Source organism: Hippichthys cyanospilos, chromosome 2 (assembly GCF_059441005.1).
Source record: "Hippichthys cyanospilos isolate Australia breed blue-spotted pipefish chromosome 2, RoL_Hcya_1.0, whole genome shotgun sequence".
NCBI classification, from domain to species: Eukaryota; Metazoa; Chordata; class Actinopteri; order Syngnathiformes; family Syngnathidae; genus Hippichthys; species Hippichthys cyanospilos.
In genome coordinates this window covers 30,198,293-30,486,650 of record NC_142370.1, presented here as the reverse complement: position 1 = coordinate 30,486,650, position 288,358 = coordinate 30,198,293, and the positions used below count along the sequence as shown (strand labels likewise).

The following is a 288,358-nucleotide window of genomic DNA, read 5'->3' as shown; positions in this document are numbered from 1 at the left end:
TATCAAGTAATTCTTAATGAAGTGTTAATGCATTGCAGACATGTCATTTTTTTTTAGTTGCGAGGTCTGCTTTTGACCAGCAGGTCTAATGTGCGAGTGCAAAGAAAAAAAAAAATACTCAACACAAAGAGGTTGTCAGCGACATGATAAAAAGCAGGTAATCAATGTGGCCACTTTGATTTTCCCCAGCATACATTAAGCCTGCCGTGCAAACCTTGAATTCGCATATTCAGGAATCACATTAACCAAAGAGAAACACATCGAGTCGATTTATCAAGATTTGATGAGGAAGTGACTCGTGTGATCAATTTAGAGCCATGTTTCGTTTTATTTTTCCCTGCAGTGTCTTCTGACTATCTTTAACCAGTCTCCTGGGAACTCCCCCGCTACTTCATCTTTGTGTTTGATTACATTATTACCTGTTATGTTAGGAATTGATTGCCAGCTAGTTATTTACACCTCGTGGTATATTGCGGGTCAAATTGATCCATCCAAAAATATTAAAGGGCCCATATTATGAGGTCTTAAACTTTTTCGTTAAATACATGTATAAAAATTAAAATCTTACTTTACCTGCATTGGAAATTCAATTTCTTATGAAATGCAGTAGAACTCCTCAAGAATGAAATCATATTTGCAGTCAGAACTTTTTTCACAACAGAGAACTTTTCACTATAGCAAATTTGTCTTGGACCTAAACATAGAAAATGTTTTGTGCAATCTTATTGAAGTTGAAAACGAAACAATTCAACATTTAAAAAAAAACAAACAAACAAACAAGAAGAAGAAAGTAGCAAATTTACATTTAGCATTCATTTTTATACTTACATTAATTTATTGCATGTCTTTCACTTTGCTTCATCCACCTTTCATCTTTAGTACTTTTATCCTGTTTTCAAGCGTTGCTTGTTAGCTTGACGCGTCCGCAAGTCCACGCAAAACTTCTTTACGAACGAAAAACATGGCTGACGAATTATTGCTTATGGAACTTCGCCGTTACAAACACCTTTATGATTCGTCTGAAAAGGAATACCGTGATTTGAATACCAAAACAACTTATGGCGAGCACCATGTTGGGGAGAGATGCGGAGTCTGTTCAAAAACGCTTGGATGAATTTAAATCGTTTGAATCTACTGGGATTCTCTATGCTCTATGCTCTCTCTGTTATGCAGTAGTGCTGTTTGTATGCTGTATACTCTAATTACTGCCACCTAGAGTGTGGGAGAATATCGCCTGACTGCGGGGGAAGCCGAGTGTAAAGTGCTGCAAAACGCGTGCCTGCCTACATGTCATGTCTAAAAACCAAGATAGACTTTTCCTGCAGGCTTGTTTTTGCCATAGTGAATTTCAGTAATACAAATGCAGACAAACATTTCGTATTATTCAACAGGGGTGTTTTTTGTTGTATGGGGAACTAAGAAAGAGGGAAAGGCGTCAATTCATTGTTTTTTTTCACTTGCAGATTTCTTCATTGAGGAGTTTTACTGTATGAGGTTTTGTTTTGTTTTTTTGTTTTTTGGCGATTGGATTCCTGAAGTGAAACAGCTCCTTCGAACCGCACAGGACAGATTCAGAATTGTAGCCAGTGAATAAATCGCTGTACTATCTATTAACTTTGTCGCGAGTTATATTTTGTAAAGGGGTTCTAGAAGTGTCAAGAAAAACCTTTTAATTTTTCCCCGGCCTTTAAAAAGTCTAAAACCGAGTGCCTTCAACACCTATAAATTTACTGAAACACTATATTATCACATTCGTCTGTAAATATTGCCGCTTTAACTAGATAGGTAAAGCTTTCCATGGTAACAGTGCAACAGCACTAACAAGATCAAGGTTTAGCGCAATGAATGTCACCGTCTGGCTCGGACAGGATTACCCAGGATTAACCCAGACTATCTGTCAGCTAATGAGGGTTAGAGGTTCCCTCTCATGGCCCAGTCTTTGGTTCCAGTGTGAGTGTACATAGCATTAAACCTGAAAGCCAAATCCATGTTACATACAAACAAGTCTAATCCATGTTTCATTGATCATCAATACATGCATGCTGCCGACTCCTAAAACTGCAACTTTGGAGCATTTCAAATCCAAAATTGGAGCTCATTTTTAAAATAGTTTTCCACAGAAAACATTCTGTTACTGCTTTTATCATGAAAGGCTTTAATGAAAAGATGTTCATGACGGAAATATGGGGTGTTGTTTTCTCTAATTGTTAGGCATGCGCGAGTAAACGTCAACTCATACCAGTCAAGTCTGGTTTGACTTTAACACGTCTCGTGAGAGTCAAATCACTGTATACAATTAGAGCAATAATTAGAGACAAATGAAACCCTAACCCTAAGGAATGTGAACCAACTAGGTATTGGATATTTTTCTGTCTGTCACGAGTAATTTATTTTGTTGTCGTATTTGGGTACGGGCCAATTGGAGGGGATCATTTGGTGAAAAGGCACATTTTATACGGGATTGAGAATGGATGAAGTCTTAGAAGCCATGTCTTAGACAGTGGTGTTGTTTCATTTTTCACATTATTTTCTTTAAAATGAATTGTTTTTAAATATAAAATACAAAATGAAACTGAAAATTGCCATGTGAACGTTTGTTTTCAGTTTTTCTCAATATGGGTGTTCCCAGAGCTAGAAGAAAAACAAACCCCGAATGAAACTACCGATTTACGGCACATTGTTTTTCTATGTACATCGAACAAAAAGAGCGCAAAAAAACAAAAATGTAACATTTTTAAAATTTTACTCAGTGGCCCATATCCAATTATGAATGAAATAAGACATCAACTAAACATCAGCAGAATGAATGTTCTGCTTGGACCTGGATCAAACTTTTAACTAATCTAAAGTCTTATCTCCAGTCTCTCACCAAATTGTAAGATGTGTGTCATGTCAAAGAAAACACTTTCTGCCAGCACGCCCAACATGGTAAATTCCCAAGAACGGTGATCTCGACTTGCCCTGGCATGAAAATGAAGTTGTGCTGGTTTTAACACCAAGCGCACGTGCACCTGTGTACAAAACAAAAGAGCCTGTATTTATGGTGCTACTCTTCTTTTTTTTTTCTTTTTTTTTTTACTGTAATTATCTCTAAAGATAATTTAGAGTGTCCAATATGGATGTTTTTTTAATGTGGGAGGAGAAAACTCACACAGGCACGGGGAGGACATGCAAACACCACACAGACGTGCCAGGATAGAACCCAGGACATCTAAACTTTGAGGTGGAATGAATGTATTTTTTTACAATTAGCAGGGTATCCTAGTGGTTAGCATGTTTACCTTACAGTTTTTGGTTCACAGTTTTTTTTTTCTACAGTAGCCCTTCTTCCACGTTCCAAACAGGAGTGTCAAAATTTGTTTGTATACACTGTATCCCTGGCCAAAGGCAGCCGGGATCAGCTCCAGGTCATCCACAACTCTAATGGAGAGACACACCATCGAAAATAAATTGAATGAATGGATGTTGCTAACAGAGCTTTCGTTTGTTTACACACTGGACCAAAATGGAGAATAACAAGTTGCACAGCTGTTTGGAGTCACTCCCACTTTGACATATTTCCCAAGCACATGCATTGTCACTTTGTGCCGTGCCATTGTTGGCAGAATTTTTGTGGTTTACACACCAGTCACAACACATTATTCCCTCACTGCTGGTGGTTTTCAAGTCTGTCCGGAAAACCACGTCTGGCCTTGTGTGTCACATCATCATCATCCTGACCTATATCCGTGACTCCTCTGGTTCCCCTTTTCTCCTCATTCTTCCCGTCTGTAAGTGTTTTCATGCAAGGAATGATTTCATCCCCTAACCACGAGACAATACCTCACCCTTCCTCTGAATCACAGCCTGGAAGGAGGTGGAAAACATCTCTATCTGCTTTAGGCTAATGGGTCCAAAACAAGCAGCTGTGGCCGCGTGAGTGTAAACAGTGCTCGTGCATGTCTTGCGTGGCCGGCTGTTTTCTGCAGGTAGAGACTGGCACAAATCGGCCCAGGGGTCTCTGGGGCCTCGCTGGATAAATGGTTGGCTGGCGCTAGCGAGCTGACTGGCAAGTTGAGCATTTGGCAATTTGGTTTACACTTGACCAGTTCGAAGGCTAACTGCTTGTCATCATGGGAGCCCGGACCACATGACAAAAAGCGCTCGCTGGCTCTACTTAATGATTTAAACATGGGTATTTCCTGCCTTATGAAACTACTTCATATTGATTTAAATGCAAAACACTTGTGTGCTCTTATAAGGGCATTCCCAAATTGTTTTAAGCCATGCACTCACTTCAGCAAGTCATCAAAGGTGGTGTTATTGGTGTAGCTTTACTTTTCAGAAACGTGCCCACCCAATAAATGGACAAAACAAACAAGGTAGTACTTTGACCATTTTTTGGTCATTTTTTTTCACATTATTCCCGCAATATTTTAGCCAAAAGGTGGAAGGCTACTAGTAGTGTAATAACAAATTAGTCATGCAAACTCTGTTGTCGCCATCTGGGTGAAATTTCAGCTCCCTGGTGTCTTCTTTCGATGCCCTCCCTGTGATGGGAATTCCCTTTGATGTAAAGATGAAAGGATTGGACAAATTACAAGGGTAAATCATATATATATATATATATATATATATATATATATATATATATATATATATATATATATATATATATATATATATATATATATATATATATATATATATAATCATATAAAAATGCAAAACCGTGATAAAAATACAATAGTAGATTGCAGTGATAACAAGTGGCATTCTCGTTGTATTGTGGCTGTTATATAACAGAGTGAGTTTTACCTTTTAGATTTCTTGCACATTCATTTGTAAATGTGTTGCTTCATTATAAACACTGAAACTTGAGTTCTAAGTTTATTAATGATTATGAAGCATTGGTTCACACTGTTTTGCTCGACATGCAAACAAATCGTTATAAATTCAATACAATACATTCACTTTTTGATTTATTCTGAACAGGAAATGTTCACTCATTGCGTCATTTGTGAGCGGCAATAGCATGGCATTTGCCATATATCCAAGTGGATTAAGTAGGTTACGTAATGTCCGTACCCTGCTTGACGCTGGCTGTTGATTGGTCATGAAGGAGGGAAGAACGAACCACTTCAGGAAGATACGCGTTCACTCAAAAGATTTGTTCTTTTTTGAACGCCTCCAAATGTTTTTCTTTTTTATTTGGTGAATTTCAAACAGATCTAATCGCTAATTATTTTTCAAAAAACTGGCAGATTTCTCATTTAACTAAAGAGATCATGTGATATGGTGAAGACCATGGTTTCCCGTTTCCTTGTATAAATCAATGGGAATAGCTCACATAAAGTTAAAACCCGTTTTATTTCCCAGAGGGGCAGCGCACTGCAGCAAATGCTCCTCAAACAAGAGGAAATGATAAAATGTAAGGATGGCAGAGTGGAGCAGGTGTGGGAGGCTGAGCAGGAAAGACAAATGAGGAGCGTAAGAAATGTGAACGGACAGAGTATTGGATATTATTCCTTTCGGAGTGATAATTTTCTCAAAACAGCTATGAGCCTCAGTGTGGATGCACTGGGAGGATGTTTGGCTGCTGAGGCTTTGAAGTTGACCTCCAGGAAACCGATTGGGACTGGATTTGAGACATACTAGCTCATTATATATGATAATTTCTCTGTTTCTCTCCTTTCTTTAGCTTTTGTCTCGGTTTGAAAGGAAATCTGCAGGGTAATCACTCAGTTATCAAAGCCTACAGTATGTTGGCACATATACAGTAAGCAATGTTGGGGAAGGATCCAAGCTAAAAAAAAAAAAAAAGCTGAAAACTGTAGATAGACTACATATGATTGCGAATTTGAATAAATCATAATTCACATAATAACTGAGCTCAATAACAAACAGAAATGGCACCAAATAAACGAAAAACCAAGGAGGAATAAGAAAGACAATGGGTGATAAATTCATTGCATTGCCTTGTAGTTGTGTCATGTGCAATGACAAAGTGGAATATAATTTAAAGAAAAAAAAAAAAAGAGTTGCACCATAAATTAGAAGCCCAAAAAGAAATGACTTAAATCAATCATCAAAATGGTAGAGCACAGACCTCAGCCAAAGATGAACTGTTTACAAACGTGATTTAGAATGTAAATGGATGCATTTGTTCGTCCCTTTTTTTGTTGGTAATCTCCTTCCTGTTTTAATTGATGAGGATTCTGTAATGTTCTGTTCAATGCACACCAAACAGTGAAAGAAGAAGGGGACAATATCCTATAGATTATACATTTCTTAGGACCATGAATGGAAAATCAAATATCTCATTTGAGGATCAAAATATTGAGTCCAGTTTTGAGATTTTTGACCATTTCTGCCAGCATATTTTGTGTTTGGAGATGCAGACGTGAGCTAATCTACAAGAATTAATATTACCTATAAGCGGCCATTTGAAATTTGTTTGCAGCTAGTAATATATATTATTTTTTAACGCTAATGTTTTTGTGCCTCCATTGCGATTGCTGCAATTTCCTGCAATCAAGTCATGTTTGGCACGATGCACAATTCCCAAAAGGCCTAAAGTATTTAAAATGTACAATATTTGGGATGAAGAAAATAATAAATGTCCCATCACTTAAATAATTACAGTTTAACATGAATTTTGATGTATAAATAATCCCAGTATTTATTCTGAATACAACACTTGTATTCTTTTTTGTGAACTGTTAGTAAATGAACGGCTCTCTTTGTGCCAAAAGTCCCAACACTGTTTAAACTGGCTGCAACTTGCATCCAAAATATACTGTACATATTTGTACAAGTAACTGCCACATTATGAAAGATGAAAAAGAAAGGGAACCCCACGAATTCCTTCAATAAATCATAAATTCCTTAACCAATCATGAGCGGAAAATAATACACATGCTTTAGAGGGAACCTTCTGGCCTTCTATGACTGGCATTCAATTGTGACTATCTTCCAGGCTTCTCCTAAGTCAAGGTTTTGCAGTGGTGTAAATTCAAAAGTATTTACTTCTAATAACTAGAAATGAGCCAAGCTCCGTCTTCCACGGTATTGCTGGCACCCAGAGGAGCGCTAAATCTGTTCAAGGGAATCTGCTGCTGAGATTCCCGAATCCGAGTTGGCTTCGGTCCTACTACTTTCCTGCTCGTCTTCCAGGAGGCAGCTGGGAGATATTGGGCACCATAGCAACGCTTGGGCCTCATCGCCACTCTTTGGCTTGGTTTTTAATAGTCACGCCTCACAATTCTGTGATTTCAGCAGTTTTTGTCAGCGCATGAGACAAGAAATGTGTTGTGGCATATTTGTGTGTGCTTACAACCACAAAGTCGGTTATAATCACAGGGCCCCAAAGCACAAAGCTCATTTGATAAGTCAAGATTCATTACATGTAAAACGCTGCAGCTGCAGTGTGGTCACTTTCTGCAAAAGCATAAACTTTTGGGTGTCATTTTGTGGCACATAATAACAAAGATGTGGACACATACTGTGGTCTGTTGTGCTTGTTTACAGTGCAGGTGCAGGTACCACTGCCTGGGTGCATGTATGCATGGGTTCTGCATGGGTTCCTGTGTGGTTTCACAAAGACTTTCTCACAAACAGCGTTTGTGTTTGCATTGCACTAGTAAACCAGAATAGCTCTTCTTCCCAAAGCAGAGCGATAGCAATTCAAAGCAGCTGCAAATTGCACCACCGTACACATCATCAACAAAGGATATGACAATTTTATTGAAATCAAGGCATCGTTTATTTAGAATGAATCCCATCTTCAGGGGCATCTTCAGGAAAAATAGCTTACAATGTTATGAAATGGCACGTCTGGGTCCACAAAACGTGTATGGTTGTGGATATTTTATAGCTTTAGTCCTTACATTATTGTCAAACTGTCTGCTAAATTATAAAGCCTCCTGCATATGTAAAACTTGTTTGCACTAAAGAGATTCATGCATTCCTTAAACCATCAACGGAAATACAAAATCATGGAATTGCAAATATAATTCCATGATCCTTATTGAATAAAATGTAATTGACAGTTACACTTGTGAATAGCAGTCAAAAAACAAACAAAAAAATGTCAAAACTCTAAAAAAAAAAAGCAAAGTTCTGAAAAGACAAAAATAAAAAGCAAAAACAAAATACCAGGAAACAAAACATGCCACTACAAAGAACATAATAGCAACATGATCTGACAAGAAGCGAAAGAAACCAACAAAGTAAGACCCAGTCTACACTTAGCCGGGTTTCAATTGTCTGCATTCTGCCTGTCTGCCATGTGCTTTGGGTTTTCTTTATTATTAAAAACGTAGGTGTCCAAAAACTCTTGCCAAATTGTCCAGAGCGGCATTTCCATACAACAGTCATAAAGAGACTTTTATGGCATGTCTCTATCAACGTCACTCACACACATACCTCAAGCAAGCAGCTTTTTTCACAGCGGGTCTGCATTGGATGCAAAATCACACAGCTTGATTTTGGACGAAATTGTGGTTGAAATGGAGAAGAATAATCCGCTCCTGCTTCCTTGATCCATTGCCGGCCTTTGGTTCTTGTTTGTTTGTTTGTTTGTTTTTAATGCTTTGAGTTGTCATTGGCTTTGCTTATTTCTTGCAAAATGTGACTCTGCTTACTATTGTGAGTTGCATTTCCCTTAAAATAAAGTAGTACAAAAAGCCTTTTCTATTGCTGCCAAGTGGCTTGGCATGCTTGTAAATGAATTTAAAGAGCTCTTATGTGTCAAACAAACAAGGCTGTATAAAGGGAAATTTTTTTACCCATGGAGAACAATGATGCGGGTTTGGATATGTCTTGACAAGGCCTAAAAACAAGCCAAGTGATGAGACAAGAGGAACCTCAGACATGATTGGGTGAGGTAGCTGATTGGAAGACAGAAAGAACAGGGTTGACAAGCACAGGTGAAGAAAAAGACATAACGAGCAAGAAAGGATGCAAGATATTAAAACACAAAAAGAAACAAACCTTAATATAATCTGCAAATAGGCATTTTGGCTATGTTTCTTCCAGCTTTTAACAGATAGCAAAATGAACTACATTTCCACAATTCTTTTGACTTTAAGTGTCATTAAATTAATGATAAATAATAAACGTGGATGACCCCAGGGAAAAGGCTGTGTTTTTGCCATGTTAAGTGTAATTGCAACAAAAATAAAGGATTGGCATCTTTTTTTTTCAAGCACTTTGATGAACTTGGCTATTTTTTTCATTTTAGACTAACCTGTAACCTGTATGATGGCTGTAAAAAAAGTGGCAACAATGCTTAAAAGGATACAGGTTTAGATATACTTTTACATATTTTTATAGAAAGTCCATCAGCTGGGATAGGCACCAGCACGCCTGTGACCCTTGTGAGGTTAAGCGGCTATAGAAAATGAAAGGACGGAGGATGATACAGTTGGCCCCCGGTTTACGAGATTAATCCGTTCCGCGGTTGGGATCGTAACTCGAATTCAATCCAAACCTATGTTAATGAGCTAATGTGTGTAAAACCCCAGGTAAAAACATCAAAATTCTACATACATATTAAAAATTGGTATCAAAAGTTTACTCCTTTCTACTTATATACAATATACATGTATACAATTAAATGATATCACAAATAAAAAATATATAAAGGATTTATTTACCTTTGAGTGACATGACGAGCTGACCATATTCCCTAGTGAGGGTAGCCTAGCCTAGGCTAGGCTATCTTAGCCTTCTTCATATTTCTAGATTATCTCCAGCTTCGTTTCCATATAAATCATCTTCTTACTTCCCTCTTTAACGTCACTAGCAATCTTGGGAATCATGGCTCTCCAATTCTAGTTTGAATTAATCAAGGACGAAAATGCACAAAACACACAATATTGTAATCACTCACACGAGAACAAAGCTTTACCATTCCGCCATATTGAAACGAGTGACCAATTGCAGACCATTCCAGGACACCGACCAATAGTGGACCAGCAAAAGGTTTTCTCTTTCAAGGGGGAGCTTTGCAAGATATAATTTAAAAGCGGTGACTTAATGGGAGATACAAAATCAATATATTCCAAATACATGTGAATAAAGTTTGATATATTTTGTCAGTTCACTCAGTGGAGGTTTCAATCAAAAACGCTTTTGGAATCTCTTTGCATCAAAAGGTGAAGAAATGCATGGGCGCGCTGCTGCAAACATGACAAAAGTATGACAACTATGACAGCAGAAAGAGCCAGGTAGAGTAAGAAAAAAAAAAAAGAATACTCGCTCCAAATATCGGAGCAAAGCAGATGGCGATGGCTGAAGAAGAGAAGGAGAGGGAGAAGCGGCTGCTAGACATTCTAGCAGATGGTATCGTAGGGAAGTCGAGTCATTTGGGGACAGCGCAAAGCAACAGAAGGAGTCAAACAGCGATGGAGCGCACATGAATGTGTTAAAAAAAAAAAAAACATACTCGTCAGCTTTAGTAAATAGACCACAGGAAGGATAAGAGGTTCAGCTAAGGTAACGACTGCAGACGTCACCACAACGAAGATGATAACAAACAACGGTGCAGTTAAAGCAACAATAAGGAGTCGTTTTACCTCAAAATAACAGTTTTCATGACACGCTGATGGAAATTGGCAAAACACAGACTGCTCAAGCATGTTTTTGTGTTCTAATCAGGCCACCTAATACGTTTGGTTTATGTAAATTAGTGTTCATAAACACTTCTATGTGCAATCATATTCAAATATTGGTTTCTGAAGCATTCGGACTCTCTTTATGAGTACTTTAGCAAAAGGAGTTACCATAAACTTATGACTATAAGACACTTTTTTCTCATGATTTGAGCCCTGCCGTTTATAATCCAGTGTGGATTATCATCAGATTTTTTTGTATATATCTGTCACTTACATGCCTTAAAATGATTCCATATACCTCTAATTCAATATAGCATGCTTCCGTTTTAGAGTGTTTGCGCAGAACATTGCAAGAATGCACTTTGGTCAAGCGGCTCTTTGTTGTCCACAATGAGGCTGCATGATGCATTATGAAAATGCATTGTTTTTCTAATATCTATGCAATCATCTAAAAATATTGCCTTACCCTCCCTGCGTTAAAGGTGAAACAATGCAACTAAACAGTGTGAATTTTTTTTTTTTTTTTTCTTCAGCAATGGTGTTGTACTTTAAGGGGGCCACGATGGGTGTGTGTCACTTTCAAGCCAAGTTGCTAATCTTTCAGGGGAAACAAGAGTCAGAGTGAAAGTGAGAGCTGAATGATTTCGGTTCCTAAGATCAAGTATCATCATGACTATGAAGACAAACAGCCGAAAGCCTTTGATGGGAAATTCAACCCCCTTTATCAGAAACAGCTTTTCAGCGGCTTAGTTTAAAGCTGTTATGCCATATGACCCCAGCAAGTTGCTTCTGATCCAGCCAAGTACAGTCAATGGCAACTTAAATCACCTTTCATCCTCTCTGACGGCACAATTGAGTAATGACATTTCCATGGTATCACAACACCATAACCTGGAAAGTGTTTCCAACTTTGGAGATTTTTTGGGTAAATCTGGACCGAAATCTGCAACACAGCTGCTCACTGTCTGTAATATTTCACAGAAAAATGAGGGGAATCGGCGGCCAGAGGTCAACAAGTTTAGTTTTTGCGTCTCAGGCAGAGAAAATCAGCTGTGCTTACAGAGCCAAATCGGGGGTCATTGCGGTGATGGAGGAGAAATAAGGCGGAGTGTGAGTCTGGGAGTGTTTGCATGTGTGTGTGTGTGTGTGTGTGTGTGTGTGTCAGCTGTGTTTGGACGAAGTGGGGCTGAAGTGAGGATGCAACTTGAAGCAGACAAGGCCTTGAAAAAGACCTGCTGCTTTGAGATGCTATGTATTCCTGGAAAGAATGTGACCTGCAGCAACATGCCCCCCCCCCCCCCCCCCCCCCCCCCCCATGCCATATTGGGATTGAAGAAGTGGAATAGTTGAAAAATAAAAATAATAATAATTTTTGATTGTTTAGAGAGCATATTACAGAGAAATGTTCTTTCAGGACACTCTTTCAGGGACGTCTGAGAACATGTTGTGTGTTGTACCCGCTTAAGGTTAAAACACCACCAAAAGACATACATTATAATAAAAAGGCTCTATAGATGGATGGATGGATGGATGGATGGATGGATGGATGGATGATAGATTGAAAGCTAGTTAGCTAGCTAGCTAAATAGATCAAGATCGTTAGCTAGCTAGCTATATAATTCGAAAGATAGATTGAAACCTAGTTAGCTAGCTATCTAAATAGATCGTTAGCTAGCTAGCTATATAATTCAAAAGATAGATAGATTGAAACCTAGTTAGCTAGCTAGCTAAATAGATCGTTAGCTAGCTAGCTATATAATTCGATAGATAGATAGATAGATAGATAGATAGATAGATAGATAGATAGATAGATAGATAGATAGATAGATAGATAGATAGATAGATAGATAGATAGATACATAGATAGATAGATAGATAGATAGATAGATAGATAGATAGATAGATAGATATAGATAGATAGATAGATAGATAGATAGATAGATAGATAGATAGATAGATAGATAGATAGATAGATAGATAGATAGATGAAAAAATGTCTGTTACAGCAATTAGTAAGGTTTGTTAGTTTTGTTCAACAGTTGTATTTTACAATATAAATATAGTGTGTATATATGCCCTAACGCAACCTTGTATATATATATATATATATATATATATATATATATATATATATATATATATATATATATATATATATATATATATATATATATATATATATATATACAAGGTTGCGTTTTTCCTCAAAGCCATTGGTGGGGGTGGGGGGGGGGGTCTTTTGGGCTGCCTGGCGCTGCCTGGAGAATGTCTCTGAAGCCTGAGGAATGCACTGACATCATGGTTTAAAAAGCTCTAAGGTTAGGAGTAGTTCAATGTGAATTGCTGACTGAAACTCCTCTATGTCCTCTCTGCACTTCATTATGGCTTTCCCATGTCAATTTTTTTACACCCTGTAGGGTTAATATACTGTAGGTATATTCTTTACCTGACAGACTATGGGAAAACATGTTGGAAAATTGGCTCCAGTTGAAAGTCCTTCTATTGTCGAGTGTGCTTTACTAGCGCCTTGCTGGTGCCTTTTAGCAGAATCCTAAATCTTTTTCTTTTCATCTTTTTGACGTTTAGATACCCCCTACCTCCCTACACGCCTCCCCCCCCCCCCCCCCCCCCCACACACACACACACACTCACACATACTAAAAATGTGTAAATAAAAAAAAGTATCCCGCCCAGATTTTTTGAATAGCTTCTACCTGAAAGTGCTAAAAAAATCATGTTTTACACTATGTAGTGTAACATATTTGAAAAGAAAAAAAAATGTGTTATGTGAACCACCCTCAAAATAAATAAATGAATCACTAACTATTGCAGGGTTTATTTGAGGAATTAGCATAATTTTGTGATCATTACAATGGATTAACCCAAGCGAATGACATATTTTGGAGTTGACAGTCAACATTAATGAACAATTACAGTAGTGTATTTTAGTATTTGACCAAAATATGAAAGTTATTGGTTAAGAGGTTAACGTGTTTTCTCCTTATATAGTGCAATGTCATGGTCAACAACACTACCGTTGAGCCCCCCAAGCGTAACTTGTCAATGTTAAGAAAAAAAAAATGTTGGTTTTAGTACGATAAAGTGATTATAGAAAACATATCTTCCTGAAAGCGACATACTGAATATAAATTAAAATTAAATTAAATTTAAACTGAGGAAACTTTTATATATACAGGGGGTCGTCAGGTTACAGGTTACGGGTAATAAAAGTGACAGTTTACCCCGCTCCTCCGCATTCATTCTTGCCACCCGTGGGAGCACCTGGGCGAAAATGGCCGCCGCGCTCTTTCCGGTTATACGGCCCTTCAAAACAAGAGTTCCCTACAAAATAAAATGCAGTGCGAGAACGAAGTTTATCCGAGAAAACGAGAGCAAAAAGGGGCAGAACAATGGTACAATACTTTACAGTACAGTTCGAATAGAGTAATCTATTTTATTTATGTATTATTTTTTAGTTATTATTTGTATGGTGTTCCAACTGAAATTGAAATTCGGGTTACACCGCGTTTTAAGACCAGATCCACATCTTAAGTCTAGGACCCCCAGTATAAGAAAGGAAAAATGATTTCTCTTTCTCACTTCATACTACATTATGGTTTGCATTAATAATAAGATAATTATTTTACGGAGAAAAGCTATTAAATTGTTTTACGCATATTTTATTCAATTGCATGCATTGAGAATGTATTTATTATGTAAACTGTCTCTAAGGCATCTAAAGTACAAATTAATGGTAAGGCTATCCATCTATGACACTACTGCTTCAGTGAAGACTTCACTAAAAGCCTTAAAACGCAAAAAATAAAACCAACTACTTGTATATTGCAGTTTCAATGCTTTGATCCTTTTCTGCACGTTTTTCCTTTACGATGCAGATGTTTGATGAAACACAATGTTTACAAAGCACCTGAGCAGTTCACATTTGTCTAGACGAAAGGATTCCAGTCGTCGGTCGTGCGGTGAAAGAATAATTTCCCTCGCGAGAGGGGCTGCTTGGCTCTGTTCATTTTTCTCGAAATCAAGACCACATATATATGTAAAACTTGCACGTTAGCAGAGAATGCTCACGTGCGCATGTGTGACATGCACATGTGCAAAAGAGGCATGTCACGCTCAGCAGAGGTCAGTGTGTGTTGTTTCTCTGGAAGTGGTTGTGTGAGATAAGACCACAGGGCTTCCAGAGAAATGATGGGTGGCCACATGACAGACGAGGGGGTGGTCCCACAAAAACAGGCTCAGAGAGGCAGTAGTACTTTGGTTTGTCTTGTACCATGTCTTGTCTAAATAAATATGATGACTGTGGTCAAAATGTGGTCCAATTGTTCTCTCTCATGAGTGTCTTGTACGAGACGCTGTCATTTTTTCAGGAATCTCGCGGGTCACGGGGGTGGAAGTTAACTTTAACTTTAACTTTAATCACTGGTCTGGGACGGAACAGGATAAAAATTTGAAGGGATCAGACAGACATAGGATTATGCAGTAAGAACATTTTTTATTTTTAATGTAGATGACTCCAAAATTGAGAGGAGTATAGGGTTGGAGTCTTTTTTTTTTGTGCGAGTGGGATGTGACTGAAATGTAACCCTATAATACTAGTGCAATATTCCATGGCCCATGTCCATTTTGGCCTTTTTCATGATGAGGAGAACAGTGATGATAATTATTGTAATAATAATAATCATCATCATCATCATCATCATCATTTTATTATTATTGTTACTATTATTATTATTACAATAATTATTATAGTAATATTGTAATAATAATAATAACAAGTACATTATTATTATTATTATTATTATTATACCCTCTATTTCTGAAACTTAAAGTGACAATATGTAACAAATCAAATTATTATAAATGTGAAAGACTTGCAAATAAATGTGTTCTTAACAACCACCGGTATGTTTTAAAAATCATTGTAGGTCTAGTTATCATTAAATTATATTACATTATATACATGGGGTATCAGTCATCATGGTCTGTTCGCATTGCTCTATTTTTGCAGCGCTAACAGAGGCTTGTGAGTTCTTATGTTTTCCCAGTTTATGTAGTAATTATAGAAGGACACTTGATGTTCAGTTTTTCCATGTTCTGGTTCCTGTACTGTGCTCAGAGTTCATTAAAATGATGATACCATCATCTGACGAGCCTCAGTTCTTTCTTGGAACGTGTCCAGCTTGTCACTTGGTAGACAGCAACAGCATAGTACTTACTTTATCATGGCCGCACACATGTTTACGCACGAATGGCCCCGTTCCAAATCCGCCCACCCCCATGTCAATAGTGACGATAACGCGCCTGACACTACATGAATGAGGCAGTTCTGACGTGGTTCGTGCTGCCCAAGTGCCAACAGAGACTTTCTGGAAAAGGATAAAGTCTTCGAAGAAACGGCGGACGGCCAATGGCTGAAAGCTCTGTCTATCGCGTAAACATTTTATCAGCCTTGTTGCTATGTTTCTTGTGATATGTAAACCACACCTTAAGTAGAAGGCTCACACTGGACCGTTGTACATCATGCGGCATAAGTGCATCAATCCAAACATTTTCTTCGGAAAGCTACGTAAGACAAAGTGGTATACAGTATTCACTTGACTTGGGTGAAGGAGCACGGTTTGGTTTCGCATTCCGTGAATGTGAATGGTTGTTCATTTCTTTACTATATGTGTCCTGTGACTGACTGGTGACCAGTTCAGGATGTAGTCAGCTAGAATATTATCCAGCTTCCTGCAACACTGGACACTAATGAGTCAAACAATTTTGAAAACGGATAGCTATACCGTATTTTACTATAAGGTGCACTTGATATGAAATTTTCTCAAAAACTAACAGTGCACCTCATAATCAAGTGCAATTCATGTATTCAGTTCGGCATCTGTAATTCAAATTCACATTTCACTTTATAGTAAAAAAAAAAAAAAAAAAAAATACTGTACTTAATCTGACTACTAATCACACTTCCAGGAAAGAGTACCATATTTTCCGCACTATAAGGCGCCACCTAAAAGCCTTTAAAAAAAAAAAAAAAAAAGCTGATGGTGCGCCTTATAATCAGGTGCGGCTTATATATGGATCAATATTGAGATTGGGATTCGTAGATGGAAAATGAAGTGATAAAGTAAGCTTTACCTCTTTCTTTTGTGTGTTTACAGTTGAACAAGGTTGCTCATATTGACATTGAGTTATTATGCTATTATGCTAGTTTAGAGTTATTATTTGAGTTATTATTTTTATTACTTTGAGTATTATTATATTGTGATTGACATTTTTATTTTAATATGTCATTAATTGAGGGTGCGCTTTATAATCCGGTGCGCCTTATAGTACGGAAAATACAGTAATACTTTTCTAAAATGCTGTAAGTAGAACGTGGAAAAAAAAATGTCCAAGAATGGAGAAAATGGTTAAATGTACACCATGATGCCACTGCTGTCTTTATGCGTCATTATTATTCATGACAGTGAATCTAAGCTACCTAACATGGTAAGTGAGAGGAAAATAACTCTGAGCATGTTGATATCATATACGACACAACATCACACATATTGTAGCAGCTTGTGGGATAAACACAACAATGGGCTCAAGTAAACATACAAACTGTCAAGAAATGTATGCTCTTTCACACACATGCACAAGTACACACACTTGGGTTGATCTTACTATCTTACCCGGGCCATCTAATTGACATAATGTATTTCTTAGCCCCTAACCCTAACTTTTCACTATGACAATTTGATCGCCTGCCTTAACCTGACCCTTAATCCAACTTCAAACAAAATCCAATTCAAACCTAAACTCTAAAACTTCATCCTACCCTCAAAAAGAAAGTCTAGACCAAAATTGCCCAACAAATGCACAAGATCCCCACAAAGAAAACCCAGTAATATGAGCACCACCATTTAGCAAAAACAAGACCACCTATACATACAGTACACACACACACACATACGCATGCATGCAGTCAATTATCCAGAGGTCTAACACATTCAGTTGTTAGGTAACTCTTTTCATGTAATTTGAATGGTGCACTGTGACTTGTAAACAAAAAGAGGTATGTGTATGTGTTCACTTTGGCGGCTATAAATGAGTCGCGTTATTTTCACTTCATTAGCTCTAAGTGGACACTCCAGTGTTGTATAGTGGATATTGGCATTATAAAGAGGGAAAACTGAAGATAAACCTTCCTATAAAAGGACCTCTTCTATCAACCGTCTTTTAAGTACAAGCAGCAACTCACTTTCAGTTTCCGTCCAAATTGTTACCTGCACGTGCACGCACGTACACACGCTCACACAGATGATAATCATGGCAAGGCAACTTGTGGTTGCGTCACCATGATAATATGTATGCTCACAAAGTCCTGAGCATCTGAAGATTCCCGGTTAAGCTTCAGGGGACTCATTTGAAGACTTGAACGACATCAAAATGGTCGTCATTGCATCCGAAAACGATTCTTCTAAGTGTACATAAGGGCATTGAGATGGCCTCGTGCGTTACATAATGACCAATCGGCCCGTGTATCAGTTTCTCAAGGTGAAACCTGACACACTGTAGACATAAGCATTAGCATCATTGTCACACCTGATAGTCACACCAACTTCCCTGTTTTGGTGTAACTCACTATTGTTGAAGAAGTGGAAACTGGGTCGAATGAAATCCCCATTGACAACTGCTTTCCAGTTCCCTTCCTGTGAATTTAAACTCACTTCCTCCTCCTGGGCCCTCTCAACTGCCGGTGACCCATTAATAGGGGATGCCACAGTGACTCCAGCAGCTTTTCCAACGTATTCCCAATTATCAACATATCTTCATAGCATACCAATATGCTGACCAGACTTCAATATGAAGCCCTTCGGTGGCGCCGCACAATGACATTTCCATTCAAGTACTTGTTTGGAAAGCATTAGTAATTGATGAGTTACACAAGCAACGTGATTCCAAGTAGCTACAGTTGCTGGCTAGACAGTGGCATGGCGGCTTCTGCACAGATCAGCATGAAGTCATTGTGGTGCTAACTGTCTCTGATGCTCCATTGTTACACGGTGATGGTTGTGACAATGGATCACATTCCAGGCCTGGTGGGCCATGCACAACGACTGCATATGCACAAGACGAGAGGCTTTTGAATCTGTTTATCTAAAGTTGCAATGTGTGTGAGTTTGAATGTGTGTGTATGTTTGTATGCGTGTCCTTGGTTTTTACCACAAGGTGGGGGGCCAAATCCCTCATTTTACTATCTTTGTGGGGTCCTCTTGTGCGTGTGAAGACCAAATTCTTGGCGCCCAGTCCAGACCTTTATTTGACGGTCAAGACTTGCTTTTAAGTATAGGTTTGATCTGAATTTTGGTTGAGTTTAGGGCAGTGTTTCTCAACTATATTTTGCCAGCCCCCCCCCTAGAAAAGAGAAAACTTCTTGCCCCCCCCCCCCAGTCGATGCACTGGCTATAAATAAGATTATTATTAATGAAAATTGTTTAAGTATACCTACACATGTATTTGCACACTTTTTTTAACATTAACAACAGGAAAACGAAATATAAATCAACTTTTAACAACTGTCAATTATTTTTATCGCGTTTATACGGGTTACAGCTTAGTCTAAAACGGAAAAAAAGAAGCAGGTGCACCAAAGTGCCTGAAACTAAAAGAAAATGATGAAAATTATTACTTTATTGCAAATACATTCCACATGACAAAAACAAAGCCTTTTTCCTGGGATCATCCACGCCCCCCCTGGCATCACCTCGCGCCCCCCCCAGGGGGGCCCGCCCCACTATTTGAGAAGCACTGGTTAAGGGTAAGGGTTATGCGTTGTAATGGTAAAGGTTTGCGTAAGGTTCTCTGCCTTTTGTCATTGAGATGTCCCCACTATGATAGAAAAAGCCCTTGTGCGTGTGTGTGTGTGTGTTGAATGTGCCCTATGACCACTCTTCCACTATATGAAGTTGACCACAATGAGACTGCTCTGGCGGCATGCTGGGTGGCCCATTCATGTGCCACCATGCACCATGTCCTCCAATGGCGTGGACCTGGGGTACCGACTGTGGAGTGGTAATGACAAAAACTGCAAGCAATTTGGTTCCTGTGAAGAAGAACTTGCACATATAAACCTCAACAACACTAAATCTAATACCGTTATACCATCGAGTAGTTTCAGCTGGATCTATTTGAGAATTTTTTTTTTTCTTCTCTAGACTCAAAAACATATCAGTAAACGAGAAGTTTCGCTTCATGGTTAGAAATTTTGATACATTTCATAAGAAATTAGATTCCAGATATGCCAAATGTAATTTATGAGTTTAACTGTGGAAATCTTAAAATATCAACACATTTGGTATATCATCTGCACCATAAATTTTGTTATTGGCGCACCTTTGAAAGTTTAGAAAAATAAATAAAACACAAACATACAGTCTTACACATGATGATTTACCAAAATTTGTCCTTTCAGAATAATTAAGAGATTAGCCTTATAATGTGTTGTAGTTGTTTAATTGCTCTTAATGGTATACAAATTGTGTTGAAATTTTAGGAGCAATGAAAAGTGTAAAATGATTGCACATAAAACATCCTAGCTAGCACGGTATAACGACACTGGAGCCTGCCACCATGAAAAATCGGTGTCCACGGAAAATTACATACCACACTTTTACATAATACAATAGTTGGTCATGATCAAAGGCTGAGTGCAGCTCATTTTATATGGCCTGATAAATTTTCTCATTTTGCATGTGTTATCTAGCGTCTTGCTATGGGACCCACACTCATTAACACATTACCATGAGGGGATCCACCACTAATAGGCCCAAAACCTATTTAGCGTCCTGACCCATGGGGTGCATCTAGTGTAAATTTCCCCTGAGAAATGCTTCATTTCCTCCCAAAAAAAAATATCCATGGTTTCATTTACTTTGGGGTGCAATCTATTGATCCCTGAATAGTTGTTGTTCTCTTCACTTACTTCCTGTCACGGTAGAGGGTTCAGAGGTCATTGTCAGCAGCGGATCAGATCTGGAGATAGAAAGGCCTACATATCACAATATTAGGTACCTTCTCCCTCAAGGGTTTCACCTTTGGGCCTAGATACAACAACTGGACTTCTGAAAATGTCTGGGCGTCGGTATGTGCTGCCTGATAAGTTAAGAAAGTACATTCTTACGTTAGAGCCATTGGCAGGGTTTTGGGGGACGTTTTCTTGAATCTGTGTCGCAACGTAATGGCATTTGATCACTCTGATTAGCTGTCTGCTAGCTAGTGAATCAGTACACAAGGCATTAAAAGGAAGTGATGAACACGGATAAACTGAATGCGATTGAACGCTTTGTCGGTGACCCTCAGTTTGCACAGGGTCACATTGACATACAGTGTCTGGACGGAAACGACAAGATGACTTTGTCACTATTGTGCAAGGGTATTCCAAATGTATGATGATATGGCTATGTTGACAAAAGTGAAGAAAGCCACACTCTGGGATGACATGGGGATGCGACTGAATAAAGCAGGTAGGATTTACTGTACGTCAACATTGCACAATACTATGGCAAGAGCATGAGGGTTTGCTTTACGTGGGAGTTCAACACGAGCAAAAAAAGATACCGTTCTTTACATTGTTATATCCCACCCCCGTAAAGAGCTTTGTGCTTGTTTTTCTTTCAAACAATGAGAAATACTGTCTTGTCCATACCATAGGGCATAAATAATAGCCTTTAATTTTCTCTATAATTGACAGGGCTGCCTGCAATCTGATTCAAAAATTTGTAAAAATAATTCTCATGTGACTTTGGTATGCCCTCCGCTTGACTGTGTCACGACCTGTATCTCAGGGAAGCAGAATAATGTGGACACCCACGCAGCTCGGAGTCTCTCAGTTCCAAAAGAATGTTTGTTAACAAAAGACGCACGCAACGTGTGGGGAACAGAAACGCAAAAAATTCAAAGTACAACAGAAACTCGCTCTCATTTCAAAAGTACAACAAAAAGAGGCATAGCCAAAATGAGTTTATGTGGTCATGTCCAACACGGGAGAGTAGAACGGAGCCAGACTGGGAAAGAAGCAACAGAAAAAATCCTCAAAAACACTCGGAATAGAAAAGTAACAACAAAGTACAAAAACTCGGGATGGCAACTGCAGAAGTCTCAGGAGAAGAAGTAGCACAACCAATGGTGTAAAATAATCGTCTCCCTGTCCCGGCCGCAATTAAAACACCCATGATGACAAATGGACATCAGGCCAGTGACTCCGCCCCCTTAGAATCACCGTCCCCACAACTGCAGCAAAACAGAACACAAACACAGTACGCTGGGAGTGATAAACCATGAAGAGAACATTACGTACTTTGCCTTCTACTGTATGTTGTGCATGTGCCTTCATATGGTGTGGCCAAAGTATGGAAATAGACCCCATAATTGAGACTGCATCTAATAACAAGGGGCGCTAAATGGTGTGGAAAATACAATGTGTCTACTGCCACCAATGGTATAGAGGGGTATAACTCGTTTGTGTATTCCCGCCATTTTTCCAGAGCAACATTTGAGTCCACACCGCAAGCGGTAGGATATAGACCTTTAAAACAACACCAACCAGGAGAAAATCAAGATTCCCGAGAGCATGTCCCCATTGACACAGATTAAATGGTGTTTAGGTGATAGGGTAAAGGCAAAGCAATTGAATGGCACTACAGCGTAATGAGATTCCTATTGAAATAACTGTAAATAAACCCTGAAATCTTGACCTTTTGTCATGTTGTGAATTGATTTCTAATGGTCACTGAACTGTTATTTCATGCAATGTCATGTAGGGCATCAGTTGGAAAGGCAACGTTTTAAGCGCACATTTTCATATTTGGAATTGTGTTGGCGGCATGCAACTTTTATCGGTCGACTTTATGAAAGTTACTGCACGGTACATCAGCCTCAGTTCACACTTGACATGCTAACAAGTCTGCTGTCAGCCCAAATTCTTTCAGCGGCCTCCACATGTGGCAATCAATATTTTAATACAGTCATTCTCATAGTCTGTCAGTGACTGCCGTTGCCACGCGTTAGCAGATTATTTTCGAGATCATGGGAGACACGCGATGAATCATTCATGAAACATCATCTGTTTAACCTGCTGACACTGATGTTCACCTCACGAAAACAGCAGCTCATGCACACTTCAAAGCGTGCGACCTGAGACAGTAAGCAATGACACGAGCACATTCTCACGAGAATTCTGGAGGATTGACCAAAATCTCATTTTCTCATTTTTACTTACCTTTAACGGTTCGCTCGATTATAGCAGCAACGAGTGACTCGCGAGGCGAGTCACCTTTCACTGCTGATTTAATTCCAACGAGGTTAAATATTCAGGCTACCATGTTACATTGGAGCTCATTTTAGCCAGGTTGTGTTGCAAGTCATTTTATCCATTTAATGGTCCCTTTCTACTAATAGTGGTTTGAATTCCAGTTTGTTAAATTCCTGTTAAATTAATAACCTAATTAAATACATCATTTTTATGCCATCTATCACTGTGGCCGAGAAACATAAACAACATTTTAAAAGCAAACAATTTCAAAACGATTTCAACAAAGAATAGAATAAGAACCAAAACCAAGAAGTGAATCCTTTCATGTCAAGGCTGTAGAAGTTAAAATTTGTTAACTCTGGAGGTAAATTTGATTTTTTTTTTTTTTTTTTTTAAGCTTTACGAAGAAATGCAACTCTGTTAACACAGTTTTTATTTGCTTTCCAGTTCAGCCTTATAATCCACAGCTAAATTTTACAGGAGAATAATTTCATTCAATGATTAAAGGAAGCTATTAGAACAGTATTTGATTCAAAATATACTTAAAGTTTTAATGATTTTACATTAATTCCAAGATTTTACTCAAATAAACCTGTTTGTAGAAATTAGAAGCAGAAGTAGACAGTTAATTGCGACTAATTATGGAGACATTTGAAGTTAATTAGTTTGACAGCAAGAATTACTTTCTATTGACGAATCTTGCTAAGATTTTAATTTGTTTTTTTATTCCTGTTTCAAAATCCATCCACTGGAGCGGCACAAGTAAAAACAATTGCAATTGTGAGCGCAGGTTGGAACATTTCTAAAATACACAGTGTGCGTATTCTTTAGAAATTACATATCTGTAATGGTTATATGTCATGATTTTGTCTTTCCGGCAGTCATTCATGGATATGAAATAACATTCACTAGGATGTGTTTGGGAATTTACCCATTTAATCCTGCAAAATAAATCATCCAGACATCATTTATGCCACCGTAGATAAAGTTTCCCCCCAGTGGCATTAATTTATCTTCAGTGGCTTGCTGCATATACGGTTTCACCGTGTCTTATGCAATCCCAGGAACTCATCTCTGAGCTATCCACATGTCACATTTGGAAAAGTGAAAGTGGTGCTATCATATCATCAGTCCCAATGCTAAATTGGGCGACAAAGGGCAGATCGGTTTTATCTAATCCGTGCCGGAAGAAGATAGAATTTCACTGATTCAGTTAGGTTTTATTATTAACTATGTTAGCTGACTAGCGCACGTTATGCTACGGAGAGAAAATGTTAAGATAACCACGCCGCTTCAGTGGGGACATTTTGTTTTCACTTGAACTGGTGTGGTTATCATTTTAAATTGCTTCCAAATTTGAATCTGGATCAGATGGAGTAAATGTTAACATAACCACGCCAGTTTGGTGAGAATATTTTCAAATGTTCTCACTGAACTGGCGTGGTTATCATTTGAAATTGCTTCCAAATTTGAATCTTTATCAGATCCAGATGCAATAACGAGTGCCTTCCTTTTTCATTTGCCAATAACATTTTGCATTAAGAATTTTAAAACTCCCTTAAAAGGAAAAAAAAGACAAAAACTCGTCAACTGCGGAAACAGGGATGCATTTGGCTTCAGGAGGATTTTCGTTTCTCACGTTCCATAATTTGCCTCAAGGTTTAATTGTATAAACAGCAGGTAAAACCAGAAGGGACTCACCATTGGCAAAAAAATACAGTTCAGGTCAGTACACTATTCCACACCTGCCAGTGTGGGATTCTTGTTTCGTAGGAGGGTAACAAAACCAGTCTGCATCCTAAAATCATTTCTGATTTAAAAGATCGTCGAATCAAACCAAGCAAAGATGTTGTATATTGAGGTATGTTTTTACTAAGAATAGAATATCACTTTTACTTAAATGAAATAGAGCAAAAGATTACAAGAAATATTATTAATTCAATAATAAATAAATGAGACCCTTAATAGTTACCCATTTAATATGAGTAGCTTTGAATTGAAAACAAACGGGACTTAGCACCTAAACAGAACTATTGAGTTGATATGAAAATAAATCATTATTCTAGGTTTGTAAATAGTATAAATTTAATGAGACGTATCAGAACTAATTTAGAGTGAATCCGCTTTTGTTTAAAAAAAACAGCATTATTTTTACTTAATTAAAAGAGGGCAACAGATTGCAAGTAATATTATTCCTTATATTTCATTGCTTGGTATTGAGTAGATAATTTATTGAGACCCTTAATATTTGCCAATTGAACTGAGTAGCACTGAATAGAAAACAAAAAGTGTGTGATTAACTGTTGAATATGCTTTTGATGTGTGAAATTAAATACATTTTTATCAGTGCTATTTAAATATCCAGAATTTCTATTTTTTTCCTAAACTCAAAATTTGTTGTTAGGTGTTTATTATTTCGTTTTCTTTTGTCTTTGTGTGTTCTATTCAAAGCTAACTCATATTAAATGGATAATTATCAAGGCTTCATATTTTCACTCAATTCAGTGACATTTATTTAATATTATTGCATCTAATCTTTTACCTGCGGCACAGCCGTCATTTGGAAATGCATCTAAATTAGCAGGACCAAAATAGTTGTCGTCGAAAGACAGTTTAAAAGATAGTTGCGCATCAGTGGAAGGCATTTGTGAGGGTCCGCGCACGCCTTCATACCAGTATGTCAGCATCAGAAACAGTCACAGTCGATTAGCCAAGCTTTAAAATAGAGATCTTACCACATGTGTTACTGACGTCTGTTGTAGTTTCACATTACAAGCTTTGCTTGCCCTGGTGACTCTTCCAGAGGGTTTTTCTGCCCTGATAGCTTCTATTTTTTCACCTACATGTGTCATACTGTTGGAGGAATCAAATTTTTTCCTTTGGCCTTGGGGGGTGTTGACCATCCCCCACAAAGTTCAGGGATTTTTGTTATGATTATTCTTTTTGATCGTTTTATTTATTAACAACACCATTGGCAACATTTTCCTCATTCACTCAGACATGTAAACGTGACTGAAAATGCTGCAATATGTGCGGTAGACCAGTAGTTGGCGATGTTGTGAAAAGAAACACAATCCTAATGCAAATACAGGGGAACCCCCCGCTATACGAAATTAATCTGTTACGGAGTTGGGATCGTAAGGAAAAATCGTTGTATGGTGGGCAACAGAAAGCTATGCTAATTAGCTAATGCATATAAAACCCCAGGTAAAAAAAATAAAACTTTTATGTACATATTAAAAACTAGTAACAAAATCGTATAATAATAAGTGATAAGTATAATATCATAAGGGCTACTTATATATAATACACATGCATATAAATAAATAACATCATAAATAACAAATATATAGAGGATAAATGAAACTTTGTTTACCTTTGGAGTGACGTGACTTGAGCTAGTTATGGCCATATTGTTATTTCCTAGCGAGGTTAGCCTAGCATAGCCTATACTAGCCTTCTTTGTATTTCTTGATTATCCCCAGCTTTGTTTCCATACATTTACATAATCATCTTCATACTTCTCCCTTTAACATCACTGGCAAACTTGGGACTCACGGTAAACCAATTAAAGTTTGAATCAAGCACTAAAACGCACAATAAATACCATATTGTAAGCACTCACGCGAGATCAAGTCTTCAGCATATCGGCGTGATGCCGTCCAATAGCAGACAAGCATCTTAGTGATGCAGTGACGCCGACCAATAGCAGGCCGGCATCTTAGGGGCGCTGTGAATTGGACCAATAGCTGACCAGCATCTTGCACGTATGCAGTGCCGCAAGTAGTGACATATGAGCGTGGTGTGACTCGCAGTTCGCAGACCGCCAAGTTTGAATTTGGTCATTGTTGCTGATGCCGTGAGGCGGGAAAAATGTCGTAACAAGGGGATGAAAAAATGTCATATTCCACTTGGTAACGTGAAAAAAGCGTAAACTAGGGACGCCGCAACCTCGGATTCCACTGCAGAGTGTTTTTGAGTCTTTAAGATTATTTAGAATACTTATACATCTAATACGACTGATGGTATTTTCAAATTTGAGTTAAAAAACGTACATTTTCCTGAAGGTGTATTTCAAGCTAAAGCAATAACTGATTTTGTTGTGACTGTACTAAATCTTATATCATTTTAAGTTGCTGAAAAAAACAGCAACAAAGGAACTCCTTAGATAACGGTTTCTCATGAATAGTAGTGTTCCAAAACAATCAAGTCACACAATATTTTTAACAAAATGGCGAATAAAGAGCAACATCAATAACATTAAATACTTGATGTCTTTCATTGTGTTTCCCTTCCTGGTTGTATTCACTGATGTCACACGAGTAGCTGGCAGACACGCCCTTCCTGTCTTCACAACCTGTTTCCCAGTATCATTCCATGGTGTGTTCAAGGCAACAACTCGGTGATCAAATTCATTACTTTAGGGACTTCTCCTTTTAAAGTTGTATATCACTCATCCCGGTTCAATTTTTAATCACTGGTGAATTTTCCCTTCTTTTTTTTTTATAAGTAAACAAAGACTCCTGTACAGTCACTGTTGATCCAGCAAGCACTATGCTCCGCTGCTGACGTCAGGCCAGGAGAATGTCAACAAAGCCGGGACTCCAAACCGAACCTCTCCCACGTTCCCTCCTCCCCTGCTCACATCAATGGCCCGTGTTTATAATAGGCTTCCCTGTACACAAGTGGCTGAGGCGCATGAAAGGAAAGTTACACATCCGTGTGTGTTGCTACGAATGTGGCAAGAGAGGGCCGTTCCAGCATGCCTTTGTGCTGCTTTGTTTGAAGTGTCCACATTCTGAAGCACTGTGAAGGGCTTGTCGGGCAGTCATCTGTGGGAGAGGAGCAAAGTAAACACAGGGCTTTGACGTAAAAAAATGAAATCATTCTTCTTTGGAAAATAAAGGACGGTTTACGTAGCGGCTGCGGGCCTTACGTACGAGCAGAATTTGATGCCGGTCACTGGAGGTTTCCAGATTTTGGTCCAAGTGGAAGTGATTACATGTCGAGAGCGATAGCTGAAAACACTCTAGGAATCATTAAACTAGTGGTTCTCAAATGGGGGTACGAGTGCTACTGGGGGAGCTTCAAAATTTAAATAGAACAAACAAATAAACGTGTGAAAATCCTTTAAAAATAACTATTAAATTAATTGTTTTAGGAAAATATAGGTTCATGAAACAAATTTTATGTTCAGTAGGTTATTAAATTTTATCATTGTAAAAATTCAGATTGTCCCACATACTAGAATGCTTTGCCCCAACCTGTCATGTGCCGCCTCTCGTTACCTGTCAAGTTAATGATTTATTTTTGCATCTCTACTATGATCCAAAAAGTTTTTTTTTTTTTTCTGTGGACAAATATTTATAATTATTTATTTTTGAGAAGGGGTCCGGCACTTTATGTTGAATATGATTTGGAGGAAAAATATTCATTAATAATTAAGTTAATGATTTATTTTTGTGAAGAGATCTCTGCTCCCAAAACATGCTTTATGTTAATATATTTGTGGACAAATATTTGTTTATAATATACATATTTTTTAGAACAGGTTTGACCCTTTATGTTGATTATTTTGTGTGGACAAATATTTTTTAATAATAAAGATAATGATTTATTTTTTGTGAACAGATCTCCACTGTAACCCCAAAAAAAGGACACTTTATGTTTGATATTTTTTTGTGGACACAATTCAGACAACTAATGGCATGTTTTAAGTTTTTTTATGCACTGGCTAAGGTGTACTTGCCTGAAAAGATATTTCACAGGGATACATCACTGAAAAAAGGCTGAGAACCACTACATGAAAGGATTATCTTATCTCATGCTTACTGATCTTATCTGGTGCTTACTGATCTGCACTTGAACATATCCAATGAGATCCAATGTAAAAGCGGTGTGAAATATTTTGAGTGTAAATACAGTAGGTAACAACAGAGTTTTGACAAAGACAGTGATGTTTACCAATGTCCTTGTAGTTTGCATCATGCTGAAAGATATGTCAATGAAATCATAATTCTCTATGTGGTCTGTACAACAATTACATTTATTACAAGAAGAAACCTTAAAAAAAAAATATTGAAGACCTGCGCTTTCATCATTTGTGAAGATCAAAATACTTCCTGACAAGAGCGTTTGAGGGACGCAGGATGTTGTGAAAGCCACACATCCTCCCATCAACTTCTACTATGTCACTAATTGCTAAATTGCCGCTAATGTTTATTTACAAGCATGCCACCAGAGAGTGGGTGGTATTTGTCACTCATTGTAATCACAGAGCGAAACTCATCTGTGATGACATAGGGACAGAATGTAAACGGAAGACAACAGATGGAAAAAAAGCAGAGGGCGTAAGGAAGTGAAGGAATTTTTCGCATAGCATTCCTGCCCAGGGGACGACATGGCGAGACGACGCCTCCCATTTTTTTCCTCTAGGCAAGGGGGTGGGGAGGTTGGGGTTCATGGGTCGAGCCTGCCGAATGCTGCATTGTGTCCCAACCATTCAAAGGTTAATCCGCTCGACGTGCAACGGAAGCTGCAATTCCAGAAAACTGACCTCTGTGAGAAGCTTGATCGGGATTAATGTATTATTTGCAGTGTAAATATGATATATACATATATATATAAACAAGCCCACACAGGCATGGGAAGAGAATGCAAACCCTAATCAGGAAGCCTGGAGCAAGCTGGAATCAAACCCAGGACCTCTGAACTGTGAGACAGACGTACTAGCCAGTCTTCCACCATGCCGCCCCAAGATTTATGAAAAATAAAAAATACATTCAAAGGTTTCCATTATGAATCACTATGAAATGATTTTTTTCAATAACTATTGTCTACAAAGCTGGTAAAAGATATTTACTTGAGTAATTATTTGAATTAACATTAAATCGTCAAAAAAATAAATCGTTTTTAATCTCAATGACTGTTGTATTAATTTTCTTGGATTTTAATACATGGTTTTTTTGTCAAATACAAGTGTTGAACAAAACTCCAAATTTTTTCTCACCATTATACTGTCATATTATTACAGGTGGTGTATTTTTTTCTCAGTCTTCTCATGGAATTTGTTATTTGAGCAGGGTGCTTTGATGGACAGCGAACACAGCGTTTAAACTTGACTTTGCAAAGTATGCATTCTTTTTTTCAAGGGTTTTTTTTTCCAATGAGTTGTAAACAACATTTTCAAGTAAAAATACGTAAACGCCGCTCTTTGCGCCTCAGTTTGGTAGCATAGTTAGCAGAGTTCACCTGCCACAGGAAGTAAATCGAACCGAGTTAATATTTTAAGGCTTTATTACATTTTAATTAATCTGATATGTGTGTATAAAATTCTCTAAATGTATACTTTATTTCTCTTAAAAGTACCATCATATTGTACGCAGTGCTGTTTGGCATTGCTGCCCAGTCAAAGTGATACAAATACCGCTAAATTAATACCGGTTCATCCAAACAAGCATTGATAGTTTATCAAATTGTGAGGTCGGAGTACATCAACAACATCATTCTGGCCAAAGAAATCTCCAAATAATAGCTGAGCTCCCAAGCATCAGTTGTTTTTGGGTTCAGCCAGTTCACACTAACCGCCTCAACTGGCAACGTATGGGAACCCAATCAGAAAACTCAGACAGTTTTTTTTTTTTTTTAAAGATACTCTGTTATAACAATCAAGTCCAAGGGAAAACAATCTGGACTTCCTGATATGGGGTTTCCCAGGGAAGCCGCATTCACTCATTTCTGGGTCATGACATCAGTGGCAGCGACACAGAAGTGTTTTGATTCAAGCGGAGGAGATGAGGAAGCTGGTGGGGAGAAAAAACCCACTGCCATCATGGCAACAACAATACCTCCTTATCCTGGGTGCCAATGCAAATCAGCTGTAAACAGTGTCAGGGTTTGGGCGGGGGGGGGGTTATTGAGAGTAAAAAATAGAACAGTTGCCAGATTTAAAATAAAAACAAATGCAGAACTAAAATGCAGAACTACAGTCATTTGGGATTTTTGGTTTTGTTTTATGGTTCCATGAATGATCACTTTTAGAGGATGCATTTCTAAATGCGTCTTCTATGTAATTAAAATTTCTGTCGCACAAGGAAATGGAAAAAGCAAATTCCTTTATATACTTTATGCACGCCCATGTTGGAAGTTTAACGTGAGTCCATTTGCCAACGCGCCTTCACAATGGACGGTAACAGTGGCATGATCTGTTCAGGTGATGACATTTAATATGTCACCACTCTAGATTTCCCACGAGGATAAATGTGTACAGATCTCACTGGACATCCCCCCCCTCTCCCCCCTCCCGCCCCCCTTAACCTCCGTGGGAAGGTGACACAAGAAGCCTTCTTCCTGGTTCAGCACATTCCTTGTCTTTTGACAGGTTTTCGAAAAGACACGTGTCTCCTTTTTTTTTCGGCACTTTTGTCTTGGTTCAGAGCTAAAGTGCTCAAAAATCCGACAACATAATACAGAACTTGAAGCAGGTTGAGTTAAAAAAAAATGCATATCGACTGAAAGACTAGGCGACAAATGATGGCAGAACATAGCATATAATTAGCATTTCAAACTGATCATCAATTTTTTGCTGATTATGTTCAACCTATGAATTGCACATTCAGTGTTGTACCATTAAGATTTCACAAGATAAAGAAAACCAAAAGTCATTTTGACATTAAGGACATTAATCTCCAGATACTTAAGTTTTCTATTGATATTTAAACATCTGGGATTGAATACATGGGCTCTTAAAAAAAAAAAAAAAAAAAAAAAAAACTTAAAAATACGTCCCTGGCATTGAATGAGTTAATTCCAAGAATAACGTATACAGTTTACGAGGAGCACAGTGTAGGAGTGATTTGCATGTCCGCCTCACAGTGCAAAGGTAGCCGATTCAATTCCAGTTCCGTCCATCTTGTGTGTGGTGTTTGCATGCTTTCCCCGTGCCTGGCTGGGTTTTCTCCGAGTACTCCGGTTTCTGCCCACATTCCAAAATCATGCATGGTAGATATATTGGACAATTGAATTTGTTCTCAGGTGTTTTCTGTGATTGGCTGGCAACCAATTCAGGGTGTTCCCCGTCAGCTGGGATAGGCTCCAGCATGCCCACCTTTGTGAGGATAAGCGGTCAAGATGGATGGATGGATATACAGTGTAGGAAAATTACTTTTAAAATATTCTACATTTTAATTCATACTTGTCATAATTTTACAGTCAAAATTCAAAACAACCAAAATAATGCATGCTTGCTTTTCAATACCTTTCATTACTTTATGGGGAAAATTCTCCCTATATTTCCCAAGCGCAGAATTCCCAGCAACCCGAAACCGACCGAAAATTGTTTGCGAGTGGCCAAGAGAGTGTAAATCTGAAACAATGCACCTTTACACCCCGGTAAAAGTAAACTCTCTGAGGAATTGATAATGACAAATTACAGACGGGCCTATTCATAGGATACTACGAAATCCCCTCTGTCAACAGTGTCATTACCAACAGGAATCTGGGGGATCAACCCAGAGGTCTTATTTCCTGTGATCTCAACTCCCATAAGGAGAGGTCTGAATCTGACAGCAGTCACACCATTGTAAACACTGGGAGCCTCAGTGCGTCATTCCCTTTTTACACACAGATTACAACCACCCTTAAAAAGCCACAACAATAGTCATAAACAAACCATTCACCCACCCTCCAGTAGCCAAACCCCTAATTGAGACAAGTGGGGATAATTTCCTGGAAGAGTTGTATGAGTGGTTCTGGACAGGTATGTTGATCACCTTTGACCCCAAAGGAGGCCTGCGCTGACATGAAAGTTGACCCGTGGTGACCCTCGGGGTCCTTAACGGGCCTTTCAATGAATGCTCAGCCACAAAGGCCACACTTTGATGTCCACAAGAGCACTTTTCCCATGGCCCCACTCGTCAAGATTCCTCAGGATCAGTGGGTGGGTGGGGGTGGGGGCGGGGCTACCTGAGGAGAGGTCAGGCCACACCGGAGGGTACCCACCGCATAGCTATTCCTTTTTTCCTTTATGACAGCTCTAAAAATAACTAACCCCCAACCCATTACCTCATCCGCTCCCCTGCAACAGACACATGCAAACTTTCACACATGCCGACGACTTCCTTATTTGGGAGGAGTTAAAACCACTTGGCAGCTAATCCCGAGCTCCGGCGGATAATATTTCAGGGTTTGTGTGTTTATTTGCGTGTGTTTTAAGTGTGTCAGCTCGAGCTGGTCAAGTTTGAAGCTTCTCAGGCACACTGTAGTTGAGTGGACAGCTGCCAACTATAACTCTCTCCTCAGGCGTCCCTGTGTGGTGAGATCAGTGCTGGGAGAGGATGAAGCATCGGTCAGGAACATCTTTAACTCAAGACCACACAGAACCAGAATAGTTATTCAGTTTGTTTACAAGCGCATTTTAAGCATGCTATAGGTTAACTGGAGTACTCAGTGAATGCATGCTCCTAATGGGATTTAATTTACTGGCTGAAATATGTTCATGCTCGTGCAAAACGTTTGTTTCCGGTTGAATGAAAAGCTGGTTCTGTGAGCAAGTAATGACACGATAACCTCAAAAGCCTCATTCACTGATACAGTAATTCATAGTTTGAGCGCAAGTTGAGCATATGCCTAATTGCCATGCACTCACACACATACACACACACACATATATATATATATATATATATATATATATACATATATATATATATATATATATATATATATATATATATATATATATATATATATATATATATATATATTAGTTTCCTCATTCTCTGGCTGCTGTGTGGCATTGATTCTCTCCTCTGTTGCCCCCCCCCCCCCCCCCCCCAAAAAAAATAAACACCTGTTCATAAATATTGTGATGATTGTTTTCACACTTTTACTGATTGAAATGGACTACAGTGGGACTGTGCATGTGCATTTTGGTGGCTATTGGGGAGAGTTTTCAGATATTTTGAGACATGAAGTGTTTATGACAAACAGACAGCAGGCATTTGGCATATATGTTTGCGAACTTAACTGAAAGTTGACATTTTGTAGCAGGTCTTCACGGTATGCATATCACATGTGACATTTTCAATGATTTTTTTTTTTCAGACAGGAAATCTATATGACAGCTGGCGTTGTGTGCGCCTTTGATTTTGTTGACGGCCATTTTTCAACTGTAAATGGCACACTTAAATGGCAAGACAGTGATAGTGATGTGAAGTGATCTTCAATTGTTCAGAAATTGAGGCCGCCATATATCAAATGTCTGATTTATTATACTTTAATATATGTTCATGGATTTTAAAATGGTTGCCGTTCACACACGTTTTGCATCTCACATACAATTGCGCAAAGTTATTGCTAAATCACACATTTATACATCAGACCGAATCCATGTGGCTCACAAATTTGCTCATACAATCAGTGAATGAAGCTCATTGTTTGTTTGTCCCATCAGCATAAGTGACATGTTTATGTGAGAGGAGTGAGGCTGCTCTTCATGCTGAGCTGCAGGGCAGTCTGACCAGCCTCCTCTAATTATGGGGTAATATTTGTCAATCACTGTCATTACGCACACAACACCAGAAGACACTTGGCACGGGTCCTTTCCCGCAACGCTAACCCATCACATCTCCAAGATGACTAGCTGTCAGAGGAAAGTGTGGCAGATGATTTTTAGGGTGCTTTGAGCCATTTAAACAGGAGCACTTCAGGGCTTGATTGCCTTATGGCTACATTTATGATCCTTGTGTAATACAGAATTTCCTCCCTAGTAGCTTTATTATGATGAGGGTGGCCTCTTTTCCTTGTCATTTCTATACATTAGCAAATCCATCTGTATTATGTGTGTAATTTCTGTCATAAAGTGGGGCCGTGTCATGTCGTGTGAGCATGTCATCAGGGGGAGGAGTTTTATTTGTACAACACCATTAGAGCACAAGGCCAGTGATAGAAAGACATTAAAAGAATATAGGGAACCAAAGCCAATAGCAAAAGAGGAGATTTAGCTTTATTTCGCTATTTAGGATTGCGCAGAGTCCTTGGAACTATAATATTCTCTACCATTGCCATTGAATCAGCAAGGAGAGAAAGCCATTTTCGATGCTTTAAAGCAGGGGGTCAAACCCACTTTAGCTCAGGGGTCATATGGAGGAAAATCTATTCTCGACTGGTAAAATCATGTTATGTAACATAAAAACAATTAGAGTCACTTATTTGCAGATTATACTGGTCCCAATTCCCAAGGAATGGCAGTGTTCAGCTGTGACTATCCATCTAACCGATTCATTTTCTAAAGCCGCTATCCTCACAAGGGTCACAGGCTTGCTGGTGCCTATCCCAGCTGACGTCAGGCGATAGGTGGGGAAACCCCGCCAGCCATTTGCAGGGCAAACAGAGACAAACAACAACAAAAATTTCGTGTGTGTAATACACCTGTCATGCATGTTTTTGAAATGTGGGAGGAAGCCGGAGTGCCCAGGCCTGGGGAGAACATGCAAACTCCACATAGGAAGGCCGGAGTATGGTAAATTTGAACTCGGGTATATATTTTGTCTCCTATGTATATCCCAAAATAACATTTTTTTTCCTTATATTGCATAAAAATGAATGGAAATTTACTATGATCTTTTTTTCCTTTGTTTATAGAATTATACCTATTATATACCCATTCTGTATAGAACACATACGATGAATTAGAAGATAAATCAAAAATTATTTAAAATGATTGTAAATGAATAAATAAATAGGTGTAAAAACAATCAAACACAAAATATACAGTTGGAAGGAAAATGCCACACATAAAACTTTGTTCAGCTTCTTTTCAAGGAGTACAGTGAAATGCAAAGAAAATTCAACAGAACATGACGGTTCTGTTGTGTTTCACTTTGGACACTGGTAGTACCCATGTAATGACATTCATGACAGAAAAAAAGTAAAATCATGAAGAAGTACTGCTGTCATGTCAAATACGGAACTGTTGCGTGTTAACTGTCGAGCGTCAAATAAAATAAAAATAAAAGCACTTTTCTTTACGACAGTGATTCTACATTACCGAGAAAGAAAAGGATTTGCGACAAAAAAAATGTGAACTGAGTTAATATGTTACAAGTGTCATACAGAATTGCGATCAAGGAAGACAGGTGGTGTACCAGGTCAAGGATGGGCTGAAGGATTGAGCTGATAAGTGTTTATAGAAAGCGTTTTTTTTTTTTTTTTTTTTTTTTTTTTCCATTCATTGGAGCAGGTGTTCGTTGTGAATAATACATTGTGTTTGACAGAGGGACACATTGCGCAAGCCCTTTTTCCGGTTTCTTTCCACATGGACTGACGCGATTGTTTTGACCTCTCACTTCCCAAAGCCATGCATGATAGGTTAATTGAAGACGCTAAAGGAAGTCTTAAATGCATTTTTGTCAATGTTATGGTTATGTTATGTTTTAACAATTAAATTGTGCAGATGTGTACGTATAATTTTTGTATGGATTTTTTTCTATGTGCTATGCCAAGGGTTCTCAAATGGGGGTACTAGTAACCCTTGGGATACTTGAAGGAAATTCAGGGGGTACTCGAGATTTTTAATACAACAAACAATTATGCAAAAATCATTTCAAAAGAATTATTGAATGAATGAATTGTTTCAGGAAAATAATATTTCATAAAACAAATGTTATGATCATTTTTGGGGAGGATAAATATTTATTCATAATAAACCTAATTATTTTTGTGAAAAGATATCTACTATGATCTGAAAGAGGATGCTTTAAGGAGTATTTTTCTGTGGAGAAATATTTATAATTATTCATTTTTGAGAACAGGTCTGACACTTTAAATTGATTATTTTTTGTGGAAAAATATTTGTTAATAATTAAATTATTGCGTTTTGATAATAAATTTCTTCTATGATCCAAAAGATGACACTGGGTTGATTTTTTTTTTTTTTTTGTGGACTAATAAAAAATGAAATTTGAAAGGGTCTAATAAATCAGACACTGATGGTATGTTTTATAGCACTGGTAAAGGATGAATGGGTGAATCTTCTCTGTCATTGGATAGAAGCAATATACTGCTGGTCTCATTTTGATCATCTCTATTTTTGTCATGCACAAAGCTAACCATTAAACGTAGTGCTTACATTGTTTTGGAATAAAAATTATGTCTAGATCCCGTGTCAACCCCCATCTTGGAAAAAACAATCATTTGGTCTTTCCATGATTCTCGAAAGAGGAAGACATATTAAACGAAGCGCTTTGCTATTTCAATCCAAATCGCCTAACGTTCCAATGTTAGTGAAACCATGACTCATGAGTCCAAAAGGAAGAGATCCTGTTTTACGTGAAGAAGCTGTTTGCCTAGCCTGTCTTCAAATCTTCCTGAGATTTGATTGAGCAACTGGCCCCAGAGCAAGCAATGCGGCTAAAAGTGCCACCCCCACCCACCCCTGACACATGGGCCCGTCATTTGAGCCCTGCTGACCACGCAGGCAGGCATAACTGCAACTCCGGAGAGACGCACTCACCGCTGGCATTTCAAAGCTCTGCCACCGTCACGCCGTTTGACTTGGACCGCTCCGTTTTCACACACCTCTCCAACTGGGCATGAGTTCATCATATGCACACCCCATAAGCATTCAGAACGGAGTCAAACACATGCTTTCACACGAATGCAACAATAGACATCATGCATGCTTCTCAGAATTTGCTGCAAGGTATCCAAGTACAAGGACACATCTGTGCGATCAACTTTTACACAAGATACTCCGTTCCATGTCCGCTAATTCCGGTTATTTCAATGTATTGAAAACCCCACAGGTTTACCCCTGCTTGATTTGTGGATTGTCTTGAGACAGTTTAACAGTATTAAAAGAGTGTGCCTCAGGCATCCCAAAAGCAAGTACGAACATTCCGATGTTCTCGTTGACATTCCTGTCAATAGGAAGGGGAACCCCCCCCCTGAAAAAACACTTCGGAACACAAGGTTTCTTTTTTTCAGTTTTGAAAACCATCCACAAAAAGATACATTTTGTTTTCATGTGATTGTGTATTTTTCTTTTTTATTCACACCTGCAATCATCTGGTTTTAATGTTTAACCCCATATGTAGTATTTTGACCATGTTTGGGTCATTTTCTTCCACATCATTCTCACAGTGTTTTTGCCATGGTATGGCACACTCCTGCCAGTGTGATAACTAAGTGGTTGTGCCATGTCATCAGGGACAATACTTACCCACAACACAAACAGTTTGAACTGCTGCAATCGGGCAGACGTTCCAGGAGTCTGAGGGCCAGGACTGCCAGGCTGTCAAACAGCTTCTACCCACAATCAATCTGGGTTCTGAATAAATCCCTCATGCACGAATGTGCCTCACCACCTGTCACTTTACCACACGCACACATGCACCTTACAAATCCTGCACAGTGCAGGAAAGCTGCTAAATACACAAAATTTTGCACTACATTATATTCTGCATTATTCTCATACGTGTACAGTTTCTTCCACTCCATCTACTCCATAATATGCTCAGAATGTAAGTCTATTCATTTATTAGTGGTTCATTATTACTGCCCTTTTTGCTCTTACTGTTTTTTTTATTTTTTATTGCCTACTTTATTATTTACTCCGTTGTGAAATGTCTGCTCGGAGAAGTGACCAGAATGAAGATTTCATTGTGTTAGATTACTATGCATATGACAATAAAACTCTTGAATCTTGAAGTTTGACATGTTGTAGCCATCTGGGTGAAATTTCAGCTCCACAAAATACGCCAAAGTGTTAAATACACAGTCACTGATGACAATATTGCTGTAGATATGCCCAAGCAATGTGATAAATTAAATGGCTTTATAAAAAAATAATAATACTACACAATGCCTATAACAGTTCTATACCACTGCAAACTATAAAACAGTCACTGAGGAGGAGCCTTGAAAATAAAAACTTGAAATTTTTTTTTTTTTTAATTTCCGATCTAGTCATTATATAAAAGTCAAATGTTTACAACCTCAACTTATAACTACCTTTCAGGTTTTCACTTATTTAAGTTCAAAGAACCCTATAAATTTTATTACACTTCATAAATGTGTGTTGATTATTTACAGGGGGAACAAAATCCAATTTCACATCTTTGTTTGAATCCTGAAATGTGCATAGGGTCTAAATATTTAAAGGGAGCTTATACTTTTGCAAGGCACCGCGTCAAAGTGTTTTCGAACAAGTGAAATCCCTTAAATTAAAACAATCCTGATCAATAAAAGTGTGTATGTGCACCCACATTGTTTTTGATACATAGTGGGGACCAAATCCTGGGTTGTACTGTTTTGTGGGGACCTCTTCTACTTGTGCAGACAATTTTGATGGACCCCTCCAAATTTGGACCTCTTTTTGAGGGTGGAGACTTTTAAGAGTATGGATTTGAATTGGATTTTCTGTGACGTTAAGGTTGCAATGTTAAGGGTAGGTCGCTAGGAAATGCGTCGTCAATGCCATGTCCCCACTATGATAGAAAATTCCTTTTGCGTGCATGTGTGTGTGTGCCTGTGTGCGCCCGTTTAGCACTTGCCATTCAAAGTAAAACCAAACTAGAGCGCTCATGCGGCGTGGGTGTGGGTGAGGCACAGGTACTTGGGGGGCGGGGGAGTCATGCGTGCTTTTCAGACAATAACTTTGCGCGGGAAAAAGGGAGCTCTGGGATGGGGAGGAGCGAGGACCGGGGTGGGGCGGCGATGGGGGATGGGAGCCAATGCAAAGCTTTTTATCTCCAGTTTCCCACATCCTGTGAACGGCTCCAAACGCGGCCACCCAATTTGAAAGAATGAGTGGAATGCGTCCATTCAAGCGCCACGCCCCTTTCCCCGCTCTTTGATGCGCAAACCGCTTAAGAGGCATTGTCAGGCAACTCAAATAAAGACCATAGACCTGGACTTCACTTTAGCCAATAAACCTCTGTGTTTAATGTGGAAACAATCAGGTAAATGGCAGGGGGTTAGAAAAGCTGGAATGCAGGTGATGGATTGCCCCCAGTTTATTATGTGCAGGGCCTTGACTATTAAAAGGGAAGTCTAGCCAAAAACCTCTATAATAATATCAAATACGCATGCTTGGTTTTCTGCATTCCCACTAATAATGCATTCCCATTAATAATGTGTGTGTAGAATATTAGTAGATTGCTCTATACATTTATATATACTTTATCCTAAATGTTTCTAGAGAGTACAGCGTTCCCCCATTTAATGCAGGAGTTATATTTCCAAAACTAAACCACAGTAATTGAAATCAAAAAGTGGAGGTTGAACTTAATTCAATTTTTGCTTATGAACACTTTTTTTTTAAAGTTAGGTTTCATTTGTTTAACAACAAATTGATAAAATATATATTTCTTATTTCCCTGGTCCAATTTAGAAGTAACAAAACTATATAAAAAATATATTGAGGTAAACCTGCAATAGACATGTCATAAAAAAAAATCCATGTAGCAGAAGTTGATGTTTTTTTTCTAATAAATACATGAATTTGCTTTTAATTTGATTGGCAATTAAAATAGCAACAAAAACAACAAAAGAAAATCTTACAGTCATAAATCCTGCAGAGTGAAGCTGCGATAACCGAAACAAACGAGGGAACACTGTAACAAAAAAAAAACCTCTTCACTTGCTCTTTAAAAAAACCGAAATGTAAATGCCACAAATATTAATAGTGAGTACCAACTACTTACTTACACTTTTGAAACATATTTCTAAGTTTAGGAGAAACATGATAAAGTGCCATCGTTTAATATGTAATTTGATAGACACTGCAGCTGTGCGCACGTGATTTTCTATTTAATGGATGATCTTCTCCTCACAATGTCGTCAGTTTCCCGCTAAATGAGGCTTACAGGGAGGTATTTGGGTTTGGAATGCTCCTCTACTCCTCCCCCTTTTTTTAAACCCGAGTCCATAACGCCGAATTGAAAGGCTCCCCCCATTTTGGCGCGTTTTGATTCCCGCCACGTCTGTGTCTGGCGGGCTGGGTTACGGAGTTCACTCTCTTTTCATGCCGGTGATTGACGTAAGTTTGGAACGGGTATTCGCTCTCCTATTGGCCAGAAGGGCGGAAGTGGGCGAGGCGGGGCGTAGCCGGCGACGCCCATTACTACCGCCATTTAAGAATCCTCCCCCCCAAGCCTCTTGTTACCAAAGCCGGTGTCTGAGTGTGGTACTCGGACTCGGAACGCCGTCTTGTTTATGTCGTCGGTTTGTATTCGTTTGTTTACAAAACACCGCGGGGAGGCTGTGATCGCGCGTTTAATTTAAACGCAAACCCGCCGCCTCTCCCCTCCGGACGACATTCTCCACTTTCTTTTCCTTTCGGGAGGAAAGCGGGTTTCCCTCTATCCGGATGAAAGGATCCTTAGCGCATTTTTGTCCAGAGCCACGGGAGAACCTCGCCAACGGGATTATAACTGCAACTCGTCCAAGCCGAGACCGACGTCGTTGTTTTATTTTTCCGCGGGACTTGAAATAAAGGAATGCTGCTTTCCAAGCTCAACTCCCTGGCTCACATTTCCAGCGACATGCCGGCGAAGCTGCAAGTTCATCCAGGTTAGACGCCCTTTTTTTTATGCGCCGTCATGGAGGACGAGGCGCAGTAATGGCAGCGCGCTCTCAAGGGCGCCACTTTTATTTATGACCCCAATTTAGATGTTACTAAAATCTATTGTAACGTAGAAGCGTTTGTGAGGCTTTTGGTGGTCATTTGGTGGCTGGTTGTAACCGGAGATGTTTGTGTGTTCAGCGAAGGAACCCTTCGAGAAGCTCTACCAGGTCGGGGCGGTGTTGGGCAGCGGGGGGTTCGGTACCGTGTATTCCGGGACTCGGACGTCTGACGGATCACCGGTTAGTATTCGATTTAATTATCACGGCTATTAAAATTATCATGCATGAAATGACCAAAAAAAAAAAGCTTCAATCGCATTGTTTTTAATGTGGATTCTGCTTGGCTCAGGTGGCTGTCAAACACGTCGCAAAGGATCGGATCTCCGAGTGGGGGGAGCTGGTGAGTAACGTCTATGATGCACCCAATATTTTCTGACGTATTCATTTTTGCGAGCGCGTGAAATGACGTGCAATTTGCGTGCGTTGACAGCCCAACGGCTCCCGGGTTCCGATGGAGATCGTGCTGTTAAAGAAAGTGGGCACGGGCTTTAGGGGCGTCATCAAGATGCTGGACTGGTTCGAACGAGCGGACAGCTTCATCATCGTCATGGAGAGGCCCGAAAACGTCAAGGATTTGTTCGACTTTATCACGGAAAAGGGCGCCCTCCCGGAGGAGCTGGCCCGCAGCTTCTTCCGTCAAGTGCTCGACGCTGTGCGTCACTGCCACAGCTGCGGCGTGGTTCACCGGGACATCAAGGACGAGAACATCCTAATCGACCTCCGGACCGGAGAGATCAAGCTCATCGACTTCGGTTCCGGAGCCCTGCTGAAGGACACAATTTACACGGACTTTGATGGTGAGAAGGCAAAAAAAATTGACGATTTTGTGTGTTTGTTTCTTTTACGCTCCTCTACTCATTCTATTTTGAAATTGCTAAGTGGATGTTTTGAAGTTGAATCACCTCGGCGTGGCAGTCTTCGAATACAAACCCAGTCAGAATTATTACAGGCAATTTGGCGCCTTCTATCGGTCAAGTGTGGTATTTTTACAACTCAAAGTTTGTAAACAAAGTCACATGGCTGCTCCCCCGCCCACACGTACTCGCTCTTCTCCCTTGCTCTCATGCATGCACGCCTTGTCACGCTCCCTGGCACCTGAGACCAGATAACACATGCACAGAAGATTAACCTGATTCAGACGTTTCCATTTCGGGAGGGGGGGGGAGATTTTATGTTAAATTTCAATTGGGAATTTTGAATATATTCTAGTCCATGGGAAATAACTGGTAATCTAGGGCAGTTTAATTGCAAGCAATTGTATGCATATTTAAACCATGCTAGTTAGTCCATTGTAGTTGGTTTATTATTTTTCACTTACCTTGATTAGTCCTTTTATGCTACTATTTGAGATGATGTTAATTGTTGATGCAGTTCTCATGGTTGCTTGTTTTCTTTTTAAAGGCACACGGGTTTACAGTCCACCAGAATGGATCAAGTACCACCGCTACCAGGGACGCGCGGCAACTGTGTGGTCGCTCGGTGTGTTGCTATACGACATGGTGTGCGGAGATATCCCCTTCGAACACGACGAGGAGATCCTCCGAGGGCAGGTCCTCTTCAGGAGGCGAATCTCCGTCGGTAAGCCGAGCAAACGTTGTCATTTTTCACACGGTGGAGTATTGTGACTAACCGGATGTTTACCCCCCCCTTTTGCAGAGTGCCAGCAGCTGATCAAGTGGTGCCTATCTTTACGGCAGGCCGATCGTCCGTCCTTCGAGGACATCATCAACCACTCGTGGATGCAGAGCACGACCTCCTCGACGCTGCCGCCCGCGCAGCAAAGCGACAAGACGAGCACCGAGATCAAGTTGCACAGCATCAGCCACGAGCCCTCGGCCTTCACGTCCACCTCCGTGGCCGTGGCGCTGTGACGGCGAAGGACAAAAAAAAAAAAAGAAGCACCGTGTTGAGAACCTCGCCATCCTCGTGCCTCACTTGATTTACTCCCCGTGACCACACCAGACCACCATCAATCTCCATGAACTCTGATGCGTGATTGTTAGTTGTAGGAGGGCGTGCTCAGCTTGCAGAATAGCACATGTTGCCAGGAGAGTGCCAGTTATGTAACCACTCTACTGCAGATTTGTTTTTAAAAGTGCCTTATGAGACTCTTGAGGGGGGAGGGGGGGACCTGGAAATACTTGAATATTGGGAATGCAAAAAAAAAAAAAAAGGCTAATGTTCTTGATGGTCTTTATTTTATTATTATTTTTTTTACTACACTCAAGGCTCTATCTCCTTTTTTTTCACTCATGGGCCTAGATCAGTGAAGCCTATGCTGTTACGTTACAACCACTACTAGCACTACTACTGCTCAGTCCAATCTCATTAGCAACCGGAGAAACCTCACAGCTCTGGCAGCATCCTGTGCAAACAACAACACTGGACTTACCTCACCCGCTTCTCGACCACAGAATCTGCCTTCTTTCTTTCACGTGTCCCATCCGCTGCCCGAATGGCTCCTTTAATGCAAAATCAACCACACCCAAAAACGCCTTCACATTTTGAAAAGAATATGTCGAAACAGTGCCTCACACAGGTCTTAAAACATTTGGTGGGAGGTGCGATTTCTATAATATGGTATTTATTTTTTTCCGCGACGAGCTTCTTACGGAGATTTTATTTATTTTATTTATGAGAAGAATTACGGCTGTTTGTATGTTTCATTCCACAGTCACTGAAGGGCCCACCATTATTTAAGAGACAAAAGCAAGAATATTTTTTGACCATATTTATTATGGCTTGAGTTTTGTTTTTTAATAAAAGAGCAGACACGTGTATATATGTTTGTGAATGTCCTGTAAATAACATGTAAATATTTCCCAAAGCACTTCCATGTTAGTGTATTTGAACAATGAACGTCTACTGATACTGAACTGTTGGATGCAGTGTGTTTGTGTGTATGAAAGTGACAAAACTTATTTGGATGCAGCTTTGATTGTTCATTTCCTTCAACCATTCAGATTAGAATTGTAAATTATGTTAGAAATTATTTTTTATACGAGTTCAATAAATATTTTTGTTACAATGTTGACTCTGGAGTTTTGTGCTTCAAAAATACTTCAAAACATGTTGGACAGATTGTAGGTGTGTATTGTGGTATCACCCTTTATAACAATTAGCATTCAAATGTTATAATTTATAGCAGTAGTTCTCAAAAGGGGGTACCAGTACCCCTGGGGGTCCTTGAAAGAACTTCAGACAAACAAACATGCAAAAATCCTGTAAAAATATTGAATTGTTTCAGGAAAATGAAAGTTCATAAAACAATTTTTATCTTCATTATTGTACAAACTCAGATTCTCCCCCATACTGTGGGTGTTTATATGTTCAATAAATCAAATCAAATACTAGAATGGTTGGACCCACTTGTCACGTGCCACCGCTCGTTACCTGTCAAGTTAATGATTTATTTTCTGACACATGACACATCTCTACTACGATCCCAAAAAAGGACAATTTAAGTAGAATATTTTTGTGGACAATATTTATTAATAATTAAGTTAATGATTTATTTTTGTGAACATATCTCTACTGTTACCCCAAAAAGGACTCTTTCTGTTTAATATTTTTCTGTGGAAAAATATTTCTTCTTTTTTTTTGTTTTTTGGTATGACACTATATAGTGTTTTTTGTTTTTTTTTGAGGAAAAATATATTTAATAATTAAATTATTTTTTACTTTAGAACAGATTTTTCTATGATCCAAAAGAGGACACTTTAGGTTGATTTTTTTTTTTTTTTGTGGACCAAAACGAAAGAAGTTTGAAAGGGACTAAAGTTTGATAAAGTTGAATTATTTTTTTTTTCATTACCCCAAAACGCTTTGCACTGGTTAAGGGGCACTTGGCTGAAAACATATTTCACAAGCGGTACATCACTGAAAAAAGATTGCAAAACACTGATTTACAAAATTGATAGATTATGCAATTGATGTGCTATTTGACTAAAGTGCTTATGTAAGTTTTGCTTGAGTTAAGTACAGTAGCAGTCCATCCATTATATAGAAGCAATTAGAGGTCTCATGTTTTCTTTATCCAGCACCAAATAGTGATCCCATGTTTACTTTATCCAGCAGGAGTCTCATACTGTTCATAAGCTTACCAGAAATATTGTTCATTGTTTATGCTATAAGTTTATAGCGCTCACTACGTTTAAAATGTAACAAACTAAATATGTGGATTTGCAGTTACAGTAGCTGCTACCTACCAAATAGTGAGTCCACACTTTTTTTAAAATTGCTGTTACTGACAATTATTTATTATTACACAACACAACATTCATTCAAGTAGACTATCAGCATTTTCCAATTGTAAAACAAGTGTAGGGGCATTGCGGTATTACCATACAGAAGATATAATCACGTGTTTTGCCAGGTTGCATTGTTTAGGAGGTGTGAAGTGATCAAGTGAGATGGTGGCGTGTCCCAGTGTGTTTAATCTCACTAACAAGCTCAAGATGTTCGTCTTGTTAATCTTGACGCTGGCGGGCTATGAAGCATGCTCACCTGAACAGACGACGGCTGCACATTTAATCAGTAAGCGTGCACGCAATGGGACTACACCAAATGACACCACCGGGACCCCCCAACACACACGCCAGAGAGACAAAGATTTACTCGCAGCAAATAACACTCCGTTTAACAATACTGCTGCTTTTGATGTCTGCTGCATAGGAAATAGAAATAACAGCATGTAGGTGGAGAGCCAAAACATTCTAAATAAAGTATGGAATCGTCAAAAATATGAAGTAAATGTCCTTGGCTTCCATACTGTACTGCATTGTAAAAATAATTGTTAGGTTTTACACAATGGGGATTTTGGAGTTAAGAAAACAAAAACCAAGATAAGCGATTCAAGCAGATGTTAGACTGACTTTTTTAAACAACTTTTTTTTTTATTCTACTGTTAACTCAGTACTTCTCAGTTATATGTTGCAAAACTCCCTATGAAAGAGAAAACCTTTCTCGCCCCCCCCAAAACTGAGTTGAATTATAGCCCATCCAATATGATCAAAATTTAGCGGCAAAACAGTCGGTGATGATAGGGTTGTGTTTTGGCCAATCCAAATTGGTCTACATTAATAGTTCTAAAATAGGGCTCAATTGAGTTCAACATAAAGCCGCCTGGATTTTCTGATACGCCTTGCCTCCCAGCAGTGTTGGGCAGGTTATTTCAAAACTGTAATAATGCATTAATTATTACTTATTACAGTCATTTCAAAGTAATAAGTTATATTACAATATTACTGCATTTGAAATGTAATTAATCCCTTTGGAATGTAGCTTCACAGCATAGTGATGCATTGTTTATGCTTTAGGCAAAAACAATTACTGCATTTCACAAATTCAGAGTTAATATTCAAATTCAATTTCAGTCAGCTAGGTTAGGGAAAAACGTTTCAAAAATAGATGGTTTCGGTGGAGCTAATGATAGCGGCTAGGCTACATAATCGTTATTGTGTTTAACGCCCTGTTTAACATGAGTTTTTGTATGCTTCATCTTAATACACATTGATCAAAACTATTTATAGACTATTATTTAAAGCAATTATACAGTGAAAGTTAGCATTAGCTTACCAGGTCACCATTGCTAGTTGCTAGTAGCATATCTTCTACTAAAAATGCATAGTAATGCATTGCATTTCTCTCATTTGTACCAGGTGAAATATTGCTATGTTAGTGTGTGTAATATAATACATTACCGCGTTACGGGAAAAAGTAATACATTACAGTAAATACATTCCTTTTGTAATGTATTTCTAACAACACTGCCTGTCAGCATCTTACATCCTGTATTCTGAATCTTCCAGCTGGATGGTTCAGTGGGTTTTTTTTCCCCCTGGTCAGAGCGAAGGGTAATATTCAGTTGATTGCTTGGATAAGACCCTTTAGGTCAACAAGGTTTGCGCCAGTTGTTGGGTAACTAGGACACACTTTTTTTCAGAAATGGGCTACTGGAACAAGAACGGGTGTTTTTCATGGTCAAAAAAGTATTTCCATCACCTTGAAGACCACAGCTTTTCACCTATTGTAACGGACGTCTTTTTAAAAAACGTCTTCTTGACAGCTTGAAAATTCCATGTTTTCAAAAAGGTTCAGATGAGAATTTTTTTTTTCTATTAACTCTGTGTCAATGGTCATACAGGTCCCTAACCCTAACCCTAACCCTACCCCTAACCTTAACCCTTGTAAATTTTGTAATCAAATAAATCCCGTTTGGAAGCATTTAGGATTGAACACATGGTGCCATTTGGACTCTCTAACTGTTTGGACAATCGCTAGTAATTTTTAGACTCCTGGTTTTTATTTTTAATGTTTTTTGTTAGATCTATCAAAATCAATGGCCCAAATCGGGTCCAAATTGACACAGAAGGAGAGTTAAACCAACACAAGTGACGTATTTTTCAGCAAATTTGGCTGGGTGGTTCCGATTGTTTCAGGCAGTTTCTGTTAACTCATTCTGTCCCAATGATGGCAAACGATATGAAAGATCCATTTTTTACTGGCCAGGCAGTGAATGAGTTAATAGCTATATAACTTAAAAATAGATATTAAGTGGGCTAGGAGTCAATGAGCTGAAAACAAACGTGTGAGTAATTTTTATCTTATTTGGGGAGAATTCTTCAGAACCAAAAAAGGCAGAAAACAGAAACCCTTTTTTTTGTTGCAGCCGTTTGGTAGCCGCGCAAGCTGCATCGTACCACAGTTGTTTTCTGCGAACGCCTCAGAGGTTCATTTCCTCTCTCGTTCGTAGAAACTGTGCACCATATCACGAACCGATGGACGCGTGTGTGTTGTCTTATCACAACATTAACACACACTTTCCACAGAAAAGGTTACCTTAGAAATGAGTCATCGGCAAAAGTGGCATGCGTAGCTTTCAGAAAAAAAATCCCTCGGTTATAACGATAAATAATATGGTGTTTGACGTTATCTTATTACAGTGCGCCGTATCTTCCTCCGTCTTGCATTTTTAATCAGTGAGAGTGTTGTCCACCAGCTGATCATGTCAGTCCTCTTCCCGTAAGTCATGCACTAAGTGCTTGCTCACTTGCATAATCAGCTACTCATCTGTCCTGTTGGATAGGGTAAGACTGACAGAAACATCGCTCATCACTCCGACTCGCTTATCGCCGCATCTCTCTGTCTCCGTCCCTGCCTTCCCTTCTGGCTCTCATGGCGTCAATTCCTTGAAAGACGGCAAATCAAGTACATGGACGCCTCTGAGTCCGTGTATGTAACCTATGCTAGGAAAGGAAGGGCGGATTGAATTTGTCATTATTATAAAATGCTATTAGTGAAATAAATATTACACTTGTCACGTTCTGTCTGGGTTTTTCGGGTTTTTGGATTTAGTTGAAGTAGTTTTCGGTTCATTCCGTCTGACTAATTCGTGTTGGTTTCCCCGCGTCTGCCTTTTTCTCAGTCTCGTTAGTTTTATCTCGTCCACCTGTTGTCCGTGTGTCCCCGCTCCTCACGTGTTAGCCAATCCGGTTCCCCTGCCTCTCGTCCCCGTCCAGCTGTAGTGCGTTTTCCGTAATTAGTTTTCATGTATTTAAACCGCCGTCCCTCTGTTGCCTTCGTCGGATTATTGCACCACTCACCCCACCGATATCTTCGATTTGTGTTCCCTGTGCCGCTGTTTTTTACCCTCCTACTCGCCCTCCATTCTTCCCCGTCATCCGAATTAAGTCTCGTGAGTTATATTCCGTTCCACATTGATTTTGCTACTTTGTCCAGTTTTTGTCTACTGCTTTACCTGCCTTGTTTTATTATTAAAATGACCCTCTCCGTCCTCCTGCGTTTTTGAGTCCCTTTCCCTCCACAGCCTCACGCCGCCATGCCATGACGTGACAACACTAAAGTTCGTCCTTTTTTTTTAAAATCCACTTCTTTGTATGGCTAAAAAAACAAATGTTGGATTTCTGGATTACATTTACTCAAAACCAAAACAGTATTTCTAGCCAGTGGTAGTCCGAGGCTGATGATGCGTCACCTCAAATGAGTCAAGGAGAGTCACTACACAATTCACAAAGATGCACCTTGGTGCGAGATTTTTTTGTCCAACACGCTGTGATTATTTTTTTTTTTTCGTGAGCTCATTTGAAACTTTTATTAGTCAATATCTGTTTCACACTCATGAGTTTAGTTTCAGTGTTTTCCTTTGTGTTACTCTGGTTTCCTTATGTACGAAAAACATAAGAGCAAAATTATACATGAAATTAGTCAGGGGTTTGAGATATAATTTTTTGCCTTTAAGTGAGTAAGGGAAAATGGGCGTAAATTAGTTTATCAGCTTTAAAAAAAAAAATAGTGTCATTTCAAAATGCGTTACGTCACTTTAGCTTCAGGTGCGTGCGAGTCAGAGCGATACAAACATAAAATGATACAATCATCAATCATCACCCTGACAGGTTGATATTTGATTACTTTGTAGATAACAAAAATAACAAAATCTTCCAACAAATGTCTACATTTGAGATCAGGTGGCCTAGTTTGAAGAAATTAATTAAAAAGTTTAGTTCTCATGAGAAGATGTTGCAACGTCATCTTAAAGCAACACAAATATTTTTCATATACTCTTTGAGACCCAAACCTATGACCTTTACGGTGTAACTCAAAAAGATTGCAGTTTTTGATTTTTTTTCGCAGCCGGTAGGTCTAGTGATGGTTGTAAATTTAAAATCATAAAAATATCAGTTTGAGCGTGAACCTCACGAACGTAATAATAGAAAAATATCTCGCTCGATAATTTGCTGTTTTGTATTTGGTATTTTATCCATGTAAATATTCTGATGTATTCAAAACTTCTGCGTAAAAAAGGAAAGAAGGAATTTAATCAAAGCAGACAGGGCGAGCACAACATTTGCTTATCAACGGATGAGCCGGCGACGCCGTTATTCGTTGCCTCATTAAGTAAGAATGCGTAAACGTCTCCTGCTCGATTCATCTGCATGAGAAGACAGCCAGCAGTCATCCTCCTACACTTGTTTTCACATGAATGTCAGCGCCCATGCGGAATTTTGGAGTGAGTGATTCAGGTCCGAAGAAACGAGTCACGGCGTCAGCGCTCCAACGTCGGCTTCCACGGGCCGAGGTCTTCCCGGCACATCCGCGTCCGACGTGTCTGGGCAAGGAAGATGCATGGTTGTACGTGAGGTGAAGGTGTCAGAAAGGTTGGTACATGCGTGAAGGTTTGGAAAAACAAAGTGATCCTATTTCAATCCAGGGTGGATTCCCACACTGTTCCATGAAGTTTTCCCAGGGAAACAGACAGATGTGACGAAACGGGAACCAAAGGTCATATTCGCATGTTGGGAATCTACATTTCAGCATCGCTCTGCTGTTCATGACTTATTATTGATATTTATATGTAATTATAGAATTTTATATCAATATTTAATTCAAGGGATGGGCAAATTTTGAGACCAGGTATCTGTATCAGACCAATACTGGACTATATTTCTAACACACCCACCCTCCTCTGACTGTTTTATGATCAGGGATGTACGTATGTAAATGTATATTTTAAGGCCTGGATTCGTACTTCAATTTGCTGAAAAACACATCATAGTATCTATCTATCTATCTATCTATCTATCTATCTATCTATCTATCTATCTATCTATCTATCTATCTATCTATCTATCTATCTATCTATCTATCTATCTATCTATCTATCTATCTATCTATCTATCTATCCATCCATCCATCCATCCATCCATCCATCCATCCACCCATCCAGCTTGATTTATCTAGCTATCCATCCGTCTGTCCGTCCATCCGTCCATCCATCCATCCATCCATCCATCCATCCATCCATCCATCCATCCATCCACCCACCCACCCATCTAGCTTGATTTATTTAGCTATCCATCCGTCTGTCCGTCCATCCGTCCATCCGTCCATCCATCCATCCATCCATCCATCCATCCATCCATCCACCCACCCACCCATCTAGCTTGATTTATTTAGCTATCCGTCCGTCCATCCATCCATCCATCCATCCATCCATCCATCCACCCACCCACCCATCTAGCTTGATTTATTTAGCTATCCATCCGTCCATCCATCCATCCATCCATCCATCCATGTAGCTAGCTAGCTAGCTCGATTAATTTAGCTATCCATCCATCCATCCATCCATCCATAAAATATACAGTATATAAACACACACACAGTGGCAGACTGGTAGGGTAGGTACGGCTTCTTGTGTGGAGTTTGCATGTTCTCCCCATGCCCTCATTCCAAAAGCATGCATGGCAGCTGAATTGGAGACTCCATATTGCCCACTGACTCTAAATTGTCCTTAGGTGTGCTTGTGTGTGTGAGTGATTATTTGTATCTGTGTGGCCTGCAATTGGTTGCCAACCAGTCCAGGGTATCCACAACCTGCAGCCCAAAGACGGTCGGATTGGTACCAGCAAGCCGCCGACCCTAGTGAGGATGATCGACTGAAGAATATGAATGGATGGATGTATTTTATGTAAATATAACGGACGATTGTGTGATCTTCGTCCACTGTATATTAATTCAATGTATAATAGTTATGTCTTAAGTTCAGACATTATTTCTATGAAATCGTGTTATTAAATGTGGTAAATATATTGGTATTAAACCCAATGACGTGTAAAAGATCAGTGTTTCAATCCACTGGAATCCCGCAGATGTTTTTTTGCTGCAAAGCCGCACTTTTAGGACACTTAAAATAAAAAGCAGACTATAAAATGTATCCCCAAAATTTCTGGATAGTCACTCAGGTCCAGATTCGCAGCAACGATAATGTCCAAAAAAAAGGAGGGTGAAGCTGAAGTGAAAATTCTCTTAGGGTTGAATATTCTTTTTTTTTGTGTTGTTGTTCATGGTTAAGCATTAAAAGTGAGCAGCTTTCCCAGGCCTGGCAGGCTTCTGTGGGAGTCTAGATCAGTGTGTCTCTGTATTTGTCTGGAAAATGCCTGGTGGGTTTCCAAGGTAGTGAGGAGTCCGTTGTCTGAGACAAGCCTGACCCCGACTCTCTTTTAGGCCAGTTCCCTGAGCAGCTGATAGGCTGCGGGATGGGGAGGCAGCATTTTGTGGAAAGAGAAAGGTTATGGGAATAGGCGCTTGCAGAACCCAGGTTGAATAAATCAGGAGATAATCATAAAAGAAAAGCTTCTGTTGGAAATTCATGAATGGTCTAACATTTTTTTTCTCTGTATTCTCTCACTTAAACTACAAATTGTGCCAGACAAAGCCCGAAATATAACAGATAGAATTTCTTTTTTGTGTATACATATTCACATTATGCCTGTTGAAACAAATACAAAATTTAGATGAGATTTACAGTACACTGACATCAGTTTGACAATCCCTGATTATTAGATCACCGATTCAATTCTCAATTATGGTAAATGACAGTCAGCACAACCCTGCCACCATTTCTTGTGCTTATGATTTACTCCCTATAAATTTCAGATATTGCAGTATCTGAATTGGGATTGGGCCTCGCCTGATGCTTTCGAAACAGAGTCAAGCCTGCTAGTCACTCTCCATTAAACATGCAGTACCAGATGTCCTTGTATGACTTTTGTTTGGATATTGTCCAAAAACGAATGACAAAATTGAGTCCGTTGGCTTTGTGTTTGTATCGGCATTGTTGTTGGGAGTATAAAAAGAATTCAAACGTAAAATAGTTGGCTGACTCGTGGAATGAGTTAATGATTTTGCTACAAAAAAAAAGGTAAACGTGAGATGACTCGTCAATATAAGAATGTACATAATATGCCTTTATGGAAATGTTTGGACACATTTTGAATTACTTCTTGGATTTTTTAATCATTAACTGGAAAAACACTAAATGAAACAGGCAAAAATGAAGTTACAGTAATAGGAATAATAAATAGCTATTTTCAAAGCTTTTCTTAATATAATTAAGACTCATTATGTTTTGGTTTTTTTTGCATTGCGTTTGATCTGAACCGTTGTGCGGGATTTTGTCAAATCTTTTGATTTTCACATCAATGGCATTTCACATCAAAGACACTAGGGAGCTGAAATTTCACCCAGACGGTGACATGTCAAATTTCAACAAGGCATGACCACTTCGTTATCCAACTACCAGGTTTGTCCCATCCATGAAATTATGCTGCAGAAAATAAGCGAAAAAATATTCAAAATACTGCACAAGGCTTAAACGCACCCATGCAACAACAAAAAATTCCCCAAACTTTAACGTATAACTATGAACCCTTCGTTCTATGACCGCATGAATGACTTCACGATAGCAACTAAACAAATGAAGTGCAGCTCGTTTCTGTTGATGTTTGGTAATAGAGAGCAACAAGGTAGACAAGCAGGCTTGCAACCAGGTCAACCAGGTTGACCTGTTTCAGGTTACTCGTCCACGTGGAAGAATCTGGGTGGGACTATTGAGTTTCACCTCAAATATTTATGCTAAAGGTCACTGAGCCCCAGAAGCAGATGATACAAAACATACCCTTCCATGGCACCATGTGATGAGTAAATGATATTATTTGCTTAGATGGATTCTCCATGCACCCCCCCGATACACATATATATATATATATATGTATCGGGGGGGTGCATATATATATATATATATATATATATATATATATATATATATATATATATATATATATATATATATATATATATAGATATATACACACACACACACACAAACAAAAGTAAATACCTGCATGTACAGTGCACATGACAAGAATAAAGGGCACACCATCAGCCGGTGGGAGTTAGGAGAGAACAACAAGTAGTAAAAGAAGTCATGCAGGCCTTCAAGGAGATGCCGGGGGAGCGCCACATTCCATTTGACTGACTCAAAAGCGCCTGACACATGGTCCTGGCGGCCGCCATATCCTTTAAGGGAAAAGGTCAGCATGAAGACTACTACAACAAACCGTTAGTGTTGAGTGAAGGGCGAGCCTCTTTGTTGGCAAATAGCAAATGGCAATAAACGTGCGTGCGTGTATGTCATTGAACTGTGAGTCATGTGTTTACTTTGCTGTTTAATCACGCTTGCAATTAACAGCGGCGCCTCAAGAATTTTTTTATAGGGGTGGCCAGAGGGGGGCCACTTAAAATTTTGAGGTGGTACGCCAAAAGCAAAAGCCGTAATTTCAGGATATTATTATAGTTGTTCTAAACCAGCAGGTTGAAAAGACTTAATAAAATGCCTTATGTTTTTTGGTTTATTGTGTTTTTTTTTATGTTGTTAATGATCTAATGTGCAGACTACTAACAGTATATCATTTTGAAACGTGTAATTAGGTGTTACTGTGGTGTTAAAATGTCAACGTTTCAATATTGACTATGACTGGTACTGAGCGTTTTTTTTTTTCTTAATCGAACAAAGAGGGTGTTTAAACTTAACAGAATATGATTGGCTGCTTGCAGAGTTGAGTCAACAAGCTGCCTCTGAAAATAATTGGATGGCAATTGTTTTTTTTTTTTTTTTTAACCTTTCTTGCATGGTGGATGAAAAGGTCTTATCCCTAAGAATCACGCTGGAGGACATAACACATGTGCGTGCCCAAACCAATAAATACACAGAATTTTGTGAATGTCACCACCTGTGTGAAATTTTGTAAGTCCAAATCAAGTATCAAAAGAGTACTTCAAAAAAGCAAACTTAAGTCCTCAGTTTTTTCATTAAAAACACAAGTTTATGCCAAATCTAATCAAGCAAACTTGCTATGTGTATATTTTTAAGGGTAACATGATAACATTTATAATTATTTTGAAAATATACCATGATTATTTTGGATGATATTTTCCTCCTAGTATGTCCCACAGTGGACATTCGTGAAAACACAGTTTCAGTTCGACAATAATTGGACTAGTGATACGGTATCACTAGTGCTTGCAGAGTTGATGCAACAACTTACATCTAAAAATATTTAGATGGCAATAGGCTAATGGCATAATGCAAAATTGACCAACTATTTGCCATCAACTGCCTGTACAATCGTCAACACAAAAAAGAATGAGTTTCTCTGATCAATCATTTTAATTTATATTTACATTTTAAAGAGGGAAGTCCGTGCCATCAGAGGAAAATAAATACATAGTCTACCTGAGCTGGCGCAACACTATTTTCATCCCCATATAAAATAACCAATATGAATTAGAACACAGTATATCCCATTTCAGGGCAAATCTAATGCCTTTATTGAATAACCTCTGTGAACAAAACAGCACGATGACATTTCCTCCTTTTTGCAATAAGCACGAGTGTTTGCCTGGAAGCACGCGTACGTAGTCACCCGTGAATGTGCGATTGCTTGTGATGAATACGATTAAGCGTTCTACCTTTGCACTTTGCCTCTCTTTTTAATCCCCTCTTCCTGTTTGCCTTAGCAAATATTTGTCATACCCTCCACACCCACACGCTTTCCCATTAGGCCCCTCCTCCCCTCACACACACACACACACACACACACACACACACACACACACACACACTTGCTGGCTTCCCGTAAAGATGCAGCCTCAAACACTTCCCCATTCCTCCGAAAGACCAATCAAGAACCGTGATGTGGCAACACTTCAGCTTCTGCTTGCTTGTGCTGACAGGGTGTGTGTGAGTGTGTTGCGGGGTGGGGGCAAAGGACGGGGGGGACATCGTGTGTCTGTTTGGAAATACATTGCTGGGCAGCGATATTGAGAAATCTATGGCGTATTGTCACTATAGGAAACGATGATGGAGGTGACTTACGTTTAACCTTCCTGTGATGTCATGACCCTTTTGCATGATTGCCGCTGCGAAAGGGTCCAACATAAAAGTGACAGTTGGGTGTGGGTAAATGCTGCTCTCTAACAAACACACTCAACACTTTAACTTCAAATCAACAAACACGAATTCTGACTGCCTGCTAGTTCTACACACGAATGAATTGATTAACCCTTGTGCACACACCATATTGCATTTTATTTTCCCAATTTTGTAAATGTTTTTAAAGGCGGAATAATTAAAGTTATTCATAAACATTTTTTTTAATTCAGCCTTTTAAATTGTTCAGTGGCATAAAAAAAGTATGGTGTGTGTTTGTAGCATGTGATGCCACTTTAAGACTCAGCCATCAAACTGGTCTCTACTGCCACTTACTCTCTAGAGGTGAAACATGTCAACAAAGAATTTTCAGTTTGCTGACACCACTTAATGGAATGTTGCAAAAATCACATGAAATTCAATATAAACAATCCTATTAAAAAAGCATCTCAAAATTTGTAATTATAATGGTTTTATATGGTCCGAAATTTGGACAATCATTATTTTTGTACACAAAATCTCGCACGTCCAGCTGCAATCACATAGAAACATCAGAACCGTTGCATTTTTTTAAGTTTTAATCATCTGCTCGAAATTCCAGCTACCTAGTAATTTTTTTTTCCCATTGATTCTTTATGATGTCGTAAAAAAATAAAAGACATTTCCATAATTTGTAACATAATGCCACAAGGGTTAAGTCTTGTGCGGTATTTTGCCCAATCCTTTTATTTTTATATCAATGCCATTTCACATCAAAGGTAAAGAATTGAAAGACACCAGGGAGCTGAAATTTCACCCAGATGGTGACAACATGACAAAGTTCAAAAAGGCACCACTACTTACTTATCACACTACCAGGAGTGTGCCATCCCTTGTCTAAAATATTGCGTGAATGATGAGGAAGAAAATGTCCCAATTTTCAACATACCGCATAAATTGTTAGCCAACCGATCGGCTAGCGATTACGTTTGTTTTAAGCAGTTCCTAGTCAGCATTTGCATATAAGGTGCACTATTATACACTACTTGAAGCTTCAAATATAAAGAAACTCAAAAGTCAATGTGTTTTCTACAGATCAAATCTACAAATCAACAGATCATTTCTTACAAATTAGTACGACATCTAAAGTGTTGAAAATAGCTTGTGCTCTACAACAATGCAATGTGAATGCTATTTTGGGTTCTGAAATGGGACTAGGTCAGACGCCAGCAATACCAAATCAAAGCCACTTGAATTATCCTCTAGTAACTCCATTCTCAGACAAATCGCTGGAACCGTCCCAACGCAAACAGCACAAGCCATCGTGTATTTCACATCGTAATTAAAACAATTAAAAAAAATAGATTCAAGCAGTTAGCCTGAAATAGGATAATTGCCCAAACTATACGAGAACGTAGAAACTCAGCCATTAAACAGGCGGATCAAGGAGGGGTACAGGCTAGAGGAGGCTCGCTTTGTCCTCATTTGGAGACATCTGTACCTTCGTCCTGAAGGAAGTAGGTTGGAGTCAAAACTCACTTCAGTTGTTGATGGGAAAATGAGGCCTCATGAACCACTTGTGATTTTTTTTTTTGAGTGCTCCAGATCAGTGGTTCTCAAATGGGGCAAGGGTACCCCTGGGGGTACTTGAAGGAACTCCAGGGGGTACTATAAAATATAAGGTAAAAAAACGAATTTTATGCTCAGTAGGTTATTCAATTGTATTATTTTTAAAACTAAGATTGTCCCCCATACTAGACTGGTTGGACCCAATGATTTTTTTTTTTTTTTTTTTGGAAAATAGATTTATACTATGAAAAGAGGACACAAAGTTGAATATTTTTCATGGACAAATATTTATATGTAATTATTTCTTTTTGCGAACAGGTCTTGACACTTTATGTGGATTATTTTTTGTAGTTAAATATTTATTAAGAATTAAGTTAATGATTTATTTTTGTGAACAGATCTCCACAGTAACCCCAAGAGGGGACACTTTTTGGGTGGACAAATATTTATATATAATTATTTCTCTTTGCGAACAGGTCTGACACTTTATGTTGAATATTTTTGTGGTTGAGAACAAAAAAAAAAGGTTGAGAACCACTGCCGATTGAACTCTTGGTTTAAAAATTAAACCATAATTGAACTAAGAGCGCAATCTAAAGGAGTAAAATAATATCAAAAGTAGCCCATGAGGCTCCATTTGCCCATCACTAACTAAAATAATGATGTAATGGGCCCCTAATGTGTCCCTAATGCTATGTCCTGTCTGCAGTTTAGGGGGCGGAGCCACCGGCCACACACCTGGAGCGTGCATCTCCATCACGGGACTATTTAGGTCCGTCCGAAGCCAGGAGACATCAGTGGTTTATTGTATTAAGCTCCCGATTCCCGTTCCACATTTCCTGAGTCTTTGTAGCTTATGGTACATGCTAGAATATTTTGGTCGTTACTTTGTCTGCTCTAGTTCGCAATTGTGTGATAGTTTGTTTCTACTTTGTAGTTTTGGTGACATCCACCTACTGGTCCCGCTCCTAATCTCTGTTAGTTCCAGTTTTTGCTATGTCTCTTTTGATTGTACATGTACTTTGATTGTACTTGGCGTGAAAATGGACACGTTTAAGGTGTAGACCAGCTCCACCTTACTGGGCGTGGCCTCCACAGCTCAACTGCTAATTTGGCTACTAAAAAGTTTTGATATTTGACTGCCCAAAAGATGATCTACTGTATTTTGGTGGATTAGATGGAGGCACAGACAGGTAGATTTTCCATTCTACATGTGCGGTGGATGTCTGCGACACTTCAGAAATGAATGAACTCAAGCCATGAAATTCCACGAAGATTCTTTGCCAATTGAAGCTTCCCTGGCTGCGTGCAAGCTGGTGGTAACTAATGAGTAGTGAGGGTGCGTTCGCTTCGGAGTTTGTGACCTTGGCTTACGGCTCTCCCTGGATTTTCCATCCGGCTGTTCAGTAACAGATCATTAATAGCAGTGGAATGTCATTGTCTGCAGTTTATAGTAGCAATGAACTTGGAAAGGTTCAAAAACAGGATCTGATCTTTGCTCTTCCCTTGTGGTATGATGTTGCTGAATAGACCCAGTCACAGTAATGGAAGTCATTATTCTGCTGACAAGAAGAGAAATGAAATCAACAAAAAAAAGTTACATAATATCAGATTTTGCAGAGTTCTACTGCATAAAATAGGGAGCCAATCGAGCTCTGAAAAAAAACATCTAAAATCGTAACCAGAATTCTGATTAAGGCCTTGGCTATATGTTGCCGGGGTTCTTGCGAACGGGCAGTAAATGTCTCCATTTTGCCCTATTTTTTTTTCTTTTTTCTTTGAATCAAAATCGAATGTTTCTGGAGAGACATTTACCATCTAATTCATACGTGTCAAACTCCAGTCCTTGAGGGCAGGCATCATGCATGTCTTATGATTTTCTCCCCCCAACACACCCGATTCAAATGATTATCTTATTAGCAACCTCAGAATGATATAGAAAATGATTTTAATCATTTGAACTATTGTAAACATGCAGCATACTGACCCTCAAGGACTGGAGTTTGATACCTGTGATCTAATTGTAGAACATGTCATTGTTATTTATAAATAAAAATAAATTCATAATTAATAATTCCCAGTCAAAGATGCGGGTGTCTTTGAGGCCATGTGTTCTCGCCCAAAACAAAGCTGTCACAATATAGAAAAAAAACATGGAAATTGTCTTGTCGGAGGTGCTCGCTGACGTCTCCGCTTCCTACCTGAGGAAGAAGTCAAAAAGGGGAGTAGGGTGACTCTGACCCACTTCCATCCTTTCAAAGCTCACATCCTGCCTCTCTTCCTCTGTGTCGTCGTGACACGCGCGCACAAACACACACGCGCTTGACTCACACTTAAGGGAGAGAGGTCACTGGCTAACTGGGCCAGAGCACTTGTGTAACCGGCTTATTACAGCACAACTGTGAGATATGAAGCAGGCTTGGAGCTGTGAAAGGGGAATTAAAAGAAGATCAAACACATAAAAGGGAGATGCCGGCTGCACCGCTGACCCATCAACACACACTTGCTAGAGTCACACACTATTGTCCTTGTTTTACTCGTGCCAAGACTCCTGTCATCATTTTGCAGGCAATCAAAAAGAAAACAAGATTAAGGCTGAGAGCTAAAATTAAGCACCACAGTTGCATTTTACAGCGATAATATACAATAGCAAATTTTACATTCAACTCAATCTGCGTGTATTGTGATGCTGGTTGACTTTCAAGTTCTTCTAAGCTCAACATATATTTTTCTGTATCAACACCATCATTAAAAAATTCCCAACCATGCACAATGAAGCCCATTTTCGGAAAGTTAACATGTTCAATGCAATTAAATAGTAGGACTACTCACCCATGAAAGATCCTTCTGCCTGCAATAAAGGGGCAGATTTTCGCAGAGCAATACTGCCACCCAGTGGTCTTTTATTGTTACTGCTGAAAGTGTAGGATTTGAATACAGTGGAAGTGTCTGCCAGAAGGAATAAGAGCATATTTTAAAACGTACTTTAGATTATTTCTCTATAAGTGATATGTGGCAAGGTTTTCTCAAATTAAGGAATACATTTTAATGCTGAGGCTTATGATGAATGTAGAAAAAGGAGGCGAAGGTGACAAGGCCAATTGCATGTCTGCGGCCTTGCTTTGATCTTTTCCCCATTGAAAACGGCTTAAAAGGAAGAAATCACAAATGTTTTTGTTTTCCCTTTAGGGGCTCTTGCGGCAAAAACAAAATGATGACAGTTGCTTGCGTTTCCTGTGGGACATGAGCTGGTGCTGACAGACTTCACCGGCAATGACCTTTGTTTCTGTTTGATGACCCTCACTACCCCCAGTGAGGAATTTGTCGCACTTGCAAGTTAACGCTATAAACAAGAAAAAACACACACACAAAGGAAGACTGTGGGATTAACAATAGTTTTCCTTTGAAGAACGAGTAAACTTGTGTAACATTTGTACTTGTGGAAAAGAAAAAATACATTTGCTTTTGCTGCTACCTGGTGAACATATTGAAAAACGACACTTGACTAATTCAAAAATGTTGAACAAATCATTTACTTTACAAGATTTATTCTAAAAAAGAAACTTAAAATGATGTAATGTTTTAGAGTTGTTTTTTTCTCTTATATAGTGCTTGACAACCTTAACTACTGTCATATATATATATATATATATATATATATATATATATATCATTGATAGTGCAATGCATAAAAAGGCAATCCGTCAACAAGACTAATCAAGTGATAAAGTAAAATAAGAACGACACAAACATTTATAAATCCATTTTATTTTCATGTTATAAAATATACAGTATCCTGCTGAATTGTCTCTTGGTCTCACATAACAAGGTCCTATTTAAAGCGGACTAAAAGGCACCCAGCCAGGCATTAAGCCTTGAACGGAACAGAACTGCTCAAAGACAATCTCATGGAAGCGACCTTGAATTTCAGTTTATAACGGACGACACACATTCCTATATTTGTCTCTCATTTTTCAAACGTGAAAGAAGCCACAAATGATGAGGGTTTGTATCGTGAGGATAAAACTGGTTTGACAATTACAATTGTCATGAACAAAAAATAAAATGTTACTTTAACAAATAAAAAAACTAAAATAAAATGAAGACGAACGCATTTGCGCGCTTTTTGGGCAATAACGGTACGATATCGGCTGATGCACGTATCGAGGGCCAAAAGATAGTACCGGAACAACACTAGTAGTAACATAAGAGTACCAGAAGGAGGGCATACAGTACAGTAGTTGTAAATGTTGTGTTCACAGTAAATATACGTAAATCCAGTTGCACTAAGAGCCAGTAAAGACAATGAGACACTTTCCTTGTTTAAAGGAATGACCAAAGTAAAACTGAGCAAGTTAGCTGAGTTACCGGTACTGTCAGTTGTCGAGTGGAGAACAAAAATGTGTTTATTTGACAGAGTGGTCTAACTTTCTCTCCAAAACCTGTTTTAGGTGAAAAAGCAACAATTTGGTTCCTTGTCATATGTTCTGATGCAAGTAGGTGGCGACAGTGAGTTAACACTTCCCTTGTATTCTTATTAGATGAGCTAGTGGACGCACAAGTTCACCTTTTTTTTTTTTTTTTAATGGAAAAACTGTAAAAAAAAAAAAAAACCTTATTTAAACCGTATTAAGTCAAGTATTTTGCAGTATATATATATATATATATATATATATATATATATATATATATATATATATATATATATATACATACATACATACATACACACACACAGTATATAGCTTATAGAATGCAAGTATTTAAAGATAGCTATTTTAATCAATAATGTATAAATCAAACATTTATTTATGTATTTATTTATTTTTATTTCTTAAATCTCTGGTTAGCTTAGCAATTAGCATGGCTTTTTCCTTACTATGCTTGTCATAAATGTAGCTTATTTGGTGCCAAAAATGCAGTCCCTGTTGGGACATCTTGGCATGTATGTTTTAATGTTCAAAATGTGTCTTGCCCTACATGGAACCGATTATTTTGAGCCTAGACCTAAATATATTACCATTTAAGTGTAGTGTTTGTACAGCTAAAGGGAAAAACAGCTGACATGAAATTAAATGTGCCGATTGCAGGACAAAGCATTGTCAATGGTTTAAATGTGTGTTTTTTTTTTAAATAAAAATAAATTGTCAATACATTCCAACCGTTTGAAAAAAATTGCCAATAAGTATCAGTGATTCTGTATGTTAGATTGGTGAAGACGAAAACAAACATTTTGCATTTCTTCAGAGTTACAAACAAGAATCAGCCAATGTAAGTAAACAAACTGTCATTAAATTCCAACTGTTTCGAACAAGAAGTATCAATTAGTACCGCAATAATGTATGTTTGCTTTAGAGAAAAAAAACAACATAAATTGTATCAATTAGTTTCTCCAAGCTAACTCATTACTAAAGCTTATTAAGAATAGACATTCTGCAATAAAGCAACCATCCTATTTCCTGCTAAAATAAACTGCTAAAACAATAATTTCCCAAATCATTCATAACCAGAAAAAGTTTTCAGCTGATTTAAAATTTTACATAGTAAAAAATGTGTCAGGAAATAACAATGGACCTGATAGTCACCAAATTAGCAAACCCCGTTCTTTTTATATCTCGACAGCGCTTAAGGCTAACTAAATGCTAGCTTCTTAACATCTAGTTTTATTTATACTGCAATGGTACTACAGCATAAAGTTCTATAATAATAATAATAATAATAATAATAATAATAATAATAACAACAACAATAATAATAATAATATATTGTGTTTAGATTAGGAGAGCTAAAGATCAGGTTTCGGAAATACGAATTCATCAATCTCTAAAAATGCTGAACAGCTTTTTCCCCACTTTCTTGTGTCCTTTGAAGATAACACGATACTAATTCAACAAAAAATAAACACAAAATGAATCATGTTGGGCTAAAATGTGTAATGTCCTATTCAGCAGAGGTGATCAAACCCGGTCCTCAAGGGCTGCATGTTTTGGATGTTTCTCTACTCCAACACACCTGATTCAAATGATCAGCTCAGCGGGAGCCTTATAAACCCTGATCAAGCTGACCGTTTTGAATCAGGTGCATTGGAGGACGGAACATCCAAAACATGCAGGATTGTGGATTGATCTCTACACATTAATATGCAAAATTACTTTTGCCTCAGAAAATGAAAACCCAAAAGTGCACGATTGTCATTTGCCCTTCTTGAATGAATGTCTGGAATAATGACTCCAACTAGCGTGTGACTAATTTCTTTGTCAACGTGGGTTTGCTTGAGGTAGCAGTGGGTCTTACTATCAAGTATGTAAAAAGCCGGTGCGTTTAAGTTCCTTCTATTGTCACCCAATTATTTTTGCACCTTGTCAGAAGAGGAGTGGGTTGTCCAAAACTGCCACACCTGCAGCGACGCCACCATCCAACTGTTCCGAACTCTTGGTCCTCAGAAGATGTCCCGCACAATCGTTCATCACCATATCTTTCCCCTTCCTGCGCAGATATGACAAGTGAAGAATAAGGGAGATATTTTGTCATTTTTTTTTTAACTCCTCAACCTGAGAGTAGCTATGTAAAACAAGCCGCCTAATGTCGCAAAAAATACAATCCTAGACATAAAATAGCAAGTGCTTACCTGACATAGGCACCAAAGAAGCCCAGTTCACTAAGACAATTAGTGAGTTTGAGGGGCGTGCCCCTTCTCATCAGGTAGTTCTGTGTGGCCACAGGCTGGATCTTATCCATCAGGATATAAGCCATCCTCTCAGCACTGTTCTTCATTTGTCCCAAAACCTGACAAATCTCTTCTCCGTAAATATTGTTTCCTTGAAGTAAAGAAGGTTGACTTTAGGTCAAATGTATTTATCTGGCTAATATTCTCCACGTTGCAATATTTGGGGGAAATATAGCAGAGTAAACCCTAACCAAGAGGTCATCAACTTTAAATATATGATGTAAATACAGAAAAAAAGACACTTGGAAACCTGGGTTGAGGTGCACGTTCAAGTAATGAAGTTAATGCTTTCAGTGCCAAGCATTAGGATAAAAAATAACCCCTAGAGTGCTAGCCAATTTTTAGCATTTTCACTCGCCTTTTAAGGCCGACAGAATATTGTGGGCTATGTCTATGTAAACATGGGAGGTATCATATAAAAGATTTGATTTCCATTCCTTACTTAGCATTACAAGTATGTAAAGTATATGTAGTATGTGCGGCTTTCTTCCCCAATGTAACACTGCCATCTAACGGTCACAATTTATAACTACAGTGCTCAATTGACTTAATATTAAAATAGTCAAATGAAATAATGGCCTTAGGATGACGTTTATACATATATTTTTTGCCTTAAACATCTCAGGATGGTGGTCACTTCTGATATAAACAGCTACATCTATTATAAAATTAGTATTTGGTTCAGTTTCATGTTTTCAGGAAAAAACAGTATAATTACTGAAAAAGAGAAAATAGATGGAATTGAGGTTTAGCTGCGTGATGAAATGACATTTAATGTTGTTGACCGTACCTCCTCCCTCTCTCTGAGGCTTCAGGACAAACAGAGCTGGTGTCGCCAAGGCCATTGCGACTGTTTTGTCACCTTCATCTCCCTTGAGGACAAAGAAGTGAAAGCCATAGCAGCACTGTCATCATTATGTAACAATGACACTTGTAATGCTGACAGTCAAATGCAGCTTTCTCAACAGGCACAGAGTAGATGTGTTTTAAGCGCACATGTGCCGTATGCATCCAAATGTAAATTTAATTTAAGATCATTTTAATTACCAAATGGGCAAACATCAAAATGAATGCGCAAGCCATTCAACAGTTTTCTGTTAAAAACAGTGTTGTATGTATCGCATTCGCATGACGTCCTCATGAAACCTTGCCAATCCACCAGGTGTCCACATGTCCACATTGCAAGGACAAAAAAACATTTGATGTCCAAAACTGAGGGTAGCGTCTGTTTCAATAATGTGTTTGTTAAAACTAACAGTATACAATTTTATAAATCAGTGGTTCTCAAATGGGGGTAAAACCCTAGAAATAAAACCATTTTATTGCTCACCATGTCTAGAGTGTAGAGGCCAGCAAATGTGGCCCTGACTTCCGCCACTACCTGCGGCTGGTCAGGGAAAAACTGTTCCAGAACACCAGGCTTAGCAAGCACCTGCTGGACCTTCTTAGTTCCAGCCAGGTGGGTGCTGATATCTGGACACTTCACAGCCAAGGAGCGCTCCATCATCAGGCGAGCCTCCCAGTCCTATGAATTAAAAGAGTAGGCTTATAAATACTACTGATGGTACAAGGGCTCAATATGTGAGAATCATTGAATTAAATGTACTATACAGTTGTGCATATTATGTGGCTCAGTTTTTTATTTCGAATGTAATTGAGTAATTTTTTTACAAGACACGTCTAAATAAATAAACAAATAAACAAAAACCTGAATGAAATGTGAAAATGCGTCTTTAAGATGAAATTAGTTCATTGTGATATCTAAAGGGACAGTGTGTAAGATTTAGAGCGTTTTTCATTAAGGACTGCAGGAAGTGCTCAGGTGCTGCAGTTACCATTGTCCGTAACTATAACAAACATGGCCGCCGACGGAGAAGTGCCACCCCCTATGTAATATCAGTTAATGATAACTAGACCTACGATTATATTTAAAGCATACCGATGGTCATTGAGAACACTTGCAAGATTTTGAAATTTACAATCATTTACTTGATTCATTTTAAATGAAAAACGGTCTAAATCTTACACAGTGTCCCTTTAAGCAAGTATTGCACAAGCTGTGTAGGTTAAATATAATTTAAAATTTGTATACATGATTATTTGAGATATTTTCCACTGGATTTATTCTGTAATAAATCAAACTTTTAAATGTTTGCTGGGTATAATACTTCAATTAAAATCGATTATAATGGTCCAAAATTACGCTTGAAAATCAAGATTTTTTTTTGATGGGGCCATATCATCCAGTTCTAAGTGTATGCATCTACTATCATACGTTGTCAACCTGAGATACCATTTTTTTAATCCTGAATTGGATGTCAACAGATTTTAAAGGTGTTTTAAGAGTCTATTTGCTCTGTTCTTGACAAAAAATAGATCCTATTGGGCAACAAAGCATAAATAAGTTTGTTTTACTTTTGACAGAGGGGCAGGAAGCATGTGACTGCGAGCTGACAACACTCAAAGAAAAGAATTCATCCCAGTCACATTGTTAGTGGATTTCGGAGGCTTCCAGAAAAAACTGCGATCGATCGAGAGACAATGCAATTGATTAAAAAATGACATGCTTGTACATCTCATTGCTTGCGTTAAAAGATGAACATTTCATAACACTTTTGAAGACCACACAAACACTGAAAGAATGATTGCTTAAAAATGAATGTGCTTTCCTTTTTTTGGTATACCTGTTCAGACTTGTAGTTCTGAGGCATGTAGCCGTTCCGGAAGTAGACCACTGCAACTTCCTGACACTCCCTGAAGTGGCAGGATAGAATTGTATGAAAAAAAGAAAAAAAAAACATCTTCAAGTCATGGTTGCACGATTATGAAATCACGATTATTAATTTTCAAGTTTTCATCATGTTTGGTCAAACATGCCTAATTATTGCCCTTTTTTTTAAACAAGCAGTACATAAACAAGGCTGCAATGCTCGATACTTACAAATAATAATGATAAACTAAAATAAATAAATAATGGCAAACAGGGCAACAAAGCTAACTTACTTGCTGAGCGCAAACCAATGAAAAAAATGAAACCTACTTAGAACCAAGCACATAATTTACTTTTAAGCAAATCTTAATGAATTAGCAGTCAAAATGTCATTTTCGGTCATTTGAAACCGAATGTATTCAATTTTTCAAAATAGATCTCAATTGACAGCTAGCACTGTATATATTAGGAATCAGGTGTGAAACTCAACGCCATTTCACACTGGTAAATAATATATTAGGGTGAGAAAAGCAGAAGCTTTTGTCATGCAAACATGTGGGAAACATAGTCATCCTACCACTAGGGGGCAAAGTGCTTGATTTGACATGTAGTGTAGCTGGCTTTTTAAATGTTAATATCACAAAGGATCAGCTTAATTAATCGTGGCAGCCAATATCGTGATCGCAATTACAATTTTGAAGTTGGATATTAATGGAGAGAAGACACTTACACAAATAGTCTCTTGTCATCATCAAGCTTTCCAGATTTAGAAACATCCTCAAAACGCTTTCGTATGGTGGTAATATTCCTGAAACACATTGAGATTGTCAGCCAAGGTTTAAGGTTTTGTTTCCAACGTCAAGGTTACTGAAGATAGAGCTTAAAGTCTCAAGTACATCACATCTTACCTTTTCCACAACTCGTTCTCAATAAATCGTTGATCCAGGACGTTCCTCTGGTTTTCCTCCACCAAGAACATGACAACTGCCCTTTAATGACACCACGAGCTACTGTTAAACACTATACCATGATCATGAATCTTTGGCTAAATATTTAAAAGTGCTTAATTCAGTTTCAAAGTCTTTCATTCGACGATTAAGTTGTTGTTTATTAAGAGTGTCAGTGGATGTACCGTTTTGATCCATAGAGCTCCCAGGCCTTGGCCACCGCCTTGGCCATACCCACCGCTGGGTTGTTGTCAATTATGCACTGGCTGACTTCCAGCTGGCCAGCCACCGTAAGAATATGCCTGTTGTAGCAAGGGTAAATCACATTTTGGCAATATTAACCCTCGTGCAGTATTTTGACCGTTTTGGGTAAATTTCCTCCACATCATTCTCACAGGACTTTAGGCAAGGTATTATACATTCCTGGTTGTGTGATAACCAAGTAGTCATGCCATGTTTGAAATTTGACATGTTGAGACCATCTGGGTGAAATTTCAGCTCCCTTGTGTCTTTTTTTGAATGCTTTCCCTTTGATGTAAAATGCATTTGATGTAAAGATCAAAGCATTGGACAAAATACCCGCACAAGGTAGAGAGGACAATGGAAGAAATTCTGTTCAACCTGTGGTGGTCAGAAATAACTTACATTTGAAAATTGTTTTGATAGGAATAAATATAGAAAGTCAAATTCTCTGTTTCATCTTTGTTTCCCTTACCAGCATAACTGTGGGAGCAATTTTAAAGCAAATGTATTCTTTATCCACTTGTATTATTTATCATCTGTTTTGGGCTGCACGGTGCTAGACTGGTTAGCAGGTTTGCCTCCCAGTGCAGAGGTTGCAGGTTTGATTCCAGCTTCTAATGAGGAATTTCCATGCTCTCCTCGTGCTTGCATAGCTTTTCTCCGTGTACTCCACTCGCATTCCAAAAACAAGCATGGTGGGTACATCGGACACTCTAAATTGTCCTGAGGTAATTTTGTGAGCGTAGATGGTTATTCGTCTTTGAGTGACCTGCAATTGACCTGAGTTGAGGGTGACCCCGCCCACTGCCCGGAGACAGCTAAACAGGGCTCCAGGACTCATAAGCGCAACCCTCGCAACGTTTGCCTTAAATTTCATTGTACATGTGTATACTGACAATAAAAGTTACTCTATTCCAATATATGCAGTTCTCACTCGTATGTTTTGTACGATAAAGTTCATTTTTACATGGAGAATTTGCTCGGCTTCCTTATTGTAAAAGATTAGGGGTTTTCTAGTATATAATGCAAAAGTCCTATGAGTGGATTTCAAATTATTTTGAGGTTAGATAATGAGGGCTACTTTACCGGTGTACTTCAGGCATGCGTGAAGAGAGGCCTCCAAAACTAGCAGCAAAGGTGTTGATCTCAATCTGTTTTAGAGACGTGCTTCCATCGCCCTTCTGGTCCAGCATGTAGTCGGATCGATTCAGGCCCAACACAATTGACTAGGAAGAAAACATGTTTTAGTTCCATCACAACCAATTTTTCATCTTAATTAAACTTAGAAGCTGAGCCAAAACTGTTTAAGTCTTTTTTTTTTTTTTTAATTCAAGCAAAGCTGTGGCCCAGGTTCACACTGTAATGCCGTTTAATTCAACAGTTTTATTGTCACATGCATAGTAACACAACACAATGAAATTCTTATTCTGCTTACTTCCCCGAGCAAACTTACATTCCACGCATAGAGCAAATAATAAAGTAGACAAAGTAGGCAATAAAAACAGTCATAGTGCAACAAGCGCAGGGATAATGAGGCACTAATATAAGAATAAGAACAGACTCACATCCTAAATGTATTATGGCGTAGATGGAGTGGAAGAAACTACAGTGGAGAGATATGAGGATGGTAGTGCAAAATATCATGTGGTTAGCAACATTCCTGCAATGTGCAGTGTGCAAGAATGCATTCTTGACAAGATTTAAAAAAGAAAGTGATCCATGTAGGCTCCTATACCTGCGATTTTCCTTCTTTAAGGACCTGCTGGTGGATCTTGAACAATCTTGCAGTGAACTCATCAACAGCAATGGTGCTATGGCAGAGTACAAATATGAGTCAAAATATGACAACTGTCTTTATTCCAGATAATATATGCATATATTTATAGATCAGATTGAGGAAAAAAATGGCTGATTTGGAGATATTCCATACTTAATATGTTATGTTTATAAGGTAATTTTTATGATATTTTGTGGACTAAAGCGATCATTTCAGTTTGAAATGTGATGACACTCAAGTATGCGGCTTGCATTCCACCTGGCAAGAGCCTCTTGCAGGAAGTCAGGATCCTGGCTGATCTTATCAACCAGTGCATTGTAGTGAGTTTGCACTGCCATGGCTTGGAGGAAAGGAGTTTTCGGCACAGGTGTGGGGAAGAGGGTGAAGGGTGCATATGTTACCACCTGAAATACAATAATTCATCAGCAGCAGCATTGATATTGACAGTTTTAATGTAGAATGTTTTCATTTGTTTTGGAGCACATATGTGATACGATTACCATGCTGTGGAAAGTTGTGTTCATATGTGATTAAGACTTTGCCTGGGTCATACATCCACTTTAACCCAAATAAGAGCGTGACAAACCTAATTTAAGAAACCACAACCAACTGATTCATATGCTGCAGAGCTTTTGCTCATTGCCTCACTATCTGATGTGACAAAGTTCAAACGTAAACGACTGTTTCCTGTTTCAGCCCACCTTTTGATGTCACCCTACTTGAAATGTTTTCTCTCTTAAAGCTGTGACAGCTAGCAGAAAGCACATGATTTAAGTCTGCTGCTGTTACAGAACGTGGACTTGCGCAACCAGTTACTGTGTAAAGAAACACACCAGATGCGGTTAAACCTGGAAGGTGCGCTCGCAGTCCACACAAATGTTCAAGGGTTGTATGAATAAGGTGAATAGGTACACCCAGCTTCTTAAAGTATGAGTATGTGGTTCATATTCTACTCCTATGTGGTAAAAATCAACATGGTGACAGAGGAAGGTGACATAAATATGATAGTCTCACCTCTGATGAGTTGGGAGATTCTTTAATCCTCATAAGGACGCCTTGTAAAAGTGCTGCATCTTTTGCCACTTCTGCTAAATCATTTATTAGGGTTGTGTTCATCAGCAGCTCACTTGGTATCCCTTGTGCCATTCTGACAGACGTTTAAGGCATAGAAAACACAGAGTATAAAGAGGTAGAACAGAACCGTGGGGTACAGATTTGCAAAAAAAAAAAAACACACAACTAAGATCCAATTGATCATACATTAGTGTTAGTTCAGTGTCATTTATCAAACAAAGATTATCTTTGCAATATTATTCAACTAACAATTGTTACAAACCACAGAGGAAAATACAACAAGCAGCATAATTTTTACTCAATAAATGTTATGCACAAACACACCCATTTTGACACGTTATAATGCAGCTATAGCCTCATGCTAACAAAATTTTAACCATGCACTTGCAGGACAAATACAGTAGTCACCAAACTACATCCCTTGCTGGCGTGTTTTTTCTTGCGTAGTAAAAGCAGTTTTGGAATTACACTTACGCGAATGTCAACAGAAACGTCTGAAGTTATGGTCGCTTTACGTAAAGAAGGTGATTTACGACAGGCGCACAAAGCTTTTCCCAGTTCCTCCCTATGCTATTCAGACTCGGAAGTCCACGGCGAAAACGTGTACAACCAGCATGTGCAGTTTTATCCTGTTCCGCTATTGGCTACATAAAGTCACATGACCAGTACACCCAATCACCATTGCCAGTGGAGTTAAAATCCAGGAAATTGCCGAGTACAATTTGTGCCGACTGTGACTGCGTCTCAATTTTTAAAATCTCAAATCTTGCACCGTAAATGCTTGATCGACAGTTGAGCCATCTTCTCTTTTGCGCTGTTCTGCGCTTTGATTGAGCTATTAGTTTTTTGTTTTGTTTTGTTTTTGTAGGTACTGTCACGTTAGCACAAATTTTGACGTATTTTTTTTGTCCTTGTTGCGGTAATAAATGACAGGTAATCTATGTTGTTGTTGTTTTAGCTCAGATCATACTTTAATTGACGCCAAACTATTTGTTGCTATATGTATTTTGGTAATCCTGAAGCCACTGAATAATAAAGGAACGTACAGAAATGGGAAAGTTGAATTGTCGCACGGCACACCTGATGATCGCTCAATTAAAGCATATGATTTATAAAGTCTTACAATAACTGAGTGTAGGGCTAGCGATCAAATCGGGTGTAATCTGTCTCGAGACTCTTTCGGCATACTGCAATAGGCTTCAGCACACCGGCTGCCATAGGAATTAAATAAACATTAAGGAATGTGCTTTAACTTCCTACCAACAGAGGGCAGTAAAACACTTAGTAACTATCCAACACTCCCAGTTGCTTCCAAGATTGACATTCACAATTTCCCACAACTTCATATTGCACGTCTGTTTTTGCTTGAGTATGACAGATGGGGCTCGCAATATAATATAGAAAGTTGAGCGATGTCTCGGTGCCACTGCATAGCAGAAGGGCAACGTTCAGGGATATGAGAAAGCACTCAACTGTGACAAGTGGGTCATATTGTTCACTGTGTTTTGCTTGTGTGGTCGTAGATGGCGAATGGACAGCTGTCAAGGGCCGAGGCGTTGGCCTGCTCAGGCTGCAGACACGCATGCCATGTGATGCTCTACTCCGACACGAAAAGTCTGCTTTTTGGGAGAACGCCCATCAAACATATCATACTGGTGAGGGAGGTGTATAACTCATGTATTTTTAATGCATTAGCATTACTTTTTTTTTTTTTTTTTGGTGCGCTTCTCACTAGTTTAAAGTTGTTTGGAAGCGTTAGTGTGTGAGTGTATAACGGCCTCTGTCTTGTCACATCCCATAGATGCAGATGCGCTTTGACGGTCTGCTGGGTTTCCCTGGCGGGTGAGTTTCTCCTAGTGCTGCTTTTGTTTTATCCCATCGTCTGCCTAAGACTCCCATTTTTATGACACACCTGCACACAAACAGAAAATCTACGTCAGTTGATATAAACCACATTTACACATTGCCTCTGCAACAGAAGATAATTTAGGCTTTGCATTCTCTCAGCTGAGGTAGAACCAATCCTTGCTGAGAGAAATGCTGGTCACTAATAAATTGCAGGGCCATCTATTCGGTTTAACTGTTCAAATGTGCAGTGTTTTGTATTGTCTTTGTAATATTATTCCAAAACCAACAAAGAAGTTTCCCAGTGCTGGTAAAAAGAATGATAGATGTTTAACAAAGTTTTGATTTAAACACATGTGGAAAATCACTGTGAAGCAATATCACCCAAATGGTCGATGTGCGTTCATATTTGATCACTTTTTTTGCCACCTATCTTGCCACCCATTTAGGTTTGTTGATCTATCCCAAGAAAGCCTGGAGGCGGGGCTTTGTCGAGAATTACAGGAGGAGTTGGGCGTGACTTTTTCAATATCTGAAGGCGATCATGTGGATGCCCGCTATGCCCCCGGAATCCCTGCCTCATCCCTACGTATCATCACTCACTTCTATGTGAAGAAACTAAAGGAGGAGCAAATTAAGGAGGTGGAGCAAGCGTCTGCATCCACAGCAAAAGATCATGGCCAGGAGGTAGCATTTTTCCTATTCCTTTGAGAATGACAGATTACCCCTTCCCAATCCTCATGCTCTGTTCAACCTTTCCTCTTTCTGGTTTAGGTTCTCGGAGTGGTCCGAGTCCCGCTCTACACCACGAAACGTGGGGGAGGCCTTTCCTCATTTCTCTCACACGCATTCATCGGGAACGCTCGCAGCCAGCTGCTCGAGTCTCTGCTGCGCCTCCGGCTGCTCGCCCCCGAGGACCTGCAAAAAGCCCTCGAGCACTCGCTGAAGACACATGCACAAGGTGCAGTGGACCTGCAAGCAGCACTTGCACTGACGGAGGCCAACAAGGATCGGCCTTGAATCGCGGTTACTCAAGCACACACAAATGTACTGTCACCGTGGAGATAAATTGTGTTATAAATAACTTCATCCATACTCAAGTCATCCGGTCTTGCTGGAGGCCAGATTGGCCTTACTTGAACTGAACCCATTTAATAGATTACTCCATACAACGAAAAATATAAGCAATTATAGGACGGGCCTTGTATTGGATACATCCTTTAATTTTAGGGTGAAATTCTGGTGTTTTCTATGTTACCGTGTAAAGAACGCAACAAGAGTTTGGCGACAATGTAAGAACTTTACCAAAACAGAATAAATCTCATGTAAATTCTTTATATTTTCTTGTGTTCATACCTGTAAGTTATAGTTTTGTTGCGTGTTAAGTGTGTTTCAGATTTCCCACGTGAGCGGACAGTGAACGTTGAATGCACACCGAGCAGTTCCGAAAATTTGGATTTATTAAAAACGATTGACTCTGATAAAAAGGTTGGGCACCGCGGATTTATAGGATGCGCGAATACTTCATTTTTGGGGGGAAAAAGTGCATGTTATTTGCAGAATTATGGTCATTTTATTTTTTTATTTTTTTGTATTGCTTGTGATGGACTTCTCGGTAAACAATTGCAGTAAAAAGACTGGTCAAGTTGTTACATAGCGATGTTATGCCAGGCACAATTTCAGAATAAAAGCATCAAGGCATTTGTGTGCATACATTATTTAGTAAAAGAGCGTTGTTGTTTTTTTTTTTTTTTTTTTTAAGTTGGCCTTCTAACTACATTCCAAGAGTGTTTTACTGATATGCGTTGACGATTGTTGCATGATTGGCTAGGCATATTTTGTTTGACGTACACTTAGGCAAACAAGAAAAAAATGCCTTGAGCAAGATACTCAAATTACCCATGGACTCATTTTAGCCCTAATCGTTTATGAGCTTCACTTTTCGGGGAAATTTCTGAAACCTGAACAGTTTTACAACAATATTTTGAAATGCACTAGTAAAATTGGGTTGATTGATCTTGAGTGTGTCTAGTCAATATTGGGAGTAACCAATATGGTGCTCTCTTGGTGCAAAATTAGCTTCAAGGACAGGGCCAGCCCAAGTCGTACTCATACAGTTCTGCTGTTTATAAATATGCTTGTACAGCTATTTGTGAGGTTTGATGTCGTTAAGTTGCATTCCTTAGTGATTAAGGCCATCGAAGCAGATAACGTTGAACATTTTCAGGCAAATCTTTCAGTCACTAATATCTGACAAATTTAGCTAAGCTCCCTACCGGGCAAATAGAGAATAAATACTTAAAACCTCAAAGAGAAGCCTGGGATGTTTTATTCTGGAATGTTAGCGACAGTAAAAAGCAGCCTGGGGTTGATTTGCGCAAAATATTCAAAGTGATGCAGTACTTAGAGAAACGAAGTCATCTAGGCCGACCATAAGTACCAGTAGACTGAAATAAACCAATCATTTGCTAAAAACATCACTGCGTCATAATTTTCGTTTTAAATAAAGTGCATTATTATATCGAGTGATGGGACTCTTCTTCCCCAATTTTAGAAGTACAAAGTACATTAGGGATGTTGGAAATTGTGCCAAGCATTGCTTCATTTTGACATAGGGTTAAGTCTAAACAAATGAACAATACTTGTATACATATACATATATTGAATAGCACAAGTGAAGACAAGTGAAGTGCATCTGAAATACTGATAAAAGCTATCACATTTATCAAATCCAGCCTGTAGACACTCACGTCTGTCCTTTTTTCGTGCTTGCTCCAGAGTTAAAGACTTCATGTTTGATTTTTTTTGGCTCTAATATGCTCAGAAGACATGTTCTCCTGGCAAAGGTTGAGGGTGGGCAATTGGCAGTGAACGGCTCTTCACAAAGGCTCGAAGTCCCTTCGTACACAATGAAGAGCCGTTCAAAACACTCGATTTGTCCGTGAAAGGCAAATTACTAATTGGAAATAAGCAGTGAACGCCAGAGATCGAATGTTTTGATCAGTGTATCAGCAACTGTATTTCTCCTTAAGATATCATGGTGCATCCAAACAACACTAGAAAAAAAAAGTGTCTGTAATATAATGCTATATATGGTCATGCTTGTGCAGTTTGGTGGAGAAGTGGTTACCAGGTTCGCCTCACAGTTCAGGACCCGAGTTCAAATCCACCTAGCTCTGTCCTTCCTGTGGGGGTTTGCATGTTCTCCCCAAGCCCGCGTGGGTTCTCTTCGGACATTCCGTCTTCATCCCACACTCCCAAAACATGCATGGCAGGTGTATTGGACATTATAAATTGCCCTCCGATGCGATTGGGTGCGTGAATGTTTTTTCGTCTCTGCGTGCCCTGCAATTGGCTGGCAACCAGTGCAGGGTGTCCCCGCCTACTGCCCGAAATCATCTGGGATGGGCACCAGCAAGCCTGCGATTATATTCAAAATAAAATTGCCGATTAGTCAGCGAGTACCCGCCCTTTCCTGGGTTTGAGTATTTGGGATTTTCTTTTTTTTTTTCAAGTGCCATTTATAGAGTTAGAGCACGTTGCTGGGCAATCCGCGGATTAATTACGTGCGTGACATGTTATATAGCCTGCGGCGGAAGATTTGATTCCGTTTAAGTGTCCCCTCGGTGCACATGAGGCGCCTGCACCAAATGCTGGTAACCTCCTTCCCAGACAATGCTGCGGAGCCACGCCGCTGTCATAACGCGGAGAGTGCACACGGTCCAACTGCAAGTGTACTTACCAGGGTGCACGCACGTAAAATGCAGCAATTTTCAATCCAAGTTTATGACGCCGCATTCAGTGAGGGGAACACCCTCGAATCATAAACTCCGTCACGCGGGCTGATGAATGATCCCATTATGGTGTAAAGGCTGTCATTCACAGTGACCTCTAGTTTGAGCAGCATTGGAAATGTAAATGAAGAATGCCATTTGCCCGCAGAACTGTGTTTACGATCTTGTAATGAGCATAAGCTGCTTGTGACGCCCCGCATCGGGCGTCGGCAAACATGTCTGTCGGCGTGTGCATGGCGGCGGCTTATCTCCTCCATCGCCGCGTATGCAAGTCATGGGAGAGTGAATAAGATACAAGGTCATCAGAATAATATTTGTGAGAGTGAGAGAAAATTGGACATGGGGTGGGGGTTGTTTGCAGTGTTGAACGGATGGATGGATGCGTGCAGGGAGGGAGGTAGAGCAAGTACAAGAGATGCTGAGGGAGAAAGATGGTATATTCATAGCAGCAGTGATATTTATAGCCGCCTGAGGAGAGGAGAATGTAGGGGCGTGGCTTGCTTGGCTTCATCTGGCAGAGAGGGAGGGAATGGGCGGAGCCAGGCGTCTCTGGTGTGAGAGGGAGGCTATTTAGCGTATTTGGCACGAGAGGGGAAGAAAGGGAGAAAGAGGGGAGGGAGGGCTGTTTTTGAGTGAGATGCAAGGGGGAGAGAGAGAGAGAGAGAGAGAGATGGAGGGGGTAGGAGAGTACTGAGCTGAGAGGAATCTGTCAGAATCAAACACACGGCTCTCACTGTCTGCGATGAAGAGAACGAGGGATGGGTGGAGAGATCTGAGGAAAAGATAGAGACAGAAGAGGAGCACAAAGTGAGGTACGCAGCGCTGACAGCTCGTGTGTGTGTATTCGTTGATGTGTTTACACTACGTGTGTGAGTGTGCATGCTTGTTGTGTGCATGTAAAGTGAATGACTTTGTATTTGCGGAGTGTTTAGTTTGAGGCTTTAAAAGCATTTGTAAGCGACACATGCTGACTCCATTATGTAACGTGTGTGCATCATGATCTGTGTGTGTGTGTGTTTGCTTGTGTAATTACACTGAGGTGTTTATGTGGCCATTGTGTGGAGCAGTGCCACAGTCTCATTGGTCACAGGAGTTGATTTATGGCAATTGTAAATACAAGTCAACACCACCGCAGCAGATCAGCCTTAAATCTGCCAACCCTGTCTAGCATCTCTGCTGTTTTTTTTTTTTTTATTACAGATACAAACATGAACAGAAATGACATAAGCAAACAAGAAAACATTGTTGAAATGACATGCATTGCTCATCAAATCCGTAAAAATACTGTATGTATTTCAAGGGGAAACCAAAACAATATTAAGATCAAAATAATTCTCATAATTGATCTGTGCCATTAAGACTCAAGTGTTGGGGGGTCGGCTTTTCAGGGACTTTTGGCCAATGCCAAGGAATTGCACCCCCACCCTGTGCCAGTTTCAATTTTTTTCTCACCATGTATTGAAAGTCTAAAACCAAGTCCTTACAATTTGAACCATTGCTACTCACATTGCTAGAAATGCAGATGTGTTGCATATGGTGCTGCTTGCTCAAGGGCACCTTGAGTTTATTTGGGAAGTAAACTTGCAACTTGGCAACCCATTCCAAGTGTCTTTCACAGGGGAATTTTAACCCACAACCCTTTAATACTGAATGAAGAGAGGGGAGTGAAGTGAGTGGGCGATGCAATCACACCACTGAGCATTTAGGCAATTACTGATTTAATGCCTTGCTCAATGGCCCTTTGAGTGTATCATGTCCAGAAATTAAACTGCCTGCCTTCAATACTTTTTTTTTCTTACAGCCTTCTCATAGAAACAGTTCAAAACTTCTCACTTATAGATTTATTTCTGCTCACCAGCATGATAATCCAGGCAATTTTTTGAAGTAAAACTATATGTAAATGTCCATCTTTGTGCTGGTGGTTCCCCACACTTAGTTTGGCTGTGAAATTAGTCGAGTTCAGCTGCCACAGTAAGTAAATAGAACTTTACTAGTCCATTTCCTTATTGCTGTATTAAATTCAAATTTCTTTGCTTCAACTCAAATTTTGACTTCACCCACAAGCAGTATTTTGACCATTTTTGTGTAATTTTCTTCCACATCATTGTTGTTGTATTTTAGCCAATGGGTGGCACACTCTCGGAACTGTGATAGCTGAGTGGTCATGCTCTGTTGAATTTTGACATCTTGTCCCCATCTGGTTGAAATTTCAGCTCCCTAGTGTCTTCTTTCAATGATTTCCCCTTGATGTGAAATGCCTTTGAAGTAAAGGTCAAAGGATTCCCCAAAATACCAGGCAAAAAATAATATAAATGTTCAATTACCCTGGCAAGATCCCCATGACACGCTTTGTTTATATTCATCCAGAAGATGCAGCTTTACCCATTTTCTTCCAAAACATGTTAAGATTAGCTAAACTGCACTGTAAAATTTGTTAAAAAAAAAAATGACAAACCAACCTAAATTTCTCAACAAGCTTTAACATTTCTTTAGTATTCTTCATCACCCTTAGAAAAAAATGAGAATCAGTTTGAGCCATAATTACAATAATATGCTCTGTCGAAATGGAACTCTAATTAGGTCCGTCACAGTGACATTTTTTTGGACACGAAGTCCTTTCCGCCTCTCACTCTGCTCATTGCTCAAGTGAGTTTTTTTTTTATTTAATCGTAGCATCTAGCAAATCTTTCAGCTATGCCTTTCACAAACAAACCCTGTAAATGACCGTCCGCATAAACTCCACCACAACAGGAAGTAGAAAAATGTTGATAGTTATGAGTTCAAAAAAGATAAAAAGACCTCGATTTTGTTGCTTTTAGTCGCATGTCAGTGCTTTTCCGAAGCTTAAAGAGCACTTTGGAAGTAAAATAAATAGAAATATCCCGTGCTGATTTCTACCATTTGATTAAAAATGGTCAGCCTGCTGCTTTGTTCAAGAGGTTCTTTGGTTAGTTCTTGGTTTGTTCGTTCTACTCTGCAACCCTTAAAGTGTTGTCCCCGCTGTGTGTTTTTATTGTATCTGATAAGAATGAATGTGACTGGAAACCTTCTAAAGGAGCAGACTGTGAATAAATAACATCAAAGTGTGCAGGCTGAGTCTGACCAGATCTCATTTTGTCAGTGATATATTGAATTTGGATTAAGTTTCTGTACGTAACAAATTTTGCAGAGGCAAAATTTGTTTGACTCGTTTTGAATAAAACAAACGCCAATAGGAAGTCGAGCTACCACAGTTGGATCTCTTTGGGGCTTTTTGTGATTCACAATAAATCAATAAATGTTTGTGTCGAAACTTGAACATCATTCGTTTTTCCCAAGAGAACTAATGGAAATAATCCAAGGGCGAGCGTCATCACAAAATGATCCCGCGGGCTGTTTTTCAAATTGCAATGAAACATTTTTAGCTGTCATAGTTAATTGCCATAATGCGCAGATTGATTAAAGACCTCATTGATCTGATCTGCAAAGTAAGACCTTACAGCACTCATACTCTCATTCACTCCGGGATTTTTTTTCCTCCTGATTTTCTCCACCAATGTTTTTAAATATACTGTATATGGGGTGAAGAGACTTTTTTGTTTATGTGTTGAATTTAGTGTGGCAAAACCGATTTTACAGTCTTGCTTCTAAAATATCAACATTTTTATTCAACAATAAAACAAATATAAAACATAAATAGCTTGTTATATACTAAAGCTAAGAATCAATGCGCCTGAAAATGTAGATAAATAAATAAGTATAAATAAATAAGTAATGATTTTAAAGTTATAATTCTACATCTAGGATCATCATCGTTGCATCTTGCAAAGGTGCATGATGAAATTAAGATGACACGAATGATTGATGCTCTGGTGTGGTGGCTGAATGATGACTTAAAGGGAGTGTGCGTAATTTTTCGCATGCGCCTGTGGGAGCTTTAGGGGCATTATGCTAAATGCAGCAATACACACTCCTCCTCCGGCTGTCCGTAGCAACAACAGACATGGCAATCTCCGGAGGACACCCGTGACCTAAATACTGTAAACAACTCCTAAGGAGCACCCTGTTGGGGAGAGATGAAGAGAGTGTTAAAAAACGCTTGGAATAATTTAGATAATTTGAATCTACTGGGATTCTGTACCTCTGTTATAGAGTGGTGTTGTTTGTATGCTGTAGACTCCATTTACTGCCACCTAGAGTGTGGGAGAAAATGGTCTGACTACGGGGGAAAGCCGCACTGAGTATAAAGTGCTGCAAAACGGGGGCCGGCTTGTCAAGCATAAACCAAGCTGGACTTTTGCTACAGGCTCATTTTTGCTATAGTGAATTTCAATGCTAGGCAAATGCAGAGAAAAACATTTCGTATAATGCAACAGGGGGATTTTTTTTGAAAGAAGGAAAGGCTTCAATGCAGGGATTTTTTTTCACACTGGGGGATTTTTTTGCACATGCAGGTTTCGTTCTAGAGGAGTTTTACTGTAGTAATAATAATAATAATAATACTCAAAATAAGAAAAATATGTACAATTTACATGAGATGTCATATCGAAATCAGCCTATTGAGATACTCAATCAGATGTCGCTGACATTTATGGCTGAAAGGCAGCATCAAGGAATGCATACTCATCTTTAAAATACCCTCCCAGGGACCTTTTAAATACTTCTGAGCAGGTCGGAAGTAGAAGTTTATTGCGTTGGACCATTTCCCCTTGAGAATTTCTTATCAGTGAGCTAAACACACTGAGGGTCATAACTCAGTGAACGTACAGTACAGCCGAATTCGTCTTTATCCTATTTCAGTTCTTGCCTGAAAAAGACATCAATAAAATACAATAATAAAACAACTTGCCAAATGAGTCATTGATGATGAAGTAGTAAACTCGTCTGAAGCTTGTCAGAGAGTGTGGATTGAGCTGCTACTCAAAGATGGCTTGACGATTCCCTGGTCCAAGTCCATGATGTAGTTCAGCTTTTGTCAGCGGAACAAGGAGCAGAGGTATATAGAAAATTGATGGACGGATCATTTATTCATGACTCTTTTTCCACTCATGGGATTTTGCAACTGTGAGAGACGGTGCGGCTGTAGGAATGCTTTGAAACCATGTGACATTTTATATTCACACTTTAGTATTATGTTACAATATATTAAAACCTGACATTAGGAACATTCCATATATATATATATATATATATATATATATATATATATATATATATATATATATATATATATATATATATATATATGTGCATTTCACACTATTATATTATATACAAGCAATGAAAGATTTTGAGCGAGCAAGAATAAATTTTGAGCACAGAAAAAATATTGAGTGAGCAATAATAAATTTGAGCGAGCATCGATGGATTTTGAACACAGAAGAACTTTTTGCTTGCTCCAAATCGCTCATCGTTCGCTCATGATAGCCCCCCCCCCTCCCTCGCTCAACATCGAGCTCTCTGCTTGCTCCAATTGTGTACTCTCTGCGCACTCAGTGTGGCACACATGTTACAAATGTGCCACAAATATAGCCAATCAGATCTAGTCAAAGTACATTGATTGACAGCTTGGAATCTATGGGGCAGTAGATTGAATACACTGTGTTGTTCCTGCAGTTTGTTTCACTACCCAGCAAGAGATTAGCTGTTGCTTCTCGATTAGCTTGTTTGTTAGCCGTACACAAGTTGTGTACTTTTCATACTTGTCAAATAAAAAATGTCTGAAAATGTTCGACCCTGTATCAAGCCAGTTTGGTCTGCTAGTTGAGGACACGAGAGGGAAATCTTGCACCACATTTAAGTGTACTTCAAGCCATGACACATCTCAGAGCCACTTTTGACTACTGAAATGAAAACAGTTATTGCATTGTTTGACAAGTTGAAGTTATCACCGCAGTTAATAGTTTTTTGATTGATGACTCTCTTTTCCAATTGTCCTGTGAGCTTCTACTTGTCATAAATATGTCAAAGAACAGACTCCAATGTTGATTCATTTTCCATCTTCGTATAGTTGCACATCACAGTGTCTTTCAGGAAATGCACACTCACAATCTCTTATACTATCAAACAAAATGTTCCACTTTCTCATTCTGTTTTACATGGTATTCCGAGTTATATCTGATAAAGTTTTTTAGCTAATAGCTTTTGTATCAGTATGAGTCAAACTGGTTTCCTTTTTTGGCTTTAAAGAGGAAGGCAACCCTAAAAAAAATGTATTGCACAATCTTGTGTTTTATGCAGCTCTTCTAGTCTAAATACAGAGTTATGATTGATGTTGTGTTTGCGGAATATGTATCAAACAACAAAATTCACCTGGAAGAGGCCATTTTTGCCACTTGCACAGGTAACAGCCAATCATGGCTCAGCTTGACGAAAGCAGGTGAGTCGCGATTGGTCATTACCTGAGCTCTGAACAAATGTAATGTCATTCTCCGTCGAGAGTCTGAGATTTATTCTTTCCAAAATCAAAAGGCAGCTTTCTTGATCTTTTATGTTTCACCTTGGGATCGTTGAATCCCTCCCAAGCAGATATGTAACGTTCACAATGTTCCCTGCCGATTAAGGTCGCGCGTTGATGAAGGCCAGCCAGCGAGCCTCCTGCAAGGTCTTGGTGTCCTCACAACTCTCAGCTGTGGGAAATGACTCCATTTGTTCACTGTAATTCTCCATTAAGTTTCAATTTCTTTCTGGAGCTCAGCTTTGGCTGGGGGATGAAAATGGAGCTTTTTAATCATAATACTAATGCTGCTGATCTGCAAGGTGTCAATGATTTACTACAGAAACAATGTTCGTGAAGTGCACATTAGATTGTGCTGGTTTGTGGGACACCTGATGAGGAACAGTCAAGTTTGCTGTCAAACTGGCAGACGTTGCCACTCGCTGCTTTGTGCGGAAACCTGTTTAGACACAGGATGTGGTGAGTCAAGGCTTTTTTTTTTTTTTTTGGATGGTGTGTGGTTGTCTGAGCTTGCCTGCTGTGCAAAACTGCAGTGCACTTACAATGTTTCTTTCTTTTGTTTTCGCACCTCATTGACTGGATTTCAGACTGTGTGTGTAAATATATACAGTAATAGTCAATTCATATTGTCAACAAGAAAAGGCAAGAATAAGTGAAAATAAATGGTCTTTCCTTGTCCATATGTTTGGAGGAAACAACTTGCTTTATCACGGGAGATGATTGGATAGGAAGTTGGAGGGCCCAAAAGTGTTTTTTAATTTCCATGGGGACCATTAAGTATTTTTATTTTGACTTGGGCCAAGAATAACCTCATAATTAATTGTTCAGCTCAATAATTAACATTATATAATTATTAAAGTGTATGTGTGCGATGAACCCATTCACTCCCAAAATATTGTATGTAGGTTTGTTTATTTATTTATTTATTTATTAAGCGTCCAGACATTCTTATATTATTTTTAATGTTTGGTGAGATGAAGTTCTAAAAACAGAATTAATTAATAAAGTAATCAATTAATTTATGAAATTAATTACTAATCCAATGCTTTTGGTAATTAAGTACTAAAGTAATTACTTAAGGTAACTAAAGTAATGGATTACTTATGGTTACTAAAGTAATGCATTATTTTAGTACTTGATTTCTTTAGGATGAGCTTTCATTTAGCCAAACACTTCCTGAATTTTTTGTCTTAACTCACATTAAAGGTAAAATTATGTCTTTGGGATTTGGATGAGTTAATGTTTTAATGCAGATATTTTTCAATGCATATTTAGTAATAAAAAATTGCTCTTTATGTCACTTTCTATGTTAACAGAACAGGAATCAGGCCATGTGCTACTTCCCTCACAACCCCACGATTATGCGAGGCAGATGTGCAAATTTATCTATGTATTTATTCATTTACAATTTGCTTATTTCCACTAAACATAATCTATCAAAAAAAAACACATCTCCAAAGTCTCCAAAACACATAGTAAGCTTGTATTTATTCCTTGACATGTTTTCTGAGTTGACCAACCAACACGCAATAAATGCTGCCTAAATGTTTGCTCTGGTTATGGACAACATACTTGTATGTTGTAAAAAAAACAACATTAAATATGTCTCCAATCTGGGTTTAGTATACGCTTTAATTGCGCACAGCCGAAACTCATGAGATCCTAACACAAAATAAAAAAAGAATCAGCTTCCAAATCAAATTTTCAGTTATCTTTTTTGTACCATTTACCTTTATGGACTTCCCCGACCTTGAGGCACTCAATGTCCTCCATGACTGCTTTTACTCATCACCACTCATCCCCCAACGCATTTTTCCTCCGTCATCACCCTCCTCATCACGGCGTTCTGGCACTGTCCATTCTTTGACGTGACCCCCATCAGACAGTCCCGCCTCCTAAATCTCCCATCTACGGTGTCACTATCCCTTTTGCTCTCATTCGTCCGCTCTCTCGTTTTCCCATTGCACACACGATAAATCTCCCTCTCTTTCTCCCAGCTGTCCTCTTCCATCCATCCATATCCTCTAAACACGATACTCTCCTCTCGCTATCCCACGTTCAGAACAACCCGCAAATGGATCGGCATTCCACGGGCACAAGCAAGCGGCCTGACGTCCCTGGCGAGCGCGGCCGATCGACGCTGACGCCGCCGTGTTGCATGAGGCGCTAGGTCAATCGAGGAGCGAGGAGTGAAAGGTCACGGACTACAGGTGCGGAGGCCGGAAGGAGAAGCGACTGGGACGGTAACGCGACAGGCTCGGGAGGCGAGAATAGACGAGCATCGGGGGAGTGGCAAAAATGATGACATCACACGGAAAACTGAGGAAGGAGAAGGGAAGTCTGGCCGAGTACGAATCCCAGATGAAAGGTGAGTCACCGGGCATGTGTGCGTGCTTGCACTGTGTCATGTGCGTGCACCAGATGCTTCTTTACTTACAGTAGGCAATCACAGGTTTTGTCGTCATTAAGTTTACAGTACAATACTTATATTTGGATTGTCAAATCCTAAACAGCAGAGTTGGTGGTTTAGGTTACTGTCTCATGTTGAAAGTGAAGTTGCTCTACATCAGTTTCTTAAATATTTTTTTGCAAAGCCCCCCCTTGGAAAAGAGCAAACCTTTTGCGCCCCCCAACCCCAGCACCGATATTAAATGAGATTATTATTTATAAAAGTTGTATAAGTATCTCTAAAAGTCTATCCTTTTTCACATTTAAATCAACTTTCAACAAATGTTAACTACAGTACTTGTTTCACAGTATTCATACAGGGTGCAGGTTGGTCTGAAACTGAAAAAAAGCAAGTGCATCAAAGTGCCTGAAAAAAAGCCAATCCTTATTTTATTGAAATTTTACTTCATACGACATAAACACAAACTTTTCCAGAGAGTCTTCCGCGTCCCCCCCGTTATCACCTTGCACCCCACTATATGAAAATGACTGCTCTACATAGAGTGGTGAATTCCAAACCCCTTTGAGGGATGCCAGGATTTAGTTGTCTTTTCCCAGTTTATATAAATGGCATTGACACAGAATTTGAAGGACATCAATTCATCAATTCTTTAGATCGCTTTTCTTATGAAGGTCACCAGTGAGCTTTTGAGCTTTTCATTTACCACTCAATTAGAGGACACATATCGCTGGCGCCGTGCGAAATCCTCATACCTCCGAAATCATCACTGTTCAGGGAACTTGATAAATGGCATGTTTATCCAACCATTCGCCATGCATTGTGATTGTGATTTTCAGCAATATAAACTGGTCAGTATTTTGTAAAAATAAACAAATAAATACATAAATAAAACAAATTGAAAATGTGTGGACTGACCAAAAGTAAGGTATAAATATTGTGAAAACATTTAAAATTTCCCAAATTGCGACTCAAGAGATTTTTTGGACGGGCATTGGTATAGACAAAAACAAACAAACAAACAAACAAATATATATATATATATATATATATATATATATATATATATATATATATATATATATATATATGACCTGATGAACTCCGCATTATAATTACTTATTATACTTATAATTACTTATTATAATTACATTATATTACTAACGCATTATAAGGAATCCCCAGACCATCAATATTGACCGCACACACAACAGGAAATAATATTGTATGTGCGGTCTATGTGCATGCATGCGTACATGATATGTTGGGTTTTGGAAGAATGCATACTGTGGCTCATTGGCTCTCTACTGTACTACATGGATGTATTTATAGTCAGTATTAGCGACGCTGTCTTCTCTCATCCAGTCAGCCGTAGGCTGTGTGCAACCAAAATGAAGGGAAGAAGGGAAAAAGGAATGGGGGATGAAAAAGCTGAGAAAGACTAAGTGAGCAAGCGATGAATAGTGATGCACAGCCATTTTTGATATGAGATATGATGACTTTATTGGCCTTTTCAAAGTTATTGTGAAGCACTCATTGTGCCATGCTGAGTTCACTCACCAGTATGCGTGTATTGAAATGTTATTTGGGGTTATAATGGATAATCTGAGTGGGAGTAATTACTAAATGAAACATCGTCAGACACAATTTATAGTCATGCATCCCCTCAAGAAAGTCTCGGGGTTCATGTCTTGTTTTCACAGAATGACTAAAAGGCCAAACATGATAATCTCCTTTTTATGTAAGCCAGTTTTTGAGGAAAAGGAGAAAATACTCACTGTGCACATTTTGCTCACGCCAGTGTCAGCGTGAATGAGAAATTTTAGATTATGCTGGATTTTTTTCCCCAAAGTCATTTAGTATATTTCATTTTACATTTTAAACATTACAAGGTATGAAATAAGGCACTGCTCTTTGAAATGCAGCTTATTCTGTAGAATGTATGAAATCTACTTTTTTAGTATTGAAAATCTGGTCGCACTATTATTTCATACATGATTCTCAATTATGACTATTGAATGCTTATGCAAATGATGGCAAGTGTTGTCTGAAATTATTCATAGAGGCTGCATTTTTAAGAAGCTTTTTCTATTTGAAAACTTTTAAGAGCAATATTGTTGAGCGTAAACAGCATTAAAGCCTATGTAGCCTCACAAAAATCTTGGTGGCATGTTTTTTTGTTCTTTTTTTTGTTTTGGCTTTCTTGTCAGCCGACCTGGATGAATTTACATTCTGGTCCAGTGTATGCTTTTAACAATAGCATCTTTTCCCACTGTGTCTCAGACCTGCGAGCACAACTGACGGACCAGATAAAGATTCTGGACTCCCAGGTAGAAGTGAAGCAGCAGCAGCTCTCAGATTTATCTGAATTTCTCCGCCGGCGCGGAGATATTGAAGCTGAATACGCACGTGCCCTTGATAAACTCACAGAAAGGTTCACGCACAAGACTAAGAAGTGAGGAACTGACATCTCATTTCACATTAATACATTAACAGTAATGATCTGCTGGTTGTAAGAGAAGATAACTTTTCCTCTGCAGGAAGGAGCAATGGGGTCAGTCGGTGTGTCAAGTCTGGTCCGTTTTGCTGACTCAGACCCGTTTGGAAAGTCGTGAGCACTCAACGTTGGGTGACACCTGCTGCAACGCACTAACACAGCGCTTAGCTTTCATTACAGAGGACACACACCGGCTACATAAACGGGTGAGTGCTAATGACAAGGTGGATGGATGGATATGGCTAATGGATGGATGGAATTAAGACCACCATGACCTAAGTCGTGAAATGATCTATACCAGTGGTCCCCAGCCACCGGTCCGCGACCCGGTACCGGTCCGTGGATCAACTGGTACCGGGGCGTGCGGGCCGCACCCGAAATAATGTTTTGGAACTGATTTAGTTAATCAGTTCATTCATTTGTGCTTTGTTTGGCTTGATCGTTGTTTTTGGCGCCCTCTCCGGCTGCTGTTGATATTACAATTTGTAGTGAGAAGGATGGTGTTTTTTTTTTAAGTAGTCATTCGTTGACGCGCACGTTGTTTCGTGTCTTTAAAATTTGACCCACGACGTTGTACTTTCTTTTTTAAAAATGTTGATCTATGATAATATGGCCAAAATTAGTTCGTTTGTTGATCCAACAACTTGTAACTTCGGATAACATGCTTGCTAATATTAGTTTTTATCTTCGCATTTTCACTTGTGCCAGGTATTTCTCAAAGTTAAATGCTTTTGCGCTTCAGTTTTATGACTTTATATAATTTGCATATATTTTGGTACATTTTGAGCCCCCCAACAGAATAGAATAGATGTTTTTTTTGTCTTCCAACAGAGCAAAGAAGTTGGAATCCAGATGCAGGATGAGTTGCTTAAGGTCACCACTGAGCTGCAGACGGTGAGCATTTTTTATTGATATTCTGCATATTAATAATGCAAGCGGTCATACACTCAGGAACGTTACAATGACCATGTGTACTGTATGTTACACGTGGTGATGAAGGCCTTGAAGTCATACAACCAGTACCACACTGACTGCCTGATAGCAGAGGGTAAACTGAAGGAGGCTGAGCGGTTGGAGGAGAGACACACCGGCAAGTCTGCTGAGCTGGGCCTCAGTCAGTCAGGAGGACAGAGGCGGAGCTCCGTCAAGAAGATGGAGAGATTAATGGAGAAGGTAAATCACGCGTTTGTGCGAATGGACAGGAAGAAGTTGATATGGGCACTGTATTGATGACTAGCACAAAGAATGGTATCAATCTGCACAATTTGATGCAGTTAAAATGTTCAAAAACTGAACAGGATGGGAAGGCACAAAAAATAATCTAGAGTACAACACTCAGAGCGGAAATAAACTCATGGGAAGGTGGAGGCTACACGGGGAAGACGAGGATCGTGGGCAGCGCGACGGCAAGACAGCTAGGGCAAGAACGTAGGGAGGTAACATTAACAGCAAGGACCCGACAAGAACCGAATGCAAACTGGCAACTTAAATAAACTTCACACTTAACGAGAAGACGCGACACAGCTGGAGACAAAAGGCAGGGGAAGCTGATTGGATGACACAAGGAGGGCAGGTAAACAGGCAGGTGGACAAAATCAAACTAACGAGACACAGACAGCAAAAGAAGACGCAAGGGAAACAAACATGAACTTAGGAACATGACTAAAACCCACACAATCCAAAAAAAACAACAAACCTCAACCACACATATCACCTTTGTTCCTTCTTTTGTTATTGCAACTTGTTCAGTAAATATTTGAACAACGCTCGCCAGTCGTAACTTGAGAACAAGCCAGAACATAATGCTCATAATGTTCAAGAGCACCTTACCTAAAAAAAGGTCAAGTCTAGAGTATTTAGCGGTTGAGTCTAAGTCGAGTTGTAAGTCTCAAAGACTAGAGACCTAAGTCTCTCTCGTCGGAGTCGTGAATCCCCATCTCTGTGCTGTTGTTATATTGTCATATTTATGAATGAAATATGAGTAAATGCACCACACCTGTCCACAGAACACAGAATCTGTCTATCAGTACTGAGATCAAATTCACCAAAATTCACGATTTTGGGTCATTTTCTTCCACCATTTTCACAGTATTTTAGCCAAGTGAAGGCACACTCCTGGTAGTGGGATAACTAAGAGATCATGCCAAATTGAACTTTGACGTGTTGTCGCCATCTGGGTGAAATTTCAGCTCCCTGGTTTCTTCTTTCGATGCTATCCCTCTGATGTGAATGCCTTTGATGTAAAGACCAAAATATTGGACAAAATTCTGCACAAGGACTAAATGTGTTTCAGCTTAGTTGACTTTCAACCAACAAATGTTCACATGCGGCAGGCGCATAGACAACATATTTTACATACTACAGAGCCCTTTGTGTGATAATGAATGTGCATAAATGTTTACTGTATGTGTGTAATTTCGTGGTTAGTCATGTGTATAAAGGGACAGCGTGTAAGATTTTCATTAAAAAGGAATAAATTAAATGATTGTAAATTTCGGAAAATATGCAAATGAATTTGTTCTTAAAGACCAACAGTATGTTTTAAAAAAAACAGGTAATGAAATTGTATTACATGGGGGGGTGGCACTTCTCCGGAGGCGGCCATGTTTGTTATAGCTATAGACAATGGTAAATGCAGCACCTGCAGCACCCCCTGCTGTCCGTAATGAAAAACGGCCTAAATCTTACACACTATCCCTTTAAGGTATGTGCATATATGAATGGAAAGACTCATTTTCATAGGTGTAGTATATGTGAATGGACAAGCACATGTTTGTGTATGCACGCAGAGGCATGGCCGAGTGCAGGAGACCCAGCTCAAGTGCACTAAAGCTCGAAATGACTACCTGCTCAATCTTTCTGCAGCCAATGCAGCTATGAACAAGTACTACCTGCAGGATGTTAGCACTCTCATTGACGTAAGATTTTTTTTAACACCTCAGTCATTTCATTCAGAATCTGTTCATGGTTTCTTCTTTTTGTTTCAATTGGCCAAAAAGTCTTACTATTATTTTGTCAATCTAGTCCTAGTTTATCTGCAAACGTTGGTCAGAAAGATGTAATCATCATCATGTCATCTTCTACCTAGCGCAGTTTGTTGACCTGAGCAATGTCAAAGTTGGTATGACGATCATAATTTCCGTCATTCATTTGAGTTATCAGTGTATAGCATGAAGGGTCTTGCCTAACTGAAAATTGCCTTTTAGCCTGAACTGGATTCGAACCCCTGTCCACTGTGTCTATGATAAAGTGGTCTGGGACTGGCTTATCACCACACAAATTTCAATTATTTTGACCACATTCTGTAGGGTAAATCGTAGACCGCTTTTTTAAAAGACTATTTTTGGATTAGACTTGGACCATTGATTGCTCTCAGACTAAATTTGGATCACATGGGACGGGCTAAAACAGAATCAAATTTTTAACAACTATTTTTGGACTAAATTTGAAGCCGCACTGGTAAGGTAAATAGACCCATGTTTTATAGGACTATTTTTGGACTAAATTTGGATCACATTTGTTAGGATATAATAATTACTATTTTTCACTGACTATTCTCAGACTAACTTTGCGTCACACACTTTTAAAGGGCTATTTTTGGACTTAATTTGGACCCACCGGACATGTTAAATCCAACCTTATTATCAACGACTATTTTTTTGGACACAATTTTAACCGTATTGGATGAGCTAAAAAACAAGCCAGTTTTCAATGTCTCAACGATTATTCGCCCAAAATTTGGAACAGATTTTCCTCTCTCACGTCATCACCATGACTCTGATGCTAACCTCCTTCCGTTTTCCATGCTTTATTGTTACCTGTCTCCCCTGGGCAGTGTTGCGATCTGGGTTTCCATCTTTCTGTGGAGAGGGTAATGAAGTGCTACCTGGCTAGTAGGTGGCGCATCCAAAAGACAGAGGAGGCAGGGCTGAAGCAGCTGGAGGCCGCAGTAACGTCGCTGGACCAGGGTGGAGATAGAGATGCGTTGCTGCAGCAGCATGACTCTGCCTTCTGCCTTCCGTTTAGGTTTAACTACCACCCGCATGAAGGCGACCAGGTATATAGTAGGCTTTCTGATGAAACCTGAATATTACTCTATTTTGTTGATGATTTATTTGTCTTCCAGGTGTGTGAGGTGAGTGCGGAGAGTCAGGTTAGGTACGAGATGGAGACCAGATTTCAACAGCTTCAGTCACGGCTAGCTGCTGTCACTCTGGAGACTGAGGAGGTAAGATAACGTTCAGTTTTTCCACAGGGGTTCGGGACAAAGCCCTTAAGGCGATTCATAAAAACGTGCACTTCCCAAGCAAGAAAGAGGAAAAAAAATTATGATAATCCATATCTTGTCCCATCTCAGGTCAGTAAAACCCTCAAAGCCACACTCACAGCCCTGCTGGACTCAATGTGTGACAGCGACTGCAACATAACCCCCGACGTGCCAAGCAGCCTATTACACGAGCCCCCCGGAGTGGGCTCCGCCCAAAAACTTACCCTTGCAAAGCGTCGTGCCAATCAGCAGGAGACAGAGACCTACTATTTTACAGTGAGTTATATGCATACTTAGTACGTACTACAATCTCAGAGATGATGTGAAAGAACAAAGTTCCAGGCGGTAATTCAGTCGTAACATTTTACGAGAGAAAATTATTAGACTGTTTTTTATCAACCTGCATGATTTGTTAGCCCGTGTGCGGTATTTTGTCTAATCCTTTGATGTTTACATTCAAAGATATTACACATCAAAGAGAAAACATTGAAACAGGACACTAGGGAGCTGAAATTTCACCCAAATGGTGAAAAAATGTCAATGGTCAACATGGCACGACCACTTAATTATATCACATTAGAACGAGTGTGCTATCCCTTGGCTAAAATACTGACAGATTGATAAGGAAGAAAAAAAAATAATGCTAATATCTTCTCTTTTTTATCTCCATAGAAAGTAAAGGAGTTTCTCACCAGTAGCTCACTGACCTTCAAACTTCAAGCAAAACATGATCTTCTACAAGATGCCATACAGAAAGGTACACACGTATAAAGTGCACAATACCTCCATGGCATTATTGGAAAATAAAAAAGGTTTTATCATTTTGCCTAGTGCTGTAGGACATTTGAACATATAGTATTTGCAAATACATTCATTTGTACAGTACTTGCATTTGTAGCATGCAATGCTTGCTTGAAACTACATTTACAATTATTCCAATATTTGTGCTGTCAAAAGATTAAAAAATTAAGAAATTCACAGTTTTCATGCACAATTTTCACGTGTCAATTTTCAAATAATTATATATTAACATTAAAATAAAACATGGTCCATCCTGTCTGTCATAAACTTGCTCTAAATCAGGGTGTTCTCGAATTTAATTTGACAAAGAGCTTTGCTATGGCTCACTACATTAGCGTCTTTGTGACTGCCTTTAGCTGTGGCTGCTGTTGCAGCTGGGTGCTTTGCATTGATGTGGTAAGCTAAACTAAAGCTGCTTCTGCGGTAAGCAAACTCCTTACAAGGAATGCCTGTCATTCAACCTTCATCAAAGTTGATATCTGGGCATATTTTTAAATTAAATTTACCATTCATCGGACCAACAGCTCTCACATGCTCTTCCATTTTCGTCTTGCTTCTGCGCCTAACAACGGTAGCCTATCAAATGATACCAAACACAAAGACAGCCAATCATTGTGCATTTTGGGCCATGATTAACGTTTGTTTTCAAACCCACAGCAACTCAAGCACAAGACGCTCAATCCATAAAAACAAATCTATTAAAGGTATAAAAAGCATATTTAGAAATCAAAAATTAGATTGTGATTTAAAAAAAAAATACTTAAACTATAACTGTAGTTGATTGATCACAATAAATTTGCTAATCTGACACCCCTATTGAATATTCATTATTTAAATATTTTTGAATGGATTTGCAAAAACATTTAAGCCACATAGGCAGTCCCATGTTTCCTTACATCAACTAATTTTAAAAAAAAAAATCCATAATCTTCAAATTGCCCATTTTCTGGGCTCAAATGACATTTGAGGTTCCACTGCACTACAGTAGCTTCTCAAAGTTTGCTCACACTTTAATACAGTATTGTGAAATATCAATTGGGGAAAACAAATGTTTATTCGTTTTTGTGCTTTTTCTTTCAGCTGAGGCCGTCAACACAGACCCCTCCAGGTACATATGAAATGTAAACATAGTGTGACCGAATGAGGTGTGGCGAAATCGAGAGAGGAGAGCAGTGAGGACAGAGTTGCTTTCGATGTCGCCATTTTGAGCCACTCTCGATTACATAACAGGTCAATTTGTTTGGAATGGGGACTGCTGAACTCAAGTGTGACTAATAACTGCATTTAGCAGGCATCATTACAGAAACAAAAATGCCTTAATGCATTTTATGTACTTCCCAGAGCTCAATGTGCTCGCTCGGTGCGAATTCGGAGGTCCAGACCCATTTCTGAATTTTGCCACACACTCTTCAACACAGATATAGTCTCCTACATTCAGGTAATGATCACGTCATTTCAGAATTTAAAAAAAAATGCATGTTCATCTTTTTATTTGCTTTTGTGCGATTTGGCTTTGATTTTCTGAGAAACTAATGTGGAATATTTTGGGCCTGTGTGTCTACTCAGTGTATGGTCATGCTTATGGCTTATTTATGGCACTCTGTCCTTTCAATCCATTTCTCACTTTTATCCGTCCCCCTTTTAAAAAGGGATTAAAATACGCTTGAGTCTCCGTTGCCTCCTCTCTCGACTCCTCAACTTAACGTGTGTGCCTATGTGCACTTTGCGCCACTGCTTCCAAATCTTTCTTGCTCTTATTTTTTTCTGCACATCTTTTTCTTACCTTGCCTTTTCTCTTTCCGTTCTCTGCTGTGCTTTGCTCGGTGTAGACGAAGAAGACGAATGTCTCGTACACAGGTACCTAACTCTGTTGTTGCCCATAAGAAGCAGGAAATATGAGGCCATTCTTTCAACCTTAAAATTCACCGATGGATTATGGTTAAAAAAAAAAAAACAGCAATATTATACATTTTTCATCAACAAATACCTTTTAAAACTCTACGGAACAATTAAAATTATTAACCCGAGTCTTGTATTATACATAACATTTCCTTAAATAATGACTTCTATTTGAATATGAATCTCTTTACTTATACTTATAAATTATGCTATTTTTGTGTGGAAAAATGTTTAAATTTTCCCAGCTACGCTCCTACCTTCATGAGAAAATCCATACAAGAACAATATATATTTATACGCTATATTTTTGCCAACACAAAAGACAAAGCTGTTATCATTTCATGGCCGACTTTCTGTAGCTTTTCAACCTTTATATGCTTTTCCTTCATTTTCCAATCACATTTCATGTTTATTTGCATTTTTCCTCACCTAGAAAAGCTGTTATTATGCTGTTCTTTTCTTTGTGTCCTATTTCTTCTGACTCTGAAATCCTCTTTCCTTTTCAGAGCTCCGGCCAGCAGATCCCTGTGGTGGTTGAAAGCTGCATTCGCTTCATAAACCTACACGGTGAGACAATTTGCATGACTGGCATAATAAAGCATGCTGGGAGATCCTCTGCCGACTTTAAAATCAGCGAATGTAGTCATCATGATGTCAGCCCACTATAGTCATAAATAGACAATATACTACCAATACAGCATACACAAAATACAAATGGAATGATAGGCAAGGCGACTTTATTTGCCATGTTTACGTGATACGCTTTTTCAGCCTCATTTTCAGCCAGCAAAAAAAAAAAAAATCCAATTAATACTCAGAGAGAAGAAAGCACAACTGGGTACAAAACTAAGGAGCAAAAAACTAGTCTCTTTAAAGCTTTGGGACCCAAAGCTTAAAAACAAGCTTAAAAACAAGAAGGTTCATTTCAAGGTGTTTATGCTCTCAATAAATAGAATAGAATAGAATAGAATAGAATAGCATAGAATAGCATAGAATAGCATAGAATAGAATAGAATAGAATAGAATAGAATAGAATAGAATACATGATAGGCACAACTAAAGGCTGCTCGTGGTTAAAAGAAATACTTACTGCACATACTGCCTAATTTAAAGTTACAAATAAAGGGATATTACCAGAACTCATTTTTCTAACAAAACGCATGAACTCACACATGCACATTTTCTTGAGGAGTTTAGTCTCTGTTTCTATATACTATTCTGAGAGAACATACGAGGGCTTTGTGAAAGCTTTTAAGCATCGTGTATGAGAAGCGTTGAGGTCTTGCATATAAAGTTGCAATAAAAAAAAAAAATGCTGACAAATGTCATTTTTAATGTGTATGTTAATTATATGCAAGCCAAGCAGGTGTCTTGTACTGAAAAACTACATTCAAAATTGACTTTAACTTTCAAATGGTCAGTTATACACACAATGTTGATAGGAGGGTTTAAAAAAAGGATATGCATGTGCTTGATGTGTTCATTTGTCTCAGGTCTCCATCATGAAGGAATATTCCGAGTTCCCGGGTCACAGAGAGAAGTTAATCTGATCAAGGATGCCTTTGAGAGAGGTAAATCTCGAAAAGAAAGCGAAATGTACATAAAAGATTCATTTGAACTAACACGTACTCGCTAAAAGGTCTTTTGTTTGTTAATCATAAAATTCAAGCTAATGAAGATTCAAAAGTAAACCGTTCATCTTCGCATTGATGAAATTGTTCATTTTGGGAGGAGTTTGGAGAATGCCCCCAGTGGGTTGCACCCTGAGTCAAGATTGTTAAACCTATTTGTAAAGTATGCGCCTTATCTGTAATAGGAGAAGACCCTCTGTCAGACGGCGAATGTGACCTGGACTCAGTGGCCGGCGTGCTGAAGCTTTACTTCAGGGGCCTTGAGCCTCCCCTCTTCCCCTATGATAGCTACTTGCAGCTGCTGGAGTGTGTCCGTAAGACCCCTCTTGTTTCAGTGCTGTGTTTATGGCTACTCATCATCCTGTACTTCAACATTGTTGTTATTTTGGTTTACACTCTGGACGCGCTTCTTTGTGGCTTTAGCACATGGAACGCTGATCCAAATCCTCTATTTTCATGAAATGACTGGGTGATTTAGTCACTGCGTTTTTAAGGAAATGTGGTGTACAATTAAGCCTTTCACTCCCGTTGGGACAATACGTCCCACAGCTTTTCAAAAAATGGCAGTGGGTATAGGAATGGTAGTAAAAACATGAAATGGCATCCCAGCGGTTCATAACACACCTATCTACAGATTCTAGTGGCATTTAGCAATTGTTCCATACACAACAACAAGGCAGTACTGTCAACAAGGTAGGTTGCGTTGTACAATTTATCTTGAATTAATAACCTAATACTGTAGAAATATATTGATACTGTGTGCTATATATGTGCATTTGGTGATAATTTTCATTTCTCTGGCATTTTTGTATTATTATTATTATTATTATTATTATTATTATAAAAAATTATTATAAAATGCTATGCTAAATACCAGCACCTATAACCTAATCTATAGTCCAGTAGTCCAAGTACAGTATCCTAGACTTAAGCACGTTATATACGCCATTAGTTTTGTTTTTCTCAAAAACCCCCCAAAAAGAATCGGTAGTGAAAGGGCTAAAGGAAAAAGTTGAAACACTAACATTATCATATTCTCACCAGGAAAAATAAAAAACATTGTTAAAACCAGTCATACTTTTATGGTATTAGTCTTGTACTATTTAAAATACATTTTCTGTTTTCTATTTAATACTGAGCAGCAATTGCGAAAGCAATGTGTTTAACACGTGCAGTATTTTTTTCCCAATCCTTTGATCTTTGCATCAATAGAATTTCACATCAAAAGGAAAGCATTGAAAGAAGACACTAGGAAGCTGAAGTTTCACCCAGATGGTGACAACATGTCAAATTTCAACATGGCATGACCGTTTAGTTACCCTACTAGCATGAATGTGCCATCCCTTGGCTAAAATACTGTGAGAGTGATGTGGAAGAAAATGAGCCAAAAAATGGTCAAAATACAGCACAAAGGTTAAACAAAGTGACCCATAGGTACAGCATTAGCTTTGTTATTTCAACGTTAAGGCTGGTGTTGTAACATCATGATGATAGGCCCAAGCGCAATTTTATTGAGGTAGTCAAGCCAACACAAATGTGCATGTTGAACGCAGGGCTTTTTTTTCTCCTTCATCTGTTCATTGTAACAAAGCAACACAAAGTATAAAGCAAATGTTCTCCTGACATTTTGAAATGCTCCCAATCGTTTAGTAAAAGGAAGCATCTCACTTTTCACGTACATTTTTAACAATCTGTGTCAAGATCGTTGAAGAATTCATATGTACATTATCAATAAGTTAAGACTTTCTCGAATGCTTTTACTTTCCTTACATTGGTCTATTATAGGACATTTAATTCAAATTTGTCATGTGACAAACAAGAAAAACACCTTCTTGGCTAGTAAAAGAAAGTTGTGGCTGGAATTTACTTGATATTTAGCCAAATGAAACATTTTGTTTCAATAAAAAGAAAAATAATAGCAGCAAATTAAAGTTTATTTTGTTTGTCTGATGTTCTTTCAACTTCATTCTTCTCAGAAATTGAAGGCGAGGCGGAGAAAGCGGCGCAGATCAAAGCAATTGTCTCCGCCTTTCCTCGACCTCTCCTCATCATAATGCGATACCTTTTCGCATTCCTCAATCAGTGAGTTTACAAATCACAGAAATTAGAACAAATGCATGATTTTTGTGGGAAAAAACACCCTTCACTCCAAAATTGTTACAATTTCCCACATGAGCAGTGCATAGTCATTAAGTTGTTTTATTTCTTTGTATTACCACTAAAATACGGCCCCTTAAAGGAGAAGTCAATGCGAAACTTTACTCTGCAATAATAACTTCTATTTGTGCCCACTAGTCTAAACACGGTTTTCTGATTAGTATTGCATTTGTGGGATATGAATTAAGCAGCAAAGTATAGCTTTTATCCATCTCATGTCCCAACCAATCACATATCACCAGTTTTCTCAGTTACTTCATCTGACATTCGAAAGCTGAGCCGTGATTGGCTGTAACCTGAGCTCCGATGTCATTTTCAGTCGCCGGCAAGAGGCAGAATGACTCCCCCCTGAGATGGATGGAAATGAGGGCATTTTGCTGTTCAATTCATACAAATGCATTATTCTTGCTGTTAAAATTTCTGCTTGTACAAAGAGTTAATCTTGCTGGCAGTTTAGTTTATTTTAAACTTAATATAGTGCTTAACGTTTCGTTGTATTTTCAGTGCCATGGATGAGAATTCTCATCTTTTAAAATACTTATTTTATGTGTCAATGTGCCAATGATGAGAATTGTCGTTAAATACATTGTTTTATGAAAATCTAGCTGACACCGTTGACCAGTGGTTATTTTAATATTAATTGAGCACTGTAGTAGTGAACTGTGACCACTGGATGGCAGTGTTGCTCACAATGGGGAAGAAAGCCATACATACTACACATACATTACATACTTGAATTCTAAGTAAAGAATAGAAATATTCTTTCATATGATACCACCCTTGTTTACATAGACATTGTGCAAAATATTGTTTAGGCCTTGAAAAATGAGTTAAAAAGCCAAACTTATCTGGCACTCTTTTTCATTTTTCCTGGCCGCAGTGGTAGTGCATTTAATTTGCGCGTGTTTTCACAGTGTGACTCAGTACAGTGATGAGAACATGATGCAGCCCTACAACCTGGCCGTCTGCTTCGGCCCAAGCCTCCTGAGGGGCCTTGATTCGGATGATGCCGTCGCTCGGCAGCCACAGGTCAATGACCTTGTCAAAACCATGATCCTCCAGCATGATGCCATATTCCCCGGCCAATCGGAATTGCCGGGCCCTATCTATGAGAAGCACATGACTCTTGAGCAGGAATATTGGTAAGGGATAAGGAAGGAATGTGATTTCAATGTATTTGTTCCCTGCTTCATTTTGCCATTTTCTCGCATTACTGCATGGGATATGTGAGGAGTGAATGACAGACTCCCGTTAGAGATGGTTTAAAGTATGTAAAGCAGTTTCTTTTTTTTGATGTATCCTCTGGCCTATTAAGTGAATTTGATGCCACATCAAAGGTTTTTCTTGGCAGTTTTATGCAAACACGATTCAATGCTGTGGGAGAGTCAATCATTTTTTCCTTCTTCTGTTTTGACATTGCTAAATGCTGTACTACTTAATGTCATTGTCATTTTCCAAGAGATTCGCACTCACTCAGAGAGCAGAACTGCTGCTAGTTGAGATGACTGCTTTTTTTTCATGTTTGACAGCCAAATATATATGAAAAACACATTTTTCTGGCAGCATCAAAAACAACTTTTTCTGTAATAAAATCATAGCTAAGAAGACAAAACAGCGAAGGTACAAAAGTAATTTCAATCCAATTCCACAAATTCAAAGCACTTACTAGGAGCTACTAATGGATACAGTTCAATTCACCATGGCACCGTTTTAAAATAGATTTTAATTGAAAAAAATTCATATAAACCTAACAGACATGTTTTTTTAACATTTGTTTTATTAAAAAAAGATTCAATTTTGTGTGCGGAGTGTGCTGACAGTAAACATTGGTTAGGCTTTGAATATCTATTCAATTTTAATCTGCAGTGTATTTTTTTAAAGATTAGTTCAATACCAAGTCATTTATAAAATGCATAATTTAGGCGTCAACCAATCATCAGTAGGATGTGTCGTGCTGAACTTCACATACGTAACATAGCACTGCCACCTAGGTCCATGCCATAAATGCACAGCATCAAAAATCTGACAACCTCAATAGTTGACTTTCATGATTAAAATGAATAAGTTCGAAATGACCATGATCATTTGCCCTTCTATTTTTTAAAGAGAACACAATTTGCTTTCTATGCAGCGAACCAATCACTGAGGAGGGTGACGGAGATGCTGAACATTTGCATAGTGAGGACGGTGAGAAGAACACACACACGAATATGACTACAAATTGTGAGGATTCTATGTTTATTACTTTTTTTTTTTTTCAAATGATTTGCGCACAGAATGGGAAGCCGTGGCGATGTTCGACTACACTGCGAGATCCCCGGCAGAGCTGTCCTTCAAGCAGGGAGAGCTTCTTATTCTTCACAGCAAAGCCTCTTCCGATTGGTGGAGGGGAGAAGCAGGAGGGGTCAAAGGTCTCATCCCACACAAGTACATCAGCGTCTTGGAAGGGTGAGCACTCTTGAGAACCAAAACCATATCATAGATCTCTTTTTATCAGCTCGTAAAAGAGCAGCATTTGTTTTGCTGATTTTTATTCAGCGAAAGAGAGCACAGAAATGAAAAAAAAATCCTGCTCTATATTTCAATAAATGTAGTCAAAATCATGTAGCACATTTTTTCTTAAACAGATCCAAGCATTTCTTGCATCTATAACACATACATGCTTATTGTGTTTATATTTATAAATTAATCACCAATGATGGCAAAATGAAGACTCGTGAAATGCTTGTGATTTCTTTTCGGTGCTCTAGATGGTGCTCTTGGTTTAAAAATGAAGACTAGCTAAATTTCCGCTGCCTTTTTAAACCAAGAGTGCCATCTAGAGGAACAGAAAAATATCAAAAAGTGGTTCGTGAAGCTCCATTTGGCTATCATTATTAAACGCCAACTTAAATAATTGTAATGTACTACAAACAATCCAAATTGTTTCTTGTGAGAGCCATAGAGTCATCTGACCATTATTATCTTGTCATATTTAAATTGAATTCTGAAAAAGTAGCTTCGTTTTGTCCTCCAGGTCAGAGAGAGGGAAAAGAGATGAAGGTGGAGGAGGTGGCGGCGGCAGCACTGGAAATCTATCGGCGGATGATCCTCATACAGAGAACACTGTTCGGTATAAACACACAATACTTTCAAATTCTGCAGTGCTTGAGAAATAATCATCATCAAATATGTTATGTGTTTTATTCATATATTGTTCATGGACATTTTACAGGTACAAATAATAATGCACAATAAGACAACCAAAAAATGAGCACTGTAAACTATGAATACTACATGATTTTCTAGCACAGTAAAATGATGGAACAACAATGATAACGGTGGACCTTGTTCCACCAAGAATTGCATCAGTCAAAAACTTTAAATCTTCCTTTGTGTATTTTTCAACAAGGATGCGGGTGAACAGCGATGGCGCTTCGTTGCCCGGGCGACAGAGAGGAAGTGATGGAAGCCCTGGTCGAAAGCCGGCAACCTCTCCGGCTGCACGCCACCTGCCAGTGTAAGACACCTCACAGTCCTAAAATTCATGCGTTATTATTCATATTTGTATTAGTGGTGTTATTATTAAATGTGTTGTTAATGTTCTTATTTTTTTAAATAAAATATGATTTGCTGGTGCAGAAGTGATCACGAAAGCCGCAAGCTGTACCGTCTGGCATGTGGCATGGTGAAAATCTGTGCAGGGGAGGACTAAACTCTGATTTGGTATCTCCATAAATGCACAAAGCTTGGAACGGTTTTAAAGAGATATTTTGTGTTGGATCACATCTAAGGAAGGGAAAAACATCACCATGAGGACACAAAAAGATGAATGACGTTTGCGTCTCAAGAAAAATGCTTTTGTGTGTCAGGTCTCAGGAGCGAAGACACACACTGGACACTGTGAGACAGGCGGGATTCAAGCCTATGGACAGACCTGCATTTGTTCAGGCAGAAAGGACATCCGTTGACAAGGTTGGTAGCTCAAGTGATCTGATTGCTTGCTTGCACAGAGTCCAATAATATTTGAGTTGTTTTCATGATCTATTTTTTTTCTGATAAATACTATAGCAACATGTTAGATAAACTGTATGTAGGGCAACTTATTAAATGTAAGAGATGTCACCAACCTTTTTTAAAGCGAGAGAAGGCTACCAGTTTGAAAACCACATGGTGCATTCAAATGCAGTCAGTCAAACTCAAACAGAATAAAAGGTCCATCCATGCATTAAACGATGATAACTGCAAATATCTAATCAATGTGGGCACTCTACTAATTTATAAACGATAAATTAATAATAATTGATGATAAAATTGATAATAAAAAGTCTAAAACTATGCAGTTAAATATCTTAAGTTGAAGTTTGTTTAAAAAAAATCATACATTGTTATCATTATGTGTTTATCTCCTGTCTAGAATAGCATGTATTGCAAGCCGTCATTGCAGTCCTTGTCCTTCTCACCTCATTCCTCAGATAGAGCAGTTGACGCAGAAAAGTGTAAACTGGAACTTTCCCACAGCTGTTGGATTAGAGCAGCGGTGCCTGCCTATCTGCGGTTGGACTTTTTGTGATGTCTTGTATTGTGCAATGCTTTGCTGAATTTAATAAAAAGCCGACCGGGGTCAGCGGAGCTTCGACAGCCCTGAAGCGAACACGAGAGTGTGAGCTCAGTTGTCCCACGCGAGCAAGAAAAGTCAATCTTGGTTGGTCTTAGTTTACTTTTTTACAGTCCGGTCTGGGCTTGTCTTAGGCTTCTGCATAGATTTTTTTGACACAGTTTTTCTAGAAGAAGGGCCCAAAATTCTCCCCTAATGCAATTATCATGCCAAACAAAGCCCCCCTAAAAAAGTGAAATGTTACAATTTTCACTTCCAATAGTTCATCCAGGTTATAGTATTGGAAAATAATCGCAATTGGACTGTTCTAGCAGTCTCGTCAGGGAATTTTGTCTCTTTTCTATGCAAGCCAACAAACACAGCCAATTTTGACTCTCGGATGCCTCCACAACTTCTGTGACAACAAAATGGAATATTAATGAATGTGACAGTTGATCTTAAAGAGTGCCAAAATTTGTGTTATGGCGTGCTTAGATTTTAGAGGAACTTCCTACTGCAACTTTCTGGGAGTTGTCCTGTCTAGTTTCTTTGCATGACCTCATAAATTCTGTTCAGATGAGGGACAAAATATTTTCTAAGACGCCTCAGACAGTCTGATTGTGATCAATACTGCAGCTGTTCTCCTTCGGGTTATAGTTAACGCCAAACTTTAGGCAAATGATTTTTGTTTTTTAATGCTCCATTTCCTGTCTATGTCCCATTCTGGCCCCGCCCCTTTAGGAGATTATCAGTCGCCAGATGAACTCTGTGTTCAAGGAGCTCTTGTCCCGACAGCCTCCCATGCAGCCGCCGACGCTGGCAGCCGCGGCTCCCGCCGCTGCCCCTTCTTCTTCCTCGTCCACCTCCTCTTCCTCTCCCCTCCCTCACACTGCCCCCGCTGCCAAAAAAGTGGGCTTTGGGATCCGAGGACGGGCCCTTTTCCGGCCGGTGGACTGACATAGCCTAATGGTGAATGCTTGATTGAAAGAATAGCTTGAGAATGAATATGGTTTCATGCATTCTGGGAAAATCTTGATTTATTTTTAGGATAAATGTATATATTTACGTCTGTGCCATCTCATAGTGCCACATGGTGCTGTATTGCAGTAAGTCTTGTGTGTTTTTCAGCTAATTTAGTCTTTTTCAATTGTGCAAATTTGGTTTTTGTCCATTTCGGAGCATAAGAGATGTTTTCTGTCTCAAATGAAGGAATATTAGTGCCACACTGAAAAGGAAAAAACTGATAAGAATACAAAAATTTGAATTTTTATGAGAAAAGGGGATACTGCAAAGAAAAAAGCAAAAGAATAGAAAAGCGAAAGAAGCTAATACAGTATATACATTTTTATTCATATAAAATGACCAGTCTATTTCTCCATGCATAAAAAGAACCCAACATTTGTTTGTAATTTTTTTCTCCAAATTTTTTTTGGTTTGTTATAATATTATCTTTTTTGATCAATCACAACCTCATACTCTGTATTCAGTACTGCGGTTTTATCTGTGTAAATCTTTGACAATAGTTCAGTAACAGTATTTTTTTATTTTAATTGATTCAATCCCCAAAACATATTTTTATGTTTTTTAGGAGTGCAGGTATGTGTGTGTGTGTGTGTGTGTGTGTGTGTGTGTGTGTGTGTGTGTGTGTGTTTTTCTCAATAATGTTCAAGTGTTTGGCTAAAAGGCAGGGTCTAAAATGCCTGGCACCTAAATAGGTAATTAAGTACTAGAAGTAAATGATTAATTTAGGTAGTTAATTTCCAAAGTAATAAAGTACTGAATGTATCAATTATTTTAGTTCTCAAGTAAATTTGAGTATTGTTACATTGGTATTTAATTACTTAGTGAGCAATTACTTAACTGCCCAAAGTATTTGATTACTTCAGTACTTAATTACCTTTAGTCCTTAATTACCTTAATTAGTCTATTACTTCTGAAGTAGTAGTAAATAGCTTTTATATACCTCATTTTAGTGCCAACAATTTTACACCCTCCTTTACGTTGTGGGGAAAAAAAACAGAACTGAAAAAATATATACAAGGAAAAGTACTTCGAATTGATTGTCTGGATTCTTAAAAAAAAAAAAAAAACATAAAAATGTCTTTGGAGTTGAATTAGTTAAAAGTGTGGCCCTAATACTCCTTCATTGTTATTACCAGTGATGTATATTGTTTGACGGTACATGTCAGAAAAAGACTGCCCTCTAGTGGCAGTTTTTGAAAAAGCAATTTTGTTCATTATATTGAAAGAGGAAAAATAGCAGCCAATCTGAGGCCTGTGTCAAGTAGTGCCTCTATTATTTTTACACTTTCATTTTCTCCTTGTTTCAAGTCTTTTTACAAAGCGTGACATGAAAAAGATGATGGCATTGGCATTGCTGGGTGCAGTTTGTCAATGTTTGAAATAGCATGCAGTGATTAAAAAAACTTGCTATGGAAAAAAAAATAACAATAATAATACATTCCCCTTCATATGTGATACATGGCCGACAAGGCAGCAAAACTCAGGGCTTTGCAGAGTTAAGATGGGCTGACTCAGGTTTGCCTTTGAAAGAATTAAGTGGCTTTTTTTTTTTTTCTGGCTTCATTCAAGCTGTGCAAGAGCCAAAACTGCCCTAAGGGAAGATCTCATGTGATTTCTTCTGGCTTTAACTGTGACTATGGCAACAACGTTTGGGAAACTCACTCCTACTATACACATACGCTAAAAATATATGATGTATATTGAAGCATCCACAGCACATAGTCAAGAGGTCTATCTACTTTGATTCCAAACTTTTGAAACGGTTTGGCATGTATTGCATCCCTCTTGTTGCGTTTTCATAGAAACCTAAATGTAATGCAGTCTCCTTGTTTTACAAAATGAAAGCACCATTTTATCCAAAATCATTGTTCAATAATATCACTAGATCGAAAGTGTAAAATGATGGTATACAGTATGTGTGGAAAAAGAAACTATGATGAAAATAAAAGATGGAGTGATGACTTTTAAAACGTTTTCAGTGTGTTGACTAAAAATGTATTCGGACAAAACTACAGAAATGAAAGGGCGGTAAGTCGAAATGCACATTTGACAAGCTGGATTCAGCAGAGTTGAGTAAATCATTAGAAGTCAATCGTGAAACTAAGATGTGTGAATTTCCTTTGCATTGTATTACAGCTAGAAATGGAAGCCCTAAAAAGTCAAAATTAAATCAATAAAAACTAAATTTTAAAAATGTCAATAGTTGAAATGTATTTTAGTCTGATAATTAAATAAATAAAACCATCATTTTGAAATAAATACCATTTTTATGAAAAACTAATAATTTTGTAACATGCACTGTAAATTATAAAACAAGCTAATATTATTAAAAACATATATTGCGGTATCTAAATTAAATGAACAAAAACAGCATTTTGAAATGATAAACTTTGATAACATGCAGTTTTGTGAAATTGTGTGTTTTATGTCATTCAAATATTTTTCAGTGTCAATATTAAATAAGCTATTAAATTAGCTTTTTAATATTTGATCTCTGGCCAAATAGATTTACTCAGAAATTGCATGTTTCAGTATTTTGTATGTGGATTATTTAAAATCTGTTGGGTGGAATGTAAAATGTCCTCCTAAAATGCCGCACACTGTATAAAATTAACATTCACATTTCACCATTATTAACATAACCATGAATACAATTAAAAAAAATGTTAAGTGTTTATTTATCAGAAATTCCTGAAAGAAATTGCCACGTAAAATTAGGGTTAATGAAGAAACAAATTCGTTGTCGTAATAACGTTAGTCGTAATAACGAGCTTGGATGCGGTACATGAAGGCAACATCCAGTTTACCCAGCATGCATCTCGCATTCGCCATTTTTATTGTTGTGTTGCGCCAGAGAGTCGACCAACAATTCGGAAAACAATTGTGTGTTTTATTCGTTTATGTTTCGTTTCTGATATTTACATTCTTTACGTTTGTCGGAGTAACCTTTAAGAAAGAATAAAGCAACATGGCTCAATACAAAGGAGCCGCCAGCGAGGCTGGAAGAGCTATGCAGCTGATGAAAAAACGAGAAAAGGAGAGGGAACAACTTGAACAATTGAAACAGAGGATTGCAGAGGTTTGTAACCTATTGACAATAGTCATTATTGTTGTCTCAAAAGTTTCTATTGGTTCTAAACAGAAATCTTGAACTTGGATATTTGCTTATCCACTGTTATGCGTCTATTGCATTGTACACGCGTGTATCTTCTTGCAGGACAATATGGTCAAGTCCAATATTGACAAGAAGTTTTCGGCTCACTATGATGCTGTGGAGGCAGAGTTAAAGTCCAGCACGGTTGGTATGTAAATCACTTTTCAGTAATCATTTAAGCATCATAAATTGCACTTATGACTTATTATTATGGCTTATTCTACATGGAAATTCATTAGTAAAAATAAATGGTCCATGAATGCACAAAGCAGTCCGCTGCAAAGAATAAAATGGATGTTTTTTTTTTTTCTTCTTTTAATCTCCTAATGTACTAAATAGGTCTGGTGACATTGAATGACATGAAAGCCAAGCAGGAAGCTCTTGTGAAGGAACGTGAAAAGCAGCTGGCAAAGAAAGAGCAATCCAAGGAGCTCCAGCTGTGAGTTAAAAATCTTGTGTTTCATATTCCTGGTGCAGCAATACGTAAACCTTCTTCTATTTGTTCTTCGCGTGGTGTTTGTCAAGTTATTCATCACATCACGTTCTCATCTCTTTGCAGCAAGCTTGAAAAGCAGAAGGAAAAGAAGAGAAAGGAAGAGCAAAAAAGGAAAATTGCCAGTTTATCATTTAACCCCGAAGATGACGGTGATGATGATGAGGAAGAAGAAGAGGATGAAAAGGAAGAGGAGGAAGAAGAGCAGGAATGTGAGTATGCATATGACAATAAAACCCTTCAATCTTGAATCCATCACATATTTTTCCGCGATGATTCCATCGATTCGTTTAGTAATTGAATACATTTTATTCATCATTAAAGTGTACTGCAAAAATATTTTATTGATTACTGTTTATTTAACATTTAGTACAGGGGTCACCAACCTTTTTGGAAACCGAGAGCTACTTCTTTGGTACTGAGTAATTTGAAGGGCTACCAGTTTCTGTGAAGACCCTGATTATGTTCGTCATTTCTCAAAATAATTACGAAACAGCTTTAGTAATTATGTAAATCAAGTGTAATATGTAATTACCGTATTTTCAGCACCATAAGGCACACTTAAAAGCCTTAATTTTTTTAAAAAGCTGATGGTGCGCCTTGTAATCAGGTGCGCCATATATATGGATCAATATTGGTATTCGTAGATGGGGAATGAAGTGATAAAGTAAGCTTTACCTGTTTCTTTTGTGTGTTTACAGTTGAACAAGTTTGGTCATATTGACATTGAGTTATTATGCTATTGAGAGTTTAGAGTTATTATTTTAGTTATTATTGTTATTACTTTGAGTATTACTATACAGTATTGTGATTGAAAAGTTCTAAATAATGTCATTAATTGAGGGTGCGCCTTATATGTGGAAAAAGTTTTGAAATGTGTCATTAATTAATAATCCGGTGCGGCTTATAGTGCGGAAAATACGGTATATGTCATATATGCATAATTGTTTGTAAACATCCTTTCTATCACTTGTAAATTATTTGCAGTACAGGTTGGCGGGCTAGTCATGTGATACCCGGGGGCTACCCAGTGCCCTCGGGCACTACGTTGGTGACCCCTAATCTAGTAACACTTAGTGATCGAAGAAAATACAACCAATAAGCAATATCCCATGAGACTGATGTTATACGTACCATTTTTTTTAAAAACAGATTCAGTCACTGATTGGGTTATCGTTTTTCAAAAGTAGAAACAGAATTTTCCAAATGTCAAATTTTTGTCCATGCATGCACTTGCACAAACACATGTTAAATGATGTTTTTTAGTTTGTTTTGGAGCCACCAGAGTTGCAATAAAAACTGTACCTGCCACATTTCAGGAATAAACCCAATTGTTCAGTTGATGTAGATAATTTGTTGATTAATTTTTAGCCAGATTCCAGAGCATTTTAAAACACATTCAGTGCCATGGACAAGAATTTTCGTCTTTTAAAATAATAATAACAATAATAAATCATTGAATTCTGGTCAAATATATTTTTTATGGAAGTGATAACTGTGCATGGCAGTGTTTCCACACTTACATGCATACACAAAGAGTTCAGGCTGATAAGACAAAAAAAAACAAAAAACAGACAGTATTTTCTTTCATGGAATAAGTCTTTATTTTTTTTTTTATCTCATTCAACTTTACTTGTCCATATGACAACATGTCTTCTTTTATAGATGTCCCCACAAAGAAGAAGAAGCTTGGAAAAAATCCAGATGTGGATACAAGTTTCCTTCCTGATCGTGACCGTGAGGTGTGGTTAAATAATTCCACATTCATGAGGGCTTTAGTGCACCGGTTAAGCCATTGTTGTTTTTTTTGTTCCACCTCTTTAAAGAAAAACATTTCCTCATTGAGTGGATTCTGCTTTTGTCGAGCAGATGGAATTACTCACCAGTTGTATTATCGTTTATTCGGAGAACAAATCACCTTATCTGAGACACCTCCTCATTTTCCACTGGTAGACAAATACAATGTGGTGCAGTTTAAAACAACAAAAACAATTTGACTCTCGGGAAAGCTGCAATACTGCTGTTATTATAAGTCGAATGTAAACGTGCTTGAGTATAGATGAGCGCTGTCTAATGTATGTAGATAGTACAATAAATATTTAGACAGTTTAGAATAAATATCTAAATCCTAGAAAATATTACAAGGTGACAGCTATTTTAGGCAAGGTAGGTAAGGTAAGGTAAAGTAAGATAAGCTTTGAATTTCTTTATGACTCTTGAAAGTTCTATAAAAACATCTTCAGAATTGACTGAATTAAGCAATATAATTTGAAAATGTTGAACAAAAGTCATTAACCTGACGTTGTTTTGAGATAAATTTTTTACTTTTTTTTTTTTCATGAACGTTGTTCAGGAGGAGGAGAATCGCCTCAGAGAAGAACTTAGGCAAGAATGGGAGCTCAAACAAGAAAAAATCAAGAGTGAGTATCAAAATGAAGCCAGCCCTCTCAGTCTATTTTGATCATTTGCTGTCAGTTTTGTCCTCATAATATCTTCGCACACATTAGTGTTATGCAATCATAATTTGGATTTTTGGCTTGTCATAATCTTTATAACGCAACTATGTCTCATTCTAAATGTGTTCAGCCCCTAAGATGTCAATGTGTGCAGAGCAGGAACAGCCAGTGTTTTTTTTTTATTTTATTTTTTTAATTGCTGTATTTTAATATACTCCAATTTTACCTCGTTACTTTTTTTCTATTCTTGTAATTTCAAGTTGTATTTGAATGCAGGGAAAGATTTGATGTAGCAGAATGAAAAGGCAAGAGACTAATTTCACAAAATATTTGCGACAATATTTTGTTCTCGACAAAAACAATAGTGTTCAAAATGCGGGAATGACTAAATAGATAGGAAGATATGATGGTTGTTTTGAGTAATTAATTTTTATAGTTAAATATTTACTGTTCGAATTATTTTAATAGTTGTGATTTCAGCATCAACAAAAATAGCTCTAATAATTGTTTTTTTTTTCCATAATTGCTGCGCCTCAGTACACATTCGCGTCGAGACTCATTCTTGTGGTTTTTACTTGTTGCTTTCAGGCGAGGAGATCGAAATTACATTCAGTTACTGGGATGGATCTGGCCATCGCAAGACTGTCAAGGTGCTGCATGCTCCAGATTGAAAAGTTCTGCAAAGGTTTCCGTCTAATCATAGCTTTCAACTTTGCTTTGTTTGATTCTTCTTTCAGATGAAAAAGGGAAACACGATCCAGAACTTTCTGCAGAGGGCCCTGGAAGTTCTAAGAAAGGACTTCAGTGAGCTCAGGTCAGAGAAGGAGATTCCCATTTGGAACTGGTTTTGCAGATTTTTGTTGGTAAAAGTTCATATAGAATCATGATGTGTACTGAGGCGCAGCAATTATGGAAAAAAAAAACAATTATTAGAGCTATTTTTGTTGATGCTGAAATCACAACTATTAAAATAATTCGAACAGTAAATATTTAACTATAAAAATTAATTACTCAAAACAACCATCATATCTTCCTATCTATTTAGTCATTCCCGCATTTTGAACACTATTGTTTTTGTCGAGAACAAAATATTGTCGCAAATATTTTGTGAAATTAGTCTCTTGCCTTTTCATTCTGCTACATCAAATCTTTCCCTGCATTCAAATACAACTTGAAATTACACTAGACTCCAACGATTCACACTATTCTGTTTACACTGTTAACAAGCACCTTAAGTATACTTCTGTACTGGACTTATGTGTATCTTGTGTATTTTATTTCTCATATTTTATATCTCGACTTGAGGATACTGCTGGAAATGTGAATTTCCCTACGGGGATGAATAAAGTATCTATCTATCTATCTATCTATCTATCTATGATAACGTTTTTTTTTGATAATTAATCAGAATTTGTAAAGTAGTATCCAGTGTCACCTGGTGCCAGCTGTCAGTGCTTGAACTATTTTATGTGGCACATCCTCTTGTGAATGTTAATTCACCTCCACTTTATTGAAGTTATTGTCTTAGTTGTCTTTGACTTATTTTAGGATCATCAGAACTGGGTTAAGATTAGGCATTGATGAGGAGAAAACATGAGAAAACATGCAAACTCCACACAGGAAGGCCGGGCAAGGTGGATTTTTTTTAACTCTGGTCCCTGAACTGTGAGGTGGACGTGCTAACCACTACTCCACCGAGCCGCTTAGGGCTAAACAGTTAATAGAATTCAAATCAACAACACAGTTTTGTAAAATGCCATTTTAAATCTCAGAGGCTGCAATTTTAATTTGGTCAGTCAGTATGCTTTATGTATTTCTTTGCGTGTATATTTTATTTAATTATATAGTGTTGAGTCCAAAAATATTTATTTATTCATTAATTATGGTTTATTTATATACACACACACAACTGTATATTTTTTTCTCTCTTTACATAGGTCTGCTGGAGTTGAGCAGTTGATGTATATTAAAGAAGATCTGATAATCCCGCATGTAGGTCCTTCCTTCATTATTTAATAAATTAAATACCTTAAAAATATAAAAAGAATCACAAATTTAGTATTGCGGAATTCTCTCATGGCTCTCTCTGTTTCATTTAGCACCACAGCTTTTACGACTTCATCGTGACCAAAGCCAGGGGTAAATCTGGTAAGTTAACAACTGTGAACAACATTTGGAACCTGAGTACTGGCAGTGCAAAGCATCACATGGCGATGTACCTCGCCATTCACTCCACACATAAAACTGAACTGAATAAACAACTCAGCAGGTTTGGCATTCACCGTTTTGTGAATGTGAATACATTACTACCGTGATGATCCCTTCTAAAAAAGTTACGATTAGAGTGTGAGCATTCATCAAAAATAAATAAATAAATGATAGTGCTGCATTCAGTTATGGACCTCTAGTAAACTATTATGGGAAAGCTATTCCAGTTTTATCTGCCATTTGAAATCCATTCAGAACGACTTGCATTTATACATTGTTTACTTAACGTTAATGTGCGGTGTCTCAGGCGCTTGAGTAAATGTAAGACTTGTTTGTTTTTCCCCCCACCAGGTCCTCTCTTTAGCTTTGACGTCCATGATGATATTCGTCTGGTCAACGATGCCACTGTTGAGAAAGATGAGGTTAGCGCCTTGTATGGTCGTAGTCCTCTATAATTCTATTTGATCTTGTTGCACATTTAAAACGAATAAATGAAATTGCCTGATGTGTTTTGAGAGTTAGTGGCAGTAGTTTGGGGGAATGAGGATTGAGACGATCACCATCAAATGTAGTCTTCATATGTGGACCTAATTAGCTATATAGGATTGTTTACGACGTAATCTATCACATGGTTAAAGAGCCTTGCTGCTATGAGTCCATTTAAGGAGAAGCTAAGAACATCCTAGTTATAAAGAGCTCTTTCCAAACCAACATTCATGCAATTGTGCTGTTTTTAAGTCTCATGCAGGTAAAGTTGTGCTTAGGAGCTGGTATGAGAAGAACAAGCACATCTTCCCCGCCAGTCGCTGGGAGCCGTATGACCCTGAGAAGAAATGGGACAAGTATACGGTGAGCTTTGTTTACCTCCACAGGTTGTTGAGCGTCCTTTCAAATTGTACAAGATTTGTGGCAACAAGCTCACTTGTTATGAGCCAGTTTAGCTGGTATAATTGTAAGCCTCACTATTTTAGCCAGGAACCGCTCCCGCAAAGTTCTGCGGCGTTTAAGAAATTGTCTCATTGCATAAATATGCTAAGGTTACTACACCTTTATAAACTGCACAGCCAATGTTTTAAGTAATGGTTAACCGTCACACAAGTGGTTAACTTTCATGCAAGTGAAAAAAACAGATGCAACAAAGCGAGATACTTTTAAAACAGAAGGCAATCGTCACAAGGGAAAATAAAGGGCGATAGATAATTTATTACTGGACGTTCCTCATATTTTATTCACTTATCAGGTAAAATTTCAGGAGGAAACTTATACGTGCTCTAAGAATGTATACTTCCAAAATGTTTCATAAAGATGCTGAACTTCAAACGCAATTTTATTTATAGACTACTTTAAAGCAACCATTGCAGTACATGCAGTAAAACTCTGTTATACAATAACAAAGCAAAAACAATGAGTCCTCCTCATCACATCATTCCTATTTTTACATCATATGACCAAGATGTCTGCCTGACGGCCTGTCAACAGTACAGCTATTGTCGAGGCTTCAGACAGGATGTTCTCAGAGGGAAAGTGGCCACTGAGCCTAGTGTCACATTGGGTCATCAGCACAGATATAGACTTCCTTGGAAATGTTCATGGATTAAACGCCGATTTGGAAATGTCATCTCCTTGTCAACCGTGTACAACAGGTTATGCAAAGAACTGAAACATTCAACAGTTGTACAGTGCATTAAAAGTTTACAGCAGGTCAAATGAAGCTCACCTATAAAGTTATTTTGCATTATAGCCCAGTATCGAACATCTTGCTTATGATCTTACATTGGAGCCTTACCGGTTTTAATTCCCGTATTCGTCTAAGCTTCCCTGAACTTTTGTTTTTGAGGCTACTCCATCTTAAAATATTTGGATGAATAAGCCCAAAACATACGGATGCTATATGAGTTGTTTGGTAGTATGCCCAAGTTCTTAAGAAGATTTTAGCTAGGAAAAAGTAGACCAAATCGGTAGACTTTAAAACATAGGTAAGCTAAAAATAGCAGACTTGAACCATAGACCTTTCACTCGGCAAGGGAGAAAGACCCCAAATATTTGAGGATGTTGAAAGTTTGGCCTCATTTCCGATGTAAAAAGACAGATGAAAATGAAGCAATACCTTTTTTTTTTTCCTCACTCAAAGTGGACCTGGAACCAGTCTTTTGTTACCACACATTAACAAGAATCAGAATCGCCTTTATTGTCATTGTATAGCATACAACGAAATTTGGGTGCTACTCCTTAGTGCATTTTGTTAAAAAACAGAATAAATAGAGTAAAATAACGGTTTTATAAATACAATGTTTAAAACAACACACAACAAAAGAGTCAATGTTGGCAGCCCTCCTTGTGCTTAAATTCCAGAATGTCCATTTTCATGGGCATTTGACTCAAGAGTTCCACTGTAGATAAATATGTTGGCTTTATACTATTTGAGGAAGTTGCCGTGCGGTATGGTGTCATTCTTTTCATACTGTTCCAAACATTTAATCATGGACTCCAAATGGCGCTCTGATGAGTTTCCTTCTTGTCACAGTTTTTATGGCTGAATGCAAGTATGGGCGACCTTCCAACATTAAGCCTCTTCCCCTTGTGTTTTTCCAGATCCGGTGAAGCTGCAATGAACTTCTCCTGTATAATAGCTCAACTCTCCTGCACCCTTCTACAATTGTGGTCTTGCTTTAGTCGTTATGCCAATTCTCCCTCAAACATCCATTGTTTACCGTGTTAACGCTCACATGTAAATATAGCTGATTAAAGTGAACCTGTAATTACACTTGAGTGATTACTGCTCCTTATTGGCTGTACTTAAGACAAGGCCTGATGAATATAGCTTTAGTCAGCCATGGATTTGTTTTGACACGCTCGTGCGATCACACCACGTCAACATCCCCCCGCCTTTTGCCCGGAGACACCACGCCCACTGCTTTGCTTTCTTCCTCCTGCGTCCTTTATCGCTCACAACGCTCAGAGGACCTCTGAGTACGCTTGACTATCTTGCTCCCGTTCTCCGCTTTGTTTTTGTAATGTGTGTATTCCTTCTGGAGGTTCGGATGCTTGCTTGAAGATGTGGAGGGAAGCACTCATTTTCTGCCAAGTCTTTGCTTCTGGCTTGCTGGTCCAATCCCATGATAAGTTGACTACAGCCATTGCGCCGCAAGACTGCAGCCTGGCCTGCATCCGCCAGGTGAGACCCCCTGCTGCCTGTTTCATATTCTGTGATGAATTTATCGGCGTTAGTTATGGACGTGCGAGAAACAAGCAACCCTGACTGGGTGTTGTTAATCACTAAAAATAAAACGATTGAAGTGGCGGGAATGCTGAGAGACGGGTTTTGTGCTTTTGTCTATTAAAACAAAACATGGCCAATGCTGACAGACAAGCAATTGAATAACACATAAAACCTTTTTAAGGACTTTTGAGCAAGACACATGTTCTCTTGTTTCGCTTGAATTTGAGCAATGCTGTTGAAACTTAAGTTGGATGATAATAATACTGATTTTGGAATTATCCATGTTATTAAATGAATGCAGGGTCCTGTATTAGGCCTCGTATGCTCATGATATATTATTTCAATAATTATTACGTCTTCATCGTCTATATTAAGCCTTTAAGAAAATGTATCTGTTTAGTCTTATTTAAAAAAATTATTTTTTTTCATCCAGTGTGTTTGCAGCACAGTAAAAACATCAAAGATGACTGATCAATTGAAGTAGGTAAAACTTAGATCTATTGACATAAATATTTAAAAAGCAAGAAAGTGTTTGATCATGTTTATGTAAGAAATGTCTAGTTCTCAATTGATTTAGCGTTGATTAAAAAAACACCTTAAAGGGACAATGTGTAAGATTTAGACCATTTTTCATCACGGGCACCAGGGGGTGCTGCATTTACCAACAAACATGGCAGCCTCCGAAGGAGTGCCACCCCCCATGTATTTTAATTTAATGATAACTAGACCTACGATTATATTTAAAACATACCGTTTGTCATTAAGAAAACATTTATTTGCAAGTTTTTGAAATTTATAATCATTTAATTAATTTTTAATGAAAAATGATCTAAATGTTACACATTGCCCTTTTAAGGGTTTTTTGATGTACTGTACTGTCTTATTTTATGACAAATAGAAAAATGTTGGAAGTGTAAACAATTTGCTATATGACATTTTGACTTGTTGCCTTAAAAACTTTAAATATTTTGTTTATCAGACAAAGTAACATAAATAAACTGCTTTGGCCCTCTTTCTGCGTTACTTTCTGTTTTATTTGTAAAACAATGATTATTTTAACAAACTGTTGTATTATAGTTTTAAAAATGTAGAAAACATACTTAAATACATATTACTGTGTTGCTTTTGCAAGCAGCAGTACTGTTGCTGTTATCATGTAACTCCTTGACACCTCGCTTTTTTTTTTGTCACCCATTGAAAATGAAAGGTAACCATTAATCGGACGGCAAGGCTCCGACGGTGATGTAATGGCTTTGATTCGAATCCAGTCGCATCTTTTACCGCATATGTAATTTGCTTTCATACAGGTGGCGTAATGGCATAGCTTCAGCGATTTGTTGCATTGTTCCATAATGAAATAACCCGAATTGCATGATAAGGATTTGATTGGTGCTGACTCCTCCCCTCTGCATATTTGATCAGTCAATTGTTTTCCTTGCCAGTAATGAGGTCATTTGTATACCACATGTCAAAACACACTTGTCATGTTCATCAGCACTGGCTACATCATTGTGGAAGCATTCAAACCTTTGCAGTACTTGGTACTTTTTCACGACTATGCTTTCAATAATATCCTCACAGTGGTTTGTGATTTCTGTATTATGGTTTTGTTTAGACTTGGGCTCTTAAAAAGTTCGATTCACCTACAAATCAATACCATTTACTACAACGCAGAATTTAGGGCCTAAAATTTCAATTTTTTTGAATGCAATATATATATATATATATATATATATATATATATATATATATATATATATATATATATATATATATATATATATATATATATATATATATATATATATATATATGTGTATATATATATATATGTATATGTGTGTGTAAACAAATTGACTTCCATGTTAGTAACTGTAATGCCTGACGCAATCGCTGTATTCACTTTTATTTTGAAAATGGTTTTACCAGCGATAGTTGCGTAACGGCTCGCTTTACTCTTGTGATTGATGGTGGAGCTCAGCTTGATTCGCCTTTACGACTTCGTTTATTGACATCATAATGTAGCGGACATAAACACACACAAAAACAAAATATTCAGTCACAAATCAAGCATGCCAAGAAACAGTTAATTAGGCTGTCATTCTACGATATGACACAGCTTTATCGCTAGCCGCTGACGTGGCGCGTTCAAATGCGATCGGATATTTCATACTCGGGCAGATACATTCTGCAGATTGAAATATCAATCAAACGTTAAATATCGATACAGTAGGCTTTCGCTCAATCTCTAAAAGGTGATATACTGTACATGAAGAAGGAAAACGGAGGAAGAAGAACGGAGAAGGAAATCGAAAAACCTTTTGAATCAAAGATCAATTCTCAATCAAAAGTCACTTAATCGGAATCGAATCGCTATTCCTTTTGTCGTCAAATTCTTGCGGTGAGCTAGCGCCTCTTCCACTTGAAAGAATTGTACACATTTTGTGATCTACATTACCATAACCGATGGAGTGTTGCATCACAAATTACACGCTAGACCAGGCGTGGGCAAACTATGGCCCAAATCTGGCCTGCAAATTTGAAAAAATTATCAGTCAGGAGGAGGGTGATCAAATTTTGAAGGATAATGTGCTTTAAAATAGTAACTTAATAATTTTGCTAACCTCACCATTTGACGCGTTCAAAAACAGCACCACAACATCCAGTGCAATGTTGCCGTGTAGCTTTTTAGATGTTGTCACTCAAATTAGAATATGAAAGTGTTGCTAATCTGGCTGTGATTTAATTGAGACAATGACTTGCGTGCGAGTTACTTGTTAGTCTTCAAAGAAGTTCCAGCCGCTGCTTCCTCCTAACGAAAACTCGTTTTGTGTTATGCAAACAAGAAATCGGAGTACCCTGTATTTTTCCAGACGATTGCAATCTGAGCCTGTTTTTACAAGTAGCTTGTTTGACAGCTGTGATTTGTAGAATCACTTAATTGTAAAAGTCTCACCTAAAAATGTGTGTTTGACCAATCAAATTCACCATTTTATAGGCAAAATGCAATGCAATGTTCTCAAATTATATCGTTTCAGTGCCTTTATTCGAAAATGCTCAAACTGTTTTGAGAAAGGCTCATACCTTTGGATGGATATTTTAAATGTTTGACTAAAGGAGGGTCTAAAAATGTCTGGTGATTTCAGAATGAAGTGATTAATGAATTAAGTACTAAAGCAATCGATTACTTCGGTACTAAAGTAATTAATTACTTTAAGTACTACTACCGGTGCTACTGAAGTAATTCGTTGCTAAGGTCATCAAATTATCAATTACTTTATGTACTCAAGTAGTAATCTACGATTTTGGATCCTCACATGTTCGAGTTTTAATTACTTGAGGTATTTTAATATCTATAAAGTAATTGATTTATTTTAACAATTACATTCTGTAGTTGAATATTTTATTGGTGCATTTAGTGCCAGACAGTTCTGTAACCAAACACTTGAAAAAAATAGATAGTATTTGGGATTGAATGCCTGGATTCTTAAAAAAAAAAAAAAGTCTTTTTTTTGTTATTACATGAGTTAATGCAAAAGAACGGCTACCAAACAAGGAATTTTTTTACTATATTTTTCCAAAACACAGGATGTTTTTTTGTGTGTCACTGCCATATTCCTAAAAACTAAATAATTAAGTCTAGACGGTCTTTATTTTTGTTTTTTTTTTACTTCATGGTAAACTAATAACAGTTTCATAGAGCAACTCTATGCAACAAACGCATTTTCCTTTGACATTTGAATAACGTATGATGCGTTTCATACAATCAGTTCTTGCAAGAAATAAAATGACAACACTTGGCCTTTCCGTGTACTGCAGCAATAATCACATTTTAATCAAATTTAATTACACACTTACACTCGATTTCTTTTGTATCCTTTAGGGGGGACCCGGGTGTGAATACTGCAGAATAAGTAGTGACGATGTGAACAATGCTATGGGCCTGACCGCCAAAAATCGGTTGGGAAGTAAGTGTAATTCTTATTCATTTGAGGCCTCTGTACAGTGCAGCATATGACTTCTGGTGTATTTGCTAATGTAAATAACGCCATTATGATGTCGTGTCTGTGAATTGTAATGCTTCGTTGTTTGCATTTTGCCAAAACCAACTGTGGAATTCATGGAAATATTATAAAAATAAATAAATGAATTAAAAACATTATTATGCATATTATAAGCGTTAGTCTTTACAATATTACATTGTATAATCTATTTGTGATTTTCCAAATTGACCATGACTAATGATTTTAGTGTAACAGTTAAAGGGGAAATCAACCCCAAAAAAATGCAAAAATATGTTTAATGCGCCATTCTGATTAATATTGTGTTTATGGAATATGGATTTTTGGGATGGATAAAAATGGGTGGATTTTGCTGCTAAACACATATTCAACAAATGCTATATTAATCTGAATGCTGTGTTAAGACTATTAAGGGCATATAAAACATTTTTGCAAACAAAATTTTGAGCTTGACATTTTTTTGGTAATGTAAGCAGATTTTATATTGTTTTGAAGGTAAACCATATTGTAACTTTTAAAAGAAATACTTCATGGGGAAGTTATTTATCATCTGTTTTAGATGTGACGTGAATGCTAAAAGTGAATAATTAAATGACAGATGTGAAATTCTCATCATTTTTTATTTTGACCTTGTTTCCTTAGATTGCGTTCCCTGGCCGTGTTTAACACTGTTGGGTGAGGATGACCCCGGCATCTGTCAGCACTACGTTCAAGCACCCACTGATGTTCACGTAGATTTTGTCCCCGATCCGGATCCTAATTCAGATACAGTTGTTGTCTCCTGGAAGCCAAGCCAATATGGTGTGTTGATTGACATGCATGTACACCCTTCTGATGATGTATACAATTTTATAATTAAAATTTTAATTTTATCAGGTAAAAATAAAAACCTCAGAGAAGGAATTGATACAATAGCAAACATTCCTTAAATTCTATAAAATGAACAGTCATACTAGTGCTAATAAATCACATAATACTCCCCACCAAAACCCTCACACAATTTTGATCGTGGTATCAACAAACGCTCGCAGTCTAAAATACAGGTGAGCTTGCATAAATGGCAAATATCGGACAATCACAGTCAAGTTGATCAGATTGACATTGGATAAAAATATGATCAAACGTAGGTGTGATTAAAAAAAAGATGAAAAGAAATGTTTTGTTTTACATGATTTATATGATTTATTAGAAATACATTTTTTTTTAAATGGCAAAGAAAACCTTCAAATATTTTCGCCCATCTGTCTCATTCCAAAACCAAATGTCTTGAGCACAAAACCCACCCACGCATTAGAAAATTAACCAATAAAACCCTATGTGGAAATTGAGAAAATCCAAAAGATGTCGTTTTGCGTAATGCTCTGCCGTCAGCACGTACTGTATTTTTATATTTTATTTTCCCCCCCTTTGCTGCAGGAATTGCCTTTCTGCGAGGCTTTCAGGTGACCCTGCAGCCTTTGGCAGGTTCCGGTGTTGCTTGTCAGCTCTTTCTTTTCCAGCGAAACCTCACGCTCCCGGCATCTCACGCACAAATGGTATTTATTATGGGTGCGTTACACCCACAAGAGCATTAAAGTTGTTTTTCAACATGTTTTTCATGGCAATTGTCTTTCTACACTGCCAGAATAAAAATCCAATATCTGGTTTGTATAGTATGTTAGGTTCTTGTTCAAATCGAAACATGTTTCTTTGGTTCTTCTCCAAATTGTCAAGATGTATTTTACTGGACAGTCAAAATATATTACTTGAATGCCCCGTTTACGTTTAAATTCAAGAAATGTTTTCATGAAATCACAGTGGCAAATAAACAAACCTAATTGTCTATTATTCCAATGATAACTTAATGTACTTTCATGTTATAAGTTCTTATTGTGAAATTATTTGGGTTATATCCCTTGTGTGGTATTATGTCCTGTCCTTTGATTGATTTACAGTATCAGTCATTTCACATCAAAGGGAACGCATTGAAAGTAGGCACAAGGGAGCTGAAATTTTACCCAGGTGACGACAACTTCTTCGTTGTCACACCATCAGGAGGAATTTCAAATTGTAAAAAATCACTGAGACACACAAAATAAGGCTTTTTGCCAATAATTTTAATATTTATGAGAAATTTGATTCACTCATTCATACCAGCTATTTTCAGAACCTCATTTATGCAAATACTTTAAACAATGCTGCTTATACTGTATGTAAGTACCTGAGATTTAATGTTTGGACTCTGTAAATACGTATAAATATGTCTTTAGATTTATTCTCCTGACAGCATTCGCTCTCTTGCAGGTGTACAAGTCAGACCCTTTTCCCGGCCTCCCCCTTGGGTCCCAATTTGCCATTACTGTTATGGCTCTCCCGGTACCTGAGAGGTGGGAACAGTTCTATCGTGGCAAGCTCTTCTCCACACGCTGTAAGATACACATATGTACTCAATACAAGTACAGTGCTGTGCAAAAAGTCGTTTTTTTGCCAAAGCAATTATGCATTGTTTGTCACCATTTTTCTACGTTTAATAGGACCATAACAAATGTTTACACGTTCCCATTTTTTTCTTTAGATTTCAAATGACCTTTTACAAAAAATCTTTAGACAGAAAGCGTTGCCATTTGCGTGAGATTTATTAAACTCAAGGTGCATTTATTGAGGAACTTCACTGTGTAATGTTTTTTATTTCTGGCACTTCTGCGGGAAAATGTACAACTAATGATAATGTGCATCTGTATCTGTAATCTTGACAAAGTAAAGCATATGACGTTTTGCAAAAAAGTCACTATAAGACAATTTGACAAAAGACTTCTTTATGTTCCATATCATTCACTCTTAATTTGAAAAGATAAATGTTCTGTTCGGCATTCAAAAGCATTTCATTTTCTCGATAACTGCAAAAACCCTGCCTTCAAAAAAAAAAAAAAAAAAAACAATAATGGAAACAACAAAGCGAGTGAACACTGAAGGCTTTTGCGCAGTGCTGTATTTACAGTACGCGTACACTGCATTTTCGTGACTACTGCTTATTGTGATTTTGCAGCATGCGCTGAGAAAAATGGATTTCAGGAGTGTAAAGCAGGTGAGGGAATAACCTATCTTTAATTTCTCATGTTTTATAAATAAATAACTGTAAAACAGGCTAAACCTAAATACCAAAATTACACAGTATATATATATATATATATATATATATATATATATATATATATATATATATATATATATATATATATATATATATATATATGTGTGTGTGTGTGTCTCCAAGTCATCGTCAGTTATTGATGGAAAGTTGTTGCTTGTGGTTGTAGACTGGTATCCAAAGTACGTTGAAGTTCAGCAGACAGGAACTGTGGTCACGGTGACTTTCAACTTGGCACCTCCTAAACTGGGGATCACGAGCTACTTCTCATTTTGCTCAGCCAATGGCAAGACCATGTATGTGGAGATCGAACCCGTAAGTAACTTTGTTCTCAATTCACTAACTGGCCATTTCATTGCGTACATATGCACAGCTAAGGAGATCCAGAGAAGGAGCTGTCGTAAAAGTTCACCTTATACAAAGATAATAATGTTTAATTTTTGTTATGCACTGTCAATGTATTGATTTTTTTTTTTTTTTTTTTTAATTTGCACCATTTCTACAGTAACCACAAATTAACCGTTGTATTGTATTGGACTTTATTTGCTATTCGCTCACTGAAGAACCCACATTTAACAAACTGTTGGATCAAAAATGATCCAATTTGAGTCCATTAGTGACAGAACCCATGCTTGGTTCATTTAGACCCATTTGAATAATTTTTTACTAAAAAAAAAAAAAAAAAAACCATACAACTTTACAGTGGTTCGTTTTAAACAAAATATGATGACTCATACAATCGGGGTTATTTTGTACTAAACAATGCCCCAAATTGAGTAGCTTTGTTCAAAACATCACAGGATTTTTGGTTAAATGGCCCCAACGTTGATTATTTTTGACCAACAGTTTTTGGATTGTTGTGTATAAATATGCACATTTATTCAGTAAATTAGATGATTAATTCAATGTATTCTTTTTCAGGATTTTTCAAGAAACAGAACACACCACAGTTTTGACCTCAAAGACCTCGAAGAGGGAAGCAATTACACATGCGAGGTAAGAACACCCTAACCCTATTATGCAAAATGTTAGAATAATCATTAGAACATTTATTTTGCTAGGGTTAACGGTTAGAATTAGAGCTGTGTATTAATCGAATTAGTTCAATTAATTCGTCATTTTAAAATTTGATTAATTTGTAAAAGTGCCTTGTTTACAATACTTGTTTACAATGGGTACTAACTACAGTATTTTATCTTGGCACTCATTAGCTATGAGAACACAATGATCCTTTCGATATGAATAATTATGATCTCAACATTTATTCTACAGATAGCTGCAAACGAAATGGATGCCGTGAGGAAATTATTCAACTTTCAGGTTAAGCCTCAAGGTGTGTGTGAAATTTTAAAATGCCTTCTAATGAGGGTACAGTTTAACATTGATAATGTTCATTTTATTTGCATTTTAACATATTACCGTATTTTCCGCACTATAAGGCGCACCTAAAAGCCTTATTTTTTTTTAAAACTGATGGTGCGCCTTATATATGGCTCAATATTGAGATTGGGATTCGTAGATGGGGAATGAACTGATAAAGTATGCTTTACTCGTTTCTTTTGTGTGTTAACAGTTGAACTAGGTTGGTCATATTGACATTGAGTTATTATGCTATTGAGAATTTAGAGTTATTATTTGAGTTATTATTGTTATTACTTTGAGTATTACTATATTGTGATTGAAAACGTTTTAAAATGTCATTAATTGAGTGTGCGCCTTATAATCCGGTGCGCCTTATATATGGAAAAAGTTTTAAAATATGCCATTAATTGAGGGTGCGCCTTTTAATCCGGTGCGCCTTATAGTGCGGAACATACGGTAGCTCAAATTGTATTCAAATCAAAAGCAAAATTAAATCAACTGAGAGTTGTTTCTTCAATGCTGAGTTCAAGTGCCTTGTAACTAAAACAACACTTTTCTGCCCTCAGAAGTTACCTCATCATTTCCCAGGTGGATTCTGGTGTTTCCTGTGGCTTTTTTGGGCGTCTCCATTTTTGTTACTTTGTTGCTTTTTCTCATGTGGATTCCCCGCGCACAAATGAAGAAATCTTACATCAAATCCGGTACAAACACCTTCTAAATACTTGAAATTACACGTCAACAGACCTTTTTGTTTTGCACGTGTAATATTTATGATTTCAATATGTCGTGTTGAGGAATACATAAATGTAATCGGTTCCTTCTTTTTCAGAGCTGATAAAGCAACTGGAAGAAGTGAAGGCCCAGGAGGAAGTGATGATTTTGTCTGACAAAAACAAGAGCCCTCCTCGTCTTCTGATTTGCTATAGCAGCAACGATGGCCCCGCCCACGTCAATGCCGTCATGAAGCTGGGAGCCTTCATGCAACAACACATGGCTACTCAGGTAGTTCACTTGACTTCCTGTTCAGAGCACGCAGCACAAATCTGTAATGGATTACTTTTTGATTTACTTAACTTGGATTGGGCTTAATTTTGTAACAGTGATGGTGTTTTCATAAAAGTAAAAATAGTTAGGAGCAAACCAGTTAGGTAGGTTACATACCAGGATAATGACAGTGCTTTTACTGTGATGGCTGGGAAGTGCAAAAACAAAAAATGGTGAAAGGCTTTTACTTTGGCTGAAACAAATGTACATTTCAAAAAAACAAACGAACAAAATTGTTAACAAATTAACAAAAGCCAAAAGGCTAAAATACATCACATATAAGAAAACAAATTAGGAAAAGCCGAAGCACATTTACATTTCAGAAAATATATGTACATTTAACAAAAGTTGAAAAAAAATCACATTTCTGGAAACAAATTACAAAAAGTGAAAAAGCATTTTCATTAAAAAAATAAATAAATAAATAAACAATAATAATATGGTCCCTTCCCGATCCGATTTCTCTGAATTGTAATTTGCTTTGTCTTTTGTTCATATGTTTTAAGAAAAGTGAATTTGTTTTTTAAATTGTAAATACCGTTTAGATGTTTGGTCATTTGTTTTCTTAAATGTAATCTTATTTTCAAGTGGTAATTAGTATTCTAAAATATGCATTTGTTTCCACGTTCTGAAATTTGTTTTTGGAATTAATGTTGTTTTTCTGAAGTATAAATGCATTTCGGCTTTTTAGAAATGCGTTACGTTTTATTCATTTGTTTTTTGAAATGTCAGTGTAAAAATAAAAATATATAAATAATGTTTAATGAAATATTTCAATTATGAATATATTCTTATTATTCTTATACTTTTATTTTAATATTTGTCAAATCCCCCCAAATTAAATACAAATTAAAAAAAACATTAAATGTAAAAGTATTTGATTTGTTTTTCACCTCTCAGCCATCGTATCTTGCCTATAGAGCACACAAAAATACATTCATTAAAAACATATGATTATTTCCTGATTATTTAACCCCATTTTGATGCTTGAAGATTTTACCATCATCTGCTGTGGGCCATGAGTCACATCCGACTGCTGCGCTTCTCTGAGTGTGATTTTAATTGTCACGGTTTCCTCCCCCAAGGTGTGTCTGGACCTTTGGGATTCTTTGGGGCTGGCCGAAGAAGGTCACATGACGTGGTTCTGCCGTCAGATCCAGGAGAGCGATTTTGTCTTGGTAGTTTGCTCCAAGGGTCTGTGCCGCAAAAGTGGGCCGCAGAACCTGTTTGGTTCCGAAGCCATGGTCAGCCTCATCGGAGCGGAAGTGGGCCTAGCCAAATCTGACGGCAAGGACCTCTCTAAGTATATGGCCGCCATTTTTAATTACTCGGAGGAAAGAGATATCCCCACCGAACTGGGGCTGGTGTTCCATTACAAGCTGCCTGCCGACTTGCCACTGCTTTTCTCCCAACTCCATCAAGTTCGCCTTCACGCACCAGGCCGTTATGTAAAGATAAACAATATCTCAGAAGAAGAATTTGCAATGTCCGCTGCTGGTCGGGCTTTGCAGCAGGCGATCAGTGATTCGGAGAAGGCGATGAAGGAAAACAAAGAGAAGAGATTTGATTGTCAGGAGGAAGGTATGAAAGGAAATGAATGAGTATACATCGCTCTCTCGCTCGCGCTCTTTCACTCACCCTCTCTCTCTCTCGACTAAACAAAGTTAATGACAGACGCTATTTCTCATAAGTTGGCCCGAGACGAGGATGGAGAAAGCTTAATTGTTATGGCTGATGCCTTCCTTGAACAAATCACTTCTACCTCAGCAGTGCACTGTGACAAAAAAATGCATAGATATGCAATAAATTGTTATGTACACGCGCTTAAATGATATGTGAAATACGCACATATCTATCTGTCTGTCTGTCTATCATCTATCTATCTATCTGTCTGTCTATCATCTATCTATCTGTCTATCTATCTGTCTATCTATCTGTCTATCTATCTATCTATCTATCTATCTCTCTATCTCTATCTCTATCTCTATCTATCTCTATCTATCTATCTCTATCTGTGTGTGTGTGTGTGTGTGTGTGTGTAGAACTAGTTATATTTCTACAGTTAAAGCAAATGTAATGTTGTGATTGCTGATGTCTAAGAATAAGCTATTAATGTTGTATTTGTGGGAATATATATTGGAATATATATCACCTGGAAGTATATATTTAAGTATAGATATTTATCTATATCAGGGTTCACTTTTTTTTAACTGAGAGCTGCTACTTTGGTAATGAGTAATATGAAGGGCTACCAGTTTATGTGAAGACACTGATCAAGTTAATGATTTCTCACAAGAGTTAAGGAACAGCTGTAGTAAGAGTATATGTATAGTAAATATGTTAATCAATTGAAATATATAATGTAAATGTAACATATGTATAATTGTTTGTGAATTTCCCAGGAAATCACTATGTGCTATCACTTGTAAGCTATTTGCAGAACAGGTCTGGGGGCTACTCACATGATCCCGCGAGCACCACGTTGGTGACCCCCGTGCTACGTATATCATATAAACTTTGCTGCAATAATATCCAAATGATGAGTATGAATGTGTGCTGTGTTTTTCGACATTGTGAGTATGAGTCAAGATGGTGTACTACAATTATGACTACAATGAGTACTCACATGAACTTTGACTTGTTTGAATTTCAACTACCATTTCAAGTAATACTCAGATATTATAAACACAGTTCACACTGATTCATTTTTCCATCGTGTGACCGTCTTTGTGTTACACATTATGCCACTAAAATGGCTTCAACTTTAAAAGACCTGAAACTCTCTTGACTCTCTGCATTTAATGCATTTTTGTAAGCTCTATATGAATATATCTCAGTATACAAGATCCTCTGTGAAACATATGTACTGTACAATACATAAGTATAGAGGTGACAATACTTGTAATGTATGAAAATGACAGATTTTGTATTGTATTTTATTTATTGCTTTTCTACCGAAATATCTAATAAAGAAAACAAAGTTTCCCTCGTGTCATCTGACAATTACTGTACAGGGTATAGTATGATTATATCGAGTTGTCAACAAATGACGGTTTCATTGACGTTTTGTGTGACAAAGGAATTACGTTATCATATTACAAATGTCATGCAACTATGCCTCCAGTTGGTAATAAAAAGTATAGAATATGCCAACATAGATAGACAGTGGCGTATTGGGGAAGTGGCCCAAAAACGAACACACTCAATATAGATTATGTCGCATTTATTAATATACTGAGTACAACCAAACTACAGTGAAAATTATTAAACATAGTGCATACTTAATTATGGAAGAAATACAGCCATTTCTGAATAAATAATATCAAAACGTTTCCAATTTTATAATATTTGTTTTGAATAAATATGGTGTCAAAACATTATGAATTTGATTGACTTCAAATGTAATTGTTTCGACATACCCTCAAATTACAATATCAAGGATTTCTCATTTATGCAGTGCTGTGGGTTGCCAGGTTTGTTTGAATCCTTCCCTAAGTTTTTATTTCGCAAAAGCCACTGTTACATACATGAGAATTCTATAACAATAGTTTTTTTTTAAGATCATGAATTTTTTTTCTCAAGCGAACGAGATAAAAGTTGAACCAAATGAAGGCCAGTAACACAGGAAATATTTTAGTCGCTTGAGTAAAAGAATCTGGCAACGCCGTGAAGGCGCAACACAAACTAGAGCTCATTCTAGCTTTCCCTGAGCTTCCGACAGCGTGGAGAGATGGTGCTCGATTTGGACCTGTTTCGGACCGACAAAGGCGGCGATCCTGAACTCGTCCGTGAGGTCCAAAGGAAACGCTTTAAGGATGTTACGCTTGTCGACAAGCTGGTCGCCGCGGATACAGAATGGAGAAAGTGTAAGATGCCCCGTAGTTCAGTCATTTGAGCTAACGCTAACATGCTAGCCACTGATGCTAACAGCAACAAAACTCCGTTAAAGATTTCGGCTATTTTGATATTACTCATACCGTCTTTTGTTTGTTTGTTTTTTACTGAGTGTAACGGCAATTTCAGGACTTTACTACTGTTCGGCGTCTTAATGAGCATGGAAACGATTAAAAAGTAGGGGTTAACCCATATTTATTTTATTTCTACCTAGAACAACGCTGCAGTGCCATTATCGTTAGCATGCTGTGCAAATGGCAGTAATTTAAGCATTTTACAATGACAGTTTTTATACTAGGCAAATTTCATTTAAGCCGAAATTACTATTTTGGTTTTACTTGAAGTTTTCAATTATTCTCTTTAATATAGTCGAGATAGTGAGCATTTTTCATTTGGGTTTAATTGGATGTGTCATATTCCATATGCTATTTCGCTATGATGCTAATTCTAGCATCAGTCTTTAACAAAATAAGACAAAAGGCAACAGTTTTTGTTAACTGCGTGACTATCTGTATTGGAGAATACCGAATGTACACACATAGGCGCTACCGTAGTTTAAATCCAAGACATTTGTTTGAGCAATGGTTGATGTTGAGCTGCTTTAGCTCCGCCGGCGAGCAACGTGCAGTCTGACGCAATCCCAGCTAGCAGTTTGACAACCTCGCCCAGCTGGCTGACTCCTCCACGCGTGTCATCGTGACCCGCACTGCAGACACGCGGAGTTTTTTTGTTTGTTTTTTTTTTTTACCTCAATCGCTTGTGCATGCTCTAGTACATTATGATAGCGAAATTATCTGTAAACAAAGTGCCATAAGTGCTGCTTATGAGAGAACTATTCTCATGATACGTCTCACTCAAACAGGCCGCTTCACAGCAGACAACCTCAACAAAGCAAAAAATCTTTGCAGCAAGAGTATTGGGGAGAAAATGAAGGTATTGGCTTTAATTGTTTATTGAAAGAGCTACATTGTTTGAATTCTGTTTGACAACCTCTGACCTAACATGTCGTTAAAGAGGAAAGAACCGGTTGGAGAGGATGAAGCTATCCCAGAGGCAGCACAGAATCTGGAGGCGCTCACGGCAGATATACTCTCGGTATGTGGTGGTTTAGCTGTGAGTATGTGTACAGGCTTGCAAAAAAAGACATGTTTCCCCCCCTCACAATTAATATACAGCCTTAGGGGCATTCATAAATGTCTTTGATAGTCTTCCATAAACAGACACAAGGAATAAAGCTATATAGAATATATAACATAAACATCTACCACATGAGTTGAAATTTGGGGATCTTGGGGGCAGTGCCACAGCTTGTCTTGCCCAGATGCAACTGACAAGTACGCCGTTTGTCCAACTGAACTAGTGGTCTGCAGTTTTACATCACCAAACTGCCCAATCATTGGATCCAAGCATGTGGCGCACTAAACTGACACAATAGCGCAAATCTATGTAAACGCTGCAGCTGTTTACTTCCACCCTTCCTTCAACCCTTCCTTTATGTCTTCCCTCCATCTAGGCCCTAACAGTGACCCAGATCAAGAAAGTGCGTGTGCTGGTGGATGAGGCCATGGTAAAAACTGATAGCGAACGGTTAAAGCTGGAGGCGGAACGGTTCTCATACCTGAGAGAGATTGGGAATCTTCTGCACCCATCTGTACCCATCAGCAACGATGAGGTTGGTGTCGTTGAGAAACTGTAACCTGAATGAAGTAATTCCCTCTGTAGGCTACTGTACCACAGTATCGGCAAACTCATAAATGCATTTACATATTTTCAGACTTTCATTGTCATGTCCCATATGTTTGATTGGTACTGAAATTCACCCTTGGATACAGACATTTCTGTTGTAAATACTGTGAAGTAGTAGTTGTTTGCGTTGGCTTTTATGAACCGGAACAGGAAGCACTGAAGATGGCTCAAGGAGTTGACTATCTTGACAAATTAGCCACAAGATGTTTGTTAGTAACCACTGGTCTTGGCGGCAGTGAAGTGCACGCTGGGGTAACATTTAGCAGAAAGTGATTACTGCTTCCACACCCAGTTTACAGCTGTGTTTAAGTATTCTGGGCATGTTAATGAGTTGTTTTCTTGCAATCCCATACAAAAAAACCTTAGATTCTTATGACTTTAATAATAATGACGATGAAATGGATGGAAAAGCAACCTTTTAACCATTTGTGTGAGTTAGTGCTGACATCCCATCAGCTTACTGAAGAACTATTTACAAATGCATTGCCTTGTATCACACACTGATTTTTTTCGAATCGCATCTAGTGATTCCGCTACTGTTCTTGCAGGATGCAGACAACAAGGTGGAGCGAACTTGGGGTGACTGCAGCGTCCAGAAGAAGTACTCCCACGTTGACCTGGTGGTCATGATTGACGGCTTTGAGGGGGAGAAGGGAGCCGTTGTGGCTGGCAGTCGAGGCTACTTCCTGAAGGTGAACTCATCGAAAGTGGATACAACTGCTCACCGACTATGCTTTGCCTTTCTTAGACTTCTCTTACCCTTGCTTGCTGTGTTCAGGGCCCGCTGGTGTTCCTTGAACAGGCTCTTATTAACTATGCTATGAGGATCCTGCACAACAAGAACTACACCATGCTTTACACACCTTTCTTTATGAGAAAAGAAGTCATGCAGGAAGTTGCCCAGCTCAGCCAATTTGATGAGGAGCTTTATAAGGTAAAAGACTCAAATATATAGCAATGCATAAAACTTGCTTCCAAAACAAATGTCAAGTGACCTTTTCACATTAGCAACACATAGAACTACTAAATTTGACTTATTTTTTTCCTTTGTTTTCTCAAAGAAATAATTTTCCAATGAGTCGTTGAGCAACTTTTTAAAGTAATTTTTTTGTCTTTGTGCCTGTGTTTCGAGCTAAGCTTTGTTGCAAAGTTAGCAGACTTCACTTAATAAATTTTAACTCATCTCCAAAGTTAATGCTTTACCTTTGATGACTAACAATAATAAAATAATAGTCAAGAAGAAAATTATGTCAGTGATTTCCAAAAGAGTATTAGTGCTCCTTTTGTATTGATTATTGGAAAATACACCTAGAATTATTAATAATCTTTGCCCTCAATATTACAATACCAAGGGAAGTTTCCATTTTGTTACTAAGCAGTCACCATTGTAATTTTTTTTGCATGTTAGGAGGCTGGCAATTTTTGCTTATCGTTTACCTCCTGTTGATTTCTGTGTAGGTCATCGGTAAAAGCAGTGAGCGGGCAGATGACAACGCCATTGATGAGAAGTACCTCATCGCCACTTCTGAACAGCCGATCGCAGCGTTCTTGAGGGAAGAGTGGCTCAAGCCCGAAGACCTTCCCATACGCTTCGGTGGCTTCTCCACCTGCTTCAGACAAGAAGTGGGCTCCCACGGCCGAGACACACGTGGCATCTTTAGGGTGCATCAGTTTGAGAAGGTCGGCACTGTTAGACTAAGGTGTTTGTGACACGTTCAAAGTTGCAGGGAAATTAAAAAAAATGTTTTTCCCCCTGCTCCCCATTTAGATCGAGCAGTTTGTCTATGCATCGCCGCACGATGGAAAATCGTGGGAGATGTTTGACGAGATGATCGGGACCGCAGAGGACTTTTACCAGTCTCTTGGTATTCCTTATCGCATCGTCAACATCGTTTCTGGTATGTGTGACCTGCTACATCTTTGGTGCTGTTTCAAAACCCACATTTTATTCAAACTAAAGGCTGCCTAATAACATGTATTTTTAATTCTTAAAAGTTACAAAGGATATATTCTTAATGGGGAAGTAAACCTCCAATTTTTCTTCACAATAATATTTTCTATACATCCCCTCTCATTTTAAGAGCCTTTTGACCAATCTTGCATTTTGGGAATTTGAATTAGAACGCCAAAAACAACCCGTTTTTATCGATTTCAAGGGGCCGCCATTTTGCTACTTGCTTTTGACTGACTGAAAATGACTTCAGCCCCAAACAACTGTTGTTGTAATCTATTCACAGAAAGTGGTTAAATTGCCACCCCCTGTAAAGGATAAAAACAGGTGAATTTTGCTACTTAATTCATATTCAACTGTCTTTAATCAGAGTACTCTGTTGAGTCTAGTGGGGGCACATAAAACATCATTGGAAAGGAACTTTTGACTTCTCCGGTCATTTGAATTCAAGAAAACTGGATCCCTTTCATCCTCAGGTGCACTCAATCACGCGGCCAGCAAGAAGCTGGATCTGGAGGCCTGGTTCCCAGGCTCCGGTGCTTTCAGAGAGCTGGTCTCTTGCTCCAATTGCACCGACTACCAGGCCAGACGCTTGCGTATCCGCTACGGACAGACCAAAAAGATGATGGACAAGGTGGGAGTGCGACTAGTTAGACTCTATGTTTACCTACTCTATTGATTTTTGACTTTTAAAGGTGTTTCACATGGAAATAAATATCTCATAACAAGCGACACATAATGGAGTTGACTTCTTGGCAGCAACCTTCAGAGGGTGTGCGTTCAGGCCCAACTTGTTTTCTGTCTCAACTGTTTGTGTGACCCTTTTGAATTAGAAAACAACACATGTAATTTTATTCACTGAGCTCCCAACCATTGGGTTTGGAATTTTAGGTTTGACCAACATTTTCGCAGCATCAAAGTGCAGTCTGCAGTCACTCATTTGAATACAGTATTTCTAAATTATTTCATTAACTCTCATTAACTTTCATTTATTTCATTAACTCAGGCTTATAGCTACCATTATGTACAACTGCCTTTTATTGTTAGTGTTCAAAAAGCTTAATGTGTCGTAGTCATAGTGAAAAGACTTCTTAATTTTTTTTGTCGTTTAATTCAATCCGTTTGAAGGAAACTATTTTTGGAAGCACCCTCATTTATCATATTGTACTTCCTCTTTGACTCTTTCCAGGCTGAATTTGTTCACATGCTGAACGCCACCATGTGTGCCACCACGCGTGTGATGTGCGCCATCCTGGAGAATTACCAAACAGAAGAGGGTATCGTTGTTCCAGAGAAGCTCAGGGAATTTATGCCTCCCGGTAAGCAAAATTCTTGTCCGTTAAGTCCACAAATATAATAGTTTTGCTCAACCCCTGTTCTGAGATGCAAAGTTTACATGCAGAAATGACTTGAATTTGCACATTTTTATGACTGCAAAACTAGGTATTTGTTTGGCTTGATCTGAGTTAAACATTAACTGTATGCCTTTCCAAGCCTTGCCTCTTTACATTTGTCTGTCAGTTTTTTATTGCCTTTCGTTCAGGCTTTTTTTAAGTCAATTTTTGTGTAATGCATATGAATGTTGCCACCCCCAAAGCAAAATACATGGATGAAGCTCCAAAGATAATTACATCTGGATTTAAGAATATATTTGATAAAATTGTGCGGAGATAGATGATAGATGATGCTTTGGCGTCATGTTGAAGTGTGGAGCTTCATTTAATGAGGACATAGTCTTGTCTAATCTGAATATGTTCTTATTCTTTGTTCTCATGTGTTATTTACACTGTAAAAGGCAACCAAATGTCCCGTTTGATCGTCTTTTGTAATACCAGCTTTGTCCACTTGTCTCCGCTGTTTATCCATCAAGGTTTGAACGAAATCATCAAGTTTGTCAAGCCGGCCCCCATCGACCAGGAGGTTTCCAAAAAGGCAAAGAAACAGAAGAATAAGCAGGCAGGAGATCAGAGTCTCCCCAACGCCATGGAGGAGATGTCGGTCAATGACTCTTAAATGCACAAATAATACATGTTATGGAACTGAGCCTTTATTGTAACATCAAATCCTTTCGCTGCGAGAAGAAAATAAATGTCGTTGGCACTTTTTAATGATTTGATGTTGGTTTCTCCACGATGCTTTTGGCTGTTCCTATCAGCATGTACCATAACTGACAAAAGGATAGCTCTGCTGGTAATTTTCAACTGTCATTAACGAGTTACTCACATTCCGAGCCTAAAACTAAACAATATCACTTTTGTTTTGGGCTTTGTTTGCTTATGAGTGCTTTGTAGAAAAAGGGAACACTGTTGTGAACCACTGTATCTGCATTCAGCGGCTCATTTAAGACCAAACACCATTTAAAAAAAAAAAAAAATCTGTAAAGAATAACGTACAGTGTGTGCTGAAGCTGTGTGAATTTGAATCTCTGGTCTGTCAACTTTTTTTTTTTTTGGGGGGGGGGGGGGGTGCTCTATTTCCCCTCATGTTGCCTTTACCATTTCCCCTCTTTCATCATGTCACTGTTGAACATACAGCTCCTATCAAAAGAAACACAAAGTGGCTCTTAATGTATGCATAATAAATCCAGTAAATATGGAAGTTAGTTTGTGTCCGTTTTTGAATTCATATTCAATGTAAAAATAATTTGTTAAAATTGCCAGTGGTCTTATCTGCGGCCGATATCTGATAACGGGTCATAAGGAAGACTTGAGTTATTCATTAACTCCAGCAGACTTTACTCCCATCCGTTCAAGGAAGTCTGCTACCATCTTCTGAAGTGGTGAGCTCATTTTTTTTTCTATTATTTGTGTTGCCTTTATGTTTTCAAATACACTTGTTTGTGTCCATAAAAATGTATAGAATTGCTCACCTGGGTGAGCCCGATACCAGGAATAATGAGTGACCCAGAAGATGACAATGAGATCTCGTTCACAGTGAAGGTAAGTGGTCGGTGCTGGTGGTTGAGCGTGGCAATTGGGCAGCTGGGAGTGTTACGTGCAATCGAAAACAAAATATTTCAGTGCAGTGAAACTGGCTGGTATAAAACAACCTGACTTCCATATATCATCCTGTTTGGTTGTACGCTAGTTTCTTGGCCGAGTGGAGGTGGTGCGCCCCACCGGACTAAATATCTTGGAGGAAGCAGCTCAGAGCCTCAAGGTATGAACAAACTATAGAGAACCCCTTACATGGTGTCTTGCAAAAGCTACAGCTGCGCAAACTAAGAAGCTGCAAAATAAAAAAAAATAACGTTTTGATTGGTTGACATTATTTTCTGCGGTTGCATTTATGATTGTTACTGCGGTTGAAGTTGACAGTTTTATGAGTACGTTGACTATAAAAAGTAAGTACATGCATACCTATTCAAATTCCAGGCTTAACTATCTGTCCGTCCGCCCGTCCGTCCGTCACAAGGTGCATAGCAAATGTTATTGGTTCTCAATCTGTCTTTGTGTGAAATATTTTGTTCCGCCGAGTACTCCCTAACCAGGACAATCCATTTTTCCTAATTAATTGCAATGCACATCCTCATAAAACTTAACAAAATCAAAGCATTTACAAAGAAGCAAATATTGCTGAGCAATAAGGTGTTTCATGTTCCAACTAATTTGATCTTAGTTTGAAAAGAAAAATGTACTTCTCTCATCACGACATGATTAAACATTAAATTAAAGTACATTTGCGATACCAGCAGAAACTCTGGTAAAATATCACGTACCCCCTGAAGTGCATTTACGTACTGCACCTTCACAGGCACTTGTACCCCCATTTCAGAAGAAATGATCTAAAGCACAGACGTCAAACTCCAGTCCTCTGCGACAAATATTCTACATTGTAAATACTTTAGTTCCTAGGCCAAAGATTTACTTTTTCCCCCCATCGAGGCAACACTTATAAAATAATTAAATGCATTTCTCAATTTTTTTTCAAATTTGAAGGTCTACATAGTGTTGTGGTAAATGACCTGTAAAACTGTCATGTCATCCACAAGACCCCTGACCCATACTCCCCAGAAAAAGCTGCAAAGAAGAGCAAAGTTCATCTCTTCGTGTCTCTGAGTGGGATTGACATATTGGAAAACAAAACCAAGGTGTGAAGCAACCCCAAAGCTATCGTGGACCTTAAAAAGTCAATTTACGTGACATGACTTTGTTCTCTCGTCAGTTTCTTCTGTACACCTGCCCCCTCCCCACTATTTCCTTCTGTGCCGTCCTGCCATCGTCGTCCAAAGTGTTCGGCTTCGTGGCCAAACATCCTGCGGTGGACGTGTACCACTGCTACTTGTTCAAGAGCGAGACTTTGGTGAGGATGCGTTCATTCACACAACGGGACGGTGAGTGGACCCCAACTTCTAAAACTCGTTCCCAGGCATACGTGCTAGTCTCCGCCGTTGGCGATGTCTTCCGAGCGGCAAAAAAAGAAGAGGGTGTCCGAGGCAGTCGAGACCTGATAGTGGAGGCCCTCAGGCACAAGGTGGGCAGCCATATTGGTGGTACGCTATGTCCACTGCTATTCAGCATTCTCACCGTTTTGTCACTTTTAGAATAAAATGCTGCAAAAGGAGAATTCCGAGCTGAAGAAGAGGCTCGCAGACAAAAACAACCAATTATAAAGGACAACGCAACAGCAATACAACTGTGAATATTCAACTGCATCTTCAAACCAAGAACCATCTAGATGAATCCCCAAAAAAATATACATATCAAGTGGTCCATGAACCTCAATTTGCTCATCACTACATTAGAGTGGTTCCCCACAGCATCCCAACTCACAAGCCACCATTTTTTTTTTTTTACAGGAATTGTGTACGTTTTGCAAATAAAAGTTAAAGTTGAAAAGTTAAAGGATGTTAGAATAGTTTTGATAGTAAATTCAGTCCTTTTTGTTAGGTTGTAGTTCGCTTCTAGATTGTTATATAAAAAGTGCCTTCCAAGATTATTTTTTTTTGCATGAGCATACTTATACTGAAAATTGTAGACGTGGTTCAGGTCCTGGTTCGTTGGAAAAAAAGAGGCTTCCACTAAATTAAGAAATACTAGTGGTACACATTTAAAAAAAAACCATAATGACATTCCCTCCTGCTCCCACTTAGCAAAAACCCAATAAAAACACTTAAATTAATGGATCGACTTTTTTTCCTCTTTTTTTAAATTTTAATTTTAGTACTGATATGTTTTGGATGCCACTTGTATCTCAGACCATTTTTTTGTGCGAGTGAGTAATTTTGTTACCTTTTAAATATAAAAATCAAAACTACTGGATTATATATGAATAATTGAACACACAATTTATTTACATGATCATTGTTGATGACGTAATCAAGTCTGAGACGCACCACTTTCGAAGCTGCTGCACCTGCTGTCAGTAAGTTGGTTCAACAACTTTTACTGGTGAATTTGAGTAGTCACAAAGTACACAAAATCCAAGCAAATAGTAGTGTTTAACTCCTGTCTTGTAATTTTTGTCCATTGTGGACATATCGCCGAGTCCAGAGCAGTCAGCTAGCTTGAAATACAGTGACACGAATCGAAGTTAGCATTTTGTTTTTCTTTTCATTTATTTTGAAGTGAAGCTTTGTCATCCTTTAGCATTTCTATTTTATATGTTTGATGTATTTTATATTTGTATTTTATCTTTATCCTACACTTTTTTGTGGGGTGTTGTACACATTTTGATTAATCGTAATTTATCTAATGCCTGTAGGTAGTGTGTATGTGTTGTATACATTTTTATATTGGTGGAGTACGTAATAACCAGGAGCACATTTCAAATCAGGCCTGTGAAGCAAACTCGCGATGATAGGATATAAATAGAAAGGATCAAGTGCTTTAAATGAATTCTGACCAAATCAGCCCAACTCCAGCCATATCCAGAACTGCAATCTCCCCACAAAACCTCGGAACAAGAAACATTCATCAGGTAAAACAAATTCTCCATTTACTTTGCACTGCACCTTACCAAATCATAATTTGTTGTGTCACGAGGTAACAAAAAACACAATTTGAGAAGACAACTCAAGAACCTTGTAGTAACTGACTGTCAAAATAATGTGATGAAATCGTTTTCCACAGTTGGACTAATAAGGATATTTAGACAGTAAAAAAACAAACAAACAAAAAACAATATGCATAACAGAATCAAATGAATGTGCTCAAAAAGCTTGGCAAAATCTGAGAAAATAACCTTGCTGACGCTCCTAAATCTGTACTTGACTTCTGAAGTATTAAAGTACTTTCTCCTAGTACGTCACTTGCCATATTTTGTAGTTGTGCTGCGCTTTTGACAGTCTGATTTATGCTTCACAGAGAGGTTCAAAGTGGACTATTTTTCTCTCTGCAAGATCATCACATCGCTCTGAACATAACCAGTCTTGACCTGACTTTTAAAATGAACTTCCTCCCCGATTTTTTTCCGATGATTGAACAGACTGACCTAGACTCGGTTTTGTACATTAATTCAGCCCTAAAATTTTGACATTGTAGTTTTAACTTTCTTTCTTTCTTTCTTTCTTTCTTTCTTTCTTTCTTTCTTTCTTTCTTTCTTTCTTTCTTTCTTTCTTTCTTTCTTTCTTTCTTTCTTTCTTTCTTTTCTTCCTATGAAACTTCCAACAAAGATTGGTATCAATAATCATTCCAAGAAATCTGGATTTATATACGCTTTCTATTTAAATAGAATATACAGTGATTTAAATTGTGTTATTGTTATTGTTTTGTTTTTTTTTGGCCAAAGACTATAAACTTGAACACAAACATGAAGACGTGTGAGGTCTCAGACCGTCATAACATGACTATGCTTTCTAAGCCCTCATCATGTGGACACAACACACCCCGTATTTTTGCTGTTGCTTTTGGCCCAACAAACATGCTGTAAAGCCGCACACAATAAGAGTCACATCCCTGCCAAACCAACCAAAACAAATTTGCAGCCATGGTGCCGAAGTTTCCCTTATAGGATGAATCAACTTTATATTTGATTCCTTCTTCCCAGCCATCCCCAGTCTCGCTCTCTTTTCCCATATTTGGATTTTATTTTGTGTTGTCTCGACTCTTCTATCCGCCTTATCTCCCACTCTGTTGTTCCACCATTTCCTCATTTCGCCACCTTCCAGAAATAAACCATTAATCTGTGTTCATCCAGACTACATGTAGACCATTCCTGCCAAGTATGCTGCGTGCTACAGTTAAAAGGCACTTTAGCCAAAGGGGAAAAAAAAAGTCCAGAGTTGGCTTTGCCAGCTACTTTTTTTCATATTTTGCAGGTGGAAAGTCAGGTTTTCTCCGGGTACGTGTGAGGAATCTTCACAGTTGATTAAAATGGAGGTAATTTCACAGCATGTAAAACCAGGAGGAGGGATGTACTGCGGTTGTAAACACTGCATTCTGAGCTCATATCCGAAAGCTGAAACTTGTAAACAAAGGTGAGGTGATTATAAAATGCAGGGATTTAGGGGATCTACTGGTCTCTCAGGGGTGGATTTGTGGTCGACGGTGGAAGGCTTTTCTTCAGGCAAAATGCCTGTAATAACAAAGATGTGAAGGACAGGGAGGGGGCATGCGGAGGTGCATGGAGATTTTGCCTTTTAAGGGGGTCCGCTCCCTCTTGCGCAAGCCTCGTGAGCTCATGCGCAACCATCACAACACTCAACTGAGAGGTTTCCAAATAATCAAACCCAGAGAAACACGTGTGGAGCATTGTCTGTGCTGCAATAGTTTGCTCCCCTTTTCAGTTTTTTTTTTCTCTCCCGAACGGCTCACGCGTTGTTGACATACTTGAGCACAGTGAACAAGAGTCTGCGGCTGAGTCAGGGGCGTGACGAGCATCCTATCAGCCGCCGTCAGCGCTGTGGTTTTCTCGCTTGTTTTCCAGACAATACCAACAATGTGCTTTGGGACTGAGCCGGCCGAGGAGAGGCGGCCGCCTGCATCTGGGGGCAGGAAGCTCAAGGAGATGAGATGAGAGGAGGAGGGGGGGTAAGAACAGAGAGGTAATTGTATATATAAGAGTGAGGTAACCTAGCTGAGCGGCAGAGACAGGGCGGGTAGGAGAAGGAAAGGGAGCGCTCTTGTTGGGATGGAAAAGAGTTAAGAAAGTGTAGATGGATACTGTAGAGTAAAAGGAATAAGTCAAGTAGGTTAGCGTGCGTGGGAAAAGACAAATAATGAGTCCGCACGTGCCAGCATGGAGTTGAGTAAGAGGCGTTTTTAGAGTGTACTTGGAAAGGAAAGGGGGGGGTGTGCATATCCTCTCTGTCCCTTCGAGCAAGTTGAGCCAGGCTGTACGAGAGCCAGGAAAAGGGGACGGGCCTCCATCTCCGCAAGTTCTAGCTGAGAAAAACACCCGCTGAGGAGCCCGCTGGAGAGGCTTTGCGGGGACCGGGAAGACGAGGACCAGAGACTGATAGGAGTGGGGTGGGGTGGGGGGGACGCATCCGTGAAGTCAGGACCCAACGTCCTACATGGGTTGCGTCCTGAGCTCGGACTGGTGTGGGGGGGACGTGGTGCAAGCGGTGCCGGTGGTCAGGAGTCCGTCTGAGAGGAGTCGGAGCCTGGAGAGGAGTGACAGCAGCAGGATGAGGCTGATGAAGGTTAGTGTGCGACTATCACACTATGGTTTCATAGTTGTGTGAGGGACTCACACACGAGACTAAACTACCTCATGTTTACTAACTGAAGACTAAATCATTCATGAAAACTTACTGTGCCTTTATTTTTCCTCAAAATTCATTAAAACCGAAAAGCAGATATGAGACCCAAATTTCTCTCTGTTATGAAGTTATGAAGGAAGTATTTTCAGTGTTTTCAAAATAAGTGATGAAAACAACAGCAGTCAGGTGTGTCAAGCTCATTTTTATCATGGACCGTATTGTAGTTATCGTCTGTCGAAGGGCCGTTGTGACTGTGAAGTCAAATACGTCTTCAGTATGGTTGTCTCACATTTTGAAATCAGAGGCCACTAAAAACTGTTCAAAAGGGCTATTGGTGACAAAACGTGTAAAATTTCAAAATAACTTTCAAATCTGTTATATCAGCCAGAAACTTGAAGTCATAATTAGCATTTCGCCAAGAAATGATGTGGCGGGCTAGATCTTGAATTTGACACCTGTGTTGTAAGTTGTCTATAAAGCCTAATTTATCATCATTCATAAACATAAACGGTATGTGAATAATATATCTTCATTAATGGCGGAAACCATGAATTTGAAAACCACAGTTACGCAAGCGAGCATGTGACCAACTTATTTTCAATATTTATCAACAAATATGTGACTAAATTATCTACAGTGATGATGAAAATTATGAATTTGAAGCCCGCATGACTCTCAGTGTTTGCACAAGCGTATATGTGACCAAATTATCCTCATTGTTTATATAAACAGCTGTGACTAAGCTATCTTTAGTGATAAACTTGTTAAAAAAATTCAAGGAATTGAACTGAACTTTACAACAACATTTTTAATTGGATATTAACTTTTTAGTTCACAATATTGCATGTTTTGGTAATTGAAGACAAAAATATATTTTTTTTAAATTGAGGATACATATGTACTGTTTATATAAGTCACATAATGAAGTTATGAAATTGAAGACTGCATTAATCTATTCATTGATGTATTTTATTATGTTTCCCAAAAGACATGACCAAATTACCTTCATTAAATGACAAAAAGATGTACATTATTATGCCAATAAAGATTAGTTTACAGTATTTACAAAAACATGTGACTGAATTATATTTGATGACAGAAACACTTGCTGGTGTGATTGAATGATTTTAATTGTATTTTAAATCAATAACAAATGTAAAGGCAGGATGACAGTCGTCCAAGAGGTCAAAATTCAGATCAATATTTGGCATTGTAACTTGATTTTGATGATGATGACATGGGTCTTTTGTTTCGATTGGAAAACACTTGTAATGCGTGACGTTGTCAACACTGTAATGCAGTGACACACTCACAACGCACAATGAGGCAGTTTGGCTGTTGGATGAATAATGTCAAATAGCGAATAGTCAGTGCGTATCGCTCACTAATTTAATTACACGTTTGCTATTTACATACTGTATGTGTCACTTACATATAGCACATTCTCAAGTGTTTGGGCCTGTCTTTGTCTTCCGAAACGCTTGCTTTCTGCCATCTGCGCTCCATATTTAAATACGCATGCTTGGTTGCACCACATGTCCCTGCGGGGCCGAAATCACATGGCGAGCACTGTGGGAATGCGGCGCCCTCTGGACCACGTCAACTGGCGGCAAATGACCCCTGCTAGAATAAATGTCTGTGGGAAGCAGCCCGATCCCACTAAGAGATGTTGTCTCTTCTATTTATGGAGGTTTTGCTTTTTAATGCACTTGTTTGTCTCATGGTTTGGGGTGTGTGAATTTGCAGTTCACATACTGTGGCTTCCTGTAAATATTTGGTCATAAAACTATGTATGATAAAACAAATTTTACATATTTGGATGGATTCTCCCTAGAAAGCAAAATGCTCAAATTTGGACCCATTGTCAGTGTGTTGTGTAACGCAATTTAAAACCGTGTTTCTCAGTTATTTTTTGCACCCCCCCCCCCCCCCCCCCCCCAGAAAAGACAACCCCCACCGCTCACCCCCATCCATTCTAAATAAGATCATTATCTATACAAAACAGTATAAATAAAAGTATAAGACATTAACAAAAACAGTACAAATAATAATACGATAATACAATGATAAATAATATATTGTAATATCGAAATATAAACCATATTTTTAGAAGGGTCTTACAAGGTACAGGTTAGTCTGAAACAGAAAGAAATAAGTGCATCAAAGTGCCTGAAATAAAAATAAAATGAATCCAGGTATAAACTAGAAACTTTTTTGATCAACTGATCCATTTGATGCTGAAAAACAAATTAATAAATTATAATAAATGTAAATTGTCCTGAAACATCAACACCGGAGCACCAATATCCGAAACATTTAACCATAAGTAAAATCTATTAGATTTCCAGATTTTTTTTCTAAATCCCAGTCATTAATGTGATTTAGAAAACAAACGTTTACAAAGTTTATTACTCAGACTTTGACGATGACAGCGTCACTGCACCACCTAGTGCCTTGAATGTGCAATTACATTTCATACGGCAAAGCCTCCTTTAAGTCATACCTCATTGCTATGCTACAGCCACAAAGTAGCTAATTCCATTTTAGTCGTATTTCTCTTTTGCCATCATCACACTTTTGTTATTACCAGACTCAATCCTTTCAATGTTTAGTGATGTCAAGTTGATTACGGTTCGTAAGGTTTGAGACCCATTCTGTAATCCCGATTGTAGAAACATCTTTTGTTTAGTCATTGCAAATTGTATCATCATCATTATTCAACAGCAGTCCACCACTTAATAATAGCCAAATGTGCTCATCGCCGAGTAGCAGAATTACACCAAAACAAAAATGTGATGAACAGTGGGACTCAGTAGTTATTTAACTGCTTCTTGTTAGTATCCATATGGTTCCGTTCAACACACAAAGCTCCACTGGATGACACAACCCTTGGGGGAGACAAATCAATGCACATAACAAGCACAGCAAAAGTCATTAAGCTGTCACTTCTTTTTACATGTGGTGACATCCATCTTTGTTCCGTCCAAAACGGGTTTTGATCATCTCATACAGTATTGGTATGGAATGGTGAGCACGTAGTCTTGACGCCTAGATAAGCGTTAGCGTGTTTATGTATACATTAATGTGTATTTTTCCTTACAATATTTGATTAAATATTTGCTGCCTAGGTTCCTATCTTAGAGTCCAGCGCAAGGCAAAGTAAGAGCTATGTTCATAGGGAGAGTTTTCTTTATTTAATTATTTGTTTCTTATTTATTTCAGCAAATGCATGCAATTTGAAAGCAGTGTTTGTGCCGTTGTGGGTGTGAGCACAGCTGAGTTGCTTTCTGGCCAGTTGTAGTGGCTTGTCTCAATTCTGTTCCTTTAGAATCATCGCATTAAAAGACACACAGTTCACACACTATACTTGTGAGGACATTCATTAACATAACATGGTTGCATAACCCTAACCCTTACCACCACCTCAACCCTAATCCTATTCAGTTCTTTACTCTAAAACCAAATCGTGACTCTCAAAAAGAGGTCTGAACAAGTGCCTGTCCTTGAAATAACTTACACCTGCTTCCTGCTCGTCTAATTTTCTACTTTCAGCCACCAAATTGTCAGGTGCAATCAGAGTGTGTAAAAGCAAACTCCTTCAGTTCAACAGAAAGCCTAGCATGGGACAGCATGACCGGCCAAGTTCCCAAACATGTCAAACAAACCAACTAACTTTGTATGACACTCAAAAGCCTCATAACAAATCCTTGGAAATGAATACCATGCTAGCATGCTCAACTGACATTCTCATGTTGTTGCTCATCTTTCATTAAATGTGGCCACCGCTGAAAACTTGAATAAAAGCCATTGTAGCTTCTTTTTTTTTTTTTTACTAGTAGAAAAACAAACAAGCCTTGACATTATATCACTTTTATCTACCTCCTTCAATAATTTTCATGTGAACAACACAGTTTAAATTGACCTAGGTTGCGGCCTGTAACCGCTGGCATTCACTTTAACCACACCCAAAGCAGGAAGGAACACTGAGGGATCAGCTATTTGTAAATATAGAATGACTTCAGTTGAAAACATACTGAATAAATTCTCTCTCAGGCATGTTCGCAAAGACAACAGCAACAAAAAAAAAACCCCAAGGTGGATTCAACTTCGAGTGTGGTTGTTGTATTACTGTAGGCTAGATTCCTGTGGTTTCAAAACAATCATCTGGACCCAACTCTAGAAGTCTTGTTTTTTTTTTTTTTTTTTTAGACGATGGGGGGAAAAGGCAGACAAATAAACCTTTTAACTTTTGCAGTCTCCAAAACAGTGTTTCACAATCTTAATTTAGCCAAGGCACATTTTCTACGTTAGAATAGTCTCATAGCACACCACCAGCCAAAAATGTTGTACACAGCAAACACAAAACCGATATATTTGCAGGAATTCATGTTTTACAGCAGACCCAAGCATTTTAAGGCACTTTTTTTCCCACATTTTTTTTCCAAATGTGTTTATCCTTAGTGTTTTATATCTTAAACATTTCTGTAAAATATGCTCTAGTGTAGGGGTGTCCAAACTTGTTTTTTTTCCCCTCTAAGGGCCACTCCACTATAAAATACCCCAAGCCCATCTCTACATTCTGAAATAAAACAGGAACAATCATACCAAAAGAGAATTTAGAGTGTACAATATACCTGCCATGCATGTTTTTTTTGGAGAGTAAGACACGAGGAGCACATGCAAACTCCACACAGGAAAGCAAGAGCAAGGTGGATTCTGAATAGTGAGGCAGACGTGCTAACCCCTTTTTCACGAGCTGCCCAGCGCTGAAATATATAAAACTAATTTATTAGAAAATGTCATTTTTAGTGTAAGCTGAGGGGCGCTTAAATCTGGACTATGGTTTGTAAATGGTCCCCTAGCAGCAGTTTGGACACCTTGTTGTAGTGTTTCTTCTTCTTTTCTGCATCTGTTATGTGTTTTGGTCACCTGATGGCGCTGGCAGCAATTTTTACTTGTTAACAGCGTGAATGATTGTTTTGTGAATTATTATTTGCTAATTCGTGATTGATTGGTCACCACTCCAGGGTGTAACTGGAAAAGGCAAGGTTTGGTGACTGGTATAGATCAGATTTTTTTTCTTGAGGGGATATAATACTGACCAGGCCTATCTTTTTTTTATTTGGCAGACTGGTCTATTTAAGGCTCAATGGTTGTCACATTTTACTTTTTCAATCATCGATGCTGTTCTGTGGTCACCACCTTTGGAGAGTCCATTATGCTGAGAATTACTTTGGTTTCATTAGGGGAAAGACCAAAAAAAAAAAAAAAGCGTAAGATAAACAGAAACACGTGAGCTAATCGTCCCTCATGCTTTGTTGCTCTTCAACAGCTGCACTTTATCAGCACTCTGGCTTAATGCTCTTTTACACAATCCAGCCCCGCTTCTCTAGGCTCCTCCTCTTCTCCCTTCCCTCATTTCCTGTGGGCCCCTACTTTGTCCTTTTTGTCGTTTAGTCTCGTCCACTACTGGTACACGTTGCCTCATTTGTACAAAGCACACCAACACATCCGAAATGGTGATGGCTTTCTTTTTTAGCTTCTCTCGACATCTAGAATTATTCTAGCTCACCCACTTTTCCATGCCCAACTGTAGCTCCATCCCCCACTTTGGTGACCAATCCACGGGCTAATTCCAAGCCAAGTAGGTTTCCTGTCTCTCGCGCCTCATTATTTATAACGAGTGACACACCCCCTCACCAAAAGGAGCATAACTCAAGTAAACTCGAGTATGACTATAAGCAAATAAATTTTGCTCAAATTCTTACCAATCTAGTGGCTATCGTCACCCAAATTAGCTTAATTAGATACAGCTTCTTTTTTTTTAACCAACCCATTATAGACTGTACAAGGACATTTGTCGATATATTGTGTACCTCTAGTCAACACTTTAGTTTCAAGGTTCATTGTCGAAGTGCAAGTTAAATCATTAAATACTATTATTGATGGGAGAATAGATGCATGCACTGGTGGTTTATTTTTTTTCATTGCTTAAGATGGTGCGCTTGATTTAAAACTAAAGACTAGTGCAATGGCAAGGAATTAAATTACTGATGCATTTTTAAAGAAACAGTGCCAATCTTGAGAACCAAAAAAGAATATCATAATTGGTTCATGAGGATTCATTTGCCTATTACTGCTCAAGTTCTTTTTGCTAAAAGCTGCCCACTACATTTATTTCAGTACAATATTACCTTTCATTATGAGTCCATTTCGACACACCACCCTTTTTAACTCCCTTATAAGTTCCAAAAAATGTCTAATAAATTCCGAACAAGAGAAAGAAAAAAAACCTACCAAAAAAAATAGACATTCCAAACGTATTAGCAAGAGGCATGGATTGCATTAGCACATACTTTATGTTCAGAACGGCGGTCACGTCCTCCTGATTGGAAGGGATACGGTTACGTGTGCATGCATATAAAGTAACACATATGGAAGTTAAGGCTGCAGAGGCGCCCAACTGCCTTACTGCCATACCGTTGTCGGATTTCTACCGCTAGATGGCAGTACTAGCACACTGAGAAACACGCTTGTATTGCAGCTTCTCAGCACTACTTTCTAATCACTTGTTTACATTTTTTTCACGGAGAAACATGGGTGGTGTAATGCACATTTACTAAAGGACTTAATTTAAATTCAAACTATTTTTAGTTTCAAACTTCCGGGCTAAACAGACAACAGATTAGACAACAATTAGTGATTCCTCAATAAACTTTACAATTGAATTACATTTTTAGCTGTTTGCCTCTTGTTCTTCTTCAGAAGGCTTAGTACTCATGAAATGTCCTCAGAGTAGCCCAATACATATTTTGAGGGTATGCATTTTATTACATTTTCAATCAAGTCACTTTATCGATGTATGTCTGACATACTGTACATGCAGCATAGTTGAAGGGAGGAAAAATGAACTACTTTCTGCTTCTGGACAGGATTTTTAACCTTTGTATGTATATATGTATCAATGTGCGCAGGTGTGTGTGTGCATGTAGGTGTGCGCGTGTGTGTTTGCGACCCTTGTTTTTGCTACATAGTGGGGGACCAAATCCCAGGTCTTACTGTCTTTATGGGGACCTCTAGCACTAGTTCAAACCTATTTTTCTCCACAAGTTCAAATCTCTTTTTTTGCATCAAGACTTGGTTTTAGAGGATAGGTTTGGATGGGATTTTGGTTTAGGTTAGGGTAAGCGTTAGAGTTAGGCAATCTTTTGTGATAGTTAGGATTAGAAAAAAAAAGAAATAGAAAAAAATGTGTCATTTGTTTTTATGATGGTAGGGGACCAAATTCCATGTTTTACTGTCTGTTTGGGGACCTTTTGCATGAGTTCAGACCTCTTTTTGAGGGTCAAGCCTTGCTTTTAGAGTATAGTTTGGATTTGATTTTGGTTTAGGTGAGGGGAAGCGTTAGGCAATCTGTTGTGATGGTTCAGACTGGGTTAGGAAATGCATTATGTCAATGGGATGTCCCCACTATGATAGAAAAATACAAACACTTGTGTGTGTGTGTGCGTGTGTGTATACATACATTAATACTGTAGTACTGTACCTGCGACTTCTTCTGATGCTCGCAGTCCCCAAAACGACCAATGGGAAAGCGTGTAGCGGTAATGTTACGCCCCCAAATGCCTCGAGCTGCTTGTGGCCCCGCCCTATTGTTGCAGCCCCTCGCCTCCCACTACCACCACACACACTGAGGGAGGACCCGAGCAGAGCAAACAATTGAGCTCATAGTAGCAAGAGCAAAAGTCTGTGGCCGTGTTCGTGGAAGCTCGCTTTGGCATGAGGGGCCCCCGTTGAAACTTAGACCACTGCGAGAATGTTTAGCGGGAAAGTGAGCAAGGTAAGAGCAACTAGTGTGACGGAGAGGGAGAAGTGCACGCTGTTGTGTGTCGGATGAGTGATGCGCTTTTTGGATTGGGTGGCATGTTTTCCGCGTCAACCTTAAGTTCAGTTCAAGTTGCTGGAATTATTTGAATGCCCGAAGAAGATCGAGGAAAAAAAAAACTTCTGTCAAATTCCGATGACTTGTTGCATTAAACTTCATTTCAATGACGCGCGTCTTCGGGAGAAGGTCATATGATGCATTAAGTAGTCTGCCCCCACCCCACCCCCTCACCCCTCACCCCCTCAGGGTTACTGCGTCACAGCAAGTCATTTTTTGTTAATGTCACACAGTTAAAGGATTACAGTAGCAGGAAACTTGCTAGTGCATGTGCGTGTACGGTCTATTGAGACAGTGTTTCCAAACCTGTAATCTTATATTAGAAAAAAAAGCTTAATTATGCACCCTTTGACATATAGCGGAAGTACACTTAATTGCTTGTCTGTCAACATGTCTTGCCAGCACAGATAGATAAAGTTAAGTAATTTGAAGTGAACTCAAACCGAAGAAGTGACATCAGATCGTGGATGCATTCCATAAAACACTGAACAAGAATCAGTGTATTTAGTAGGAATCTTTGATTGTCTCACTGGTTAATTCCATTCAGATTTTTGTGTTTATTATTTGATTCTGCTTCAATTCTGAATTTAAAACAATTTTGGTTCAAAATGATAGGATTATCAATGATTTCTTCATTTTTTACATCTGCATTTCTCATGATCTACTCTAGTCTGTGTTGCAAGACAAATTGAGAGATTATTATTGTGAAATTATTATTATTATGAAATTATTTGAAGTCTTCATGAAGTGTAAGGAAAGTGCCTTTTCCCCACAATAATGGCACATGGACCAGCACTGATTCCTTATTTTCATTCATTGACATACGAACCACTAGAATAAAAGGCAGAAGGCCTGTTGAATATGTATTGAAACCATAAATGACTTGATGGAGCATTTATTGTAATTGTAAAATTTTAGCCATTTCAAACCCTTCAATCTTCTTAGTGTATGTCAGCTTAATATATTTTATAAATACATAGAAAGCCTTTATTTATGTAGATTCGGTAATTATAGTTATCAATGTTTAAATGCATGCATGGACCTTTTTTCTGCCTTGAGTTTGAAATGTCCCACAGCATTTGAATGCACCAAGTAGTTAGTGGCTGGCTCGGTTTCTCGTACTCATTCATAGATTGAATAGGATTTTTTTTTTTTTTAATGAGGATCGGGTGTGTTGATGATGTGATGAAGCAGACTGTAAACAATTTTTTTTTTTAAATTATAAAATCAATTTTATATTGATTCACAATCGTAGTAAAAGAGAATCTTTTTTTTTTTTTTTTTGTGAATAGCGTCTGTGAGTCACCGTCATCGTCCAAAACCACAATTTGACATGTGTAGAAAATCTATACGCACTCAGAGTCTTTTTTGTCATAATTGAAGCCAGACACATGTTCTAAACATATGGAGTACAGCAATGCTCATGTGAGAACGGAGCCCAAGTGCGTTTTGTCCGGGCTAGGGGAGAACATGCAAACCCCACACAGGAAGGCCCGAGTCAGCTGGTAATAAACTCGACTCCCTTCACTAAAATTGAATGTACAGCGATTGAAATGCTACATTAGCCTTTCAATCTTCTAAGTTTTGCAGTCATTTCCTGAATGTCTGTCTGCCTGACTTCAGGTTCCTGTTCCCAGATGTATTTTGTGTTGAATATTTAAATACAATTTATTAAATTATACACATTATGCATGTAATTAAATGGCTAATAACTTGTCTTTTTTTTTTTTTTTTTTTTAGTAATTTCCTTGTCTGCCCGACTTCCTCTTCCTTTTCCCAGATGTTTTAACGCAATACTGTGGTTTAATTCAAGAATTGGCAATAAATAAACACGTCTCATAAGATTATATTCAGACTAATTTCCTGAGCACATGTTATTATTTGTGTTGCTGTCAGCTCTATGTCTTGGGACATGGCACCGTCAAACCTACTTTAAAATAACATTGACTAACCTGCTGCTGTTTTTTTAATTGATTGCTGGGACAATTGTGATGGGTCCATATGAATTGACAAACGTCCATCCATCTTTTTGTACTGTTCATGCTCGCTAGGGTCGCAGAATACTGTAATAATTCACAGTCAATAATCCACGTCACTCATAGGGTCAGGCTAAAGCCAAACATAACATTAAAACAATCTGTGAAAGAAGCAAATTACCCATAATGCATTCGGCATCTTCAACATCTTTAAGCGTGGGACCGCTCCTGACGTCTTGCAGGTGTGTGTATGTGTGTGTCTGCATGTCGACATGATTAATGTTGTTTGTTTGCGTTGGCTCTGAATTATCATGCCTTGTCAAAATCCCCATCCTGTTTTACACCGTAAAGAACAACCAGCTAGCAGATAACATTGTCCGCAGTGCCACTAAGCTTTCCTCCGTCAATAGCACGTCATTAGTAAACTCTAAAACCATTTTTGATACATGGCACTGAGAAAATGTTTTTTTTTTATTGAGAATGTCTGGGTGAAAGTAGGAGTGAATGAAAAGATTATTATGATGTGTGTCTGGGTTCCTTACAGGGTGTAACTGTGATGCTGGATGATTCTTTGCCACGTGGCTGTTCTTTCCAGGTTTCCACTCTCACCTACTTATCCAGCAGCATTAAAAGAGGCATGTTTTGCTTTTTTTGGGGAGTAGGGAGTACATTTTCAACTGGAATGACGAAAATACCTCCTCTTGAAATGACTGTTTTGAGGGTGTGGTTCTGTCTCATGTAATTGAGTCACAGTTCACCCTTCTATTTCTACAGGGTCCATTGGCTTTTATTACTGTTGTGACTGGAGATGTGGAGCTTGAGGCTTCCGGCTAGAGTGGATACTTGTTCTCGAGAAGTACGAAGTCTGAAGGGAAAGACGAGTGGCGTTTGAACAGAGAAAAAACATGATTGTGTTTGTTGTGGAGGCAGCGAATCTTACCAAGTCGGTGAATTACACTTGGCGATGAGTGCATGTAGCGCATACAACGGAATATTAATATAGAGTGTTCCCTTATTTTTCACGGGTATTAGGGACTGGAAAACCCCCTCATAAGTGAATTTCACTAAGTAGGATTAGCACCCCCCTACCCCCCACCAATTCCTCACAATACATTGAATGTTTTCTTAAAGGGCCAGGTGCAGTCTGTGTGGTCTCACCGTCATTTGTATCCACTGGCATCCCCCCTACATAATTACCTCTCCACACCGCTCAGTCACTCACAGCCACTAGTGCACTGCTTGTAAAAGTCGCAAAGAGTTGTTGCTAATACGCCCTTATATAATGTCATCACTCCATTGATTTAGAATGAAGAGCAGTGGTTTAGTTTTCATCGAAAGTCACTTCATTTGCAGCTGAACTAGATCGAGTATTAACAGGCTGTTAGACTGCTTCAGACTTCACTTCTGTCTGTCCATTCAACACATCTGATTTTAGTTGAAAAGTGACAGTTGAAAAGTTGGTAAAAGGATCTTTTAACAGTTTAAATTTGTTTGGAAAGTGAATGGCTTTTTTTCAAGTTATTTAAAAGACATCTTTAATAATTTTGAAGTAATATTCGATGTCATTGGATAAGGGAAGAACCGCACTCAATAAATATTTCTTGTCATAATTGTATATTTAATTGAGATTTTTGAAGGACTACAGCATTTTGGACAAAATTCGGACCACGTTGAATAGGCTGTACAGTAGTCAATTTTCACTGACTGTTTTCGGGATAAGTTTGGACAGGCCAAACATAACCCAATAATGAACGAATATTTCTGGACTAAGTTTGGACCGTATTAGACAAGGTATAACACAACTCAGTTTTCAACAACTATGTCTGGACTAAATCAAGTCTAAGACAGACGGACCAGATTTAGTCCAAGTCAAACATCCAGAAGATTGTTGGTGCCTGGTGGAAAATAAGCTCTAGAACATAGGTGTCAAAGTTCAGTCCTTGAGGGCCGGTATCCTGCTCGTTTTCACTGCTTCCCTCCCAAACACACCTGGTTTGAATGATTGATTAGGATAATTTTCAAGCTTCTGCAGAACTTGCTGATGAGCTAATCATTTGAAACAGGTGTTCTGGGGAACGGAATCTGACAAACACAAATGACTCCGGTGCTTGAGTACCAGAGTTTGACACCTGTGCTCTAGAAGGTATTCAACTACTGATCAGAGATAAAGTGAAATTTTGAGCAGATAAAACAAAAACTTGCATAAAATGGCAAATATCGACCGATTACAATCAAGCTGATCTGATCCAAAATCTAGTGGACACATCGGCAACTTCGCCGAACATTCAAGTATATCTCAGCTGTGAGAGACCAGCACTGCAGCTCTGCTTACCCTCTGGCTCAGACATGATAGTGCTTCTTTGTAGTCTGTTTGAAAGTGGCGATTCTTTGGCCAGCTAAAGTAACAATGGTATCACGTTACAATTTGGCAGGATTTACAATGGCTCGCTTATGCGCACATTTTTGGAAATTTGCAGATGAAAGATTCACTTGGGTGTTTAATTCCAAACATGCCAGGCGGGCAGGCACTCCAGCTATTTCAGTACAAGCGTTTGAAAGACCAGATTTCTCCGATACGTCCTGCAGATGACGTCCAAATTCATCTCCAAGTAGCAAGCAGTTGTTTTCCTGAAAGCTGCCTGATGCCATCTTCTTGGTGGGCCCACTTCAGCGCACACGTTTCGCATTTTTAAAGCAAAGCAGATGTTGTATTTTGCCGGTAAACACGAACGAATGCAGCTGGGCTGTCAACGCTGCTCCTTTGGGACCATTTTTTCTGTTTGTGTGTGTGTAGTTGTTTGTGTGCTAACAGCAGGGGAACTCAGGAACGGAAGTGCTCCGTGGCGGTGCACTGACCTCACCTCAGGAACAGGCACTCTCTGTTCCCTTCCTTGCCTGTCCCACCCAGTGAACACACACACTCACACACACACACACACACACACACATGAATTAACACGCATGTAATAACTGGAGTGGATGCCAGTAAATGATGCTGGCATCCTGATAGCAACCCATGTGACAAAGTTTCAATGGAGGGTGGAACTTACATAAGCATGATATAACAAACACACCAATGAATGCGTACAGTCACAATTTTTTCACAGGAAAACAGTTGTTTTAGCTTGACTACTGTACAATACATAGCATTAAAGCTACAGCGAGACTTGATGTCTTGGCAATGTACTGCTGACCTTTAACTAATCAATAACTCCAAAAATCCATATGTTGGGCCCTCTAATCAAGGTAGCTTGTCAATTCTCCACCACTGTCAAAAGTTCAAATTTTTTTAGGATAGCATAAACACTCGATTCTGGATGCTATGTGACAAAGTACACCCTACCGTTGACCCTAGGGTGTCGTCCCATTTTCTGTCATAGACCAGCTCGTTGTATCAACACAAGAACCCCTAGTAAATTTTGGTGATTCTGCTGCATGACATTTCAAGTCCAAAAGCGAAAAATAATCTTTTACTATTGTTATGTTTCAAGTGGCTAAGAATTGAATATAAATAATGTCAAGTGGCGAGGTGGAAGGCTGGTTAACATGTCTGCCCTCACACTTCAGAGGTCCTAGGTTCAATCCCGGCTCCGGCATTCCTGAGTGGAGTTTGCATGCTTTTCCTGTGCCTGCATGGGTTTTCTTCGGGCATTCCGACTTCCTCCCACATTCCAAAAACATGCATAGGACGCTCTAAATTGTCCTTTGGTGTGGATGGTTGTTTGTCTCTATGGGCCCTGCAATTGACTGGCAACCGGTTCAGGATGTCCCATGCATAATGCCCAAAGATGGCTGGGATAGGCACCAGCAAGCCAAGATTCAAGAGTTGTACATTCCACAATCGAGCAAACAATAAAGTAGGCAGTAAAACAAAAGAAAGAAAAAACAGTAATAGAGCATTAAGGGCAGTGATAATGAAGCTCTAATAAATGAATTGATTCAAATTCTGAGCATATTACGGAGTAGATGAAGTGGAAGAAACTGTATATATACATGATGTATTTAGCAGCTTTCCTGCGCTGTGCAGGATTTGTAAGGTGCATGTGTAAATGGGGTAAAGTGGCCAGTTACCCTAGTGAGGATAAGAGGCTAAAGAAAATGGATAGATGGGTGGATGGATGATGTCACAAAATGAGTCATGGTTCATTTGAATCAATGAATCGATGATCACTGATTCAGTTAATAAGCAAGTCTTCTTCTTGAATGTCAAACTACGGGAAAATCACATATGTGTGTCCTATGTCATAGTCACCGACCATCTGCGACCTAATCTAAGGTCACACAACGCACACAACGGCCGCCCTTGTCCCACTAGGGGCTATTTTTAGAATGAAAAAAACGCGGAAGAAGCAAGGAAGCTTCTCGGGATGGAGCGCACCACCGGCCCTCTCTATGTCGATGTTTTTGTTTATTCATGTGCACGCATGCACCTTGCCTTCTGTGTGCCTCGTTTGTACATGCTCGCAGCCCCTCCTTCGCTCAATCCTACCACTGTTCTGCGACGGCTGGCGAGCAGAGGGAGGGATTTGGCGTTAGACAGCATCTCTTTTTAAACATCTTTGCTCCGTTTTACTGCTTGAGAAATCGAGAAGAAAAAGAGCTTCTTGTGTCTGCGTGGAACATATGTTGTGAAGGGGTCGTGGTCTGTCCTGGAATATGAAGTGATGCAGGGACGGCAAAAGGAGTCATTTCCACCGAACACTAACTCCTCTGCACAGAAGAACTTGTCTAGTGATGTTTTGGTGAAGAACGAACTAGACCTTAGTTAGGGTTAAGCTTAGGTTTCATGTAGGTAGTTTTCATGTCAACCAAGCCCTATAATAATAATAACAGTAACTATAATAATAATTATAGAAATTTAATGAGGTCCCAATCACATTTTTTTTTGCAACCAAGTCCCACAGAATATTGTGTGATATGTAATCATGGGGGGTCCAAATAAAAGATTTAATTTCATTTTTTACTTCAAAAAAGAAAGATTGATGATTCTACCTTATTCCGTTCTCTAATAATTACTGTTTGAAAAGAGTTAATTTGAGTGACACCAAGATATTTTGGGCAAAATAAGGAGAAAATTAGCTTTTTGTAAAAAATTGGCACTAATATTTCTGAAACATCTTAACGGTTCTTCCTTTCTATAAAACAATAAAAGTGTGTTTTGATGGCAAAATAACAGTTTGTAAATGTATATTTAGTGCCTGTCATTTTTTTTTTCCACTGAATCATGACCCAAAAGCTTTTTTCACCACATTGATGGATCAATGCAATGTGAATGCCCAGATGTGTCACATATCAGGTAGATGTTATTTAGCGTTCCGATGGGTGCGGGAATATTCTGAAAATGTAACCATTGTTTTATGATATTGTACTAACAATGGCATTTTAAATATAACTTACAGTTACTTACCTTTATTGCGACACCGGTAATTTCTTTCAATAATTAGTCAATGATTAGAAAAAGTGAATAAAAATGGAGTTGAAAAAAAATGCTTGAATTTACCCATATATGAAATTTTGAGTCCCCTGCAGACATGGTGTCTGGTTTTATTGCGGTTGAGCGTTCACATTGTGGGTCAATAATTTTATTTGTCTCTCTTTGGATGTGTGTTATCCGCCCGCAGCAGCAATCTAACCAGAAACAGTCTTGAGTATTATCTCAGAGTGAGGAAGATGTTTTTTAGCCATTCCAGTGTTGACAGTAATTACTGTCCTGGGGCCTGTCTTATTTTAAAGTTCTAATCCGCTCGCACTGTACCAGCTGTCTTCTGTTTCCTCTGCTGTAAAGTTTCCGCAAAGTTGTTAAAATGCTCAAATGCATGAATCGTTGAGAGAGTAGCTTCTAACTTGTGATTGTGTTTCTAACTTATAGTGAGAAGATTAACTAAGTAACTATCTAGCAATCTATTTCCCACTAGACATTCACAAGTAATTTACTTGACCAGGAGGCCTATTTATTTTTTTTTTTTTAGTCCACTTTTCATCCCCCAACTCCGACATGAATTAAATAATAAGTGAATTGGTGTATTGTAACTAATTATATTCTTTTTAAAACATGTATGTACATGTTTTTATTTTATTAAATACCTGTTCAAGTATTACAATTAATTTGATTGTGATAACAAAAATGATTATGACCTTCTTATTATTTTTCTTCTTATTCCTCTTCATATTATTATTAGTAGTAGTAATAGTTTTAATGAATATAAATAGCTCAACCAATTGCTGTTTTTAACATACAATGTAATTAATTATCAGGAGACCTTTTTTGTATCTGTCATCCCCCAACTTCAAAATTGGTTTCAATTCCTTTAGATAATCGGTTAATTTATGTATTGTAAATAATGATATACTTTTTAACATTTCAATTATTTTACTTATCATATCATTAATCTTGCAATTATTAACGTCATCAACAGCCTTTTATTCTGTATGAGTTTGAAATGCCCGACTGCATTTGAATGCGTCTTCATGTCAGCAGCTACCATACACTTAGCGGTGTCAAGCTAATCGGAACGCAAACAGCGCCCCTAGGAAAAAAAATGAATAAATAAAAGTTTGTCGTTCATGTATAATTTGGACGTTCTTATTTTGAAGTTGGCCTTTGTAGCGCATTGACGGCATAACCTCCTGCTACACCTGAACCATAACCATTGCTCCGTACGAATCAGCAATGAAATCTCAGCAAACATCTCATTCTTGAACACCAATGAATTGTCTTAAAAACAAACAAACAAACAAACAAAAAAAAAACGTGGTACTGTTTGCGGGTGCTTAATTCTCAGTTTAGCGAGTCCTTACGTTTACATGAGACGGAAATTCCAAAATTTACACCGCAAACAGAAACGTGAAACTGCTTATTTCAAGCCTTGTGAAAGTACACGTGATGTCATAGTGAAATGCGGGAACACATTTTGTTTCAAGTCTACTGTACTCTACGCAAATGAGTGCGTTTTAGTCAAGGAAATATCCCATTAGAAATCCTTCCGAAAAGTATGACCATCGGAGATTTAATAAGTGGTTTCGCTTTTCCCCATACAACATGTTACATAACTAATCTGATCCGACCACTGTGCTTACTACTCACTCTCCGTCCACTTGTAAGAAGAGCAACTGAACACAGCTGGTAGTGGGCAATGCCAACAAGCAGGCAGCTGTCCAAACAATAACCAGCCTCGAGAGTGGAGTCGGAGCATCAGGATCATGGAAAAAGTGTGCAAACAACTTAGTGTCTTTGTTACCAAGGAGTTACCTCAGAGGAAACAAAAACTCCCTTGTGCAGTAGTAGATGAGTTACAAAGAAGTTTCATGGACAGCGGTATATCTACCCTTGTTTCCAGAAAAACACCTCCTTTTCGCAAAATTCCTTGTCCCGTGCTTGCTATTCATCTAAGGATGCAAAAATGTCCGCACGCAGCATTTAGCTGTGAGAGTGCTCTTGTTCAAAGCATTTGCTGTGTCACGTCACGACCAACCAATAAAATATCCATAAGAGTGTGGTTAACATGTCTGCGTCAACATTCTGAGGTTAGAGGCTTGAATCTTAGAGGTCCGATTCATGTATGCCGTTAGCATGTTCTCCTTGCTCCAAAAACATACATGTTAGGTTCATGGAAGACTAAATTATTCATAGGTGCTTTTTTGAGTTGTTAATACTGTTGTCCTGAATGTAACATACATTTCACCCAAAGTCACCCTTCTAGTAGTTATGGCTAAGTGAGACCTCATAAATCACTTGGGGCTAGTGCTATAGAAAAGCATAAAATTTCCCTTGCATTTTTAAACCAAGAGTCCCATCTAAAGGAACAAAAACATTTCTAAAGTGGTTCGTGAGGTTCCGTTTGCCCATCACGGGTTTCCAGTTCACATGCATTGAATATGAGGAGCAGCGCCATTGAAAATGGATGGATGTTAGCTACCTTTGCTTTTTACTGAACACACACACACACACACACACACACACACACACAGTTAGGATTATGCTGTGGTATGAGCGGGAACCATGAGGATTATTACTTTAAGACTGTTACGCAACCAAAGGTAAAACAGGCAAGAGGAGTCGTGGGTGAATATGAATAAAACTTGCCAACATTGACTAAAAATCTCAATTGATTGATTTCCGCACCACATTATAAGGCGCACCCTCAATTAATGACATGTTTTAAAACTTTTTCAATCACAATATAGTAATACTCAAAGTAATAACAATAATAACTCTAAACTCTCAATAGCACAATAACTCAATGTCAATATGACCAACACTGTTCAACTGTAAACACACAAAAGAAACAAATAAAGCTTACTTTATCAGTTCATTCCCCATTTGCGAATCCCAATCTCAGTATTGAGACATATATAAGGCGCACCTGATTATAAGGCGCACCATCGGCTTAAAAAAAATTTTTTTTAAGGCTTTTAGGTGCGCCTTATAGTGCGGAAAATACGGTAGTTTGCATTTGGTTTATAAATCAAAACCCAAGAGGAGTAAAGAAATTAAATAATTTCTTCTTTTCTTTTTTTTTTTTACTGATGGATCTCTTGGAATAGTCTGATGACTGTGGATGATGTTCACAAAGGAATCTTTTAAATGGCTCCTTACTGTGAACGCTGGGATTCGAGTACAGATTCGACAGATGTGATAGGTTCTGTCAAAACATTTCAAATACAGTGTACATAACTATGCTAGCCAATGTGTGTAAAGTGTTCTGCATGTTTTACCCATGTGCTTAAGAGAATAAGAACTTACAAAATGTTTTAGACTTTTCCATATGTCTGAATGAATCCATTTTTGGCACAATTTCCAATATGCCTAAATGTCCTTACTACTTTATACAATATTTTTGCGAGACCGTATCAAACGTCCCATCACCTAAACACTTAACTATGACATGAACTGCAATATATAGCTAATTCCAGTGTTTATTTTAATTGATGTTTGAAAATAAACTAAAAACATGAAAGAGCCGGTCATTCGAACGGCTCTTTTTCAGTGAACGGTTTGTGAATGAACAGTTCCAAAAGTCCCGTCACTAAATTTAGATCAAAAAACACGCTTTGTGTTTATTTGTAAATATAAACAACAGAAACAGCGACCTCGCCAAAGCACACGCCAAATCGAACAGCCTTTTGATTGTCCTTTGTTTGTGTGCTGCCAGTCAGGGAAGGGCGAGCCTCACGTCTTCAAGGAGAAGACCTTCAAGAAGAGGCGTCAATGCACCGTGTGTCACCAGAACTTGGACGATGTGGGCTCCTTCTGCCGAGGTAACGTAGCACAGCTGTATGTTGAACACTGACAGGCCTTTTATAAACTGCACTGACCTAGAGTGAGTCATATTTGAAGGTATGCGAGAAGTATTTTGCTCTAAATTGACAACATCATGAGGCCACATGGACACATTGTACAAGGTCACCATTAGCCAAAGTCATAGTGTACAAGGAAACACTTATTAAACACTTACATAATTCTGTATCGCCTGATGGCACACAGACAAGAGAACAACCTTAGCTTGTTTTCTGCTCAATTACGTACAAATGTCAATTTTCAGGGCTATAATCGCTTGCTTTGTTGCATGACTCAACATTTTTTGACTAAAAGACGTCATTATGTCCATTTTGATTGTTATAAAATAATGTCGAACTCTTCTGTGATATCTTATTGGAGCACCGGAACAAAAGTATGACTGCATTCTTGTTTGTCTTTCTGTTCTCAGTATGCAAGATTGCCACTCACAGGAAGTGTGAGAGCAAGGTAAGACTCAAATTGGCAAAACTTGTGGAGCTTGTGTTTGTGTGTGTGTGTGTTATAATGTATTGCATATTATACTCAAATGATAAGTAGTAAGAGTAACCACTTACAGATAATAGAATTAATTTGGAGTGGGAAGCCTTTGGCTCATGGACTATGTATCGTGTCAAGCAAATCAATGAACAAATCTCAATAATTGTATGAATGATACAAAGATGTCCGATCACTGCATCATGTTTTATATTTTCAGATCAGATCACTACGGTTTAAAAGTCTTTGTGCAAGAAATTGTGTCGTAAATGTGAAACGAAGTGAAGTCATGCCAAAAGTAAATCCAAGCCATGACATTCACAAGCCAGAAACTGAGCTGCTCTGTGTTAGTTTACGGAGTGAGTGGCTAGACAACACTTCTTTTCCCTTACATAATATAGGCCAGAACCTTAAAAATCACATTTACCCGCTCTTGGTGACTGTCACATAACATGACTGAACATAACTTTCATGGGAAACCTATGCCAGGTTTCCTTGGGCCACTTGAAATAAAATTGAATGCATCCAACCCGTGGCCCTTAGATTCGATACGCCTATGCTCTTAAAAGTGAATATGTAATATCAGTCGGCATAGGAGATGCATTATTTGCACATTGAAGTGGTAAAATACATCACAGTGGGTGCAGAAGTCTCGAGACGTGCGCTAATGCATCAGCCGCCCTGTCACATTCCTCAGAAGGAGCTGCAAGCTCGCTCCAAAGCCGCCCTGCTGCCTCTGTGAAAGGCTCTTTGATGAAGGGATGCTCTAATGAATAGACAGAGTTGAGTTGGTGGAGGTGTGTTTGTGTGCGGCAGTCATGCTTGGAGTGGGGAACAGTGCGTTGGTAGAGGCTGTTAGCCGAAAGGCCAGGACAAAAACTCCAATTCCGGTCCTCAAGTGTCAGTATCCTGCATGCTTTAGATATTTCCTTCTTCCAGCACACTTGATTCACATGAGGATCATTATCAGGTGTCTCCAGAGATTGCTCATCTACCGATCTTTTGAATCAGGTGTGCTAAAGCAGCGGTTCTCAAATGGGGGTACGGGTACCCCTGGTGGTACTTGAAGGAACTCCGGAGGGAACTCGAGATTTTAAATAAAACAAACATGCAAAGATAATTATTGAATTAATTAAATGTTTCAGGAAAATATAAGTTCATGAAACACATTATATATACTGTAATTTATTCAATTTCATTATTTAAAAAAGCCTGATTCTCCGCCATACTGGAATGGTTTGACCCAACTTGTCACCTCTCATTAGCAAGTTATGATTTATGATTTTACTATGATCTCAAAAGAGGACACTTCAAGTTGAATATTTTTCTGTGGATAAATATTTATTCGTAACTATTTCTTAACAGAACAGGTCTGACACTTTTTTAACCTGAGTGTTAACTTTCTAACTGATAGCCAAAACATTTAAAACATGGGTGTCAAACTCAAGGCCCGGGGGCCGAATCCGGCCCGCCACATCAATTTATGTGGCCCGCGAAATCCTGAGCAAACTTCAAATTTCTGGTTAAAATACTAAATTTGCAAGTTGTCCTCAACATTTAAAAATTTAGGGGTAAAAATAACAAGCATTTTTTTTGTTCCCAATATCTCTTTTGAACAGTTTTTACCGGGCTCTTATTTCAAAACTAGTTAGAAGTGTGGCAAACACACCTAAAATTGATTTAATCCCACAATTATACCGGCCCTCTGACAAAAATTATAACTACAATCCGGCCCCCGATAAATATGAGTTAGACACCCCTGATTTAAAGCAAAGCTCGAAAACCGCGGTTTTGTTTTTGATGGTATCAACCGGATGCCCCGGAAAGGAGTGGTCAGATATGGCAGGGCGATGGGCATGTGTGCTCCATCTCTAACCCCAAAGGAGAGCCTGAGGTGTAAAAATATTATTAAAATTGATTTTAGTGTAGATGCAATTTGAGGGCTCAAGGCCTTATCATTCTGGTTCCGGATTGAGTTAAACAGCTGTTAGAAGTGCGAGTTCAAGGTGTTTCCGTTCTTGCACTTCTTTACCATTTGAAACCACCTTGACACATGAACTGTGTGTGTGTGTGCGTACGTGTATGTGCGCGCGCGTGTGTGTGTGGACACATCTGGATATCTGCCACCTTTACATCCTGCTTCTAATTCTAACCTTGGTGACTACCCTTTCTTTCTAATTTCCTTGTAAGTCGGCGGATCTCAGGCTTTGTCTACAGATAAGCAGGGCTATTTAAACCACATATTCTCCCCCAATTCGTGTAAAAAATGAAAAAAAAAATCCAGCCTAATGGCTTTGTTTATTGAGAAAAATCTCTGCTACAGGAATCCACATCGTGCAGTTTTATTCTGAAAAGGCAATTTCAGCATTTTGACACATCTTTCAAGAACGACAGAATATTGTATTGAATGACTATGTAGACTTCAGTGGTACAATATGAAAAATTGGATTCCATTCTTTATTTAGAGAAAGAAAGTACGATTCTACCAATGGGAAATAAGAGTAAAGTGATGACGTAAATTTCCTGTTTATGATTGCTACATGCAAACACGGATCCGGAGAATTTGGCAAATGTCCACATTGGTCAACGTTTTTAAGACCTTTGGTTGTAATAAAAAAAAACAAAAAAACAAAACAAAACCCGGGATCACATAGCAGTTAGAGACATTTACCGCCTGTTTGCATGAACTTTGGCTCCATGTAGACTATGTTTTATGTCGTTCTCCCTCCCAAAAATGTTGAACGCAGCTGGCTCATCTCTATTTTCTTTAAATGCTCAGCTTCCAAAAAAAAGACATTAACGTTATTTTGGGCATGTTTCTCCTCTGAGAACAGAACCTCCTTATCTTGATCCCAGTGGAAAATTGGCATCCAGTGTGCCTGCTGCATGAGGCCCAGGGGCAAAGATGTGGAGAGGTTTGGATCAAGACAATGAGCAAAATGGGGAGGAGGGAAGAGTGAAACAGTGGGAGAAGGAAGGATTAAGTTTTGTGAAATGCAACCTTTGACAAGTTGACTGGCCCGTCTGTATAATTGGGAAAAAGTGGGAATTTCCGCTGGTCTAATAGAAAGCTTCATCAAGCGCTCTTTTCAGAGGCCTGTTAAAAGGAAGGAGTAATTTGTGCCTTTTTTCTGTGTTGTTGCTCTGCATGAATGTCACACATATAAAGTCAACCTTGGCAATTTTTTTGGTCTTGGAGATCTATCTGGTTAGTGCCAGGATGGACATTTGGGGATTTACTATTAACTAGGCCTGTCAAAGTTAAAAAAAACCCAACTAATGTTAAAGATTAATTAACATTTTATAAAGTGTTATTCTATAAAGTGAGTGCTATTTACATACTTTCTGGAGCATCTGAACCCTGGTAACTTTGTAACTAGACAAAGATGGATATTCATGTAGTTTTGCTTGACAAATTTCTCGATGGATTATTGATTTTTTTGTTTTTGAAACTGCAAAAAAGTATAATTGCGCGCACAGCTTCAAAATGACTAAAATGGAAATGCTAGCCAAGCATAATGTATCTTCACAATGGCTTGTCTGTAGAGTCCATTTATTGTCGTCATACATCACAAGTTTAGACCGTAGATGTCATAGTCAAAGGGAGTCACATGCTTGCGAGCTGACTGTGTAACTTTTTGATGTAATGTAACTTGATCCTGCACAGAACCTTAACATACTGCGAAGGAGTAAATGACACTTTTTGGTGATATTGTGGGCAATTTCCAAAAAATTTTCAACGCATTCGCCAAATGTGCAAAGTGCATTACGGGTTGACTTCACCAATTGTGTTTATTCTATTTTCTTCTTATATATTATCCAAATCAGCCCTAGCATTAAAAAGCAGTCAAAACCCTTCTCAACATTCATTCAGAGAAATGTTACTCATTTTTTAAAATCAATTCAGTTGCTTCTCTACATCTATAGAAAAGCTCTGTAAGATAAAAAAGTAATGTATTAGTCGCACATGTAATTTTTAGTATTTAAGCCACAGGCCGTTTCAAAATGGATGGCAGGCCACCATGCCTCCTGGGCCATAGTTTGGACACCGATATTTTAAACTATCCCCTCGACCTTGTTTTTTTGGATACTCTTTTTTTTTTTTTTTAATTCAACAGTATAACAATAAATTCTTTATTTATGTCTTTAAAAAAATACAAGTTCAAAGTACTGCCTGGAAGATTTGTTGCACCGGCGCAGTTTGTGGAGCGTGTCCATGTAATTACAATTCCTGCTGCCCGTTTTTGCATCCTCCTTGTGCATTTGTCTTGAAGTTCTCTACACTACTGGACATCTGGCGATACATTTGACAAGTTCTCTTTTATATGAAAAAATTAGTAACCATATACTGTTGCTACAGTTATTTCTATTGATGTAAAATGTGCCAACTCTGAGTATCGCTTCTTGTTGCTAGGCAGAGTTCATACCACTCCAACCTAACTACCCCATAAAACAATAGAAAGAAAAGGTCGCGTCAGCTCGACACACACTCAGAAATAGCTCCATAAACATGACATACGGTGGAACATAAACAAAACTGTGATCTATGAGACAGATTTATGCTTACGCATCTTACATTGTCTTAAATCGCAAAATAAACGTTGGAAGGAAAGAACAATTTTCTGGATATTATGTAATGTAAAAAGCAAAGCGGTCCCATTGGAAGCGGTAACGGCTTCAGTTGTGCGCCACAGAGCGACATAATCCTTCTGATGTACGACCCTATGATTAGGGTGCTTGTGGTTACAGTTGTCTTCCCAAACCAAAAGTCAAAGACACTTGGGAAATGGAGACCTTTGCCTTGCCTCAAACACGGAGGCAAGCGAGGAAGCCATGAAGCCATCGGGGATGATGGAATCGAAAACGGGCTTCCTGTACTATCCTGTGTTTTCCCATCATGCAGCTGAGCCAACACCCCTGCCTCCATATCCCACTGGACTTCCTTTGCTGGTCAAATAATACCTCTGCTGTGATGTAATCTGTGACTTTTTGCCCCATTCTTCCTCTCTTTAAACATGAGGCGCATTTTGACTTGCGTAGTTTTACTGGCCATTTTATGGTGAACAAATCCCTCTCTGAATCTTTCAAACATCCTTCTCGTTTCCGGCAAAAAGAACTTGGGAGTCCAGTTGCGGTATCACTCGTGATAAATCTCCAGTTTACTTTATGTGGCCTTGAGTGCAGACCCCCCCACTTGCAGCTGGCCTTGTACCCCCCCTCCATTTATTCTTGTTGTCATGTGAGTGAGTCATTTGGGATAACAAGAGCCAAATGTAATGTAGCAGGGATCGGTCTCTCTGCTGATGATCAACCAGACGAGACAACTGTGTTATCACAGACACTTCTGGTAATTGCAGAGATAGGCTGGCAGGTTTTGTGTGTGTTCGTGTGTGTGAGGGGGGGTTGATTGTGACACGAGACGCTGTGTGACTGCTGACTTTGACAACGTCCGACTTGTGTGTGATTGTGTTCATAAGCCTGTTCTTGCAAGAATTGAGGGAGATTTTGCCCTAAGTAAAATAAATAAATAAGGTATTATTTAATATGTGAGGGTTTTTTTAACGAACTACTACACATGCCAAGGAAACAGGATACAGTCGGCCCCCGATTTACGAACACCCTGTTTTACGAACAATTCGATTTACGAGCGTGGACCACGGAGATTTTTGTCCCCCACTTACGAGCAAACCTTTCGTCTTGCGAACAATCCGACATGCCGGCCTTTGTGTATACAAATATATTTTCGCTTAGCTGCGTCAACAAAATCAGCAGTTGACGCTTAGGACAGTAACGTGAACGCTATTGCTCTTACAACGTCACAGTCACTGTCTCAGTCACGGTGTCAGTCACGGAGTCAGTCACGGAGATGCCATATGCTATTGGTCGATTAAGGTCACCCGGTCTCACTCACGGAGATGCTATTGGCCGGCGTCACGTCAATCACAGAAATGCCGATATGCTATTGGCCGAACGCCTTTATCTAGCTTGATGGCACAGCTGGTCGGGATGGATGGAAGGAAGGAAAGAAAATGAGTGAAAAATGGAAGGAAGGAATGTTGTGAAGACTTTACAAACTTTATCTGTTAGACATAGCTTCTAAAATTGCTAGTAGCGGTAAAGGAAGAAGTAAGAGGATGATATGTTTTAGCATTTCCGTGACTGACACCGTGACTGAAACAGTGACTGTGACATTGTAAGAGCAATAGCATATCAGCGTAACTGTGTTAACTATGCGGGTTGGTCTCTGCTCCCCTCCGCCTCCACCCAGCTCCAATCATGTCGCTCTAAAGGTAAATGTCATTTTTCCTTTGTATTTGTTATTTAATTTAACTGTACAGTTGATTGTTACTCATTTTTAATATCTGTATAAAGTCGTGATGTTTTTACCTAAGGTTTTTGCACGCATTCACAGATTAACATAGGTTTGGATTGCCCGTCATACGAGCAGTTCGAGTTACGAGCGTAGCCGCTGAACGGATTAAGTTCGTAACCCGGGGGCCCACTGTACTTTGTTACAGTCAGACCACCGGCACACAGAATAAAAGAAAAACTCATTAATTTTCTGTACCAGCTGTACTGTTTTGGGCCACGGGGAACTGGAGCGTATTCCACTTTAGTTTCGGTGAAAAGCAGACTTTACCCTTGAATAATCATCAATCAGACACAGTGCACATTCGGGAACAGACAACCTTTCACACTCATATTCACACCATCACTGTGTGGGAACTGGATTTGCAGACGGACGAGTGAATCATGAAGTAGTCAGTGACGTGATTTTTAACTCATTCAATCCCAAAGACCTAGTTATACATTTTTTATTTTTAAGAGTCCAAATTTTCAATCCCAGCTATTTTTCGTTTTATTCAACATTTTTCAAGTGTTTGGCTAAAGAAAAGGGTCTAAAAAATTACTTTAGTGCTTAATTCATTTAAGTACCAGACCTTTTTAGACAAGATTTTAAAAAGTCGAATAGGATGATTTTCTTGACCTCTTTATTTGTTTGGCGGCCATTTTAATTTAACCATTGTGCAGTATTTCGACCATTTTGGGTCATTTTCTTCCACATCTTTATCTCAGTACTTTTAGCCAGGGTTAGGGTGGATGTCACACTCAAGGGTTAAAAGTGTTTCCAAATGTTTGTACTTGTAATGCAACCGATGGCAAGCCAAATGTATTATTTTTGTTACGTAACAAAAGAAAAAACCTAAATAAAGAAACCTATTAAAGAAACATTAGGTTGTGAAAAACATGAATGTGTTTTTGTGCATTCGGCTTAAGGCTGAGGGTAACCAAAAGGGGGAAGGAGTTGTGGTATTTGAAAATGTGGATATCTGAATGTTCTTATCATGATTAGGATCAGTCCCAAATGTAATGGACAACGGCTGAAGCAAAAAGGTTAGAAAGGAGCGAAAAGTTGATTTGCTTCACTGAGCCTTTGCATTATTGATCTATTGATCATTGTTGATTGTTGATCCCTTCGAATCCTCATTTGGCTAGTGGTCGTATGAAAAAGCCGATGTTTTGGTGCGTGTTTCATGTGTGTGGCCTTCCACACGCAGATGCAAAAGTGAACGCGCATGTGCAAGCAAGAACATGTGTGCATTCTTGTTTTTTGGACCTCCATCTGCATGCTCGCTGTGGGCATTTCATTTTATGCATGCACTGACCCAGCTCCCTTACGTGGAATTGCATTCCACCTGGACCTTAAAGCTCCACCTCGGGGACCCGTGCGAGCTGAGATACGCGTCTTTCTCTCAGCTGCTCTGAGTCCGAGTGAAACACACCGAGGTGGGTTTCTTCCCATTTGGTAACCAAAGGACTGTGTGGGAACAAGCGCTAACCTCAGACAAAAACATTTATTCAATTCGTTTGCTGGCCTCACATGTTAGAAGACCAATATGGACTCCAACTTTGTGTTGGACTAAACATTTCTAGATTGCACACTATGTAAGTCCATTTATGAGTGAATCAAGACAAGATTCACATGTTTTTGTTTCGTAATGTGGTGTGAGATTTTTCTAATGTCAGATTAGTGCCTTGGCTGAAAACTTGTTGTGCAATGCTGCTCTAAGGCCGAGGTATAAGTTTTTCATCCGCAGGTGTTGGTTCTGCTTAACTGTGGCCTTGAAGTCCTTCTGCATTGCTCTGGGGGTTCTTTTCTCAGGGAGACCACCTTGACATGCTTATTAGACTTATGAGGTGCGTTTTGAAAGTTTAGCGAGGTCACTCTTGGTGCTGCCATAAAATGAGTTTTGCAGGTTTTTGCGGAAGAGACACCAATATTGTTGTGCCTACTCTTGGAACTTGGCTTCTTAGTGTTGATATCAGAAATATGCATTGATAGGACATCAATTTAACCCTAGTGCAAGATTTTGACAATTTTTTTGTTATTTACTTCCACATCATTCTCACACTATTTTAGCCTAGGGATGGCGCACTCCTAGAAGTTTGATAACTCAGTGGTTTTGCCATGTTGAAATTTTCCATGGGTAAAATTTCAGCTCCCTAGTGACTTTTTTCAATGCTTTGCTTTGATGTGAAATACCTTTGATGTAAAGATCAAAGGATTAGACGACATACCCCGCAAGGGTTAAGTAAACATTTACATTGTAGAGTTAGTGCATTAGCTTGTAATCTCTGGCATTTGTGGAACATTACATTTGTCACATATGTTCCCCACTGTTGTTCTCTCAATCACGTCCACAATTCCTGGATCTTAATGCAAGCAGAATCTCACTGTGGTCTGTGCACATTATAGCTCGCCCTCTGATGATGCCGATGATGAAAGCCCGCAGGGGTCGGAGCAAGCTCTGACTCTCATTCCTGATTTGGTGCCGCTTTCATCAGTGTGTTGTGATTGGCCTTCCCAAAGGAGTTAGCGGAATGGCGAGGCAATTAGGCCTAAGGCCATCCATCAAACAAAATCCCATGTTCTTATGAGGATGGCGACAGGGACTGGTTACGGACCAGTAAAATTCAACAAATAGTAACTCACCAGATTCAAGATATGCATTTGCCCAAGAAAGCTTGTTCTGGAAAAGTGGAAAAAAGAATAAAAACATGAACGGGAAATCCTAAAATTCTGTTAACATTAATTAAATTATTGACACTGAACGCACAAAAAAGAATATTATTCATTAATGTAATCCTGCTGGTCACTACAGTTACTGAGTGTGGCTCTGAAGCTACATCAATTGTATTCATGTCATATAATTATCTTCAGCATTTGTGCTTATTTTTGTCCCTTTTTTAATCACGAGTCAAAATTTTTGAAATACAGTACTTCCTGGAATAAAGTGTGTGGGTGTATAAAATGTTTGATGAAGTGATAATGTATACTGATTTCATATCTCTTGACGTAAACTTAATATTCATATCATATGATTAACTTAAATTTCACAATTAACACATTCAATCCGAAAGACATATTTTTATGTACCATTTATCAATCTTGGCATACAATCTGAGGTAGTTGTTTATGTATTTATTTATGTTTTTTTAATGTGTTAGGGCAGGGTTGTCAAACTAACCAGATTGAAGTTATAGTTTCTGTCAGAGGGCCGGTATGACTGTGTAATTAAATACTTTATAGGTGTGTGTCACACTTCTAACTAGTTTTTAAAAGGTGGGAAAAGTTTTTCAACAGAGAAATTGGGATAAAAAAAACCTTGTTTTTCCTCCAAAATTTTTAAACGTTGACAGCAGCTTGCAAATTTGGCATTTTAACCAGAAACTTGAAATCGAATCAGCATTCCATGGGCCACATGGAATGATGTGGTGGGCCGGATCTGGCCCTCCGGCCTTGAGTTTGACACCTGTTGTCTTAGGGTAAAGGAGAGTCAGAAAGTGGCTGACACAAGATGAGCTAAGGACTTAGTAACTACTGTAAACATGTCTTGTAAACCACTCATCCATCACTTTTACAAAACATTCATTTCATGCTATTTTTGAACTTAAAATGACAAAATCATTTGATATACTGGCCAGCTGTGTGAGGGCTATGTGTTATTTTTAATATTCAAATTTCACAAGGCAGGAATATTTTTACGGAATAAATGAAACACTTAATCAAGCTACCACTTCGCTTTGACAAGTTTGACCAAAACCTGGAAAGCAAGAGAAAGTTCAAGGGAGAGTAAACTTTTTTTTTTTGGTCAGGGAAGTGATCTAAAGAAAGAGGAAGGAAGTATTTGATGGGCAAAAGGACAATGGGGCGGTGCTGTGAAAAGAGGAAAAATGGAAAGGGGGGGGGGGGGGGTATCAGGAAAAGGTTGGGTACATGGAGGAAGGATAGAGTGATAAGACATTAGAAATGTGAAGAAAGTATGACCTCAAATGTAGGCATACAAAGGCGAAGAGAAGGAGATGGGTGGAGGTCTACTGACAGGAAGTTTTTTTTTTTTTTTGCATGAGCTTTGGCTTGATGAGGTGCAATCTAGTGTGGTGATTTTGTTGTTTTTGGAGCCGCCGTCCGCCCGGCCCTTTCACGAGGCACCCGCGGAGAACAACATGAGATATCTGGCTCTTTCAAAAAGACGGTACGAAAGGTGAAGAAAGGGTGACACGAGTAAATCCAGACTGGAGTATCGCCCGATTCATGCTGCAGGGTACGCACTTGGATAGCTGTAGTCATAACAACGAGAAATTTGAAACACCTTGAACTGTATCCATGTGGCCTCCTTCCAGGCTTGGGCGAGGGAGAAGAAATGCTTTCCTCTTGTTAGAAGCAGATTGGATTGCTGAACTTCCCAACTATTACAGCAATTTATAATGACCGGATTGAGTGTGACCCAATATAAATGTGTGTTGTTTTTTCTCATTTTGTGGGGAATATTTCTGGAATGATAGTTAGCTGGTGTGTGTGAAAGGTGGCAAATTAAAGGCAACGCAAAGGCAGTTGACCGAAGGAGAAGAAAAATTCAATGGTAGACAATGTAATCATGAAAAAATCATCATGGGCTATTTTGTTTTTTTTTTGAGTGCTTGGGCCAATTGTGAACATTTGATTTAATCACCACCAAAAATTTGTGTTTGCTCTTCAATCATTTTCTTCTGTTTATCAAAAAGCAACAGAGGTTGATGCTTTGAACATATTTCTTCCCAAATTACCAACCTCACTGGATGAACTTAATATTCACTTCTTTTATTTAACAATTTTCGGCTGTAAAAAGTGAATGTTTTGCCCATAATTAATTTGATAAAACTTTTGAAAACCCATTTCACTACTCGCTTTTACAGTAAATGACATCAAATGAAATCAAGGCTCAGGTAACTATCAAGAACAGCTTACCTGTTTTCTGCATTTTTTCATGTGACCTTCTTAAGATGATTCGTGATTGGTTGGTACCTGAGCCCTGAATTACATTTAATAGTGGCATAATATATAATAATAATAAAAGTGGCAAAATGCTATCAAATTAACTGATGATTAAATGCCATTTATTTTCGGACACTCATTTACCCTACTCATTTACTCATTTACCCTTACTTTACTTACCCTACTAACTTAAAACAATACAATGCAACTGCTATCAGTATAGGCTTTCATTGTGACTTTTGTACTGATATTTTAATCAAGAACCTGTATTGGTATTTCTCCATCCCTATTAACTCATTCAATCCGAAGATACTTTACAGAGTCCAGACATGAATTAGATTAGCTCATTAAATCCCATTTATTTTCAAACACTCATTGACCATGAGTTACACTCATTTATTGACCAAAAAAAATACCATAAATATTTACTTAATATTATAATGTCTCACTCTGTAAAGTAAATATATGTCTTTGGGATTTAATGAGTTAATAGGGATAGAAAAATACTAGTACATGATCTAGTACCAGATTCTATTCTATTTTAAAATAAAAACAGCCAATAGAGGTTCTGAATGTGTAAAGTGTATGCTTGCAAAAAGACTTGCAGCTATGTTGGCTTGTTTACAAAACGAAAACAAATCAATTGGCTGTGAATGAAATTCAGACGTTTAATGAAGGGGGTGCTGCTGGATTAATGATGCTAGCGCATGCTGCTCGTCCCAGAAAATAGCTTTCATATGCTGCAGACTAATAAATAGATTTCAACATTTTTTCAGGCCGTTCGCATGCTTGTAAAAGAAACAGATCTGATCCACATCCAGTGAGAAAGACGCAAGAGCCAAGCCTAAAGTTATATCGTCAGAATTTGGCTTCAGGCAGAGATTGAGAAAATCACAGTGGATCCACAACATGGAACAAGAACAGAGATGAATTTCCCTGTGGAGATAGAAGGCCATCAATTTTCAGACTGAGTCATAAGCAGACAGTTATTTGACAATCACACCCGGATCTGGTTCTGGATTTAGCTCGTTATCTGACCTTCTGGCTTCCTGTTGATTCCCGTTGTTAATGTACAAGCAACAAGTTTCGTGCTCGTGTGTAGACCCCCTCCTCCAAGGTTCAGGGCCTGTTCAACTTCCCCTGTGTGCGCAAGTAGGTATACATAAGCCCTTACCCTTTTCCTGTGTCCAAATAAACAATCCGAAAACAGCCACATGTTGAAGGAGCAGCCTCATGTTCGTGTTTTTATTCCCCCGTGTGTTGCATCCGTTACATAAGCGTGACAGTGCCGCTACCTTCTCCATTAGGACAGCTGTCCAAAGCTCCTTTTTCCTTTGGTTACAGTTCATTGACGTGAAGATTAACAACAGAACAGAGAATCACATGCCATATAGTCTGAATGTTCCTCTGGCGTCATGAAAGGCTTTATGTTATAGTTTCAAAACAAGTTTTCAAAAATACGGCCTGCGGTCCAGTTCTGGCCCACAAACGGGTTTAATCTGGCCCGTGAAGATTTTGTAAAGTCCAAAAATGATCTCAAATGAACTGAAGTAAACTTTAGCCTTTTTAACATTGTTTGTACAGGTTACAGGTTAGTCTAAAAGTGCATCAGATGCCAATCCTTATTTTGTTGCAATTACACTTCACGTGGCAAAAACAAAGCCTTTTCCTTGGGGTCATCTGCATCACCTCGTGCCCCCCCCCCACTATGTGCGAAGGCCTGCTCTTAGGCAAAACAAATGTGTTTGTTATTAAAACGTGGCTTCCCATGTGTGTTTTAGGTGACCGCATCATGTATCCCAACTCCTGCCAATGACCTGGTAAGTCTCTCTGATGTGCTCATATTTTCCTCAAAAGTGTTCTGTATACAGAATGACTCCAAATCTTCTTTGTAGCTCCAAACTACAAAACAGAGCATGTTTTTTTTTTTTTTAAACCACTAAATGGTTTTCTTCCCCAAATTCCTTGTGGGACGCCAATCCCTCGGTGGGCCCAGTTTGAGCTCTGTTCATCTTGTGCTCTGCGTGATTCCTGTCCTGGAGACAAATGTTGATGTTAGTGTAGGAAGTAGTAATGTTTATCCGTTTGAAAGTCTGTTTGTTTAATTAACTCTTCTTTTCTTCCTCTGCGCCCCCTGCTTTTCTTCCTCTATTTCACCCCTTTTTTTTTGCATCCTTAATTCCCTTTGTATTTTTCACCCCTTGCTTTCTTTTTCTCCTTATCTTCATATGCTGTCTTTTTACTGTCTTTTTTTTCTCCTATTTTTCCAGCAGCGCAGAGGAACAGCACCGTCTCGAAATGCCCAACACCTGGTAAGCACCTTCATGTTCTCCCTCTGTGTACAGTCTGCAGACAGGGGCCACGGGGCAGGGATAACTCAAGTGCAATTGAAATCCCAGGTGACCCATCAATGTTTCAGTGGCTGGATGAGCGAACGTTGTAAAATATATTTAAGTGCATTGAATGGCAAAACATTTACCTTTTCACCGCTATTTCCTCTGTTTCCCCCATCAATTTTAGGGACGCACTTTTCTTTGAAATGTCTTTTATAATTACTTAAACATACAATGGCTGCCAGTAAAGTATGAGGTTCGGATTAACAGATTATTTGCGATCGATTAATTACTGTAAAAGGCGGCTCGGTCAGGCGGTGGGTAGCACGTCTGCCTCACAGTTCAGGGATCTGAGTTCAAATCCACCTTCCTGGATGGATAGTTACAGTAATAGTGTTTTTTTTTTTTCTTTTTTCGTATTAATCTCATTAAAATAAACGTTATCTTCGGTTTTATTTGCTTGCTTCTATCTCCTTCCTCAATATGTTTGTTCCTCCTCAAGTCTTGGCAGAAACAGGGACAAATGACAATTTTATTGATTTAGATTTTCTTGCTAATGATAATTTCCTCCTGCCCCAGCGAGACTCGCCCTGGTCAGCGCCATTGACAAAAAGCCCACTAGAAACTATTCAATGACCAATTACCCTAACCATTCCCTTCCTCAAGTTATGGGTAATCATCAGGAAAGTTTTTTGGTCATCTCATTTGTATTCTTCCTTATTGCTCTTGAACTTCACTGGTTAAAATTTCATAACCCAGACATAACTGGTTGCCCTCATCCATAGTTAGTTCGAGCAATTGTCATGATCATCTTCTGCATTCTGCATCTCCGTCTCATACTCGACCATCTTCGGGGATCATGGACAGGATTCAATCACTTTGCACTTATGTGATCTCTATAGCGCTCTCCCATGTTGTCATTTATCTCCTTATTTCTGTAGTTCGCTGGGATTTGCTGTGATCACGTTCACTTTCCACTTCTTAGGAAACAGCAGTTTCATTTTTTCACGTTTTCCTGCCATTGTATGTTTTAATCGTATTCTCTCTCCAGGGCTCCACCAAGTCTTTGACTTACACCAAGCAGAGGAACACTCTGCCAAGGTAAAGGTCATCCCATTCTTTCATTTACGACCCAGACCATTAGTTCTTTCCTCCAAAAACGAGGAATCTCTGTCTGGGTTTTCTTTTGTTTGTGTCTTGAACTTTACTTTAATTACCGGCCACTTTTATAGCCCCCCCCCCCCCCCCCCCCTCCCCCCCTCCATTATGAAAGCTTTAAGCATATGTTGCTCTTCTTAGTTGGTTATTTTTGGTGATCATAACGTCATAAATGAACATGTGCATGCTAAGCTGCCACATACAACTTTGAGTAACCTTATTATCGTCAACCTTCGACAGAAGCTTCAGTGTAGACCGCGTGATGGAGCGAGTGATGGAACGCCACTACGATTTTGACCTCACCTATATCACGGAGAGGATCATCTCCGTTTTCTTCCCACCCAAGCTGGAAGAGCAGCGGTACCGCCTCAACCTAAAGGAGGTGGCCGCCATGCTCAAGTCCAAGCATCAAGATAAGTTTCTGGTGAGGAAAATGCAGCAGGCAAATTATGACTATATTTTTACGCGTAATATATCATGACTGGACATGACTTTCGATACCTTTTGTACATTTTTCTTGTATAGAATACATCTTTTTGCTCACCTTAAATTTGAGCAAAACATTACAGTGCCAACACAGTGTCAAATGAATATGACAATGATTATTTTTTTCTGTTTCAGCTACTCAATCTCTCCGAAAGGCGCCATGATATGAGCCGACTAAATCCAAAGGTAGCCATATGTGCTGCATTCGTCATTTCACAAAGTTTCCTTGAAATCTCCTGTCACACGATTCTTCCCTGTGCTGCATATGTGCTGCATTCGTCATTTCATGAAGTTTCCTTGAAATCTCCTGTCACATGATTCTTCCCTGTGCCCATGTCCAACAATAGGTCCACGATTTTGGCTGGCCCGACCTCCATGCCCCGCCCCTGGACAAAATCTGTGCCATATGTAAGACCATGGAGACGTGGCTGACCTCTGACCCCCAGCACGTGGTGGTCCTGCACTGCAAGGTCAGGGGTCATGTTTCAGACACATGTTTTCGGGATTTCCCAGGTTTAGAAACACAAAATATAGATAAGGAAGAGAATCATCCCTCACCATGCTTGCACATTAAGTATGGTTGACTTGAAAATCCGTTGGCAACATCTTGATGTTAAAAATGCATACAGCTGCGAAAAGCTTGTAAAGTCTCGAGTAGAGAATTGGTAACTTTTCCGCTGGTGCCTAGAGACGAGCAGACAACAAAGGTCACCAAGCACTAAGCGGCTTGTCTGGATGTTAATGGTATTGGTCAGGGAGAATTTAAATCTGAACTCAGACCACGTCTGGTGTATTGACGTTCCAGAGCCACATGTAATTCTGTCCCGACTGTAATTCCCCCTCAAGAACAGAGTAAACAAGTTCTTTGGGCAATGAAGAGCCCTTCACTGAGAAGCGTGCTCTGCCTAACAAGCTCTAATTTGTGAGTGCAGTGGTGCGACCTCCTTCCTTCTATCTGGAGGGGTCACATTTGGAATTTGATGCTGGAATGTTCTTGGAATGCTTCAGGATGTTTAGAAGAGAAAATCATGGGGAGAGCTTGATAATTTGAGCGTAGGCATGCTAGCATGAGTGTGATTACGTGTTTAAAACTGTGAAAACTCTTTAATTCCAAAGCATACGAACAAAATGTATACAATATAATAATACATGTTTTATAATGCTGTTAATATTCCTCCTGCAGGGTAACAAAGGCAAAACAGGAGTGATCATTGCAGCCTACATGCACTATAGCAAGATTTCAGCAGGGTGAGTGTGTCCTAACCCTTGTGCGGTATTTTGTCCAATCTTTTGATCTTTATATCAAAGGGAAAGCATTGAATGAAGACATTAAGGAGCTGAAATTTCACCCAAATGGTGACGACGTCTCAATTTGGATACTGTAAAGTGGTGTAAAATGTCAAACTACCTGCCATGAAAAAATGTTCATTGACAGTGCAGAAAGTTTCCAATCCACTTTTTTACATTTAGTTAATATTAATGATTCATTCACATGGAAAAACAAATTTCCATTCTGACCTTCCTGAGAATCTTGATGAGTTAAGACCTCTATGGCTTTAGCACAGGAACACTGGAATCCTGTAGCCAGTTCCAGCTGTATCCTCTCCATGTCATTTCTGGCATGAAGACTGTCTGGTGTGAGGCCCATCATGGAAATTTCCTGCTGAAACACATGTGTGCTTGCATTTCTGTGCAGGGCAGACCAGGCTCTCAGTACTCTTGCCATGAGGAAGTTCTGTGAAGATAAGGTGTCCACTTCCCTCCAGCCATCGCAAAACAGGTAGGCCATGGGGTGAGAAGGCGGTGGAGGTTTGCTTGAGTCTATTCTATTCTATTCTATTCAGATCTTGATTCCTACATAGTGCTATCCTTCATGCAAATATGTTTTACATCTCCCTCAGGTATATCTATTACTTTGGGGGCCTTCTGTCAGGAGCCATCAAGATGAACAGCAGCCCACTCTTCCTCCACCAAGTTCTTATCCCGGCTCTTCCCAACTTCCAAGGGGAAGGAGGTCTGCGTTTGCTTGCATTGGTTAATTTAATTGATAACGCCGCTCCAGCAATGGCAAGAGAGATTATGAGCCAGGGTCTCTTTCAAACATCAGTGACCTATAATCTCAAAAATGTGGCTCTGTGCATTTGCTCATATTACAGAATTATCTCGTAGAAGGTCTTGCTTGAGTAAATACTAAGGTCATGTTCTGATGTGAGTTTGTCGGACTCATGCAGTGAAGCAAAATGCACAATGGTAATGGCCTCACCCGGTTTCCTTGCTGAATCCCAGCAATGTTATTCGCTTACGCTGTCATAGTTGGGCACATTCATCACTCCGCCCACACAAACACGAGCGTGTTTATCTTTAATCTGATGATGGACTCCATCAGGATGGAAGGATGGCAGTCAGCGCATTCCTCTGACTTGATGATCACAAGCGTCTCGTTTGTCTAAATGTCTTTACAGGTTACTACCCCTTCCTGAAGATCTACCAGTCAATGCAGTTGGTCTACACTTCAGGCATATAGTGAGTTAAAAAAATGCTAACATATGACTCAAATTCTCTCATGATTAGGAGTGAAGGTCTTTTTTTTTTTTTTTGCATTGCTGCTGACTGGAGCTCTATGAATTCAATCAACAAACATGTGGCCCAGCATTGTTTTTGAATGTCACTGCTTTCCATTCATTTTCACTTCATCTCCAAAATCACTCACCCAAACAAACAGATGAATTGAGTTAAAACTACGTAAGTATTTGGATGGAAAACACTTGTAGACCATCATTATAAAATGCTCAAATGAAAAATACTGTAGGAACAAAAAAGTAAACAATTCCTGCCCTTTACTCTTGTATTTGGCTTGTAAAATGAAATGGTTGTCCAACCTTAATGTCCTTCATCTGCTTTGTGGGGTTAGAGCACGGGTGTCAAACTCAAGGACCGGGGGCAAGATCCGGCCCACCACAACTTTTTATGTGGTCCGCAAAATGTTGATTTGACTTCAGGTTTCTGGCTTAAATACCGCAATTGCAAGTTGTCTTCAACGTTCTAAGTTTTGGGTGAAAAAACAAGCATTTTTATCATTCCCAATCTCTCTTTTGAGCAATTTTTTTCGGCCTCTGATTTCAAAAGTAGGTAATTATGTGAAGAAACAAACTTAAAATGTATTTGACTTCCCTGTGATAGCGGCCCTCTGACAGAAATTATGACTACGATATGGCCCATGCTAAAAATGATTTTGACACCCCTGATTTAGAGGGATTTTCAGCTCTCGTTTGCTAAGGTTGACTGGGATATTGAATTTTCATAAAGTGAGTTTTTGGCACACATTGTTGCACCCACAAATGGTGCCTTTGAACAAAAGGCTGCTTATTTTTATTGACGATCAGTGTTCTGGCACTGATTTTCAAATTCATTATCTCCTTTGTCCGTATTTGGTCACAAAATCTATCACGTCTTTAATCAAGTGTTGTGCGATGTGTTTGGTCTGCAGTGATCTTCAAGGAAGCGGGGGAAGGCGACTTTGCGTGACCATCGAACCAGCGCTACTGCTTAAAGGTGACATCATGGTGAGTTGTCACTGAAAGGAAAGGCCCAGATGAGGTTGATATCGTGACTTTATCTGAAACATTTACTAAATAGTGCAGTCTGTTGACCCTTGCCAATTATAAATAAGTAGTCAAGATCTAAACAGACCGCCCCAGGCCTAATTAGTTTTTGAGTCATGCAACACTGTACAGCCATCCGAAACTGGTTTGCTAGTTCTTCACCGGTAAATACTACACACATGCTATTTGCACATGATGTAGAATTGTATGGTATGCAGAAATTAAGTTAGCAAATTAACAACATTCTAATGAAATAACATAGTTGTAGACAATAATGCTGGTTCATTCATAATTGCTTGGGAGTCCTCACGTCACATTTCATTCAAATGTGCTTCCTCATCATTTGTTTGCCTATTGCCCCGGTGATTTAGTTGCAAAAGTCTTTATTTTTGGTTTTGAACTCATTATATTCTAAGAAACGTGAAACATCCAATCTTCTTTAAACATCTCATCCCAAAGATGTGTGGAGAACTGAAAAATTCAATCTAAAACGAAAAAAAAAATAGAATCAAGTACATGGTACATTTAGTCTCACTTATGCTCTATTTTGAAAGTGTAAAACATAACATCTCGACCTTGTACAATACTTGTAAGGATCAACTTCACTCTCTGCTGCCCCCTGCAGGTCAAATGTTACCACAGACGAACCCAAAGTGCCGACAGGGACAATGTGTTCAGGCTCCAGTTCCACACTTGCACTATTCATGGATCCCAGCTGTGGTTTGGCAAAGGAGAACTGGACGAAGCTTGTACAGGTACGTTTACTGTATATACGAGGGGTAAACTATTAGAAGCTGGTACCAGATTTCCGACATTTTTTGAGGTATTAGGGATGGAATGAGACACAACATCTACAAGACAATTTATTCCATGAGATTGAGTCACAATACGGGACAAAATGTTGCTGAAATTTGTAATATAAACAATGTCCAGTTTTCAAAGATTTTTTTTTTTTCTGAGCTCGCGACTAATTTATACGAGTGGCTGCACTAAATGCTGGCAAAAGACGGCATACAATTTTGATACCAGAACAACATCATGTTGTTTATATCAGCAGTTGTGACTCACCCCAGGAGGTAGGAACAATTTGTGCCGTAGAAAGAGTCATTGCGATATTCTTCCTGGAAGAACTTTGAAATGGAAGCCGTCGAAGATGTTCGTGACCATCCATGATTACTTGGAATGCGCCGTTTATTTTGAAGCATTGATTGACCTTCTCCCCTCATTTGGTAGTGTTTCACTGTCATGCCAAACGTTCTCCTGTGTGTTTCTTTGTTTTTTTTTTGTTTTTTTTTTTTGCAGTTGTGGCCTAACAAGCCCCTCCGAAATATAGATCTCATGCTATGCAGTGAGAAGAAATCCTGTGGCGTTTTAATCTCACGGGATCTCATCATTCCAAATCTCGTTCTATCTCTAAAAAGCGTATATTTAATTGTTTATCTAAGCAGTTGATTTAAGATGAACATTCCTATTTCCTGTCTGGTTCTGCTTCTGTTTGTTCTGCATGGAATACAGAATGTGTGAATTTGAGAAATATTTTGGTAGTGGTTGAGTTAATGAAGCGTCACAGATGTAAGGCACCTTTGTGGTTTTATGTACTGTAACTGAGATCATGTCTGTGGAAGATATTAGTCCGTACTAGAGAAAACAATTGAATTACAGTCTATGGTCAACATTTTGGTGGTTATGAAGAAATTCAATCTGCTGTGAATTGCTGATGTAATGTCAATGATCTGAATAGCTAATCTTAATGGTCTATCTTAGCAATCATGTATTTCCATTTTTTCCTCAAGATGAACGTTTCCCATTGGACGCCACAGTGGAGTTTGTCTTTTCCACTGGACCTGAGAAGATCAAAGGTCGGTGCGCTCATTTTTGTGATAATCTCGAGATGACTCGATGTCAATGTCAAGACAAATATTGTTGTAATGTATTAGTAAAGCATTGAAAACATTCTGACCTTCCCTTTGCAGACCACATCAAAATGTTCCACCATTTTAATTTATTACCCTGTCCATTTTCATTGTTGCTTTGCCATTTTCAACAAATTCAGTTCTTTATGGTAATATTAGGAAACTAGAACTTGACTGTTTTTTTTTCCTACTGCCAGGCATTACATCAAGATTGTTATTGCTGCATCAATTGATAAGTACATAGTGTGACATAGTTGTAATAAAACCCAGAAACAACAAAGGACAGCAATGGAGCATGCCATTTGAAAATGAATCTTTGCTCTTGGTAGACAATCAAAGGATGACCGGGAATATTGCTCTTAAGTCACGAATTTTGGAAGCAAAGAGCTTCCTTTCATGAAAACTGGAGAAGGAAATTTGTCATAATGTGACTATTAAGCAGAGCTCTCAAAACAAATGTTTCCAATTGTTACATTTCTCCACAGGTCGAGAGTACCACAGAAATGACCCAGCTGTGACGGTCGATTACAACACTGCTGACCCTGTGGTTCGCTGGGATTCCTACGAAAACTTCAACCAGCGATACCAGGACAGTCTTGAGGGTAAAATTTTAATCGTATTTTAACTCTGATTTGAAGACGGTTGTACTGAATGCTGAGATGTTGTGTATATATAATAAAGCAAGACATTCAAGTTAAATATATTCCGCCGATTACGCACGATTCTGAGAAGGCTAACTTATGAATCGGTTCTGGGTTTGGTCAGCAGGTGTCCATCCTAATGTGAGAAAAAAAGTCACAATTCATAACTCTGTACTAGTGATGGGGAAGTGAGCTCTCAGAACCACTTATGATTTTTTTTAGTGCTCTATATTGTTCTCTTGGTTTAAAAATAAAGGCTCGTGCAGTGGAAATGCATTTGATTTCCACCACGTCTTTAAACCAAGAGTGCCATCTAGAGGAACCAAAACAAAAATCAAAGGTGGTTCAAAAGGCTCCATTTGTCCACCACTAGTTGATACATGGAAAATTTGCCTTAAAAAAATTATACATATTGGACTTTGGGAGAAATTCCATTATGTACATAAAATACACACTAACCTTGACCGATAAATTAATATGACATTGTTTAAACTTTTGAAGACACATGTTCAACAACTTGCTGTTCTCTAACAAGAGGCTGAACATAATGTAGAATAATGTGTCCAAAAAGTGGACACAATATCGCATAGGGTTAAATTTCACCATCTCCCAAGTCCCAATGTCCCTGAGTTTTCATGAATTGTTTCTATAATAAAACGAGTGCTGTTTTTCTCACAGATATTGCCCACACAAAAGGTCCCCTTGACGGCAGTCTCTATGCGCAGATAAAGAAGCGTCGTGGTCCAAGTTGTGGTTCTCTTTCTTCCACCAATGGCAGCAGCCCTGGAGCTGAGGATAGATCTGATCAAGTCCTCCCTCAATGCTTTGACTCCGCCCTTTCGGCACATTCCAGCCCGTTCAACCAATCATTCATCCATCCTGATCACCATGAGGAGATATTACGTCCACCGCCTCCGACCAGGCAAGAACGAGAAGAGCTCGAGCGTCTTCTTGGAGGCATCGAGGGAAGCAGGGATGTGGAGCGGGAGACGGCCATCTTGGATGATGGCGATTCCGAACCGACCGGGACGCTGAGGCTCAGCCGATCCTGTTCCTGCCGAGACGGCTACCGGTCTCAGCGCTGCGCGGAACCCGGATGCGACCGCCTCCTCATGGCAAACGGCTACTGCCTGGATCGAGCGCCTGGCGCCAATGGGCACCACGGGGCGAGTCCTCCAATCTCCAACTCATCTGCTCCTCCCTCACACATGGACCTGTGCCAGCACTACGGTCCGCACCCCCACCAGTCTCTACCACCACCAGACCTGGTCTGGGATCGCCAGATCAGCCAACAACACTGCCTGCACCGCTCCTGCTCTGAAGCTACCTCGTCACGTCATCTCTGCCCCTACCCTTCGCTTGACCCCCACAACCATCCTCACTATCCTCTGTCCGCACCGGCTCGCCTCTGCTGCCGAGAGGATGATTACGGTCCCTACCACCTTCCTCTGTCACACGGCCACCATCATCCCCACCCTCACCACCCCAAGTCCTCCACCAGCCCACCCTATCACGAAGTCATGCTAATGGACGGTTTGCCGCCCCCTGGCTGCTCTTGCAGGGACTGTAACATCAGGAGAGAAGAAGCATCGGCAGCCTATCACAGCCTGAGGCCTGATAGGGGCAACGGCTATCACTGGGACAGAGAAACCGAGCTTCAACAGAGGGAAACGGGGATACGAAGAACCAGGGAGGCGGAATTAGCCCGAGGGGGTTCGGAGAGCCACTGGGATAGGCGCGCCCGAGAGTTTTCCCTACCCTGGGAGCGAGACAGAGAGGCGGAGCTTCAGTGGGAGAGGGAGAGAGAGGCGGGTTATTGGCATAAGAGGGACACCATGGCCTCATATGGACCGCAGGATCACAATCTCCCCGCCTTCACCTTTGACCCCTTGCCATCATGCCACCCTGCCTATCCAGAGGCGTCGCGCTCGCACGCTCACTCGCATCTCGATCTCAAGTACAGCAGCAGTAGCAGCGGCTACCAAACGCCCCGCCAGGTGTGCCCGTGTTCGCCTTACCAGCCGTCGCCGTCTGAAAGCAGGGGCTATGCCTCAGGTTACCAGTCCGAGTCCACTTCGCCGTTGCCGCCTGCCGCCTCCATGATGGGGCCCTGTAGCCACAGCAATGGGTCAGCTGAGCATAATCACGCTCACCACCGTCACCATCCGGACACACAACAACCATACAGTGCTGACGCACACATTGGTGAGACACGGACAGCCCGCTGTTCATTCACATTCATGACTTTTAGTTAGGCGCTCACCTTTCAATGCCAACAGAATATTGTGTGCTATGCCTATGGAAATATAGGTGGTATCACATGAAAGATTGACTTCCATTCCTTACTTAGAATTGCATGTAGTTAATAGCTTTGTTAAAGGGTGGGAACACTGGCTACCAATGGTCACAGTTATCACTACAGTGCTCAATTGCCTTATACTACGTAAGCATTAGTCAAGGGTGTCAGCTACCCTCCATAAAAAAAAATGTATTTGACCAGAACTTACTATTTTAAAAGACGAGAATTCTCATCCATGGCACTGAATGAGTTAAAAGCCTTTTTAAGACACTTCATAAGCATGTCCGGACTATTACAAATGTAAAATTGCATCTTTGAGGTTGAATGGGTTAATTTGACTGCTTAAACTGTTTTTACATACTATGAACACTTTTAATTTTTTTTCCACTTGCTTTTGACTGAAAATGACATCACATAGTCACATGTGCTGAAGGCTCAGGTAACGATCAATCATGGTCCAGCTTATGAATGTCACATGGCCAGTAGGTGAGCCATGATTGGTCGTTAAGTGAGTCTTGAGCACAGGTGTCATTTTCAGTTGTTTTTAAAGGAATCAATTGTACATAAAAAATAATTTAGTTATTGCTAAACTGGAAAACTAATCAAACAATCCCTTTGCATAAGCTATGATGAATACATTTACCTTAGAACTCATCTTTTTTTTAACCTGAATATTTGCCACAGATTTTTTTTTTTTTTTTAATCAAACGTTTAAATGTTTGCTGGGTTCATTTCTCACATAAAAATGGATTAAATGAGATTGATTGAAGAAAATGAGACTTTAAGTTTTGGCCATCTTTCCCGTACTTTTTAGTTCTCTTTCATTTATTGCCATTGACGAATTATCAATGTCATTTTACAGACGGCATGCGTAACTCAAGGGAAAGCGTGGGCTGGAGGGACCACATCACCAACGGCTCCTTTAAAAGGGGCCCCAGAGAGGGCCACGGTGCCTGCTCTACCCCTTCAGACATGTCTGGACCGTCCACTCCCGTCCATTCCAGCAGTCCTCTACGAACGCAGGAAAGGTATTACCCAGATTTAGTAAAGTTTCTGCGATTACAAAACCTAGGACAATATAATGTTTCAAATATTGAGTTGTTTGTACGCTGATCAACATAATGCTATACTACTGCTATTTTAACTATTTCTAATATTTCATCGCACTACTTTCACTTTTTTGTGTCCAACTTTGTGGGAAGAGTTAGGGGAAGCCTCCTCTCATCAACCATCATGATTGCGGGATTTTCCGTGTTAAATTGAAAGCGCTTCCAAATGTTTTGTCTGGATTTGATCCAGATGTTCTAAATTCCACATAACAGCTCTGAACCTGCCGGACAAATTCTTGTTTTCCAATTTTGTTGTCGGCCTTCCTTTGAAAAATCACTTTTAATCATCCAAATGTTGTGTAGAGACAATTGCTTTCCAATGAAAACACCATTAAGGAATTTGTAACATATTCTTTAGTTATTCTTGGATTCCGCTGTGCTTTTACGACGACATTTAACACAACTCTCTTGATTCCAAAATTGTGGTAAAAGCTTGGGGAAGGCCCTTTTTTGACTCCAGCACAACGGTGCCAATGTGCCAAAACAAACTTCCATGTTTGGGTGACTGTTTTGTAGAAGAATTTGAATGCTCTGAACCAAACTAGTACAGTCTTTTTTTTTCTAAACGAATGAACTAAAAAAAAATGTGGAAAATGTTGTAACTGTACCTGTTGATTTTCTTTAGGTGTGATAATGAATGTCTCAATATTTTTGTCCGTGTAATCAATCTGGAATGACCCCCAACATGAATATTTATGCCTATACATTTCAGTCCCAGCCCAGGGAGAGAATATGAGAACCGTAAAACGGGCGTCAGCAGTGACCACGAGGCATCGCAGCCCCAGCACTCTTCTGTTAGCTTCGTCCAGCAGTCCGGGGAAATCCCGAGAAGCAGCGCGGATTTGTCATCTTCACAAATGAAAAGTGACGCGTCAAACACAACCTCACTCACTCAAAAAGACTCACACAATCACTGCACTGCACCAATTGTTCCATCCCCTGCAATAAGCGCCCCACAGCACCACTGTATCCACGAGGCACCATCATCAACACACAGCACTCGTTTGGACTCTGTGGTGAGAACAACACTTAGCCCGGGACACCTCAACTCCTCCTCGCATCCCACTCAGGAGACCCCCCATCCTTCTGAGGCCGCCACAGTGCCTTCCTCGTCGACTCAAGCGGCGTGCCACCCTTCGAGCCAGACCCAGGCCACCGCCGCCGTAGACCGTCCATCCCCGCAGGTCAATGGGTGTTCTTCTCCAACCAGGAATCCTCTTCAAGAAGGCTCCAAACCTGCCAGCCCCAACTCTACAAGCTCCCCCACAACTCCAACCCCTACATCATCTTCAATCCAGCCCTCGTCCAACAGTATGGAGGGATCACCCGCTTCAGAAAGTCCTGTTCCTGGCTTTGCCACTCTGGGCAGGAAGCTGATGATGAGCGGCTCTGAGCTCCACCATCATAACCACATTCCTGTCCATCACGGACCTCCTCATCATCCCTACCCAGGGATGGAACCCCATACAGCTATAGACACCAATAAGAGGCACTGCTACTCCGCTCACCCCCCACAGCATCATCAAATATCTGTCTCCAATTACTCCACCATCTCCATCCCGCTTCCTCACCCGCAACCGGCTCTACCGGAGAAACGGCAGGCTCAACCCGGCTCACCAAATGCTGAAGCGCAGACTCCGAAACCAACCGTGAGCCACTCCAGCAACGCTCAGCATCAGCACCATGTCACCTTCTCGCCAACCGTGGGGGAAATTGCTCCCGCCGAAAACCACAGTGATGTTGGGTCGGACGAGCTTGAGAGTGGAAACAGAGTGAGTGTGAAGTTTGTCCAGGACAGTTCCAGGTTCTGGTATAAGCCAGGCATCTCCAGAGAGCAAGGTAAGTGTGTGGTACTCAGGACATAATTGTTAAAATTGGGTGAAAAGGAAATTTTGATCAACAAAACAGCATACCATGATAATGGATGTGATTCCATTGACCCAATTTATGCCATGGTGGTTTTGTTAAAAAATCATACCTATACATATATATGCCAATCTATATCAAAATGCTAACATGTTGTTTTGCTTGATCGTAGCAATCGTTGCTTTGAAGGAGAGAGAGCCTGGGAACTTTCTGATCAGGGATAGTAATTCCTTCCAAGGGGCCTATGGACTGGCACTGAAGGTGGCCACACCTCCTCCTAATGTCAATCAGCACAACAGCAAAGGTAAAATAATAATTATATACCAGTACTGTATACGGTGTGCTTCTGTCAGCCACAGCTCACACCCTAAACCTCACATACAACCTCAGTCAAATACATATTCATACAATTCATACAGCACTTGAAGAATATTTTTATGCCTGCGATTGTTTTCATGTCTAATTAAATTCACAACAGCTTTACAGTAGTGGTGGGAAATATGCCCAAGAATAAAAACTTTTTTTCCCCAATCAATCTGGATGATTACAAATGTAATCAATTTTAATTTAATGTATGAACCCAACAATCATTGATATAAAAGGTTTCCCACAGAAAACCTAGTAAACCTGTGGCGAGCAGGGACGGACTGGGAAAGTTTTTTCAGAGGAAACGTGGTTGTTGGAGGGGTGATAAAGGACATTCAGCGAGTGCTATTTGTGGTTCATCGATGTGGGAAGATTGACTAGACAAATATTAGGCGAGGGGGGGTGGGCCGCCTGGGGGAAACTTTGAAACCATGTGCAAAATCTCCTGTAAACCTAACATTCATAGATTGCGCAAAGTAATGACTGGATGTTAACGAGATTTCTGTGTTGCAACAGCAGGCGACCCTCTGGAACATTTGGTGAGGCACTTCCTCATCGAAACGGGCCCTCGAGGAGTCAAGATTAAAGGCTGTCAGAACGAGCCCTATTTTGGTCGGTCTTTCATCATGGCCCTCAAGGAAAAATACTTTCAGACTAAGTGACGGGTTAACACGCGTTGTTTTAATGTGTTTTTGTAGGGAGTCTGTCAGCGTTAGTCTATCAACACTCCATAACACCCATCTCCTTGCCTTGCACTCTGAAGATCCTTGAAAAAGGTCAGCACTCCTTCATATTGAATGCATTCAAGCCATCTATTGCTTGGAGCGAATTAAAATGATACTGTAAATGCTTGAAGTGTTCATATTAGTTCATTTATGTTTGTTGCGCTTGTTATCAGATCTAATAGGAGATGTCCCAGAGGTTCAGCCTGTTAGTAACATCAGCACCGCCGCTGACTTGCTCAAACAAGGAGCAGGTGAGTTCTCTTCTTCTGAGGATGCGGAAGGATACCACACAATAACCATATACCACATATGCATTAACCCTCATCTTATGTTGTGGGTCAAACTGATCCATTTGAAAGTTAAAGTCCATCAACATATCCAGCAAAAACGTCATTTTGCACGCATGTGTTTTAAAATATATTTTAATTTTTGCTATTTGCTTTGACAAATACGCAAAATCTGAGTCAAAATGACTCAAAAATATTATTGCTTTTCCTTAGGTAGAAAAGGAATCTCAACATTTGTTTGTTAGCAGGGTTACACATGAAGATTTTACTTTTGGATAGTTACATCAAGTTAACCCAGGATATGATTGCTATTCCATTGAAACAAACGTAACACGAGGGTTTCAAATAAGTATTGTTTTTTTGAGTGTGTTTCCAATAAAAAAACAAACAAACACAAACCCCGGGTCATATTGACCCAAAGACGTTATTGCTGTTTTTTGAAAATTTTTTGACGTAAATCACTTGTTATAGCAACATTTTGGATTTCGATTATATACATTTCAAACGTGTTTGGGTAACTATTGATGCCTCGGGTCAAAGTGACCCGGGGACATTATTGCTGTTCCTTACAAACAAACATAACAGGAGGGTTAAGTGATTTAGGAATCATAGTTTGTAGTATATTTACGGTTTTCTCATCCCTTCAGCCTGTAACGTCCTTTACCTGAACTCTGTGGAAACGGAGTCTCTGACTGGCCCTCAGGCCATCGCCAAAGCAACAGATGCCACTCTGGGCCGCAACCCTCGCCCCTCTGCCACCGTAGTCCAGTTCAAAGTAACTTCGCAGGGCATCACGCTGACCGACAGCCAGCGCAGGTATGGAACAGCACACATCCTCTTGGAGCAGTTTTTCCCATCTGATCAGGGATGTATAGAATTACCTGTCATGGTCATTTGGCCATCAGAGCTTGTGTGTTACTATGTTAAAATCCACCTCATCAATTTTGAGAGAAAAGCCTGGCGAAGGACAGCCGAACTGCGGGTGATCAAAAGAAGCATTGCAAAGTGGCTGCTAAAAGGATAAAGCAAACGTATCTGATTTTCAAAGATATAAACTGAGACACGATAAATTCATTATAAATGAAATATGCAGCTAATTCTCACCAGGAACCATCTATAATAAATATAATTGCTAGTCAATCTGATGACTGGTGGTTGTGATAATAGGTAATGCTAAATGCTATCTCAAATGACAGTTCAACTGTGCTAAACTGGTCAGTACACTCACCATGATCCAACCGTTTTTGCTTGGTCCCAGTGTTTTGCCAGTGTAATAAAATTGAAATCCCCTGCACCTTCAGTTGTGGCTATTCTGATTTAGTTTTGTTAAAAAAATAAATAAAATGTTTCTACTTAGCCCCTGCTATGTGCTCACGGACTCGTCGCCGCTGCTTGGTGCATTGAATTAGTATTTCTATTGATGTATGAGATGTCATACTCTGTTGGTCTTTGAACACATCTCCAGTCAATTGCTTGAACGAGTACAGTAATCGCGTTATTTTGCTTCTCCACTTAGCTATCAATTGTTAAATGCAAGCAAATACTTTGTTAATAAAACTGACGTTAAGTACACACACGATACCTCGCTGTCTCACATTGAGAACACGCTGCCAGAAAGCTCAACTTGCTATGGTCTGATTTCATTTCCCATGATTCTTTGACAATGAGGCTAGACAAATCCGTGAAGAATCGGGACACAAAAATCAAAATCTGAATTTTTCTAGTGCTTTTCCAAAAAAGTACTCTATGTTTTTCTGTGTCTTCTAGGGTATTCTTCCGCAGACATTATCCAGTGAACAGCGTAACCTTCAGTAGCCTTGACCCCAAGGACAGGAGGTGGGCCAGCCAAAGATAGTTCTGGTCTAGCTGCAGTTAGAAGTGAAAATAACCAAAAAAACGGCAGATTGCATCCTGGATCACTTGGCTGCGTCTGTTGCTGTGATCCTCGCATGCTTGTTTGCGTAATGTTGAATTTGGAAGCGCCTGTTATGCATGTGCGTGCGTGTGTGTGAGAGCATGCTGGCTGCAGCTGCCTGAGCCTGCTCTCTCTTTCTTTCTTTTTGAATAGGTGGACTAACTCAGACAACACCACTGTTAAGTAAGTGCTCTGTTGTTACTATAGTTAGTGGCGTGACAAAGCATGTATGCTTTATTATGAGGAAAGACTAGTGCAAAAAATGAGTCATGCTCATTGGAGAAAAAAAGATTTTGTTTACAAGGAAGTATATTTAATGTTAAACATAAAGGTGAGTCTCAATGTTTTTGTCCATTTGGTTGATCGAAGTAGCCTCTGCATGACCTCAACTAAATGCTCGACAAACACGGAAACTATTTTCTTTTCTTTTTTTTTAATGATCAAGTATGCGTATTGTCTTGGCAAGGTAAGTTGAGGCAAATTTGTTGTGTTTCTATAATGATTTTGTATGTACGTACATTATCCAACCAGCACAATTAGGAGTGCTTAATTCTAATTGGTGAAAGGCAAATGGAGTCTCATGAACTGCTTTTAATACAATTTTGTTCCTCTAGATGGCAGTCTTCATTTAAAGATGCAGTGAAAATTGCACTACCATTTATTGTGAAACCAAGAACACCATTTAGAGCAGTGGTTCTTAACCTTTTTTCAGTGATGTACCCCCTGGGAAATATTTCAGCCAAGTACCCCTCAACCAGTTCAAAACATTTTGGGGTTAAAAAAAAAAAAAACAATAACAAAAAAGAAATAATTATATATAAATATTTGTCCACAGAAAAATATTAAGCATAAAGTGTCCTCTTTTGGAATTTAGTTAGAGACCTGTTTACAAAAAAATGAATCATCAACTTAAATATTAATAAATATTTGTCCACAAAAATAATAAAGTGCCAGACTCGTTCTGAAAAATAAATAATTATAAAAGTATATTCTTTTAGGATAATAGTAGATATGTGTTCACAAAAATAAATCATTAACATGACAGGTAACGAGAGGTGGCATGTGACAAATTGGGTCAAACCATTATAGTATGGGAGAGAATCTTTTAAAGAGAGAGAATTTTTTAAATAATGAATTGAATAACCTACTGAACATAAAATGTGTTTTCTGAACTTATAAAACATTTAATCACTTCAATAATTATTTTCCAATGATTTTTGTGTGTTTATTTGATGAATTTAAAATCTGGAGTATCCACAGGGGTACCTATAGCCCCATTTGAGAACCACTGATCTAGAGGACTGAAAAGAAATCAAAAGTGGTTCATGAGGCTCCATTTGCCCATTAGTAGATGATGCTAATGACTTGTACAATGGAAATGAATTAGAGTTCCACTGTTGGAACAAAGAAAATATGAAGAATTTCCATGAGGTTGCATTTGTCCAACACTGCTGCAAACTACAACCAGATTTAGTTACACCACGCTGACAATTTAATTCAAAGGTTTTATGTTTATAAAGGCACAACATGGAAAATAATACTGGGCAAGTGAAATTGTTGCTGGTGGTCGTATTATAGGAAACAGGGGAGGAACATTTCTAATTGGGCTGAAAAGATTTTGGAAATCAAACCAATTCCTTACCGTCCCCTTCTTTTTGTTATGCTTTTCCCTCAGAGTTTTCGGTTTTGTAGCCAAGAAGCCAGGCAGCTTGGCGGAGAACGTCTGCCACCTGTTTGCCGAGCTGGACCCGGAACAACCCGCCTGCGCCATTGTCAACTTCATCAACAAGGTCATGTTGTCGCAGCGCCGCTAGAGTAGCTGCTTTCAATGGTAATGGCTAAGAATTCGCCTGTTTGGGGGCTCATCCGACTGGAGCCCGTGTGATACTTTTCAAACCAAAATGAAGTACGTTGCATCTCCATTCCAAAGGGGGCTGCCAGAACATATGATCTGGCCTACTGTAGAATTCCATTCATAAACAAACCTCAGAGGAACGGTGAGAAAAAGACCAAAATATTTAAGACACAAATGCTCAAATGATAAACATATTTATCCGATCTGCCATTAATCCCCAAGTGAAAAGTATTTGCTCACCATGGTAACACAATGCAGCCCTGATCAAAAATTGTCAAATCTCCACATTTATGTAATGAGATTAAAAAGGTCAGCAGATCTAGATTTGACCATACTTGATGGCGATAAAGGTTTTTCTTAAAGGGGCAGTGTAAGATTTAGACCATTTTTCAAGAAAAAGTTTGATTGAAATTTCAAGAACTTGCAAATGAATGTGTTCTTAATGACCAACAGTATGCTTAAAATATAATCACAGGTCTAGTTATCATTAAATGATATTACATAGGAGGTGGCACTTCTCTGGAGGCGGCCATGTTTGTTATAGCTACTGTCCTCAATGAAAAAGGGCCTAAACCTTGCACACTATCCCTTTAAGGAGATGGTAGATGTTAGAACACCAACATTGAATCTAAACAATTAGACCCAGTTATTATATTTTGGATAATGCTGCAGACTGATTGATTTTACTCAGTCAGTCCATCCTTAACTATAGCACTGATCTACATTTGTTGGATTCTTTTTCCTGTGAATACAGTTGACCTTAACTAAAGTTGAAAAGAGGTCAACCACACAATTTGATGCGTCACAAATTCTGAAAACATTACAGTATATTTGACCTTTAAAATATATAAAAAAACAAGATGTGATGATGTTTACAGTAGTATCTCACGCCATCATTTACGACAATCCTGTTACATTCCCTCAAGAACAAGTTCAAGAATGTTAACTTTTCAACCGCGTGCATTTAATGCACTTTTAAAATATTTAGGCGACCAAGCGTTACGTTTGCTCACTATTAAAGTGAACGCAAGGGAAGCAGGAAAAAGAGACGTGCGGAAGGACATAAAAGTGTTATTGATCTATTATTCTGTTGAGTGTGATTGTCACAGAGGCCAAAAAAATGTATTTAACCAAAGATAAAGCACTCAAGTAGGATTTAATAAGCTTCTTATTCAGCTATATTTTTGTACTTAACTGCTCCTTGTAGCTCCTCTATGCATTTATTTTAGTGTTTCCTTTGGAAAAAAAAAAACACTACATTATTTACAGCAATAATATATTGTGGTCTTTGTATTATTTCTCCATGTTGATCTCTGTATTATGTAGTAATATATTTTCACATGCAGCTATAGGACCATGTATGAAACATAACAAAAGGAAAGTTGTTCTATATGAAAAGGATATTCTGCCATTTTGTATTCAGAAAATAGAATAAAGTGATAATGATGTGGTACCTTACATGCTTTTATGTTGCGGTGGAAGGAAAAGGCCGGAAACAAAGTTGCCATTGGTAGCATTTATTCACATTTCTTTTAACGCATCTTAAGACTTGGAACACACGTCAAGTCCTTTTAAAACATCTGCTAAAATGCATTAGTCAGACATAGCATCATTGAACAAATAGCATCCCTTTAAAAAACAAAAAACAATGTAGCGAAATCCAAAGAGATGCAAATGAGCAAACAAAAAATTCAAGTATAAATTTGCAGGTTGAGGCAAATCGCTGTTAGCAGCAGAAGCGGTTTCGGCAGTTTGTAAAGCAGGAATTCGGCTTATAATAGCTTCACTTCTTCCCTGATCAAAAATACAAATGTGTACTCCTAAAACAAGCACTGCAAGTTGCAAATTCTTTCCAGCTTTATGAAATAAAGGCAAAGACGATGACACTATTACAGTGTGAGTACTTCGTCAGATGTTTGAGGTTTTTTTTTTGGTACCTGGATCCTGAGGGGGAAAAAAAAAAAAATCATAAGGCCTCATTTTTCCATCACCAGTGCTAAGTTTTGTGCGTGCAGGGAAGGGTTGTCAGTGCTGGTACGTGGCGTTGGAGCCGCAGTCGATATAGTGATACGCTTCCAGTGTGTTCTGGGACGTTCGCACCATGTGGGAGGTTTTCACTGAGATTCTGAAAATAAAAGTAGGCCCGTGATGTCATCGCAGAAGGTTACGCTTAATTGCGCGGAGGAAAAAAAAAAATGCAGCTATTTAGGGAGAGGCCAATAAGAGTGGAGCAATTGGTGAAAACACAAATTTTACAGAAAGTAAGAAAAGGGTTTAAAAAAATGTCAAAGACAGTGAAGCGATGCACTAGGTTTGTTTTTCACGCTATTTCCAAGAAAATTCAGTTTTGAAGCGTGAAATGCAGAATTAAACTTATTATACTGGAAAAATTTGTTTTGTGTTTTTCTCAAAATGGAGGTTTTCATTTATGATTTTTTTTTTCCAGTGCTAAGGCTAGTGCAGTGTAAATGCATTAAATTTCCACTACATCTTTAAATCAAGAGTGCCATCTCGAGGATCAAAAAAATATTCAAAGTGGTTTGTGAGGCTTCATTTGTTCATCACTACTTCCTGGAACTATGGAGTTCAAAAACTCAATTAAAAAAAAAAAAGGTAAAAAAAACAAAAGAAAAAAAAATCAAATTGGATTTCAGCAAACTGTTTATATTTGTACAAGGAACGAAAAACAAGATTTCAAGTGTTCTTATTCTATTGGCCTGTACATAAAAAAATAAAAGGACAACATTACCAAATACTAAAAGACACATTGCATGTGCATCACAAAAGTGTTGTTGTACTCTAGGGAAATGTCCACAAACTTCAACAAACATACGAGAGGCTCAACTGCTTTCCGGCATGGGTTGTGTGTCTGCGATTTTAATATTTCCAGGAACTGAAAGCGGGTTAAGGGCTAACAGTCACAGCACAAGAGAATCGAAAAAAGACATACTGAAAAAAACATGTGAAGACATACGTACTGCATGAAAACAAGGATGTTGTGGACCTTGATCCTGTGCATGGTGCAGAAGGCACTGAAAAGACACAAGTGGGAATTCAAGTAAAACAAAAGTATCATTTGTGTTTTCTTCGATGAGGGAACATTTCATCGCCATACAACTGAATTCCCCGGTGCAGATACATGCAAATGGTGCATGCAGCTGACATTGCCAAACACAAATGTGCACCATGAGAAGGCAAGCGATCTGGGGACCTGACTATTTCTATGCAATTACTTACATTACAAAGGTGTCAAACGGGCCCGCCTGATCATTTTATGTGGCCTTAAAATACTAATTGTGACTTTAAGATTCTGACTAAAATATCAAAAGGTCCACCAAAATGCTCCCCACAAGGTGGTTCCCACAAAGAAAGTAAAACCTGGGTCTTGGTCCCCACCATGTAGCAAAAATCAAGGGCACACACCCAAGGTTTTTTTTTTTCTATCATAGTGGGGTCATCCTATTAACATAATGTACTGCAACGGATCGTATAATCCTAATGCTAACAACCAAAACCTCAAAAAAAGATGTTTTTTTTCTATGATTGTGGGGACATCCTATAAACTTAATGCATTGCATTTCCTAGCCTACTGTTGTCAAACACCCGAAAGCCAAATCCGGCCCACCTAATCATTGTATATGGCCCGCAAAATGCTAATTATGACTACATTCCTGATATTTGGTCCACAAAAATGGTCCCCACAAAGGGCAAGGGGTTCTCATAAAGTAAAACCTGAGTCTTGGTCCCTACCTTGTAGCAAAAACCAAGGACACACACACATTTTTTTTTTTACTTTTCCATTTTGGGGACATTCCATTAACATAATGCCTTGCAACTTCCCCTAAACCAGGGGTGTAAAAGATATGGCCCGCGGGCCATTTCTGGCCCACAAATGAGTTTGAATCCGACCCACAAGATGATTTTTTTACAGTATAAAATGAATGACTCTGCCTTTTTTTGTATGACCATCAACTATTCTGTACATATGAAAGCCTTCTATTTTCCTCTGAAGTTGACACTTACTAGACGTACGGCGCCTTGCTGCCAACAGCCGCGCTGACCGAGTAGTTCACCTTTCCCGCAATAAAAAGAAAATTGAGCAAGCAGTGTTTCAACGCCAGTGATGTGCGTAGGGCTGGGCGATATGGCCAAAAAATTCAAACTTACATCAATCATTATCGACGATTATGATTTTAATGGAAGAAATAAACCGACGAATAGCTGTTTAAAATATTCATTTTTAAAAAATGTGGAAAATACTCAGACAAAAACGAGTACTGATTTAAACACATTTCCACGCGTTAACTGAAATGACATCACTTGTGCTCAAGGCTCAGGTAGCGACCAATAATCGCTCACCTGTTGGTCATGTGACGTTCATCGGCTGACGCAGGACATTAGTTTGTGATGTCATTTTCAGTCGACATCAAGTTGAAAAAAAATGTCTTTATAAAAGTTTTAATTGTACATCAAAATGTATTTAGCTATCAAATTCAATTCCAAAGACGTAAGATTACGTTCCAAAAAATTCAATGCCATGGACGTACTGTCACGATATTCAAGAGTCCGGGCAAAAAATCCCTGACACTTAAGTACATTAATTTCCGGAATACTCAAGTATTAAATCCATACTTAAGTATCTGGGATTGATTGTCCGGACTTTAAAAAAAAACGTGAAAATACGTCCCTGGCATTGAATGAGTTGAGTAGTTTTCTCATTTTCAAATCTTCAATTTTTAAAATGATGAATGAATTGGATTTATCGCCCAGCCCGACGGTAACGGCAACATACCTGGCGCTCGCTAAGCGGTAAAATGGTGGTGGCCATGTTAAGCTGATGCATACCGATCACCTTCTTCATGTAGAGCACCTGGCAGCTGACGCTCTGCACCATCACTGAGAAGAAGTTGGGATTGCTGAAGTTCAGTGTGCTCTGAGGAAAAAGGGGAGGCTACATTTTACAACCGTATAGGAACCCCTTGAAAATCGGACTTATCTGTATACAAATATTTACCTTTGGCGAAGTCTTACTACCCAAGTATAAAGTTACACAAATTTTTTCGCAACACAAATATGAAAACAATGTATAGAGCCGATACACACACACAGACTATCAATGATTAGTATTCATAAATGTGTGTTTGTGTATGTATGTGTATATATATATATATATATATATATATATATATATATAATGTGTGTGTATTCTTTTATCTGTTAAGAAGGTTTAACAACAAATTAGGTAAGTTTTGTACTTCTCCCTACTCTTTGAACATGTAATCCACGTTGATGATTTATTTTTCGCTCTTTCTTTCTTTTTTTTCCCCTGAATTTTGCAGTGTGTTCAAATGTTCACTCAATCAAAAAAAAAAAATTAAATATGCAGGCTACCGCCCGTGAAGGACTCCTACACAATAAACTCTAAAATACAGTCCAGGGCTGTAGTTTTAGTACGGATTTGCATGACTGTGACCCCCAGCAGAGTCATATGCGTAACATAGACCCCAACCCTAAAAAAAAATAAACAAACAAAAAAAACTTTTGCCAGTGTTATAAGTCGACTTTTGCTCCAGATGATTAAAATGTGAGGTAAAGGAACATGCTGCACGTGGAGGGAAGCACACACCGTTAAATTCATCTGGACCGTGAAGGTGGAAGGTTCAAATTGGACCGTCACGGCGCTAATCCCACCATCCACCACGATCACCGATCGCGGGTAGAGGAAGTAGGCCACCAGCACGGATGCAAGCAAACACAGCACGGCGGACAGACCCACGTAGAGTTTCCTGGGATCAAGACGCTTTGTACGTTTCGACACAAAATTGGCAAGGTGGATTGTAGCGCTCGAGCCGTGATGACTTACGTCCTTTGTGGCTGCAGCCTTTGGTCGCTATATGGAATCAATGCAACCAGTTCATTGACTTGAGCTGTTGAGGAGAGAGAGTGACTCATGCATTACGCTGACTTAGCAGTTGTACGCATCAATCAACTACAATGACTGGGTAACAAAAGCATAAAACTGGCATCACTACAGTCGAGCCTTTCAGAGTACACTTGTGGTACTAATAATATTCATTTTATGGCAAAACTACTTACAACTGTACATAAATGGGAGCTGGCAATTAAGTCAAACATTTTGAATGGTGAACTTGTTCAAACAGATTCGCAAACAACATTCAAACTGTTGTTCAAACTGTATGAACGTGTAGGCTGAATGCCAAAAACGTATTTGTTCGCATAATGCTTAGCACAATATCACTGGGACATTTTCATAAATGTAGAAAACTCATTTTAATTCTTCATATTTGAATGTTTTAGAAGTCTTCTGTCAATCTGTTGAATGTTAATTTCCTTTTTTTTTTCTTTGCTTCGGAATTGTTAGCTGTTGTGGTTTTGAAATGCTTAGGCGTTGTCTGCTTTTGTGCAGCACATTGAGTTGCCTTGTACATGATGAAAATGTGCAATATAAATAAAACTGCATTTTCTTTTTTATGCTTATAATTGATCTTTTTTTTTTAAACACTTTTAACAGTTTTTATTATTATTGTTATTATTCCTATTATTATTATTGCATACACCCCTTGAGTACATTTTTGGTAAAATTGTTTTTAATTCTTGAAATTTGAAATTACTTAGAGCCTTGTGAGAACCATATGAAAGGGACAGTAAACTTATGAGCCATTTCCCGCAGTCAGCCCATCCTGGTCATTATGCTTTCAAAGTCTTACAGGGCTCAAAAAATTGCTATTTCTTTTTCAAGTACAATAATACTGTACTTTTTAAAAACATTTTTTAAAACACTTTTGAAACGTTATATTGTGTTAAAGATCAAGTAACAAGCAAACAACCTTTTCTCTGTATGGTCATGTGACATTTGCAAGCTAAACAGTGATTGGTTGTTATCCAGAGTACGCGTGATGTCATCTTTAGTCGACAGTAATTGGTCAAAAGTTTTGTTTTTGTTTTTCAAAATGAGTAAAGATATAGAGCTACTAACCTTTTACCTGCTGAACACGGCTAAAATAAGTATAGTATCAATGAAAATATTCTCGCCATACTGTGCCGAGTCCCAATGGGACAATGAGAAAAGTCACAACAACACAGTGATTTCCTACTCGAGGATGCTAACAACTTTTTAGGCTAAAGCTAATCAGAAATCCACCTGTTTTTCTTACCCGATGGAATGCGTCCACTCCCTTGACAAGCCGGGCACGTTATGCTATCCCTGCCGGTGAACTCCACGTAAGGAAACCGGGCGATATCATCGCTCGTGGCGAGTCGATCCAAGGAATCATCGTCGGAGTGTATTACCGCGTCCACACCCCGCTGCCCGGTGCCCCTCGGCCTCGGAGCCAGCAGCCCGCTGCGGTTAAAACCAGAGAGCGCGCTCCCCATGCCGAAGCCTGCAGGTTAGTGACAACGAGCCATTTGTACACAAATGACAACTTTTAATGTCTTATTTGCAGAGTTCAGTCCGACTTAGTGGATACCTGTCAAACACCTACAGAAACTAATGCGCGGCCAATCGCAACAAAAGGACGGACGTGAATCAAAAGCACCCCCCTATAATGTTCAATACCTATATCATAAAGAACTTTTTACAATGAAAGCGCTTACCCTCTCAGATTGTTTCCATCACAGAAGCACCACGATCATTCTGTAAGTCTCCGGTAACTTGATTTAGTTGTCATGTTGCCTTCACGTGAACTGTGTACTTTTGAGTGAGCCGCATGCCACTTCGGGTTTAGGCAGTCTGTAAACGTCATTGACTTCAGTAAAAAAAAAAATTTAAAAAAAAAAACTAAACTTGTTTATCATTTAAGAATAATTTAGCAAGTGTAGTTGTGACCACACCAACAGAGCACGAAATAAAACTTTAAACAGCTGTCAAAAAAGTGATGCCGCATGGAGTTAGGAGATTCGGCCCTCTACCGTTCAGGATTAAGTACAACATCAAACGTGTGGTTCCCTTATTTAGCCAATTTCAGCAGTAAAACTACATTTAGCATATGATTTATTGTATAGCTACATAATTTTGTACAATTCTTAGCTGTAAAATTATAATTTCGTATTTGCTGTTAACTAAAAATCACATTACATGTACTCAGGGCTCGGGTATGCAAATGTCACATGGGCAACCCCAGAGCTGTCTTTTTCAATCATACATTAAAAATAATTAAATTAGCAAATGAATTATAGACAACATTTTAATAATTGTACTTAGAATTGCTTTCGTAAAGTTAAAAAAAAATGCTCCTCCTCGGTTGGGTTGGACATAATAGTAGTTGTGAATTATCGTCAATCAGCACAAGGAGGCAGTGTTTGCAAAGAAATTCAGCAGGACCAGCTCATTGCGCAGTGTTTTTTTTCTTACAATGCGGTTAATTACTTTTTGACAACCGCTTGGGGACCTTTCAGAAAGTAATAATTAGATTATACAGTATACTCACATTCATTACACTTTAATTTATTACAATAATATTCATGCTCTCGCCTCGACTGCTACTACTACTACTACTAATCATAATAATTAGTATTATCGTTATTAGAAAGTAATACACAAACAGGTATTCACTCGGATGCCACGTATTTATCACAGAATCATGATCATTTATTTCCTAAACTTTGTGAGGTACTGTGTAGTAATTTTCCCCAATTTTTGGTTGTCAAAAGAAATGTTGGCCTCTGTTTTTATGGACAGGTGTCTTTCCTGCCAACAAGCCCCTCCATTTATCCAGACTTGGGACCAGTACTAAATGTGGCTGGCTCGCCCCCTGAGTTGGCCTCTCATCCAAGCACGAGGTACTGTACTAGTGCAGAATGCAGTGTGTGTAATTTTTTTTTTTTTTTTTTACTGCTCATCAAACAAAAGCCTAAAACTTTGCTATGTACAGTATCCAAGTGCAGTCATTGTTTTGGCAACAGTGACACCCCCATGCCTTTTCCAGTGACAGTTTACGGTGCTTAATCCCAATGGATTTGTTAATTCCGTGCCAATTTTTTTTCCGTGAAAGGAAAATTTATTTCAACAGTTTTGCCATTTTACGCTGTTTCCGAACAAGAGAGCAGTCAGCTATTCATATTCAGTTGCCGTGACAAATGCATTTTCTTCTCTGTGTTGGTGTATGTGTCTGCATACGAGAAAGAGAGAGTGAAGCATGTTAGGGAAAGTACAAATAGAAGCGTGTTTTATAGCTCTCAAATAGCCTTCACAGTGGTTATTTAGTGCTCTTAAAGGGCAGTGTTGTCGGGCTTGCCAGCAGAGCAGTCGTGTTGAAAGCCTTTTTTGCTGTTTGGAATGCAAACTATTGTTCACAAAAATGATTTATTAAAACAATTTTTGAAGAAGTTTAATGCAACATGCAAAGATGTAAAATCAAGCACTCCACCTCCCTTATTTCCAAAGGTTTGCTGAGCTAAGGCACAAATTTGCAGGTATCCCACAAAAAATGTCACAAAAACATTTTAAAGGGTGAATTTCTATATTTTATGCAACAATTATTTCACTATGGTTGATCCAGTGTATACAGGTAATATAGTCTCAGCAACGGAGAAATTGTAATCCTGGAATAGATTGATTCAATTTCTATCATTTTCAGTGGGGAACTTTTTTGGAGTTAACACTTGAACTGAAGCGCTCTGGAGCTGCTAATGCTAGATACTAGAGGTTACAATTAAATTGATGATCATTTTTACATTATGATAGGGCATTTGACTAAAAAAATTTCGTTTGCCTTTTGTGTGTGACTGCTTTTCGTGTGTGACATTTTAAATTTAAGGATTAATAAACATGCCTTTGGGTTAGTTTGAACCAATGAATATAATTGAAGATAAATGTTTACATTTCAAAAACAGGGAAGTAAGTAATCTTGTTCTGAAGTGGTTTTGCTCTTGATAAAACAAAATGAATTCACTGAGTTTTGTTTTAGTTGTAAACAGCAGGCAACTTGCCGGCATTTAAGAGAACTAATATACTGTAAAGTGCAACCATGTTTAACTGTAATCAAGTCTTTTAGTGGCTTATACTCCCCTAAACTCTGTACAATGGATGCTCAGCACAAAATTTTATATCAAAAGTGAAATGACCAAAGAATCACACAAATATGGATTAAAATTAATTTACTTCTGGCGGGCCAACTGGTAAACGCCCATTTTCATAAGTCACCATCAAGGAGATGCAAAACTTCCGCAGAAGATACATCAGATGTCCCCGAATTTAAGTTAGCGTTCATTGATTTGAGGAGTGAGGAGCTAGGAACGTTGCAATTAAGAGAAGTCTCTTAATTGGTTCGCTAAGTCATGGCACTGGAAAGAGTACTGCTGCCCTCTTGTGGCCGATTGTGAAATTGCATTTAGCATGTACTTTTTGCACTGCTCAACTAGGCTACGGGTCAGACATTATTTATTTTTTGACAGTCGTGTACCGGATAAAATTTGATCATGGTCTGAGTGGTACCAAATGGTTTCTGCTGCACATGAGCTTGCTTTCATCTACTACAGTTATACAATATACTCCAGTTGCTTGGAAATAGCCCAGTTTGAGAATTTTTTTTTGAACAGTTTCTACAAGGTCATGCTGAATTCCTGCGAGATCTTATTGGTGTGTAAGTAAGCAGTAAGCCTGCAACACACATGGAGCTTGGAAGGAAGCTATATGGACATAAATCACAGTGTTGGCAACATGTTGGCTCCGTGCATGTGTCTGTGTGGACATTTTCCACTGTGGTTTTCAACCCTGTCATTTTTTTTCCGAGCGGTGTTGAAGTTATGTGTGGGGGACTAAATTTAACACAAACGTTCACTCGCAAAAAAGTAAAAGCGATTAAAATGTTGTGGGAACAAAGCTGCCGTCGTCACCTTCCAATTAAATTCCTCTCATGTTAACAGCACCTGGTTCATTTGTATGAAGAGAGTCATTTTGTTTTGGTTACAATGAGGCTTTAATGAAAAGCTAATGATGTGTTGAGATGTCTTCACCTTTGGGCCAATGAGCGGCTGAAGAGACGCCATGTCACTTCTCTCTAAATACAGTACATTTGAGCGTGTGCTTCCTCTGTGTAGTTTCCTGGAAACCTTTCAGATATTTGAATTCACCAAACCGCATTTGGGCCATCTCAGCCAACCGAGCCTTGCGCTGAAAGAACCTTATTGTCTGCCGCCTGTCCGCTAACATTCAGAGCGAGTGACTCAGTGAATTAGTTTCTGTAGAACGTTTGATAAATAATCCGGTAAATTTGCACGGACATTCCAGTCTTGGTAAAATAGCATGAAAACGTACACTACACTCAGTCTTTACAACCTTTTTTTGTTGCTTGTGCTGCAATGATATTTATAAACAACACGCATACTGTGAGATATCATGTTTACCAATCTGAAAAACACGGACAATTTCATGTCCCTTACTAAACAGGTGGGTAAATAAGAAATTTAACGTGCTAATCATTCGATTTTTTGTAAATATGGATGGTTATGTAACGCTTAGTTTATTCTTCAATTGGCAGCTCTGCAACGTGATTGGCATGTTTAACTTTTCACATCATTCCAGTCCATTAAAGCAAAAAACCCTGAATTGATAAAGGAGCAATTATAATGGCCAGGTCTTAGCCTATCATTTCACAGCATCAATGTAAATGCACAGGGTTTCTTCCCTGTCCTTCAGCTGTGAGTTCGAGAATGTGAGTATGAAAATTCATAGCCTGGGAAAATGAGGCCTCATGAACCACTGGTGATTTGTTTCAATGCTCTAAATGGTTCGCTTGCTTTAAAAATAAAGGCTAGTGCAATGAAAATGCATTAAAATTCCACTGCATCTTTAAACCAAGATTTCCATCGAAAGGAACAAAAACATACCAAAAGTGCTCCATGAGGCCCCATTTTAGTATCACTAAAGTGTGGGTTCAGTCTTCCCTCAGTAATGCTGTGAATCTCAGTGTGAATGGATGGTGATGTCACCCCAAAACCCTGAACAGAATAAGTGATATCGAAGCTAGATGGATGTGTATTATTTTGTTCTTTTATGATTATTATTACTATTTCGTTTTGTCGCCAAAGTGTCTCCTGATTTTTCAAGCTGGGCATGTGCAAAATCATTCCGACCAATCAGAAGTGAGCTCAAAGCCATGCGGGACCCATCATAAATTATGGGCAAATATTTTTAGATGGTACATTTCAAACCACATGTTTCCTGTACTACACATCGAAGGGACTTTAGTTGTAGTAGCACAGAACACGACATTACGTAAACCTCCTCACTTCTCTTGCATAAACAAAAATCATCTGATTTATGAGCCTATAAAATAAAAACGAAAGTCTTACACAGATAACCATATAGCCATAAATGCAACTTTCAGAATGATATGAACTGATTAGACACGATTATTATAACTCTTGTATCGTGTGTGATGTAGCTGCCCAATTGGTAATGCTGAAGTAGCTTAGCTTAGCGCTGCTACTAGTTTGCCTTGTTGTTAGGTTCTGAACGAAGCAGTTCAAGCGAGAGCACAGCAAATCACTCGAATGAACAGCTGCCACCATTGAATCAGCTTTTATCCCAGCGTGCTCTTTTCTGCTCTGACTTTTGCCTCCATATTTATTGGTCCCTCCTTTTTTTTTTCTTCATATTTTTCCTTGGCAAGCAATCGGCTTGCACGAGATCTTCTAGCGGCCCAGATTGTGTGATTGTCAGGTTGGTTTATTTTCTGTTTAAATGAAAAAAAAAAGAAGTACAGGGAGCTGGAGTTTTAAGTCGACCTTACCCGAAGATTCTTGTATGTAATGACAAGTATTTTTGACTACCTTGAATGTAATTCCCGAGCAAAAAAAGATCAAGTCAGGAAGAAGTCCGGAATAAAACCACCGGTTTATTGAATTACATCACCTGAACAAATACACACACACATGCGCACGTACACAAAGGAGTTTGGGAGATTATGTGACATCATAGGGCTGAAGCTGCGAGGATGAACATTATTTTGGAAACTGTTCTCAAACATTCCTTTTGCACTCAGTCACTCTGGCTTTTCTTCGTGAGACAGGTGTGCGTAACGCAATCTGATTTTCTAACTCCAGACATGGATTTGCTTCTTCTGCTCGCTTGAGCGCCGGCGGTGACCTCAGATGAAGGCCGGGCTGACGTGATGCAGTTGTGTTTGGGTGGATAATCCTCTTGAGTTTAGTTGAGGCCGCCTCTGTGTTAGTTTGAGACAAACGTCCTTGTTTTCATTATTCATGCGATAAACGAAACCTGTGAGTGGCAGTTTGAGAATTTCAAGGTTTTCTGTGTGAGTGGTTGGTTTAAAAGATATTTAAAGCTCATCATACTGCAAAGTTTGAAGGAGTGAAGGGAAAATGAAGCTTCATGAACCATTTGGGATTTTTTTTTTTAGTCCTCTAGATGGTGCTCTTGGATTAAAAAATAAAGGCAAGTGCAATGGAAATCCATTAAAGTTCCACTCCATCTTTAAATCAAGAGTGCCATCAAAAGTGGTTCATGGAGCCCCATTTGCTAGTCACTAATTTGAAATACTTCATGATAATTCCTGAATTACAAATGTAGGGGACAAGTGGAAATTATTCCAACAATTTCAAAATATTTTATTTAGCTGTACCCAAGAAAGATCATTTTTGATCATTCAATTTGAAAGGACAGTTTAAAGGATTTTGAGGGGAAATAATTTCGTTGAAAATGGCCCCCAAAAAATTGAAACTCTTGTTTTGGCTGTTTAAACATACATACATTTACATACTTGATGATCTTAAAGAGCCTGGTACACGTTACATGCATTAAACTTGATTATACATGATTATACTCATCTATTCAGGAATTCCTAAGGTTCTGGCCTCGTTGACTGCTTATCATTGCGAAAAAAAAAAAAACTCTGAATCTTTTGTTTGACAGCATATGAGAGGTTATTTTTCATGAAAAACTTTGTGAAAATCATGCGACCCACAAGGTAGATTTCAAGGTCAAAGTATTGATGGAAAAAGTCAAATCATGTAGTTGACTTCAAAGGTAACATATATGTGCCAATCTTCAAAATAATTTAAAATTTTTGGAGTCCTTGTTGAATTTCCTTTCCATCAATATCTTATGTGTGAAGATTGACTCAGTAGTTCCCATTAGTATATAAAGTTTCATATATATATATATATATATATATATATATATATATATATATATATATATATATATATATATATATATATATATATATATATAAAATTCATTTCATCACCATTGATAGTATGTGAATTTTCGCTATTCGCACTCCCATAATATGCCTCATAATGCCGTGACTCGCAAAGGTCCACTATATTTCTCGTACAGCATAAAACGTGAATACTCCCTCTCCACTCGAGTGAAAATACAGCACACGTGTCATCATTTCCTTTCTTCATTTTGGAGTCACATCTGTTATCTTGGAAACTTCAAGTGGATTTGACAGCGCGTATCTCTTTAATAAAGCAGACGTTTCAACTGTCATGTTTCATATCTACTGTCGATGACATTTTGCACCAGAAGCAAGCTAAATAGGAGGTTATTACTCAGATGAAGCGTGTGGCTCTCCTCTCTGCTCATATATGGAAGACTTGTCAGTAAGTGAAGTGAGCTCAGTTCAGGATATAGAAGAGGCAGGCGGGGGACAGTTCCCGGGAGACGAACCAGATTAGGTGAAGAAGTCCGAAGAAAATATTGCACGGGTGAAAAAAATATAAACAAAACAGAAGATGCCTTTACACTGAGCTCATAGGGAGGCTCCCTTGCATAGCCTCAGCCTTTTCCGTCTTGAGAGATTGACCCTAAAGACCAAAGAAGGACCAGCGTGCCTATTAGCATGCTTACGTAAGAGTTTGGCTTCTTGGCAAAGACCACAAGTATTTTCAGGGACAGCCTCTTCCTTTCACTCTGTTTGACTTCATCACCCTCTTCCTGAAGCTATTCCTCACCATTCAAATTACTTATTTGCTCGGTCGGCTGTCGTTGACCAGCGGGTATAATCAGCCTCTTTTCTACAACTCGGTTTGTATGCGTGCATGTACCGTGACTCCTCCCCCGAGCTATCTGTTGCCGCTCTCGTGTCAAGGTTTGTAAATGTTTGCAAGCGCTGATAAAAAAACACATTTTACAGCGCTTTCCGCATCTCTGTGTGAAAAGGTGATTTAGTTAATCATCACACAAACTGGAGATCCATTCTGCTTATTTCAAAGGTCCCACGTATTGAGCCTCGCCTTATCCTAGTGTGTCACAGTGTTTCCCAAGCAACCGCCCTGACTCTTTAGTGGCATTTTGCAACAATTTACCGATAAAAAAATAAAAACAGGTTTCCCAGTAGCAGTTTGTGGTCTAAGGGCCTTTTTTGGTCTCGTCACTGTGATCAGAAGCCAAATAAGTCAAGCGGTCTCCAATCTGCATTGCTGCCGCTTGACCGACCTCTGGCAAGATTCTTTTGAAGCGTAGACCATGGAAATACATTCTGATCCTGCTGATTAAAATCAAATTCTTTCACAATGAATTCATCCTCACTTCTTTGACTTGAAATGTTTTTATTTTTACCCTCAATATAATATCTCTCTCACAATCATAGAGGATCTCAAACACTAGAGGGAGTGAAGTTCTAATAACTGGCCCCTGACAGCAACGTTTCATTGTTTGGTCAGTAATTGCCACCTGCTTTGCACAGAAAAATCCTATGAGGGGAAAAGATTGTTTCCTTCTTGGGCTCACTGAGATTTAGAAGCACGTCCTGTATAACATAACTGCAGGAAAGAATTTCCAGTCTAATGGTTCTTCCTATCTGTGAACTCACGCACTCCAACACAGGTATAGTTTGAGCCATAATTTCTCTAATATATTACACTATGTGTTGCTTTTATAAATAATTAGTTTGTTGTATTTCACATATGCATATTTCAAATAGTTCATCAAAACATATTCCATTTAATTACCGTATTCTCCACACTATAAGGCGCACCTAAAAGCCTTACTATTTTAAAAAGTTGATGGTGCGCCTTGTAATTAGGTGCGCCTTATATATGGCTCAATATTGAGATTGGGATTCGTAAATGGCTAATGAACTGATAAAGTAAGCTTTACCTGTTTCTTTTGTGTGTTTACACTTGAAAAAGGTTGGTCATATCGACATTGAGTTATTATGCTATTGAGAGTTTAGAGTTATTATTTGAGTTATTATTATTACTTTGAGTATTACTATATTGTGATTGAAAAAGTTTGAAAATATGTCATTAATTGAGGGTGCGCCTTATATATGGCAAAATGTTTAAAATATGTAATTAATTGAGGGTGTGCCTTATAATCCGGTGCGCCTTATAGTGCGGAAAATACGGTATATGATATTAATGACAGTAGCAATATGTAGAATTAGAAAATAGATATTTATTTCGTCGTCCCACAAGTTCTCTCTCTCATTGCATAACCATGGCAACTAAATAAACACACTGCAACAAGATCCTAAGGGACCTTCACACCTAAATGGACAGAATGACTTACTGCAGGTAGGTCTTCTGTTTGCACTCTTAGCAAACAGCCCAAAGTAGCCAAAACACCAGGTTTCCAAGCAGATAAATGATTCAAGATTTCACAGAGTGTATCTTCCGGATACAATGAGTTGTTTCTCCTGCAGTGGGAGAGATTGGAATTCCAAACTTTGATCTCTAATCGGCCTGGACCACCAACTGCAAATCCTCATCATGACAGGCTTCCTGTGTGTTGACATTTTGAGTGAACACCATACCCACACACCAGGTGCAGGATAATAGGACCACAAAAACACTCAATCCAAGCAGACCATAACACTGGGATTTGGATACCTGGGTGACATGTAAAGTGAAACTCAGTAGTGTAACTACTGTACTGGAAGCCAAGCCCCTTAACAATAACTGTTTCCATTCCCAACTTAATCTGCAATTTCCTACTACATTTTAGTCCACAGCATCTGGAATGAATACCATGTTGATTTGAGGGCTTGTGGTTGTCAAGCATCTCACTACTAAAATGAGTTTTCATTTTTCATTTTCATTTTGACTTTTGGATTGAATTTGAGAATACCCTTAATCTTCACTTAATATAATAATATTATTATTTGGGTATTTTGGTAGTGTATCGGTTAGCATGTCCGCCTCACAGTTCAGGGACCCGAGTTCCAATCCACCTTCCTGCGTGGAGTTAGCATGTTCCCCCCGAACCATAAAGGGCTCTTTCCAGGCACTCCGGCTTCTTCCCACACTCCAAAAACATGCATGGCAGGTGTATTGGACATACTAGAGTGTCCTTGAGTGTGATTTGGTGCGTGAATGTTTTTTCATCTCTGTGTGTCCTGCAATTGGCTGGAAACCAATTCATAGTGTCCCCTGCCTACTTTCCTCAGTCAGCTGGGGTAAGCACCAGCAAGGTTGCGACCCATGTGATGATAAGTGGCTGTAGAAAATGGATGGATGTTTTCTTATGATAAATACCCCCCCCCCCCCCCCCCCAAACAAAATAAAAAACCTAACTTATTTAACTTATTTCTCCGTTTCCACAAGATGGCACTGAAGATTTGGCAAATTGAAAATTAGTAGTTGGAGATGGTGAAATGATACATCTCAACATCAATAATTTGTTAAAAATGTTGCATTTAGCAAAATTCCTCCTCCAGGGGAAAATGTCCTGGCCTGTTACAGGCCTATAACTCTCATCGGGGCTTCAATTAGCCAAATTCACAGTCTATTCTTTGAGACGAGATGACAATTTCTCCATGATGACAACCATGTTGCATGAGAACACCCAATTTGCGAGTTCACTCGTCGCATTAGTCGGAGTATTGATTTCTCGCTGCAGATTTTTACGATGAATCAGGAATCCACCAACTCCAATAAAGAGGATACCTGTTGATTCCAATACATCGATTCCAATTATGTAGATGTTCTTCACATCCTCTTTGGACAAGATCGATAGGCACATTGTCTTCCACTTGTTCCGGGAGTGGCAAATGTCCCAGAGGGGCCTGCTCTTCTTGTTGAGAAAATTCTGTCAATTGAATCAAGAATCCAGCTAACTAACGGACGAACGAACGAACGAACGAACGAACGAACGAACGAACGAACGAACGAACTAACTAACTAACTAACTAACTAAACTAACTAACTAACTAACTAACGAACGAACTAACTAACTAACTAACTAACTAACTAACTAACTAACTAACTAACGAACGAACGAACGAACGAACGAACGAACGAACGAACGAACGAACGAACGAACGAACGAACGAACGAACGAACGAACGAACGAACTTCAAAACATCATGGTAGCAGTAATGGGACTTTGTAAATGGTTTTGTGTTTTTGGGAGTTGGGTGCATTGCTCAAGGGATCCTTGTCATCACCTAGGAAGCAAGTTGGCTTCTCTCAGCTCTCTCCCTTTTAACTGTTTTTTTTTGCAGGCCATAGTTTTGAGATGCCCAAGGACTTCACTTTGCGTAGTTCCCCTTTATTTCTCTTTGTAGTTCACGTGGGGAAAAAAAGTCAAGCTTGTATTACAGAACCTTTTTGTTCTCTGACTGTAAAGGAAGGTGAGATACAGAGGTGTTATAGTATCTGCATTTTTTTCCCCCTTTGAACCTTTTATGTTTATGACTCACCTTCCTGGAGCTGATGTTGTTTTGACAGAGGGTCACACTAAAATTTGGAGCAATTTGACAGCAGACTCTCCCTTCCTGTGATGGAATTCCTCTTGTTGAAAAGTCAATTTCCCAAACACTGTCTATATTTAGAAAGACGTGGAAAATGGCTTTGCATGTTATGGCAACTCTGCCAGATGGCCAATTAAGATTATTTTATTACTAATTCCACATTATACTGCAACTAGAAAAATATCATAAATAATGAAAGATGTACTGCACATCTAGTAAATAATGAAAAATGTACTGTACATTATCTATCTATCTATCTATCTATCTATCTATCTATCTATCTATCTATCTATCTATCTATCTATCTATCTATCTATCTATCTATCTATCTATCTATCTATCTATCTATCTATCTCTTTCTAGGTATACTAGGTACAAGTGTGCGTGTGCGTGTGTGTGTTTGTGTGTGTGTGTCTATATTTAGTTCAGAATATATCGTCACCAAAATTGTGTTGCATCACTTGTGTTTCAACTTAGACCTAGTTTTAGTCGATGGTGATCAGTCTACTTTTTGCCACCAAATTGTCAGGTGTAAATATTTCCCTAGCAAGAAAGAAAAAGAAATTTGTTTTAAATAGACGGAGCACGCATTTAATGGATCCAATATTTTATCTCAGTGTATTTTTTTTTCAAAAAAGATGTTTCAGGGGCACATGTGCTTAACAACAACATTTCGCAGTAGAAGCCAAATATCCTGTCCCTTTGTTTTACCATGCCACACAGACTAACAAGCCTGTTATAGGATAGACAGGGATCAAAATGAAAGATTTGGGAAATTCTGCATTATGAAAAGAAAAATATTTGAGTTCAGCTTGCTGTAAAGTGTACAGCCTAAACATTTAATCATTTACTTTGGTTCTTTGCTATGTTACGTGCTAGTCACTCATATAAGTGTCACGGTTAATGAATAAATAGACACTCAAATGACCCTTGTACTTGCTCTCATAAATAGTATATCTGCTTCATCTTGGAATTGCTATCACAGTATTTTCAGCAGAGGCGAGATTGTAATCTTTCTCTTTAAGGCAAGCCACTTTCTGGTTACAACTTTTTTGGGGGGGCTTAGTTTCCACGGAAACCAGACATGTGTCACCCGTGTCAAGTTTAGATAGATAGATAGATAGATAGATACTTTATTCATCCCCGTAGGGAAATTCACAGTTTCGCCGATTCAGCACTTCAACTGAGGTCTTGGATTCCCAGCTTTCTTTCCCCCAATGCACCATGTCCGGAAAATGAAAATGAAGGGGTTTGGGTGGTGGCACGTTGCCTAGTTGTGTTCTTACTTAAGCTGCCCTTTGCCTCATTTACGTCACTGCTCTCACACGCCCCCTCTTTTCCTTGTCCCATGATTACTTTCAGAATCGTTCTCCCTCCCGTAAAACTTGCTCGTACGTTTGCACTGATCCCATGCCCTGTTATTTGGGGGGTCTTTTACACATCATTCCTTAATGATAAATGTTGTATATTCCCATGTAACAAAAAGTAGTATGCCATTGAACTTACTGAGACCTTTAAGAAAAACCTTTCATTTGTGGGTGACAACATTTGGCACCGATTATACTGGTTCAAAATTGTGTGGCTTCAACATGAGCAGAATCACAAACAGAAGCCTGATGTTACTTTGGTCCTCACTTTTGTTGTGTAAGCCATCCCAACATGTCTTTTTCACAGTGATAGTATTTATATTCAGTATGTATATGCTTATGATGTACTGAATGCATCAGCTTGTAAATGCAATCTTAACTCTTGTGCTGTATTTTGACCGTTTTTGTGTAGTATTCTTGCAGTAGTGAAAAAAAAGTGGTCCAATTTGATCTTTGACATGTCTTCAACACCTGGGTGAAATTTCAGTCCCCTTGTGTCTTTCTTCAATGTTTTCTTTAAGAGAAATGCCTTTGATGTAAGGAAAGGAATTAGACAAAATACCGCTCATGGGTTATTTCATTAAGTGTCATCTCAAGACGGTGTGTGTTTAATTTCTAACACAGCAATATGTAGTCAAGGCAGAGCATGACCAAGTTCAAGTTGGGTTGCTTGAGTCATTCAGTAAAGCATATATTACAGCAGTAATGTACAGTGTATAGTTTCTAATAAATTTCCCAATAATTCACATGTCTTTTCTTGGGGAGTTTTCATGTTCTCCCCATGTCCATGTAGGTTTTCTCTGGGTACATTGGTTTCCTCCCACATTCCAAAAACGCACATGATAATGGACACTCTTAATTGTCTTTAAATGTGGTTGTATGTATTTGTGTTTGTGTACCCTGTGATTTCCTGGCAAGCAGTTCAGTATCTACCCCGTCTGCTTCCCCGAGACAGCTGGGATAGGCTCCAGCATGCCCACAATCCTTGTGCGGATAAGAGTTCAAGATAAGGATGGACGGATGGATGTTTACTTTTTGTTGTGTTTAGTAAGTTATTGACCTTATGCTGGTCAACGATGAGCTCATTGTTTAGTTTATGATTGCAAAACACTTTCCTGTAAGAGGTCTGTAAGACTTCTCAAACACAGATGCTTGTCTAAAAAAAAAAAAAAAAACTGTCTCAATTATTTTTTTTTCAATGAATGTTTCAAGTCACTTCATCATAGCTTTAATTTATTTACTTTGACTTTATTTAGCTTTTCTACTGCCCGTCTTTGCGACCCTTTGCACAACCTCCAACCCTTCACTTCCCCGCCTCCCCCTTCTCACAGGGAGGAGGCCCGAGGAGTCGGATGGCTTACTCTATTATACACACCCAGCAGATGTGCGGGCCAGAGGGAAAGACGATGTGTGTTTGATTGTGTGACAGTGAGAGTAGGGAGAGATGATTCATGGTGTGTGTCTAGGCTAAGCCTGTGACTGTTTTACTGCAGAGAAAGGAGGCAGAGTTCAAACAGCGGCACTTTACACAGTGGGACTCTGGCCTGAAAAAAGATCTGAACAGAGGAAACTCCTCAAGTCTAGTTTAAACTGTTTATCTAAAGTACTCACAGCCAGTGATAACTTCTTACAAAGCTGCTCTTAATGGCATTATTAACGTCTGTCAAATGAAAAAAAAAAATTAACTTACACTCAAAGTGCAAGCAATCTATTAGATATGTTATTAGAAATTGCTTTAGGGGTTTTTTCAGCAGTGGGGGGAGGCGTTCTGGCCAGCTGTGGCCATGGAAACAAATGATACTCGACAATGGTTTAGTGTTTAATAATAAAAAGAAAATTGATTTGGAGGGTAAAAAAAAGAAGAAACTTGAAGGAGTGTCTGACATTCACTCCCAAAAACGTTTTTATATGTTTTTTTGGAGGGCAGAAATTTAATACCAGGTAATTTAAGCGGCCGTAACTTTGAAAGTCAACTTATTGGAGCTTTTAACTGTGTTTGATTGTTGATTTTTCACTCTAAACACTCTCAAAGTGTTATTTTCCTTCATTGATGCATTTCTTGGCATTCCCTGCTAATTGTGCCCTCTCACACCGGCCCCACTTGGGCAGATGAAAATGGCTTGAAGTGCACTTATGGCGACAGAGGCAAGACAGGAGCAATTTGCAACTCCCCTCCGCCTCTCCAACCCGCCTGTGCAAGAGAAAATACACGCCAAACTCATCCACGTCTTTTAGTTTCATTTTGGTTCTGGAGCTGAGGAGTAGAGATCTTGCACCGGGTCGGCCTAGTAAACAGCGACATGTCATTGACAGTGTTATACTGTATCTATGCTGAAGTGGCCAAAATGTATGTGTGAAAGCACGCAACGAGCGAAACTATTGTTCTGATTACTGGGTTCCCAAGGGGACTGATTTGATTGGAGAAATGTATGTGAAACATTTGTGAGAGCCGTGTATTGACATCTCTGCATTTTAATGTCACTTTAATGTCAGTAAAACACCTTTTTTAGGCCAGGTTTTCACCATGTTGGAAAAGTCTCCATCAGCCATAAGCCTCGTGAGGATGAGCACTTAAGATGATGCATGGTTGCATTTGCGTGGCCCGCTGCCATTGAGCTACGTCATGCAGGGGGCAAGGCAGCCACACGGTAAGAGGCGCAGTCCCTGCAAATGCATCGTTTTACTTCCTGGTGAGGAATAAATGTACCGTCAATCTCATATTTAATCAGAAGGTAAATCGCAAACACTCCAAATGTAATTGAAATGTACATATTAATTACATTGCGGAAAGGATAAAATATCACGTTATAGGGCCTTTAAGAAAGAATTGATTTGCCATTTGTTTGACAAATATTGCAATTTTGTAGTAATGTTTTTTTATTATTTTCTTTTTTTTCTATTTTTATTTTACAAATCAAGCTTCAGTAGAATAATCATAGTACTTTTAAGACAGCGATCGAAAACATGAGCGCAATTATAGCACATTATACCATCAAAACATTAAAAGCTAATAATGCAAGGACACTAAAGAGCTATTTATTTCAGATTATTTGCTTTTTTTCCTCGCCGTATCTTTGCTTGAGACTTAAAGTGCAGAGGCCTAAGTTTTCGCTGGTGGGATGTTTCCGTTTCCAAATGTTTTTCTGTGTCATCTTAACTTTTTGATATGGCTTTATATAAAGGTCAGTTTGTGGAGGTGATAAGGTCCCATTAAATCTTCAGGTTACACAATGTTGCGTAACTGCAGTACATTTTTCGCTCGCCATTTTGTCGAGCCTTTTAGCATGCAGCGCATGTTATAAGACAGCATAAGAGCTGAACCACCTGGTGATATCTCGTTTCACTTCTTGGTATGAGATGTGATAAATTCTTTGGGTGTCCTTGTTCTCTATTGAAAGACTGTGGTATTGTTCGACATGATTTTTACGAGTCCCGCTGAGGAATTACTGGCATGCACAAGTTATTCCCACGGGTCCTTTTAGTTTACTCCTGATCTGCTCATCTAACTCCTAAATGTTTTAGTTCTCTTGAACTCCGTTGTCTATGCTAAGCCATAATTTTTGAAAGGTCAGTCAGTAAATAACAGAAGCTTTGCAAAATTCCCATTAGCTACTACTCCGACACAGAGACACCATTTTTGTCATCTCAAGAAAATTATTACAATCAGGTCAAAAGTTCTTGAAATGTAATTAAAATTGCTTGTTACCTTTGTTAATGTTAAAAAGGATACCGTTTTTTTGGTATACTTATATATTTTTTTATCGAAAATAATCTTAATAATGGTCGGTTTGGGAAGGGGGCCCTCTTTGCAAACTTGAGAAGCAGAAACTTAAACTAATGACAAGAATACCCTAAAGAAAATGTGTGTCCCATTTAGTTTTGAATTCTGGATTCTTGCTCTACATTTGGACCATATTTTCACGCCCAATTGTTTACCAATTAGAGACTTTGAATTCAGACGGTCCACAATAGAATATTTAAAATCAACAATATATTGTAGACGTTCCCTCAAAGCCCATAAAGTTAGTTTTGCTTTGTATTAATTTGGCAAATAGTAGTTCCAATGTTAAGCTATATGAAATACAGTCTGGTTTGCTCAATACGGCTTGCGGGCAGCAGCAAACTACCAACGTCTATGGCTCTGTAACACAATGACACTATACATGGTATTCCATAAGAAGTCCGCCTATGTGTCAAATAGCCGACAGGACTAACAAGAAGATAGATAAACACGGTTTGCATGGACAAGGCATGGGAATGTGGCCTTCTGCCCGATATGAGACACTTGTGAAGCACTACAGGTCAGAGTGTAAATTTTCAGAAGCTGAAAGAATTTCCTCCAGTCAATGCAGACGGGAGAATGTTGGCAGGCGGCCAGACAGGAAGCCTCTGCGGCTGTTTTCTACGTGGGGATTCGCGCATATTAGTCAGAGGATGCAAAAACTCTACATATCAAGAGACGATTGACAAGGTGAAGCCCCTTGTATCAGCCTCCTGAGTGTTTATTTGACTGTTTATTGCAAATGTTCAGTTCTTTAATTCAATCTCAAAGACATATTTTTTTTCCATAAAGAGTCCATACGTGTAATCCCAGGTACTGATTTATGTGATTTTTTTTTTTAAGCGTTTCATAAATGAGGGTCTTAAAATGGCTGGTACTGAATTAATTAAGCACTAAAGTGATTGATTACTTCAGAACCAATGTATAAAAGGATATTGATTACTTCATTACTCAAGGTAATTAAGTACTAAGGTATTTGATTATTTTTGAAACGGGATTACAAAAAAATGGAATACTTTAGTAATTATTTACATAAGTGCTAAAGTAATCAATCATTTTATCCACCTTATTGCTAACCGATTATTTAGTCACTAAAGTAAAAGTTTACTTTACTTTTACTTACTTTTACTTACTTTTTTTTTTACTTTACTAAAGTAATGGTTTGAACACCCAAACCAATCGATTGTTTTAATTCTTTATTACCTAAAGTAATTGATTTCTGCAGTCGACAAGTCATTTTTAGACAATCCTTTAACCAACAAATTGCCAAAAATATATTATGGGATTGAATGTCTGGCCTCTTGCAAAAAATACTTAATCAATTACTTTTGTACTTACTTACCTAATCAATTAGTACTTAATAATTGATCACTTTAGAACTTTAGAAGTTCTTTAGGTATTTACTTTTAGGTAATTTATTTAGGTAATCTAGTACAAAAATTATCAATTACTTCATGTAGTAAAGTTCTATTAGAATACTTTAGATTCTAAAGTAATTGATTACATTAGCAACTTAGCACCAATACTAATCAATTCTTTTAGTACTTAATTACCTTAAGTAATCTTTTAGGGCTTGTTTCCTAAAGTCATCGATCACTTTAGTACTTTAGTATCTAAAGTGATTGATCATTTTAGGTGCTTATTTCAGTCAATTGAGTTCTCAAGGAACCATATATCGAGGTAATCTAGTCCTGGGGTAATCAATTACTTCATGTAGTTAAGTTTACTTCATGTAGTCAAGTTAGTTAAGCTATTTTAGCAACTTAGCTCCAAAACAAATACATTCTTATAGGACTTAATTACATCAAGTAATCAATTAGTATTTGTTTCCTAAAATGGTTGATCACTTTATTCCTTTAATACCCAATGCAATTAATTACTTTAGGTACTTCAGGTAATTGAGGAATCAATAAAGGAATCAATTATTTCACTTTGAGTTAAAAGTGCTATGTAAATACTTCAGAACACAAAGTAAATAATTACTTTGGTAACTTAGCACCAAAACGAATCAATTATTTAGTAAAAAATTAAAAAAAAACATACACAGACATGATAGTACATCTTAAGATGGGATACGTTTGTTTATTATTCAGTTTTCACGATTCCTCCACCACGCCGGTCTTGACATCCTTACTTTCTGACACTATTTTGCCGTCCACCAGAGTCTGAGTGACTGTCACCACTTTGGTCTCGACCGTTTTCTTTTTGAGGGCATCCACAACTCTGGAAAAATAGGCAAGAACAAAGGCTATATTAGTTGTCAATGAAGAATGCAAAACAAGCCTTGGTTTGGCTTTCCCTCTTTGCAACGGTTATTTTTTGAAGGCTCTCGCCAAACCGGCGCCGACTCACGTCAGGTCTATCCCTCCGTCAAGCAGCCGTCTGTATTCAGCAATCTCAGCCTCTAGTTTGATCTTGATGTTGAGGAGGAGTTCATACTCTTCTCTCTTTTGCTGGATCTCATTGCGGAAGCGGGCAAGTTCTTCCTGCCTCATCAAAATGATCTCGTTTTGTTTTTCCAATTGCATGTTGTTGTGCATTTCGATGCCGAGGAGTGTTTCCTTCCGGGCCTGTAGCTGTTTGAGAAGAGATTGGGTTCTTTGAATGATCTTTTTTTTTCAATATATTGTCGGGATGGGTGATACGTCAACTTAATTTGGGTAATTTGTCATTTAAAAAATTGCTGATTGGAAAATCAAGATTTCGCACAAATGGCAGAATGCTGGATGTGTGTTTTACGGGACACATTTACAATGAGTACTTTCAACTTGTGGCATTAAAAGGATAGTCCACTTATTTAGCCATTTTTAGCAGTAAAATGTAATATTTTGTTTATAATGAAGTCTCTCAGCCATTTTAAGCCTGTCTGGATTCTTAAAAACATGAAATTATGTCTTTGGGATTGAGTTATTTTTCATGTGCAGTTAATACTTTTCAAAACACCTTTTTTCACCTGCTGTCAACTAAAAAAGACAGGTAGACAGCCTCAGGTAACAACCAGTAAATCACCTACTTTTACATGCTTATTTAGTAAGATAGTAATTGAGTTATCAAATTAAATACTGTATAGAATAAATATTCCCTTTATACTAATAAAAAAATAGTAAACTACACGGACTTAAGCAAGTTATTCACAAGCTATGAATGTTAGTTTACAATTAAAACTCATTTTAAATCAGTATTTTTTATTCTCTTTTTTTTTTAAATAAACCAAACCTTTAGATAAATGCTTTTGCGTTCATTTCTTCCATTAATATTGATTAAAACCATAACCGCACAGAAAGATTGAAGAAAATTTAACTTTTTGACCATATCACCCAGCCCTACTCTATTATATTTAGTAATTCATCCATAAGCTTTATCATCAGAACCAATTGAGACAAAGCTTACCAGACTCAGTGCCGCCTGCAGATCAATCTCCAATGTCTGATATTTCTTCATGGTTTCAGTATATACTTGCGTGTCTTTTTTCAGGGCCGTGGTCTTCTCAGTTACTTCGACCTTCAAATGTTTGATCTGCACACAATATCGAAGATGGAGACTTTGTACACGCAACAAAGTGTCTCAAAGTGATCACTTGGAGAGTACCTGGGACTCATGCCATGTTTTGGCATCGTCCGCATTCTTCAATATGATCTTCTCATACTGCTCCCTCATCTCCTCCATGACCCTGGCTATGTCCTGGCCTTTGGGGGCATCAACGTCCACATGGACTCCGACATGTGTGATCTTGGCACGCAATTCAGCAACTTCCTGTCAAAGGGGAAATAAACAGGGAGTGATTTCCTGAGCAAAGCCTTTCCTGTGCAATAAGTCAAACAAACGCGCGACTTTAGAAAAGATGATGCTTATGTTTAGGGGGTTGATTTGTTTGGCTGATCTGTAATATTCTGCTGTTAGCGCTCCCTCACAGTTCCATGGTTCTTCTTAAGGGTGATCAGCTCTTCCTTCAAAGATTCAATGTCGCTCTCCAAGTTCAAGCGGATCACGTTAGTGTCATCCAGGATCTTTCGAAGTCTTGCAACATCACCCTCTACGATCTGCCGCATGGAGAGCTCGTATTCCATCCTAGAGAAAGAGAGAGAGATTTTCTCAGCTACGTAACTCCAAATAGCAACCCGAATCTCGCAAAGTTCAAGTACTCACTTGACTCTAAAATCATCGGAGGCCAGGCGGGCGTTATCAAGGGCGATAGCGATTTGCATGTTGCCCTTGATCCTGTCAAAAATCTGAAACGATGAATGGATTCATTTCAAGATGACGGAAATGACAGATTATAATTTTCCACTTTGAGAAAGTAATCACTGATAATGCATCTATCAGCTTCACTTCAAGGATTTCAAGGTAGACACTTGTGATATCATAAATAACAAAGGAGGAAAGAGATAGACACACATTATGCAGCATTTATGACGTGAAGTCTATTTCTACAGTACAAAAAAAGCTATTTACTTATCGGCATCATCTTAGTTTTTAACCATCCAACCTTCCTTGCGTGTCTCCAGGTGTTCTACTATGCAAACAGTGGCGCACACCCCAATGTATTTATGTAAACGACGCCCTAGACGAGTCACAATCATGAGCGCTCGTGAATGGGCAATCGGCCCGACGCAAGCTGCATGAAGGCACTGTTAATTTGGCTCACCTTTGCTCTCAGATCCACAATGATAGCATGGTATTTGCTATACTCCCTCCCTTCCAGTGGGCCTCTTTTCTCTACGGCCTCTCTGATTTGGATCTCCAGCTTGCTGTTGGCCTTCTCCAGACTCTTCACAGTCTCCATGTAGCTGGCCAGGCGGTCGTTCAGCTGCTTCAGGGCAAACTTCTCATCCTCGATGGCCAGGGATCCAGAAATGAACCCCGGTGACTGGTAGTCATACCCGCCCATGTACCTGTTGACATACCCTGAGCCGACGGTGGAGGTAGAGATCTTGATTCCATGGCCTCCTGCCCCGCCGAACACAGTGGGGGCATACGTAAAAATAGCTTTACGATTTGCAATCAGGGGCTCCATGGCTAATTGTTGACTGAGCGGAAGCGTCCGGGGCAGAAAAGTTTGACTGTGAAGAGTAAAGTCGTAGAAGTGTGCAGGAGTCTTATATACAAATGTGGAAGGCAGTTATTCCATCCTGCCACTCCTCTCCTATCTATATTGCATTTTCACCTTTAACCATTTTATGCAGACTTTGTCCCAGCATCCCCCACTGTGGTGCGGTTTGTCAAAGACATGAGCGTGTGCCGGCATTTTCTCTCCGATTGTTACTAACTATACTATAAAGTGTGATAATGATGATTACGCTATCAGGCAATGGATGCCGGAGGGATGGTAATGACACGAAAATCATTATTGATACCAACACAATCTAATGTAATGAGATCCAATACATACTGATGAATACAATGAACAAAGGCTCAAAAAGATAATAACTCTTAGTTTCATTTTTACTCAGCCTTGGTTAATTACAAGAAAGATGGTAATTATATGAAAATCCCTTATCTACACCTGCACACGATGGTCCAGAATGGACTTATGAATACAATAATAAAACTTTTACAATGATAATAACTCTTAGTTTCATTTTTACTAAGCCTTGGTTATAAAACTGTATTGAATTTCATCTCCTTCATGACCCCACTTTTCGTCCAGTCAATTGGACTCACCTGTGGCCACCGTGGATTAATATATATATATATATATATATATATATATATATATATATATATATATATATATATATATATATTTTCCCCATTTAAAAACCATTGTTTTACTTTAATATTATACATATTACTTTTATATTTTACATATTCTTTTAACGTGGAATCCGGTTTACTTGGTCTGCCTCACGACAGAAGTTTTGGCTTTGCTTCTGCCTCTGGCAATCATGTATGGAGTTTGCATGTTCTTCCCGTGCCTATATGGGTTTTCTCCAAAAACATGCACAATGGCTATATTGGACATTTTACATTGTCCTTAGGTGTGTGTGTGTGAATGTTTTTTCTTCTTTGTGTGTCCTGTGACTGGCAGGCAACCGGATCAGGGTTTTAAAGCCAGCTGTTGAAGATCAGAGCCTTCGCAATTTTTTTCCACGAGCAATTTATGAGCCATGTGCAGCCCGAACCATAGCGATTGTCTGCACGGATCACTAATTAAGTGTTGAACAAAGTCTCGCATACAAATGAATTGTCTTCAAAGTCCATTTGGGACAGTTAGCAGGTACTTGATTCTCAGTTTAGCAATCCATGTGTTTAAGTGAGGCATCATGTCCAAGATCAACACATGCGAAAGCACTTATTTCTCGTATTCTATTCAATTCTATGTTATTTCATATTCTATGCTTCCATATAAAGTTTCAACAAACACACAAATCCCTGGAATGCACTTTATTGATATGTCTGAACCTCACAGCATAACAGACAAGACAGACTCAACTGGACAGAAAGAAAAACCAAAGATGTCAGAAAAGTGATGTGGCGATTTGGAATAAATTGGCCTTTGAATGAATTTGTTTCCAAACATAGCTCAGCTCACCTCATAACATGAGAAGACAGCTGCAAGCCGGCATACAAACACATAAATAGCAGAACATCTATAATGAAATAAATAATAGATGATTTTGTTTTCTTCTGGTCCAGTTTTTGACTCAGTCAGCCTGTGCCGAGTTTTCTAAAGACGTCAAGCTAATCACTGAAGTGGTTTTAGTTTAAGGGTTAGTTGTTTAATTAAAGATGCCATGAGCCAATTGGAGTAAAAGATCAGCTTTGGCCAAATTGAGTTTATTGTTATTATTGTTGCTGCAAATTTTTGACGGCCGCTTCTGGTGTTCAGAGGTTCTTGGTCTCGGTGCTGGAGGACACCACCTTGCCATCCACCAGGGTCTGTGTCACCGTCATGACCTTGGTCTTAATCGATTTCTGCTCTTCCAGAGCATCTTGGAGCCTAAAGAAAAAATAATTCAGGAAAAAGATTAAATAGCCGGCCCGACAGCTGATTTCCTAAACAGCTTTTTCTTGACCGTGTAATCTACACACTTGAAGTCTCCGCCATCCAGCAGCCGTCTGTAAGTGGCAATCTCGGCCTCGAGCTTCATCTTCATGTTGAGCAGCGCTTCGTAGTCCTGGGTTTGCAACTGGATGCTGTTACGAAGCTGCGTGAGTTCGGCCTCCAGGCTCAGGATGATTCCGTTGAGGGACTCGATCTCCATGTTGTAACGCATCTCCGTGTCCCTCAGCGTTCCTTCCAGGGAGGCTTTCTGCAGAAGTGGACGCGACACGTAGCGAAGGGGTTAACATGTGGAAACGGTGAAGCCGGCCAGCTGATGACAGCACCATAGCGACGGGTCAGTCGTGTGTAAAGCTTATGCCAACAAAGTCTATGAGCGGGTGCTGAGTTGAGCATTTCAGGGAGCTGAGATAAGCGTTGTGTTCAGGGCAGTGATGTATGTCGGGGAAGTGCTTCTCACCAAGCTCCTCTGGGACTCCAGCTCGATCTCCAAGGTTTGAAGCTGCCTGCGTAGGTCATTCAACTCTGTTTGGGAAATCTTCAGGGCTTCTGTGTTCACATTGACTTGGGTCTGCGCTTCTGTCATCTAAAATTCAAATTGAAAACGTAAGGAACCTCAAATCAAAGACTTGGTTGAACGTTCATATTTTGCTGGGGATTTACTTGAGATTCATGCCACGTTTTCAGATCATCTTGGTTCTTCTGTGCCATCTTCTCATACTTAGCCCTAATCTCTGCCATGATCTGAGCGAGGTCCTGTCCTTTAGGAGCGTCGACATCAACGTGGACTCCCGACTGGGCGATCTGGTTACGGAGCAACAGTACCTCCTGGAGAAGGAAGAGGCGATATAACTTGTGAAAACTCATTCAGAACACGGTGTTTTTCAAACATTATTTTCCAGCGCGGAAATCCCTGGAAATCTCTCAGGATGTGTCAAATACAGTATTTTATGCAAGGTTATGTCCACATGAGTACTTCTAGGGTAATTTTCATTTCCGCTTTGGCTTGCAATGATCTCTGTCCATGCCAAAAATCTTTTTGGCCTTATTAACTCATTCAATCCCCAAATACATATTTTTCCATTTTTTTCAAGTATTTAGCTAAAGGATGGTCAAAAAATGGTTGGTGCTAAATGAATGAAGTACTAAAATATTACATTACTTTTGGTAACTAAGTGCTAAGATAATTTAATACTTTAGGTAATCTTGTATTAAAGTTAATGATTAGATTGGTAATGAAGTAGTAAAGTGATGAGGTACTAAAGTACTGAAATACTTGGATTAGTAATTGATTACTCTAAAAGTAAGCAAGTATTTTAGGTATCAAAATAATAATGTATTTGATTAATTCATAAAGAAGTTGATTACTTTAAATTAAATACTTAGGTACTTTAGGTACTAAAATACTTTAGGGCTCCAATTATTATAGTAATTGATTGCTTGGTACTTCATTACTCAAAGTAATCAATTACTTCTGGACTGAATTTCTTTATAGAATTAATAACTTCAGGTACTGAAGTAATGGGTATTGTCAGTGCTAAAGTAATCCATTACCTTATGAAACAGATTACTTTGGTGCTATGGAATTTTATTACGATTAGATTACAAACTTATTACCAACTTGATTACTTTCGTACCTCCCATTTTCAGACCCTCCTTTAGACAAAGTTGAAAAAAAATAATTATAGAAGATTCAATGTTTGGATTACTAAAGTAATCGACAGTTGTTGTTGGTCGATTACTTTAGTGCTCGCTTACAAAATGTAATCAACTACTCTAATCCTTAATTACCTAAAGTTATTCATTACTATAGTACTTAAATCCTTTCGTGTCAGAAAACCTCCTTCAGCCAAAAATATAAATATGTATCTGGGATTGAATGTCTGCATTCTTAAACGTAAATATGTCTTTGGGATTGAATGAGTTAAAACACATTTTGAGGTTATGAGGTCATTTTAGGTAAACAAAAACCAGAAAAAAAGTCTTTCCTCGAAGAGTATAATAAGAAAATACAATGCTTTTAAAGCACAGGTCTGTAGCATACCTCCAGGAAAAATAGTTTTCAGTTGTACTCACGTTGTCGTGGTTTTTCTTGAGGTGGATGAGCTCCTCCTTCAGGGTTTCAATCTCGCTCTCAAGGTTCATGCGGCTCATGTTGGTGTCATCGATCACCTTCCTCAGACCAACGATATCGGCCTCCACAGATTGGCGGATAGCCAGTTCGGACTCAAATCTATTCAAGATATTTCAAATATATTCAAGACTGATCGAACAGATCGAATTCAGAGATGTGACTTAATTTGCATATTTGAATATTTGACTATGTTACAAAAAAATTATGATCATGACAGGGATGCATTCATCAGTTAAAATGGGGCATGCCTGCAGCTGTTTGGCTTCAGGTTGCCGGTTGCAATAAACAATCGCGCCTTACTTCACTCTGAAGTCGTCGGCTGCCAGGCGAGCGTTGTCGATGCTGAGGACCAGGCGGGCATTGTCCATGGTGGCATCAAACACCTGCAACAGGTTGACAAAAGAGGAAGGCCATTTAAATTGAAATGCGATGACAGGGCGTGGAACAAAAAGCTTTGTGTTGATATCCACGCTAAAAAGCTTTCAAAGACAAAAGGACTGGGAACTGCCTTTAAGCACTATTTATTTTGGCTCAAGAGATAACAACAAGCAAAAGCTATTAACATTTTAGCTGATCTTCAGTGCCTTTCAATTATTTTTTTGCAAAGACCTCCCCAATGAAAGCGAAAACATTTTGCACCCACCCACTCACTGCGGATGATAAATAAGATCTTTATCTATGACAATTGTTTAAGGAATTATATCCTCTTTAACATTAACAAAGGAAATAACCCATTTAAATCCATTTTCAGCAAATGTTATCTTTACTTTTTACAGGGGTTTACACAGGTTACAGCTTATTCTGAAGCTGAAAAATATAGCTTAAAAGCGCCTGAAAAAAATGTCCATCCTTATTCAAAATAGAAACATTTTTGACCAACTGAACCGTTGGAAGCTGAAAAAAAAAAAGCAAAATCATAAGAATAAATGCAAATTGATCTGGAAATGAACACCATTATCTTAAATATTTTAAACTGAAGAAACAGGTAGAAAATGTAATGCAGATTTTTTTTTCCAAATGACGTTCGAGTTTATTGTGATTTAGAAAAAAATGTTGACGACAATTTAAAAAGTTGATAACCGTTGCACAGATTTCAACAGTAAGAAGCGCCATCTTGTGTCGTAGATGTGTCATTACATCACACCCAGCGTGTAAATTTATTATCCATAAATATATATGATGGATCTTCAATTTTCTGACTGTAGTTGTTATTTTGCTTGTTATCCTTCATACAGTTTGCCTTGGCTAGTGCTTTAGCTATTTTGTCCTGTGACGATATTAGCTAACTTTTTTCAAGACATGTATTTCCTGAAAACAGTAGCTAAAATACTGGAGCAAATTAGGAGGATTTCGTAGTAGTAGGATTTATTATACTTTGACTTTGTTTATGTTTTTGTTTTTCTTTTAAATGGTATGGAATGTCGAAAAAGTATGTTTTTATGAGGTTGCTAGCATGGAATATGCTCATGCTCTAATACCTTCATTGTTTTAATATAATATTCACTTGTACTATTTAGTCCCAATGGAAAAGTGACTGACACGTCACAGTTACTGACTAAACTGACGTTTAACTTGATGTGTACCTTTTAACAGGCGCTTGGTTAGCATTGTTTACTTTTGGGAATGAGTACAGTAGATAAATGAGGAGAACATCCAGGTGGAAAAGTCCAAGAGCCAATGAGAGAATGCCACATAGTCAAGTGCTGGCAGTCCTGCTGACAACCTGAATATTTAAGCCAACAGGATAGGGGCACGTGATTTGCATAAGGAAGGTGGCAATAGAGGTGAGGGTGCTGTGTGTTTGTGTGTAAAGCCTGGTGTGTATGCCGTGCGGTTGTTGCTGACGTTTGAGTCTGGCTAGCTCTGAGATGGGGGTGGAAAAAAAAGATTTAAATAATTTTTGCATTCAAATAGCAGAAAACTGGAGCACGGTTTGAATACATTTTTGAAGAACTGACTTTTGTGTATAGTAAATCATTTAATTATAGTGTTTATGTGTCCCCTTGTGCAATGTTTTGAGCATGTCAAGACCTTTGGAAAAATATGGGCTTTGAATTTAATATATGTACCAGTACTTTTCTGACCTTATATTTGCTGTCTATGCAGCATATATTATAATCAGCGAAGGCTTTTTTATTTTTTATTTTTTTTGCCTGATTAAGTTTAGAAAAAAAAAAAATATTTTGGAAAACCTAAGATTTTTAAGGAGGAATTGTGAAGATGTAGACATAGTGCTTTTTGTGTAGTGCATGTTCTTTTTTTTTAATTGGTACTGAATGTATCATTTATAAGAGGCATGTAATCACTTTAAGTCAAATTCACGCTTAATATAACGCAATGCAATGAATTAAAATAAGTCGTTTAAAGTGATGTGGTTGCTCCCTTTTGGTCCCTGGGACTTTTCAATTTGTTTATTTTTGTTTCCCGGCATTACTGTTTCCGGTCCAGCCCCCGGTTCCTGGCCCACAGGGTAACAGGGGTGGGGGTTGGCAACGAGGTGGGTGGGGGGGAATCTTTGCCATGGACCCGCAGGAGGCTGGTCTACTGTGACTGCTAGGTATTTACTGCTGATTATTTACACAGACTGCTTAGTTTCTTGCCATAACACACATAAAAACATACTCAGTATTCTGCCCTACTGTCTGACTTTGGGTTTCATTCATTCGTTACACACATATTACCTTGCCGGCCCATCTGAGGCGCCGCATGCTTTTAACTTAGGTTAGATGAATTGCATTGCCCAAAACCACGCTCACCTTCCTCCTCAGGTCATCCAGGATGGCCTGGTACTTGCTGTAGTCTCTGAAGTCCGGTCCGCTCTTGGCCAAGGCCTCCTTGATCTTAATCTCCAGCTTCTGATTGGCCTGCTCCAGGTTCCTGACCGTTTCCAGGTAGTTGGCCAAGCGGTCGTTGAGGTTCTGCATGGCAAACTTCTCATTGCCCGTGATGTTGGTCCCGCTGCCGCTCACCTGGATGCTGCTGGAGAACCCCCCTACTTGACCCATTCCCGATCCCAGCCCGCTGCGCACACTGGACGAGATGCTGATACGGTCTCCCCCGGCACCGCCGTGGATGGTGGGGGCCCTGTACACAGAGCCTTTGCCACTGGTGGTGGTGCGCAACGAGTACGTGGTTTGCTTGGAGGTTTGCATCTTTGCTGGAGAGACTCAGAGAGTGAGGCGCAGGCTGGCTGAGATGGGAACTCGCAAACACAAGGCAGAAAGAGAGGGGAAGCCGCTAAACTATATAAACCTTTTGGGCCCTCAGGTCCGCCCCTCAGACCCCTCCCCCTCACCCTCAGTTACCTCCTCTTTTTCCACCGGCCTAAACCGCAGCACTGCTTCTGCTCGTAGCTTGCCTTTGTCCCTTATGGTTTGTCCTAAGTTGGTAAATCCATCACCCTGTATGACAAAGTGTATAAATACATAAAACTGACAACAACATTTTGAATGCTTTATATCTTTATGTTCAAGGATCAACATGTATCAACTCGAGAAATATTTACTACAGATTCATTCATTACTTGTCGGTACTGAAATATAAATAAGCAACATCGGCCCGTGTCTTTTACATCTCTTTTTTGTTTTGTTTCCTTAATGGTGAGATTAAATCATATTTGACCATACAGATAGATATTAAAGTTAACACACATTACATTTGCACCAAAAAGTCCCCCCCTCCCCAGGAAAAAGGAAAACAAACGTTGCCAGGTGGGCATGCCTAGTTTTGAGAAGAATGCGTTTAAAGTTTTGAAACAATCATCACTTTCTTCATCCTCTTTTTTTCATCTTTTCAACGGCGCACATTGTCTACTGAGCCCTTATTTTCATATTCTGAATACAATTGGAACGTTTTGGCTGCTAGGAAATGAAAGTCGAGACTTAAAGGAGGGTGTTTTTGTAGAAATACCAGCGTTTGTATTTTGACCAAAAACTAAAAACGTACTTCCACAACATAAGCCTGGTTTTATAGTGTTTCATTTATTTAACCATTTTTAACTAATTAAACAGAAAAAAATCCACACTTAACCAAGATGAATTATATTTTTTTATTGTTTTCTTCTTCTCAGAGAAAAATATAGTGAGTGTATGATGAATTCCCATCGTATGTGTATATTTCTCAATGTAGCCCACATACGCCTTTGTGTTGTTGTTTTTTTGTCCTGATGTCATGCTGTGACACATGACATTTTTCGCTGTTATGGTATTGCGAAAAACTCCTATATTACTCAAGTTGTTTCTCGATCCCATTTAGTCAGCTGGGTGACATACTGTAATGTGGGTTCATGCCACACCCGCCAAAAGGGAGGCTAGTTATCATTACGATCATGTCAGGAAATATAGGCGTGTGTTCCATTGAACTTATGACCATCAACGGATTTCATAAAAATAATCAAGATTTGCATAAAGTAGCTTCGTGGGTTATGATGAAAAAATACGATTTTAAGAAATAATAGACATTAACATGCATTATACTCATAAAAGTCGATAAAATAACCAGCTTGGAAACAAGGCAAATCAATGATTTAAACTACTTTTGATGATAAGTTTTGACAACAGGATTTTCAACAACTGTTTTGGGTGAGTACTATCAAAATGGAATGTAAGTAGGACAAAGATGTCCTTGATTATTTACAAACATTGCCAATTCCCACTATGCAGAACCAGTGTCTGTAGTGTGCCAAGAAGGTCAGGTTTTCAAAATTGGCCAAGTTATGCAAATGTTACATCACTGTAATAGCGGCCCGACATTTGCATTTTTTTTATCTGTCTGGACATGACATTTTAATAAGGCTCAGATGGATGCTCTTAATTTGTTAAAAGATTTTAAGTGTGCCTTTTAGTCTGAAAAATACGGTAAGTGTCGACCTCATAAATCTGAAGTTGTATAATGCCTATAGTATGTTAAGCAAGTGGAGGGGACGTTTGCCTTGGCCACAAGCTGTTAGCCGGCCCACTCGACGGCAAACCAATAGAGATCCAGGCAGGCGAAATCTGCTCTTTTAAAGGTTTGACAGTGAATAGCAGTCATAAATTTCTCAACGCTTTGTGGATTTTTAAGCAAGTGAATCTTCCACTATGTTTGTAACTGCATTCGATCATCTAATCTAAGAAATCTTGAAATGTTTGATTTGATAAGAACTCTGGGCCTTTGCTGTGTTTAGTTCAAATGTAGTTTTGTTGCAAACAAACTTGGTGCGATTCAGTTTGAACACTATTTGGAGCAAAAACAAAAAACAAAAAAAACTGGAATAGTGTAAGAATTCAGTGTAAGAGTCCAGCCAGCTGACGCTAGGCGAGAGGCCGACTACACACAAAGATTTAAACTTACAATGACATTGCTGTAATCATTAATGGTTTGTGAAAATGATAAAATGATAAACATTAAAATCCTGAAGTGGTTAGCAGAGGTTCTGGGTTCGCTCCGGACTCCGACGTTCCTGTGTGGAGTTTGCATGTTCACCCCGTGTCTGCGCACGTGTACTCAGGGCAACACATGCATGGTAGATAAATTGAACTCTCAGAGGAACAGGTGCTACAGAACAGTCTAGTGGTCTGTTAGAGAATACTTGGAAACATAATCAAGGGAAGATTCTCGTGCAAGAAAGTAGGTGTAGAGCAAACCTTAAAACAAAGAAGTACTTCTGTGTTGAAAGGACTTCTCTGTCAAGGTTGTCCCGTGGCAAAGGTGACAAATACGTTTTTGTAGAAAGCGCATAGCCTCTGACAAAACAACATAGATGACTGAAAAATACTCTTGCAAACAAACTGTTTTTTTTATTGTGTTTCTTAACGTCATTGAGGTTATATGCTTATATGGGTTAGGGTTTTAGGGTTAGGCATCTTGACCTCTTTTGCGCATGATGTTGTTCCTTCTGAGCAGGATGTAGGTCGTAATTGTCCTCTTCCCATGTAGGATATGGTCAAACAAAGAAACAATTGCACAGTAGGCACATCAGAACAATGACTTCTGAGCTTGGGTAAAAACATTCCAGAAATCCCTCCTGGAGGTTTCGAACACATGCACATTCCATTGACAAGACCACTAAAGCTCAAAGATATGCTCGGAACCATGTTTTTCTCTTAAAATCTGAAAACGGTAAGACATAGAGATCAAGCAGACCTTTACTGGAAACAAACATGAGGCGACTCTATCTTCTTTGGAACCCGCATTTAAGTGAGTCAGCGTCAACTTAGGTTGTGACTTGATAACTGACAAACTGTTTTCAGTCAGCTGGAGGCCTGTTTTTGAGTCTCACCCCTATGTTTTGTTGGTTGTTTTTCAGGAAGGTCCAACCTGCCTTTCGTTTGAAGGAGAACATGAAAATGACCCTTGCTCTGCTTTACAAAGTCAAACGAAAGAGATTCTTTCGAGCGCAATATGTACCAGCGAAAGCTTGGTAAGTTGGCACAGACCAGCTTGGACATGTTTGGACAACCGTAGATGGGGGAAAAAGATAAATACTTTCTGTGGTTTTTACCTAAATCCATCCTAAAACTTTTTCCTTAAATTGTATTATCCCCAAACATTCTATCAACAAACTCATTGAGCCCTTGTTCCATTTAATTTTAACCTAGTCTGAGGTTTTAGTTTGTCTGTTACCGATGTTCATCCAATGTTTTGTCTTCATTTAAAGGTGGACACACCTAAAAGAGAAAACAGACGCTAAGGTGCTGCGATAAGACAAAGCGGATGAGGGTATCAAGTTTCAAACACCGGTAGCCTGAGATAAAATAACAAGATTATTTGTGCTTGCTGTGCCTTGACTTTCTCATGCAAAGCAACAATCATACATCATCTAGCGTGATGGGGTCATTCGATGACTTTAAGATGAAGATTATTCAAGAAAACAAGGCACACTTGCTATAAGGTGACACAAGAAATGACATTTAGAGCGCAAAAGCAACTTCAGGTCATGGTTTTACAGTGGACTTGACTTTCTGAATAGCATCGCAAAGTATGCCATTCCAACAGTATGCTGATTAGCAACAGTCTTTTTTAGTTATTGTCAAGAGATTGGGTTGCATGGTGACAACCCAAGAGTAAAAAAAATTGTCTTTACGTGTGCAGTGCCTAAGGGCCTGCCAACGCCACAAGTTGGGAAGAGTCTGTGCATCCGTATGCGCCGTCTAATGAGAATAGAATGTCTTTATTGTCATCGTATAACTAGTACACAACATGATTGGGAGTGCTTCTCCGATTGGTGCATATTACGGTATGAACAATAATGTAAATATCATAGAATTAAAAAAGCATAGTTTCACAGACTGCATTTGTTATTTTTATTATGTTCTTGTTTTGTTGTTCAAAGGCTTTGGAGAAAAAGCTATCTCTGAGTCTGTTCCTCCGGCTTTTATAAGCCCTTTAGCACTGACCAGAAGGAAGCAAGATGGAAACTTGATGAGCAGGATGAATTATGTCTCTAACAGTGTTTCTCACTCTCCTCTGGAAGCATCTCTGGTAATATCGAGTTAAAGTCTTCAGCAAGGCGTCAGAAGTCGTTTTCGATGGATTCAGCATGTTAAATCGGCATCGGACCATTGTGACATTTGTTAACATGGATTGCTTTTTAGCTAGTGAATCAGCGCTCATGACTAGGAAGTGACGAAGACAGGTGAACATTAAGTGAAGGAAAGCCCTGACATTTCCCTTAGTTGGCTGAAGGTCACCCTAAGCATTTTGACGTAAAATGTAGTCTGGATGGAAGTGAGATGACTTTGCCACTATGGTGGATTGGAGACCAGAATTGTATGATATTACTGGAAGACTGAAAGTGAAGAAAACCAGACTAAGGGAAGACATGTGGACACGAATGGATATAGCAAGTAGGATTTATGTCTGCATTACACGATACAGTATGAAGAGTTGTGAGAGTTTGCTTTGCGTGGGAGTTTATCATGAGTAAAAAAAATAGCGGCATGTCTTATTTATGTTTCAAAATCCCGCCCGTGTAAAGAACATTCCGGTTTGCTTTTTCGAGAAATAATGAGTAGTGCTGCCGAGGAGTATAACTCCTCATGGTATGGAGGAGTATTACTTCTCATTCATGTGCAGAATGTACTTAGACGTTCAATCCCAAAAACTAGTTTGACATTTTTTAAGAGTACCAACATTCATTCCCTAGTACTTATTTATATATTTGTAAAGTGTTTGGCTAAGGATTGTCTAAAAACGCCTAGTACGAAATGTGTTAGTACTATATTCATGTATTAAAGTAATTGATAGTTTTAGGCAATCCAGTAGTAAAACAATTACCAAAGTATTGATGTAATCATTTACTTTTTGGTTAGTAATTGATTACTTTGGGTACTAAAGTACTAAAAGCAAGCAGTTATTTTAGGTTTCAAAATAATAATGTCATTGATTACATTAGGTCTTGCCTAAATTAATCAATTATTGTAGTACTCAATCACCTTAAGTAGGCGGGGAGGCGTCGGCCGCATTTAGCCTTTGTTGCATTGGCGTATTTAGTCCTTGAATGTAACAAACCCCAAAATCTCAATTTTCTATAAATATAGTTGACAAAATCAAACTGATGAAGTGATCTAACACAAATGTTCAATATCAGACTGGATTCTGCACTCGGTCACACAAGTAAGTTTTGTCAGGCTGCATTACAGCAAGGACTTACAAGCCTCAAAGGTTCTGGCCCAATGTCAAGAATTTAGTGCGTTATTAGCCAGATAGTCATCTCCAAACGATGAGTGGTTTCCAGCTACTCACTAATCCCTTCACAATAAGGAGTCGAAACAATTTAGTTCCCGTCTACAAATTATGGGTAGAACTGAACAAAGCTCAAAAAGGATTTCAACGTTAAAAGGAGTAAATGCCATTGTTTGGAATGCCTAGTGGACACATCACGCAACCATATGCACATCCACGTATAGTTGTAAAATGTGTAGCTGATGTTCAATTTAGTTACAACAAACACTGTATTCTTTAACTAAATGCCATACGAACAATTACATCCATTTTATTAGGAAAAATTTACTGTACAAAGGCATGTAACGCCAAAGACTTCTTCAAGAGCTAATCGGCATCAGGAGTCAGCCAACCTAAAGGCGTATCATTGTGACAAGATTGAAGGTGATGGTAAAAGCTGACCTACTCTGTGAAAAACACACTCAGGTTTTAAGTTTTCTTTTCTCAAGGAGCACCACACACTGATGTAAGCCATACCTTGCACAAAAGAGCTTTCAGTAGACCAACAAATAAAAATTCTTACCCTTGGGCTAAACTGAAACATTCACAAAAGGGGGACATCACAGAATGTTCATTGAGATGAAGCAAACATCCACGTTTTGGCACATCTTTGTTGACAAGCAAGTAAATCGTCAAGCAAGAAGTGATGTCATTGGAGGACACAGAAGTAGAATCTGCGACTGGCCAAAAAACATTACAAGAAGTTTAAAGTTATAGTTTAAAGGCACCTGTTGTTGTTGTTCTCCAACACTTCTAAAGATTTTGTTGACTAACCCTGAAACCAAAATTGTGACGAGCTCTGAAAAAGGGTCCTCGTGTGTCAATTTTTTTTTTTTTTTTTTTATTAATATAGGCAAATTCTAAATTTAACTCCTTTTAAACTGGCCCTGTTTCCTAAAAAAATATACAAAGTTGGAGCACTTTGAATGCCGCTAGGGTGAATTGCCTTGTTTTGAGAAAAAAAAAAAAAAAACATGAAAACTTTTGGCACATACATCTTTTATTGTTTCATAGCAAATAGTACATTAACGAAGAGATATTGATGTCAAACCTTTATGTACTGTTAAAAGACCACTGGTAAATACAGTAAATTCCAATGGCAGATAAAGACATCATCTAAGCTTTTAAGCTTTTAAAATCAAAAGACGTTTGACCTCTCAATGGATGAATTAGGGTTTTCACCCTCAAAATGACTTTGAAGATCCCGTTAAGCTTACATTTAATCTCCTGAGGCATCATCTGCCAAAGTTTGCTCGTTTTATTATTGCTGCTGAAAAAGCGAATAGCAAACATCTGACATCCTGTCCATTTTTATTTGCTTATTTGGAGACAGCATTACCGAGACGTGTTAGCCACTTCGTCAGATAAAAACACCTTAGGAACATCTACTAATCCTTGACTTCCACACGCTGAGCTACAATTTTAACCTTTGGCCTGCTAAGAAATGAAACAAGAAACCTTAAAAGATGGTATTTTGGGAGGAAGCTCAGTAAGTGTATTTTTGTCATCTACACGGAAATTCATCTGCTGACATGCACACCTTTTTGCAAGTGTGGGCTAGAATTGTGTTGTTTGGAAATAACAACGCTCCTTGGGAAAAAAAAAAAAAAGGCACAGCACCCCACCATCAAAATCTCAACCTATGTGAAGTGTGGGTGAAGTGGAATCAAAACTTTGGACTGCTTTGCTTCCACAGGGCCTGGACGCTTTGCCAACATCGATTGAAATTGAATTCCTAATTTTATAGAGACGCCTGACAGAATAACTTAAGACCTTGTATCTGCCAATTGAAGTTTAACAAAAAGTGACAATTCAACAAGTCAACAACCAGAAGGGTAGAGGTAAACGTCTGTCAGTCAACAACCGAATGGCTTCAAGAAAATAGTGTGCATGTGCATGTTTATTAAAACAGTTCAGACCAAATCACAAATTTTGTAGGGGTCTTATGAAAAGACTTATGAAAATGAGTCAAAGAAAAGATTAAATGACCAGAGAAAATAAACAAGTGGAACCTCTAAACCAATCAAACCACCGTCATGCGTGATGCCTTGGGAGACGGATTAACTGAGGGTTGTTTGTTGTCTGACTTTCTGTGGCTTTTATTCAAAACAAAGAGCAGCCTCATTTGGAGTTTTAAGAGAAGAAAATTGCGATTAAATAATGAAAGAAAAACACTGGCTGTTACAGTCAGGGCTGTACAATTTAAAGAAGCATTTGCAATGTGACCTAAATAGCTTGCATCTCTTTATCGTAACCACTTATCCTCACAAGGGTCATAGGCGCGCTGGAGCTTATTCCTGGGGGTACACCCTGAATTGGTTACCAGCCAATTGCAGGGCACACAAAGACCAACAACTATTCTAACTCACAAACCTGCCTAAGGAAAATTTAAAGTGTACAATTAATGTAGCTACCATGAATTTTTTGGGGGGGGGATTATGTGAGGAAACGAGAGTACCCGGAGAAACCCCACACAGGCACGGGGAGATAATGCAAACACCACACAGGAAAGCCAGAGGTGGAAGTGAACCCACGACCTCTTCACTGCGAGGCGTACGTGCTCACCGGACGGTGTTCGTTACATGACAGGCGCAGAGTCAGGAAGTCACAAGGCAATTGCACCTGAAGTCTGAATGTAGCACTCTCCCTTTAAGTATGCGTGTCGGTATTTATATTCTATTCGCGAAATCCACCGTCAACAACATACTTGTCGTCGGCATTGAAATAATCCACCTTCATCTCCAGTACTGCGCTACTTGATTCTTTTGTATTTCCCCAATGCAAAAAGAAAAAAAAAAGACAAGAAATCAGAGCCTTGGCTCACTAGCACAACTTGGACTGTGGAGTCCTTTCTTTGCTGTGACCTCCAAGGCCAGAACACCCACGGAAAGCGTTAAATCAGGGCAAGCCCTGACAGCTCGGCAGCAGTGAGACAAGTGTGAAGTTTCATTCGCGGGCCCAGTCAAAGGATTGTCCAGTATTTGACAAGGGTTCAGCTTCTAATCAAGCCCTTGGCTTCTCATAACGAGACACCTAAACCAGTAGGAAGACAAGCCTCAATAGAGAATTTCAGTCAAACATCCATTGAAACGCCTACAGTAGGCCTTCAGTCACAGCTTCAATACTGTCACAGCTTTTTTTTTTTTTGTTGGGTGTTGGCATAAATGTCATCCGGCTGACTTTGTGACATTGCTGCCTGAGTGTGAGAAAAGGGAGCTGAGGAAAGACAGACTTATTTTTGTGTTGTAAGCATGGATGAAGAGACACTGCCTAATTCCAGTTACAGTATGTGCAACGTTGCGCTTCATTCACAGTGTTTGCATTATTTGCCGCCCCTCCCGGTAGTCTTGCTAAATCACCTCAGATTTAACAGAATGGCCTTGCAAGACACCAAACATGCAAATGAGCCAACACCAGGACCAAAGTCCAACAAAAAAAAAACATGTCAAAAATATTTTCTTGGTGTGTTGGCTTTCAATAGCATTTGAAGGTGTTCCTAATGAAGTGGCCCCTGAAGGTTTCTTGCGACTGGATATCAGACTACAAGCAGAATGTGACAGCTGGAAAAATGCAAATGAGCAAAAGAAGCCACAACAACGGTCCGATTGAGACACACTTCCTGGTTGTCAGAGGCCGTATGCCTTGGGTGGAGTGAGTGGATGAATTCTAGTCTTTTCATGGCGGTGCCCTGGAAAAAGTACCGTAAACTCAACATACACATATGGAAAGTATAATTTTGCTATATGATATTAATAACAGTGGTTGTAGACGTAGGGTTTGATCATAAAATGGGAGGTAACCATCTGGGAATGTGGGCTGTTGAGCCTTTCTTGCGTTTTATAGGGCAAGCTTTTTTTTGCTCAAACACATGCACACACACACACACACACACACACACACACACACACACACACATGCACACATAAAGCCTTTGGTTGTCTGTAGCTGTGGAGGTCACTTTAAAGGCCTGTTACATAACGTTATGGCCATAGTGACATGGCAAATTGACCTTTTTAACAATTTACCATTTGTTGAACTGCTTTTACATCTATCTATCTATCTATCTATCTATCTATCTATCTATCTATCTATCTATCTATCTATCTATCTATCTATCTATCTATCTATCTATCTATCTATCTATCTCATCCATCCATCCATCCATCCATCCATGTTTGCATGGATGCATGCAAACTTGCATGTATGCATGTGGGTCATTTGCTTGGTAGGATCCAATAGTGAAGACTTGTGGTACATGAAAGAGAAACCTGAATTCCGAATGGGAACCTTTTGTTTTCTTCCTTACGGGTTGACATTAAATGCGCACTCGGGGTGTGGATCCGAGCATCAACAGAGGGCGAGACCAAGATCCAACCTATAGGAGCGTGTTTTTCTTAAAGTTATACATTCTAGAGTGCAATGGGGTGGAAAGTAGCTTTTTTTCTCTTTATGTTGCTCACACAGGAGTGAATACATTGTCTAAATCACTTTCTTTCTCACCCTGTCAGCTTCTTTCTTCCGTGCAGACAATATGGCTGCCGCGTCTCTTCTTCTCTCCCCTCGCAACCTGCGTCCCTACTCTGTAATTGCTCCCAGGACCTCCTCCCTCTGACTGATGCTGAGCTGTGCAAGGAAGAGAAAAATTCCAAACCGAGTCCTCGCTGTGTTTCCACGGTAACGGGAAACACATCAGACTTCATTTTGGGAAAAAGGCCTCTGTTTCGGCAGGCTATTATTTTTAGCCCTCCTTTCAGTGTAGAAGCCTCCTGGCAAAGCACTGCTGGATTTGACACGCCGCATTTCACAAGTGTGTGCAAGACCACACCGCAGTAGCCGCAGTCGGGTTTTTAGGTGCTCGACTCCCGTGGCGTCAAGCTGCAGCGAGTGATGTTTTTGGACACAATGGGCTCGTTTCAGTGGACGGTGAAGAAAGTGCTTCGGGGCGATTCATAGTCGAGGACAAAAAGCCTGAAAGGGAGTGGGCGAAAAATGACCACTGTCTGGTCACAAGGAATGTACCGAGTGGCCAAGATGGTCTCGGGAAGAATCATCCATTGATAGCAACGTGTGTGAGAGGGAGGTGTTCCTCTTCATGGATCATGATTTAAAGGCCAGGCCAATTACAAGACGGATGCTTTTGTCGAAAGACATGGGACTTCTTCCGTTGTTAAAATGGGCAACTCATCATTTTTGGGATTCAGTCTCAACTCGGGCCGTCATCGGGAGACAGACGCAATCGGCTGCTCTTTACAAGAGCTCCTCTCCCAAATAAATGCGTTCAAGTCAAGCACTGAATTACGCTGGACTCTTTGAAAATACAAGAAATACAAGACCCCCACTAAGGGTGAACAATGATTCTAGATAGAGACTAACAAAAAGCTTATGTGATTGTCCATCGTGCGAACGACTAGCTGCGTTGGCCCCCGATCAAGATGAAAACCGCAGCAGACACTGGCAGTCAAATTTTGGAAGCCTGTAAATTCAAATAAAAGTCATTTCAGGTCATAAAGCATTATCCCAAACAAAGCTGACTGAGAAAATAACATGTGGCGAGAGTTCGAAGAGTCAAAATTAGAAAACACAATATCAATGATTTACAGTAACTATGAATCTACAATTCTGGATTTTTTTTTAAAATAATGAATAAACACTAAATTAGAAGGTATTTCCAAATGTTCGACTGGTTATGTGCTTTGAACATTCGAGTTTCTCAAATCACGATCCCCTATAACGCCTACATTTTTACAGCCGATAATTCAGGAATAATAGTGCTAAAAAATGTACAGTACAGTGTTATATAACTTGAAAGCAACATAGAAACGTAAAGTCATCCCTATTTCTTTGGTTAAATTTGGTTTTCCCAGCCCAGATCTTTTGAATTCAGAATCTATTTCAGGTGACTGACTCATTCCTACCATATAATCACGTTGTGGCTTCCCGACGGCCGCCTCGCATGAAATGAGACGTTCATATGAAGCGGAGGCAGCTTGAGGGAAATCCCTCTCAAATAAGGCTATCCCTTTTTACAGGAAGTCCTTTGTATACCTTTCCCCTGCTCGTCGCCGCCCTCAGTTATCCTGAACGTCCATATGCACGTCTGGAAAGCATTATATCCTCCAATGGCTTTCCACCCGCTTTTTTTTTTTATTCCTCCCTTTCCATTCTTTTTTTTTCCATGCCACGTCACTGTGGCCGTGTATGAATTTAATGGATTCCAAATGGTGCGAAAAGCAGCGCACGCTTCGTCTTTGTGAGTCTTCATGCGTTGGACTTTGTCTTTCATACATTTTGCAGGCAAATTGTGAATACACACTACACATACATATTGACGCCTCCCACCATGCTGCCAGGATCTGGTCCAGAAATTTGTCTGTCTGGCAGACATATGTTGACATGTCAGAAGGTTACACTTTGACCTTTTCAAGCTTGCTGCTCCCTCTCGTTACATTTAGGCCACAAAATCTAAGAAAGATGCTCTGTTGTTTAATGAAGTACATTTAATGAAATAAATATGTCCTGTAATGGAAAGCCATTAATGTATTTCAACATCTGAGTGATCACTTGTCATGAAAATTCCATAGAGCTTCTTCAGCTAATGAAAAAAACCTGCTACTTTGGTTTAAATGATTTTTGATGAAGAATTTTCCTTCCCCAACGCATACGACAGTGATGACCAAGAAAAAAATGCTTTGTGAAGATACCTGGATGTAACTTTTAACATGCCTCGATAAAAGCCTTTATAAAAGGATGTTAGATAATTATGCCTTCAAGTCACAATATTAAAATAATAGAAGAAAAAGGGGGAAAAAAATAAGCATCTTACGCTTACAGTTGTCTGTGCCTGAGAGAAATCGATAGGACAATGTCACGTGGATCAAAGGATGGATTTTCATAATCCTTTCCTTCGTATTTTCACGCAGGCTGGAGACTTAACTGTTCAACACTCGCCAAAGTGAAGTCAAATTCATTAGAAATTGTGCTGCCCATTCCTGTATTTAAAAGGAAACACCTTTTGACATTTTCTTGACCCGATGATATTTTCCACCAAACTTAAGGAAAGGCGTGATAAAGATAAGGAGATTTAACTTTCTGGAGAGAACCAGTCGAGGTGCTTGCTTGTTGTTTGGCCACCTCATCTCTCTGCTGCTCCATGTCAGCAGCAATGGGACTGTTTCCTCTGTGACTCATCAAAATTATTTCTCTACTGAATTCGAGATTTATAACAATGAGTGTCGTTAAAACATCTTTCATAACGGCTGTATAAAGAATGCATGACAATGCATGGCTCAAAATAAACACCTTTGCATGGCTGTTTGCAAAATTTTGAACTTTATGCTTAATATGGTTTTGCTATAATGACCTGTGATAACTTAATAATGGATGGACAATACAGCTCAGCAATAATGTGATAAATTTATATCTCCTCTTTTGCAGTGATGCTAAACAATGAGTAAAATATTCCAAGAAGGAAAGACACATTTACCAGGCAGTGACTTAAAGAGATAGTATGAGACCTTTTTTTTATTTTTATTTTTTAAAGCTTGTCGGGCCAGAAGTGCAATGAAATATACGGGGAGAATGCGGTGCCTGTCAATCTACTCCACTATAGTAAAACAGCCAAATGCTGAGAGAAGGCAGGTAAATGCTTCAAAATAAAATGTACCATAACAAGTAATGTTTAACACAATTGGCCTTGGCACACTTTTATTTCTAAGTTCCTCTCGAAAGCATGATCTAGTTGATGGAAAGAACACAGTCGTTTCCATTAATCTTCTTTTTTTCACTGACTTTGTTCCCCATGTAGTTCGATGTCATTCGGTCGACAAACACTACCTCTGCGATCAACTGTGATCACAGGTACTCCTGCTCTAAAATCTTCACAAGTAAAAGAATCACAGTGAAACTCTAGTTGATATTAAAAACTGTAATACTTAATAATAGAAATAAAGCTGCTTCAGGTGCCTCCATTTCTATGGTACAAACTTTTTTATGCACTGAAATGGAGTTACTGCTCTGTATTAAATATAAAATACAACTTGCGGTGAAAAGAAAATTGTGCCCCCTGGTGGAGTAACACCATCCCAAATGAATCCTCAATACTGCTTTTTTTTTTAGCGATACAAACACCTCCCATTGAGCTGAATTCAATTTGCTTTCCGGACATCTTGAGCCAGGCTGTATGCTCTCATTTGGTCACTTTGTCTTGGCACTTGACTTTTTGACTTTGGGAGTGGCAGTTGATGACCAATCACAGTGCAGGAAAAAGCAGAAGTTGCAAGACCCTCCCGGCCTCCCACGTCCTCTCCGCTCTGGCTTTTCATTAAGGCTGTTTACCCCACAAGGAAGCCTGTGTGCCAAGAGCTAATTATGCGCTCTTCTTCTTGGTTGGCTCTTATCGCCTTCCTGCTTTTTCTCCTCAACTCCCCTCAAGTCGCAACTGTAGTTTACATTTTACTGTTACATTTTGCAACGGCTCCCTTTTCCCAGGGTCGTCTATCTTTCAGATACCCCGTGATTTACTCCCCGTTGCTTTTCCTTCCCACCCGGAGCTTGTGTGCGAGGCCTTTTTTTCTTTTCACTCACCCCTTTCTCCTTCCTTCCCTCACCCTATCCCTCCTACACTCCATCAATCCTCCCTTCCATCGCTTTCCGACCTTCCGACTTCAGGGCTGCGCTCCGATCCAACGGTGCACGCCCATCACCCCCGCAGGAATGCGCTGTTTGTACCTAAACACAACAAGAGCACTGATAAGGACGTGTCTCCGCAAGGACAGCTGAAACCGGGCACTATCAGGGGAGCCGTGCAGGAAGGAAGCCGGGATTAGTCGTTAAATTGGACGGGAATTCCTAATTGTTTAATCATCCGCTTATTTTGCTGGCATCTCTTGGTAAAACATTACCAAGTGGACAGTGGGTTAATTGCTAAACCAGTCATGAAATAACCGACACATAACCGGGGCTATTTAATATTAGTTTATATTCTCTCTCCCTCGTGTGTAGAAAAAATACATCCATCCACATGTATTTTTAATTAAAAAAAACAAATCGGCAATGTGAGTTTATTAATTTACAAGCGTGCCAAGCCACTAGGCCGCAGTGTTGCCGTCACATTCTGTCCAATCAGAGAGAACTTCCATCTTGCAACGTCATCGATGTTGTAGAAATAGAGTGATGGCATCAATTTCGGGGTAATGCTTGCTACATGCAAACGCGGAGAATCCTGCAAAACTCCACTTTGGCTGGAGGTTTTGAGACTTTCCATTTTGATGAACAAAAAAAGACATTTGAAAGAATGTAGTAGACTATGCCTGAAATGTAACTCTTGTTTGCACGCAGACTCAATAATTCGTCAGATGTTTAAATCCTTTAGGTCTAATTTTTTTCAATAACATATCTGTCTTCATATCACTATTTTAAAAAGTTGTGGCACGTTAATAGTTAGTGATAAAGGGATACTGTAAAAAGTTGCTTGGTCTACTTTAATATTTTCCTTGTACATTGTTTTGATCTCTTGAATTTGTATCCTCTCTGTAAGTGATTTTTTTTCTGACCTCCGTTTGAGGAAAAAGTAGCAAAATTGGCTTACAGAAGTAAACATTTACTGGCATGCCAGTATTTTTTTTTCCTATTTATTTTATCAGAGCTTTTTGGAATCCCGGCGTCTGGTAAATGTCCAGTTTACAAGTGGACACATTCTAAAATCAGACATGATGTCATCTCAACTGATTTTATTTAGTCAGCACTCTATCGAGACGACCCTTAGCCCTGCCTTATTTATCAGTGGTTTACTGGATAACGAGAGTGTCTCAGCTCCAGTGAAGAGCAGCAGGGTGTAGATATTTAGTCATGGATGCCTACGCCAGTCTAGCATGACTACTACGGACGCTCCGTGGAAACATTTTGTAGAAGCTGATTCATTGAGCAAAATGGAGAAAAACATCCTACTTCCCTTAAAAATAGGAAATCACTTCAAACATCCTCCATGTTTTCAAGTTGATTGGCCTAACATCCCTGGGATCTCATTCCTCAGATGTGCACAACTCCCCAGCCAAATATTACATAACGGCGTCGGGTTACACGCCCGTGCAGATGAGATGAACAATGGCAGCTTGTTCTTTTGCCACTGTGCTTGGGAGACATCTGGACATTGTCCCATGGACAGCTAGAAGGAATGCAACTTGATAGAGTAGTAACCCCTAATTTGGATTTAAACCAGAATGTACACCTTTGTTGTGTCATGCTTTGCACATTTAAAACAGGAGGCCAATGATACACATGCAGAAGCGCAGATTAAAAAAGTCCTAGTTGTCCATTTGTCCAATTGGCGTGTAAATAAGATATAATGGAGATGCACAATGTAATCGTGAAAACATTCCTCCTGAAATCTTACATGTACTCACACATCAAAATTATTCGTCAATTATTAGATTTGTTGCAATAATGTACATTTTAATTTGACAAATGAAAACAAAGAAAGTTTGCAACCAGGTGTCATCTGTGAGATTATTGGAAAAACATTCCATTTCTAAAAGGATTCTGCTTCTTTATCAACACAGGCATATCAAATATTCAAACTAGTTGATTAAAATGTCCTCAATTAATGTTATCATTATCCCTTTAGAATATTGCAAAAGAGTATTTTTATGTAAGAGATATATATATATATATATATATATATATATATATATATATATATATATATATATATATATATATATATATATATATGTGTAATCTTTTGTTGCAGTAGGGGGCAGTGTGGTGCAGGTATGCCAGGTAAGGAGTGCAAAAAGAAAGCACAGTAAAATCTTCCTTTGCACAGATGGAACCTTTCTTCACTCCCCTTCATTGCAAAACAGTGAGCCCCCGCCCCGTTGTGCGCACGTGTTCAAGTGTCTGCAGCGGCTTACTTTTGACTGCATGTCTGTGTGTGTGCATGTGTGTGTGTAGTTTGTAAGTTTATGAGGGAGTGGGGGAAATACAATGACATTCAGCGAAGATAACCAAGTAGCTAAGATGGAGTTTCAAAGCAGCGAGCCAGGGCGTTGGCGTGTTGTTATCACACTCATGGGGTCTTATCTGTCGGCAGGGGGAGCGAGCAACATAAGAGGTGTAGCCACTGCCATCTAAAACAATGCTTCCAGGAGAAAAAACAAGCTTCAAATTCCCACATGCTGTTTAAAAAAGTGTTGGATTGTTATCTCGCCGCGGCATACACTGTGGGTAGGAAATAACAGCTCCGCTCACTGAACACTCCTTGCTGAGTTTTCTTACCTTCCAAAGCATTCGTTCTGTTACATAGCCCATTTCAACTAATAAGAATCCCTGTGGAATTGTCCTCCCAATTTTTTGTCTCCCGAGGTCCTCGCTCCATTCTTACGCAGTCTGATCATCAGGTATTACGCCCGAGGCCACGACATACGTCGTCAAACCCGTCTACCTGGTTTTGTTTCCCCAAAGTGCAAATTGCTCTGTGGAATGAACTCTGGATCAGAAGAAATGAAAGTAGCTCTGCAACCAGATGCCTTTCTAAACGACCAAATTGGCATTCTTGACAATGTCGATGAATATTTTGATGAGATTATTCGGTATCACGCAAAAAACTCAAATGGTACCAAAAACAGAAGTCCAGAATTCCCTCAGTTAATGGGGACCAGAAAACCTCCACGAAAAGTGAAATCTGCAAAGTAGGGCAGTGAAAGTGCATAAATAAAGTGTATGAAATGTGTTTGGTAAAACCCTCCCGATGCCCGGTGATCTCCTTACCATGGTATGGAGGTTGAACAGTCTCTTTTCTAACACATAGCAGAATGCGCTTGTGCACAGAGAGCGCTGCTCACTAACTAAGCTCTCGCTGCAGCACGGAACGCTACCGCTACCCCACCCATTCCCACATTGCATTTCAACCTGTCTTAAAGGGCCAGCCTCAGTCAGTGGGAGTGTTGCATTTCATCATGCATCATACTATGCACTGCAAGTGACAGTCCTTTGAAAGAAAAGAAGAAAAAAAAACCGCAAAGCACTCAAGGTGCAAAAAGTGAAGCACGATGTGAAAGTGGTTAGACATTATCTGCCATTGTGTGGAGTTTGCAGATTCCCCTTGTGCCTGCATTGGATTTTCTCTAGGAGCTTCAGGTGGGAAATCATTCATGGTATGCCCCACTTGCTGCCCAAACACATCTGGGATAGGCACCAGCACACCTGCTACCCTTGTGAAGACAAATGGTTAAGAAAATTAATGGAGGGATGGATGTTCCATCCGTTCATTTAACCCCGGAAGTCAGGCGCCTAGCTGACTAAAACCCCGCCTCTCACCATGTGACTGCCGCGCTCCTTTTCTGCTCTGGTTCTAGTGCACCACTGACTGCTCAGAAAGTGTGGCCGTGTGCTTAGTCAGCACGGGCGGTGCTCACGTCGTCACAAAGTGAGAAGACCCAGTTGTTTTCTCATATTGGGCGGGGCGGGTGGATCAAAATGGACTAAAGCAATGGCAACCCTAATTTCAATGCAAACGTTTGTTAAATGCCACAACTACACACAAAGTCGACTGTAAATGACTTGGCGGATGCAAATTTGTAAAAATGACCTCCCCCCCATGCAAAGCTTCACTCTCTTTGGCTGCTAGAACCGACTGTAAGATTTACGCAACCCTCATTTCTGGAAAGAACTGTACACAATGGCTGCACTCCAATCGTGGCAACACGGCCTTGTCGGAATTCACACACAGTCACAATGTACACAGTGTGTGCTCTGCTGGAAAAATGCTGAACAAGTTCATGTTACCTTTGCTTAATAACCCTGTTTTGCAATGGCTACAAACATTTTGTTTTAGATTTGGACCCAAGGTGTTCATATTACTGAATAATTGTGGTATTTGATGCATATTAATTAATAAAATGCAGTTGGTGAGTTGTCAGGCAGTAGAGAATAAAGAGGCAGATGCTCCCAAAATGCAATGATGGATTTTGTTCGTGATAGCGCATCGCAGCTCAGGTTCTTGTATTTTCACAGTTTGTAAATAGCAGCTCACCAGAATTATTGTCTTGATAAGGTAACAATGCAAAATTGTGCGGGGGCACTATAATGTGTTAATTATGGGCGTCAACACATTGTCCAGGTGTAGATGCATATCAATTATTGAAAATGCCGTCTGAGCTTCCACAATAGATGTCAGCTTTAGTCATATGATAGTCTACGCAGAGCCTTGTAGTGTGCAATGACATCAAAGTAGACACACCCATTTACAGACTTGCTTGTTTTTTATGATGGGCGTGTTATCATGAAATTTAAATTAAATGAAGATGAGAAATTAGTACATTAAAATCAAAGGGCCCAACCCAAGGATTCTAGGGTAGTGATTTTCATATAGTGGGAGAATTCCAGATGGTACAATGAGTAAAATGAGGGGGATTTGGCAACGACTCTTCACGACTCTTTTCAAGCAGTGCGCTTGTGGCTGTGAGTGACAGAGCTGCGCAGAGACGTACTTGTGGGGGAGGAAGGGGCAGTGAGCGGATGCATGAGGAAAATACTGTGACAACACTGGCCCAGCCTGGCCCTTTAAATAAACTTTGAGGAATTCAATTGTGGCTGGGGTTTTGCGGCCCACATTAACCGCAAAAAAACTGTAGTTACTGTCTCTAACTTGAGTTTCTTAAAAAAGTTCTCAGAAATGCACTTTGTGAAAGAGTAATTACACTTAAAAAAAATTTAAAAGTGTGTTGACAATTTATGTTGTTTGTATAATGGGTGAACTGTCAACCGTTGCTCACCTGACACCATTTGACTTAATTGGATGCACAGAAAAGTATTCAAAGTAAATATTTGTTATTTAGGTGGCTGTTAAAGAAACATACCCTTAATTTCTGCTTGATATGACTAAAAGTTTATAAACAAGAGATTAGTGTGGATGCTAACATTGCACTGAAGCAATTTTATCAAAACTGGACACCGGACAAGAATTTTGTTTATACAATGAATCTTTCCACTCTTCTAATTGCTTTAGTTAAACACATTCATATTATATTTTATTTTTCAATGATTATTTTGAAATGTTTTTCATGCACGCATGAGTGCCTTGACGTACCCCTATGTAAAAAGCACTTGTTCAACCTGTTGGTCCGCAAATATAAATGCATTTGCACTTGTGACATTCATTTCTTGCGCATTCTTACAATCGCGTCTTTGTGCATAGCCTTCCGGTAGCCATTGACGCGGTACTACACAAACACACACTATCAGGATGTATCACAAATCAAGCATTTCAAATCAAACCACTCTATTTTGTGAATATATGTATCCCTCCTTGCATATATGTGCGCGTTTGTGCATTTTGAGAGCGTTCATGAGGGAGAGCCCATCTCTTTGTTTGAACAGGTGTACTTACTTTGAAGTCCAAACCATATGTGTTGACATGCACACACACGCACACACACACACACACACGTACCACTCCCTTGCTGGTCCTCCACCATATGTATTCACATGCACATATGCACACACGCCACTCCTTACTGGTCCTCTCCCAATAGATCAGGCCCCCTAATTCACTCCAAATGTCGGAGAGAATTGTTGACCTGGGTGTGGACGTGCAGTGGGAATTAATCGCGTTTATGTAACACATGATAAGAAAGAGCAAGAAAGTTGTAAAGGAGAAAAGTCGGAGCAAATAAATGCATGGTAAAATGTTTATAAATCAAATATAAATTCTCTGCACAATGCTGAATGTAATTCTAATATGTATTTGTTACTATTTTTATGCATTTTTATAATTTGATCATATTCATTTAAAGGGATTAAGAGTAGTTTAGGGAGATTAGAACGGATTAGGCTATTATCATGTTAAAAGCGCCTTTACTCCTAAAATTTCACGTTGCAAAATTACTTCTGGAACGAATTAATTTCAGAAGTAGAGTTTTTCTAGTTTTTTTTTTTTCTGTATCAAAAAAAAAAACCAAAACATTCCTAATACTCTCCGGCCTTCCTGTGTGGAATTTGCATGTTCTCCCCCAGCCCGTGTGGGTTCTCACCGGGCACTTCGGCTTCCTCCCACTACCCAAAAACATGCATGGTAGGTGAATTGGACATACTAAATTGTCCTTAGGTGTGATTGGGCGCGTGATTGGTCGTTCGTCTCTGTGTGCCCTGTGATTGGCTGGCAACCAGTTCAGGGTGTCCCCCGCCAACTGCCCGGAGCCAGCTGAGATGGGCGCCAGCAAGCCTGCTACCCCTGTGAGGATAAGCGGTTATAGAAAATGGATGGATGGATTCCTAATACTAAAATGACCAGAAGTACTTTTAGTGGAATTATTTGTATACTTTAGCCCCGTCATTTGCGAAATACTACCTTCGTAATCATCTTAATCAAATTAGTATTTGCATGAATCTCTTTTGCACTAATAGACTTTTACTACTAGCCCATTCCATACTGCGAATTTTTTGTATATCCCTAAAAAACGAACTAAATAAATATCTACATCCAAAATCATCGGTAAGTGAAGTAAAACCAAGGTCCAGTTGTTGCCTTCAGTTTTTTAGTGACATTTTGAATCGTCTCGCCAATGTACAAATAAATTAACTGATGCTAATGGCTAATCTTAAAAACTATCAGTCACACTTTCAACTCATTCCTAGCAAAGGTGTGTGACATAGCTGATACAAATCAAACAAACTAAATGCAACAATGATTCATTGCATCCACTAAATGGCTATAAATTTTTATTATAGTACATTTTATTTTAAGGCTGTGTCTGTTACTCTGATTGCATTTGCTTATCATTGGGCAACCTTGTTTCCTCTTTCATTTTTAATGGATTCGAGGTGACCAAAGTCTGCTCCAGATATGTGTCCATAAAAAAACACACCCATATCGGAACATTAATGAAGTGGACTCACGCCACACAGAAAGCGAACGTTGTAAGAGAAAGCTGACATAGTGTTACAAGATGTCACACAGATTTTTCTTTGTTTTATCACTTATCAAAAAAAATGTTGTATGATGTACCTTATGTTTTCAGATTTGTTTGTGTTTTTTTTTTTTTAATTATTTGAATTCCCGGTTTTGGTTAACTTATTGTTTGTGTTAGTGGCCTCGTGGTGTGTTAAGTAAATTCTGGCTATTCCTATTTCCTGATGTTTATTTAGTTACCGTATTTTCCGCACTATAAGGCGCCTCAGATTATAAGGCGCACCCTCAATTAATTACATATTTTAAAACTTTTTCCATATATAAGGCACACCGCATTATATGGCACACCGCATTATAAGGCGCATCCTCAATAATGACATATTTTAAAACTGTTTCAGTCACAATATAATACTCAAAGTAATAACAATAATAACTAAACTCTCAATAGCATAAAAACTCAATGTCAATATGGCTTGCTTTATCAGTTAATTCCCCATCTACGAATCCCAATCTCAAGATTGACCCATATATAAGGCGCACCTGATTATAAGGCGCATCATCAGCTTTAAAAAATAAAAAAATAAGGCTTTTAGGTGCGCCTTATAGTGCGGAAAACACGGTACTTTACGACCAGTTAGATTTAAATTTCTGATTTAAAATTCGAGAATGGGAAAACCTTTTTTTTTAAATACAGTGTTCCAGTGAACCTTTTTGAGGCTATTCCTGTTGTTGCAAAAACAGTTTTTAAAAAAGCCGAAGAAAAATCCAGAAATTGTTATTATTAAATTTGGCCATGTCACTGCTTTTCAATTTTGTACAATTTTAAATATCTTCTTAAAATGTTTGCTGAAGTTCCCAATGTAGTTTGACTCTCATTTATCTAGCACAAGTGCAGAGAGAGTCTGCATAGCGTCCAGAAAAAGAAAGTCTACAAGGAGACAGTTTTATGTTGTACCTGGAACATGCTTGCACTCCCAAATCATTTTCCAAAAGATTTGGCAAAAAGTCGTTTACTTATCAGTAGGCTGATAACATGTTACATAGAATTCTAACTTCACCAGCTGTGGTCCAAATTTGGTGTGTCACAATTTTGGATAAGAACATGAAGATTTTGCTTTTTTTTTTTTTTCTGCTAATGTGGAAGTGTTACACATAATTTATTTGAACACAGTCAATTTTAAAAATATGACACTCGACACGAGGGGGGAAAAAAAAACACGTTACAATGGATGTTGTAATATTAAGACAAAGCATAGTAAAGGGCTTTGCTATTGATTTGGATTTGTCATGTTTCTGTTGTGGGTTTGGGTTGGGTTTTTTTTTCTGTTTTGGGGGATTTTTGTATTTTCAAATTGCAGGTCTCTTTTTAGTTCTCGTCTTGTTCCCATTTGGTTTCCTTCATGCCTGTCCTCGTTAGCATGATTGGTTTCCACCTGTCTGTGTACCTGCTCGTGTCATTCAGTCAGCTTCCTCTGCCTGTTTGTTCCTCCCCAGCTGTTTTGTGTTTCCTCGTTAAGTTTGAAGTTTATTTAAGTCACCAGTTTGCGTTCAGTCAGTTGTCCGGTCATTGTCTATGTCACATGTTGTTTTTTTATTGCTCTTAGTCCTAGTGGACGTCCGAGTTGCTTTATATCGCTAGTTAAGTGCTTTGGTCTCCATTTGTTTCAGTTGCGCGTTTCCCCTCAGAGGTTCCCTATTTTGCTGCGTTTTTGGGTGTGATTTTCCATCACTCCTTGATTTATGTTCCTCCTGTTCTATTAAACGCCATTTTTTTATTTAGTTCACCCCACTTCCAGCTTCCCTGCCTTTGGGTCCACCGCCGCACAACACTATGCCCAATCATGACAGGATTACTTTATTTTTAAATTCTATGGTGAATAAAGTTCTCATCAGGACACAGTTGTTGCTTCTGTATTATTGAGCATAACCAGGCAAAGTCAGTGCCCTTGTTCCTCGCCAGCGATATAAACTTTCAGGTTGTTATCGTTAGCTTTTAGCTAACATCAGACACCTACTAGCTTCCACACTCAATTGTAAGGATCTTGTCAAACATACAGCACAACTATTTATTGTTTCTGCCCATTTTTAAGCTGTTTTCAACATGAACTTTTATTTTGTTCATAATTGTAACAATCAGGGTTATGGATACAGCGAGCAGGCAGTCAGTCATTTCTGTAACAAAATAAGGATACTCTGTAATAGTTGGCAACACTGCTGTTAGCTTGTCTGCTAATGATGTAGCAGTTTTTCTGGTGAAAGACTTGAGATATTTTATTAAAGCACTCTACACAAGTCCGTTGCTCCTCTATTTATGTTTAGCAGGTCACTTTGTACTATTCCCTGAAACAAAATGATATATGATTTAATTCTGTATTTACCGCACAGATAAGGAGCTGAGGGTAGGAAAAAGGATTATTGTTCAGGGTTGGTGACTTTGACTATTTAGGGTTAGGGTTATAACCCTAACCCTATTAACTGCAGGATAAAATCCTACTAATGTTTTAATTCCTAATTAATGCAGCAGTATTTAGTCGTGCCTGGTTCTAATCGAGGATGAGCCTTGATTATTATTTTACTTTATTTTATTTTTGGGGCAGTTTTGGGAATCCTTGGTTTAAAGGGAGTATGTGTAATTTTTCGCCTGCACCAGTGTGAGCTTTAGGGACGTTACAGTTAATCAAGCAATACACACGCTGCCTCCAGCTGTCCGTAGCTATAACAGATATGGCAACCTTTTTAGGAGTGCCACCCCCCATGTCATATAATTTCATCAGTAGACCTATGATTGTATTTAAAACATACTGTTGGACATTAAGAATAATTTTCTTACCAAGATTTGAAATTTATAATCATTTAATTTAGTTTAGTGAAAAGCGGTCTAAATCTTACATATCGTCACTCCACGCAAAATTTACACAGCAAACAGCAATGTGAATTATTTCAGACCTTGGTGGGTTGTGTCACGAAGAATACATTCAAGATTCAAGAGTTTTATTGTCATATGTATAGTGTTATAATACCACACAATGAAACCCTTATTTCGTTCACTTACCCGAGCAGCAGACTACCTTCCATATTCGAGCAATAAATAAATAGCAATAAGAATAGCAATAAAACAACAACAGAAACAACGGTGCTAATAATATAGTGCAAATATCATGTAGTGCAAAATATTATTTATGGATATAGTAAGAGGCAGATTAGTGCATGAGAGATTTGTTGATAATCCGGATGGCTTGTGGGTAGAAGCTGTTTGCCAGCCTGGCAGTCCTGGCCCTCAGGCTCCTGTAACGTCTACCTGATGGCAGCAGTTCAAACAGATCGTTTTGTTGGTGTGTCTTGTCCTTGATGAGGTTGCATGTCCTTCGCTGAACCCATGTGTGGTAAATGTTCTGCAGTGAGGGGAAGGCTGCTCCACAGATGTACTGTGAGGACTTGATCACACGCTGGAGAGCCTTCCTGTATTTTGCTGTGCACCAGACTGTGATGGAGTTGGAGAGGACACTTTGGATTGTACATCTGTAGAAGTTGTTGAGAATCTTTGCTGACATGCCAAATTTCTTTAGTCCCCGCAGAAAGTACAGTCTTTGTTGGGACTTCTTGAAGATCTGCCGAGTGTTGTGGAACCAGGTGAGATCCTCGCTGATATAGGTTGGCAGTTTCACACTGTGGTGTCGACAAATCACATGAGTAATTCAGCGTGGCAACCCGTGATGGTATATTTCACGACAACACGAAAAAGACATGACTTATTCGTCCTCATATAACAACTTCATTTTTTTACACCATGCCGAGGTCTCTACTGACTAAAAGTCCTTCAAAATAGTTTGTCGTCTTTGCTGAAACAGAACCCATTTCATTTTATAGTTCAAGTTCATGTATGTAAAGTGCGTGGGAAGGTAAAGCCCTCTTGTCATGAAAGAAAAGATGTTGTTTTAACCTGACCTACAGCTGCACTACCCTGTTGTCTTCACCTCAGCCATCCATCCTCCAAATCCTTTCTCCAGTCCCAATCAGAGCGCCTCCACCCTTGTGCAGGCACTCCTCTCCATGCCTAATGACTTTCGCTCCCGTTTTCTTTCTCCCTTTGCCCCTTTTGCCCATTCGGACACATTCCAATGCTCTGTAGTCATCATCCAGGCGCTGAGTGCAGCGCAGGGGTTTTACTCCGCTCCACTAAACCATGTTTTGGACAAAGACCCTCTGGTGTTACTGTGTTCACTGTTCTCAGTAACAGCACTGAATGAAAGAGCGTAGATAAAAATGCCAAACTAAAACTACCAACATTTTACTGGCTGATTTCAAGGATTTTCTTTCAGTTCACATTGCGTGAGGAGCGTTTAACTTGTGGGCTTCTTTTCCTTTTCCTGCACACAACAGACCGAGTCTCATCTCAACAACTCTTTATGAGTCATTCTTGGTCAGGAGACCAAAACCAAGATCATGATTGAGACTTTACTTTTTTGTCTTCTAATTAATTTTTCCAAGCAGTACCCACGAGGAGATGAGTCATATCAACTTTATTTCCCTTTTGAGCGTGCTACACTATTGTGTAAATTTCACGTGTTCTCCTTTAACCGCAACCCGGTTTACAAAGTACACTGGAAGGTGTTTGAAGGCTTAATGTTGTGGTTGTGAAGACAAATACTGCATTCCATATGTCTCAAACATACTGCCTGTGGGATGTTTTTTTTTTTAATCACCATAACTCATGAGCCATTTGCATCAGCAATGTAAATCCAATGGATTTTGCAATCAGAGAAGTAGAGCTTCTCTCATAGAAGAGATCTGTTGGATAAATAACTTTATTTTTTGTGGACAAGTATTTAATAATAATTATCAAAAAAAATAATTATAAATAAACACTTGACCACAAAAAAATTAAACGTAAAGAGTCTTCTTTTGGAATCATGTTAGAGATGTGTTCACAAAAATACATCATTAACTTGACAGGTGACGAGTGGTGGCACCTGACAAGTTGCGCTAAACCATTCTAGTATGGAGGGGAATCATGGTTTTTAAAGTAATTAAATTGAATTACCTACTGAACCAAAAAATTTGTTTGGACATATTCTCCTGAAACGTTGAACTAATTCAATGAATTATTGAATTAAAAGTTTGGCTTCAGCAAGGTAAGGCCTTGAAAATGTAGGCCAAGGTGGGAAGTCAGAAACATTAAAGCAGGAAAAGAGAATGCAGCTATCAGTGTCATGCATCTTATTGTTCTAGTGCCAAGGTGACACACCCTTACCTAGCACAATAGCCTTGAAGTTACCCTCACTCGACTGGACTTTTTCATTCCAGCTGTCCTGACTTTTTCCTAATTCCATATGGTAATAACACTACCATGAAAAATTCCCCACATTCTGGCAAACAAACATAACTGTTCACCGTGTCCTCTCGTTCCTCCATTTGATTTGGAATAACCTGCCTGTCCAAAATACAAATTCACCTCTCTGTGCTCCTGTTTTATTTCCAAGGCAAACCTTTGTTCTTTGATGGTGAACCGTGTGGGAGGCATGTGGCATTTTTTGCATTCTTCTCATAACACTGCTATTATCTCTCGCTCAGTGAGGGGGGCTTTGGAATATATCTATTCACAACCTAAATTGTTTGTTTTTAGCATCATTATAAACTCATTAAATCGCCAAAACCTATTTTTACGTTATGTTTTGGTGTGTATTTGTTTTTTTTTTTATTTTAGATGCGTCCCAGCACTCAAATTCAGGTACTTTTTTTATTTTTTCAAATGTTTGCTGAAAAGAACTTCTGAAAATTTCTGGTATTTAATGAATTAAGTATTAAAGTAATCAATTACTTTAGGAAGTTTGAAAGTAATCCTTTACTTTATTAATACTAAATACATTGATTACCGTATTTTCCGGACTATAAGCCGCACTGGTATATAAACCGCAGGGCTCAAATCATGAGGAAAAAGTCTCATCTTATAGTCCAAAAATAGGGTACTCTAGGTAATTATGTACTAAAGTAGATTGATTGATTTTTTTGTGTAATTAAGTTCGAAAGTAATAGATTAATTTAGGTGTTGAAGTATTAAAGTAATTGATTGGATTACTAAAGCAATTAATTATTTTAGCACCTCATTACCTAGCATCACTTTAGTACTTGATTCCTTTTGTACCATTTTAGAACCTCCTTTTGCCAACATTTTTGAAAAAAATATGAGTAAGAGGGATTGAATGCCTTGACTGTTAATAAAAACGTAAAAACACATTTTTGGGATTGAATGAGTTAAGGGATTAACAAATATCCTGAACAGTGGGCTCACCAGGCTGACGACTGCTAAAGGTCTCAATGAAAGGTATAAAGCATCGCTGTTTCCTTTCTCCAACCACTTTCCTAACAGTAACCATCATTAGAGCCAAGACTTTTCTTTCAAAATGATACATACGTACAATATAGTTTCTCATTTGAAATCATCTCCCCGCTTCGTGGTATTTACGCAATAAGCACAGTGCCCCTAATTATCTATTCTTGGCCAAAAATGGTCTAGCGCATGTCTCCTATGGAACCCCAAAACACCCTCACCCCATATTTATGTTTACATTTTTGTCCGAATTACTGCTCGCTGCTTCTAGATGGTGTCCCCTTGAGCTATAATCAGTCTTTGATTATCACGCACTATACTCGAACTAGTGACTACCTATAATTAAAGAAGTGTGTGTTTCTGTTGGTTAAAGGTTAAGTAGAGGTAGTAGTTTACGTTTGTTTTTAGTTCGCTTGATTATGCGAATACTGTACGGATCCCATTCCGGTGCAGCGTAAATCTAAATTTGACATCCATTCATAAGGCACGTCTGATTATAAAGGCTAACTGTAAAAAAAGGAAATTAAAGGATGACTTAAATTTTGAAAAATACAGTGTTGGACCCCTTCGCTCCCATTGGTAAGACGCATGGGAGAATGTGTTCCATAACTTTTCAAAAAAATGGCAGTGGTTATCGAAATTGTGGCAATAACATAAAATGGCATCCCAGTGGTTCATTGCACACCTATCTACAGATTCTAGTGGCATTTAGCAACCGTACCATACACAACAGGACAGTGCTGGGCCCACTGTCAACAAGGTAGTTTGCGTTGTACAATTTCTCGTGAATTAAGCATCTAGTACTGCGGAAATATTGAGAATATGTGTTATATATGTGTGTTAGATTACACTGATTACTATGTCTTGTACGCTAATTGTACGGTAATCATTTTCACTTCTCTGACACTTTTATATATATATTTTTTTATATATATATAAATATATTAAATAAATATGGGTCAAAAAAATTCCCAGAGTCTGTAACCTAATTTATGGAAGTGTTTTTTTTTTAACTAATTTCCTAGACTTATAAACAAGTAAATATCCTAGACTTATAAACAAGTAATATAAACCTTTTTTTTCTTTCTTCTTTTATATTATTTTTTTTTATATATAAATACATAAAATAAATATGGGTCAAAAAAATTCCCAGAGTCTGTAACCTAATTTAGGGAAGTGTTTTTTTTTTAACTAATTTCCTAGACTTATAAACAAGTAAATATTCCAGACTTATAAACAAGTAATATATACCTTTTTTTTCTTTTTATATATTTATATATTTTTTTATATATATAAATAATTAAAATAAATACGGGTCAAAAAAATTCCCAGAGTCTGTAACCTAATTTATGGAAGTGTTTTTTTTAAAACTAATTTCCTAGACTTATAAACAAGTAATATATACCTTTTTTTTTCTTCCTTCTTTTATATTATTTTTTTTTATATATAAATAATTAAAATAAATATGGGTCAAAAAAATTCCCAGAGTCTGTAACCTAATTTAGGGAAGTGTTTTTTTTTTTTTTTTAACTAATTTCCTAGACTTATAAACAAGTAAATATCCTAGACTTATAAACAAGTAATATACACATTTTTTTTCTTTCTGGGGGGGACCTGAATATTATAATGTATATTAACGATACAAAGTGCAGACATTAGATATGGCCCGAGTTTTTTTGTCACAATATTTGCGCTTACTGTCTACAACGAATAACTAACGGCCAACATTTTTGCATGAATGTCAAATGACTTCCCTCACACCAAGATTGAGAACACAATGCAACACTGTACTAAGCCTTTGGATGCTTCACGCTTTTCATTTGGCATTGACACACCCAGCAAGGGAACAAAAAAAATATGACACGTCGCATGGAATTTTCATCAAAAAAGACAAAAAATGTGACGCTGAAAATGTGTCTTAATCAATTGTTTTGCAGATGGCCTCTTGAACTCTTGCAGACTGAAAATCAATTACACGATATTTGTCGGTCACATGAAGCTTGTTCTGACGCTAATCTCCCTCTTTCTATGACATGAGTGATGTTTTTAACAAGGAACATTCTTTTTGAATGACATGCTGAGTTACTGCTCGTCAAAACAGCTTTAGGCTGCAAACTGGTGGTGGGGGGGAGGAGGGGGAGGGGGGCAGGATGAGGAGGCAAGTCACTCATTTTGCTTATGTGGGATCTCCATAGTAACACACTGCAGAAGCTAATATTAGCTAAGCATATTTTGGACCAGTTAAGGGCAAAACAAAAAGTGGATGTCACAGCAAAGCATTACTCATTTAATACATGTGCTTAATGTAATTTAAAAATAAAGTGGCAAAAGGAAAGCAAGAATCATGTGCTGTGCATTTTTAAGCCTTATAATACAATTTGTGGATATTGCTTTGATTTTTTTTTTTTAATCATAAAAGAATCAATGGGGAAAAACAGTAGGGAGCTGAAATCTCCAGCAGATGACTAAAACATTTAAAATTTCAAAATACAACGATTCTGACATTTCTAGGTGATTGCTTGTCAACTAGTTGAACTAGTTTAACATGTTTTAATCATGCTCTAGAATTGAAGTAGTTCATTTTGAAATTTGTCAGCTTAATTTTACACGAGTTGGAATTTGCTTTCCCAGCTGGTTTGCCTGGATCATTACAGAAACGAAAACACATCCTTGCTTACAAGCACCAACTGTTGAATGGATGATTCATTTAGCAATGATTAATTCTATTCATGCAAACAAGATTCTCAAATTTGGGAATATAAAGAATCAATTCAAATGGATGAAGACTCACACAATTTAAACTACAGTTTTCCACAAATTATGTATCCACATTTATGTATGTATGAGACCAAAATAACCCAAAAATCAAGAGAAGCACCCAGTTTTGAATGGCTGTTCATTGTCATGTTGCATGCACATTTTCTGAAATAATAAGGGGTTATGTAAGTTCACTCGTGATGGTTGAGGAGGCACTCAGAGACCCAAATATTCGTAGCGCAGTGAGAATTTGAGACATGTGTCCTCTTTAAGGGTATTTCTGACTTGTTCTGTCTCCGACATACACAACTAACTAATTTCAGGCGCTAGTCATCCCAACCAGTTTCAAAAACTCTCCTTTGAACTTTCCAAACGTAACGTCACACAATCTTGTTTTCCAGGCGTGACTCCAGAGTGTTTTTTTTTTTTTTTCTTCAGAAGCACCATGAAGTCTTTTTGGATGTACTTCAGTGGCTTTTGAACGGAATACAGTGCTCTTATTGTGCTGTCCTGTGACTCCATTGATAGGGAGTACAAAACTTTCGTCACCCAAGCGCCATTGAGTATTGTGTCAATAGATGTAATCTCTTCATTGGCTTTACTTTGGGAGATGTGATCTTTTCAACGTCAATTGAGAGATCATCTGAAATGTTTGATGCTTGTTCTCAAAGGAGATCTGCAAGCGTGAATAGTTTGTATACCCAAATTTCCTGCATTCGATGAGTTATTCCACACATAACCATGATAATGACATCAATTATAAAATAGATACATGTTTTTTGTAGTTATACTCTAATATATATATATATATATATATATATATATATATATATATATATATATATATATATATATTAGAGTATTAGAGTTTGACTGATTGTCAGCCCTGCCGATTATCATGGCTGATATTTGTAAAATTGACATTTATCGGTATCGGCCTATTTTTTAGTTCGAGCAATATGAAGAAATCGGTGTAAATGTGTTGCCTTTAAGGCTGATTCAACCGGATGTTTTTTGTTTCGAACAATGCTATGAAATTAGTGTATATATAGCTAAATTGTTGTTGCGTTTTGTTGGATGATTATTGTTTTCTTTGTGTAAAGAAAATTTTTTCCCGATAGAAGTACTTTCGATTTTGCTGATGACGCATTTCCGTTTCCAGGTTTGCAGACAACCGTGGTAATCGAACAAAATGCTATCCGACACCCTTGTCTGTAAATTATCAGACAGGAAAGTCATGAGTTTCATTTTATTATATTTCAAACATATCAGTATCGATATTAAGGAATATTTTCGTCGTATTGCCTAGTACTTCCTGTTTTTGCCGATGACGCCTTTCCGTTTCGGGGTTTGAGCTATTATTTCTTTGAGATATATATTTTTTTTGGACCGTTTTTACACTTTTACTGCAAATGAATATCTGCTCTAAATATCGGTTATCGGCTTTCTCTACAACTAATAATCGATATCAGCCCTGAAAAGCCCATATCGGTCGATCTCTAATATATATATATATATATATATATATATATATATATGTGTGTGTGTGTGTGCGTATGTATACGAGAAGCGAGATTATTTGCAATTTATCTCGATATCTTGGTCTCTTTATTGTTGCAAAAGGCCGGCATTCAAACAGGGGTATAAATACAATATATACACACACTGTATATATACGTAAGAATTGCATTTGGCGCTGCTACATGCGGTTACGCATTGAACAGCCAGATGTGAAGTGTGTCCCAAATAAGCCCCTAGAGTGCCACTCCATGAGCTTCTGTGAACAATGAGTGCATAGTGTATAAAGCATTACTCAGCAATTTCCCTGTTACATAACACGTCACTGTACTTATGGATTGTTTGCAATATTCTTGTTTAGGAAACTATGTCCAGACAGCTACCTCCTGTCTTCTACAATGATGTCTTGTTTAAAATTTAGTTAGCGACTGATAGACAACACTGACTTAGTTGGTTAATGATTTCATTGGTCTGCGCAAAAAAGTGTCTTTTGTGAGAAAATATTGAATTAGCAACACATTTGCATGCTAATTTTACCCTCAGGTAAAATATTAAACAAAGCATCCGAAGCAGACACAATCATAGACTTCCCTTTTCTGTTAAAACATTCCGTGTTTATTTGGCGTGGCATTGTTCTGCAATCCCGGGGGACTGGTTGGGTTATAACGCAGACATTCCTCACACTGTAAAAAAGTGCCAAAAGGAACACATCAGTTCCCGCCCCTTCCAAGTATGGACATCAACATATTAATGAGAATTACGGACAGTTCTGCCATTTTGACGTCAAATCTTCATCACGCTTTAGCTATGCTCCATAAGTCAAGCTTCTATGTGTATCCGTATCCATAGCGACCACACTCAAACTATTTCCACAGCAGTCACATATGCTTCTGGTTTGGACATCAGTGCTCTGTGGTAAACCCCGTTTCCGTAGCAACCGTGGGTGTGGTCATGGGTAAAGTCAGAAGGGTGGTGGGCGGGGAGGAAAAAAAAAGTACTACGCAAGAGGGATCATGGGAGGACAAAAGTGGAACATGTGCTGTGTGTTAAACAACAAATAATCACTCTTTGTGGACTCGTTATTTTTTTATAAACAGGAAACGCCGCAGTCTACCAGAGAGTGAAAAGTGCAGAGACAGAATCAAACGATGAACGCAACGCTTTCTTATTATGTGGGCGCAGCTGGTACTATCAAGATTTTCCACGGAGCATGTTGGCTTTACCACTTCCCGCATTTCCTTCTTTGCGTCCAAATCCAAGCTTTGCTTTGATTGGCTCGGGACGCAGCGAAGAATGAGCCTGGCATGAATCACGTCTTCGTGGCATCTGTGTTTAAAAAAAAAAAAAAAATAGCATCAACGTGATGTATTCCAGAACGTGAAACAGGATTTTTGAAGTATAAACACAAACTCCAGCGGTAAAGTTTTAAAATGATACCTTACATAACATATCAAATCTTTTGATATATCTACCACTGGCAATGTACGCATATTCGAATGAGTGCCCTGTGAAGGGTTAAAAGCGACTTCCTCTTTGATGGCTTTTGTTGTCCTTGGTGACAGTAACAACACAAAGTCTCGTGCTTTCACTCAGTACTTTCTGTGGTGGAAGTGAGCCTAGCATTTGACAGAACAATGTGATTTGTGGAAATTTCTTTTGTGTGTCTGTCTGTGTGTGTGGGGGATGTCGCAAAGTTATCACTAGCTAAAGCCTATTGTCTGCACTTAAGTGCAGTTAGACAGAAACCTAAAGAAATAAATGTAACGTTGTGATATTGACGAGTATAGACATCGAAGATATGTTTTTACTGGGTTCCTATGATATCTATAAAAGTCAAAAATTCATTTTAATTGGGCTGGCAGTAGATGGGTTAAGCAGAAATTCTTCTATGCATTGTTCACAATACATTCCTAAATTAAAGTTAAAAAAAAACTGAGTTTCTAATCATTGAGGTTGTGCTTTTACCATAAAATGAGAAAACTCAAAATAGTTTGAAGTTTGTCCTTGGTTTGCCCGGCTTGTTTACGCCCAACAGGAATATCCCAATAGTCCATTTTCCAACCAAAATAATTTTTTGATTTGTCTACAACTTTCAGATTTTCAACGCTGATCTCTGTAGTCTTTCTACCGACATTTAAGCAAATCAGGAAATGATTCAACACATACCAACATTTAGCTTTTCTTTAACACGATTTTGGTAGAGGCTAATAGAGAGGGGCCACTTGGTGTAATTTTCGATTTTCATATTTTGTACCTATTTTGTTCATTGTACATAGAGGAATATGTGCCAAAAACCTGAGGTTATTTAGGGCTTTTTTTCTACTTTTTTCCTCCGGGGAATCCCCAGTTTGAGAGAAACAAAGAACACAATTTTTCAGCATATTATTAAATTTTATTCTATATTTCACGCTTCAAAACAGCGAATTTCATCAAATAGCATGAAAAACTAGCCAACACTGTTTCACTATTTTCAACATCATTCATCCTTTTCTCTTTCCCCTGTAAAATTTGTGTTTTCGCCAAGTAGTCTCCTCCTATTGGCCCATATACATTTGGCAAGAATAATGAGCAAGTACCGATACCAAGTATCAGGACAATACCCGGTATCAGCCCTCTTGTGTCTTTTTTTATGACGGGCAACTAAAGATATACATGTCAGACGGATGAAATTTCTGTAAGTATTTTCATAGTACAAATGATCTTTTTTGTAATGCTAAATAAAAATAAATACACATTCTGGTATCGTCTGAAAAAAAGTGGTATGGAATGTTCCTTTTTGACATATTGTTACAGTGTTGATTATATTTAGGGAAAGAATTCTGGCAGCATATTCCGAATGTGTCGAAAACCAGACTTTTGACCTTAATCCGAATATTGACTGCATGCAAATTCGTCAGTGTGTTAAAACGGGGGTCAAAAGCATGTCACTTTGGTTTCTCCCACCCAGTGTTACACCCGACAGAATGATCAAATTTCGGGTTATGCTGCGTGCTGTCATTACGTCACTTAGAAGGGATGTGCCATTTTAATTCCTCTAAAGATAGGTCATGCCTGAAATGAATCACTTGCCAGAAAATGTCACTGGTGCAAAATTTCTACACGCGTTTGTTAGGAAATTGGGTAAACTTCAAAGGAGCCACAACTCCCCACTGCGTCTCATACTGCATGAACAAAAAGTTGACTTTTCATGAAATATGTACGACAGAATTGGGTTGTGTCCGTGTTAAAACATGACACATCTTGAAAACAAAATATCATTAATAGTTTTAACTTTTTAACATGACACTTTTAAACATTGGGGAAGGCGGAAGGAAATTATGAAAATGGAAGAGAATATGAGAGTTGGATGTCTGATGAATGGGAAAATTTACACCCTGACGGTACCTCAGATTAAGATTAAGGTAGAGGGATACGCATTTCTTGTGAGGAGCGTGCTTAGCACAAAAGCAGCTCAAATTTGGCCTACCACATCAATGCAAAGCATCCGGCGTCGACTGCAGCCACAGGTAATCCTAGCAAAAATAATGCTAATGTAACAAGACATAGAAGATCTTTCCCAAAATTCGAGATCGTCTTGCATTTCTGCGACGAACAGACTGAACAAGGGTTTATTTGAATCATTTATTAAAATTATTCAGCCATTGACAAAAGAAAACAGGCTATTCTCAATTACAGCGGGAGATAAATGGAACAATTAATATAAAATGATCTGATGCTGTTAGTGCTTATCAATTGTTTGATCTGTCAGTATAACAATCGAAATTTTAAAACATGGTTGACGGTTTTTCCAAGAATTTTTTTTTTTTTCGGTGATATTAAATGAAATTATTTAGAACAATCCATTACAAATGTTAATTAGTTCAACACTGTTGTTTTTATCTCTCAATAGCACTAAAATATGACTTCACAACCTGGTACATTTTCTGTACTTTAGTACTGCAGACAAACTGCTTAAAAATAAACATGATACAATCAATTTATTGCAAGAAAAGTTTGAATAAAATCTTGTAATAAAAACAGGAATACAATGTAGCAATGGATTGTTTTTTTTTTTTTTTTTACAAAATCTAAGCACATAAATAAATGAATTCACAGTAAATATGAAGTCAGGGCCAAAGCTCCCGTTTTCCCTTCATAATATTTATCAAAAACTTTCAAAAGAAATTGCTGTTCTAAAGGAAAGTGTAGTAAAAGTGTTTGATGCCATCCAAGAGGGAGGCACCATTTACGCAACTTTAATGGTGTACAATGTTCAAACATGAAACACAATGGGGCCTTAAAACACAAAGGCTTGTTATGTGCATGGTGATTACAGTGCATCCTGACAGGAAGGGCTGCCGGACAACCTCGTGTTATTGTTAACTTGGAAAAATCCAATCAGGAGGTTAAAAAGAAATCCACCTAGTTAACTCAAATGTGTGTATTGGCTCTTGAAGCGAAGCCACAACAATTATAACGGTCCCCAGATTTGTGTTCTCACGGGCGTCAAGAGTTTTTCTGCTCTTCTTTCAGATACTAAAAACGGTGATAGAATTTGACCAAAAAAAGAGTATTCTCATTCCCACAAAAATGCATGTGAGATTTCGCATGAGACTTTTCCATTCTTCCTTGACAATCCAGCCATGTTTTTACGGTTCCCAAAAAATCCAGGCATGTGTATTCTATGGAACCTCAAATGTTTGTGATGGTCCACTTCATTCGCGTGTCATGCCTTGAAAGCTGCACACACACAAAAAAAACTGCAAAATCACTGACCAGATTGACCAGATGAACAATTTTTTTTCCTTCGCTTCCTCAAATCTTGTGAAAACCCATTGTGACATGTCACACGGGGTCCGACTTGAGTACTGATTACATTTGCGTGATGATTCACGCCACACATACTCCTCCACCATGTATTTTGAGGTTATGGGAGAGGGAAGGTCACACCCATCAACACCTTCTGGAGCACACAAACACACAAGATGATTTTTTTCTTACGTAACCCTAACCTTAACCATTCGAACAGATTGCCTAACCCTTACCCTAATCCCAACCAAAATCCAATTCAAATCTGTACTCAAAATGCAAGTCTTGACCCTCAAAAAAGGTCTGAACTTGTGGGGTCCACCAAAATGGTTCCCACAAGTCCAAGAGGTCCCCAAAAAGACAGTGAAACCCAAGATTTAGTTCCCACCTCGTCGCAAAAATCAAGGACGCACACACACACACGACGGCAGCTTGCAACATACTTGAGAGCTGACAAGATATTTGGCCTGTTTATGGATTGTGAGGGTAAAGGTCCATCTTGTGTCTGCGTATCCAGGCATGTTTCATGCGGAACGTTCCAGATTGCTGCTTGACCTCAGTCACAAGAAATACCAACCTTATGCGTGTGATCAGACATGATACACAATCATGCACACTAACAACTTTGTGGAAGCTTTAAACTTGTACCAATTGATTTCATCATCAGATTGACCAATTTGTGCCAATACGAATTTGGTTTGGCATTAGCGCTGAGTAGCCCCAAATTGTTTTGGCTACAATACAATTGTATATGACATGATGACCCAGATGACATTGTAACCAATTTGGAATGTTTGAATTGGTCAATCATGTGGAAGTTAGATAAACACACAAAAAACAATTGGCTTTTATTTTCAAATTTGGTGAAAAAAGTTGTGGTATAAAAAATGTGTGGAAAAATGTATAACGATTTGAGTCAAAATGTAAAAGCAATTTGATATGGAAGGTTGAATGAGTGGGGATTTATATGTGCTGTAAGTGGCTACAGATAATAGAGCCAAAAATACACCGGTAAAAATAAATGTAATCAAATAATAAGGAAGAAGTGAATTGTTGTTGCAGTTTGTGTTGAAGTTGGAAAGGTGAGACTAAGTTGCGAAAAGTAGAAGTCGTTGAAGGATAAAAAGAGAAATATGACAAATGATATTGGTGTAAAACGTGCAGATTTTTGTGGAAATCTAGAAATTTCTGGCATTTGGGATTTAAAAAATGTCAAAAATCATTGCCAAGGTGAATTGAATATATTTAGAATTTTACATGGAACAAACCTTTGAAATGTCCGTCGGGAATGAATGGGGATTTTCAGGGTGAAAAATTGTGAATTGTGGGAAAATTGTGAAAGATAGGCTTGAGAAAAATAATAACCGGGAATTGTTGAATTTTCATAACATGGAAAAGATGGAACGGTTTGCATCGGGCAGCAAATTTAGGAAGAGTTGAATCCGGAAGTATGGCAGAATAAAAAGATTTTGTAATTGATATAATATAATGTTTTCAGCATTTACACAATAAAGAATTGTCATAGTGCTTACTTCATTTAATTCCCGCTGAATATTCCATTTTCTATGTTTTTGTATTTCTCCTATTCTCATAATTCTAATTCCCTCCAATCATAAACATCTCAACTCTGCTTGTCTAACCCTTTTGCACACACTTTGCAAACTATATGCATGCCGGTTTTTTTTGTAATTTTGAAAATAATTTTAAAGGCATAATAACTTTATTTTTTTTCTTCCAACCAATAAAATTGTTCAGTGGCAACAGTTCTATCCATACAAATGTAGTTTTTTTTTTATCCCCCCCAGGTCAATATAAGGGCAAAAACGTGAAAAAAAATTAAAGGGTTTGTATAAAAAAATAAATATTTCTCTACATGAATATTCCATATGCCAGTTTTATAAAGGTTTTTAATGCTCTAATAACTAAAGTTATTTTTGAAGACTTTTATTCTTTCAACCACTCAAATTGTTCAGTGGCATCAGCTTTATCCACACATATGTAGATTTCATTTATTTTTTTATCCCCTGCACCCTCCAGGATAATATAAGGGCAAAAAAGTGAGTTGGAAAAAAAAATAAAAAGTTTGTATTGAAGATTTACATGATTTAAACATCTTTTTAGAAGTTTGATCTTCCTAGTGATTTTTTCCCCCCATTGAGTCTTTTAAAATCAAAGAAAGGTCCAAAATTTGTAAAATAATGCCACACGGGTTCATGTATCATCATTCAAGAGCAGAACACAAACCAGATCGAACGCGGCTCCAGTGATGCACATTAAAACACAAAACATCATTTAAGTCAAAATATGGGAGTTCACTTTGGACCGGGTTATGATTCATAAGCGGCTGTTAAATGAGTGAAATTCTTCCGAGCAATGTGAAACAAACGTTCCTGTTTCTGCAGATTTCAACTAACCTCCCACATGATTCAAAAGCTACTGATAACTCCCATTCACAATGGTCGCGCTGGTGTCATGTGAGTTTCACTGCGCAACACTTCTATTGATCTTTTGATTTCTTTTTTCCCGGTCGCATTTGCAACCCGGCGTCGTTGTTGCCACACGTTCTGTTCGGGCACGGTCCCGCAGCCTTTTTTTTTTTGCTTTCGCGGCCCGGTGTCGAATGCCTCTGCCCTCCTTGGCATCCGCTGCGGTTCAAGGAGGATGGGAGTTTTATTTTTGTATATTTCCATGACGATGAGGCCGGCCGAGGGCCAATGGCGGGAAAAAAAAAGAGCGATGGAAGGAGGGGGAAAAAAAAAAAGATGGAGGCGAGGGGTTATGGCGTCGGGGCTTGGATTTGCTTCGTGTAAGATGTGACTCATCGTGACGGGGGACCGGAGGAGGGAGGAGAAGAACGCAGGGCGGGTCTTGGTGGATCGCAGCCCAGCCCAAAAAAAGTGAAGTTGCATTGCTGGAAGTTATGAGTGATGAACTGCAAAACAGCAAGCGTGCAAGAAAAAGGAAACAAACACAATATTCCAATATACTGGCCTAGCTACTCGATAATATGATGTAGTGCAGTTTTAACCTATACCGCAAAGATAAATCGGTATTCCTGACCAGAAAAAAAGGCTTTAGTAATGATAATAAATTCCCAGGAATTAAAAAAAACAAAAAAATACATATAAAACGGTGATTTCAATTTGAAGTTCTTCACACTGGTAAAATGTTTAGTATTCAATAAAACAGTTGAGAATATATATATATATATATATATATATATATATATATATATATATATATATATATATATATATATATATATATATATATATATATATATATATATATATATATAATTGTGTGTGTGTGTATTTCACAAAATCAGGCTTATGTTATGAATATTGAGATATTGATGTATTCTAATTCTACACTAAAATCCCAGTAAAATGATATATAATATATATAAGGGAGCAATTTGAACATTGGCATTGAAATCCCTAGTTTGGAGAAAAACGTCATGAAATTTGATTAATTCATTTTGAAAATGTGCTAAATCGTGAAAACGAGGTTTTGTAAGAGAGGCAGGTTTGCAGGGTGGTTCACGAGACAATTTTACAATAGTTAACTCGTGAAATGTGGCATTTAAACTAGTTATATCCAAGCTTTTAGTTATTTGCACAAGCTATGAACAGTTTACTTTAAAACCGATTTGAAACCAGTACAAGTTAGTGTTGTCTGTATAATTTCCACAGAGTGATTTTTTTTTTTTTTTCAATTAATGAATTTTTTTTGGGGGGTGGGGGATATTGCCCAGTCCTACTTTTAACTATGAGGAGCTGTACAGCAAAGGGAAGGCATATGCACTATATGACTATAATGTAAAGTGGCATCGACTCAAATACCATAATTTCCCCACTATAAGGCGCACCTGAAAGCCTTATTTTTTTTTTTTAAAAGCTGATGGTGCGCCTTTTAATCAGGTGCGCCTTATATATGGATCAATATTGAGATTGGGATTCGTAGATGGGGAATGAAGTGATAAAGTAAGCTTTACTTGTTTCTTTTGTGTGTTTACAGTTGAACAAGTTTGGTCATATTGATATTGAATTATTATGCTATTGAGAGTTATTATTAGAGTTATTATTGTTATTACTTTGAGTATTACTATATTGTGATTGAAAAAGTTTTAGATTGTCATTAATTGAGGGTGCGTCTTATAATCCGGTGCGCCTTATATATGGAAAAAGCTTTGAAATATGTCATCAATTGAGGGTGCGCCTTAGAATCCGGTGCGCCTTATAGTGCGGAAAATACGGTAGTTGTCTATTGTCTTTAACTGCTTTTGAACAATTTCAGAAACGTTCATGCTATCCTGTATCATGTTGTCTATCATACCCCATGTGCAGCAGTAATGAAAAGCAGCCGGTTGACAGCGCAGCTCACCTGGTGTGCGTTTGCTCAGTGCGCTATTGAGAACTCGGCGGTAATAACCAAAGAATCTTGAGCCCTAAAGCCTCCAAAAACTGCTAGCGCCACTGCGAAATATCCATTGGCAGGATAGCTCAGAGGGGCTGGATGTTTTTGACGAGAAGTGGAGGGCACAGGCTGCGCCAAAAGCAACAGGTCAACTCTTAGGTCAACTTTGATCGCAATCCGCACTAAATCTTATACATCAGTAGACGGCATCGCTGCAAGTAGGCCTACATTCTTATTAGAAAGGTCATTGTTAGGGGAGTGTGAAAACATGCTCATCATGGAAATCTTTAAACAGAAGCTAAAAGCAACATTTGGAATGTGAACATCATTTTTACATAACACTTTGTCAGCGTATTGATTTTTGCTAGTATCAAAGGATTACCGCTAACTTTTTATAGGTTGGGCTCACGATGGACCAGCAAGGTGGTAAAAAAAAAAAAAAAAAAGAATTTCCACTCTAAGTTCTGCAAAAGGTTTCAGGCAGACCGCTGACGTTAGCATTAGCCGCTAGCTGATTGCTGACTTGCCGTTATTATACACTTCACTGTTTATCGGTGGTAGAGACTATGTATTTGTACTAACTGATGACAAATAATGACAAAATATGTTTAGGAAGGGATTTGTTATTTTAACATTCTTACCATTCTTGCTATTATTACCATTAGCATTGTTACCATTTTCTTTATGACTATTAACCCTCTCAGGCTCAACGTAGGTTTTAGTATTTTTTTTAAATTTTACTTTTGAGTAAAAAATGTTTCATGAATATCAATGAAAATTGTAAGGGGATTCTCATTTGACGCTTAACCTATTTTAGCAATCGATTCAGCAACAGTGAACAAATGCATAAACGCTACTTAAAACATTACATTTACACGTACATCATTTGTTTGTTTCGTTGAAACAGATTATTTTCTTTTAATTCATTGGAACCTATCAGAGGTTGACCATAATCCCATGAATGCCCAGTGTTTAAGATGTTGCTTAATAATAGTAGTTTAGCAATAATAATAACAATAATTGTAATATTAATGTCTTAAATGTACATATAAAATCTTTTTAAGATTAAATCCGATAATCAAACAATTTAAAGGTTAAAATTTATTTTATAAAGTACCACTACTACTTGTAATAATAATAATAATAATAATAATAATGATAATAAACAAAATAATAATAATAATAATACAAATGATTATTATTGTTGCTGTAATCAAAATCACATAATTATTATCTTTATGTGCTACTTTTCGGGTCTTCAAAACTGACAAGCTTGCCAATATTGCAAAATAAATATGTTAAATATGGATGGGGGCAGAAAAGTTGTCTTGTATATGACAAAAGCCACAATTGCTAATGGTTGGATGTTTGCAGTTGTATACTTAAGTGGCTGAGATGCCACATGAATCTGTAATAAATAGATGACAGCTATTATTCATGTCAGGATGTCAATGACAAAGTGGTTGCTAGGAGCTACCACAGAAAAACCTGTCTTGCGGTTTACGTCGACATGTAAAACAAGAGAGAGACTTCCTGCTGTCATATTGCAACGCATGCTAATTTGTGGGGTGTGCTTGCTTGTAAAAATGATTCTGATAACAAGTGTAAGAAAAGATGCATCCTTATTATCCTCCACGTTAACTTTTGTGTGATTCATTAAAGCCAAGCATCCCTCTTACCACCAAAGTAAACATTTATTCAGAAGTTTTAATCTTAAACCGAAAAAAAAAACATCAAAACGCCTGGCTCCGAAAAAGGTTTTCTGAAACAACACGGAGGCCCGCAGGAAGGTCAGGTAATGGTTTTCGGCGACTGACAATGTGTCATGGGAGTGTAATATTACAGGCCTGCCTCCAGGCCCTTGCCCAGACCCGCAGCCAATGGCAGTTCACCCCAGTCTCCTCCCACAGCAACAGGCGCTTTAAAACTCCTCACTTGTCCCATCTCTTCCTATCCACTCTGGTCTCGCTACCCTCTGCCGGCCTGCCTGCCTCTGCCTGCCTCACCGACGTTCATCCAAAAAAAAAAGCAAAAAATAACCTCAAGCTCAAAATGGCAAGCACTTACAAGACCAGCTCGTACACCGTGAGGAGCTCCTCCGCCCCGAGGAACTTCAGCAGCAACTCCTACGCCGGATCCGGAGGGATCACCTCCCGCAAGAGCTTCAGCGTCAGGAGTTCCTACGGGGGTGGCCAGAAGGGCTTCGGAGGGTCCGGCATCTCCAGCAGCAACGTCTACGGCCTCGGCTCCGCCATGGGGGGATCCGGCATGGCCTTCGGGAGCGGCATGGGCCTGGGGCAGGCGCCCATCACCGCCGTGACCGTCAACAAGAGTCTGCTGGCCCCCCTCAACTTGTCCATTGACCCCACCATCCAGGCCGTCCGCACCCAAGAGAAGGAGCAGATCAAGACCCTCAACAATCGCTTCGCCTCTTTCATTGACAAGGTAAGCAGAGGCGGTTCAAAAGTTCCAGCTGACACTGACTGAAAGCTTCCCTTGCACGCGTTCATTTAAACGCGAGATCCATTCATGCAGAAACGGGCTCGCAAACACAAAAGAGAGCAAACCAGATAGCGAAGGGCGTGTCGGGCCTCGGCATAAGTTACCTTGGGACTGCTTTCCTCCCTTTAGCTGGGGTGGGGCCCTTTCTTACTTCCCACTGGCCTCCACCGCTGGACTTTAGAACAGTGCACCCCCTCCCCTCTCTCTCTCTCTTTTTTTTTTCCTCGCTACTGAATCCATGCAACTCTCGGGACCGTGTGCCCCCTTAAGGCCGCGGCGCTGGGTTAATATTTAAAAAGCTCTGCCGGTTTCATGTTCTGCTTAACGGCAGCTGTGAAGCCGGGTAGTGCAACGAGAGCAAAGTTGCTATCTTGTGGAGACGGTCAAAAAGGCTCTGACATGTCTGCAAATGACATTTCCTGACCCTTTCTCACAACCTGTTCTGTCACACCTTTTGCTTGGTTAAATATTTACTCGCCCTCTCTCTCTCTCTCTCTCGCCCTCATTTGCCTGCAAAAGGCTTCATTTACAAAAACAGGAAAGCACAGGGGTGATGGGTAAACTCGCTCTGTTGCTCCATCACCAGCTTTTTCCAGTCAGACTAACTGATCACCCCCCCCCTCCCCCCCCCTGTCAGGATGCATGTACTACGTCAAGCCTTCCTTTCTAAAAAGGCAACCTGCAAAGCTCCAAAGACAGATAAGATCAACAAAGACTATAGAAGGCAAACGGGAGTCATGGCGAGCTTGATGGATGTTAAGAGGTGGCGGGAGTATTTATAATATTAGCGATTCTCATAAAAATATTTAGTTCAAGCCAGTATCCTGTTTCTATTTTTAGAAAAAAAAAACAGGAAGCAATCACCTTTATTCATGCTTGTAAACGAAATGTTTTTCTTTAAAGAAGCTAGTTAAATCACATTGAAACAAATGCATGATCGTCCAATCCTTTTCAAAGAAAAGGGGGGGGGGGGGGGTGACCTCAGGGAAAAAGCTTTGTTTTGCCTTGTGAAGTAAAAGACAAATTGGAATAATTTATTTCAGGCACTTTGATGCATTTGGTTATTTTTTTCAGTTTAAGACTAGCCTATAACCTGCATAAACGCTGCAAAAAGTCATCCACAATTATGGAAAGTTGTTTTCAATTGTTTTTTTCTTTTGTTAATGTTAAAAAGAAAAGGTTTTTGTTTTATAATTTTATTAATAATAATCTTATTTATGGTGGGCATGCGAGCGCAAAAGGTTTTCTTTTTGCTTTGCAAAATATAATTGAGAAGCACTGGGCTAGTCTCGCTAATAAACATAAACACAAAAAGAGAAATCATCCTGGGTTTGCGTCTACGCTGTCATGAATGAAGTATAAGCTCTCCCTTTCTTCATTCATCACGTCTCGGTGTGGTTTTCTCCTCAGGTGCGCTTCCTGGAGCAGCAAAACAAAATGCTGGAGACCAAGTGGAACCTGCTGCAGGGCCAGACCACCACGCGTTCCAACATCGACGCCATGTTCGAGGCCTACATCGCCAACCTGCGCAGACAGCTCGACAGCCTGGGCAACGACAAAATGAAGCTTGAGGCCGACCTGCACAACATGCAGGGCCTGGTTGAGGACTTCAAGAACAAGTATGTGGGGAAAACGGATAAAAATACAAATGTGGCTGCACATTGCACACAAGAGCATACAGGCCCACACATGTCTCGAATGTAAACACATGATAAGTGGTTTTTTATTCAGGAGTTTCTACCAGGCTCCCCAGTGAGCTATTCTGATGGATGACTTGCACCTCCTAGTGTTACTTTTGGATATAACTTATCACGATCGCGTGCAAAGCATAAAGGAAGCACTTGGAAATGTTCTTTTTTTTCTGACAGGTATGAAGATGAGATCAACAAGCGCACGGAGTGTGAGAATGACTTCGTCCTCATCAAGAAGGTCTGTTGGATTCGATTCAGTTGCGTTTATAATGTCAGCCTTTTTTCCGGTGCGTCTTGTTTGAGATGAGACGCACGTGACAGAATACGATACAAAAAGGGTGTGTTACTGTCAACTGGAAGGAATTGAAAAAAAGGAAATGGCATTTTGAACATTTGCATTGAATCGTTTGCGGCCTTTTTGAGTCGGATGCGCATGTACTTTCACAGGAACTCTAATTTCCTTCCACGTTAAAAAAAAAAAAAAAAAAAAAAAAAAAACAATCGATAGACGTGACTGTCCAATGCCATCTTGGTTTGGTGCAAAACAAGACATGTAAGGACATTTTTTTTTCTTTTACTGTAAAAACTCATTCAATCCCAAAGACGTATTTTTATTTATTTATTATTTTTAGGAGTTCAGACATTCAATCCCAGGTATCTTCTTACTTTTTTTTCCCAAGTGTTTTCCTAAGTACTAAATTGATTAGTTTCATTAGGTATTTAAGTCTAGGGATTTTATTACTCTCGTCCTAAATGAATGGATTACTTTAGCACTTAATTATGTAAATGATTATGTTTAGGTACTTTAGCACCTAAAGTAATGACCTATTTTAATTCTTGTTACCCAACAATCAATTCCTTTAGTGCTTAATTATGTAAATTATTTCTTTAGGTACTTTTAGTACCTAAAGTAATCAACTAATTTAGTACTTATATACTTAAATTAATTAATTCGTTTTCATACTTAATTCTTTCCTTTTTCAGCATCCTCTTTTGGACAATCTTTTAGCTAAACACTTACATTATTAATTATTATATATTATTATTAGTTGTTGTAGTAGTAGTAAATATATATATATATATATATATATATATATATATATATATATATATAATGAAATAAATATAAAATACAATTATTCCTTTGGGATTGAATGAAAGGAATTAATTTTCATTTAATTCAATATAGCTTTTTTTCTTGAAAGAAAAAAAAAAGGGCCAATCAAATCCCTTCCTGCCATTCTCCCAAAACAATGGATTGTTGCTTCAGTCCCCAGGCTGAATCCGATCTTGTATTTTCTCCAGGATGTAGATGAGGCCTACATGAATAAGGTCGAGCTGGAGGCCAAGCTGGAAAGCTTGACAGACGAGATCAACTTCCTCAGGTCCATCTACGAGGAGGTACGGAAACAAAAAGACGATATGACGGTGGCGGATGTGTGCGCTTCCTGCTGTTGGCGGGCCATCAAGTCAAATACTTTTGATGTTCTTAATCCAGGAGCTGCGTGAGCTCCAGAGCCAGATCAAGGACACATCAGTCATTGTGGAAATGGACAACAGCCGCAACCTGGACATGGACTCCATCATCGCAGAGGTGAAGGCTCAGTACGAGGACATCGCCAACCGTACCCGCGCCGAGGCAGAGACATGGTACAAGACCAAGGTAATGAGCGAGCATTTTCCTCTTTTCACCTTCGTCCCGATTCGAGCCGGATCCAAAGCTGCTCTTCTTGCCGCGATTCATCTAGTACGAGGAGATGCAGACGTCCGCCAACAGATACGGGGATGACCTGAGAGCTACCAGGACGGAGATTGCCGACCTTAACCGCATGATCCAGAGGCTGACGGCCGAAATTGATGGCGTCAAGGGACAGGTATGGACCGATATTTCACAACTCCCAGGAAACCCAAGCGATCACCAAAAGAATATTCACCTTCATATTTTTTTTTTTTCCCTTCTCCCAGCGCGCCAACCTCGACGCTCAGATCAGGGAGGCCGAGGAGCGCGGCGACCTGGCTGTTAAGGACGCCAAGGCCCGCATCAGGGATTTGGAGGATGCCCTCCAAAGAGCCAAGCAGGACATGGCCCGCCAGATCCGCGAGTACCAGGACCTGATGAACGTCAAGCTGGCTCTGGACATCGAGATCGCCACCTACAGGAAGCTGTTGGAGGGCGAGGAGGACAGGCTGGCCAACGGCATCAAGGCCATCAACATCTCCAAACAGAGCAGTAAGTCCTCTTTGATACGGAAACCATTTGATGACATCACAGTACAGGAAACTAGATTTCCGACGTCGGGTTTTGTTCTTCTAGATCAGTGGTTCTCGAATGGGGGGTACTTGAAGGAACTTAGGAGCGTACATGAGATTTTAAATACAACAAACAAACATGCAAAAATCATACAAAAATCATGATTGAATTGTTTCAGGAAAATACAAGTTCACAAAACACATTTTATGTTCAGTAGGGTATTCAATTTCATTATTGTAAAAAGCCAGCTTCTCCCCATACTAGAATGGTTGGACCCAACTTGTCATGTGCCACCTCTCGTTACCTGTCAAGTTAACAATTTATTTTGTGAACTCAACTCTATTATGATCCCGAAAGAGGACACTTTAAGTTGAATATTTTTCTGCGGACAAATATTTATTCATAATTATTTCTTTTTGAGAACAGGTCTGACACTTTATGTTGGTTATTTTTTTGTGGCCGAATATTTATTATTAATTAAGTTAATTATTTAATTTTGCAAACAGATCTCTACTGTAAGCCCAAAACAGGGCACATTACATTGTTGTTTTTTTGTTTTTTTTTTGTGGGGCAGAATTTATTTATAACTATTTTTTTAATCTTTTTTTATGACAAATTTCTTCAATGATCCAAAAGAGGACACTTTCAGTTGATTATCTTTTTGTGGACCCTTAAGTTTGATAGGGTCTAAGGTTTCATAAATCAGACACTGATGACATGTTTTAAGTCTTTTTTTATTAATTTATTTATTTTACCTCAAAATGCTTTGGACTGGTTAAGAGTTACTTGACGAAAAAGATATCTGATATGGGGTACATCACTGACAAAAGGAGGAAAACCACTTCTCTAGATGAGACACTTTTTTTTTTTTATTACTGCAATTCCTTTGCACGAGTCTTGATTCTTACACCAAAAGAGCACCATCTAGAGCCCTAAAAAATAATCACAGGGGCTTCATGAGGCATCATCTTCCCATCTGGTACATGACATAGACATCCACATTCTGGAAGCATTTCACGAGCCTAGCAGAACAGCATAGAATAGAATAGAATAGAATAGAATAGAATAGAACAGAATGGCTTTTTTGTAATCGGAACGGTCGCGATATTCTTCTACAGCAAGCTACGGCGGCATGGACGGCCTGAAGAGCGGCTACTCCAGCTCCTACAGCAGCGGCTACAGCAGCGGTTTCGGCGGCAGCGGCTACACCAGCGGCGGCTACACCAGCGGCGGCTACGGCGGCAGCGGCGGCAGCAGCAGCGGCGGAAGCTACAGCCAGACCAAGAAGAACGTGGTCATCAAGATGATCGAGACCAAGGACGGCCGAGTGGTCTCCGAGTCCTCCGAGGTCATCGAGGATTGAGCCGGTGCGCTTTCCGGGCAACTCAGTGCGCTTTGAGCTCCCTTTGCCCTCCTCTGGTAGTTTTTACACTTACATTTCAAGTCCCACCTAACTTTTTGTAATTAACATGTCTGAAGCTTGCCCAGTCACTCTCCCGTAGAGTCCTTAAACAAAAAGTGTCCTTACGCTACCAATTACCTGAAAGGGACCAAAGAATCCGTTTTGTACGTCTGATACTTGAGTGTTGTCTCCGAAAGTGACGTTGAAGTGAAGGCAAATCCGAAATTTGAATATATGCAACAGCTACTCCGCTCACGCAGGACTGCTCCCCCCTCTGGTGAACAGTGGTTTTGTCGAAGGAATGTGAACGTGCTGAAGTCTCGACGGTCTAACTCAATGTCTGCAAAATACCTGCTACAGTAGGTAGTGCGTGTCTTCCCCGTGCGTGTCCTGTAACCGTTTGACCTCCTTGGAGAGCGCCCACATGATAGTGTAGCCCTGAGGTGCTGTTTTTGCTACCACACCAAATAAAAATGTGTCTCAACATACCGTGTCGGTTTTCATTTCAGCAACTTGCACGATGTGTCCACAAATGGGACGCCAGGATGCTCAAAGTACTGTAGCTGGTATCTCGTTGTGTGCCAAAATGTGGGGGGTGCATAATTGGCCCTCATGTAGTATTTTGACCATTTTTGGCACATTTTCTCACACCTGCTTGTGTGAGAACTAAGTGGTCATGCGAGGTTGAAATTTGACACCACCTGGGTGAAATTTCAGCTCCCTAGAATCCCTTTTTTTCAATGTTTTAATTTGATGTTAAATGCCTTTGGTGTACAGATCAAAGGATTGGACAACATACTGCACAGGTTTGATAAGAAGAAAAATAGAAATAGTGCGGAAGTATTCATTTTTAAGAATGATTTCACAGCTGCAACAGGTTCCTTGACCAGCATCAACTATCAGTCTCCCCTACTTAAAGGGACAGTGTGTAAGATTTTGACCGTTTTACATTACGGGCTGCAGGATGCGCTGCATGGGCTGCATTTACCATACCATACCATTGTCCATTGCTAAAACAAACATGGCCGCCTCCGGAGTGCCACCCCTCCCACGTAATGTCATTTAATGATAACTAGACCTACGATTATTTTCAAAACATACTGTTGGTCTTTCAGAACGCCTTCATTTGCACGTTTTTTAAATTTACAATCATTTAATTGAGTCCCTTTTCATGAAAAATGGTCTTAATCTTACACACTGTCTCTTTAAGTCCACGTAACTTTGCTGGGAATGTGCAAATGGGAATGTTCTTCCCTCTGTATTTTTTGTTAACATTAAGCACTAATGTTAAAAACAAAATAATAATGTTACCATATTTTGTTCTGTTGTTTTTCTTTTTTTTTTTGGGGGGGGGGTGGCGGTTACATTGATATATACAAATATTGCACAAGGGATTTGTTGAGAAAAAAAAATCTATGTAAACCTGACAAAAATATTTCAATGGCAACGACATGTTTACGTGTAAATGGGAAGCTCCAGCATTTGAAATACTTAAAGGGAACGCAGCAAGATCCAAACATTTGTTATAGTTTACAGGGTACAGAGATGCACTTTGCATTTACAAGGATTCTTAAGTCGAGGCTGAGTTGCTGCTGAGGAACCACCATATGGCTGCACATTCATCTTTCCATAGCTTTGTTGTTTTTTTTGCTTTTGGGTGGCCTCTCCATATAGGAGTCCATGCAACAGAGATACAAAGTCTGCTTTGTCTTTGCCAACACTTGAGCCCATAAAGGCTGCCGCTACCACAAGTGAAGTTCTTACAAAACACCAATGGCGCATTGAATCAGATTACGTTTTATTTTTTTCTCCTGGGGGTAAACAGAGCAATAAAGTCTTTCAAATGCACATCAACTCAAATGCAAATGGACACAACCAAGTTTGGATCAGCAACAACTTGTGTACTACGGATAGCTCGTTGTGTGTATTGTAAGGCGCAACAGCGTTATTTGGAAGTTTTGCCAGTGGAAATTAATTTTGCGCAAGAACATGCATCGAAACCGAAGCAGTGAAAAATTATATGATTGAAAATCAGTACTAAAATTTAGTTTTATTTATCGTTTCATTGTGATTTCTTTTTCCGATAGACCTTTGGAGAGAACAAACAAACAAACAAAAAATATCAAAACTGAAATGGATTTTTTTTTTTTTCAAGTGAATCCATACTTTCAAAGATGCCAAATTTGATGCCAAACGGTAGGCAGATGGAGTTTCCTGTTTACTGACAAATGTCCGGCGGTGGAAACGTATCTTCCTCCTGCAACTACTAAAACTAACCACTAGAGGGCAACCGCTCGCCGTTGAACTGGAATTCCTTTGTACACGTCTATGCATTGCCTGGCTTTAATTTACGCAACCTAATGACGTCGAGTATTATGAGTTTTTTTTTTTCTCCACACTTTCAGAAAGTGTAGTTTATCCCATTATGTAATTCTTATAATGGTTAAAGTCTGTAGTCGCATCTAATTGAGCTGAGGCTCCGTAAAAAATTGGAAAAATGTAATATTTGGTGCGGTAATCGTTGACACAAATTAAACCTATTGCTTAAGGAATGCTCCTCGAATGGTGGCAATCAACACCGCCGTTTTTTTTTTTTGTAATGAAGCCCTGGCAATTGCACAACACATCTACCATCTACAAAATTGGCAAAAAGTGTTGCACAAAAACAGTTTACACACCATCGTGACAAGATCAAAGAGATTGCGGTTGAAAAATTCGAACTCCCCAAAATATAAGCGCATATATCTAATTACAAAAAGAAGGAGCCCTTTAAAAAAGAATGCCGTCAAGGGTGGAGCAAAGCATGCAAAGACTTGAATGTACTTAAATGTAATTCGCCTTTCCAGAAGAAGATAAAGTGAATCATACCATTGAATCCATCCATCCATCCATTTTCTCAGCCGCTTATCCTCACGAGGGGTCGCAGGCGTGCCGAAGCCTATCCCAGCTGTCTTCGGGCAGTAGGCGGGGTACTCCCTGAACAAGTTGCCAGCCAATCACAGGGCACACACAAAGACGAACAACCATTCATTCTCACAAGGATGACACTTTAGAGTGCCCAATATATCTACCTGTTAGAATAATTATTGTTAGAATAGTTATAGATATAGTGATTATACATTTGCTACAAAATATTAATGCTCGCAATGAAGAAATGCTTTGCTGCGTGAATGAATAAACACATACTGAATGATAATAATGAATGAATAAACTGCTGATGTACTGCTAGGTATGTTGATGGTACGCTGGGAGAATGAGTGCACTGTTTGTGGGAAAAGAACTGTCTCGTCATTGTTTTCTTTCAAGCAGAAGGAAGGCCGCTCAAGCCTGCCAGTCGGAGCGTTCCCACACCTGTGACTCTTATCGATGTTATTGCTATGCATTATCAGAATGTTTCGCTACGTATTTTTTCATACATGCATTAGTTTCTCACCCACATGCTCACACATAGAAGGACAAGTACACAAGGTCCCGGCCATAGACTTGCGTTTTTCCCTGCCCCTTGAGGGCCGGGACCTTCATGTAGTTAGGGATCTCTGTAACAAATAAAAGTAAGGGGAGTCGGAGAGATTGGCAGAGCGCAGTAGAATTGTCCTTGGCCGGTTCCTCTTCGCTCCCCTCATGCATGAGTTGGGAAGATTGCCTTGTCTCCTTTTTTGTGTACAATTTCTTACAAATGTCTGACAAATTAACCTGACATTTATTTGGTCCTTCGAGCCGGATCGCAATATACCTGAGGTCTCCAGAGGCGGAGTCGACAACCAGGCAAGACCGTGGCCACGGCAGTAAGACCTTTTTCAGGGACTGGGTCCCGGCTCCGCATCTGGGGACTGAGGGTTGACGCGAAGCCGAAGGAGAGAAGGCATCATGGGGTGAGTAGGTGAACTCGCATGCTGACGTTGTGATATTGTGGTATTGTGAACTCGCATGCTGACGTTGTGATATTGTGGTGTTGTGAAGTCGCATGCTGACGTTGTGATATTGTGGTGTTGTGAAAACCTTGAGAATACTAGTCCCTGTCAAGTGAAGAGACCGAGTAGTCTATAAACAAAGGGCGGCGGTGTCCTGTATGTACTTAATAGAGTCCGCATTTAAAACGTGTGCGCAGGAAATTTGGAATAGGGCGGCGGTGTCCTGTACATACTTAATAGAGTCCGCTTAAACGCTGTGCGCTAAGCGTTGTGTGGGTGTGAATTGTGTGTGAAAGGAGACGCCGATCTCATATGAACTAAACGGGATTGTGTGTGAAAGGAGACGCCGATCTCATATAAATTTAACGGGATTGTAAGTGACAACTCTTTGTGGAAGCAAAGGCAAGAATACTCCGCCCTGTTGGGTAGAAGCTTGAGTATTACCACATTGAGAAATTTATTGTCACCCCGTTTTTTGTTGAATATCAGTCTTTAGGTAACCCTAGGTTCATAGACTGAGCTAAATTTGCATTAATGGGGAATACTACCGGTAGAGCAACAGCTTGCATGCAGAGATTGGAAATGTGTCGAAAAGCAATGTCCATCTAAAATAAAACACTTGAATTTGTGGATAACAAAATATGGTTTTGCTGGCCAGCTTAATACACAAAAAATAGACTTACGAGATAAAATAAGAATTACAAGGAAAAATAATAAAAATAAAATGGACAAAGATGGATATGTGGATACTGAGTTTTGGTTGACAGTAGCGGATATGTGGATACTAAGTTTTGGTTGATAGTAACTGGAGAATTTGGATATATAATATAATAAATGAAAATTATACATGATAGAAATAATAAATATAGACACTATGAGAAATTCCTATTTAGAAATAGGAAATCATATCAGAGCATATTGTGTAGTGGCTACACAGCAAATTGAGGTTCAGGTAGAGATTATAACACCAAATATTGTGGTTGTTTCAGTAAGATGCAATGAGAAAATTAATAATTAATAACAATTACATGACTCTGATAACAAATATGGGCATGAGGTGGTGAGGATATGCCCACAAAGAATTGCAATTGTATTGTATTGTATTGTATTGTATTGTATTAAGAAGTTGATGTTGGGGAAAGTAACACATTGAAAGGGTGTTTTCAGTTTGTGATTGTCATTGATTTAGTTTGATATGGCAGCTCTTTTCTACTGTGTGTGCTGTGTGTTGTGTGATGTGGGCCCGTGTGCATTTGTCTGTTTGCTTGTCTGGGTGTATTTGACTGTTTTTCTACATGTATTTGTGTTAGAAATAAACAACGAAATTTGTTGAAAGTGTGCTAAAAAGCATTGCTGGATGATGCTTTATGTAGTTTAATTGATTTAAAGTCAAAATTGCGAGTTTTATATGGTGTCAAACCTGAGGTTTGTGGGAAAAATGGTCCAGCCACAGGGTTAGTCAGGTGAAATGATGAGTACATATGGAGAAGTATATTATGGGATAAAGTGAGATTATATTATGGATTAGGAAAATGCAAATGTTAAATTGACTGATAATTGGTAATTTTCTGATAATTTTGAATTAGTCATCAACATATAAATAAGATTCCCTAAGTTTATGAGGACTCTGGCGACCAAATGCGTTTCTTGACAATTAGCATGAGAAAGCTATGCAAAAGTCAAGGGTTTTTGTTTTTTGTAACTTCTGATTTCATATTTAGATAGGTTTGTTTTTGATTTACAATTGACCATTGGCATTTGGCGTGGAGTGTAAAAGTGAGTATTGTTCATGCCAAGTCAAAGGCTAAATCGGCGATTGATGATAAATGATAAGAAGAGGTATTGCTAGATTATTGGCATGGGCCATCCATAGTGGCAGGGGGTTGTGGGTTCAACTGCCGACTACTATGCCAAACTGTCCTTGAGCAGGACACTGAGCTCTAACTTTGCTCCTAGTGGGGCTGACTGTGCCCTGTGTGACGGCAGCTTACATTGGTGCACGGTATGAATGTGTGTGTGAATGGGTGAATGTGAGGTTTGTTGAGCTCTTTGTATGCCGTATGGTGTGGAAGGAACTATATAAATCCATTTTATTCACCATAAATTGTTTGGATCCTAAAGCAAAAATTATTTTCTGGAAATTCTGAAAAGTTAAAGAAAAAATTCCACTGAACTCTTAGCTCAAGCACAGCACAAGCATGCAAATTGATGCAAGGGAAAGTAGTTACAATCTACACCACAGGTGTCAAACTCAAGGCCCGGGGGCCAAATCTGGCCCGCCACGTCATTTTATGTGGCCCGCAAAAGCAAATCGTGTAAATTTCCATGACCCTTGCTAAACACTGTTTGAAAACTTTAGCTTGTTGTGTATAATGAAAATTAAAGTTGAGATTTTTTGGTTTGTTTTGTTACAGTAATGTAAACGATAAATGAAACTACTGGGTTGCTAGAACTAGGCTGTTTTACTTTTGATTTCAAAACAACTGAGCCAGCAATTTATTGTGTTCAATAATAATGCTATGGGACTATTTAATTTGGTTTTTTCAACATATCGGCCCAATGAAGGAATTTTTTGCTACAAAATGGCTCGTGACAAAAATGAGTTTGACACCTCTGTTCTACACTGACAGTCAATATGCATTTTTTACTTATCATGTATTTGCCCGATATTGGAAAAATAGGGGGGTAGTAACCTCCACGGGAAAAGCTGTGACGCACACTGAATTACTGTCTAATTTGTTAAATGCAGTTCCGATGCCAAAACAAATTGCGGTCTGTAAGTGTGCGGCTCATGCAACCGGGACAGATCACATAACATTGGGCAATGCTTTTGCTGATAAGGTGTCAAAACGAGCAGCCGTGAAGCCCTTCTTGGGGAAGGCTGATAAAGTGCCGTAGGATGACATTGAAACCTACTGATATTAAATGGATTAATGGTCTCGTTTAATAAATATTCAATTTTTAATATTGTGTGTAATCTGTTGCCTCATTTAAATGAAAAAAAAATAAATAAATAGAATGTGTGATAGAGTTGTTTTTATATTGTATGTTTTATATCCTATAATAGTGTTGCAAGCAGAGTTATTTTTTTTAATAAAAACATTGATCTAATAAATTTGCTGAAACGGTTGGATTACAGTGATCAACAATACACAATTTATGGATCCAATCCTTACTTTGAGACTGGCACAATTATAGGATGGGAGAAAAAAAAAAAAAAATAAACACATGCTTGAAAGAAATTAACCGATAAGCTTCCTCTAATTTCCACAAATTGGGAATTGGACAATGAGGGCAACCTAGCCGATTACATGCGAGGGACATTAGAGAAACGAGACGAAATGGAATGTCCAGAAAGTGGTTGTATTTCTGTTCAACATGATGTGCTGGTTGTTCCAGGGGGCTGAATTCTGATCCGGAGCATCAAAAAGAAGCGTTGGCATTCTCCAAAGTGGGAAGGCCTTTACCAGGTGCTGCTGACCACACTGACAGCAGTGAAAAAATTGCAGAGAGCAACACGTAAATACATCTCACACACTGTAAAAAGGTCCTCTCTACTGAGTTACCCATGCAGGAGGCGTGAGCAAAGTCTAACTAAACGGTGGGAGCAGATTTATAGTATCTGATAATACTGACGGTTAGTGAAGAATTCCAAGACACGCTTCTTGATTAGGGGTTGCTCAGTAGACATGGCTATGGTCATATGGGTAAAATATGTTCTTATAGGCTTCACTGTCGGCGCGGTACAAACGACTGCCCTCTTTTGTAGAACTGACATAGGTGGGCCCAGTTTGGTGGAAACAGCAATCCATAATTTTTCAACAATCATTTAAAACAACCTTACAGTGTGTGATAGCTTTATCCAAACAGCAAAACAATAGCCCTGCACGTCAAAGGCGTGAGCTGAAAAGAAACACAACTAGAAGAACAATTTGACCTTCTGCGCCCTAAAGCCTTATAGCGAATACTATGTTTTGCTTTTTTGATAACAGTGTTGGAACTATTGTCATGTCGTGGGCTCTGATATTGTTGACAGAGCCATCCTTCATTGGCAGTTGTGTTCATGTTCACGTTTTTTGTTATTTCGATAATTAACTAATGCTAATTCGAATGTTCCACTTTCTCTCACTGAAGCAATCCACAGTTTATTTGCCACAAGCACTGCAATTGGTCACTTTTGCTTGTAAATTGCAGTGCTGATCTGTGCATTGCTTGCTAATATTTGGTGGTGTTTTACAACGTTTGTTCGTTGTTGCCTGGCACAAAAAGCCTGCGGGGGGAGACTGAGCGTCAGTTAGCAAGCACAAGCTTGACTTGTGGCTGAAAGCAGCTTGGGATGACACACTTGTTAACTGTTTTTTCTATTTTCTTTCAATAAAAAAGCGATCAGACAGGACCACGACTGAGCGAATGCTTTAACACATGACATTTAACGACCTTTAACAACACAGGTCTTTACAGTATCATACGGAGCTGACTAATGGGCTTGGCCCTATTGTTATTATTTTAATGTTTTTGAAATCATCTTAAACCTCCTCGAGCTGTACGTTTGGCACACCTGGTCTAGGACAATACCAAAATATAACAACTCCAGCCGCACGCAGACTGCACTTTGTGCTACATGTCAAACTTGCAGTGTAATCCTGCCCATCAGCATTTTACAAGTTTATCAGGATAAAACCTTATGTGACAGATGAATAATCGTGTTAATCTTCTGCTGTTACCCACCAGAGTCATTTTTACGCCCGTAGCTCTTCCGTGCTATTCCCCTTTCCTGATTCCTTTTGAGATACTAATTACCATTATGTTTTTGCATTGACAGCTTTGGTTACAATTGCAGAATTTAATTAACTCTTATTTAGTAGCTAGATATAGGAGACGGGATGCATTAGTTGCAAATACGAAACAGGTCTGGGCCAACTGGACTACTGTGCGTGATATTTCTGGCCCCAAATTAAGTTACAGGACTTAAATTGACTATTAATACTACTAGGTGGGGTTGTGGTGCTGAACCACCAGCTGCTTTTATGTTTTTATGCACATGGAACTGATCATTATCGTATAATCATTGTTTGTGTGTCGTGGGCTTTAGAAAAGGTATACATACATATTGTTGATGAATTTTTGACTATCACTGTGGTTTTGCAGTTGACTACAGCTGTGTACTATGTATGGGCCCAAGACCACTAGTGTGAGTAATTCCAGCTAATATCCTTTTGAATTGGTGTTTTAGAACTACTGTATTGATTAGGTCAAATAAGACTTGCATTCCATGGAATGATGTATGTCCTGCGGCTGAAGACGTACCAATTTTTCTACTGATGTTGCTATGGATAACTTTTCATGCATTAACTCTATCCGGACTGCAAACAAGATTGTAACCTTTAATTTTACGTGGCGTAGGACTATTGTGGGCCAGACAGGCTCACTGCTGCCTCGTGGTGATGTGTGATGGTGGCGTGGCAAGAATGAGTTATATATGTACATGATTTTTTTACAGACGCATCTGGCATTTGACGATTAGGTTGTTACAATACAATTTGTTTGAGGGGTCAGTGGGTCCTCCATTAGTCACCTGA

At 38.8% G+C, this 288,358-nt stretch overlaps 13 protein-coding genes and 2 long non-coding RNA genes across 25 annotated transcripts in view; 10 read left to right on the top strand and 5 right to left on the bottom strand.

Annotated features, from left to right (window-relative positions):
• LOC148428224 (uncharacterized) overlaps positions 1-1,100 on the bottom strand; it is a 12,009-nt gene extending 10,909 nt beyond the window's left edge. Inside the window, exon 1 of the long non-coding RNA XR_015864876.1 lies at positions 829-1,100. This is a non-coding gene — a long non-coding RNA (uncharacterized LOC148428224). The remainder of the gene's footprint in view (positions 1-828) is intronic.
• Positions 1,101-41,081: 39,981 nt separating this feature from the next.
• Positions 41,082-44,632, top strand: pim1 (Pim-1 proto-oncogene, serine/threonine kinase). The gene is made up of 6 exons (XM_088408727.1): positions 41,082-41,484; positions 41,678-41,778; positions 41,888-41,938; positions 42,029-42,395; positions 43,000-43,176; positions 43,255-44,632. The coding sequence occupies exons 1-6, from the start codon at positions 41,412-41,414 to the stop codon at positions 43,467-43,469; spliced, it is 984 nt and encodes a 327-aa protein (XP_088264853.1). The 5' UTR covers positions 41,082-41,411; the 3' UTR covers positions 43,470-44,632.
• Positions 44,633-50,331: 5,699 nt separating this feature from the next.
• On the bottom strand, positions 50,332-72,379 carry gss (glutathione synthetase). Of its 4 annotated transcripts, none has more exons than XM_088408543.1 (13): positions 71,353-72,378; positions 70,597-70,742; positions 70,297-70,372; positions 69,648-69,787; positions 68,504-68,620; positions 68,280-68,360; positions 68,102-68,179; positions 67,346-67,415; positions 65,992-66,186; positions 65,452-65,533; positions 64,563-64,752; positions 64,293-64,420; positions 50,332-50,725 (listed from the first exon to the last, which is right to left on the bottom strand). In XM_088408543.1, exons 1-12 carry the CDS (start codon positions 71,482-71,484, stop codon positions 64,297-64,299), a joined length of 1,431 nt encoding a protein of 476 aa, XP_088264669.1. In that variant the 5' UTR covers positions 71,485-72,378; the 3' UTR covers positions 50,332-50,725; positions 64,293-64,296. The 4 variants fall into 4 exon arrangements, with proteins under 4 accessions (XP_088264669.1, XP_088264670.1, XP_088264667.1 ...); XM_088408544.1 differs by lacking the exon at positions 50,332-50,725 and adding an exon at positions 60,874-61,277 and having other exon boundaries at positions 71,353-72,379; XM_088408541.1 differs by lacking the exon at positions 50,332-50,725 and having other exon boundaries at positions 61,683-64,420; positions 71,353-71,485; positions 71,737-72,373.
• On the top strand, positions 72,108-74,958 carry LOC148428221 (U8 snoRNA-decapping enzyme). The gene is made up of 5 exons (XM_088408545.1): positions 72,108-72,345; positions 72,936-73,067; positions 73,214-73,254; positions 73,707-73,944; positions 74,032-74,958. Exons 2-5 carry the CDS (start codon positions 72,936-72,938, stop codon positions 74,275-74,277), a joined length of 657 nt encoding a protein of 218 aa, XP_088264671.1. The 5' UTR covers positions 72,108-72,345; the 3' UTR covers positions 74,278-74,958.
• A 2,767-nt stretch (positions 74,959-77,725) lies between these two features.
• LOC148428220 (SLIT-ROBO Rho GTPase-activating protein 3-like) lies at positions 77,726-106,715 on the top strand. 2 transcript variants are annotated; one of them, XM_088406823.1, is made up of 24 exons: positions 77,726-77,863; positions 85,550-85,855; positions 88,178-88,349; positions 88,435-88,597; positions 89,223-89,285; positions 89,391-89,564; positions 91,181-91,309; positions 92,227-92,448; positions 92,518-92,619; positions 92,749-92,934; positions 93,331-93,415; positions 94,540-94,567; positions 95,289-95,316; positions 95,865-95,925; positions 96,852-96,929; positions 97,175-97,303; positions 98,966-99,071; positions 100,061-100,288; positions 101,278-101,333; positions 101,423-101,594; positions 102,163-102,258; positions 102,538-102,645; positions 102,998-103,100; positions 104,464-106,715. In XM_088406823.1, exons 2-24 carry the CDS (start codon positions 85,786-85,788, stop codon positions 104,677-104,679), a joined length of 2,775 nt encoding a protein of 924 aa, XP_088262949.1. In that variant the 5' UTR covers positions 77,726-77,863; positions 85,550-85,785; the 3' UTR covers positions 104,680-106,715. The 2 variants fall into 2 exon arrangements, with proteins under 2 accessions (XP_088262949.1, XP_088262938.1); XM_088406812.1 differs by lacking the exon at positions 95,289-95,316 and adding an exon at positions 94,801-94,897.
• An 854-nt stretch (positions 106,716-107,569) lies between these two features.
• fam50a (family with sequence similarity 50 member A) lies at positions 107,570-115,820 on the top strand. Its single transcript, XM_088408321.1, has 13 exons — positions 107,570-107,824; positions 107,963-108,047; positions 108,239-108,338; positions 108,459-108,604; positions 110,058-110,134; positions 110,746-110,812; positions 111,437-111,498; positions 111,586-111,662; positions 112,786-112,840; positions 112,948-112,996; positions 113,408-113,478; positions 113,795-113,905; positions 115,649-115,820. Exons 1-13 carry the CDS (start codon positions 107,714-107,716, stop codon positions 115,655-115,657), a joined length of 1,020 nt encoding a protein of 339 aa, XP_088264447.1. The 5' UTR covers positions 107,570-107,713; the 3' UTR covers positions 115,658-115,820.
• A 144-nt stretch (positions 115,821-115,964) lies between these two features.
• Positions 115,965-128,816, top strand: LOC148428218 (interleukin-17 receptor D). The gene is made up of 12 exons (XM_088408320.1): positions 115,965-116,231; positions 120,160-120,244; positions 120,941-121,099; positions 121,715-121,833; positions 122,582-122,705; positions 123,324-123,362; positions 123,595-123,740; positions 124,347-124,421; positions 124,698-124,758; positions 125,354-125,488; positions 125,617-125,789; positions 126,917-128,816. Exons 1-12 carry the CDS (start codon positions 116,112-116,114, stop codon positions 127,430-127,432), a joined length of 1,752 nt encoding a protein of 583 aa, XP_088264446.1. The 5' UTR covers positions 115,965-116,111; the 3' UTR covers positions 127,433-128,816.
• Positions 128,817-129,515: 699 nt separating this feature from the next.
• sars1 (seryl-tRNA synthetase 1) lies at positions 129,516-136,020 on the top strand. Its single transcript, XM_088408873.1, has 11 exons — positions 129,516-129,697; positions 130,588-130,658; positions 130,740-130,820; positions 131,239-131,397; positions 132,020-132,163; positions 132,250-132,405; positions 132,930-133,151; positions 133,240-133,369; positions 133,899-134,056; positions 134,612-134,741; positions 135,293-136,020. Exons 1-11 carry the CDS (start codon positions 129,562-129,564, stop codon positions 135,433-135,435), a joined length of 1,530 nt encoding a protein of 509 aa, XP_088264999.1. The 5' UTR covers positions 129,516-129,561; the 3' UTR covers positions 135,436-136,020.
• A 30-nt stretch (positions 136,021-136,050) lies between these two features.
• LOC148428216 (PTB domain-containing engulfment adapter protein 1) lies at positions 136,051-138,543 on the top strand. The gene is made up of 7 exons (XM_088408874.1): positions 136,051-136,201; positions 136,282-136,361; positions 136,510-136,581; positions 137,414-137,512; positions 137,587-137,724; positions 137,791-137,895; positions 137,966-138,543. The coding sequence occupies exons 2-7, from the start codon at positions 136,317-136,319 to the stop codon at positions 138,032-138,034; spliced, it is 528 nt and encodes a 175-aa protein (XP_088265000.1). The 5' UTR covers positions 136,051-136,201; positions 136,282-136,316; the 3' UTR covers positions 138,035-138,543.
• Positions 138,544-141,862: 3,319 nt separating this feature from the next.
• On the top strand, positions 141,863-195,517 carry tns2a (tensin 2a). 5 transcript variants are annotated; one of them, XM_088408282.1, is made up of 28 exons: positions 141,863-142,006; positions 161,137-161,242; positions 161,692-161,729; positions 174,855-174,893; positions 175,344-175,385; positions 176,458-176,507; positions 176,805-176,988; positions 177,186-177,236; positions 177,398-177,520; positions 178,234-178,298; positions 178,747-178,830; positions 178,952-179,064; positions 179,513-179,573; positions 180,538-180,613; positions 181,278-181,407; positions 182,446-182,511; positions 183,051-183,167; positions 183,885-185,411; positions 186,368-186,533; positions 187,327-188,453; positions 188,653-188,784; positions 189,366-189,458; positions 189,545-189,622; positions 189,745-189,822; positions 190,506-190,674; positions 191,626-191,694; positions 191,927-191,956; positions 193,449-195,517. In XM_088408282.1, exons 1-28 carry the CDS (start codon positions 141,878-141,880, stop codon positions 193,585-193,587), a joined length of 5,082 nt encoding a protein of 1,693 aa, XP_088264408.1. In that variant the 5' UTR covers positions 141,863-141,877; the 3' UTR covers positions 193,588-195,517. The 5 variants fall into 5 exon arrangements, with proteins under 5 accessions (XP_088264408.1, XP_088264407.1, XP_088264410.1 ...); XM_088408281.1 differs by having other exon boundaries at positions 189,363-189,458; XM_088408285.1 differs by lacking the exon at positions 141,863-142,006 and adding an exon at positions 149,765-149,906 and having other exon boundaries at positions 189,363-189,458.
• tmem106c (transmembrane protein 106C) lies at positions 195,130-201,355 on the bottom strand. The gene is made up of 8 exons (XM_088408287.1): positions 201,246-201,355; positions 200,804-201,031; positions 199,492-199,555; positions 199,255-199,414; positions 198,421-198,561; positions 197,652-197,701; positions 196,607-196,660; positions 195,130-195,753 (listed from the first exon to the last, which is right to left on the bottom strand). The coding sequence occupies exons 2-8, from the start codon at positions 201,021-201,023 to the stop codon at positions 195,654-195,656; spliced, it is 789 nt and encodes a 262-aa protein (XP_088264413.1). The 5' UTR covers positions 201,024-201,031; positions 201,246-201,355; the 3' UTR covers positions 195,130-195,653.
• Positions 200,587-253,109, top strand: LOC148428211 (uncharacterized). 3 transcript variants are annotated; one of them, XR_015864837.1, is made up of 4 exons: positions 200,587-201,037; positions 202,330-202,430; positions 232,889-233,002; positions 252,993-253,109. It is a non-coding gene; the product is annotated as an uncharacterized LOC148428211 (long non-coding RNA). The 3 variants fall into 3 exon arrangements; XR_015864838.1 differs by lacking the exon at positions 252,993-253,109 and adding an exon at positions 233,240-233,689; XR_015864836.1 differs by lacking the exon at positions 252,993-253,109 and having other exon boundaries at positions 232,889-233,689.
• On the bottom strand, positions 219,528-222,547 carry LOC148428213 (keratin, type I cytoskeletal 18-like). The gene is made up of 7 exons (XM_088405915.1): positions 222,111-222,547; positions 221,612-221,694; positions 221,377-221,533; positions 221,054-221,218; positions 220,856-220,981; positions 219,818-220,041; positions 219,528-219,688 (listed from the first exon to the last, which is right to left on the bottom strand). The coding sequence occupies exons 1-7, from the start codon at positions 222,477-222,479 to the stop codon at positions 219,562-219,564; spliced, it is 1,251 nt and encodes a 416-aa protein (XP_088262041.1). The 5' UTR covers positions 222,480-222,547; the 3' UTR covers positions 219,528-219,561.
• LOC148428212 (keratin, type I cytoskeletal 18-like) lies at positions 223,835-229,837 on the bottom strand. Its single transcript, XM_088408286.1, has 7 exons — positions 229,359-229,837; positions 226,903-226,985; positions 226,545-226,701; positions 225,132-225,296; positions 224,929-225,054; positions 224,498-224,718; positions 223,835-224,405 (listed from the first exon to the last, which is right to left on the bottom strand). The coding sequence occupies exons 1-7, from the start codon at positions 229,752-229,754 to the stop codon at positions 224,291-224,293; spliced, it is 1,263 nt and encodes a 420-aa protein (XP_088264412.1). The 5' UTR covers positions 229,755-229,837; the 3' UTR covers positions 223,835-224,290.
• A 19,856-nt stretch (positions 253,110-272,965) lies between the features above and the next one.
• LOC148428210 (keratin, type II cytoskeletal 8-like) lies at positions 272,966-279,354 on the top strand. The gene is made up of 8 exons (XM_088401961.1): positions 272,966-273,467; positions 274,935-275,143; positions 275,393-275,453; positions 276,521-276,616; positions 276,714-276,878; positions 276,964-277,089; positions 277,181-277,445; positions 278,585-279,354. The coding sequence occupies exons 1-8, from the start codon at positions 273,075-273,077 to the stop codon at positions 278,827-278,829; spliced, it is 1,560 nt and encodes a 519-aa protein (XP_088258087.1). The 5' UTR covers positions 272,966-273,074; the 3' UTR covers positions 278,830-279,354.
• The last annotated feature ends 9,004 nt before the right edge of the window (positions 279,355-288,358 follow it).

What these genes read in the sequence shown, in the direction of transcription:
- LOC148428218 (XM_088408320.1), top strand. Translation starts at nt 116,112, where the DNA reads ATGTGGAGGGAAGCACTCATTTTCTGCCAAGTCTTTGCTTCTGGCTTG. An exon ending in CAAGCTCTTCTCCACACGCT is followed by an intron (nt 122,706 to 123,323) that starts GTAAGATACACA and finishes GTGATTTTGCAG; the next exon opens with CATGCGCTGAGAAAAATGGA. An exon ending in CTTTCAGGTTAAGCCTCAAG is followed by an intron (nt 124,759 to 125,353) that starts GTGTGTGTGAAA and finishes TTCTGCCCTCAG; the next exon opens with AAGTTACCTCATCATTTCCC.
- pim1 (XM_088408727.1), top strand. Translation starts at nt 41,412, where the DNA reads ATGCTGCTTTCCAAGCTCAACTCCCTGGCTCACATTTCCAGCGACATG. An exon ending in GAAGCTGCAAGTTCATCCAG is followed by an intron (nt 41,485 to 41,677) that starts GTTAGACGCCCT and finishes TTGTGTGTTCAG; the next exon opens with CGAAGGAACCCTTCGAGAAG. An exon ending in TCTCCGAGTGGGGGGAGCTG is followed by an intron (nt 41,939 to 42,028) that starts GTGAGTAACGTC and finishes GTGCGTTGACAG; the next exon opens with CCCAACGGCTCCCGGGTTCC.
- LOC148428221 (XM_088408545.1), top strand. Translation starts at nt 72,936, where the DNA reads ATGGCGAATGGACAGCTGTCAAGGGCCGAGGCGTTGGCCTGCTCAGGC. An exon ending in CCATCAAACATATCATACTG is followed by an intron (nt 73,068 to 73,213) that starts GTGAGGGAGGTG and finishes CACATCCCATAG; the next exon opens with ATGCAGATGCGCTTTGACGG. An exon ending in CAAAAGATCATGGCCAGGAG is followed by an intron (nt 73,945 to 74,031) that starts GTAGCATTTTTC and finishes TTTCTGGTTTAG; the next exon opens with GTTCTCGGAGTGGTCCGAGT.
- LOC148428216 (XM_088408874.1), top strand. Translation starts at nt 136,317, where the DNA reads ATGAGTGACCCAGAAGATGACAATGAGATCTCGTTCACAGTGAAG. An exon ending in TATTGGAAAACAAAACCAAG is followed by an intron (nt 137,513 to 137,586) that starts GTGTGAAGCAAC and finishes TTCTCTCGTCAG; the next exon opens with TTTCTTCTGTACACCTGCCC. An exon ending in TGGAGGCCCTCAGGCACAAG is followed by an intron (nt 137,896 to 137,965) that starts GTGGGCAGCCAT and finishes TGTCACTTTTAG; the next exon opens with AATAAAATGCTGCAAAAGGA.
- fam50a (XM_088408321.1), top strand. Translation starts at nt 107,714, where the DNA reads ATGGCTCAATACAAAGGAGCCGCCAGCGAGGCTGGAAGAGCTATGCAG. An exon ending in TTCCTGATCGTGACCGTGAG is followed by an intron (nt 110,135 to 110,745) that starts GTGTGGTTAAAT and finishes AACGTTGTTCAG; the next exon opens with GAGGAGGAGAATCGCCTCAG. An exon ending in CAAAGCCAGGGGTAAATCTG is followed by an intron (nt 112,997 to 113,407) that starts GTAAGTTAACAA and finishes TCCCCCCACCAG; the next exon opens with GTCCTCTCTTTAGCTTTGAC.
- LOC148428220 (XM_088406812.1), top strand. Translation starts at nt 85,786, where the DNA reads ATGATGACATCACACGGAAAACTGAGGAAGGAGAAGGGAAGTCTGGCC. An exon ending in GTCAACACAGACCCCTCCAG is followed by an intron (nt 94,568 to 94,800) that starts GTACATATGAAA and finishes TGTACTTCCCAG; the next exon opens with AGCTCAATGTGCTCGCTCGG. An exon ending in GCAGCTGCTGGAGTGTGTCC is followed by an intron (nt 97,304 to 98,965) that starts GTAAGACCCCTC and finishes CATTCTTCTCAG; the next exon opens with AAATTGAAGGCGAGGCGGAG.
- LOC148428213 (XM_088405915.1), bottom strand. Translation starts at nt 222,479, where the DNA reads ATGGAGCCCCTGATTGCAAATCGTAAAGCTATTTTTACGTATGCCCCC. An exon ending in TTGTGGATCTGAGAGCAAAG is followed by an intron (nt 221,695 to 222,110) that starts GTGAGCCAAATT and finishes TCATCGTTTCAG; the next exon opens with ATTTTTGACAGGATCAAGGG. An exon ending in TGCAGGCGGCACTGAGTCTG is followed by an intron (nt 220,042 to 220,855) that starts GTAAGCTTTGTC and finishes CTTCTCAAACAG; the next exon opens with CTACAGGCCCGGAAGGAAAC.
- LOC148428212 (XM_088408286.1), bottom strand. Translation starts at nt 229,754, where the DNA reads ATGCAAACCTCCAAGCAAACCACGTACTCGTTGCGCACCACCACCAGT. An exon ending in TGGATGACCTGAGGAGGAAG is followed by an intron (nt 226,986 to 229,358) that starts GTGAGCGTGGTT and finishes AACCTGTTGCAG; the next exon opens with GTGTTTGATGCCACCATGGA. An exon ending in AAACGTGGCATGAATCTCAA is followed by an intron (nt 225,055 to 225,131) that starts GTAAATCCCCAG and finishes TTTGAATTTTAG; the next exon opens with ATGACAGAAGCGCAGACCCA.
- gss (XM_088408544.1), bottom strand. Translation starts at nt 71,484, where the DNA reads ATGGCACAAGGGATACCAAGTGAGCTGCTGATGAACACAACCCTAATA. An exon ending in CTGCAAGAGGCTCTTGCCAG is followed by an intron (nt 70,373 to 70,596) that starts GTGGAATGCAAG and finishes ACTCTGCCATAG; the next exon opens with CACCATTGCTGTTGATGAGT. An exon ending in TTAAAGAAGGAAAATCGCAG is followed by an intron (nt 69,788 to 70,296) that starts GTATAGGAGCCT and finishes TTTTCTTCCTAG; the next exon opens with TCAATTGTGTTGGGCCTGAA.
- LOC148428210 (XM_088401961.1), top strand. Translation starts at nt 273,075, where the DNA reads ATGGCAAGCACTTACAAGACCAGCTCGTACACCGTGAGGAGCTCCTCC. An exon ending in AGACATGGTACAAGACCAAG is followed by an intron (nt 276,879 to 276,963) that starts GTAATGAGCGAG and finishes CGATTCATCTAG; the next exon opens with TACGAGGAGATGCAGACGTC. An exon ending in CAACATCTCCAAACAGAGCA is followed by an intron (nt 277,446 to 278,584) that starts GTAAGTCCTCTT and finishes ATTCTTCTACAG; the next exon opens with CAAGCTACGGCGGCATGGAC.
- tns2a (XM_088408281.1), top strand. Translation starts at nt 141,878, where the DNA reads ATGGGTTGCGTCCTGAGCTCGGACTGGTGTGGGGGGGACGTGGTGCAA. An exon ending in CTCCAGCCATCGCAAAACAG is followed by an intron (nt 178,831 to 178,951) that starts GTAGGCCATGGG and finishes CATCTCCCTCAG; the next exon opens with GTATATCTATTACTTTGGGG. An exon ending in ATACCAGGACAGTCTTGAGG is followed by an intron (nt 183,168 to 183,884) that starts GTAAAATTTTAA and finishes TTTTTCTCACAG; the next exon opens with ATATTGCCCACACAAAAGGT.
- sars1 (XM_088408873.1), top strand. Translation starts at nt 129,562, where the DNA reads ATGGTGCTCGATTTGGACCTGTTTCGGACCGACAAAGGCGGCGATCCT. An exon ending in GTATTGGGGAGAAAATGAAG is followed by an intron (nt 130,659 to 130,739) that starts GTATTGGCTTTA and finishes ATGTCGTTAAAG; the next exon opens with AGGAAAGAACCGGTTGGAGA. An exon ending in TACCCATCAGCAACGATGAG is followed by an intron (nt 131,398 to 132,019) that starts GTTGGTGTCGTT and finishes CTGTTCTTGCAG; the next exon opens with GATGCAGACAACAAGGTGGA.
- tmem106c (XM_088408287.1), bottom strand. Translation starts at nt 201,023, where the DNA reads ATGGGGAGCGCGCTCTCTGGTTTTAACCGCAGCGGGCTGCTGGCTCCG. An exon ending in GAGTGGACGCATTCCATCGG is followed by an intron (nt 199,556 to 200,803) that starts GTAAGAAAAACA and finishes TCTCCTCAACAG; the next exon opens with CTCAAGTCAATGAACTGGTT. An exon ending in AGCAAGGCGCCGTACGTCTA is followed by an intron (nt 196,661 to 197,651) that starts GTAAGTGTCAAC and finishes GTGTCTTTTCAG; the next exon opens with TGCCTTCTGCACCATGCACA.